At 42.5% G+C, this 288,358-nt stretch overlaps 1 protein-coding gene across 3 annotated transcripts; it reads left to right on the top strand.

The window, feature by feature from the left end:
- Positions 1–9,383: 9,383 nt before the first annotated feature.
- On the top strand, positions 9,384–233,575 carry TLL1 (tolloid like 1). Of its 3 annotated transcripts, none has more exons than XM_077279466.1 (22): positions 9,384–9,896; positions 11,405–11,914; positions 111,892–112,002; positions 148,293–148,373; positions 148,487–148,639; positions 151,754–151,871; positions 156,529–156,707; positions 156,824–156,929; positions 173,399–173,523; positions 175,379–175,494; positions 187,587–187,689; positions 189,693–189,809; positions 192,941–193,086; positions 194,307–194,502; positions 195,373–195,498; positions 196,001–196,161; positions 201,381–201,561; positions 216,539–216,664; positions 219,905–220,032; positions 226,625–226,838; positions 227,868–228,118; positions 231,388–233,575. In XM_077279466.1, exons 2-22 carry the CDS (start codon positions 11,761–11,763, stop codon positions 231,517–231,519), a joined length of 3,024 nt encoding a protein of 1,007 aa, XP_077135581.1. In that variant the 5' UTR covers positions 9,384–9,896; positions 11,405–11,760; the 3' UTR covers positions 231,520–233,575. The 3 variants fall into 3 exon arrangements, with proteins under 3 accessions (XP_077135581.1, XP_077135582.1, XP_077135583.1); XM_077279467.1 differs by lacking the exon at positions 9,384–9,896 and adding an exon at positions 9,949–9,994; XM_077279468.1 differs by lacking the exons at positions 9,384–9,896; positions 11,405–11,914 and adding an exon at positions 13,867–13,966.
- The last annotated feature ends 54,783 nt before the right edge of the window (positions 233,576–288,358 follow it).

Here is a 288,358-nt window from a genome sequence, read left to right on the forward strand (position 1 = left end):
TGAGCAACACAGAGATAGTTAGGTTAATGCGTTGAGACGGTAGGCCAGTCTGAACAAATGCGTTTTTAGGCTTAGGCTTAAAACTGTGGGGATTAATCGTATTAACCTGGGTAGTGCATTCTAAAGAATTGGTGCAGCACGTGAAAAGTCATGGAGACGGGAGTGGGAGGTTCTGATTATTGAGGATGTTAACCTCAGGTCGTTAGCAGAACGGAGAGTACAGGTAGGGTGGTAGACTGAGGCGAGGGAGCAGATGTAGGGTGGTGCTGAGCCATGGAGTGCTTTGTGGATGAGGGTAATAAGTTTGTATTGGATTCTGGAGTGGATGGGTAACCAGTGTAATGAATGGCACAAGGTAGAGGTATCGGTGTAACGATTGGTGAGGAATGTGATCCTGGCTGCAGCATTCAAGACAGATTGGAGAGGGGAGAGTTTGGTAAGAGGGAGACCAATTAGTAGAGCGTTACAATAGTCCAGACGAGAATGAATAAGAGAAACAGTAAGAGTTTTTGCAGAGTCGAAAATAAGAAATGGTCGAATTCAAGAAATGTTTTTGAGGTGCATTTAACAAGAGTGAGCCAGGTGTTCGAATGTGGGAGGTGAATGAAAGCTCTGAATCAAGTATGACCCCAAGGCAGCGGGCATGTTGCTGGGGAATAATTGTGGAACCACACACAGAAATGGCAATGTTGGACATAGGTACATTAGTAGAGGGAGGAAACGCAAGGAGTTCAGTTTTCAACAGGTTCTGTTTCAGATAGAGGGAGGACATGATGTTAGAGACACCGTAAGACAATCACTGGTGTTTTCTAAAAAGGCAGGCGTGATATCAGTAGAAGTGTATAATTGGGTGTCAACAGCATAGAGATGGTACTGGAAACCAAATCTACTGATTGTTTCACCAATAGGGGCGGTATACAAAGAGAAGAGAAGGGGGCCTAAAACCGATCCTTGAGGAACCCCAACAGTAAGGGGAATATGAGAGGAGAAGCCAGCAAAAGATACAGTGAAGGAGCGATCAGACAGATAGGAGGAGAACCAGGAGAGAACGGTGTCCTTGAGGCCGATGGAGTGGAGCATAGTGAGGGGGAGCTGATGATCCACAGTGCTGAATGCTGCAGAGAGATCTAAGAGCATTTGCATGGAGTAGTGACCATTAGATTTAGCTGTTAGTAGATTATTAGAGCCTTTAATAAGGGCATTTTCAGTTCATGCCATTGGCACAGTCTACTTCTATGAGGCAGCAGACACATACTGTCATATAGTGTTGGACTAGAGTGCCAAGGGCCAACCAGTAATAAATTCCAGGGCCCCACTTTTCAACTATATGCAAATGTGACATTATCCTCAATCACAAATGTATATAACAATGAGCTGGGTAGATTGTCAAATGAATAAGATGCCGCCTGTGTTTGTACATAGTGATTCATGTATATAGTGCCAAGTGCTGCTCATATACAGGTAGTGGCCTACTCTTGCACAAGGGCCCACCCGAAGATTCTCCTGTTCTCCTGTGGGCCAGTCCAAGCCTGCTATCATACAACAGGCTCTATCTTCTGATGGGCTGAGGACACAAGGAATGTAACTTACTAGCATCTTCTATGATCTATTATTGCAATGCTACCATTTGTAAGTGGAGCTATGCTTAGAATAGGTGAGCAGAAAACCGCAGCGGAAATTACGCACTTTTTGATGTGCTCTTTGGTGCATTTTTTGTTACTAACACATTTTGATTGCAACAGAGATAACTGCTGTAAAAAGCTAATAGAACAGACATGCCTACTCTTTCTAAAAAGTTAGAAAAAAATTGGAATGAAAAAAATGCACCATGTGAATTAAATATCTCATTTTGCTATTGCTGTAAAATGCTATATTCTGCATTAAAAATACTGTATATGGAAAAGGTATTCTACATAGAGTTTGCAGGTTATTTAACTATCATGTGGCCATTTATCAATAGACAATTAGTATTTGAAAACCGTGCAGACATGCATTCCTGCACATCATAGTTGCCCTGTGGCTACTATGTGGGACATTTATCAAATATATCTTTACAGGTCCACAATAGACCTATATTCAAAGAATAGGTTGGTAAAGGCAGTACAGAGCATACAATCATCCCTATCAGTGGATCCAGCAGAGCTCGCTATCTAATCAATGCATAATATCATTGTCACTTAAAGGTAGGAGATAAAACTGTGCTAAACAGCCCAGGATTTGTAATCTTGGTTGGAAAATGCAATCAATGTCAATTAGAAACAAAAGTCATGCATTTTACTATTTGACCCTTTTGTTGCTGCAGATTACTGTATTGCTGAGTATTAACATAATGAATGATTGCTTTTTACCCTGGGTCAAGGAAGTGTTAAAATTAGTTATTGACAAAATCTGCTTTAATCATTTGCTTTTTTTTTTTGTTCCGGCTTTTCTGTTCATAATGACACCATTCAAGATCATTGCTTAACCTTTATCTGTGCAAGGTCAGATCTGATCTTCAAAGTTATCACATCCACTGTAAACACGTAGATTAAAGGCACAGCACCTTCTCATTGTCATTTACCACTCAGGACTTTAAATGGATCGAAGTTCTATAATAAGCCATGTAAAAGATAGTGCTTATTTTTATAGATGCTGAATAATTAAAGCAGCGTGGATGTGCTTATCGGGTGTCCAAAGAAAGACATTTTTGTTGAATGATTAACTTGGCATCTTAGCTAAATATACAATTATTAGATGGTTGAATACAAAAGATAAGGTCTGAATCTGTCCATTGCTGCTAATGTACAGGTTAGTTTCCTAAAAGAACATTTAGGGTATGTGCACACGTTGCGGATTCTGCTGCGGATTTTTCCGCAGCGGATTTGGAAAATCCGCAGCGCAAAACCATTGCGGTTTTCACTGCGGATTTTATCGCGGTTTCTTCTGCGGATTCCACTGCGGTTTTACAACTGCAGTTTCCTATTGGTGCAGGTGTAAAACCGCTGAGGAATCTGCACAAAGAATTGACATGCTGCGGAAAATAATCCGCTGCGTTTCCGCGCGGAATTTTCCACAGCATGTGCACAGCGGGTTTTTTTTCCCATAGGTTTACATGGTACTGTAAACTTTGGGAAAACTGCTGCGGATCCGCAGCGTCAAATCCGCTGCGGATCTGCAGCAAAATCCGCAGCGTGTGCACATACCCTTACAGTCTTCAAAAGCCCCAGTGGCCAGTGTGAAATTCGCATGATTTGCACATTTTTATTTTTAATACACACTGTGATATGAAAACAAAAGTGGATAAAATCTGAAAAAAAAACACAACACAAAAATTTGATCAAAATGATAGACCATTTTGTAACGATACATTCTCTTTAAAGGGAACCTGTCACCCCCAAAATCGATGGTGAGGTAAAGGTACCGTCACATTTAGCGACGCTGCGGCGATCTAGACAACGATGCCGATCGCTGCAGCTTCGCTGTGTTGTCGCTGGAGAGCTGTCACACAGACAGCTCTCCAGCGACCAACGATGCCAAAGTCCCCGGGTAACCAGGGTAAACATCGGATTACTAAGTGCAGGGCCGCGCTTAGTAACCCGATGTTTACCCTGGTTACCATTGTAAATATATAAAAAAACAAACACTACATGCTTACATTCTGGTGTCTGTCGGGTCCCCCGGCGTTCTGCTTCCCTGCACTGTAAGCGCCGGCCGTAAAGCAGAGCGGTGACGTCACTGCTGTGCCCTGCTTTACGGCCAGCCGGCGCTGACACAGTGCAGGGAAGCAGAATGCCGGGGGACGCGACAGACACCGGAATGTAAGTATGTAGTGTTTGTGTTTTTTTACATTTACACTGGTAACCAGGGTAAATATCGGGTTACTAAGCGCGGCCCTGCGCTTAGTAACCCGATGTTTACCCTGGTTACCAGTGAAGACATCGCTGAATCAGCGTCACACACGCCGACTCAGCGATGTCAGCGGGAGATCCAGCGACGAAATAAGGTGCTGGCCTTCTAGCTCCGACCAACGATATCACAGCAGGATCCTGATCGCTGCTGCGTGTCAAACACAACGATATCGCTATCCAGGACGCTGCAACGTCACGGATCGCTAGCGATATCGTTGTTAAGTTGTTCAGTGTGAAGGTACCTTAAGCTCACCGTCATCAGGGGCTTATCTACAGCATTCTGTAATGCTGTAGATAAGCTGCCGATGTAACCTGAAAGAGGAGAAAAATACGTTAGATTATACTCACCCAGGGGCGGTCCCGCTCCGATGGGTGTCTCAGGTCCGGTACAGCACCTCCCATCTTCATCAGATGACGTCCTCTTCTGGTCTTCACGCCGCGGCTCAGGCGCAGGCGTACTTTGTCTGTCCTGTTGAGGTCAGAGCAAAGTACTGCAGTGCGCAGGCGCACTGCAGTACTTTGCTCTGCCCTCAACAGGACAGACAAAGTACGCCTGCGCCTGAGCCATGGCGTGAAGACCAGAAAAGGACGTCATGGAATGAAGATGGGAGGCGCCGGAGCGGACCTGAGACACCCTTTTGACGGGACCGCAGTGGGACCGCCCCTGGGTGAGTATAATCAAACCTCTTTTTCTCCTCTTTCAGGTAATATCGGGGGCTTATCTACAGCATTACAGAATGCTGTAGATAAGCCCCTGATAACAGTGAGCTTACCTCACCATCGATTTTGGGGGTGACAGGTTCCCTTTAAAGAGAATTTGTCAGCAGAATTGTGCTCAGTAACCTACAGACATTGTCAACGAGTCAATGAGTTTGCAGAAAACATCGGATTGCACTTGGATGACATCTGAGTGCAGTCCAATTTCTAGCGAACTCACAGAATGGAGAAGATGGAGAATTTTTTTTCATCTGAAAGAATCTGATCACTCTATACTGACACTTGGATTAAACTCTGATCAGAGAGTGATCAGTGTCATTTCTATAATCGACCCAATTCTCTCAGATCAGAGAATCTACGGCCGTCTGACCTTCTTTTACATGGATTGAACCATGGGACAAAAGATGCTGACCTTTCGATTTTTACTTCTGCAGCAGTATCAATAGGTTGTTGTTCTAGATTTCATTATTTGTATTCATGATCAAAAATCTTTTTATAAGCGTGTCAACAATTTACAAAGTATTCAGTCCTTTGTGGTAAGATGGTAATATTACTGCAAATTACGACACAATTTGCATAATTCAAATGTGCTAGCTGGACTGCCGAACAATTCTGATCATGACACGCATGCAACCAGAAGAGAACTTTTAGATTATTATTATTATTATTATTATTATTATTATTATTTATTTATATAGCACCATTAATTCCATGGTGCTGTACATGAGAAGGGGTTACATCAAAATACAGATATCCCTTACAGTAAACAAAACTAACAATATCAGACTGATACACAGGAGAGATGACCCTGCCCTTGCGGGCTTACATTCTACAGCATTATGGGGAAGGAGACAGTAGGTTGAGGGTTGCAGTAGCTCCGATGGTGTTGAGGTGGACGTGTGGTCATTACAGACTGTAAGCTTCCTTGAATCGATGGGTGTTCAGGTTTCTTTTGAAGGATCCAAATGTGGTGGATAACCGGATGTGTTGGGGCACAGAATTCCAGAGGATGGGGGATATTCGGGAGAAGTCTTGGAGGCGATTGGGTGAGGAGCGAATAAGCGTGGAGGAGAGAAGGAGGTCTTGGAAGGACTGGAGATTATGTGAGGGAAGATACTGAGAGATTAGTTTGGAAATATACGGAGGAGAAAGGTTATGGATGGCTTTGTAGGTAAGTGTTAGTAGTTTAAGGGTATGTCCACGTTCAGGAAACGCTGTGTTTTTGACGCAGCGTTGAGCCGCAGCGTCAAAAACGCAGCGTCCAGATGTTACAGCATAGTGGAGGGGATTTTATGAAATCCCGTCTCCACTATGCATTAAAAAACGCATGCGGAATTCCCGCAAAAACGCACATGCGGTGCGTTTTTTAAGAACGCAGCATGTCCTTACATAGCATAAAAAACGTAAGGACAGCGCAGGTGACCTCAGGTGCTGATTTGGTCAGGATTTTACCTGCATAAAATCCTGACCAAATCCTGAGGCACTCCTGAACGTGGACACATACCCTAAGGGTATGTGCACACGTATAATGGGAAACTGCTGCGGATCCGCAGCGTTTTCCGCATCGTGTGCACATGGCCTTAGGCTGGTTTCACACATCAGTGGCTCCGGTACGTGAGGTGACAGTTTCCTCACGTACCGGAGACACTGACACACGTAGACTCATTAAAATCAATGCATCTGTGCAGATGTCATTGATTTTTTGCGGACCATGTCTCCGTGTGCCAAACACGGAGACATGTCAGTGTTCGTGGGAGCGCACGTATTACACGGACCCATTAAAGTCAATGGGTCCGTGTAAAACACGGACCGCACACGGACGTTCTCCGTGTGCAGTCCCTGTGCCGTGCAGGAGACAGCGCTACAGTAAGCGCTGTCCCCCCCACATGGTGCTGAAGCCGCGATTCATATCTTCTGTGCAGCAGCGTTTGCTGCATAGAAGATATGAATAATAGTGTTTAAAAGAAAGATCTATCTGTCCGCCGCCCTCCCACCCCCTGTGCGCCCCCCCGCTGTTCTGAAAATACTCACCCGGCTCCTTCGTTGGCTGTCGCTGCTTCCTGGTCTGGCCGCGCCTTCTACTGTATGCGGTCACGTGGGGCCGCTCATTTACAGTCATGAATAGGCGGCTCCACCCCTATGGGAGGTGGAGCCACATATTCATGACTCTAATCGGCGGCCCCAAGTGACCGCATACAGTAGAAGGGGCGGCCAGCACAGGAAGCAGCGACAGCCAACGAAGGAGCCGGGTGAGTATTTTCAGAACAGCGGGGGGGCGCACAGGGGGTGGGAGGGCGGCGGACAGATAGATCTTTCTTTTAAACACTATTATTCATATCTTCTATGCAGCAAACGCTGCTGCACAGAAGATATGAATCGCGGCTTCAGCACGATGCAGGGGACAGCGCTAAACTTTAGCGCTGTCTCCTGCACGCTCTGTGTGGTACCCACTCGGCACACGGGCGGCACACGTGTGCCACACGTATGGCCTATGTGAGCTCACGGGCACACGGACACTGATAACTCCGGTACCGATTTTTTCCGCTACCGGAATTATCTGGACGTGTGGGACACCCCTTAGAAGGTAGGCCACAGAGGAGGATGTTGCAGTAGTCGCCATTTATGTCTTTCCAAGTGTTTTCTTTAATGTAGATATTTTTACAAACGTATTTTTATGGCATTTTTTATGTAATTATTACACATAAAACAAAAGATCCAGAAATACCATAAAAAGGGAAAAAAAACATTGCTTGAAATGCATTTTATATTTTGCTATTTACTTTTCCTTTGTAGGGAATAAAGCACATTAAAACGTAGAAAAATGCTGGTTCTTTTTCTCAGACAACCCCAGGTGTGAAAGCCCCCTAAGGGTAGGGTCACACGACATTGTACAAAATTGTTCAGAGTTGCATCGAGGAGAGGGGGGATGAATTTTTTCTTACTTGTCATATGCGCGCAATTCGTTTTTTGTTTTTTTTTTTACAACAGACCATATGTTTTCCTATGTTACAGATTTGCAATGTATACATAGAAATGGATGCTGTAATGTGTCTCCTTATGGGAGCCCATTTTTTAAGCACCCACACAAATCAACGGGCGAGTCTCATCCGATATACTGAAGAAACTAGTACAGGCTGAGATTTTTTTCACATGTAGATTCGATCAGCGGAAAAAAATATGTTTATCTGCACTCCCCCACTGAATAATATTGGTCTCGAGTGCTGTCGTGCTTTTAAGGCTATGGTCACACTAGCATTATTTGGTCAGTATTTTACCTCAGTATTTGTAAAGGTACCTTCACACTAAACGACTTTGCAATGAGAACGACAGCGATCCGTGACGTTGCAGCGTCCTGGATAGCGATATCGTTGTGTTTGACACGCAGCAGCGATCTGGATCCTGCTGTGATATCGCTGGTCGTTGCTGAAAGTCCAGAACTTTATTTGGTCGTCAGATCGGCGTGTATCGTCGTGTTTGACAGCAAAAGCAACGATGCCAGCGATGTTTTACAGTGGTAACCAGGGTAAATATCGGGTTACTAAGCGCAGGGCCACGCTTAGTAACCCGATATTTACCCTGGTTACCATTGTAAAAGTAAAAAAAAAACACTACATACTCACCCTCTGATGTCTGTCACGTCCCCCGCGCTGCTGCTCAGAGCTTCCTGCACTGACTGTGTCAGTGCCGGCCGTAAAGCAAAGCACAGCGGTGACGTCACCGCTGTGCTTTAGGGCCGGCGCTTACACAGTGCAGGGAAGCTGAAGGCGAGGGACGCGACAGACACGGCAATGTAAGTATGTAGTGTTTGGTTTTTTTTACATTTACACTGGTAACCAGGGTAAACATCGGGTTACTAAGCGCGGCCCTGCGCTTAGTAACCCGATGTTTATCCTGGTTACCCGGGGACTTCGGCATCGTTGGTCGCTGGAGAGCTGTCTGTGTGACAGCTCTCCAGCGACCACACAGCGACGCTGCAGCGATCGGCATCGTTGTCGATATCGCTGCAGCGTAGCTTAATGTGACGGTACCTTAAGTCAAAACCAGGAGTGGAACAATCAGAGGAAAAGTATAATAGAAACATATGCACCACTTCTGCATTTATAATAATAATAATCTCTATTTTTTATATAGCGCTAACATATTCCGCAGCGCTTTACAGGTTGCACACATTATCTATCACCCACTCCTGGTTTTGGCTCACAGATACTGAGGTAAAATACTGACCAAATACTGCTAGTGTGTGACCGTAGCCTAATGGACAGAACTTGGATGGAAAAAACGGCCGTGTGCACGAGCCCTTATAGAGAGATTGACGTCTTATGTAGAGAAACTGATTATAAACTTGTTTGTTTGTGTCGTATGGTAACAATGTATTATTCCTGAGGCCTGATACACTGCCACATTACTATAAGGGATGGCTTCTCTAGCTCCAGTTCATAGTGTTCACCATATTGGATACATTTTGTGTGACATTTCTAGAAATTCAATATACAGATCCATAGCTGACAATGCTCCAGACTGTCATGATTGGTACATGTGCCCCCCAGTGTGCAGGACAAAGGAGACCCCCGATCCTCCAGCTACATGAGCCCTGTTATAAAGGGCAGCCATAAATCAGAGGTAGCTGGGAAGCAGTGAGCAGGCATGGAGGTGTGAGGAGAACCATCAAATGCCCTCAGGTCAGCAGTGAGGAGAGATGGCCAGGGACAGGCAGCAGTGTGGCTATTGAGAAGATTGGTGTCAAATGTGACACCCTGACAGGATTAGAGAGCTGTCTGTGAGCGCCCTCCCTCCATCCGACCGGGGAGGAGAGAGGAGGGCCCTGAGGCTGAGCTCTCCGAAGCTCACCTTACTTTGCTACGACTTTCAAATTGTAATATTACTACAGCAGGATTATCAAGTGTTGTGCAGCCCTCCTGCTACTACTGCTCCCCGCACTACTGCTCCCAGCACTGCCGCAACTTCTCTCTCAGCTGGGGCAGGAGCCGGACATGTTAGGTCCTGTACCAGAGGCACTTGGAGGAAATCAGGGATTGTCCCGGAGATCTGCACTGTCCGGAGGGATCCTGCCATAGTCTCATCACACATAGACCCGTCTGCATTTGCTGCCTATAGCCAACACTTTGCTTGGACTTTGCAGGTCCATCAATGGCTCTTTTATGCCTCCTGGATGAAGTATGAAGCCCGGGAGTTTACACTGAGCGCTGCTTACACTGGAGTCCAGCTGATCCTGCTGCAGCTCCTTACTGAGTGTGAGGAGCCTTCCCACCCCCTGGAGAAGCCCACGTCTAGGTGAGGACATTGCTCTCCTCAATGAGTGCACTGTATGTTATGGGGGCAGCAGACGGCTGCTTGTGAGGATCAGGATGCTGCATGAACAGGGATTTTCTGTAAGTTCATTGAAAGGTATCTGGAGCGCATTCTGCCTATTTCTGTGGTACAGCTGCTTTGTGTGGGATTCTGTGATGTGTGGATGAAAGTGTATTTGGTGTATGAGAACGCAGGGTCGCTGTATGGGGTGCGAGGTCGCTGTATGGGGCGCGAGGTCGCTGTATGGGGCGCCGAGAGCGCAGGGTGGCTGTATGGGGCGTGAGGTCGCTGTATGGGGCGCAGAGTGTGAGGTCGCTGTATGGGGTGCGAGGTCGCTGTATGGGGCGCCGAGAGCGCAGGGTGGCTGTATAAGGCGCAGGGTCGCTGTATGCGGTGCAGAGAGTGTGAGGTTGCTGTATGGGGCACGAGGTCGCTGTATGGGGCGCAGAGAGTGTGAGGTTGCTGTATGAGGCGCAGAGAGTGAGGTTGCTGTATGAGGCGCAGAGAGTGAGGTCGCTGTATGGGGTGCAGAGAGTGTGAGGTCGCTGTATGGGGCACAGGATCGCTGTATGGGGTGCAGAGAGTGTGAGGTCGCTGTATGGGGTGCAGAGAGTGTGAGGTCGCTGTATGGGGTGCAGAGAGTGTGAGGTTGCTGTATGGGGCACGAGGTCACTGTATGGGGTGCAGAGAGTGTGAGGTTGCTGTATGGGGCATGAGGTCGCTTTATGGGGCGCAGAGAGTGTGAGGTCGCTGTATGGGGTGCAGAGAGTGTGAGGTTGCTGTATGGGCACGAGGTTGCTGTATGGGGCGCAGAGAGTGTGAGGTGGCTGTATGGGGCATGAGGTTGCTCTATGGGGCGCAGAGTGTGAGGTTGCTGTATGGGGCATGAGGTCGCTGTATGGGGTCCAGAGAGTGTGAGGTTGCTGTATGGGGCGCAGAGAGTGTGAGGTGGCTGTATGGGGCACGAGGTTGCTCTATGGGGTGCAGAGTGTGAGGTTGCTGTATGGGGCACGAGGTCGCTCTATGGGGCGCAGAGAGTGTGAGGTTGCTGTATGGGGTGCAGTGAGCGCGGGGTCACTGTATGGGGAGTAAAGGACTTGGGGTTGCTGTGTGGAGTGCAGTACCCATGGAATCGCTGTGTGGGGTGCTAAGCACATGGGGTCGCTGTGTGGAGTGTTGAGTGCCATTTACTGGGTGTACAGTGCTCAGCGTTAGCACATGGGGTGTATGGTACCTAGGTAAGTATGTGAGGTGTACAGTGGGTCTACATTTCAGTTGTGCAGTGTTTGGTGCCCAGACTGTATATATGGGATGTATAGTGCATACAGCTCTTTTACTGTATACTTTGTGCAATGATGACTGTATTCAGCCAATATATAGGATGTTCATAACTCACTGTTACATATTCCGAGCAGAATGATCATGTTCTTTTCTCCTGTGTGATGAGATTTCATATAATGATTGTTTTGCTTGTCTGTTCCGCTCCTCAGCTTGTCAGATGTACTGTTGTACAGATCAGGTCTTCCTGGCAGCCGGCCTGTGTAGTGGGAGAAAGAGTAAGTGGATGAAGAAGCAGCAGCCCCCTCAGATCCTGGTCTACAGGCAGCAGTTATAGGGCCATCCTATTGTGTCTTATGGGAGTCTTATCTAGACTAACAAGCATTTATCAAGATCTTCTGACAGTGGCTGATCCTGCTGGAGAAAACTTTTCCCTGGCTGTGTGCTTGTGATCATTGGTCAGATCTGATGAGAAAGGGAAGACCATTGTAATTGAGGGAGCCATCCCCATAATAACCCTCTCACCACTGTGTGCTGGTGTCACAGCTCTGCAGCCCTGCACTGTGCAATGATCATGCTCCCCTGGCTCATCATCTTCCTCACTAGCTGGACTTTCTGTGAAAAGTTCTCTCTCTGTTATGGCCTAGACTACGATTATCCCTATTATGACACTGAAGAGGAAAAACCTGAGGTCATTGACTACAAGGATCCTTGTAAAGCTGGTGAGTCCCAATATTTCTCATTCAGGGTTGTAATCTCTGCACGATGCAGCATCTAATGCTGCTTACCGTATTAAAGGCTCACGTGTGGCTGGCACTGGGCAGCGGGCCAGAGGGGTGGGTGGTGTATGTGTCATTTGTAGACAAATCTTCCTCACAGGAGAAAAAAAAACACTGGAAAATAAAAATCTTTAAAATTATTATCTTCTGTCAGGTTGTTAAATTTTACTCTGCTGACTCTTAGGTTGGCTGCAGAGGAGCGTATGAAAAACCTCCTAAGTTTTATCCAGAAAACTTGGATGATTTTCATTTGATTTACATCCGTGTGTCCTTTTTTTTTTTTTTTTTTTTCCGTCCGTGTGCAATCTGTTTTCATATAGCTCCATTAAACATGTTTGTGATCAAATTCAGTTTTCTATGTTTGTAATAGAAATATACCCAGAAAAATTTGACGTCACTCTGATGGTCAGTGTGGAATCCGATTTTTTTATTTATTTTTTAATAAATGCACCCATAGACTAGAATGGGCAAGTCTCGAAAGAAAGTAATGAACACTGCATTTTTGTTCCTCACAGACAGTTGGACAGAGAAAAAAATTGTTCATCAGAACCGCCGTATTGAATACTGACTGATCTTCTTGCACTTACCCGATTTATATGCACGAGCCCTAAGCTAACGGTAATCTGTTATGAGAAGTGTGATCAAATTCCCTATGTCTTACCCAGCTTTCCTGGAGTCCTGACAGACAAGTCTGCTTAGTTCTCCAGGTTATTAGCAGATGGTTGCCTGTCTTGTCAGACTTTGGCTGGGTCTACATAGTGCCTTTGATTCTGTAACGCGAAGTTTACGAGGACTCATTGGGTTTTTACATACAACATCATGTGAATGAAACGCGACGGTTGTGAAAAATGCAAACTCGTTGGATTTCTGATCCCAAATCAAAACTTTTCCAGCTTAGCGTTCATTATGTCACCTGGGACAATCACTCCCAACGTGTCGGCAATTTTAGTACCCATATTGCAGCCTAAAATGCTCCAATAACTACAATGCAAATCTCTCCCTTTTTTTTGTATAACTAAAGTCGCAGTGATGTCTGGGATCCTGACTATTAAGATTAAGTTACAACCTATTGTGGGTAGAGGATGAATTAAGGGACTTTTTTTTTTTGGGGGGGGGGTGTTGAAGGGTCGGTGCTTTTTAATTGTTTGTATAGTCCTTGAATATAATAGAAATCGCAAATAATCCCTAATAAATATTTGTCCGGAGGGCCAGGGTTGCCCTGAGCCTTCTGTGGGAGCGGAGTACCGCAGCTCACGCTACGATAACGCATCATGCTGCCTCTTCCCACACACCTGTGCGGATGTCAACCCTTTTGGGTATAATTAGAATTTTACATTGCTTGTGTTATTATAGGCAGCATTATATCATTTTTTTAGACCTTCTTAGCGCCTTTATATGTACACTCTGCTTCTGCTATACATAATGAGGCGGGAGATTGTCTCCTTTGATCCTGTGTCACAAATGCAGAAAATCCCAGTTTATCAAGTTCAGTATGGCTGAGATTGTTATATGGGGTGACGTATTGTCACGATGTAGGACATTAGCTATAGGTCTCCATAGGGCTGCTGCAGATAAAGCCACCGCATTATCTTACCTCAGATAGTTATCACTATGTACAAACAATGGCCACAAGGAGTTAATACCCATTCAGCTTGGCTCCATCTGTAATACTACTACCTGAGAGGCTATTCCTACTATTCCTACCACTGTGAGAGAATTCCCCTTTGTTTATTAACGTGTCATATCCTATCCAAGGCTTCACGTGTCAGGGCTGAGAGGGTGGAGGAAGGAGAGAGTTGGGTGTAACTTTAAACAGGAGGAGGAGGTGCTGTCTCTTTCCTCTCCGGCTTTATTGCCCCCTCACATTTGTGCAGGGCTGCAGTTGCCATGCAGCACTAACAGCCTGGGGTCCTGACGATGGTGTACATGCCTCATTGTTCCTCCAGTTATTGCTTCATGCCCCTTATGGGAGATTCTCCACAAGCTTTACCTCAGGTTACAAGCCAGTGGCATTTGTGTTCAATGTCGTATGATTTGTTGAAAATGTCTTAAATGTCATTCCAAATTTATAACCATTTTCCAAAACCCTTTTATAGCCGTAACTCTTTTCCAGGCTGCCCAAAAAGACTAAGGTGACCTTGATGAGGTTTTCATGAGTTTATGACGCTGCGTATTTTTGCTGTGTCAAAAAGCACAGCATCTTACAGGTCTGGCAAAGTGGATGGGATTTATTGATATCTTGTGCCCATTGTGCTTCTTTTTACTCAAATATCCTAAAAAAGGCCAAAACGATCTAATATCGAGGTGTAACTTTCAAATGATACATATATCCGAAAAGAGAGGAAGCATCAATGCCCAAATAAATAATAACGAGTTATCCTTATTCAAAAGTTATCCAAATATAATTAATACATTTTTTTTTATTGCGCAGTAGTAATATGATAAAGTATGAAAGCTCCTATTTAGTATTTTTGGTAAGAGAATAAATCCACAAATGGGTACCAGAATGTCTATATATGAGCCAATAAAAAAAAATATGCAACAAAAAAATCAATTATTTGGACTTTGAGCAATAAAAAAGTAGATATCTCAACTTGTGATGAGTTAACATGCTTGGATAATGTGTTATCAGAGTATCTTCGGCGTGCTCAAATACTATGTTTGAGTCCCTGCGGTTGCATGTTTTGTGGCTGTTGGACTGCCACAACACATGCGGGGATTGCTTGTTTGTTAGGTAATCCCCACATGTGTTGCAGCTGTCGAACAGCCGTGAGACATGCATCCGTGGCAACTCGAGCATAGTATTCGAGCACGCCGAAGATACTCTGATAACACCCGCTCATCACTAATGTTAACTAAATATATATGAACAGCTCAAAAGATAAAGTGACAAGATTAATGCAAAGACATTTTTGGCCAATAAATATATGCATAAATAATGCATACATAGATACCAAATAAAAAAAAAATATATATAATAAAAACTAACTAAACTGTTAGATTCAGAGCTGTGCAATAATGTGCAAAACTAACATAAACCTAATAGCCACTTAAAATTAATACATACAAATCCAAGTGGGATGTCGTGCAGAGACCCCTACGCACGTTTTGCGTCAACTCCTTTAGGGGGTGTCTTCTTTTTTATTTAGCGTAAACTGACCTGCGGTGTGTGTTTCAAATCCACACGTCCATTTCTTTTGCAGATACGCTGACTTTTATGTGCAGATCACCTTGCAATAGATGTAAAAAACGTACTGCACTTTTAGTGCATTCCCACAGCAGAACACATCAAAAACACATGTAATCTGCACCTGACTGTGTCAATAACATTTTGTAAAAGCCAAATACCAGGAAGTATCAAACTTTATTTAAAACATTACACACCAACACTGCATTGTCAAAAATGTGATAACGCTAGTAGCCAAATTTATGTAATATGTACTGAAAATCTGCAATATCAAGGCCACGTTCACGGCCACGTATTTAAATGGTCAGTATTTTCCCTCAGTATTTGCTACTAGAAAAATAGTGCTATAGTCCAATGATAATGAAATTCATAGAAAAAGTTTATTAGATAAATACACGACAAAGAACATGGTCAGCAAAGTAGGAGATGTGAAACAACAAACCACATGGAAACTAGGAGGGAGGTGATGGTCCCCAAATAGAAGCAAGTAAATAGTACCATAAGAGGCACGTCATATACAGTGCATAGTGAGTTCACATTGATGATCATATAGCAATGTCTTATAATGGTATCGGGAAAATACTGTATCAAAGAAAAAGTATATAGAATGGCAGTATTATACAGAGGTTCACATAATATACCGATGTCATGTAAAAGGATCCCAGACATGCATAGATACAATGAATAAATATATGAACATACCACTAGTGTATAGGGGATCACACCAGCTCCTGCCCACCCCGACGCGCGTTTCGGTACATCCAAGCCTATATCCACCAGTGAGATCCAGGCATTTCTCTTTCCATTGGTGGGATCTTTCCATGACAACGCCGATACAGGAAGTGGATCTTCTGGACACAGGATAAACAAAGCGCTGATCCCACTGTTATACATTGAGAAATGGGTTCATTTGTATGGTACATACACTAGTATTGGTGGGTGGTGAATATTTGCACTGTTGATGTCTATTTTGTGTATTTTGTATGTTAATTATTTTAATGGGCTGTTCTTGATTGGGGATTGGTGCCCTGCGTGGTATCCACCCTATTTAAGCCAGCCCCTGGCAATGTCTGCTATGCTTGAAAAAGACCATATGCTGGTCGAAACGTTGCTTTTTATGGCTTAATAAACATCGTTTTTTGATATCTATTCACCTGGTTGGAGCGCTGTTCATCGTTTTCTACTGTTGGAGTATATCCAGGAAGGTTCCCTGGACATGGAACGGGCGCCCCGAAAGTGAGTGCTGTCAGCCCCTCTTTGTTTTATATGCGCGTTTCGGTACAGTCCTTCCTCAGGCCACTGAGGTATGTTCATATATTTACTCATTGTATCTATGCATGTCTGGGATCCTTTTACATGACATCGGTATAGTATGTGAACCTCTGTATAATACTGCCATTCTATATACTTTTTCTTTGATACAGTATGTTTCCGATACCATTATAAGACATTGCTATATGATCATCAATGTGAACTCACTATGCACTGTATATGACGTGCCTCTTATGGTACTATTTACTTGGCTTCTATTTGGGGACCATCGCCTCCCTCCTAGTTTCCAAGTAGTTTGTTGTTTCACATCCCCTACTTTGCTGACCATGTTCTTTGTCGTGTATTTATCTAATAAACTTTTTCTATGAATTTCATTATCATTGGACTATGGCACTATTTTTCTAGTGGTTTAGCTGTATTAGCAATAGTGTGTCCCACACTCTTCCATGTATTGGCTGATTATATATTATGATCATATATGATATTATGACTATTCAATCCTATAGCAGCCCACAGTGTTTGCCTTGTTTTCTATGTTTCCTCAGTATTTGGAAGCCAAAACCACTATTTATCAATACACCCAAAATAAATACAAGATCCTATTTGACCATGAGCTGATGTGCGATCCAGTCTACTTATGTGGATCATATCCAGGTACTGCAGGTGCAGGGCCGGACTGGCCATCGGGCACTTCTGGCAAATGCCAGAAGGGCCGGTGCCAGTCGTGGGCTGCTCGATCCGCCTCCCTCCGCCGCCGCCAACTCACCCCCCTGCCGTCTATGACGCCGGTACAGTTGAATGCAATGATGGAGGAGAGAGCGTCTACAGACGCTCCCTCTCCTATCATTCCCCGCTCTGCCTCTGACACTGCGGGTGCGCGATGACGTCACATCTTCGCGCACCTGCTGTGTCCTGGGCAGACTGCAGCCGCTGAGACAGGAGCAGGAAGCAACGCGGGGCACGAGGAAAGGTGAGGAGAGTGTGTTTTTTTTGTTTTTTTTTTTACTGGGCTGTGGGGACATTCTCGGGGGGGGAGGAGAGATGCGGGCTGTGCTGTATATACCACTGTGTGGGCTGTGCTGGATATACCACTGTGCGGGCTGTGCTGGATATACCACTGTGCGGGCTGTGCTGGATATACCACTGTGTGGGCTGTGCTGGATATACTCACTGTGCGGGCTGTGCTGGATATACCACTGTGCGGGCTGTGCTGGATATACCACTGTGCGGGCTGTGCTGGATATACCACTGTGCGGGCTGTGCTGGATATACCACTGTGCGGGCTGTGCTGGATATACCACTGTGCTGGATATACCACTGTGCGGGCTGTGCTGGATATACTACTGTGCGGGCTGTGCTGTATATACTACTGTGTGGGCTGTGCTGTATACACTACTGTGCGGGCTGTGCTGTATATACTACTGTGTGGGCTGTGTTATATACTATGCGGGCTTTGCTATATACTATTGGGAGTATATTATCTTCTATGGGGAGGCCATGTTATGTACTATGTGGCTGTGGTATATACTATTGTGGGGGTATATTCTATTCTATGGGGGAGGTTGGGTTATATACTATGGGGGAGGTTGTGTTATATACTATGGGGGCTGCATTATGTTCTATGGGGGGCTACATTATATTTTATGGGGAGGTGGGCTGTATTATATTCTATGGGGTTACATTATACTCTGTGGGGTGGCTGCATTATACCCTGTGGTTGCCGCATTATATTCTGTAGGGTGGTGGCTACATTATACTATATGTGGGCTGCATTATACTGTATCGAGGACTATGGGGAATACGTTATACTATATGAAGAACTATGGGGTGCATTATACTATGGGAAGTGAATTGTAGTACATGGATGACTCTGGCGGTGCATTATACTATATGGAGCACTATGAGGAGTGTATTATGCTATATGGAGGACTATGAGGAGTGTATTATACTATGTGGAGGACTGAGCAGTGTATTTTAATATATGGAGGACTATAGGGAGTGTATTATACTATATGGAGGACTGTGGAGCACATTTGTCATGAATCCCAATGGCTAGGGATAGCACAGGACAAGCAAAGTACAAATATATTACGGACGAGCTCTAGGGTGATGGAACCTGGGCTGACCGCTGCCCTACGCCTGACAAACGCAACTAGAGATAGCCAGGGAGTGTGCCTACGTTGGTTCTAGACGCCACGCACCAGCCTAAGAGCTAACTAGCACTGCAGAGAAAATAAAGACCTCACTTGCCTCCAGCGGAATGAACCCCAAAAGATATAGTTGCCCCCCACATGTATTGACGGTGAAATGAGAGGAAGGCACACACATAGAGATGATATATATAGTTTTAGCAAATTGAGGCCCGCTGTAAACTAGAAAGCAGAACGATACAAAAGGGGACTGAGCGGTCAGCAAAAAACCCTAATCAAAAAAACCATCCTGAGATTACAAGAACCCATGTGCCAACTCATGGCACATGGGGAGAACCTCAGTCCACTAGAGCTACCAGCTAGCATAGAGACATAATAAGCAAGCTGGACAAAAAACCAAACAACTGAAAATCAGCACTTAGCTTATCCTGAAAGATCTGGGAGCAGGTAGGCAGGAACCAAACAGAGCACATCTGAATACATTGATAGCCGGCAAGGGAAATGACAGAAAGGCCAGGTAAAATAGGAAACACCCAGCCACTGATGGACAGGTGGAAACCAAAGGCCGCAACCCACCAAAGTCACCCAGTACCAGCAGTAACCACCAGAGGGAGCCCACAAACAGAATCCACAACAGTACCCCCCCCTTGAGGAGGGGTCACCGAACCCTCACGAGAACCCCCAGGGCGATCAGGGTGAGCTCTATGGAAGGCGCGGACCAAATCAGTCGCATGAACATCGGAGGCGACCACCCAGGAATTATCCTCCTGACCATAACCCTTCCACTTAACCAAATACTGGAGTTTGCGTCTGGAAACACGAGAATCCAAGATCTTCTCAACAACATACTCCAATTCTCCCTCCACCAGCACCGGAGCAGGAGGCTCAACCGAAGGAACAACGGGCACCTCATACCTCCGCAACAACGACCGATGGAACACATTATGAATAGCAAACGATGCTGGGAGATCCAAACGAAAAGATACAGGGTTAAGAATCTCCGAGATCCTATAAGGACCGATGAACCGAGGCTTGAACTTAGGAGAAGAGACCTTCATAGGGACAAAACGAGAAGACAACCACACCAAATCCCCAACAAGAAGTCGGGGACCCACGCGGCGACGGCGATTAGCAAACTGCTGAGTCTTCTCCTGAGATAACTTCAAATTGTCCACCACCTGATTCCAAATCTGATGTAGCCTGTCCACCACCACGTCCACTCCAGGACAATCCGAAGGCTCCACCTGACCAGAGGAAAAACGAGGATGAAACCCCGAATTACAAAAAAAAGGAGAGACCAACGTGGCCGAACTAGCCCGATTATTAAGAGCAAATTCGGCCAGTGGCAAAAAAGCAACCCAGTCATCTTGATCAGCAGAAACAAAACACCTCAAATAAGTTTCCAAGGTCTGATTAGTTCGCTCCGTCTGGCCATTCGTCTGAGGATGGAATGCAGACGAGAAAGACAAATCAATGCCCATCTTGGCACAAAACGTCCGCCAAAATCTAGACACAAACTGGGATCCCCTGTCAGAAACGATATTCTCCGGAATCCCATGCAAACGAACCACGTTCTGAAAAAATAAAGGGACCAACTCAGAGGAGGAAGGCAACTTAGGCAAGGGCACCAAATGAACCATCTTAGAAAAGCGGTCACACACAACCCAGATAACGGACATTTTCTGTGAAACCGGGAGATCAGAAATAAAATCCATGGAAATGTGCGTCCAAGGCCTCTTCGGGATGGGCAAGGATAACAACAACCCACTGGCCCGAGAACAGCAAGGCTTAGCTCGAGCACACACTTCACAAGACTGCACAAAGGTACGCACATCCCTAGACAAGGAAGGCCACCAAAAAGACCTGGCCACCAAGTCTCTAGTACCAAATATTCCAGGATGACCAGCCAACACAGAAGAATGGACCTCGGAGATGACTCTACTGGTCCAATCATCCGGAACAAACAGTCTTTCTGGTGGACAACGATCCGGTTTATCCACCTGAAACTCCTGCAATGCACGTCGCAAGTCTGGGGATACGGCGGACAATATTACCCCATCCCTAAGGATACCAGTAGGCCCAGAGTCTCCAGGAGAGTCAGGCACAAAACTCCTGGAAAGAGCATCTGCCTTCACATTCTTTGAACCTGGCAGGTATGAAACCACGAAATTGAAACGAGAAAAAAACAACGACCAACGAGCCTGTCTAGGATTCAAACGCCTGGCAGACTCAAGGTAAATGAGATTCTTGTGATCAGTCAAGACCACCACACGATGTTTAGCACCCTCAAGCCAATGACGCCACTCCTCAAATGCCCACTTCATGGCCAAAAGCTCCCGATTACCCACATCATAATTGCGCTCGGCGGGCGAGAATTTTCTAGAGAAGAATGCACATGGCTTCATCACCGAGCCATTAGAACTTCTCTGTGACAAAACCGCCCCCGCTCCAATCTCGGAAGCATCAACCTCAACCTGAAAAGGAAGTGAAACATCTGGTTGACACAACACAGGAGCAGAAGAAAACCGGCGCTTAAGTTCCTGAAAGGCCTCCACGGCTGCAGGAGACCAATCAGCAACATCAGCACCCTTTTTAGTCAAATCAGTCAAAGGTTTAACAATACTGGAAAAATTAGCAATGAACCGACGATAAAAATTAGCAAACCCCAAGAACTTCTGAAGGCTCTTAACAGATGTAGGTTGTGTCCAGTCACAAATCGCCTGAACCTTGACGGGATCCATCTCAATAGTAGAAGGAGAAAAAATGTACCCCAAAAAAGAAATCTTCTGGACTCCGAAGAGACACTTTGAGCCCTTCACAAACAGAGAATTGGCCCGCAGAACCTGAAACACCTTCCTGACCTGTAGAACATGAGACTCCCAGTCATCAGAAAACACCAAAATATCATCCAAATACACAATCATAAACTTATCCAGATATTCACGGAAAATATTGTGCATAAAGGACTGAAAGACTGACGGAGCATTGGAGAGTCCAAAAGGCATTACCAATTACTCAAAATGGCCCTCAGGCGTATTAAATGCGGTTTTCCACTCATCACCCTGTTTTATCCGCACCAGATTATACGCACCGCGAAGATCTATCTTAGTGAACCACCTAGCCCCCTTAATGCGAGCAAACAAATCAGTCAATAATGGCAATGGATACTGATACTTGACTGTAATCTTATTCAGAAGGCGATAATCTATACAAGGCCTCAGGGAACCATCTTTTTTTGCCACAAAAAAAAAACCTGCTCCCAGAGGGGACGAAGATGGACGAATATGTCCCTTTTCCAAGGACTCCTTAATATAATTCCGCATAGCAGTATGCTCTGGCAGTGACAGATTAAATAAATGACCCTTAGGGAACTTACTGCCAGGAATCAATTCTATAGCACAGTCACAATCTCTATGCGGAGGGAGCGAATTGAGCTTAGGCTCCTCAAAAACATCCCTATAGTCAGACAAAAACGCAGGGATCTCAGAAGGAGTAGATGAAGCGATTGAAATCGGAGGTGCATCATCATGAACCCCCTGACATCCCCAGCTTAACACAGACATTGTTTTCCAGTCCAGGACAGGATTATGAGTTTGTAACCATGGCAGACCAAGCACTAGTACATCATGTAAATTATAAAGTACAAGGAAGCGAATCACCTGATGAACGGGAGTCATGCGCATGGTCACTTGTGTCCAATACTGCGGTTTATTCATAGCCAATGGTGTAGAGTCAATTCCCTTCAGAGGAATAGGAACTTCCAGAGGTTCCAGACTAAAACCGCAGCGTTTAGCAAATGACCAATCCATAAGACTCAGGGCAGCGCCCGAATCCACATAGGCATCGACGGAAATGGAAGACAGTGAAAAAATCAGAGTCACAGACAAAATGAACTTAGGCTGCAGAGTACCAATGGCAAAAGATTTATCAACCCTTTTTGTGCGTTTAGAGCATGCTGATATAACATGAGCTGAATCACCACAATAGAAACACAATCCATTTTTCCGCCTATAATTTTGCCGTTCACTTCTGGACTGAATTCTATCACATTGCATAGTCTCAGGTGCCTGTTCAGAAGACACCGCCAACTGGTGCACGGGTTTGCGCTCCCGTAAACGCCGATCAATCTGAATGGCCATAGCCATAGACTCATTCAGACCTGTAGGCGTAGGGAACCCCACCATAATATCCTTAATGGCCTCAGAAAGACCATTTCTGAAGTTTGCAGCCAGGGCGCACTCATTCCACTGAGTAAGCACCGACCATTTCCGAAACTTCTGACAATATATCTCCGCTTCATCATGCCCCTGAGAGAGGGCTAATAAAGCCTTTTCAGCCTGAATCTCCAGGTTAGGTTCCTCATAGAGCAATCCCAATGCCAGAAAAAACGCATCCACACTGAGCAATGCAGGATCCCCTGGTGCCAATGCAAATGCCCAATTCTGAGGGTCGCCCCGCAGGAAAGATATTACAATCTTGACCTGTTGAGCAGGGTCTCCAGAGGAGCGAGATTTTAAAGAAAGAAACAATTTACAATTGTTCCTGAAATTCAGGAAGGTAGATCTATCTCCAGAAAAGAACTCTGGAATAGGAATTCTAGGTTCAGACATGGGAGTGTGAACAACAAAATCCTGTATGTTTTGAACTTTTGCCGCGAGATTACTCAGGCTGGAAGCCAAACTCTGGACATCCATGTTAAACAGCTAAGATCAGAGCCATTCAAGGGTTAAGAGGAGGTAAGAAGCAGCTAGACAGCAATTAAGGGCTAGGCAGCAAAACTCTGAAGGGAAAAAAAAAAAAAAAAAAAATTTCCCTTAAACACTTCTCTTTCTCCTGCTTCAGCCCAAACAATTAACACTTTGTGGGCCGGCTATACTGTCATGAATCCCAATGGCTAGGGATAGCACAGGACAAGCAAAGTACAAATATATTACGGACGAGCTCTAGGGTGATGGAACCTGGGCTGACCGCTGCCCTACGCCTGACAAACGCAACTAGAGATAGCCAGGGAGCGTGCCTACGTTGGTTCTAGACGCCACGCACCAGCCTAAGAGCTAACTAGCACTGCAGAGAAAATAAAGACCTCACTTGCCTCCAGCGGAATGAACCCCAAAAGATATAGTTGCCCCCCACATGTATTGACGGTGAAATGAGAGGAAGGCACACACATAGAGATGATATATATAGTTTTAGCAAATTGAGGCCCGCTGTAAACTAGAAAGCAGAACGATACAAAAGGGGACTGAGCGGTCAGCAAAAAACCCTAATCAAAAAAACCATCCTGAGATTACAAGAACCCATGTGCCAACTCATGGCACATGGGGAGAACCTCAGTCCACTAGAGCTACCAGCTAGCATAGAGACATAATAAGCAAGCTGGACAAAAAACCAAACAACTGAAAATCAGCACTTAGCTTATCCTGAAAGATCTGGGAGCAGGTAGGCAGGAATCAAACAGAGCACATCTGAATACATTGATAGCCGGCAAGGGAAATGACAGAAAGGCCAGGTAAAATAGGAAACACCCAGCCACTGATGGACAGGTGGAAACCAAAGGCCGCAACCCACCAAAGTCACCCAGTACCAGCAGTAACCACCAGAGGGAGCCCACAAACAGAATCCACAACACACATTATAATATATGGAGGACTATGGGGTGTATTTTACTAAACAAGTAAAATGCTGCATATTCAGATTGTTTTTGGTGGAACAAAAATCATTGTTCTCAGTAGCACATCACCGCTGTAAACTGTAGATGTGCTGCTGATAACATGATACTGTATGGGGATCGATTAGTGATCTGTTAGTGATCGTTCTGTCCCACCATTCTTTCTCAGACGGTGGAAAGAGGCCGGGAAACAAGTGTTGAACAACTTCAGTATTGTCGATCAAACTCATTTAGCGGCCTGAACTCAGCGCTTGTAAATACAACCGAAATGCTTTTGTGAGATGTGCAATATGTTAGCATTTTGGGCCCCATTTTAAACTTTGCCTAGGCGTAGGGCCCCACTTTGCCTACCCTGCCTACAAGTGTACAAAGATATTATACAGTCACCATGTGACAAGTGGGCCTGTGTAACTTCAAATGCCAGGGCTGAATTTTAGTCCCAGTCCGGCCCTGTGCAGGTGGAAGTAGATAGGAAGCCGCACAGAGCTGCGCAAACATAGTATGCTAGAAGTCAGGCCTCCAATCACTACTCAATAGATTTGCATCATTTTTTTGTTGTTGTTTTAAGTTGGACATGATTATGACACAGCCGTCACCTACCAGACAGAGCTTATATGCCCTGTGAACAAAATGATCAAAATAATTGGTGGTTGAATTTCCAATGGCCAATCCATCTCTGCCCTTGCATCATCTGTCGGACGAGAGTCAGGAGGCCCCCATACACATCAGATGGTCTGTCTAAATCTTTTGGGTTCATCTGACTATTTATGTGTATAGGGCACTGGCGTACACAGACAGGAAAGGGCACTTGTACAAGAACAATATCTGGGCCCTTTGCAATCCAATAGCTTATCATAACGCACAAGTCCACCTGTTTTAGAGGTGGAAATGGGCTCCTCTTGGTCCCCTGTGCAGTTGCACCAATGATTTGTCCACCCCTGGTATAGGGGCCTTTACAATGGTGAGCATTAAATTTATCTATAAGTTATTAGTAGCTTCTGTTAGTAATTCCCCAATAAGATCACAGCAAATATTGTGTAGCTCCAAAACTTGGATCTGCAGCATACATTTTTATTTTATTTTATTTTCTTCTTATGGTAAAATACACACTTTGGTATATGTATCTGTAGCATACTGTAAATCTGTTGGTATAATATCAGAATCTATAATATAACTTTTTTCTTTTGGTGGTGGGGTATAAAAATGATATTTTTTTAAAGATGCATAGAACTCTGCCTACACACATTCTCCTTTACAACTCGGAGGCATGCTGGCAGTAGTATTTTTGTATATCTGCAGATTCTGGAAACAAGTTAAAAAAATGTGACAGCATAATGATGATTAGCCAAATGCTACACAGATGCTAAACTGTCATGTTCATGTAGAGAAGGCAGTGAGTGTTTTGTGTCGATCTGACAATAATTAAGACTTCTGTGTAGCGAAAGTAATCCAATGTATGGTTACACAAGAAATATATAGAAATCTAAAATGATTCCTTTGGCCGGCTGCTCACAATCCGGAAGTAGCAGCACTTTGGACGCCGCACATGTTCGCTGCATCCAAAGCGCTGCCTTCTATTGAATGCAGGTAAACCTGCATGTGATCACTGAACCGTGCGGGTTTACCTCATTCAATACATTTCTATTGACGTCATTTTTGTTGCGGCAACTAGCATCTCCACAAGAGAAATTGACATGCTGCAGTCTTGAAAGACGTGCCGCATGTCAGTGTCCGCAGGTGATCCACAGGCGACTATGCATGCATAGTGGACATAGCACATGAGATTTCTAGAAATCCCATCCGCTATGCTCTAACAGCTGGTCGCTGCAGGTTTGATGCAGCAACCCCCACATGTACTCAGGCTGGCTAGCATCCATAAATAATGCAGCTGAGTCAACAAAAACTTCCGAGCTCTAAAAAATACTTGGAGATCACCCGAGCGTGCTCAGAAAAACCCGAGCAACGAGTGCACTCACTCATCACTAGTAAAAAACGCTCCAAATACTAAAAGTGTGAATGAGACCTAAAGCTTAATTTGCCAATGCGTAATGTGTTCCCACAACCCCATGAAGTAAGATAAAGTAGCTGGCAGTGACCAGAGACCTATTTACGAGGACAGATAATTGGTAAATGTAGAAATTATGGTCCTGTTCAAGTTTAATGCTATTAATCAAGGAGTCAGAGGTCAAGGGTGAACTATGGGGTTTGGCCGTTATATGTCTAATAATGATCGTGTTTTACCAGGAGATGTTTTTCCTTATATAGATCCATGTAGTATTTCTGTCATTGTGAATCCTATTTTGTCCTGTTTTTTATTGGGTGGAGTAGATAGTGATGTTTTCAGAACTCGCTGTACAATAGGTTATAATGAAATATTAAGGGAGACGGCAGTGTCAGAACATCATTGAAATGGCTACGGTGCACAGCTGAAGAAACATATTATGTTACACTTAATTTTTCTTTTCCTCGTTATGCAATGAAATTGTAATGTTCTGTTTGAGTCACAAAGGAAATAATTGAATATGCTTTTCAATTGAGCATGATTAGCTGAGAGATGGCACACTGGAGGATTCTGGTAATCAAAACACCTTGCCCATAAAATAGTTTGTCTTATGTATTCTGCAATATATGTACAATACTTGTATAACATTATTAGATATGTTGTTGTGCATATGGTGAGGTGATCATTAATGTTATCTATATAAATGTACCTTTTATTCTATAAACACTGATTTTTCTTTTTGTTAAAATTTGACACTGATTTTTCTGTAGACAGTTTATACCAGGGACATTGTGCTTTACATGATTGCTGTCAAGGTGGGTTTCTGAATATAAGCATTTATTTATTCTTGTAGAGAGATTCGAGACTGAGCCACTATAGCTAGCCATATACATTATATGTCTGTTGGCCAAACAATGCTTCAGCTGATCGTTTGGCCATCAGCCATCTGAGCAGACACTCCCATATACATGAGCGCTCCTCTGTTTCCTTTGAAAAAGCCACCGACTGACACCTCGACCGGTGGCTTTTCTAAGGAATAACAATGCGATTGGCAGTGCAAAATTAGACATGCGCCATCAACGTCTCTCCTAACCATCAATGAGAAAGCACACCCATACACATTAGACCGTCAGCCAAACCTGTCGGTATCGGTGGATTCAGCCTACACCAGTCTAATCTGTGTGGGGGCTTTATCAGTGTCCTTTCAGGCACAGGAGCATACCTGATCATGTGGTTGTTCCTGGTATGGCAAATGTCTTCATTCTGCTGAATAGTGGGGGTATATAAACGCCTTTACAAGTCCTTTATATATTCTTAGGGTGTTGAACACTACTAGGGGTCCTTTTACTTAGGCAGCCCGAGCGTGTTTATTGGATGCGATCATAGTAAATGTATTTTGTTTCTTATTGTCGGCAGTGCAGTCCTGAGTAATGTTTTAATTATGATTTTTATTTGATTTGGTAAAATGCATTTTTAAATCTTCAATGTTTCTACCTATGCAAGGGTCTTTATCCAAGACATCTGTGAAAGAAGATGCTGGTGACATCATCTGGCGTGTACTGTGGTGCTACTAGTCCCAGTGCAATATAGAACCACATTACACAGTACAGATCTTCAGCATCTTCCTTCACTGATATCGCTGATAAAGATCTTTGCATAAATCAAATGTTGGACAATCTATCAATAATGTATTGCTAGAACACAGTTGAAGCATCAGTCATTTCCCTTTGCTGCTTTCTGTTCTGGGGCATTACATACTGCATGATTAAAGAACATTATCATGTAGCTCTAACCTTGTTCAGAATTTATAGAAAAAACCACTAGTGACGTCTGTGGAATATGTAATTAAGCCATGGACAACTTCGTATCTATTTGGTGGGAATGCAATCCACTACATACATTTTGACTTCAGGTTTTTAAAATTCTTTAAATGTCTTTCTGAATTTGGCCTCAACCATATTTCCTACCATTACCCTGAGCCAGTAAATCGTCATTCTTAAAACCTTGATATCTGCTGTCTAAATTAATTACATTGCAAATCACAAAATATTCCCTCTATTCTTCTTTGGAGTGACCAAATCTCTAGAGTTAGAGGAAATTTCTCATTGGAAGATGAGAACCCATGAGGTATATCTACGTCCGGCATATGGCATATCTCCGTAGTCAATGGCTATCAAACAAGACGCAGTTCTCCAGCCTTTATACAGTATGAACTTCAAGCCACTCTTCCCCTTGCCTCACCTTCACTTACGCAATAACTACATTTTGTCTTCTGCTTGGCAACAGTCTGTGTTTTGTGAGCTTGTACCCACTTTATACTTCCAACTGAGACTCATGTCAATTTTGCAGCTCATACAGACACTCTCTCCCTCACCTTAGGCTTTTTCTCACTTGTTTCTTCTTTATTTCTCCATTTAATGCTTATCAATTATATTTTGAAACTTGCATCCTACATTCCTTATTCATAGGGTCAGTTATTCATCAAATTCAAAAAGATGCCACCATTACACTTTTCTATTCTATCTTGGTCCATATTTGGTCAAGAATCTTGCCAATTTACAATTATTCGATGAGTATAAAGTCTCTAGTCTGTTACTGTACAGTTAATTATCATTCTCTAGTGCCAGTTGTACTTTCTCCTTATACACTTTAAAATACAGTAGATATTTAAAGGAAAATAAATATTTATACACTTTCCGCTGTCGCCAGAGAAGGTAGTGGATGCACCCACTCGATTACTCTTTTTTTTTTCCAGGCACTATAAGCAAATAATAGTGCCAGTATCCCTGTTCTGCCCTCTCCCGTGGCAGGGATGCTGATGCACTCACCGCCATGGTCCCCACCCCACACGTCCTCCTTCTCCGGCTGCTGCCCGGGTTCGGCGCACTGCGTGCAGATACCCGGGTACTGTGTATAGGGCGCGCGTGCACTCCCTCCTTCATTAAGGGGCCGTGCTCGCTGTCCTAACGTGTCCCCAGTCAATGGCTGGGAGACACTTATTATTTATGGCACCTCTACCTGCATGCAAGTGCCTGTGCAATGTTGATAGTTTGTTCCCTAGAAGCTTGCTAGTTCTCAGGTCCATGTCTGCTAGTACCCGCTAGTCCTGCTAGTTTTTGTCCATCTGTCCTTAAACTCCTTGCTAAAACCTGCCTTGTCAGACTGTATTTCAGTGGAAACCTGCCGTGCCAGTCTGTATATCAGTTGGATTCGCCTTCACCTGCCATGCCAGTCTGTATATTAGCCGCGCTCTCCTATTGGGCCGTTCCAGTTACCTGTCCCTTGGGGATCAGCTGCTGTGCGTCTGAGGTCTATCCTCAAGTAGCACCATCTGGGGATCTAGTGAAGAGTCAGGTGCTCACCCAGTCACGCCCCTCCAGGCTCTCCTTGGATCATGGTACAGTGGTTCCACCATTCCCATTACACAAATGCCAGCTCATGAGCCTTCTGAGTGCCTATTTCTAGTTGATGAGGCTCCGTCTTGGTTCTCTTTCAGTTGAGATCTTGAGATCCTACTCTCTTCTCAGTACTCTTGTCTTTATTTTTCATTTATCCGCTTTCCATATCTTCTATTTGTACACCAGGACTCTAATCTTACCATCTTGTTATGGACATAATTTAATGTGCTGAGTTTTTTTCATTTAGTAACAGCTGTAAAGAGAACAGATGGGTTTAGGTCTCCAGATTACCCCTATGAAATATAATCTATCCTCTACTTTTGATAATTTAAAATGCCATTTACAGTAATGTCTAACTTGCTCTCCTACTTCATATCACCGCTAGCGGCAAATACTTTTTATGTACATCATTATCTAAGCTCTAATTTAGAAAGCAGCTACTTAAGTCAAAACAATCATCTATGAAATGCATTTTTTGGGTGAATTGTCTGGCAGATTTTCTTAGTGATAAAAAACCCTGAAGTCTATTAAATGACGTATGCTAAATCCAATGTCTAGATTTTGGGTAGGACTATATAATAACAAAGGAGGTGTTCCTGAAACATTGCTTTTTGCCCTTTTTTAGTAGCATTTGTTAAATGAATGTAATACTACTGTATAAAACAATTAATAAAACAACTGAGCAACACTCTACAATTACTATTTTAGAGGTCAGCCCTTTAAAACCATGCAGGAAGGTATAAAGGCTCTGGCCTTTTTATTTTACTCAGCAGTTAATCTGCCTTAATAAGCACTTATTGACTATTTTAGATGATGATGGTCACTCATTACACTTTAACCTTCTAGAGACAAATGATGGTTATGAAGTATCGTTATACTGTTCATGTACTTTGGGTAGCACATGCCCTGTTTACATGAGGGGATTTGCTGCCAGTCATTGATAATTTTTAGGCCTGTATAGATCCACTTACAAAGGAGCAGCTTCCTATTTGCTGGCTGTGTGTACTTAGGGCAATTATTGGCATCAAATATTTTTTATTAACCTTCATTAAGCCTATCATCTGATTGTGTTAAAGGTCTTTAATGGGTGCGGGAGTTCTGAAGCCACATTCCATTATGCCTCCTTAATGAGCAGCAATTATGACTGTGTGGCGTACCTCTAGTACATATGAAATCTTGCATTAATTATTGCTTTATCATTTACTAGATCAGAAATTAGCAAAAATATTGTAGAATTAAGGGTCAGTTAGATCCATGAACCAAAGTGACCTTTTTAATAGTCAAGTTAGAAGGACTTACAGACATAAGCAGAAAACAATCCTAATTAGGCACTCATGTCAACCTAGATCCTGAAGCTTGCTCGATGGAGACTCAAGCTTATTAACATAATTGGTGAGGCCTGATACTAGTCATTTTCAGCCTGTAAACCTTTGCTTATCAGCTGAATACATTGGTGTTTGCCAATTTTTTATTTGTAACTTGGACCTTAGTTGTAAATCTTGAGCTGTAAAACCAAATCTTATAATTAATGTTTTTATGTAATGGGAAAGACCACAATTTACAAAAATAATAGTTTATGAAATAGCTATGTATATAGTGGTTGTATTATTTAAGGGATTTCTATATTAGTTGTTTTTTTTTTTTCAAATTCAACTATTTGTGACATATTCTTCCATTTTGACCTTAAAGCTACCACTATCACTATAGTCTTCTTAACAATTCATTTTTTTAAAAGAACATATAGCTACTGTTGTTCATAACAATTACAATTTATCAAATCCAGTGCTCTGTAAAATAGTGATACAGAGGGTGAAGTATTGAACATGTCAACAATTTTCTAAGGAAATGCATTTCTAAAGATGCTAGTGACATGACATTCTCAACAAATGTTGGTAACAACCCATCCAATCCACACAGGCAAAGAAATCAAACCATAAATGTTCATAACCTTCATTGTGTAATAATGAGAAAATGACACAAGGGAAAGTAATGAATACATGAAGAAGGAGGTGCAAAAGCCATGAGAAAGTTATGACACCAGCTGAAATCTATCAGTAATTCTGCCACTTAATGAAAAAACAATATCAGCTGGTTCAACTGATGGCCTGTAAAAAAGTGTCTCATTTCCAAGGTGCCATACAAGAATATTCTCATGACGGATAAAACCAATGAGCTGTCTCAAGACATTTGCAACCTTAATGTTGCAAAACCTAATAATGGCATTGTTTACAGAAGAATTTCTAAACTATTGAAGGTTCCAGTGAGCACTGTTGGCATCATAATCTGGAAGTGGAAAGTACATAATTTCACCATAACCTGTGCATGACCAGGTGCTCCCCCCTATATTTGAGATAGATCAGCTTGGATCCAGGTCCTGAGACCGCCCCCACCGATTGTCCAAATGACTCCTGAGAAGCGCACATCTCCTGCCTCAACACATGAACAGAGCAGAGTATGAATTCAATTGATAACATAAACTGTTTATTGAATCCTTACGCATGCTCAGGCAAGTGCTCTTAAGGCCCCGTCTCACATAGCGATTTACCAACGATCACGACCAGCGATACCACCTGGCCGTGATCGTTGGTAAGTCGCTGTGTGGTCGCTGGGGAGCTGTCACACAGACAGCTCTCCAGCGACCAACGATCAGGGGAACGACTTCGGCATCGTTGAAACTGTCTTCAACGATGCCGAAGTCCCCCTGCAGCACCCGGGTAACCAGGGTAAACATCGGGTTACTAAGCGCAGGGCCGCGCTTAGTAACCCGATGTTTACCCTGGTTACCAAAAAAAACTAACAGTACATACTCGCCTTTCGGTGTCTGTAACATCCCCCGGCGTCTGCTTCCTGCTCTGACTGAGCCGCCGTACAGTGAGAGCAGAGCGCAGCGGTGACGTCACTGCTGTGCTGCGCTCTCACTGTACGGCGGCACTCAGAGCAGGAAGCAGACGCCGGGGGACGTTACGGACACCGGAATGTAAGTATGTACTGTTTGGTTTTTTTTACATTTACGCTGGTAACCAGGGTAAACGTCGGGTTACTAAGCGCGGCCCTGCGCTTAGTAACCCGATGTTTACCCTGGTTACCAGTGAAGACATCGCTGGATCGGTGTCACACACCGATTCAGCGATGTCAGTGGGACCTCAACGACCAAAAAAAGGTCCAGGCCATTCCGACACGACCAGCGATCTCGCAGCAGGGGCCTATTCGCTGGTACGTGTCACACATAGCGAGATCGCTACTGAGGTCGCTGTTGCGTCACAAAACTAGTGACTCAGCAGCGATCTCGCTATGTGAGACGGGGCCTTTAGTTCCGAATTTGTAAGCTGTGCACTTATGAGAGATTAGTGAGGACCCGTATAGATCTGCAGGCAATTGAAGGGACAAAAAATAAACTTTTTAAAAAAAAGTTTAGATAGTCCTTTGAGAAAGTTGGTAACATTTAAAAAAAAATGAACGTTTGTATATACAAACAAAAAAACAGTAACTCAAAACCATGTGCATGATATCCATAATTCTGTATGTAACCCCTTTCTCATGTACAGCACCATGGAATTAATGGTGCTGTATAAATAATAATCTATATATAATCGTCTAAGCGACCAATCAGCGATATTGGTGCGCAATTTAAACCCCACTCACAGTGCGACGTAGTTCATTCACGTTTACTGAACTAGTTCTGTCAGTCATAGTGCCACGTAGTTCAGTCACGTTTACTGAACAAGTTCTGTCAGTCATAGTGCCACGTAGTTCAGTCACGTTTACTGAACAAGTTCTGTCAGTCACAGTGCCACGTAGTTCCGTCACGTTTAATGAACAAGTTCTGTCAGTCACAGTGACACGTAGTTCCGTCACGTTTAATGAACAAGTTCTGTCAGTCACAGTGTGACATAGTTCCCTCACGTTTACTGAATAAGTTCTCAGTCACAGTGTGACGTAGTTCAGTCACGTTTACTGAACAAGTTCTGTCAGTCACAGTGCCACGTAGTTCAGTCACGTTTACTGAACACGTTCTGTCAGTCACAGTGCAGCATAGTTCAGTCACGTTCACTGAACACGTTATGTCAGTCACAGCGCGCTGAACAGATACTTCTTTACTGTACGCTATCACGATTTACGCTTCCTGTCTTCCAATGGTTCGTAAGCGAAAATATGATCCGATGATTTATTTAAATACAGTTAGATATTCATGTAATGGTTTATATATTTTGATGATCTGTTTAATAATTTCATTCAGTTGCGTTAAGTTCTATGAGCCATAAAATTTGATGATAATGTTTATATTTTACCCGGAAAATCCTGTGTATTCATTGCATTATTCTTAAATCTTCATACATAAACTACATACATGTTCTAGAATCCCCGATGCGTTAGAATCGGGCCACCATCTAGTAATAATAATAAAACTATAATACATACAGTAGAAGCCATAATGGTAAATGCATGATTCAGTTCTCAGGTATAATAGGCTGTGAAGGTATTGAGTGAACGCAGAAAAAACTTCTTTATAAAGTGACCGGGAAGAAAAGATGTGATCCCAGATCTAATTGTGTTGTGTGGAGGTGTGTAGCAGAGCTGTGATTTATACCTTCAGGCTTCAGATTATCACTTTTCACAGAATAAGAAAATGAAACTGTAATTTTAGAATTTTCACATTATTACAGGGTGTGTACTAAAGATAGAATGTGAAGATTTCTGTTCAGAAGCTGTATTCCCAGCTCACAATACTTATTATTATGAATAATAAGTTATGAATACTTCCTGAGGAAAGTAGTATTGTTGGCAACCTAGATGTGGTATTGCTCTAGAACTAAGAGTTTATTAAGATTATTGACAGCAATAAGTAGCTGGAAGTGGGCAAACTAATGTTGAATTTAGGAACCAATTAGACCACTCTCGCAACAAGGTCTGTTATTTTTTGTTAGCCAGATATTACTGCTTTGTGTCTAAAGCTTTTGTCTAAAGTGTCTCCATGATTAACAAACTATAATCAAACTATAACCAAACCCTGCATGTTTTTAATCTTGAAAGGTTGGCCATAGGTAACAAATTTCTACAAGCCTTGGCTAGCTGGCATTATCAAATGGTCTGTGGCGTGGGGTAATGGGGGTATCAGTGTTTGAGTTTTGAGCAAGTTTACGTTCATTCATGAATAGAATGAAGAAGAGTCTTAATTTTGTGAATATTTTTCTGGTGGTGTGTTTACCAGAAACTAGACTCTCCAGCTTGTTTTGCTAACTATTAAATGCAGGGAGTTGTAGTTTTGCAATAGCTGGGGAGCCTAGTGTTTTGAGTTCCCAACCTTTTTTTTTTTAAACTTGAGCACCTCATTGAGTTCTGCGAGATGGTCGTGAGACAGATCTAGAGCCTCCAATTACCAGTTTAATAACAGCCAAAGATTCCTTCATAGAAGGTACATCGGGACCTTGTGCCTTCCACTCATTTATAGGCAGTATATTTATGTCCAGGGATTCCTAGTTTTAACCTAATTCGGTATTCCCTACCCCCAATCAAAAATTATCACCACACTATCCTCTTCAGCTTCAAGCACCTTTTTCAGTATCTACCTTTTTTTACAGCTTACTATACTTCTCTTCCCTCCAAGGTCGGTTTATGTGGATCCAGGTTTTCTCTTTTGTGAACGTCTACTTGGCTATCAAGAGCAGGCCTCCAGACAATGACTTTTCTGTTTGCCAGACCTGGTGCTGATGCACCAGGGTGACAGGCATCCGCAAGCCACAGTTTGGAGACCCCTTGCTTAGGCTATCCACAATCAAATTGCTTACTTGTATTTGTAGTTATATACATGGAATCATTCGTGTGACCCTTGCTGATGACTGAAATAACCGACAGTAGATTCTACATTTTTGCAGAACTGTCCATCCGAGTGTCTGTGTATATGCCGCTATTACTTATCCTGACACTTGATGTGGTCTGGATATTCATGAACTCTTCAAATGCATATTTGAGTTTATCCCTCAGTAAATACAGGACTTTTCATTAGACTTAAGGTACCGTCACACTCAGCGACGCTGCAGCGATATAGACAACGAGCCGATCGCTGCAGCGTCGCTGTTTAGGTCGCTGTAGAGACGTCAAACACAGCAGCTCCAGAACGATGCAGGAACGATCCTGTGACGTAACGGTGACTCACTTATCATTCTCACAGGTCGTTAGCTCCATGTAAAACATTGCTGGCATCGTTGCTTTTGCTGTCAAACACGACGATACACGCCGACCTGAGGACCAAATAAAGTTCTGGACTTCTAGCTCCGACCAGCGATATCACACGATTTGTGACGTTGCAGCGTCCTGGATAGCGATCTCGTTGTGTTTGACACGCAGCAGCAATCTGGATCCTGCTGTGATATCGCTGGTCGTTGATTAAAGTTCAGAACTTTATTTGGTCGTCAGATCGCCGTGTATCGTTGTGTTTGACAGCAAAAGCAACGATGCCAGCGATGTTTTACAATGGTAACCAGGGTAAATATCGGGTTACTAAGCGCAGGGCCGCGCTTAGTAACCCGATGTTTACCCTGGTTACCAGTGTAAAATGTAAAAAAACAAACAGTACATATTCACCTTCGCGTCCCCTGCCGTCCGCTTCCTGCACTGACTGAGCGCTGGCCGTAAAGTGAAAGCACAGCACAGCGGTGACGTCACCGCTCTGCTGTTAGGGCCGGCACTCACAGTTAGTGCAGGAAGCGGACGCCGGGGGACGCGAAGGTGAGTATGTACTGTTTGTTTTTTTACATTTTACACTGGTAACCAGGGTAAACATCGTTGTCTTTATCGCTGCAGCGTCGCTTAGTGTGACGGTACCTTTAGCCCCAAGAAAGCAGTGTTTAAGATGACTAGTTAATGTCTTGGTTTTTGCTGACACTCATAAAGAGACAAGAGGCACTCACTTGTATAGGTCCATTAATTCCACAGCGCTTTACAGACATTACCGGCACTGTCCTCATTGGGGCTCACAATCTAATTTCTCTATTAGTATGTCTTTGGAGTGTGGGAGGAAACCCACGCAATTACAGGGAGAACATTCAAACTCCTACTTAAGAGAAATGAATATTCACCGCATTCCATGCCCATGGGCGTGGAATGTGGTGAATATTCATTACCTTTAGTAGCAGCACATGTGACCGCTGGCAGCTGCAGGAAGGCTCCGGCTGACACTGTGCTTGCTATTAACCCCTTAACCCCCAAAGCGTTTTTCGTTTTTTTTTTTTTCGGTTTTTTGCTCCCCTCCTTCCCAGAGCCATACATTTTTTTTATTTTTCCGTCAATATGGCCATGTGAGGGCTTATTTGTTGCGGAACGAGTTGTACGTTTGAACGACACCATTGGTTTTACCATGTCGTGTACTAGAAAATAGGGGAAAAAATTCCAAGTGCGGTGAAATTGCAAAAAAGTGCAATCCCACACTTGTTTTTTGTTTTGGCTTTTTTGCTAGGTTCACTAAATGCTAAAACTGACCTGCCATTATGATTCTCCAGGACATCATGAGTTCATAGTTACCAAACATGTCTAGGTTCTTTTTTATCCAAGCAGTAAAAAAAAATTCCAATCTTTGCTAAAAAAAAAAAAAAATAAAAAAAAATGGCGCAATTTTCCGTTACCCGTAGCGTCTCCATTTTTCGTGATCTGGGGTTGGGTCAGAGCTTATTTTTTGCATGCCGAGCTGCCGTTTTTAACCCCTTCACCCCCGGAGCTTTTTCCGTTTTTCCATTTTCGTTTTTCGCTACCCTCCTTCCCAGAGCCATAACTTTTTTATTTTTCCGTCAATTTGGCCATGTGAGGGCTTATTTTTTGCGGGACGAGTTGTACTTTTGAACGACATCATTGGTTTTAGCATGTCGTGTACTAGAAAACGGGAAAAAAATTCCAAGTGCAGTGAAATTGCAAAAAAAGTGCAATCCCACACTTGTTTTTTGCTTGCCTATTTTGCTAGGTTCACTAAATGCTAAAACTGACCTGCCATTATGATTCTCCAGGTCACTACGAGTTTATAGACACCTAACATGACTAGGTTATTTTTCACCTAAGTGGTGAAAAAAAATTCCAAACTTTGCAAAAAACAAAACAAAACAAAATTGCGCCATTTTCCGATACTCGTAGCGTCTCCATTTTTCGTGATCTGGGGTCAGGTGAGGGCTTATTTTTTGCGTGCCGAGCTGGCGTTTTTAATGATAGCATTTTGGTGTAGATACGTTCTTTTGATCGCCCGTTATTGCATTTTAATGCAATGTCGTGGCGACCAAAAAAACGTAAATCTGGCGTTTCGAATTTTTTTCTCATTACGCCATTTAGCGATCAGGTTAATGCCTTTTTTTTATTGATAGATCGGGCGATTCTGAACGCGGCGATACCAAATATGTGTAGGTTGGGTTTTTTTTTTATTGATTTATTTTGATTGGGGCGAAAGGGGGGTGATTTAAACTTTTATATTTTTTTTATTTTTTTCACATTTTTAAAAACTTTTTTTTTTTACTTTTGCCATGCTTCTATAGCCTCCATGGGAGGCTAGAAGCAGGCACAGCCCGATCGGCTCTGCTATGCAGCAGTGATCATAAGATCGCTGCTACACAGCAGATTTGCAGGTGTGCTGTGAGCGCCGACCACAGGGTGGCGCTCACAGCCACCGGCAATCAGTAACCATAGAGGTCTCAAGGACCTCTATGGTTACCTTCCTGACTCATCGCCGACCCCCGATCATGTGACGGGGGTCGGCGATGCGCTCATATCCGGCCGCACGGCCGGATGCGGTAGTTAAATGCCGCTGTCTGCGCTTGACAGCGGCATTTAACTAGTTAATAGCGGCGGGTGATCGCGATTTCACCCGCCGCTATTGCGCGCACATGTCAGCTGTAAAAAACAGCTGACATGTCGCGACTTTGATGTGCGCTCACCGCCGGAGCGCACATCAAAGCGGGGGTCCCGACATGTGACGTACTATACCGTCACATGTCGGGAAGGGGTTAATGATACAATTTTTGCAGATACGTTCTTTTGATCGCCGATTATTGCATTTTAATGCAATGTCGCTGCGACCCAAAAAATGTAATTCTGGAGTTTTTACTTTTTTCTCGCTATGCCGTGTAGCGATCAGGTTAATCCTTTTTTTATTGATAGACCGGGCGATTCTGAACGTGGTGATACCAAATATGTGTAAGTTTGATTTTTTTTTTTTTTTAATTATTTTATTTTGAATGGGTCGAAAGGGGGGTGATTTAAACTTTTATATATATATATTTTTTTAAATATTTTTAAAAACATTTTTTTTTTAATTTTGGCATGCTTCAATAGCCTCCATAGGAGGCTAGAAGCTGCCACAAATTGATAGCCTCTGCTACATATAGGCAATGCTCAGATCGCCCCTATGTAGTAGAATTACAGCATTAATATGAGCGCCAGCCACAGGGTGGCGCTCATAGCAATCTGGCATCAACAAACATAGAGGTCTCAAGGAGACCTCTGGTTGTCATGCCGATGCACCAATTACCCCGATCATGTGACGGGAGGTCACCGGTGCGCACATTTCTGGCCGGATGGCTGGAAGCACTTGTTAAATGTCACTGTCAGAGTTTGCCAGCAGCATTTAACTAGTTAATAGGTGCGGGCGGAATGCGATTCCACCCGCACCTATCGCTGGCACATGTCAACTGATCAAAACATCTGACATGTTCCGGCTTTTATGCGGGCTCACCACCGGAGCCCGCATCAAAGCGAGGGTTCTGCCATCGGACGTACTGTTCCATCCGATGGCAGAAAGGGGTTAAAGAGCAATGAATACTCACTGCTCTGCACACATACAGTCCCATCATACGAGCAGTGAGTATTCCAGCAGCTGCCCTTCGGCTTACAAGCATAAAGCAGCTGCTAGCATCGGAACAAGATGCTGTGAGAGAGCGTTGGGAAGGTAAGTGTAATTTTTTTTTTTTTATAATGTTTTCGGGTGGGGCCATGCATACCAGGATAAGGACGGAGATGGGGGCGAATCATACCAGGATAAGGATGGGGCCTTGCATACTAGGATGCTATTAATGAATAATGAATATTCATTGCCCTCCACGCCCATGGGCATGGAATGCAGTGAATATTCATTTCTCTTTAGCAGTGGGCACAGGAGTTAGCCTCAGCAGCCGGCTCCTGTCTCTGTGACCCACTGACTCTCTGCTGCCGCTCCCCCACCACAGCCAGAACCGGTACATACGGTCTGTAAGACGCATTTTTGGAGGAAAAAAGTGCATCTTATAGTCCAAAAAATACAATACTTTTAGGACTCGTGAAATGTGTAATTTTGGGTCAAATTTATGCAGAAGAGCAAAAAAATTCTGAACGGTTTACATACTTAAGTTCTACTGTATAATACTATTGTTATTTTCCCTTGTGATTTAAGTAACCACTGCTGTCCTTGTAAAACACTTCTGAAGATACATGAGGTTGCCGTAAAGAATAGTGCTATGAACGCTTCATGATATAGAAGAAAATTGGCAGCCGGGAGCTCTGCTACAGAGCACTAGTGTAGAAATACAGCAGTGTAGATGAAACTTACTGCCAAGTAGGCTCAACTGCTAATGACGTCTACTTTGATAACATTTTTCTGGCAAAAGGACCACAACAGGATCGTAATATACAACAAATTTGGTTGCAAATCATTTTTCTAAAAGTCCTTTCATTCTGGTTCATGTTTTAGAAAAAAAATTGCCCCCCAGAATTAGCTGTCCATTTTATTATGTTAATATAGTTTATGAAAACTTTGTATAAAAGGTTTCTATTTAGATCTGTCAGCTAAGCTGCTATTGTTCATAAATGCACTCCTTGACTCATCTTTCCAGACAAGCCAAAACCTAAGTCAGCAAAGAACAGCCTTGACTGTCCTATTGCCAACCCATTTATTCATTGTATATTTCAAGGCCTTTAAACTCTTTCCTGTACATTCTGTAAGAAAATTAGAGTCTCTGTAGATTTTCCTTCCTAAGATCCAAACTGTTTGACCTAAGGCCAAGTTGAAAGTTTTAGACATTTTTAATCCAACATTTATACATTACATTAGGGATGCCTTTACCTATGCTTCTAAAGCATTGTCATAAAGTCGACAAATGATCTGCAGAGAACAATTCTACAGATGCTTCACGTTTTTGTCTTTATTTGATTAACAAGGGAAGTTACGGTAAATTCAGGAAATATACTGGGGTGATGTTGACATGATTAAGCCAGACTGCTATTCTTAGCATATTCTTGGAAGTTATAGGAATTTCGCTTCTAAGTTTCAGGACAGAATTTGTACTGGATTTTGGTATCTAGATTTTTAAACTGAAGGTCATTTTCTAGTTTTACTTAAGATGCAAAAGCATAGATGTATCATGAGACATGTTAAATGCAGTGGTTAACAGAATGTTGTCGCATACCATCATAATTAAAGTAATAGGCTCTGCCTGCTGTGTTTATGACAGTGAAACACTCTTTATGGCAAATAAGTGACAATTCGGCGAATAGGAAGTGTTCTTCTACATGTGCAAGTGGCCAGAACACAATTATTAAGTCACTTTTTATAGTATTGGACCACAGTTCTTATTGCCTGACCATGCTGTTAACTCTCTAAAAAAAACGCTTTATAGTTCAGACTAAGTGAAAAATCATAAAATACAGTTGAACTGAATTATTCAGTTGGAAAAGATAATTCAATTCTACAATAGATTATGCTGAAAATATCAAAAGGAAGAGGAAGACAAGACAGTTGGTTAGCTGGTATGCTCCCCAATTATTTAGATATTGAGGTTTTCCTATGGCACACTATTTTCCAATTATATATACGTTTGTAGCGCATGTTTATTTTGTTGCACTGCTTTGTTTTATTACGGTAATGTATGCAAAGTTCTTGTTTTAAGGTAAAACATTTATATAAATCTAAATATATATATATATATGTATATATTAGTGAACTAAGCATGTTTTGTTTTGATTGGTCCTCATGTCTATGGGGATTTATTGACTGTCACCCTATGACACATGGATCAGAGGGTTCTGATATGTTTGATTTTCATTCCAGTCTTGGTTAACGGGCATTTGGTTAACAGCTATCAGATATGATCAAGTTAATGTGGAAAACCAGTTATTATCTTATAATAATAATATGATGCATAATATATTCTTATTTTATATATTGATGTATGTATTTGGGGGACTTTTAAGACCTTGATCTGGCCATAATATGACAAACGGCGTAAACGTTCGATCATGGAATGATCTTTTATGCAGCATAAAAGATCATCATTCTTGGCGGGGCATTGTCCTGTGTATACAGGATTCTTATTGCCAAAAACTATGGCAGCCTAATGGAAGTGAGCAATTTAGAGTGTGTGTTGCTTTGGTTTACCTGTGTTAGGCTAGGTTCACATTACGTTAGGGCAATCCGTTAAGCGCATAGCGCTAGTGGATTGCGCTAACGCAATGTTTCTTTAGGGTTCACGTTCGTCGTTCCCGCTAGCGCAGATCCCCGATCTGCGCTAGCGAGGACCGGACCTCGGACACACTTCGGACGCTGCAAGCAGCGTCCGAGGTCCGTCACAAAAGAACGGCACATCGCTAGCGCATGCCGAAAATGGCATGCGCTAGCGATGCGCTACAGAGACAAATCACATTGCTGTCAATGGGTGCGCTAACTGACCCATTGCACGGTGTTAATTGCGACAATTTCGCCGTGCAACGCAGTCCGTTAGCATTAACCCATTAACGCAATGTGAACCTAGTCTTAGACTGTCAAACGACCGCTGATTTACAGTAAAAGTTTCTCGGTGGTATCATTTCACCAGATGGACTGCATTAAATGGACCTTTAGCTAGGACAAGATGTATTATGTGCTGCAAGCTTTGTAAGCACGTCATCTGAAATTTCAAAGAGTCATCTCCTTGGTGCATTTTTCTATTAGCGGGTGAGCCTTAAGGCTGAGTCACACATAACGATATCGTTAACGATATCGTTGCAACGTCACGCTTTTGGTGACGTAGCAACGATCCCGCTAACGATCTCGTTATGTGTGACAGCGACCAACGATCAGGCCCCTGCTGGGAGATCGTTGGTCGATGGGAATGATCAGGAACTTTTTTTGGTCGCTGATCACCCGCTGTCATCGCTGGATCGGCGTGTGTGACGCCGATCCAGCGATGTGTTCACTTGTAACCAGGGTAAATATCGGGTTACTAAGTGCAGGGCCATGCTTAGTAACCCGATATTTACCCTGGTTACCATTGTGAAAGTTAAAAAAAAAAAAAACAGTACATACTCACATTCCGATGTCTGTCACGTCCCCCGGCGTCCACAGGGTTAAAACTGCTTTCGGCAGGAGCGCTGCTAATGCACGCGCTGCTGCCGAGAGCGTCCCTGCACTGAATGTGTCAGCGCCGGCCGTAAAGCAGAGCACAGCAGTGTCGTCACCGCTGTTACTGCCGGCGCTGACACATTCAGTGCAGGGAAGCTCTCGGCAGCGGCGCGTGCATATTAGCAGCGCTCTTGCCGAAAGCAGTTTTAACCCTGTGGACGCCGGCGGGGGACGTGACAGACATCAGAATGTGAGTATGTAGTGTTTTTTTTTTTTTTACTTTTACAATGGTAACCAGGGTAAATATCGGGTTACTAAGCGCGGCCCTGCACTTAGTAACCCGATGTTTACCCTGGTTACCTGGGTGCTGCAGGGGGACTTCGGCATCGTTGAAGACAGTTTCAACGATGCCGAAGTCGTTCCCCTGATCGTTGGTCGCTGGAGAGAGCTGTCTGTGTGACAGCTCCCCAGCGACCACACAACGACTTACCAACGATCACGGCCAGGTCGTATAGCTGGTCGTGATCGTTGGTAAGTCGTTTAGTGTAAAGGTACCTTTAGTTCATTTAGTGTATATAACTCATATTGTGGTGCAAACCAACCTAGCTTTATGCCGTCTAGCCACATATAACCTAATAACCACACAAGTGGGAGTTGGGAAATGCAGTTTGTTTTTTCTAATGTGCTACTGAAGAAAATGTTTATCCCTTTAGCAAGTCTTAAAGGGATCTAGTTTACTTTGCTAAGACACTAATGAGTTTTGTTTTTCATTAAGGACACAGTTTTTTTTTTCCAGTGTGCTGTCTTTAAGGAAATTAGCAATGTGGTAACCTCATTGTTCCTAATAAAAGGATTTATATAGATGTAAGAGGATTAGGTATTTCAGCTCCTGTCTAATGCTTAACCTGTGAATGCTGGTCTGGAGCCACTGTGCCTTGTATGCAAATCTGCTGCTGTCCTGTGCTTTGATGTCTTTTTAACAGTCCATCCCCATCCATAGTAAATTGTTCTCTCTTCTCACCTATGTGTTTCTGTAGATGATTCAGTAGGTGACTACTTGTTTCTTGTAATTTTGTGTTTCAAGAAACCAGGGAACTTTAGTATTTGAATCTCTGAAGACAGGTCAGGATATGTATAGGAAGGTGTATAGTCTGCCATTTACCTAACAAAGAACCTGCTTCCTCATAGATGTGTTATATGGGCACCTCATAGACATGTTGAAGTATCCAGCTTCTAGCATGGACAGGTGTTCTTTTAGACTCTTTTCTCAAGACATTACCCCATTGAGACATCTGAATCACTAAGGGTTGGAATACATATAAAACTGCACGACATTAGTTACTAAATATTAGTGACATTTTGTGCTGTTTCACCAATATTGGTTTTAACACTACTAATGTCTGTAGCCACTCCTTAGTAAGGACTTGCCATTAAAAGACAGTCATTTACTAATAAATGTAGTCAAATGTCGATTCCTTTCCGTGGTCTGCTGTTGTCCACTGAATACACAGTTTATCTATGCTCTACCTTTTTATAATTATCAGAATTGTAAAAATTGGCCTGGTCATTAGTGTGCAAACCACTTTGAGGGGGCAAAAGGGTTAAACTAATCATTGATAAGAGAAACTCATCTGTTGAGTATTGTCCGTTCTAGGTGACCCTGGCTCTTTCGGAGTTTTGGTCACACCTCTACATGGTTTATTAATTTTTATCAAGTTGCCTGATGTAATATGCTTTTGTATATTCTGTCTTATAGATCTATTCCCTTGTTTCCTTGTGATTATTAAATGGAAGCTGACAGCTGATGCATGCTGCCAGTGACTGACCGGTTGCTCCCTGCTCCCTCCTCTGTATAGGGAGAGACCTGTCACTCCAGGGCAGTGGGTGGGGAAAAGCTGCCACCTGCCGGGGTCCGGCTAGTCCACCTATTCTCGCCTGCTGCTCATTCCTAGCAGCTAAGGCTACTTTCACACTAGCATCGTGCACTGCACGTCGCTATGCGTCATTTTGTAGAAAAAACGCATCCTGCAAAAGTGCTTGCAGGATGCATTTTTTTCTCCATTGATTTGCATTAGTGACGCAGTGCGACGCATTGCCACACGTCGCAACCGTTGTGCGACGGTTACGTCGTGTTGCGTTGGACCGTCGCCGCAAAAAAAGTTACATGTAACATTTTTTTTGTGCGTCGTGACCGTCTTTTCCGACCGCGCATGCACGGCCGGAACTCCGCCCCCGCCTCCCCGCACATCACAGTGGGGCAGCGGATGCGTTGTAAAACTGCATCCGCTGCCACCGTTGTGCGGCGCTATCACAGTTTGCGTCGTACGACGCTAGTGTGAAAGTAGCCTTAAATGGGTTTTCTTTGAAATGCTGCATTTTCAGAGTTGGACTTGTATGACTGAGTTAATACAGCCATTGCCTCATACATTATGCCCGTTGGTAGAGCAGCATGTATCAGCTGTCAGGTTGCCTTTAAACAGAGTAATGTTTTTGGACAGCACGGTGGCTCAGTGATCAGCACTGTAGCCTTACAGCACTGGGGTCCTGAATTTAAATCCCACCAAGCACAACATCTGCAAGGAGTTTGTATGTTTGTCCTTTTGTTTGTGGGGGTTTCCTCCGTGTTCTCAGGTTTCCTCCCACACTGCAAAGACATACTGAAAGGGAGTTTAGATTATGAGCCCCAATGGGGAAAGTGATGGTGATGTCTATAAAGAGCTATGAAAATAATGGCTCTACATAAGCGAGTAAAATAAATGAATATGTTCATTACGAAGAAAGTAATCTTTCTGTTTGGCTGAAGTTGACTATCAGGGCCCCTATTCTACCTATCTTGCGGTGTTTTTAAGTGGTTCAAAGGGATTCAGTATGTTTTTATTTCAAAGTTTGTATTTTTGTTGGTTCTATATTGACAGATGCAGCTAAATTTGGTGAGTAGGAAGTGGACATACACATAAAATTATCAGTATATTCTTCTAATATAATTTAAATATTGGAATGATCTGCAGACCAAAAATCTCATGTTTAAGCTTCATGTGGCCATGCTAGCATCTGCAATCAAAGGTGGAAATAACGGCCCCCACCCACTTCCCATACACCTTCTTAAAGTGTTGAAATTCTCAGGTTCAGGTGAAGTTAATCTAATGTGTTAGCAACTTTTTAGAAAACAAGTCTTCTAATACTCTTACTTACTCTTCAAATGTAAGTAATGTCTATTGGTAGCTCCCTTGAACTTCTATCATTGCTAGCTCACCACTGTGTCACGCTATGTACGGTGTGTCGATTCTAATTTAATACGGTGTTTATGAACAAGTGGTCAATATACATGAAAAATCCCATTGGAATGCTAATATTGCATAATGGTCCTGAAAACAATTCTCTTTGTAGTTTTGCTTGCACAATGTCTATTATAAATTGCTTTCACTAGACAGGGGCAGCTCCTTAAAGGCTATTTGTATTGCCTTGTGGAGACCAACTAGAGGACAAGGTGACTGATTTTGTAAGAAGTAAGGATGAAGCTGACAACACATTTTTGCATGTCTGTGACTTGTGTTTACCATCAGTTTGATGACTGGAGACTCCTCATAATGAGGCCTTTTTATATTATAATTTGCTGTGTGCTGGAATTCCTGTTTGTTTTTCCTGCTTATCTTTATTATACAGGATGAGGACTGTTTTTACAATGGACATGCTCTAAAAGCTGTCTGTCTTCATCCACTATTGTGAATATGATGGTAGCATTTCATGACATTTATGAAGACTTTCATGACTTGTGAGGACCTAAGCTGCAAAGGGAATTTTGCAAAGTTCTCAGATGAATAAATTCCTACTAAGACCGCATTCAAACTTCAGGGTTTTTTTCATGAATGAGATAAAATACGGATTAATTTCTATCAGTGGGCTGGATCAGAATTTAAGCAGTGTTTGGTCAACGTGTCAGTTTTTTCCATCAGTACTTGAGAAACTGATGGGGATTTCTCAAACTTGTCCCGTTTAACCAGCCAGTGAAAAATGGACAGCATCAGGATGCAACTAGGATTTCATCAGTGTGCTGTCTGCGTTTTGCATGGACCCATAGTGTCCAATATGTGATTTTAATCCAAGACTTGGATCAGAATCAGACATGACTTTGTAGTGTGTGTGTGTTTTCTTAACCATGGGCTTTGTGCACAAAAACACGGACATGTGAACAACCCTTCATACTATAATGGGTATATATTCTAACCTTGTAAAACATGAACAGAATTCTTGGAAAATGGATGGCTAGTTGTCATTTTCCGTTTTTTTTTCCCTTAACTTTTGAAATTCAAGCTAGGTTTATTTTACTCTGCAACTATGTGGTGTTTGAGAAAACTTATTTCTCATTAGCTGGCCTATAGGGAGATACCAGACTAGTTTAGTGACACCTATTGGCAGCTTTTCACCTCCTCTCTGTAGATGATTGACAGGCTTTTCTATATGTAAACACTAGAGAGACATCTGTCAATCAACTAGAGTGAGGTGTGGAGAACCAGTAAGGGGCGTCATTGGACTAGTCAGATCTCTCTGCATAGTCCCCAGCCGGCATTTCAAATTATGGCCCTGATTTATCAATACCGGTGATTTTTTTTTTTTTATTTTTTTTTTTTCGTTGGTCTTGATGAGGGGGCTTTGTGGAGTCAAATGCTCCTGATTCATGAAGAAGTGCATTCTTCATGAATGTGGAGAGCATAATGAGTGGCTTGCACCTCCGTGCACTACACCAGAAATCTTACCCCATTCAGGGGCTGAAGTGAGATATCTGGCATATGGAATGTGTGGCAGCTCATCATAAATTAGAAGAACTGTAGTGTCCTGGCCCTGTACTGAACCAGCTACACCTAATTTGGCAAAGTTGTGAACCGGCATAAAAATACCAAAAGTCTCTAAATTTTAGTGCAACTCCGAGTTGTGCCATTGTTGTTATATTTTGCCCAGTCTCCAGTGTACTGTAACTAAACTGCACCTAAAAATGTGATAATTTTTGCAAGTCTCTTTAAGAAACCATTACTTCTTCACTATGAAACCAGCAAACCTATTGTTGATTCCAAAATAGCAATCATTTTTGGAAGGCTTGTTAAAAAGCTATAGTCCCTTTCTTTAACAAACAACTTGTTTCTAACTCCCAAATAGGTATAATGTTTGCATCATCGTTTGCCAAACATCAGTGGCTTTTTCCATGTACTGTATACCGCATGTGCACAAACATCTGCCCATCAAAGTGATTAATTTTTTATATTTTAAAATATTAAAAAGCATAAGACTTTAAGTAGTTTTTGTTATTAAACTCCCTCTTGGTTAAAATCTGTCTACCATAGCCATACGTGTTGAGGTCATTGACTGACATTATATATATATATATATATATATATATATATATATATATATATCTCCTATATAATTGTCTAAGGGTCACTTCCTTCTCTGTCCTTCTGTCTGTATTTCTTTCTTTCTGTCACGGATATTCATTGGTCGCGGCCTCTGTCTGTCATGGAATCCAAGTCGCTGATTGGTCTCGGCAGCTGCCTGTCATGGCTGCCGCAACCAATCAGCGACGGGCACAGTCCGATTAGTCCCTCCCCTACTCCCCTGCTGTCACTGCCCGGCGCCCGCTCCATAATCCCCTTCCCCTCCAGTCACCGCTCACACAGGGTTAATGGCAGCGGTAACGGGCCGTGGTGTAACGCACTCCATTACCGCTGCTATTAACCCTGTGTGTCCCCAACTATTTACTATTGATGCTGCCTATGCAGAATCAATAGTAAAAATATGTCATGTTAAAAATAATTTAAAAAAAACAAACCTGCTATACTCACCATCCGCCGCCTTTCGCGCTCCTAGCGACGCTACGGTGACCGCTCCATGCAAGCGGCAGGATCCGGTCCAAAGGATGGTATGCCAGAAGGACCTTCCATGATGTCACGGTAATGTGACCACGACGTCATCACACCCTGGGACTGGAAGCTGACGCCTGCACCGCGCACAGGGCCAGGACTTCAACGGGCCTTCGGACTGTGAGTATATGTTTATTTTTTATTTTAACTCTGTATACTACATGTGCTGTATACTCCGTCGCTGTGCAATATACTATGTGGCTGGGCAATATACTACGTACGTGGCTGGCCAATATACTAGGTGGCTGGCCAATATACTACGTGACTGGGCAATATACTACGTGGCTGGGTAATATACTACGTGGCTGGGCAATATACTACGTGGCTGGGCAATATACTACGTGGACATGCATATTCTAGAATACCCGATGCGTTAGAATCGGGCCACTATATATATATATATATATATATATATATATATATATATATATAATATTTATCTTTTCACGAATATTTGAGCCCATGGATCCATTATATGTCCATTTTGAAAGCCGGCGATAGAATCTCGCCATACGGATGTCACATGGATGCTTACATGCTAGAAAAGATTGCATTCTCGCATTGCACAGGGATGACATACGGATCACTGTTCAGGAAACATTCCTGTGATTCTTGTCTGTGTAAAACGGACTGTTTTTTTATACGTTGTGTGTGACTCCAGCCTAAAGGAGATCCCCCAACATTAAACATAATGGTATTTTACTTACTGATCAGAAGGTGTCTGATTGTCAGGACCTTGCAAAAGAACAGGGGCAGCAGCATTTTTTTCCCCTACACAGCAGCACTGCCATCTATCTGCAGTGTAGGGAAGTGCAACACAGCCCTTTGTATGTGAATGGAGCAGCTCCCTGTACAGCAGTGCCACTTTGACAGTAAAAATGATGGAGAATTGACCCCATAACTGAGCATATTTACACCATTTTATAATTATTTGGAATATCCCTTTAAAAAAAGTAATACCTGCAGATTATTTTACTTTTTTTTTTCCAATTTTTGCAAGGTTGTTTCCACCAATCTCTCCCATCGGGAAGCAATGTACAGTCTGAGTTATGTCAACGCTGCAGTTTTTTACTTGGAACCAGAGGTGACTCCAGGTCACCAATAAGCTGCAACCTTAGAGGGAAGATAGACTTTTCAATGACTGTCCAATAATACGGAAAATCTGATGATTCAGAACCTGTCTGGTCCCTTTTAGGCTGCATTCATTTATATCTTCAGTTTTAAAGTCGAAGTCTTAAACAGGTAACGTTTTACTTTTATTCTTCTTCCACATATGTAGCAAATATTTTATATATACCTGCCTGAAATCGGCTGGGCAAGGAGTTCAGCAAGCTGGAAAGCCCCCAAGGCAAATGTTAGGATTTATTTCAGCTTTGTATTAGTATGCTTTGGGGTAGTGTGGTGCCACCTGCAGGTAATTTTTCCTTACTGCAGTTTTATGAAAATGTTTAAAATGTATTTTGTGATAACATCGTGGATGTGTGGTTTGGTTGGCTATTTTCTTGCTGAAGGGGGCAAATTTATCTTTCAAATGGTGTATCATTTGTGTTTGTGGATGCAGTATGAACAGAGATACAAAGTAATCACCGAAAAAGAGTGTTTTCAAATAATATAGAAGGATAATAATAATCTCTTTATTTATATAGCGCCAACATATTCCGCAGCGCTTTACAGTTTTTGCACACATTATCATTGCTGTCCCTGATGGGGCTCACAATCTAAATTCCCTTTGGAATGTGGGAGGAAATCGGAGTACTCAGAGGAAACCCACGTTTCCCACGAGAACATACAAACTCCTTGCAGATGTTTTCCTTGGTGTAATTTGAACCCAGGACTCCAGTGTTGCCCTATTCCAATATGTATTAGATATAATAATAATAATATTATCAAGTACCTCTAATTAGAAATGTATGATTTTTCTGATTTGCTATGTTGCTTTCCTCATGTGCAGGCATTGCAGGACCTTAAGTATCCATGGTTACGATCACTAGCCACTAGCTAACTGTCACTATATCAGTGGTTGTAGCCATGGATACCTAAAGTCCTGCAATGCCTGTGAATTAGGAAAGAGGCATAGCAGATCAGAAAAACTATACTACATTTCTAATTGTATACCGACAAAGGAACAACTGGGTGCCTATAGTCTCTAAAAAAAAAATTTAAATTCATTGAAAATGCCAATATAAAAACAATAGCAGTTTAAAGTAGCACAATTTTGGACAACGTTAATGCTTAGGTAAATCACATATCATTAGTGTTGAATCAAGAAACAGTCTAGGAAATTGTTTAAGCTATAGAATTAAAGTCACCAAAAACAAAACCTGGATGTCCTAATGTATAAACTGCACTGTGCAGGTTTATGATCTGTCTGCTAGTTACAGTTAGGTCCATATATATTTGGACAGAGACAACATTTTTCTAGTTTTGGTTATAGACAATACCACAATGAATTTTAAACAAAACATATTCAGATGCAGTTGAAGTTCAGACTTTCAGCTTTCATTTGAGGGTATCCACATTAAAATTGGATGAAGGGTTTAAGAGTTTCAGCTCCTTAACATGTGCCACCCTGTTTTTAAAAGGACCAAAAGTAATTGGACAGATTCAATAATTTTAAATAAAATGTTCATTTTTAGTACTTGGTTGAAAACCCTTGGCTGGCAATGACTGCCTGAAGTCTTGAACTCATGGACATCACCAGACGCTGTGTTTCCTCCTTTTTGATGCTCTGTCAGGCCTTCACTGCGGTGGTTTTCAGTTGCTGTTTGTTTGTGGGCCTTTCTGTCTGAAGTTTAGTCTTTAACAAGTGAAATGCATGCTCAATTTGGTTGAGATCAGGTGACTGACTTGGCCATTCAAGAATATTCCACTTCTTTGATTTAATTAACTCCTGGGTTGATTTGGCTTCATGTTTTGGGTCATTGTCTATCTGTAGGATGAAACGACGACCAATCAGTTTGGCTGCATTTGGCTAGATCTGAGCACACAGTGTGGCTCTGAATACCTCAGAATTCATTCGGCTGCTTCTGTCCTGTGTCACATCATCAATAAACACTAGTGACCCAGTGCCACTGGCAGCCATGCATGCCCAAGCCATCACACTGCCTCCGCCATGTTTTACAGATGATGTGGTATGCTTTGGATCATGAGCTGTACCACGCCTTCGCCATACATTTCTCTTTCCATCATTCTGGTAGAGGTTGATCTTGGTTTCATCTGTCCAAAGAATGTTCTTCCAGAACTGTGCTGGCTTTTTTAGATGTTTTATAGCAAAGTCCAGTCTAGCCTTTTTATTCTTGATTCTTATGAATGGCTTGCACCGTGCAGTGAACCCTCTGTATTTACTTTCATGCAGTCTTCTCTTTATGGTAGATTTGGATATTGATATGCCGACCTCCTGGAGAGTGTTGGTCACTTGGTTGGCTGTTGTGAAGGGGTTTCTCTTCACCATGGAGATTATTCTTCTATCCTCCACCACTGTTGTCTTCCGTGGACGCCCAGGTCTTTTTGCATTGATGAGATCACCAGTGCTTGCTTTCTTTCTCAGGATGTACCAAACTGTAGATTTTGCCACTCCTAATATTGTAGCAATTTCTCGGCTTGTTTTTTTCTGTTTTCGCAGCTTAAGGATGGCTTGTTTCACTTGCATGGAGAGCTCCTTTGACCGCATGTTTACTTCACAGCAAAACCTTCCAAATGCAAGCACCACACCTCAAATCAACTCCAGGCCTTTTATCTGCTTAATTGAGAATGACATAACGAAGGGATTGCCCACACCTGTTCATGAAATAGCCTTGGAGTCAATTATCCAATTACTTTTGGTCCCTTTAAAAACAGGGTCGCACATGTTAAGGAGCTGAAACTCCTAAACCTTTCATCCAATTTTATTGTGGATACCCTCAAATGAAAGCTGAAAGTCTGAACTTCAACTGCATCTGAATTGTTTTGTTTAAAATTCATTGTGGTAATGTCTATAACCAAAATTAGAAAAATGTTGTCTCTGTCCAAATATATATGGACCTAACTGTATATAGAAAAATTTGTGTACAAGAAGATGACGACAAAAAGTTAAATTACATATCCTAAAGAACGGTATGGAATATGGTCCTGGTGCCCCGACGTACATTTTATCCTTGCTTCATCAGGGGGCGTATCAGTACACCCAGACAGACCATAAACCTGCACTATGCAGCATACATATTAGGACATCCAGGCTTTGTTTTTTCTGTCTTCAGTTCTATAGCTTAAACCATTTCCTATGCTGTTTCTTGATTGAACACTAATGACAAGTGATTTAGCTCTGCTTATGCATTCATGTGGTCCACAATTGCACTGTTAAACTGCTATTGTTTTTATATTAGTGTTTTCAATAAAGTTTTATTTCTTTAGAGACTATAGGCACCCAGTTGTTCCTTTGTCAGTATTTATAGTTCAGCAGTGTCTCGTGAGTTTATGATTTTGATGATTTGTGCTCTTTATGCTGGTAGTCATAGATTCCTAATTAGAAATATTTGCTAATATCATTATTACACCTACTACATATTGGTATAGGATCTTGGAGATGGGAATACCTTGAAAGGTGTTCAATATAGTTCAGAACCTTAAAATGTTCTGTGTCTTTTTCTGGCAATTGCAGTACTTGGAATTCATGGCAAATCAAAGTTTAGGAAAAATTAGGCAAAACTGGCAAATTCAGATTTTTAAAGATTTGTTTATCTCTAGATATATGGTACGTCCAGTTGACCAGTAGGTAGACTGCTAAATTTTGATGAGTCATTACATGATTGAGTTGAGAGCTAAGCCTAAAGGTACCTTCACACTAAACGACGCTGCAGCGATATCGACAACGATGGCGATCGCTGCAGCGTCGCTGTTTGGTCGCTGGGGAGCTGTCACACAGGCAGCTCTCCAGCGACCAACGATGCCGAGGTCCCCGGGTAACCAGGGTAAACATCGGGTTACTAAGCGCAGGGCCGCGCTTAGTAACCCGATGTTTACCCTGGTAACCTTTGTAAATGTTAAAAAAACAAACAGTACATACTCACCTTCTGCTGTCTGTCACACGTCCCTCGCCGTCTGCTTCCCGCACTGACTGTGAGTGCCAGCCATAAGGCACAGCACAGCGGTGACGTCACTGCTGTGCTCTGCTTTCACTTTACGGCCGGCGCTCACAGTCAGTGCGGGAAGCAGACAGCGAGGGACGTGTGACAGACAGCAGAAGGTGAGTATGTACTGTTTGTTTTTTTAACATTTACAATGGTAACCAGGGTAAACATCGGGTTACTAAGCGCGGCCCTGCGCTTAGTAACCCGATGTTTACCCTGGTTACCCGGGGACCTCGGCCTCGTTGGTCGTTACAATGGTAACCAGGGTAAACATTGGGTTACTAAGCGCGGCCCTGCGCTTAGTAACCCGATATTTACCCTGGTTACCACTGAAAAACATCGCTGACATCGTTGCTTTGGCTGTCAAACACGACGATACACGCCGATCTGATGACCAAATAAAGTTCTGAACTTTCAGCAACGACCAGCGATATCACAGCAGGATCCAGATCGCTGCTGCGTGTCAAACACAACGATATCGCTATCCAGGACGCTGCAACGTCACGGATCGCTATCGTTATCGCTGCAAAGTCGTTTAGTGTGAAGGTACCTTAAGCCAATTGCATATGTGCATGAGCTAATCTAGGTATATATCCATATACCTACTGATTAACAGAAAAGCTTTGGGGATAATTTATTTGAGAAACTAATATGTGGAACAGAATTGGATCAATCATGGTTGGATTTTGTATTTAATCAAAGTCTTAACTAGTTTTATCTGTTCTAATTGTGTGCGATTGAATTTGGTAAACAGCCAATAGATCACTGTAAGATAAAATTCACTATCCAGAATGAAAAACTTTTTTGAACAATCTTTGTGATTTATTTTTTTTAGGATTGTTCCCACCCCATATAGTGCAAACAAATAGAGAAAAAGACCAGCACATCCAAGCTAGTGTGAACAGGCGCCAACCCCCAAAAAATATAAGTTGAAAAACGATAAAGATTGCACCATGATAACCAAGAATGATTACTCTAGAACATTGAAAATGCATTACAGCCATAGAAAATAGGAAGTACCTTCCTTTTTTTCATAGCAATTTTTTTGCAGATAAATATTTCATGTATATGAATCGATGGCCGGGGGACCACCACTGTGCAGGAAGACTACTGTACACAAGATGAGGTGCAAACAACAAAAGGGTAGATTTATTGGGAGGCAAGGAATGAGGGGAATGAGGAAGATGCAAACAGGGGTTAACAATAGCAAAGACAATATAAATAAGTAATCTTGTCTGTAAAATAGCACGGTTCTCCAACAATTACAGACTCAAAATTCGTCGCACAAGCAACTTTAAACAATAAAAACCAATAACGATGCTACTGTGTATAACCTCCCTGGCCTTTACTAGGCAGGCCACACGGCTCCCGTGTTCTGACTACTGAAGCCTGCACTAGGCCCTAACTGGTGCACCATACAGGAACAGACTCACGGTGATTTTGGGGACTCAGGTCCAGTCCCAGGGGGCCCCCAGAAGTCCAAAACGGTGGTGCGCACGCATTCCTGTAAGCTCTGCGAAGCGTGGTCTTCACCTTGCTTCCGGATACTAGAGATGCTCCTGGAAACTGTAAGTCCCCTTCTCAGTATCTTCGTGGCTTCACAAACTAGCACAGAACAGCCACCACAATGATAAGAGCAGGGGGGGGGGAAAGCAGAACATGCCATCACACCAGACAAGGGGGTGCAGCCTCTTAAAGTGACAGCGTGTTTCTTACTGTCCATAACAACACCACCCTCTTACATGCCTCCCTTCTTAATGATGGTCGTCCTCGGCCATCACAGCATCAGGGTAAAAGTGTAATGGCAACAAAGGTGTAAAAACAGACAGAGCACACTGTTCTACATATCGGACTGGTGGAACCCCTGCATTAGACCTCTGGGATCTCCGAAGCTCTTGGCTGTCAGGCAAGGCTTGACTATCTTCCGGAGGAACACTTGTTGCAGGGGACATTGTGAGCTCTTGTCTGGTCTCATCCTCGCATGGCGGTACTGGTACATCCATGGGATTACCATCTCTGGGCGGCTGAGGACCCCCTACTGTGTAAGGGACGATCCACCACTCATCATCGATTTGACCATCAGGCATGACAGAATCAGGAAGTGGAGTGGCGCCTTCAGGCGACAATGGCATAGAACAGACCTCAGACCGGCAAGGCCGCAGCATATTTCTGTGAAGTACTCTAGGGGCGGATGCCCCATGTTCAATCTGTACCTTGTAGACAGGGCCGTTAGCATACACTCGCTCGATAACCTTGTACGGCTGTACTTCCCATCTCTCACTTAGTTTTCCCTTAGGGCGTTTCTCTCTGACCAATACTCGGTCTCCAGGTTGGAGCGGTAACTCTTGAGTCGGTTTGCGGGCCGTATGTTCTTTTTCTTGCAGTTGCTGACCCGCCAACCGCCGTATCGTTTGCAATCGTTGCCGGTGCTCTTTCACCCATGAGGTGACGGTTCGCTCAATCAGCTCCTCTGGCTGTTCCAAATTCAGCCCAATGATCTCTGGTCCAGCTCTTCCAAACAACAGTAGATAGGGGGTATAACCCGTGGTGGAGTGGACCCGATTGTTGTAGGTCCAGACCAATTCTGGCAGATAGTCTGGCCAACACGCCTTCTTATCCTCCTCCAATGTTCTCAGCATCTGAAGCAAGTTTCTGTTGAAGCGTTCACAAGCTCCATTGCCTTGAGGGTGGTAAGGGGTGGTCCGGGACTGCTCGATGCCATACATGCGATACAATTCTTCCATCACCTTGCCTTGGAAACATGCGCCTTGGTCGGAGTGGATGCGCTTTGGGCACCCTTACACCCGGATGAAGTCTTGACAGATGGCTCGCGCCGCCGATTCCGCAGTCTGGTCTCTAGTCGGAGTGACTACTGCGAACTTAGAGAAATGATCGGTCATCACCAAACAGTATTGCAGCCCCCGGGCCGAGTGTCCCACGAGGAGATAGTCGATCATCAAGACTTCCAGTGGTTCCTTAGTTTGTATGGTCTGGATGGGTGCCCTCTGTTCAGTACTCTTAATGAGGTCACATACTCGACATTGCCGGCAAACCTCTTCCACCACAAGCTCCAACCGGGGGCAATACACATACCGCTGCAACCATTGGTAGGTCTTTGTGGGGCCGAAGTACGCTCTGAATTCATGGGCTTCTTTAGCTATTTCTTGAGCCATTCTTTCTGGGATGACCACTTGCCACCTTACTTCCATATCTTTTGGCTGTTGCCTCTTACGATATAGTACTGACTCTCGCACTTCCTGTCTATCCCACTGGTGCAACACACTCCTCATTTCAGAGTCCAGATTATCTCTCTCTTGTTTGCCAGGCTTCCGCTTTTGCGTTACCCACCATTTCATCTGTTTCAGCCCTTCGTCTTCATCCTGAACGTGTCCCCATTCCTCATTGGTTCTCCTCAGGGACCGGGGTAGTGTGCAAGCCTCCCTTCTTGACTGGGCCACAACCATTGGGGGCTTAAACTTGTTAAAGTCTGGGGTTTCCTCCTCTTCGAGTTGCTCATCAAGATCCCCCACTGGAGTCTCCACAGGCACTCTTGACAGCCCATCTGCATTTGGGTTTTTGGTAGCAGAGCGATAACGGATGGTAAAGTCGAACTTGGCTAGGCGAGCCATCCACCGTTATTCTAAGGCCCCCAATTTAGCATTCTCAAGGTGGGCCAGGGGATTATTATCTGTTCGAACTTGAATTTTTGTACCTGTCAAGAAGCCTGCAAACTTTTCTGTCATGGCCCACACCAGGGCCAGGAGCTCTAACCGGAAGGAGCTGTAATTGTGAGGGTTTCTTTCGCTGTCTCGCAGGGACCTGCTAGCATACCCGATGACTCTCTCATGTCCATTCTGTATCTGAGAAAGTACTGCACCGAGTCCATGAAGGCTACCATCGGTGTACAACAGGATCGGTTGATCGAAGTCTGCGTAGGCCAAAATCGGGGCCGAAGTAAGGGCATTCTTTATAGCCTGGAAGGCCTCGTGTTATCCCTGTGCTCAGGGGATGCGCTGGGTCTTCGGCACTCCCACGGTCCCCCTCAGCAACTCATTGAGAGGACCTGCCACCTTCGCGAAGTCTTTAACAAACCGGCGGTAGTACCCAGCGAGTCCCAGGAAGGCCTGGAGTTCTCTCACTGTTTGAGGGACTGGCCACTTCTGGATAGTAGCCACTTTTTCTGGCGAGGGTAGAACTCCATCTTGTGACACTATTTGGCCTAGGTACACGATCTCTCTCTTGAAGAGGTGGCATTTTTTTGGCTTCACCTTCAGGTTATGAGCCCGCAGTCTTCCGAGTACCTGTCCAAGCCGGGCAAGGTGGTCTTCGAATGAGGCTGAAAACACAATGATGTCATCCAGATAGATCAGGGTAGCCTCAAAATTTAAATCTCCCAAACACTTTTCCATCAGCCGTTGAAAGGTGCCTGGAGCATTGGAGAGCCCGAAGGGCATCCGGTTAAACTCGAACAGCCCCATAGGGAGGATGAAGGCGGTTTTCTCTCTGTCTTTCTCTGCCACGGCTACTTGCCAGTACCCGCTTGCTAGGTCCAGGGTGGAGAAGTACTTGGCTTTTCCCAGCGTTGTCAAGGATTCCTCAATGCGGGGCAACGGATACGAGTCTCGAACAGTGCAGGCATTGAGTTTCCTGTAATCTACACAGAACCGGATGGTCCCATCCTTTTTCTTGACGAGCACCACCGGGGCTGCCCAAGGGCTCTGACTACTCTACACCACTCCTGAATCCAGCATCTGCCTCAGTAATGTCTTCACCACTTGATACATCTTGGGCGGGATCTGCCAGTATCGTTCTCGAATTGGACGAGCTTCCCCAGTCGGTATCTCATGCGTGATGGCTTCAGTACAGACGAAATCTTCGGCGTGACGGGCGAATGCGGCCTGATTTTCCCACAGCATAGCTTCTATTGCTTGTACACACTCAGGGCCCATAGCCTTCACATCCACTTCCATTTGATCAAGGATGACTCGTCCACTCCACTCCGGGGATGGTGTCTCTTCGTCTCCCGCAGCAACTGCTAGGGTCCACCCCACGCCTTCTTTCGGTGATAAAGACATCTCCTTCTGACTCACCACTTCACCCTTATGTAGGTACACCAGGGCCAGATCTGTCCCTCGTGGCAAGGTGACCTCCCTGGGGCTCACATTCAAAGCTCTTATGGGGACATGTCCTCGCTGGACCACAGCTATCGTACGAGCTATCATGACTTCTTGGTCCACTCCTTCGCCTACCACAGGCTGAACAACCACTTCCAACCCATCAAGGTTGTGGTGAGTCCCCACTGGAAGGTATACTATACTTTCTCGCTCAGGAGGTAGGATTACAGGTACTTTACCAGGAACCCTGATGACCCCTGTTATGACCCCAATGGCGAGGGTCTCAGAGGAACGTGGAAGTCTGCAGAATACAAAAATCCAGCTCATAGGGTAGTGGTAACTGGGTTGACCATATATCTACTCCTAACGCCAACACTAGAAGTAGCCGGGGATCATTCCTACGTTGATTCTAGATGACACGCGCCAGCCGGAGAATCTAGCTACCCCTAGTAGAGGAAAACAAAGACCTTTCTTGCCTCCAGAGAAGGGGACCCCAAAGCTGGATAGAAGCCCCCCACAAATAATGACGGTGAGGTAAGAGGAAATGACAAACACAGAAATGAACCAGGTTTAGCACAGAGAGGCCCGCTTACTGATAGCAGAATAAAGAAAGGTAACTTATATGGTCAACAAAAACCCTATCACAATCCACACTGGAAATTCAAGAACCCCCGAACCGTCTAACGGTCCGGGGGGAGAACACCAGCCCCCTAGAGCTTCAGCAAAGGTCAGGATATAGATATGGAACAAGCTGGACAAAAATACAAAACCAGAACAAATAGCAAAAAGCAAAAGGCAGACTTAGCTGATATAACTGGAACCAGGATCAGTAGACAAGAGCACAGCAGACTAGCTCTGATAACTACGTTGCCAGGCATTGAACTGAAGGTCCAGGGAGCTTATATAGCAACACCCCTAACTAACGACCCAGGTGCGGATAAAAGGAATGACATAAAAACCAGAGTCAAAAAACTAGTAACCACTAGAGGGAGCAAAAAGCAAATTCACAACAGTACCCCCCCCTTAGTGAGGGGTCACCGAACCCTCACCACGACCACCAGGGCGATCAGGATGAGCGGCATGAAAGGCACGAACTAAATCGGCCGCATGAACATCAGAGGCGACCACCCAGGAATTATCCTCCTGACCATAGCCCTTCCACTTGACCAGGTACTGAAGCCTCCGCCTGGAGAGGCGAGAATCCAAGATCTTCTCCACCACGTACTCCAACTCGCCCTCAACCAACACCGGAGCAGGAGGCTCAGCAGAAGGAACTACAGGCACAATGTACCGCCGCAACAAGGACCTATGAAATACATTGTGAATAGCAAACGACACAGGAAGATCCAGACGAAAAGATACAGGATTAAGGATTTCCAATATCTTGTAAGGCCCAATAAAACGAGGTTTAAATTTGGGAGAGGAGACCTTCATAGGAACAAAGCGGGAAGAAAGCCATACCAAATCCCCAACGCGTAGTCGGGGACCCACACCGCGGCGGCGGTTGGCAAAGCGCTGAGCCTTCTCCTGTGACAACTTCAAGTTGTCCACCACATGATTCCAGATCTGCTGCAACCTATCCACCACAGAATCCACCCCAGGACAGTCAGAAGGCTCCACATGACCCGAAGAAAAGCGAGGATGGAAACCAGAGTTGCAGAAAAAAGGCGAAACCAAGGTGGCGGAACTAGCCCGATTATTAAGGGCAAACTCAGCCAACGGCAAGAATGTCACCCAATCGTCCTGATCAGCAGAGACAAAACACCTCAAATAAGCCTCCAAAGTCTGATTGGTTCGCTCCGTCTGTCCATTAGTCTGAGGATGGAAAGCAGACGAAAACGACAAATCAATGCCCATCCTACTACAAAAGGATCGCCAGAACCTGGAAACGAACTGGGATCCTCTGTCTGACACAATATTCTCAGGGATGCCGTGCAAACGAACCACGTTCTGGAAAAACACAGGAACCAGATCGGAAGAGGAAGGCAGCTTAGGCAAAGGAACCAAATGGACCATCTTGGAGAAGCGATCACATATCACCCAGATAACGGACATGCCCTGAGATAGCGGAAGATCAGAAATGAAATCCATGGAGATATGTGTCCAAGGTCTCTTCGGGACAGGCAAGGGCAAGAGCAAACCGCTGGCACGAGAACAGCAAGGCTTAGCTCGAGCACAAGTCCCACAGGACTGCACAAATGACCGCACATCCCTTGACAAGGAAGGCCACCAAAAGGACCTGGCCACCAGATCTCTGGTGCCAAAAATTCCCGGGTGACCTGCCAACACCGAGGAATGAACCTCGGAAATGACTCTGCTGGTCCACTTATCCGGGACAAACAGTCTGTCAGGTGGACAAGACTCAGGCCTATCAGCCTGAAATCTCTGCAACACACGTCGCAGATCCGGAGAAATAGCTGACAAGATAACTCCATCTTTAAGAATACCAACAGGATCAGCGACTCCAGGAGCATCAGGCACAAAGCTCCTAGAAAGAGCATCGGCCTTCACATTCTTTGAACCTGGTAAATACGAGACAACAAAATCAAAGCGGGAGAAAAACAATGACCAGCGGGCCTGTCTCGGATTAAGGCGTTTAGCAGACTCGAGATACATCAGATTTTTGTGATCAGTCAAGACCACCACACGATGCTTAGCACCCTCGAGCCAATGATGCCACTCCTCAAATGCCCATTTCATGGCCAACAACTCCCGATTGCCCACATCATAATTTCGCTCGGCAGGCGAAAACTTCCTAGAGAAAAAGGCACAAGGTTTCATAACAGAGCAACCAGGGCCTCTCTGCGACAAAACGGCCCCTGCCCCAATCTCCGAAGCATCCACCTCAACCTGAAAGGGAAGTGAGACGTCAGGCTGGCACAAAACAGGCGCCGAAGTAAACCGGCGTTTCAATTCCTGGAAAGCCTCCACGGCAGCAGGAGCCCAGTTAGCTACATCGGAGCCCTTCTTGGTCATATCCGTCAAAGGTTTCACAATGCTAGAAAAATTAGCGATAAAACGACGGTAGAAGTTAGCGAAGCCCAAGAACTTCTGAAGACTCTTAACTGACGAGGGCTGAGTCCAATCAAGAATAGCTCGGACCTTGACTGGGTCCATCTCCACAGCAGAAGGGGAAAAAATGAACCCCAAAAAGGGAACCTTCTGTACACCAAAGAGACACTTTGAGCCCTTGACAAACAAAGAATTTTCACGCAAAATTTTAAAGACCAACCTGACCTGCTCCACATGCGAATCCCAATTATCAGAAAAAACCAAAATATCATCCAGATAAACAATCAAAAATTTATCCAGATACTTCCGGAAAATGTCATGCATAAAGGACTGAAAAACTGAAGGCGCATTGGAGAGCCCAAAAGGCATCACCAAGTACTCAAAATGACCTTCGGGCGTATTGAATGCGGTTTTCCATTCATCACCTTGCTTAATGCGCACAAGGTTGTACGCACCACGAAGGTCTATCTTGGTGAACCACTTGGCACCCTTAATCCGGGCAAACAAGTCAGACAACAGCGGTAAAGGATACTGAAATTTGACAGTGATCTTATTTAAAAGCCGATAATCAATACAAGGTCTCAAAGATCCGTCCTTTTTTGCCACAAAAAAGAATCCCGCACCAAGAAGGGAAGAAGACGGACGAATATGTCCTTTCTCCAGAGACTCCTTGATATATGAACGCATAGCGGTATGTTCAGGTACCGACAGATTAAACAGTCTTCCCTTAGGAAATTTACTGCCTGGGATCAAATCTATAGCACAGTCACAGTCCCTATGAGGAGGCAGTGCACTGGACTCAGACTCACTGAAGACATCCTGATAATCAGACAAATACTCCGGAACTTCCGAAGGCGTAGAAGAAGCAATAGACACAGGCAGGGAATCCCCATGAATACCACGACAGCCCCAACTTGAGACTGACATAGCCTTCCAGTCCAGGACTGGATTATGGGTCTGTAACCATGGCAGCCCTAAAACAACCAAATCATGCATTTTATGTAAAACCAGGAAACGTATCACCTCGCGGTGTTCAGGAGTCATGCACATGGTAACCTGTGTCCAATACTGCGGTTTATTTGCTGCCAATGGTGTAGCATCAATACCCCTAAGAGGAATAGGATTTTCTAATGGTTCAAGAGTAAAACCACAGCGCTTAGCAAATGAGAGATCCATGAGACTCAGGGCAGCACCTGAATCTACAAACGCCATGACAGGATAAGATGACAGTGAGCAAATCAAAGTTACAGACAGAATAAATTTAGGTTGCAAATTACCAACGGTGACAGGACTAACAACCTTAGCTATACGTTTAGAGCATGCTGAGATAACATGTGTAGAATCACCACAGTAGTAGCACAAGCCATTCCGGCGTCTATGAATTTTCCGCTCGTTTCTAGTCAGGATTCTATCACATTGCATTAAATCAGGTGTCTGTTCAGACAACACCATGAGGGAATTTGCGGTTTTTCTATCACATTGCACCAAATTAGGTGTCTGTTCAGACAACACCATGAGGGAATTTGCGGTTTTGCGCTCCCGCAACCGCCGGTCAATTTGAATAGCCAGTGCCATAGCATCATTCAGACCTGTGGGAATGGGAAAACCCACCATAACATTCTTAATGGCTTCAGAAAGGCCATTTCTAAAATTAGCGGCCAGTGCACACTCGTTCCAATGTGTCAGCACGGACCATTTCCGAAATTTTTGGCAATACACTTCAGCCTCGTCCTGCCCCTGAGACATAGCCAGCAAGGCCTTTTCTGCCTGAATCTCAAGATTGGGTTCCTCATAAAGTAAACCGAGCGCCAGAAAAAACGCATCAAGATCAGCCAATGCCGGATCTCCTGGCGCCAGCGAAAAAGCCCAATCCTGAGGGTCGCCCCGTAAGAACGAAATAACAATTTTTACTTGCTGAGCAGAATCTCCAGATGAACAGGGTCTCAGGGACAAAAACAATTTACAATTATTCACGAAATTCCTAAACTTAAACCTGTCTCCGGAAAACAGTTCAGGAATCGGTATTTTAGGTTCTGACCTAGGATTTCTGATAACATAGTCTTGTATGCCCTGCACACGAGTAGCCAGCTGGTCCACACTTGTAATCAAGGTCTGGACATTCATGTCTGCAGCAAGCATAGCCACTCTGAGGTAAAGGGGAAGAAGAAAAAAAAAAAAAAAAAAACTCAGAATCTTCTTTCTTATAATCCCTCTTCTGCAATGCATTAAACATTTAATACTGGCCTGGCAAACTGTTATGACCCCAATGGCGAGGGTCTCAGAGGAACGTGGAAGTCTGCAGAATACAAAAATCCAGCTCATAGGGTAGTGGTAACTGGGTTGACCATATATCTACTCCTAACGCCAACACTAGAAGTAGCCGGGGATCATTCCTACGTTGATTCTAGATGACACGCGCCAGCCGGAGAATCTAGCTACCCCTAGTAGAGGAAAACAAAGACCTTTCTTGCCTCCAGAGAAGGGGACCCCAAAGCTGGATAGAAGCCCCCCACAAATAATGACGGTGAGGTAAGAGGAAATGACAAACACAGAAATGAACCAGGTTTAGCACAGAGAGGCCCGCTTACTGATAGCAGAATAAAGAAAGGTAACTTATATGGTCAACAAAAACCCTATCACAATCCACACTGGAAATTCAAGAACCCCCGAACCGTCTAACGGTCCGGGGGGAGAACACCAGCCCCCTAGAGCTTCAGCAAAGGTCAGGATATAGATATGGAACAAGCTGGACAAAAATACAAAACCAGAACAAATAGCAAAAAGCAAAAGGCAGACTTAGCTGATATAACTGGAACCAGGATCAGTAGACAAGAGCACAGCAGACTAGCTCTGATAACTACGTTGCCAGGCATTGAACTGAAGGTCCAGGGAGCTTATATAGCAACACCCCTAACTAACGACCCAGGTGCGGATAAAAGGAATGACATAAAAACCAGAGTCAAAAAACTAGTAACCACTAGAGGGAGCAAAAAGCAAATTCACAACATAGTAACATAGTAACATAGTTAGCAAGGCCGAAAAAAGACATTTGTCCATCCAGTTCAGCCTATATTCCTATATTCCATCATAATAAATCCCCAGATCTACATCCTTCTACAGAACCTAATAATTGTATGATACAATATTGTTCTGCTCCAGGAAGACATCCAGGCCTCTCTTGAACCCCTACCAACAGACCCCTACCATCTGATAAGATGGCACACTCTTCTGCGTCCCACAGACGCGGATCAGTCGTTGAAGGGCTTCCTGAGTAGGCTTATGTGGAGTAGCCTTCTTCCAATATCCAGGTCTCTGTTTGGTAAACATAATCTGATCGAGTTCACGTAGGATATTCATTCCGAGTACTACAGGCACATCTTCCTTGATAGGCTCAGGGACTAGCAGGATCCCTTTTCTCCCAACTTCTTGCCCACAGATTCGAATATTCATCCACACGACCCCTGTGACCGGAATCGGTTGTTGGTTGGCAGCAAACAACTGAATCAATGTCTCTCTTTCTGGCTTGGCCAGGTCCTGGAAATGCTGCTTGAAGTACGCTTCTGGCATCGTTGTCACTTGTGACCCGGTATCTACCAGGCAATCCACCAGAACTCCTTCAAATTCAGCACATAGGATGGGGCTCCCAGCAATCAAGTGTTTGTTATGATATGGAGCGGCCTCTCTTCTCGCCTCACCCACAGAGTGCCGCACTACTGCGGGGGTTGGTAGTTTAACGTCGGCTTCCGCTGGCCTTGAGTATAGTTCCGACAGTCTCTGGCAAGGTGCCCCTGTCCTCCACACTCCCAGCATTGAATGCCTCCTCCTCGTCGGGGGGTACTTCGAGCCTGCCCTCGTGCCTCCGATGCCTGATGGGAGGGGGATTGTTCCCACTGATCCCTTGTCGATCGGGCTGAAGAATGGTTGCATGAGTATGGTGGGTCAGTCTCTTGTAGTTCCCCCACTCTTCGCTCCATCTGGGTCAGTTTCTCTTGTACGTTAACAAGGGACCGCTGCAAGTCTTGCACTACCTGGACCAGCACCTCTTGTTGGTTTGGGTCCCCTCTGGAATTGGCGCCCTGGATACACATCACCCCAGACGCATAGCTTTCTTCTTTACTTCGGGCCACTGTTTCCACCAGGACTTGACGAAACGTAAGGGCTGGATCTGCCCGGACCCGTTCTGACAGTGCTCGCCTCAAGGATGTGCTGTGTAGTCCCAGAATGAATTGCTCCCGGAGTATCCGGTCTTTAGAGCCCATGCCGCCAAATCCATCTGCCTCCTTTCTCTGCACCTCTGCGAACACTTCTTGCAGTGCTGTTGCATACTGAGAAATTCCTTCTTCCCGCTGCAGCCTAGAGAAAATTTGGCGCGAAGATGTCCCGCGCTAGCAGTCTCGCCGTAGATCTCTTCCAGGAACTTCACTAGCTCCTTCAGGGTACTGCGGGTGAGTTCTGGTTGTAGGCAGACATTTCTGCGGGCTTCCCCCTCTAGGGCAGTTAAAGCGATGTCCGATCAAGGTCTGGGCTGATGTTATAAATCTTCAGGGTGCTTTGCAGCCGGGACACCCATTCGGACAGTGGCATATTCTTGCCGTCAAATTTTGGTAGCACACTAAATATGGTGCCCATAGGGAGTGTCCTTGCAGGGGTTCCACCAATGCCCACAGCATCCCCATTAATGTTAGCATTCCCGCCATTGCTGTCTGCTGCCTCCATCTTGGTGACAGTACCCTGCTCGCAGCGCCACTTGAAGCGATGGCCGGGGGACCACCACTGTGCAGGAAGACTACTGTACACAAGATGAGGTGCAAACAACAAAAGGGTAGATTTATTGCGAGGCAAGGAATGAGGGGAATGAGGAAGATGCAAACAGGGGTTAACAATAGCAAAGACAATATAAATAAGTAATCTTGTCTGTAAAATAGCACGGTTCTCCAACAATTACAGACTCAAAATTCGTCTCACAAGCAACTTTAAACAATAAAAACCAATAACGATGCTACTCTGTGTATAACCTCCCTGGCCTTTAATAAGCAGGCCACACGGCTCCTGTGTTCTGACTACTGAAGCCTGCACTAGGCCCTAACTGGTGCACCATACAGGAACAGACTCACGGTGATGTTGGGGACTCAGGTCCAGTCCCAGGGGGCCCCCAGAAGTCCAAAACGGTGGTGCGCACGGATTCCTGTAAGCCCTGCGAAGCGTGGTCTTCTCCTTGCTTCCGGATACTAGAGATGCTCCTGGAAACTGTAAGTCCCCTTCTCAGTATCTTCGTGGCTTCACAAACTAGCACAGAACAGCCACCTTTGCTGTAATCGGGAAAGTCTATTTCACAAACGCAGTTTGTCTCAAGCTGTGTAATCTTTCTTGCATCCAGAACAGCTCTCAGTTCTCTCTCTCTCTGTTCTTTCTAGCAGCTTCTTCTTCTCACACACGCTGCTACAGCTCCACCCCTGCACACAGCACCGACCAGTTCATAACAACGATAAGAGCAGGGGGGGGAAAGCAGAACATACCATCACACCAGACAAGGGGGTGCAGCCTCTTAAAGTGACAGCGTGTTTCTTACTGTCCATAACAACACCACCCTCTTACATGTATATTGTATATCGCTTTTTTCCTATTTTCTATGGCTGTAATCATGGTGCAACCTTTATCGTTTTTCAATTTAGTGCAAACATGCAGTTATGGTATAATGCAATACAAAGGCTACAGAAAGCAAATAGTGCAAAATCATGTTATTGGTTGGCAATTGCAAAGGGAGCTGCCAGCAGCAGATCCTTATGATTTGTGTGCCTAAAGTGCATTCAGTGCGGCAGAACTTTCCTCAGACCACTAATAATCACCTCATAGATAAGCATGCAAAGGCTGCTAAGTGTCTGCATCTCTACGTGGCTCTCATACTCAATAAAACAATGAGATGTTTTGAAAATGTTGTTTGTTTTTATCATTTGCATATCATTTGCATGTTTATTGATTTTGTGAATTCCATAAATACACCACTATTTGGTTTTCCAATTTCAAAGTTGAGGAGTGTAATAATAAGGTTTATCTTATAATATGGCGGCACTACCATGTGCAGGCCTTTGGGTGACATTGCAGCGACTGCGGCTTGATAATTATTGTTCCTGCCTGAGCGGGAGTAGTTATCGCGTCGCTGCAGCGCGCCCAATAGCCAGTACGTAGCAGGCAGCCTTTCTGGCGAATAATCACCTTAGGTGCAGTACCTAATCTGACCTGACAGTAAGGGGGGCGCCAGAGAGCTGCAAGGTTTAAGTGGAACTGTAAGCGGGATACACAAATTCCTGCAGTTCATGGTATATTGAAGAGCAGTGGGATACCTAAAATAAGCCCCTGCTGTAAACAAGAGGTCAATAGCCTCATGTGTGTTTTTTTTCCCATCACATTGTGGCAGTGGAGGGATTACTAGGATAAGCCCCCTGCACATGTGATAGCCGTCTGTTGGTCTAAGGTCACCCCAATCCGTGACATATTGTGGGCAGCGGCTAAGGGATCTTGACAGTCACGGTGTGAATCGTGACAAATCGACTAATCTACCTGTCTCCCCGCTATTCCCCAGCCTCTCCCCTATGCCAAGCCCTTCACTGGCTTCCTATTGCCCAGAGACTCCAGTTCAAAACCCTCACAACGACCTACAAAGCCATCCACAACCTATCTCCTCCATACATCTGTGACATGATCAACCGGTACCTACCAACACGCAACCTCCGATCCTCTCAAGACCTCCTTCTCTACTCCCCTCTCATCTCTTCTTCCCACAACCGCATCCAAGACTTCTCCCGTGCTTCCCCCATACTCTGGAACTCTCTACCCCAGCACATCAGACTCTCGCCTACCATAGAAACTTTCAAAAAGAACCTGAAGACTCACCTCTTCCGACAAGCCTACAGCCTGCAGTGATCCTGAACCTACTGAACTGCCGCACAACCAGCTCTGCCCTCTCCTAGTGTATCATCACCCATCCCCTGCAGATTGTGAGCCCTCGCGGGCAGGGTCCTCCCTCCTTATGTACCCGTGTGCCTTGTTTTTTGCTCATGTTTAATGTATTTGTCTATATTTCCCCTGTATTTCACATGTAAAGCGCCATGGAATAAATGGCGCTATAAAAATGAATAATAATAATAATAATATACCTTTTTATATAAACATTTTAATGCCTTCTATAAATGGTTCAGTACAGACAATCTAGTGTTCATATCACATTAACTTTTTAATAAAACATGGGGGATATGCAGTGTCTTGTAGGTTTCCATGTTTTCTATGAAACCTTGATGTGTAGCTCAAAACTCCTAGCACTTTTCGAAACAGTCATTGCAGAATGAATACAAAAACAGCAAACAGCAGAATACCCAAAATGAGCCTGGGCTGTAATATCTATGGAGGATGTTGAAATCCAGAGAAGAGACTATAATTAGTCTTGATGAGGAGGCATGGTGGTGCCAGATTCACCTGATTTTTACATCTCTTCATTAATCCTGAGCGGCTGACAAATAGCGTGCTTCCCCTGAAATCTTACTCCAGCTCTTCATCAATTAGGCGTGCAGTAGCGTCACACCTTGGCTACGTCTCCATCTCATCCCAGCTCTTCCCATTTCGGAAAAACTGGTGTGAAAATGCTATAAACTGCAAAATGTTGGCAAAAATGTTGTGATTTTTCAAATCAATTTACAGCAGAATTCTGGCAAAATTGCTTTGATGAATCTGGGTCATAGTATGAAGATACTGTAAATGGAGTTGACCTGATATACAAGAAATATCCCATGAACATGAGGGACCCTGTGTTTGGGATAAAAATAAATTCTTATTCATCATAACTACAGGTTCAATTTGAACATTTAAAACAATCTATTCCAAACATACAGCTCTGGCAAAAATTAAGAGACCACTGCAACATTTTCAGTTTGTCTGATTTTTCTCGTTATAGGTATATTTTTCAGTTAAAAGTAAATTGTTCTTTTATTCTATAAACTACTGACGACATGTCTTCGAATTTCCAAGCACTATTTTTTTTTTTTTCAGAAAATGAGAAATGGTCAAAAGAACAAAAAAAAAACACATTGCTTACAGACCTCAAATAATGCTAAGAAAACAAGTTCATAATCATTTAGAAATAACAATACTAATGTTTTAACTCAAGAAGAGTTCAGAAATCAATATTTTGTGGAATAACCATGATTTCTAACCACAGCTTTCATGCGTCTTGGCATGCTTTCCACTAGTCTTTCACATTGCTTTTGGGTGACCTTATGCCACTCCTGGTTCTTCTTTGTTTGATGTCTTGTGACTATCCATCTTCCTCTTGATTACATTCCAGAGGTTTTCAATGGGGTTCAGGTCTGGAGATTGGGCTGGCCATGACAGCGATTTGATGTGGCTGTCCTTCATCCACACATTGATTGACCTAGCTGTGTGGCATGGCGCATTGGCCGGCTGGTAAAAACAGTCCTCAGAGTTGGGAAAACATTGTCTGAGCAGAAGGAATCAACTGTTTTACCAGGATAACCTTGTAGGCGGCTTGATTCATACATCCTTCGCAAAGATTAACCTTCCCAATTCCAGCCTTGCTGAAGCATCCCCAGATCATCACCGATCCTCCACCAAATTTCACAGTGGGTGCAAGACACTGTGGCTTGTACGCCTCTCCAGGTCTCCGTCTAACCATTAGATGACCAGGTGTTGTGCAAAGCTAAAAATTAAACTCATCAGAGATTATTACCTTACTCCAGTCATCTATGGTCCAATCCTTATGGTCTTTGGCAAACTTCAGCCTGGCTTTCTTTTGCTTCTCATTGATGAAAGGCTTTTTTCTAGCTTTACATGACTTGAGTCCTGCCTCTAGGAGCCTGTTACAAACTGTTCTTGCAGTGCACTTCACACCAGCTGCCATTTGTCATTCCTTTTGTAGGTCACTTGATGTAATCCTGTGGTTGCTGAGTGACATTCGAATAAAATGATGGTCATCCCGGTCAGTGGAAAGTCGTTTTCGCCCTCTGCCAGTCTGTCGCTTTGTTGTCCCCAATGTCTGCTGCTAGACCTTGTAATGAACTGCGGTCTTAGAAATTTTAAGGATGGAGGCAACATGATCCTCACTGTATCCCTCTGCTACTAAAGCCAGAATTGAGTCCTTCTTTTCCTCACTCAAGACTTTTTTTCTTTTCAACTCCTTTGGTATGGTTAAAAGTTATTTTTTCATTCCTATTACTTTTGGGATATTACTAGCACTTGTTTTGCTATTCAGCTTGTCCTATTGCAAGAGGATTGTGAACATCGCAGCAGGGTTTATTATACTTTCCGTTACTAAATAAGTTTTGGTTCAGGTGATCACCTACTCAGAAGCAAATTACCGTATATACTCTAGTATAAGCCTACCCGAGTATAAGCCGACCCCCCTAATTTTGCAACAAAAAACTGGGAAAACGTATTGACTCGAGTATAAGCCTAGGGTGGAAAATGCAGCAGCTACCGGTAAATGTCAAAAATAAAAATGGATACCAATACAAGTAAAATTATTGAGACATCAGTAGGTTGTGTTTTTGAATATCCATATTGAATCAGGAGCCCCATATAATGCTCCATGCAGTTCATTATGGCCCCATAAGGTGCTCCATATACAAATATGCCCCATATAATGCTCCTTACAGTTCTTTATGGCCCCATAAGATGCTCCATATACAATTATGCCCCATATAATGCTCCATGCAGTTCTTTATGGCCCCATAGATGCCCCATATAATGCTACATGCAGTTCTTTATGGCCCCATAGATGCCCCATATAATGCTACATACAGTTCTTTATGGCCCCATAAATGCCCCATATAATGCTCCATGCAGTTCTTTATGGCCCCAGAGATGCCCCATATAATGCTCCATGCAGTTCTTTATGGCCCCAGAGATGCCCCATATAATGCTCCATGCAGTTCTTTATGGCCCCATAGATGCCCCATATAATGCTCCTTGCAGTTCTTTATGGCCCCATAGATGCCCCATATAATGCTCCTTGCAGTTCTTTATGGCCCCATAGATGCCCCATATAATGCTCCGTACAGTTCTTTATGGCCCCATAGATGCTCCATATAATTTTGTGCCACATATAATGCTGCTGCTGCACTAAAAAAAAAATGACATACTCACCTCTCATCGCTGCCCGCTGCTCCTCAGCGTCCCGTCTCTCTGCTCTGACTGTTCAGGCAGAGGGCGGCGCGCACACTAATACGTCATTGCGCCCTCTGACCTGAACAGTCACTGCAGAGGACGCGGAAGACGGAGCGTTGGTGGAACGCGGAAAGGTGAATATGAAATACCTGCTCCTGGCGCTCCTGACACGGTCCCTGCATGTCCCACGGTATCCGGGCGCAGTAGCTTCTTCCTGTAGTGAGCAGTCACATGGTACCGCTCATTACAGTAATGAATATGCGGCTCCACCCCTATGGGAGTGGAGTCCATATTCATTACTTTAATGAGTGGTACCAGTGACCGCTGAACAGGGGAAGAAGCTGCCGCGCCCGAAGGCCTTGGGACATGCAGGTACTGCGTCAGGAGTGCCGGGAGCAGGTGAGTATTTGACAGTCTTCGCTCCCCCTCACCCGCCGACCATGACTCGAGTATAAGCCAAGAGGGGCACTTTCAGCCCATTTTTTGGGGCTGAAAATCTCGGCTTATACTCAAGTATATACGTTAAGTAGAATGAGGTGTACTTTGCTTGGGATTCAGCTGACACTGGAATGGAATGGCTGTCAGACATATAGAGAAGCTGATTTTTATAAAACTGTGCAGTGGTCTCTTAATTTTTGCCAGAGCTGTATAATCTATGGTTAAATATTAGGTGGTAAAATAAATTGTCCTTGAAAAATAGAGGTTAAATACAATTTATTAAACCTATCCGGTCCATCAGTTTTGTTAATGCTATTTTCTTTTTTACACCTATGTATTTTGTTTTAGAAGCAGCTGGACTAGTGCTCTTATTAGCGGACATATTACTATAACGCTAATACAAATCTGTCTTTGAATTTCATTGCATTTGAGTTCCACTATAGAATTTTCTTTTTTAATTGCTATTCCCTGACGCTGTTTTGGGTTCCACGGGCCATAAGGTCAAAGAGAATTCATAATTCTTGGTAGTATAAAATAATCTTCTCTGGGGCTGCACATCTTTATAATAATGACAAATGTCATGCGCTTTTATCTACTGTACAAATGCTCGGTGTGAGAATGGCTCCAAGATAAATACCATGAAAATGTAACGCTGCCAGGTATTCCTGTGCATGTTATTGTAAGGAAGACATGATGTGAATTATTGGCTTTGCACTTATCTAATATCATCTTGACTATTAAAGAGCAGAATGCACATTGCCAACCTTTTGTTATCTAGTTTCCCGACAGCAGTACAGTATTATACATTGCCAAACTTGCTTACATTTTTGAAAGCAGTCACCACTGACTTGGTTATCTCTTCCTGGTAGGCTGCATCCTGCCTCTTAGCTGGAAATGTCACACACTCTTGCTCATTCATGCTTCCTTCAAACAGATTTTCTTAAGTTTCAAATAGAAATGGCGGATAGCAAATAATTGTGGTTTTTCAGTGTAACTCAAATCTGAAGATTATATTTTACATTACACACAAAGAAAAAGATGATACAATAATGGTGAATAAAACCATTCTGCTTCACACTGGGACCTATCTGTATTGTATTCCTTATATGCATGTAGTAAATGATTTCAAATATTTTTCCTGGATTTTTAGTACTAGTTAACAACACATTTATGTCTGTAGTCATTCGATATGTTAGTTGATCCTAACGGGGACTAGTGGTAAATGGAAGAGACGTGATAATGCACCCTGGTGTGTACAGGGGCCTAAAAGCCCTGCTGCCACATAAGAAGGCGGCAGCATTATAAATGCTATTTGACAGGTACAATGCGGTTATAGATTAGTAATTTGTGCACATGAGATTAGCTATACCTGAATTATTCCAATCCTTTTCCATTCCCAGTTGTAAAATCTAAACCTTTGTATGTCTCTGATTTAATTTGGAGGCATAAGGCGTTTTTGCAGTATAAATTTAAATTACATGTTCAATAAAATGCTTTTAGTTTGAAGAAATTTTCCCATGAAGGCATTGTTTGTAGGGTTTGAAACTGCAATATGATTCCATATATGAGGAATGCCTACAGCACTATAGAATGGAGCAACAAGATTTTGCACTTGTTTCCAAGCTCCATATTTGCAGCTCTACAATGTCTTTAAAGGGAACAAGCTACCTGATTCATGCTGCCTAAACCACCGGCAGCATAAATTAGAGCCAGACTAATCTGATGCTAGCCCCTGGTGACTTCTATCGACACCACTGGATGTGATTGACAGGCCTTTCGCTATGGGCCATACTCAATCGCCTAGAGCTGTGTTGGGAACAGCCACCCAGGGGCAGAGCCAAACCAGTATAGTCTCCACGTATAGTCCTTGGCTGGATCTATATAGTATGTTTTCTCTGAAATGCCAGTGGCAATCATGCCCATGGTTTGGGCAGCTTCAATCAGGTGTGGGGATTCGTTTTAAAATCTTAGCATCTCCAAACAGTGAAGCATTTAGATTGTAATTGTTTATTCTGTTATATATCCTTTCCTTTCCTGTGTATTACAAAATCTCATCTAGATCAGATCTTTTCTTTTTGTAACTAATGTAAAAATGTTGTATATATGTATAAAAAGATAGTTTAGTAGTCTAAATAAAAAAAAAATCAGTCTTCAAAGCTTTTGCAATGAAATGTAAAAAAGAAAAAAGGAAAAATGTTTGTGCCTGATGAAGAGGTTTTGGTTATGAAGAAAACCCTTTTTATAATGTGACTCCCACAAAGAATAGCTGATTGCCATTGGTCTTGCTTCACGCACCCTTGGGGTGATATTCCCGAAGGAAGCCTTAACAATTCTGCAATTTCCTTACAGTAGTGTTAAAAAAACAAACAACTCAAGCTCACCAAAGTGGGAGCTGCTCACATAGATTTGTTCTTAGTTCTGACTCATTGAGGTGTGTCCCTAGCGGTAGACCTGTTACGGTATATAGACTTCATAAGAAGTAATTCGAACAAGCTTTGTTTCCTAATCCCTTTTAATGAAGTTGAACTATGATATCCAGTTATTGCCCTCAGCAAGATTGTTAACTTCTTTTTAATCGCTGGCTGCCCCAAACCTATGTTTGAATGAAGCGTTTGCCACGTATTAGCTCTTCTGCCCCATTTAAAGTCTATGGCTATGTGCACACGATGCGGATTTGCTGCGGATCCGCAGCGGATTTTTCCGTGCAGAAACGCTGCAGATCCGCACTGTGATGTACAGTACAATGTAAATCAATGGGGTAAAAAAATAGCTGTGCAGATGGTGCGGAAAGATCAGTGCGGAATTGCTGCGGATTTCAAAGAAGTGCATGTCACTTCTTTTGTGTGGATCTGCAGCGTTTCTGCACCCCTCCATGTTAAAAATCCGCATTGGCAAAAAACGCTGAAAATCCGCACAAAATCCGCATCAATTCCGCATAAAAACCGCACAAAATCCGCATAAAAACCATGGCAAATCCATGCCTGCAGATTCTGCCAGGAGATGTGGATTTTGTGCAGAAAATTCTGCACCTCTTTTCTTACGTGTGCACATAGCCTATGGGACCAGTGGAGATAACAGAGCGCTGTTTTCTGGTCCTAAATTTTAATGATTAGTTGGGATTTGAATAGTTAATGCTAGAGATGAGTGGATCAATCTACGGGACTCCATTCCAGCGTACAGGTCAATGGTAGACTGGAGGCCCACAAATCGCTGTTCTTCTGGTGCCAGGAGATTTACCAGGGCTGGCGCAACATCATTTTTGCAATCAAAAGCGGCATCGGGACATCAGACTGTAAGGCTATGTGCACACGTTCAGGATTTCTTGCAGAAAATTCCTGAGAAAATCCTGAGATTTTCTGCAAGAAATCCGCAAGAAATCTGCATGCGTTTTTTGAGCGTTTTTACCGCGTTTTTGGTGCGGTTTTTTTGCGGATTTTTCCGGACATTTCCCGATGCATTATATAGTGGTAAATCCGCGAATAATCTGCAAAATGAATGAACATGCTGCGTTTTTTACCGCGATACGTTTTTTTCGTGGAAAAAAACGCATCATGTGTACAAAAGTTGCGGAATTCATTAAAAATGATGGGATGCATAATGTATGCAGATTTTTTGCGGTTTTATAGCGTTTTTATCGGGAAAAAGCGCGAAAAATCGGCAACGTGTGCACACAGCCTAAGACATTTGTGGGCCTACCATCTAGGTGCCAGGTACCACTGACCTGGATGCTAGACTGGAATCCCAGTAATTGATCCGCTAATCTCTAGTTAATACCTATCCTGGTTAAAGGTACTTTCAGTGTTCATATAGGAATAATAAGTAATGATGTAAACTTTCCCAGTATACAATGATATTTTTACAAGCTGTATGAGAGTATGTAAAACAATGGACCCAACTCATCATTTGTACTTTTTCAAGTTGCCTTTCTTTTTTGTCTACATAATTTATGTTTTTGCGACAAATTCTTCAAAATGCACACAAGGTTCATGAATTTGGCGCAAAAAATGCTCTTTTTTTTTTTTTTTTTTTTTTTTTTTTACAAATTTAGTGTCGCTTTGAAGGAAAACAAAAGTGTACGTTCTGCTTAGATGTCTCTGGGGGAAATGGAATACAATTGTACACAAATATTGAATGGCCTGCATTTGGAAAACAAAATCACAGCAACATTGGCAAACATAATGATAGCGATGGTAGTAATACAAGAATGAACCATTGAACACATGTAAAATTGACTTCAAGAAAAGGTGCAAATTTAAAAGAATTCAGCCCAAATCAAACATAGGCTAAAAACAGCCAAAATAATTGAAAAAAAAACACATCCAAATGCTTGAATGAATTTAGACCTAATGTCTTTAATGACAATTGTAATGACCATTTACTGTTTTCATATTTCAATTAAATTATCTTATAAATGTCGAGCGCTTACATTTATCTGAGCTTCTGCATGCTGACTGTGCAGTTTCTGTCCATTTAATGATTGATCGTTTTCTTCAGACTCTCTGCTGCTCACATTGTAAAATTGCATTGTGCACACAATAGTTTCTCTTGTAGGAGGACTGACTTTTGTGTAAAATGATTTAACCTCATTCTATACGCTTTGAAGCGACTAATCACATCATGGTTGGCCAGAGACCTGCATTCATCTCTACAGAATTTGTTCCCTCCATGGCGTTCACAAGAAGACCATAACCATCCACAGCATTCCAAGGGACAATAGCCTCTCATTTATTTTTCAATGTATATTTTGGGGAGATCTTGGAAAAGCTTCTGGAAGTCCATTAAAGTGGTGTTCAACAAGTATAAATGCGATCTAACCTAGCAATAATATCATGCATTGCTTCCAATGAAATGAATGCAGCTGAAAATTTGTTAATTGCTAACTGCTGGACAGCAACATTTCCCTTTTGCCAGATAGCACGGCCAACAATCAGTTGTGTCTCATTACTTAGTGGCTGGCAGGAATTTATTAACTTGAATTAATTTGTGAAGCTATTATTTTTGGCTTTGAAGATTCATTATTATATTGAATTTGCTTTGCTACACTTTAGCTATAGGTTAAGTAGTGAATTTTTTAATAATATTTTTTAACAAATTTGGCTCTATTCTCTTTGGTGCTGGTCTCTCTTTTTTCTCTGACGTCCATGACTGCACCACGGAGAGAGGGGATCCGCCCACCAAGGACAGGAAACCTACAGATAAAAAGGCGGTACCTCTCCTGCATCAGTTGGTTTCCTGTCCTTGATGGGAGACCTACAGATTAACCTCCGTGGTGCCATTATTAAGAAGAAGATTCGTCGTGGGATTCCGGGGCCAATCAGCTCAATTCAGGCAGTGGGGGCCCCCCTGCCTCGGCTGGTGTGGTGACCCGAAGCGCCACCGCTGGGGCTAGTGGGCCTTTAGGGTGCGCGGAGAGAGGTGGCTGAATCATGGCCACCTCTCTAGGTATGACTCACCGGCAGCAGTGGTATCCAAGGGGGGTCCCTCTGTGGATAGGAGCCAACATCCTGCTCCTCCTGCGTAAGTCTGTGGGCTGTAGTTCCCGGGGGTTCCGGGAATCCAGCAAGAAGACATGCGGTGATGCGTGGCGCCATCTTGATCCCGACTGCGCAAGCGTGAGATTCCCCGGGATTTAAGCAGAGCGGGGTCTCTGCGCACACGCGGCTGGCTGCGGTACCGCGCGCACGCCGGGGTTCTCATTCGGCGCGCGCACAGGCTATTAGGCGGACTGCGCAGGTGCGGGACTTCGCGTGGCTGTGAGGCCGCGCTCGCGCGCCGGGGTCTCGCTGCAGCGCGTGCATCAGACTGCGCAGGCGCGAGATTTCGCGCGCGATGTCGCGCCGCAGCTGCGCATGCGCGGAAAGGAAAAAAATGGCACCATCCACTGCTATTTAATGAAGGCATACCTGGGGGCAGACGCTTCCAATGGAGACCGGCCAGCGCTCACCAGTCATGAGCGATGCAGAACAGGCATCTTCCCTGTCCAGGGCATCTCCGCCACCGCCACAGCAGCAGCAGCAGAAGCGACGACCCCAGAAGGGACACCAGGATACCGGCAAAGGGCGTTCTGGATCGCTGCACAGCAAGGAGTCCAGTATAACGTCCAGCTCTAGGGATAAACCGACAAGACATGGATCACCCCCAACCGGTATTTATGGGTCCATAAGGTGGTAAGTGATCTACATGAAAGTTAGTGATAGTGAGGACCTATCTTTGTGTTTCCTTACTATAGGGGAAGAAAAGTACAGGCAAATCTAAACATAAGATATGTGCCCTGTGTAGAGAGGATCTTCCATCTTCGTGGGAAAAGAGGCTTTGCAGTGTTTGTATCCAACAGACAGTGTCAGAGGGCCTTCCCGGGTTCGCAGCGGACCTTAAAAACCTGATCAAAGTCCAGGTAGAAGAGACCTTTAAATCTCTTAAAGGGGGGAAAAAGCAGAGGAAGACCAAGCACAGATCTCCGTCTCCTGAGTCCGGGGATTCAGGGGAAGATATGGATTCAGATACCTTCACTTCTTCCTCCTCCTCGTCTTCATCATCATCCTCGTCTTCCTCTGGAGGGCGTAGTTGCTTTCCCTTAGAAGAAACGGACAGTCTGGTTAAGGCTGTCAGGAGCACTATGGGGTTGACAGACTCTCACCCCAAAAGATCAGTTCAGGACATAATGTTCGGGGGGCTCGACCAAAAAAAGAGAAGGGCCTTTCCCCTTAATGAAAAAATCCAGGCTTTAATTAAAAAAGAATGGAAGAAACCCATAAGAAAGACACTACTTACACCAAAAAGGAAATATCCGTTCGATGACCAATCTTGCTCCTTCTGGGATAAGGCGCCTAAGTTAGATGTTGCCATCGCTAAGGCATCCAAAAAATATGCCCTTCCATTCGAGGACATGGGGGTCTTAAAAGACCCAATGGACAAGAAGGCAGATGCCTTCCTCAAAGGGTCATGGGAGGCAGCCGGTGGAGGCCTTAAACCAGCGGTCGCAGCTGCATGTACATCCCGATCCCTGATGATATGGTTAGACCAATTAGAAAGCCAGCTCAAAAATAAATCTCGCGACTCAATTTTTAATACTTTACCAGTTTTGCGTGGAGCTGCTGCCTTCTTAGCAGACGCTTCAGCTGATTCAATCAAATTATCCGCAAGGGCGGCGTTTTTTTCCAATGCCGCTAGACGAGCCCTTTGGCTTAAATGTTGGCCAGGAGATCTCCAGACAAAGTCTAAATTGTGTACCATCCCCTGTGAAAGAGAATTCCTATTCGGGCCCACTCTAGATGATATCTTAGAGAAAGCTGGTGATAAAAAGAAATCTTTTCCCTCCCTGAGTTTTCCTTCGTACAAGAGGCCCTTTCGGAGCAAGAGGTTCTTTCGAAGGAAACCGGGAAAAAATCAAGATAAATGGGAAGACAAGCGAAACAAAAACAAGGGGTTCATATTCAATAGAAACCCTAATGACAACAAAAACCCGCCCAATGAATGCTTGCCCCAGGTGGGGGGAAGGTTGTCCCTCTTCCTCTCGGCCTGGGAGAAAATTACCAGCAGTCCTTGGGTTTTGAATATAATTAAATCAGGACTGAAGCTGAGATTCCAAAAATCCCGTCGCCCCTTCTTTATGACGACATCGCTAAGGTCTTCGGAGGAAGAACAGCTAGCATTAAAAAAAGAAGTCATAGGACTAGTAAGCAAAAGGGTTCTCATGGAAGTTCCCCTACAAGAAAAAGGGCAAGGATATTACTCTCCTCTGTTCTTGAGAAAGAAACCGGACGGTTCTTTCAGGACGATTATAAATCTGAGGAGTCTAAAAAAATTCCTGGAAATTCATTCATTCAAAATGGAGACAATAAAAACCTCGATAAAAATGTTGTTCCCACTGTGTTTCATGGTAGTCCTGGATCTAAAGGACGCCTACTATCACGTCCCTATCCACAAAGATCACCAAAAATTCCTCAGAATAGCAGTCTACATCAGGGGGGTGATATACCATTTTCAGTTTTTAGCCCTTCCCTTCGGGCTGGCCATAGCCCCACGGGTCTTCACAAAATTAGTTGCAGAGGTAATGGCTCACCTGAGGGAACAAGATACTCTGATAGTGCCATACCTCGACGACTTTTTGATAATCGGTTCCTCTCTGCAGCATTGCGAGGAACAGCTGAAGACAATCAGACATTGACTAGAAAATATGGGCTGGTTAGTGAACTTAAAAAAATCCAGGTTGTTACCATGCCAAATCCAGGAGTACATGGGCCTTACTCTGGACTGTATAAAACAAGAATGTCGTCTTCCACAGGAAAAAATTCAAAACATCATAAGTCTAGTATCCAAAAAGCGAGACACCCCCTCCATAACCCTCCGCCAAGCAATGTCCCTCCTGGGATCCATGACGGCCTGCATCCCTGCAGTCCAATGGGCTCAGATACACTCAAGGGAGCTTCAATGGCAAATCTTGTCAGAAGAAGTCTCTCTAAAAGGGAATTTAGAAAGTCGGCTCAACTTTATCTCCAAACACAATTCAGTCTTTAAGTTGGTGGACATCGCAAGACAATCTTTCTCAAGGAATCCCGTGGGTAGCTCCAGTTTCACGGATAGTAACAACAGATGCGAGTCGCAGCGGGTGGGGGGCACACCTGAACGACCTGTTAGCTCAGGGGGCTTGGCCACCTCATCTGTAAAAGGTGTCCTCCAAAATGAAGGAACTGCTGGCGGTCAAGTTTGCACTATTAGAGTTCCTGGGTCCCCTTCGGTCTCACCATGTCAGAGTTATGTCGGACAACAAAGTGGTGATAGCGTATCTAAATCACCAGGGGGTACCCGTTCTCGGAGTCTGATGGAGATAACCAAATCAATCTTCCACATAGCCGAAACCAACCTTCAATCCCTATCGGGCCTTCATATAAAAGGGGTGGACAACTACAGAGCAGATTACCTAAGTCGTTCTCGCTTGAAACAGGGAGAATGGGAACTAAATCAGTCAGTGTTCACTCAGATCTCAGTAAAATGGGGCACACCAAACATAGATTTTTTCGCAAACCATCTAAACAAAAAAGTGGACACCTTTTGCTCAATGAAGCCATTAGGGAGCCCTGTTTCTCTAGATGCGTTCCTGATTCCCTGGGACCATCAACAAGCTTATGCCTTTCCCCCTATTGCTCTGATTCCGGCAGTGCTGAGGAAGATACGGGAGGACGGGGCTCACATAATCTTAATAGCCCCGTTCGGGCCGAAGAGGCCTTGGTTTTCCTGGATGATGAGGATGTCCATCTCCGATCCATGGGTACTACCAGATCTCCCCAACCTCCTCTCCCAGGGCCCAGTTCATCGTCCTCAGGTGGCAAGTTTGCACTTGACAGCTTGGCATTTGAAAGGGAGTTACTAGAAAACAGGGGGTTTTCTCCAGGGCTGGTATCTACACTACTACAAAGTAGAAAACCGGTTACAACCAAACAATATGGGAAAGTATGGAAAAAATTCCTTTCATCTTCAGGTGCCAAAATAGGGGAGGGCGTCCCACTTAATGCCATACTTGAGTTTCTGCAGAATGGGTTAGAGATGGGTCTGGCCACAAGCACCTTGAAAGTTCATGTAGCGGCTTTAGGAGCTTTATTTAACTATGATTTAGCGGGAAATCGATGGATTTCTAGATTCATCAAAGCAGCCGGTAGATCAAGGCCTCTACCTGTGAAAATTACCCCTCAGTGGGATTTAAATTTAGTCCTTAGAGCATTATCTAAACCTCCCTTTGAACCCTTAGCGGATGCTCCAATTAAAATCTTATCCCTTAAAACTTCCTTGCTCGTTGCTCTCACTTCTGCACGTAGGGTCAGTGACATCCAGGCCCTATCCGCTAACCCTCCTTTCACGCAATTCCTCGATGATAGGGTTGTCCTAAAAACTGACCCGGCATATCTCCCAAAAGTGGCATCCCGTTTCCATAGGATGCAAGAAATATCTCTTCCCTCCTTCTGTCCTAATCCTAAAAACAAAGAGGAAGAGTCATTACATACATTGGATGTGAGGAGATGCCTGATGCATTACATAGAAGCCACTAGGGAGAGTAGGGAGGATGCCTCTCTCTTTGTATGTTTTCAGGGTCCCCGGAAGGGGAAGAAAGCATCTAAGGGAACCCTGGCAAGATGGATCACAGAGGCCATCAGCCTGTCATACTCATCGAGTGGCGTACCCGTCCCGGGAAATATCAAGGCACACTCAACGAGAGCAGTAGCAACCTCTTGGGCGGAGAAGGCTGGAGCTTCGATTGAGCAGATATGTCCACCGTCCACTTTCTATAGGCACTATAGATTGGACCTTATTTCCTCTTCGGACCTTACCTTTGGTAAAAGGGTTCTGGAAGCGGTGGTCCCTCCCTAATGTACAAATCTCTGCAATTCTCTCCGTGGTGCCGTCATGGGCGTCAGAGAAAAATATAGTTCTTACCGATAACGGTATTTCTCTGAGCCCATGACGGCACCCATACATTCCCTCCCTTCACTTCTTGGGTGTGCACATTAATATAGTGTCTTATGCTAATAGTATAAATACACTGTGTTCCAAATTATTATGCAAATTGGATTTAAGTGTCTTATAGATTTAATTGTTTTGTTTTTCAAATAAACTTGTGGATGGTATTGTGTCTCAGGGCTCAATGAATCACTGAAATCAATCTTAAACACATGTGATAATTAGTTTTCCAGGTGATTCTAATTAAAGGAAAACTACTCAAAAATAATGTTCCACATTATTATGCAGGTCATAGGTTTCAAGCAATATGGGAAATAAAAAGGATCTATCTGCTGCTGAAAAGCATGAAATAGTGCAATGCCTTGGACAAAGTATGAAAAAATTAGATATTTCACGAAAACTTAAGAGTGATCATCATACTCTGATGAGATTTGTGACTGAAACAGAGCACAGACAGAGTTCATGGAAATAAAGGCATAATGAGGAAGTTTTCTGGCAGACAAATTCATTGGATTAAGAGAGCAGCTGCCAAAATACCATTACAAACCAGCAAACAGTTATTTGAAGCTGCTGGTGCGTCTGGAGTCCCTCGAACCTCATGGTGTAGGATCCTTCAAAGGCTTGCTGTGGTGCATAAACCTACTATTCGGCCACTCCTAAACAGTGTTCACAAGTAGAAATGGTTGCAGTGGGCCCAGACATACATGAAGACTAATTTCCAAACAGTCTTGTTTACTGATGAGTGTCGAGCAACTCTGGACGGTCCAAATGGATGGAGTAGTGGATGGTTGGTGGATGGCCACCATGTCCCAACAAGGCTGCGACAGCAGCAAGGAGGTGGAGGAGTCATGTTTTGGGCTGGAATCATGGGGAACCAGCTGGTAGGGCCCTTTAAGGTTCCTGAAGGTGTGAAAATGACCTCAGCAAAGTAAATAGAGTTTCTGACTGACAACTTTCTTCCTTGATCTAAAAAGCAGAAACGTGCCTTCAGGAACAAAATCATCTTCATGCATGACAATGAATACCTCTGAGTAATAGGCTGCTATGGGCATAAAAGGAGATAAACTCATGGTGTGGCCACCATCTTCCCCTGACCTCAACCCTATAGAGAACCTTTGAAGTATCATCAAACAAAAGATCTATGAGGGTGGGAGGCCGTTCACATCAAAACAGCAGCTCTGGGAGGCTATTCTGACTTCATGCAAAGAAATACAAGCAGAAACTCTCCATAAACTCACAAGTTCAATGGATGCAAGAATTGTGAAGGTGATATCAATGAAGGGCTCCCATGTTAACATGTAACTTGGCCTGTTAGGATGTTTTGGTGTTAAATAGCTTTTTTGTTCAGTGAATGTGACCTCCTAATGCTGCAAATTCCACAAATGAGCATTTTCAGTTCTGTAAAACATATCAAATGTTTAGAAATACTACTGTGCGTAATAATTTGGAACAGTGCATTTTGAGTTTTTATTCATTTTGGAGATTATACTGTTATCATTGGGAGGTTTCTTCAATAAAATTCGATGTATACTCTAACGGGTGATGACTTTTATTAGACTGACTGTCATCTGCACTGACCATTTAGGAAAATCCGAGAAAAATGTCATTTGCATAATAATTTGGAACATAGTGTAGTCACACGGTATCTCAATTAAGTAATGTTAAAAAAAAGTCTCTATTTATAGTCTCCCATCGTTCTCTAGTACACAACTGATGCAGGAGAGAGGTACCGCCTTTTTATCTGTAGGTTTCCTGTCCTTGGTGGGCGGATCCCCTCTCTCCGTGGTGCCGTCATGGGCTCAGAGAAATACCGTTATCGGTAAGAACTATATTTTTTAGATTTCCAATGCATTTTTAAGACAAGAGCAGAGTAGTTTTCAGTCCAATTGATACCATTAAAGAGAGAGAAATCTGAAATGCACATTGGAAGCCATGTTTCTAGTGCAGATCCCAAAGCTTAACTTCCAAATATTCTGCAACCTAACCACCAAGCCTGAATTACAAAAAATGGAAAGCAGAATAATGTTGGGATGGTGTAATATGTCCTTGGCCATAATAACCCCCAAAAACAAACAAAACAAAACGATGTTTACCCTTACTCACCTAATTTTAGAGAATATTTTTTACATTTTCTATACAATTAAACATTGGTCATCTGTCTTTATAAGGGTATTCCCTTTTTGCTAGACTTGGGATATACCGTTAGACAATGATCAGCCAGAATCTGACATCTGAGTCCTCCATCGATTCTGAGAGCTAATGGGCCACAGCACTAAAATATCCTTCATGGCTTTTCCTTTGTGCAGGAAGATTCTTCACCACACACACCATAGAATGGTTCCATTCTAATTAAAGTTTTGTCCGCAGTTCCCTCTAATTCCGGGTAGTTGATGGCACTGCTGTAACCCCCTCTGAATTGTATATATTCTAAATGATGGTTGTATTTTGATATTCCATGGTATATATTGTTAGCAGTGATGTGGAGTCGGAGTTGGTGTCCATTTTGGTTTGGCTCCTAAAATATATAAGTTTTAAAGAAAAAAGCACATGCTCAAAGATGTAGGAACTCCACCAAACAAGGTTATTCAAATTACCAAAAGTTTATTTCCACATAAAGGCACTACACACATTTAAAATCATTTAAAATTACTCCCAAGAGTAAATAGCTCCAAATGTTTTTATAATTTGTACAGGGTACACCTAATATACAAGACGTTATCTATAATTAACAAAGCTACTGCACAAATTTCAATAAATGGTACTGCACATACTGCATATCTATTATCCTACATGAATTTCAGTGAATAGGACCCTTAGGTTGGTGACCTTAGTGTGAGGAAATTATATCATGTGATTTCAAACACTTTCTTTTACACGGACCAACATGAATAATTCAGCAATCTCATACATTATGTCTGCCAATGAATTATAACGGTGCGTTTATGTGCACCTAATATTAGACCTCCAGAGATGCCCATACACAAAGCAATATCAGAATAGATCTTGGAAACCCATGTGTGGGCTCATTTGTAAAGACAGGAGAAAGTTGTATACTTCACCCTAACCAGTCCTCTGCGGTCGCCCCCTGGTCCCTTACAGCAGCAGTGCAGTCAGATGGAGGTTTTTTAGAAGCCCACGCGTTCCGACACACACGGGTGTCTTTCTCAAGGTGAGTGTACCCCAAGTGTGGATTTGTATGCTTTTATATTGTATCAATCTTATTTACCTTTCACAGGTGTGAGAAGAGGGTGACGGCGTCGGCGTCCGCATGTTAAAGCCTGACCCGGAAGTGTGGATCCAGGGTCATATTCTTACTATGCGCTTGCGCATTAGAGCACTCTGTTTTTTCTCTCTCCCTCTCCCTCCCTTTGATATGCGCAGGCGCGCGTAAGTCAGGGAGGATATTCTATCCCAACTCTCGCTTGTGCATACTAATAGTTGCGCCTGCGCACTTGTTATTTGACTCTTTGCCTGTATGCATTTGCGCAATGGCGTTTAGAGATGGTATTAGGAGAACAGATATACGTGCCTATTATTTTAAAACTTAATAAAGCTCAAACAGCCGCATATCTGAATTGCGGCATTTTTTGATACATAATGCTTGGGCGCAAAAGAATTACTGTTGTTTTTTTGTGTGTATATATATATACAACCCTGCAGCATTGTGATACTCAGTTATAGGTGCTATTATGCTATATTTTTTTGTGTATCCCACATCATTATCTTATTACTACATGAATTATATACCAAATTTGTGATATTTATATATACCATATGCGGACCTAAAGTTCCTTTGGGAACAAAAGCACATATAATCAAACATTTAGTTGACCTGCAGTTCTACGAATTTAGGATGGATTGTATCCTTATATTAAAGAGGAGAAAAACTCAAAAACGATTCTTTCTAGATTTCTCCCAAGATCTTCGTCATAGGTAGCTAGAGATTCCGAAATCTTTTGTGTTCCTTAGAGCTTATTTGATAGATGTCCGCTAGAAATAGAAAAAACGAAAAGGCAAAGGAGACAAAGAGGGGAAAGTTTTTTTTGATTATTTTAGAATCTTTTGCAGAAAACATATATAGATGCTATACAAGTATATATGCAGACATAGAGGTTGAAACTATTCACCCATGGTCAGACAAAGAGGGGCCATTCAAATCATTTCTTTTTATAGAAGCCAGAGTATAACAGCTCCTCGTTGAGACCATTGGGTGCTAGACTGTCTAGATCATATATCCATCTAGCTTCTCGACGCAGAAGCTCCTCTGTTGCATTGCCACCTCTTATATTTATATTTACCGCCTCTAGGCCCATAACTTTAAGGGAATCTCCCAGACCCGCATGGGCTTCCAAAAAATGAGCTGCCACTGATGTTAACGTTTTTCCTTTTAATTTATCAGATCTAGCAGTGGCAATGTTGGACAAGTGTTGTTGTATTCTACGTCGTATCTCTTGTGTTGTCTGTCCAACGTAGATTTTGTCACAGCCACAGAACAATGCATAAACCGCATTACGTGAACGACAGTTAAAGTAAGTTTTAGATTGTACCTGTGTGGACAAATGTCTAATTGTAATTCCCCTACTAGCAATCATCTTTGGACAAATAGAGCAATTCCCACAGGGATAAGATCCTTTATTGGGGTGACCTGTTCTTAATTTAGTGGTAGGGCGTCTAAAGTGACTGTTGGACAAATAGTCTTTTAGATTTTTTGCCCTCCTTGCCACTATTTTAGGTCGATCCCCTGTAAAAGGTCTTAGTTTTGGTTCACTCCTTAGGATGCCCCAGTTTGCATTGAGGATGCGATATATGTCACTCCACTGGTTGTTGAATCTAGTGATTAGGTTTACTACATTAGTGCTTGATCTTACCCGTGGTCTTAGGGCCTCTTCTCTTGTCCTCTCTCTTGATGACTCAAATGCCTTTGAGATGGTTCTACGAGGATACCCCCGTTCGCGAAATCTATTGGTCAAATGGCGAGATTCCTCCAAAAAGTCCTCTGTACGGCTGCAATTCCTCCTCAGTCTGAGGAATTGTCCTTTTGGGATGCCTCTTTTTAGGTGCATTGGGTGGAAACTGTCGAAATGAAGAAGATTATTGGTTGCTGTCCGTTTTCGAAATAAGGTGGTGATGATCCGGTTGTGGTCGATCTTCAGTTGTAGATCTAGAAATTCAACAGATATGGTGGAAAAACACGATGTTAGTTTAATATTCCACACATTGTTGTTGAGCCCCTCTATGAATTTACTCAGATCTTCAATTGTCCCTGACCAGACTATGACTATGTCATCTATATATCGTAGCCATTTTGTCACATGTATAGAAAACTCCTCCAATCTTTGTACATGTGTCTCCTCCCACCATCCCAAAAAGAGGTTAGCGTATGAGGGCGCGCATTTGGCCCCCATAGCTGTGCCTGAGGTTTGTTTATAGAACTCCCTGTCGAAAACAAAGTAGTTTTTTTCGAGGACAAATTTGAGCAGTTTCAGGATAAAGGTATCATGAACCCTGTCCCCTGTGGATTGTTTATCTAAAAAATAGGAAGTTGTTGTCATACCCAAATCATGTCCAATATTCGTGTATAACGCCTCCACATCTAGAGTCGCTAAGATAGCATTATCCGGGATTTCTAGACTTTCACAGATTTCTATCAAATGGGATGAATCTCGCACATAAGAATCCAAGGACTTCACCAATGGCTGTAAGAAAAAATCGAGATAAGAGCATGGTTTCTCATACAGTCCCCCCAGCCCCGATATAATCGGTCTACCTGGTGGCCTGTCAATAGATTTGTGAACTTTTGGCACCAGGTAAAATGTTGGAATGACCGGATGTGTTGTAATCAAATAGTCTCGTTCTCTCTTGTTTATCGTGCCTATCATAAAGGCTCCTGTGATCAGTTTATCCAATTGATTTTTGAATATTGATGTTGGGTCAGATGGTAGTTTTTGGTAATATTGGACACTATCTAATTGGCGTCTTGCTTCTTGGAGGTACATATCTTTAGGCCATAGCACAATATTGCCACCCTTGTCTGATTCTTTAATTTCAATTGAGTCATTGTTTTTTAGTTTTGAAAGTGCTAATTTTTCCTCCTTCGTAAGGTTGTTCTGGCCATGTTTATCCACTTGGAGTCTTTTGATGTCTCTGCACGTGGTCTCGAAAAAAATCTGGATCGTTGGAAACATTGAGAATTTAGGGGTTGCCTGTGATGGCAATCTACCATTAAAGCGTCTCCTTCCCTGGTCCCCATCATTTTCAGACAACAGGTCTAGTAAGTCCCTAAATGTTTGTCTATCCTGGTCCGGTAGCTCATCTACTAGCGAAGGTTGATGGTATAACATTTTAAATGTCAACTGTCTGCAGAAAAGGTAGATATCTTTAGTTAATTCGAATTTGTCTAAACCGTTCATAGGTGAGAACGACAGACCCTTCGTAAGTAAATTAGTTTCTATTTCTGATAGTTGGTATGTTGAAAGGTTGATAATCCGAAACCTATTTGTATCATTACCTGTTTCTGCCATAGAGCAATAGGTGTTTAAAACCGTTTCCGGCTGTTGAGGCGCGTGGTCCTCTTCGAACTCGGGGACCATAATCTCAGATTGCGATTCTTTCTGGCTCGGATATTTGGGTTTTCTTCGCCCCCTTCTATGCTGCTTTCCCTGTCGCTTGTGTCTGTTGATAAAAAATCGCTACCAACACTGGGTCCCCCTGAGTCCTTGATTGGGCCCTCCCCTTGATTTGGTATTTTAGTGGAGGTTCTCCTATTGCCCTGGTGAGTCCACCTGTACATCCTCTGTTTTTCCATGTCCAGTTTGTCTCGCTGAAATTTGTTCTTTTTCCCTCTAATTATGTCCTTTTCATATTTGTCAATTATTTCCTTAAGGTGCATTTTGAACGGCTCTATTTGAGTTTTACTATCAAAGGTTTCTAGTTCCCTTTCTTTTTTGCTAATGTCCTCTTTTATTTTTGTTAACACTAGCCTGTCTTGATCTATTAACATGTCAATAATTATGTATGAGCATCTCTGCAGACCATTTTCCCAGGTAGTTTTGAACTCTTGCTCTACTTCCCACGCAGGGAATATTTGGACTCTGAGGCCCCGTGGGACCAGTCCTAATTTCTTATATTCCATCAGGCTAGTCATATTCCACCACGTTTTTGTCAATTTCTTATGTAAATTAACCAAATCCTGAGTTAGACCCTGAAATTCCACATTATTAGTGCTGCTGCCGCCAGCCATAGCGCCATCTACTGGCCCAAAAATATCCTTCATTTGTTCCTGCCAAGCCGCTTCTCTAGCTATTAAATCCATACTATCAATACCTGATGTGCCTCCACTTATAGAAAGAACCCTCTACAAAAGAGTCCACCAACCAATGCATAAACACAATTTTCTAAGTGGGCACCATCTAATGCTTATGTAATAAATGATGTGGGTTCACCACCAAGCATGTATAGTATATATCTAAGTTTTAAAGAAAAAAGCACATGCTCAAAGATGTAGGAACTCCACCAAACAAGGTTATTCAAATTACCAAAAGTTTATTTCCACATAAAGGCACTACACACATTTAAAATCATTTAAAATTACTCCCAAGAGTAAATAGCTCCAAATGTTTTTATAATTTGTACAGGGTACACCTAATATACAAGACGTTATCTATAATTAACAAAGCTACTGCACAAATTTCAATAAATGGTACTGCACATACTGCATATCTATTATCCTACATGAATTTCAGTGAATAGGACCCTTAGGTTGGTGACCTTAGTGTGAGGAAATTATATCATGTGATTTCAAACACTTTCTTTTACACGGACCAACATGAATAATTCAGCAATCTCATACATTATGTCTGCCAATGAATTATAACGGTGCGTTTATGTGCACCTAATATTAGACCTCCAGAGATGCCCATACACAAAGCAATATCAGAATAGATCTTGGAAACCCATGTGTGGGCTCATTTGTAAAGACAGGAGAAAGTTGTATACTTCACCCTAACCAGTCCTCTGCGGTCGCCCTCTGGTCCCTTACAGCAGCAGTGCAGTCAGATGGAGGTTTTTTAGAAGCCCACGCGTTCCGACACACACGGGTGTCTTTCTCAAGGTGAGTGTACCCCAAGTGTGGATTTGTATGCTTTTATATTGTATCAATCTTATTTACCTTTCACAGGTGTGAGAAGCGGGTGACGGCGTCGGCGTCCGCATGTTAAAGCCTGACCCGGAAGTGTGGATCCAGGGTCATATTCTTACTATGCGCTTGCGCATTAGAGCACTCTGTTTTTTCTCTCTCCCTCTCCCTCCCTTTGATATGCGCAGGCGCGCGTAAGTCAGGGAGGATATTCTATCCCAACTCTCGCTTGTGCATACTAATAGTTGCGCCTGCGCACTTGTTATTTGACTCTTTGCCTGTATGCATTTGCGCAATGGCGTTTAGAGATGGTATTAGGAGAACAGATATACGTGCCTATTATTTTAAAACTTAATAAAGCTCAAACAGCCGCATATCTGAATTGCGGCATTTTTTGATACATAATGCTTGGGCGCAAAAGAATTACTGTTGTTTTTTTGTGTGTATATATATATACAACCCTGCAGCATTGTGATACTCAGTTATAGGTGCTATTATGCTATATTTTTTTGTGTATCCCACATCATTATCTTATTACTACATGAATTATATACCAAATTTGTGATATTTATATATACCATATGCGGACCTAAAGTTCCTTTGGGAACAAAAGCACATATAATCAAACATTTAGTTGACCTGCAGTTCTACGAATTTAGGATGGATTGTATCCTTATATTAAAGAGGAGAAAAACTCAAAAACGATTCTTTCTAGATTTCTCCCTTGGCTCCTAAAATATGTAATAAATTGGGCACAGTAGTTCAATGCAGTATGTGCTGAATATTTTTTCACAAAAAGTTTTGAAAGTTTTGAAATGTCCTTTAAATATTATTATTTATTATTATAGCGCCATTTATTCCATGGCGCTTTACATGTGAGGAGGGGTATACATAATAAAAACAAGTACAATAATCTTGAACAATACAAGTCACAGCTGGTACAGGAGGAGAGAGGACCCTGCCCGCAAGGGCTCACAATCTACAAGGCATGGGTGAGGATACAGTAGGTGAGGATAGAGCTGGTCTTGCAGTGGTTTGGTCGATTGGTGGTTACTGCAGGTTGTAGGCTTGCCAGAAAAGGTAGGTCTTCAGGTTCTTTTTGAAGGTTTCGATGGTAGGTGAAAGTGTGATGTTTTGTGGTAGAGAGTTCCAGAGTAGAGGTGATGCGCGAGAGAAATCTTGTATGCGATTGTGGGAAGAGGAGATAAGAGGGGAGTAGAGAAGGAGATCTTGTGAGGATTGGAGGATGCGTGCAGGAAAGTACCGGGAGACGAAGTCACAGATGTATGGAGGAGCCAGGTTGTGGATGGCCTTTTATGTCATGGTTAGGCTTTTGTAATGGAGTCTCTTGGTAATGGGGAGCCAGTGAAGGGATTGACAGAGGGGAGAGGCCGGGGAATAGCGGGGGGACAGGTGGATTAGTCGGGCAGCTGAGTTTAGAATAGATTGGAGGGGTGCCAGAGTGTTCGAGGGGAGGCCACCGAGCAGGAAGTTACAGTAGTCGACTCGGGAGATGATGAGGGCATAGACTAGGGTCTTCGCAGATTCTTGGTTTAGGAATGTACGGATCCGTGAAATATTTTTGAGTTGAAGGCGGCAGGAAATGGAAAGGGCTTGGATATGCGGTTTGAAGGAGAGATCAGTGTCAAGGATTACCCCGAGGCAGCGAGCTTGTGGGACTGGGGAGAGTGGGCAGCTGTTTACTGTAATGGATAGGTTCGTTGGGGGGGGGTCGCAATATCTATTCTATTACTGATCTACGGATCTTGGCTTTTAGTTGAGATGAATCTGTCTGTGCTTCATTATGCACATGCCTCCTCCCAGTGCTGTGGAGTCAGAGTCCTGGAAATTGAGGAGTCAGTCGGAGTTTTGGCTTACCGACTCCACGGCCCTGACTGTTAGGTAAAATAATTACCGAAAACCAATAACTTTGTTCACGAGTCAATGTCTATATCTGTTCAAGGTCCACTGGACATTCTTATTTTTTTTCTTTTTATCTAATGACTATAAAACTATAGGTACACCAGGAGGAATTTGAATTTACGGAAGCTAAAACAATTGTATTGTTAAAAATGTTAAAACTGTTCTATCAGAAATCTTTAAAACGGCTAAATCTGCAAGATTCCAGTCCCAGCAGATGCTGAAATGTTAACTCATGGAATAACATCTGATGGCGGATAACGGTTATCGTAGCTGAGTGCCTTGTCATTGCAATTAAACACCAAGTGGCACTTGACATTTAAAATAGAAGCTACTGCAACTCTTGGAGCTCTGTTCAATTAGTGGTGTGTAATTGATTTCTCATGCACTGTAATATGAAGCAGATGATCTTTGAATAGATTATTCCTTTTGCTAATTACTGTTAATTCTTCATTAGTGAATGCTTTATTTTACATATGGATGTGTAAGGGGGTCTTCCTTATCTCAATCTGATGAAGGAATTTTCTAATGTGTTTGCTGACTTTAATGCTCTTAGAAGTAAAGACAATGCAAATGGCTGATGTTAATTCATCATTGTGGTGCTCTAGTTTACAGCTTGCTATTCATGATGAAGCAAACATTATCAGCTTTGGAGACAGTTCTGGAGTGCCTGTGATATCTTGTGCTGAAATAATAGGGGTGGATTTTTATACATTTTATCTAAGGTTCACATGTGATTTGCCGCCAATTGGATACAGAGAACAAAGGATTGAGACCTCTACTTCTACTTCTGTAAAACCATGAAATGTGATAAGTTGAAGCCACATGTTTCCAAATAGTTGACCCCATGAAAACAACCCTGCCCCCCCTAATAACATGCAATGTCTGTCCAAGCAAGTTGGCTGATCTCAGTTTGTGCATGAGCATTAGGCTTTTACATTCATATTCTACATTACTGAAAGCACATAAAGCTACAGCTTGCCAGGAACAGCTGGAAAACCACAGGTTGTCTAAGCCACCTTCAGACACGCTTACATGTCAAAAGATGCCAAGTGGTTGAAAAATGTTAAAGCTCTTTATGCAGTCATTCTTTTTGTATAACTATCTAGCAAAGCAATATGTGAAATTGAAAGAATATGTGCAAATGAAATGTGAAAGATGTATTTAGCGCAATCCTGCATGAAGTTTTAGCATCTTCTTATTTTGAGATAAAAGGTTTATGGGGAGTTTTATACTTATTGGTAATCTTACATGTAACTCACTTGCTTTATACAATTTCTGCAGGAAAACTACAATTGCAAATCTGCATATTTCCCTTTTGCTGTTTCTTAAAGCGTTTTCTGTAAAGTAAAAAGCAGTAGTCTCACATTCCCAACCTTGATACGCAGTTGCATTGATGATGTGACGAGTGTAGGAGTAAAATCTTGACATGTCTTTGCTGGAAGATCGTAAACAAACATGGGTAGGGGGAGAGGAAATTACATCCCAGGAATGGAAGGAGAATGTATATATTTTTATATGACTATTTACACCTTCAGTTTTATTATGCATCCACTGGTAATCTGCAGAAAAATCGGCAACACTAGGATTTGAATGTGGATTTCTTCCATATTGAGTTCAGGTGAGAAAACCTGCAACAAGTTTTCTGTTTTTCTCCGTTTTTGTCCACAAGGAAATTTACCTATGGTTCAGATTTCAAAAACTGCACATGTCAAATTCCATGCAAAAACATTTCTGCTGCGAAGAGATGTTAGAATAATTATTTTTCATATAAAATAGTTTATATTGTGAAAAAGTGACAAAACACACAAAAAATATATGAATGTGGAATCACTGTAATCGTACTGACCCGAGGAATAAGTTTGCTTCATCAATTTTACCACTGGCGGAACAGCATAAACCCCCCACCACCACCCCCCAAAAAATCCTGAATTGCTGATATTTGTTAATTTTGCCTCCCAAAAATCAGAATAGATAGCGATTAAAAAAAATGTAATGTGCCCGAAAATAGTAACCATTGAAAGCGTCAACTCGTCCCTCAAAAAATAAGCCCTAGCAGGACTTTCTCAGCAGAAATATAGGAAAAAAATTATAGCTCTCAGAATACGGGAATACATTTTTGCAGTAGTAAAAAGCGTATTTTAGTGTGTGAGAGCAGCCAAACATTTATAAAAACAATATAAATCTGGTATCGCTGTAATTGAACCGACCCAAAGAATAAAGTAATCTAATCACTGATACCGCACAAGTAATGGTGTAAAAAATAAATAAAACTAGTTATTCACCTGCTGTTGATTTGTTCATTCTGTCTCCCAAGGATCGCAGTAAGGCTCAGCTCACATTTCTGTGTTTCTGTGTAAATCTCTGAAATACGTGATTCTGATGCAACCCCTAATGGAAAATTCCCTTTAATTAGGCAGATGGAGACTCTGTTGACTCCATCTGGCCTGTGATCCAGCTGTGTCTGTATTTTTAAGTGTACATAAAAGCGCGGTCAACCACAGTTTTGTGCACTTCTGAAAACGACAACTCTGAACAGAGGCCAAAGTAACTCTGCTGTCTCATTATAGTGAATGGATCCCTTGGGGGTTTCATCTGAATCACATCACTCGCAGATTTAGATGTAAACCACAAAGTGGTAGGACGCAGGATAGCTGTGATCCAAAATATTAGGTAAAATGTTACTAACAAAAGCTTCAAATCAATCCACAGAAAAAGCAAGTCCCCACTGTCATCTGTCAATGGAAACATAGGGGGCTTCCACATTACTGGTAGCAGAAAGGCTCTGGAAAAGCGCTATGGCTCCTCACCTGCCAAAAGAAATTCAGCAAATTCTGCGCTCCCAAATCCAAATGCCCCTCTCCCTTCTGAGCCCCAGTGTGCCTAAACCACATTTAGCGTCCACATATTTGGCATTTCTGTAGCGACAAGAGTCCACCTAATTTACTTGTGCGTGTCTCCAGAAGCATGAGCTGGGCATTAGAACGTACTGGGCAATACAATGGCAGTTTGAAATTTTAACTCGGCAACATCCGATGCTGCTTGTTTTTGTAAGAAACCCATGGAGTCAAATTCGGCACTACACCTGTAGATAAATTCCCAACGGGGTATAATCTCCAAAATGGGGTCACCTGAAGGGGGATTCTGCTCTTCTAGCACTTGGGGGCTCTGTATATGGAGTCCACAAACTATTCTAGCAAAATTTACGCTCCAGAAGGCAAATAGCGTTCCGTCCCTTCCAAGGCTCGCCGTATGGCTAAACAGTACTGTACAGCCACATATGGGGTATTTACACTTTCAGCAGAAATTCTGGGACAAATTTTGGTGCAATACTTACCCAATTCTCCATGTGAATATGTAAAACTTGGGGCTAAAACAAAATGTTGGTGATAATAATGTAATTATTCTTTGTTCACATCCCAATGGTATAAAATTATGTGAGGCACATGTGTCAATATGATCACTGCACCTATAGATGAATTCCTTGGGGGTGTAGCTTGTAAAATAATGTGACTTATGGATGGTTTCTGCTGCTCTGGCACCTCAGGGCTCTGCCCATGTGATATGGCACCCTTAACCATTCCTGCAAAATCTGAACTCTAGTATGGCGCTTGCTTCTTCCCTTAAGAACTGTGCGCTGTGCCTCAAAGGTAGCTTTCAAGCACATATTGGTTATCGCTGCACAACACATTTTGGGATCTATTTTCTCCTATCCTTGTGAAAAGGAAAAAGATTGTGGCGAAAGCAACATTTTTGTGTGTGTGTGGTGGGGGAAATATATATATATATATACAGTATATATATATATATATATATATATATATAATTTTTCTTTTTTTTTCCCAGATTAACGTTATAAATTTCTGTGCTCACCTTACGTTTAGATAAATTCCTTGAGGGGTCCACTTTCCAAAATGAGGTCATTTGTGAGGGGTTTCCACTGTTTATGCACATCAGGGGCTCTCCAAATGTGAGTTGACACCCTTGGACCAGTCTGTATTCCAGAACGTCACTCCTTCGTTTCTGAGCCCTGTTGTGTGCTCAAGCTATAGTTTTCCCCCACATATGAGGTATCTGTGTACTCGGGAGAAATCTCAAGACAAATTTTGCTGTCTATTACCCTGTTACCCTTGTGAAAAGAAAAAAATTGGTGCTAAAGGAAAATTTTTATGGAAAAAAGTTACATGCTCATTTGTTGCTTCCACTTTGCATTAATTCCTGTGAAGCACCAGAAGAGTTGAGTTACTTTTTGTATGTGCTTTTGAGGACTGAAGGTTGCAGTTTTTGGAATGGTGTAGCTTTCGGTTATTTTCTGTCATACAGACCCCCCAAAGTCACTTCAAATTTAATATGGTCTGTAAAATAAAATTGTTTCTGTAACTTTTGTTGGAAAATGAGAAATTGCTGATCAACTTTAAATGATGCAGAAGTAAAGTAGGCATATGGTAAATGTTATGTATTAACTAATTTGTTTGATATAGCTCTCTGGTTTAAGGACATAAGGATTAGAAGTTTGAAAATTGCTGAATTTTTTTCATTTTTTGTGCCGAATTTGCAATATTTTCACAAATCAGTGCAAGTAATATCGATCAAATTTTAACATCATTATGAAGTACAATATGTCTAAAGAAAACAGTCTCTTAATCACTGGGATCTGTTGAAGTATTCCAGAGTTATTACCACATAAAGGGACACTGGTCAGAATTGTAAAATTTGGCCTGGTCATGAAGGTAAAAATAAGCTTTGGGAGAAAGGGGTTAGAAAAAAGGTATATGTTAGGTATCACCATATTCATATTGACCTGCAGAGTAATGTTACATGTCAATTATAAAGAGGACCTTTCAGCAGTTTGAGCATATTAAATTGGCCACATCATGGAATAGTGGCTGCAAAGCTGAGCAAAACAGGTTATTTTATTATTATTTTTTTATCAAATTTTTCTTTTCCATTGCATAGTCAGTTACTGCTAAACTTTAGGATATAATTTATGTTTATAGTTCAACTGAGTGTTACCACCAGATCCAAATATCAGTTATGTGCTTCTTTCCCCACATGGTGTTGACAAATAATAATCGGGCAGCGTTATGCAGGGGAGAAAAGAACACACTATCCTCTCCTCATTGATCTCTGCAATTATAGTGTAGAGATACAGCATATCTGAGTGACCTACTATTACGAACACTTCCAGATTTCCTTTCATGACAGTCGATAAGGGTGAGAGCAGGTTAGCACTGAGATGAGATTTGGAACGGTTTGTAATGATACATAACTCTATTGAATCTCTACAAAGTGGTTGCAGAGATCAGTAAGGAGAAGAGGGCGTGTTCTTTTCTCCTGCATGTTGCTTATGTTTCGTCAAAGTCATGTAGCAGAAGTACACATCCCTGAAACAAATCTTGGCTAATGCCAAGTCGTACTTTACATAAATTATAACCTAAACTATACATGCTAATAGCTCCGCAATGAAGAGGAGAAATTTAAAAAAAAAAAAAAAAGAAGAACAACAATACAGATTAGCAAAAAGACATACAATGTTTGGAATGCTATAAACTTATAAAACAAGTTACTATATTAACTAGAGCTTCCCTTTATGGGAGGTGAGGACACTTGAACCTTACAAAACATATTTACATTGTAGGCCTACTGTAGAACAATTTAATAGAACAGTATGATAATGAACTAACTATGAAAAACTATTACCCGCTACGGGTATACTTTCTTATGGCTTCAAAGTGCAGAACTTTCCTAGCAAACAGCAACTACCCCGACAGGTATGCTACATTAAGTCCATCTGATTCAAAAGTGCAACATTAGACATTTTCTTTGCTTCCTGCACATAACACTATCTAACTTCAAGTCTCCATTTTATTTGTATTCACTTTATTAACTCTCTAATATACTACCTTTCTAGCATATGAAGTACATTTTTAACTAGCAAAGTGCAACAAATCAACATTCAAGTTTTTCAATACTGAGGTAGTGAAATTAATACTCAAGTCAATCAAAACTTTAGAACAGCAGCAACGAAGCGAGGGACCCATCATTAACCCCCAACTTTGGACTTGGGCGGGCTACAAGACGTGTATCCAGACCTGGAATCCTGCCGCACCAAACTGATTTTTCTTCAGGTCTATGTAAAACAAAGCAACTTTCACGGCAAAGTTAGGAGCAGTCTCTTTCAAAGCTCCTTTGTAAAACCAGTAGGAAGCACCTTTAAGAAGGTGCAAACTATTTACAAGAAAGTTTGTGAATCATTCTTCAGGTCCATGATCCAAATGTCCTTGACGCAAAATGAAACTCTGTAAACAGAGGATTCCTTTAAATGAGGGACCCCTTTAAATGGAAACCTGGTCAGGTTTATCAAAACTTTTAAATGGTAGCAGTCATTTTTAAACTGTTAGCAACAATGGGCGAACTTTTATCTATTTACAGTCCCATTCTTTCTTTTTATTTACTTTCTCTTATGCTTGCTGGGCCAGGAATTGCTGTTTCTCCATACCAGAGTCCTGATCCCAGGGGATGTTGTCATGGCCCAACAATGTTGGAGGGCTGATGGTACTGGGAGCTGGCCTACCAGTGACTTGTCGGCCTGCAGCGTGGCACAGTCGGTGGCCGCGGTGAGGTCAGTCACTGGAGCGGGGTTAGTAGCTGGGGCAGGAGCAGTCGCTGGAGTGTGGTCAGTCACCAGGGCAGGGTCTTTCCTCATATCTGCTTCAGATGCGGTCCCTCCGGTGCCGGTCTGCCCCTCTGCTGGGGTCAGGATAACTTGCTGCGATGCCTGGCCTGCGGGCTGCAGGGCCTTGTGCTGTGGTGCTGTCATTTCCGTTTGCAGCATCTCGCTTTCCGGTGGTGTCTTACTTTCTGGCTCCGTCGGGGTTGTGAGCGCTGGTGGTAAGTTTTGTCGCTGTGTGGTCATCATCTTTTTCATCAGGGACTCCTTCTGTGCGGTCACCGCAGGAGTCGTTGGGCCAGCTCCACCATCTCTCTCCGCAGGAGGTCCGGGCTCATCGTTGTTGACAGGTGCAGTTCTTGCAGGTCCCGGCTGGGAGAGTCCTCTTGCTCCATCCCACACTCCGGGGCCCGCTCACCTCCCTACGCCATCTGCGTTCACAGGGGGATGTCACGGTGGCGACCCGGTCTGTGGCCCTGGGCGCCCATGTAAAAGGGGGGAATGTCTTTAAAGGGAATAAAGTTTATGTTTGTGACGCGACCTGTGGTATTCGGTCAGTGGGGACTGACGCTGCTTTAAGGGGTCCTCTGGGGTGATGTTATGGCAGCTAGATGGTATAACTTCCCACAGGTGAAGTGTATCCCAGGGCTCCCGCTGTGTAGATGGTAGATAGTGAATGGCGCAGTAAAGAATGTGGACACAGGTTTGCAGTCTCTTTACCTTGTTTCCTGTCGACTTCAGGCAGCCACAGTCCAGGGCATCAGATCACAGGGCAGGCAGGGTCCGGCCGGCTTGGAGGCAAGTTAGGAGTCCCCTTATCCAGGTGGAAATCAATGCCTTCCTCTAGCGCTGTGGTGGTGTAGTCCCTTACTGCCTATGGCTTCACATAAGGTCCTCACAGATGTTATCTCTCTCTCTGTCCCCCGGATAGGATAGGACATAACCCGTATGGCTGGTGGCTTTAGCCGGTTTATAGGGACTCTAGCACTCCCCAGGCTCTGAGGGGTGCCTCCTGGGTATTAGGTTGGACAGGTAACGTGGAGTTCAGCTGCCTTCCGGCTTCTGATGTATGTCATAGAGGACCTTACAACCTCGGTGTTCCGGCTACCGGTCTCTGCGCCTCAGAAGGAGGCCGCCTGCTCGTGGCTGGTCTCCCACTGGTATCCTCTTCTGTGCTTTGCTCTCCTGCACGTTCACTGCAATATATTCGGCTTTCTGAATGTCTCTTTCCAGGAACTGCTGCACTACTACTACTACTACTACTACTACTACTACTACTACTACTACTACTACTACTACTACTGCTACTACTACTACTGCACTACTGCTACACAGCTCTGTAAACCCTCTTCTGCCTCAGACTGATGCAGTCTGTTTCCTGACAAGAACTGACTGAACGATGTTCTTTCCTTCTCAGGTTCCTCTTTCTGCCAGGAGCTGCAGACACCCATGTCTGCTCAGCTTTTCTCCTATCGTACCAGCTCTGCCTCAGCTGATGTTCCATGACAAGCTCCCTTCTGGAAATCTCTCTCTCTAGAACATCTTCCTGCTTCCTTTCCATCTGTCTCTCTGACAGGAACTGACTGAAACTCTAACTACTTTCCCTACAAACTACCAGATATATCTATATGGGGAGTCACCTAGTAAATAGGATCAAAAGCTCCCCCTGGTGGCCTGGGGTGTGAATGTGTTGCATTCTTGTTACCTTGTTACAGTTATCCCTTTTTGCCTTCAAGCATAACATCACTCTCCCTATGAGGAAAGCAATGCTACTGTGACGACCAGGACCCTGGGGTGTCTGTGCAACGATTTGCATGGAAATGCCAGAAGTCGCTGTTTCGCATCTTTAATTGTTTCCTCAGTCATTTTTGGAACTCCTCCAGCATACCCATCCAGTAATGTTCCTGTATGTTTCAGCTTATTCACCAGTGACAGAATACATTGTTTAGACAGCAGATTTCAACCTCCAAACTTCTTTAGAAATTCATTTTTTGCACCTCTTTAAGGACTTAATTTTCCAGTAAGTTTTCACAATGAAAAAACCTGCTAGTAAGTTATTTTAAAAGATCAAGCAATGCTAAAATAGAGCTGTTCACCTTCCATTTCTCGTTTACAATGTATTGACTCTGAATTGCTGCAATCTGCCAAGTGTCTTGTTACTTTTCTGCAGGATATGCAAAATGCAGCAGAAATAACAAACACTCATGCGAAAAAAGGACTTAATTTATGTTTCCTTTTATTGGGTATTTTTGCTATGTGGAGAATGAAAGCATAACTTTCAAGGAGCTATATAAATACTGAATCTATGCTCCGTAGTAGATCATTATTGCTAAAGATATGGTTACTTTGATTATATAGCTCTTTTATTTTTTTGAGCATTTGTTAGCCATTTTTATACTATAGTTGCATGAATTAATAATACTTTAAAACTAATTAAATGTCCATGTAGCTTAAAGGGAACCTGACAGGTCCCCCATGCCCTCCAAACCACCAGCATTTCTTTATTCCTTTATAAATACCCTGCCTAACAAGCCCTTTTTAGCGTTTGACATATTAACAGATCTTTAACAAAAGTATTTCTAAGGTCCTATTTTTAATATTCAAATTAACCTATTGACTAGTTGATAGGGCGTGTTTCATTAAACTAGTTGTCCTACTCAGCATGTTATCACGCCCCTGTGGGAGTGGTAACATGATTTGCAAGGGACCGGCCTGCTCTGTGCAAATTTTGTGCATGCACATGATTTTCTTTCATTTCTTCATTGCACTTATGAAGCCGGGTATATGGGGCTTTTATCTAAATATGGTTGAAAGAAAACCCAGAGCACATATTGTTTTGGAAAACAAAAGTTTTGATAATTCACCTCTCAGATGACTGAAATGGGCAGCAGTAGCATGTAAGTAAAGGGTGGATGAACCACAAGCTACATTGATCTTGTCACATTCATGTGCAAATGTATATAATCCAAATTCTAAGGCTGTTTATGAACAGTCTAAAGAAGTAATGTACTAACATGATAGTTTTCAACCATATGTAATCATTTATGAGTAATGAATAAGATGGAGGATACATTTTTTAAATTGGGATGAGAGCACTTGCATATTTTGTAGTCTCTATAAAGTACAGTGATCAGCATTCTGGCTTTTCTATCTACAGCAGGTAGAGCAGATGTAGAATAATTTATACACATAAGTCACTGGTTTTAGTTATATTGGAACACGCCCTTTAAAATCTAAATCCTTTGGGTCTGTTTGTGATCTGCATCAACTGAACTGAAGTACCTATCTAGGCAAGCAAAGGCTACAAAAACAGAGATATTGGCAAGAAAAGAGAAACAAATAACTCCTAAAGTGAGGAAGTAAAATTGTTTATGTCCTTTCATATAAAACAAAAAATATTTGGCAAAAAATGCAGCATTGAAAATTTCTAAATCGCTAGGTGCTTAACCCTGTGCTATTTTCAGTTGTTGGAAGGCGAATAAGTTGTTTTTTCCTAGTTAAGGAAAACCTGTTGCCAGGTTTGGCTGATATGAGGTAAGGCCACCTCCTTTCAAGCCTGATATACAGCATTCTATTATGCTTTATGTCTGCCCCCTACCCGACCTGAAAGAGAGCTTTTATTATACTCCCTTGCAGGGTGGTCCGGTCCAAGGGATTTCACTGGTCTTGGTGTGGCACATCCCATCTTCTTGGGATGACATCCTCTTTCTTGCTTCTTGTGGATGATGAGTCTCCTACGTCATCCACACAGCCTCCCCAGCATCACGGTCCTGGGCAGACATGCTTCTCTGTCCTGTTTAAGGGCAGAGAAAAGTACTGCAGTGCGCAGGTGGTGGGAAAGGTCACGGAGCACCGGCACATGCGCACTGCAGTAGTTTACTTTTCCCTAGTCAGGTCAGAGAAGTCTACCTTCATAGGAGTGCAATGGAGGGGCGACAGTGTGGATGATCTAGCGACGCGTCATGCACACGAAGCAAGAAAGGAGGACAGGATCACAAGAAGATGGTAGGCCAACACCTGGTAGGCCAACACCAGGGACACCCCTCAGACCGAATTGCCTGCAGTTGAGTATAATAAAGCTGTTGTTTTTGATACTTTTTGGTATTTGGCTTGGACAAAATGTTATTAATACAGTCATGTGCAAATTACCTGTATTTTTAGTGCATTTACATTGTTTACCTGTGGATTTTCCACACTTGATGCTACTCTATGGGGATAATTTGCACAGAAGACTTGGTGTAGTTGTCAGATTAATTGACATGTTGCAGATTTCAAACATGTATCACAGGTCAGTAGTATATGCTGCGTTAGAAAAGCAAAAAAAAGCACAGTACGCAGTGTCAAAAACTCATTGTGGGAACTTAACCTAAGAAAAGAGCGAATGTAAACCCTGCTGCCATTAACTGTCCTTAGCAGTCAAAATGTCTATAAACTTGTCCAACACCTTATCTTTATCATGTTGAGACTCCACTCCTGGGGCAATGCTTACTTTAAGTTTACGAAATGCAGGAAACTGCAAGGTTAACAAAAAAGTTTCCAAAATGCTGTAATAGAGATGCACAATATTCATGAGCAAATGTTACATAAGTATCACTGAAGTGTTAAAATTATCATCACACTGTGTAATGGACAAGGTTTGCCAAATATAACCAAGGTAAAAAGAAGGCTAAAATGGCAGAAGAAAATACAGTATGGCTTTTATAAAGAATTTGATGCCAACTGATCATTTTGCTCGCTGAGTTCTCGATCCTCATCCAGTTGTAAGTTAGCTTGGTTAGATTCTCTATATGCACGAGAAAATGACTCCTGAAAACATTGATACTCTTGACAGCTTTATAGGCCCACGTAATTCTTTTTTGACAAGTTGCTTCTCTCAAATATTATAAATTGTAACAAAGCTTCTCAACATGTTTTGCTGAATGTGTAGAGGAGTTATTATTTATTATCATCTGCTTAGCAGCTTGCAGATAGCGTGTTCTTTTTATACTTTGTGTGAGATTTCCGGCAATGCTACCATTGATCCAATGATTGCAAATCTTTTTTTTTTGTGAAACTTATTCTACCATTTGAGAGATGTCATCATATTTGGCTTAATTGAGGTGTGTTTAAGCCACACAAGCTAATCCCTGGGTATTTGAATTTATGCACTGCATTAATTTGAAGCAAATCTTTACTTGGGCATTGCATAAACTCCTTCCTAGAAGCTTCAATGTATCTTCAATAGCTGTAAGGATGGGAGGACCGGTGGAAGTTTGGGTTCAGGTACCAGAACAGTACCCTAACTTCCTACCAGAACCCAAAGCTCATTAAAAATAATGGATTCTCGAACCGCTAAGAAAAGAAAAACACATTTCTGGTATCTCCCTCCACCGGACTTAAGCAGAAAGTCTGTGTTAAGCATTCAGACCCGTATAGTAACTTTTCGGTAAGAGTGCCAAACATTTCTGTCCTGGTTCGCCCATCTCTACCTATTGGGCTATACTTATGCTGGCTGAGGGAGTATGTGTTTTCAGTGACGAGAGGGGTGTAAGCTTCTGCTTCTGTTTTTTCTTGAGGGCAAAAAGTTCTTTCTGCTGATGTCGTCATATTAGAGGGGGGTGTCTGGAAACATCGCATACACTTTATTTGGTGGGAATGGTCAACCATGTTATCAGGTTTGGCTATTCATATAGTATTCTTGCTATATAAATTTTTTAATCATTGATTTTGAGCTTAACTTCAACAAATCATGGTTGGAAAGTTCCAGAATTTGTTTTTATCATTTCATGAACTGAATTATGTATGACAATTGTAGAGCCTTTTTCATGATCAAACGATGATTATTTATCTAATCTATTTTTCTCTACACATTTTCAACTGGGAAGAAGAGAGAAGAAAATGGAAGAGGTGAAAAGAGAGTATAAGGAACATTTGTTCTCAAGTCCATCTTGACATAAATCTGATGCTGAAACAGATGCTGATAAAGATTTTGGAATACACGTAGCTCAGCAATAGCAATAGGAAGATGTTCAAAGTGAATATTAGTAAGTCCAGTGAAAAGAACAATTTGCTCTCCCGAAGGAGACTTTGGTATTAGAAGCTAATAAGACACAGATTTAAGAACAAAGGGTGTGTAATGCAAGTTTCCCTTCTGTCTGTGGTCATATCTACAAAATGATTACTGGCAAAAAATATTAACAGGTGGTGCATTTTGGATAAGTGTAGGCAAACAAGGCAATAAATTATAATCTAAGGAATTACCGGTTACTTCTTTTTGGCACATTCAGTTTATTATCCTCTTTGGGAGTTTTATGTTGACGTGTGAACCAAAATGATTGAACAAAGCATCATAAAAATTGGGTTTGACCACTTTTAAAAACCCTAATGGTTTATTTTTTTTTAAACAGATGACATACAACTACTTTATTATTACTTTGACATTATACAGAGACTTAAATCAAAAGCAAAGCAGATTCTTGTATTGTTGTATTGTAGCAGATGCTTATGGCGATAACAACAAACCAGGGCAGTGGTTGGATTTGACGATTAACAGATTGTAACTGCCATTTTATAAACTGCATAAATAGTTAGTTTCTCATTAGATGAAAAGGTTTGACTCCTCATGATGAATGGGTAAAATTGTAAAGTGTTATTAAAAATGTTTTTGTTCTCAAGATTGTATGATTTTTAATTGTTTTGTTTAGTTTGTTGCCTCGATAACTAGCCACCACTGGTAACTGGCTACCAGTGGCCGGGCTTCTAGGCCAGGAGTTGAGTGCTTTTCCATAGCGCTTGTAAGCACTGTTTTGAAGCTGACTGGATTGCTGGACAGCGCACAGTTGAGCCTGCGACACAACTTTACAGCTGCTGGTCTGAAGTCTAATCAGAAGCATATTATTCATCCTGAATCCCTATCTATTTCTATTTATTGCCTTAATGAAAATAATCCTTCTCTAATTACACTATCTGACTACTTTTATTCTTTTTTTTACTACTTCCTTTTTTTTACTACTTCCTTTTTATGACGCTTTATTTGAGAATCCCAGTGCATGATGGGAAACTCAAACAAAGCCTCACCAGGTTGCAGCCTGCAGATGAATTGTCATCAGTGATGGTTGTTTCAGGGACTTGACTAGTCCCTGTGCATAATGACCGTATGCCCTTTTTTCTTTGACTCAGATCAGCAGTAGCGAGTTGGCACCAGAGCACATTCTTAGTGTGTGTTCTAAGAGTACCCGAAGTGCAGAGATCAGCGCTGTCCCTGCAAGTGATGTCACTTACAGGGGATGGCACTGATCTTTGCATGCCTGATAGTTGTCTTACAACACACACTGACAGCGCATTCTGGTGCCAGCTCGTTGCTGCTGATCTGAGTAAGCATCAGAATGTGCATTTTCATTGTGCACAGGAACTAGCCCAGCCCCTGAAACAAGCATCACTGATGACACTCTGTTTCAGGGAGGGGACAGAGGCTGTGGCAGTGGTGACACTTTGTTTGAGCATCCCAGCATGCACTGGAATTCTCAAATTAAAAATCGTAAAAAAGTAAGTAGTTAAAAAAAAAAAAGCAGTTGGTGTGAAGAAGGATAGGAATTTTTTAAATCAAGTACCGTATATTAGAAATTAGTTTAGATTATGGTATTAAATAGGGTTTTAGAATGAGAATTACTTTGTATGTCGGACCACCCTTTTATGGTCATGACTTTAGCCTCTCTTAGTAATTAGCATAGTGAATCAAGTTTTCAGTTACCTTAACATGGTCAGATATTCTATTCATTGTAAATGTGTAACTTGCATGCTTACTTACATTGTGGCTGCATTTCTCTGTGTATCTGTCACTTCAATGCATGTTTCGCAGTTCTTTGTCAGGGGCCATGTTTCTCAGAACATAGCTATGGTAGCAAAAACTTTTTTTTATGAATTTCTTAATTTGTTTTCACAAAACTGTCCAAGTTTGCTATCAACATAATTGTACTTGTTAGGGCTAGCGGAATGCACCAAATTATAAGAGAGATGGTATAAGGTGCGTTCGCAGCCCGGGGTCCACCGTGCAGAGATAGAACCTGCTGCTGAGTAATGACGGACTATATGGCGGTACAATGTGGATACACACACGGGTTAACTTCACCCTGTGTGAAGGAAGCAAACCCTGTTGCGTCACAGGGCCGCTGTACCGCACCAAGAGCATAAGCAAGGAGTCTCAGGACTCTATCCCAAGACACAGGATAAGAGCACGTTCAGACCACTTGCATTCGACACCGCAACTGGGGTGTCAGAGTAACTGAAAATATAATTTAAATGCACAAGAGTGCGTGCTGTGCCGCTTTGGCGGATGCCACTAACCACCCAGACTTGGGATAGGAAAGCGCTCTAATAGCGCACGGTGCCGCACTGGCAGTCAGAGCAATTGACGCTGTTTTGTGTGTTTAGTACTGATGGCTCTGTCGGGCGCTAGATAGCAAACATCCACTTTACACGAGCAGTCATACACAAGGGAGGGGATGATTAATGAGCAACTTTCACACATCAACACACACACGATTTCAAGTATACACTAGCGCATGGCCGTACGGTCATGCGAACCTTTTATAGCTGCAGCAAGTACAGGACCTTCCCAGAAGGACCGATGGGAGGCTGCCACAGAAGTTGAGCACCTTCATGACCTTCCTAGAGGACCAATGGGATTTGCTGCAGTATCTAAGCATGTGACCCTTGATCTCCAACGAGAGATCTTACCCTGGGCATGCTCAGTATGTGAAAAGCAGGACTTAGTCCCAGAAAGACCTGCTCGCTGCTGAACATTGCTGGCTACAAGGACAGAGCCTGGAAGGGCAGTAGTAACCAGTAGGGTTGAGCGAAACGGATCGTTCATTTTCATAAGTCGACGACTTTTGGTAAAGTCGGCGTCTCATGAAACCCGACCTGATCCCTGTGTGGGGTCGGCCATGCGGTACGCGATCTTGGCGCCAAAGTCGCGTTTCGTATGATGCGTTTAGCGCCATTTTTACAGCCAATGAAGGAGCGTGGGCAGAGTGATGACATAGGGGTTAGGGCGTGCACGCCTATCATCATTTTATCGTTTGTGCGCAGTAGCGATTTGGAATGTGTAAAACGAAATTTTCAGTGCTGGGACGGAGGGGGAGAGAGAGAGAGAGAGAGAGAGAGAGAGAAAAAAAAAATCCCCATTGACGTGCATAGGGTTTCGTGTTCCGGCCAATCCTCGACTTTGCGCAGTAATCGGCCGATTTCGCCCGACTCGACTTTTCCAACAGTCGGGTTTCGTGAAACATGACTCGACCCTAAAAAAGTCAAGGTCGCTCAACCCTAGTAACCAGTTGTCCAGTATCAGCCTGAACTAGACGCTGGGACCGAAGTCTCCGCTGAGCAGACTCCTGCTCCTGGAGAAGAATGGGAGACCGCAGCGAAGATGGCTCGAGATTCCACCTGTGCAGAGGCGGGGACTCGACACCTGGCAGTACTGATATGGAAAATCATGTAAAACATATTTTAAAAATATTGCACAATAGTGTTTTTTTTCACGTTATCACTGCACTTGGAGTTCTTTTCTCATTTTATAATAGATAGAATGGTAAATTGTAGGGTTTAATTCAAAAATACAATTCGTCCCTCAAAAAAACAGGCTTCATACGGTCATGTCGATGGAAAAATAAAAAAGTTGTAGCTCTTGGATGAAAGGGAGGAAAAACAAAAGCCCCAAAAATGGAAAATCACCATGTTGGGAAAATATCTTAAGCTAAATTTACCTTGACAAGTCTTTTAAATTTCACTTTGACTTTGCTGTAGTTCTTTCTGGCAAAGCTCTTTTATGGTGAAAGCTAAATAAAAAACCTGTAACCCAAATGTATTTCAGTTGCGTTATAATGCAGTCAGCTGTAGGTGTTAGTAAGTAGATATAGTCAACTTAGCAAGAAGTTTACAGCAGTAATTACCAGACAGATTACAATGTGAAAATGCAGCCTATAGCATTTTAAAGAATCTATTATTGACAGAACTATTGACCGACTGTTGGTGAGCATTTTTAAGACTGTAGTGCAATAAATCATTATCGTGATTTTAATTTAAGAGTGTTGTAGCAAGGCTCTAAAATCAATTGTACTCTGCAAATGCATGGTGCATTTATTACCTCCCAGTAAATACATGATTGAGCGCACAGCCAAAACAGAAATTAGTGCAAGTGGTTTGGACAAGAATTTATTAACCTTTTGTTTTTGCTTTCTATGGGAAATTTTCCATCAAAATGTTTCTACTGTTGATGTAATTAAATATTTTCTCAGTTATCGACAATGTAAAATGATTTGTTATTATGTATAAATTAAAACCTCATCATGGCTCCTATAACATCTTGAATAGGGGGTCTGTAGAAGCACTATGCTAAACCTGTTTTGGTGGCATGCCATCTTGCTTGAAGATGCCAAAATAATATCGCTACCCTTTGACCAGATAAGAGTTGTCATTCTAAGGCTATATTCACATTTGTGTTTCAGCTTTTGTTCATATTATACATATTATAGTGGTTGCCAACTCAATCTGGCAACTTCTTGTTTAAAAAAAACAAAAACAAAACCCAAACAAAACCCAAAAGATTCAGTAGTCCACTTCAAACTTCAAAATGCCGGATCTTCCTCCTGACAATCATCTGTCAGGGGCCCCATACACATTAGGCTGTCAGCTGAGTTCATTAATATCAGGGGAACTGGACGTTAATCTATTGTGCATGGAGGCCTTAGAGGGGTTTTCCACTTTTAGGAAAGTGGGCAATATATGCTTTAAAATAACAACCACCAGTTATTCACCTTTCCCAGGTACAGCCCTAGCTTCTCGCTGCTGCTCGGGTCTTAGTGTTTTGATTGCAATGATGGCATTAAGTTGACAGAACACATCAACTCCGTGGCAAAGCCCTGATCTTGGTTGGTCATGCCCTCTACTTCAGCACACCTGCAGAGCTCAGTGATTGGTTGGCTAATGCAGTGATGTGTGGGTCGACGTGACTTCACAGCTGCAGCCAAGAATCTGCTCAGTAGTGGGAATCAAACACTGGAACCAGGAAAGGTGAGAACCTGCTCTGTTTTGTTATTTTTTTTTTTTTTTCAAGTGTTGAGTAGAGATGAGCGAATATATTTGGAAAACGATTTTTGCCGAATTTGCCATATTCATGCCATATTTGTACCATATTGGTGCCGAATTTATGTCTGAGGATTTTTTTCTGAACATATCATCTGTTTTCCCATTGACTACAATGGCATTCGGCTATGTTTTGGTGAATATTGAAAATACGGCGATCGTAATCCGAACTGAATATTGAAATATTGCTCATCTCTAATGTTTCCACTTCCGGGAAATGGAAAACCCCTTCTAATTATGGTATGTCATCCAACTGATCCTGTAAGGGTATTTGTTTACTGCTTTGCATTGGCTTACAATATGGAATAAGGCTTTTTTTCACTGGATTAAGAACCTTTCCTCCCCCTGTTATGAATGATAGGGACAAGTTGGTGGAGTTCCATGTTTCATTTATCCCTTTTCTATTAATCTTACCATGACACTACTGTATATATGTTTCCTCAGATGAACCATGTTAAGATTAGCATGACGGGTAAGATCGATAAGAGGCAAATAGCATCCAGTAGTAATAAAGATGACGATACAGCTGTGCACATTGTGATTTATTATTTTAATTTTATTATGTCTACTTTTTGTGTTTTTTTTTTTCTCTCTAGTACAATAGGAGTTATGGCGCCTCACAAGTTCATTTGTATAAGAACAATTTTACACATCTCATTTTAAATGATGTGCATATTCTTTGGGAACTTTTAATTAGTTTTTCAACCATGTGAACATTGTCTAAGAATCCCAAGAATGTCTGTTGTATATTCATGAATGGCAATGTCTGTACATACGATACGACTATGGCAGTGTAAACCCAATAATAGCTTATCTTAACACATTGGAATGCTGTCATATAATTACTGACATATATATATTTTTCTTTTAGAAGTCTTTTGGGGAGACATTGCCTTAGATGAAGAAGATTTAAAAATGTTTAAAATAGACCGAACCATTGACCTCACTCAGCATTCAAATGAACACATGGGACACACCACCGGTAAGAAAACTTCTTGTTTGTCAATATCCGATTTTCTGATTTAATTTCACATTTTTTTGCTACTTGCACAGATTTGCTCCTGCAGTTTTCTCTTTTGGTAAATTATGACTTATTCATCATGAATTTTAAGTATTTTATTTTTGAAGTGTTTATTTATCTGAAACTTTGATACATTTTCAATGGTAGCAGAAAAGCAGTTGATTATATTCAGTTCTGATTAATCTGCCAAATCAAAGATAATTGCTTCAAATTAAAAAGCATGTTTTATATGTTCTCCATATGACCTAATAGGCTTCTTTTTGGAAAATTTCAGTTTTGTTGATGTCTGGAATTGCTGGATAATAGTGATGAATGAGCATTCTCAGATAATGTGTTATCCGAGCATTCTCGTGTGCTAATAGAGTATCTTCAGTGTGCTCGAATACTATGTACGAGTCTCCACGCCTGCATGTCTCGCGGCTGTTCAACACCTGCAACACAAACCGGTATGCCTAACATACAGGTAATCCCTACATGTGTTGTGGCTGTCGAACAGCTGCCAGACATGCAGCCGCGGGGACTCGACATAGTATTCGAGCACTCTAAAGATACTCTATTAGCACACGAGCATGCTCGGAAAACACATTATCCGAGCACGTTCGCTCATCACTACTGGATACCCTTCTGGAGTAACTATAGTCTGATACTGTGCCGCCCGGCAGCACTGTCCATCAGTCCAGCTTGATTATTGTAAAGTGATTCTATAAACTTTTAACAAAAATATGGAATTATCAGATTCTGAATATTTACATAGAACAATAAATTTGGGTCACAATTCTCATAAAACTGTAAAAAAAATGCAACCAATCAGAGCTCAGCTTTAGTTTCCTAAAATGTATTTGGTAAAATGATTACTGCACTGTGATTGGTTGCTTGTGCAGTTTTATAGGTAAACGGTTTAGATAAATCAGTGTAGAAAGATTACATACTAAACAACAATGCTAATCAGACTTTCAGTCCTGGAGTAAAGCCTTGAGAACCTGATAGGGCTGGTGTAATTATTTAAAAATCCATACAAGAATGACTATAGAATTCTGAAATAAAAATGAGCTGGAATGATAAAATACCTCTTTCAATATTATCCAGAAAAATGTATTTTTTATAGGGTTTGTCCAGTTGTTCTGTCATGGATTATCAAGGGTAAGCTCTTCAGCCTCATCACGTCTAACATGTTTATTTGTTATAAATGTAGTTTTGATTGTGGAATTTGGAGACAGATTTGTTTAAATATATCGTGAATATAAAGTAATTATATACGTAGATGCCTTGTAAGATATTTAATCTGAATTTCTAGTGGCAAAGCATTGAAAAGAAAACTACATTTGTTATGAAATCGATCTAGAACAAACAACCTATATTCTGTCTTTTTTATACTGAAAATTCTTTCCATACTTTATTTTGAAAAAATGCTAAGCTGATTGCCTTTTTGGCTTAAAACTAGTAGAATATTTTCAGATTTGTGATGCGTTTGTAATTTGTTAACAAAAATAACACATCTGAAATATTATTTTAGCATGTATGTAAAGTAAACACCTACCAGGCATACTACACATTCTGAAATATGCCAGCTATTTTGTACTGCTAACAGACTGAGTAATGTGAATTATGTTAGGGATCCCATATTTTTCTTCCTCCATTCCCTGGCTGGGAATATAGAAATTACTAGCAGGATTGAAAAGAATCCAGATCGTGATACATAGACTTATGCTTCATTTTTCCAAATTTTGTTTTAAAAACAATTATCTTCTCATTCCCAACATACTGGTCATAATTCTCAGACTTCATTTTGGTTTGCATGTTTCCGTTATTTCTCCCAGTTATGTCATTGTAAAAATTGTTGACATTTTTGTTAATGTGTCCAAACAAATCCTTTTTAAGAAATAAAATCATGTTTTATCTCAGTTTTATCTTGGGTCAAAAAAAATTCAGAACTATTGCGGAGTGAAGAATAGATGAACGACACGCTGGGATCTTACTGTATTTACTATATTTACAACTGAAAACTTGCAATCATACATGTTGTATTAGCTTCTGTATGTACATTACCACCATTCCTTTATGAAACTGAGATTTCCAGGTGATGCTTCAGGGTATGTTCACACATCGCATTTTTGCCTTGAAAAGGGCAGAATTGTACTGTCCAAGCAAAGTGAGATTTCTGAAATCTCATACGCATGTCTGCAACGTGTCAATTCTTTCAACATTTTTTCATCCATTTTAACCCCTTTCAACTCCAACCCTGTTTTCACCTTCCTGACCAGGCCAAATTTTCCAATTCTGACCACTGTCACTTTATGAGGTAATAACTCTGGAACATTTCAATGCATTAAACTGATTCTAAGATCGTTTTTACGTGACATATTGTACTTCATGATATTGGTAAAATTTATTCAATATGACTTGAATTTACCGTATGTACTCGAGTATAAGCCGACCCGAGTATAAGCCGACCCCCCTAATTTTGCCACAAAAAACTGGGAAAACTTAATGACTCGAGTATAAGCCTAGGGTGGAAAATGCAGCAGCCACCGGTAAATTTCAAAAATAAAAATAGATACCAATAAAAGTAAAATTAATTGAGACATCAGTATTTGCAAGTGTTTTTGAATATCCATATTGAATCAGGAGCCCCATATAATGCTCCATACAGTTTATGATGGGCTCCATAAGATGCTCCATATTAAAATATGCCCCATATAATGCTGCACAAATGTGGATTATGGCCCCATAAGATACAGATATTTGCCCCCATATAATGCTGCACATGGCCCCATACAGATGCCCCATACAGATATTTGCCCCCATATCATGCTGCACATGGCCCCATATAATGCTGCACATGGCCCCATACAGATGCCCCAGATATTTGCCCCATATCATGCTGCACATGGCCACATAAGATGCCCCATACAGATATATATGCCCCCATATCATGCTGCACATGGCCACATAAGATGCCCCATACAGATATATGCCCCCATATCATGCTGCACATGGCCACATAAGATGCCTCATAGAGATATTTGCCCCCATATCATGCTGCACATGGCCACATAAGATGCCCCATACAGATATTTGCCCCCATATCATGCTGCACATGGCCACATAAGATGCCCCATACAGATATATGCCCCCATATCATGCTGCACATGGCCACATAAGATGCTCCATACAGATATTTGCCCCATATGCTGTTGCTGCGATTAAAAAAAAAAAAATCACATACCTCTCAGGCCACCGGCACTTGCTATAGTCATCTGCTCCCCGTTCCACCGCTGACCGCCGCTGTGTCTTCCCATCCTCTGCACCGACGTTCAGGAAGAGGGCATTTTCTTCCTGTAGTGAGCGGTCACCGTTACCGCTCATTACAGTAATGAATATGCGGCACCACCCCTATGGGAGGTGGAGCCGCATATTCATTACTGTAATGAGCAGTACCATGTGACCACTCACTACAGGAAGAAACTGCAGCGCCGGGAAGCAGGGACCTGCAGAGACAGCGCCAGGAGCAGGTGAGTATTATTACACAGCTCCCCCTCCCCTACCGACCCCTGGGTATGACTCGAGTATAAGCCGAGAGGGGGACTTTCAGCCCAAAAAAGTGGGCTGAAAATCTCGGCTTATACTCGAGAGTATATACAGTATTTGTGAAAAAATAAATAAATTTGGCAAAAACTTTGACAAATTTAGCAGTTTTTAATTTTTCTGCCCTTAAATCAGAGACTCATGTCACACAAAATAGTTAATAAATAACATTTCCCACATGTTTACCTTACATTATCACAATTTTTGAAACCTTATTTTTTTGTTAGGAAGTTATAAGGGTTAAAAGTTGAACAGCGATTTCTCATTTTTTTTCAACAACATTTGCAAAAAAAATTTTTTTTAGGGACGATATTACATTTGAAATAACTTTGAGGGGTCTATATGACAGAAAATACCCAAAAGTAACACCAATCTAATAAAAAAAAGCACATTCAATAAGTTTATTAACCCTTCAGGTGCTTCACAGGAATTTTTAGAATGTGGATGGAGAAAATGAGCATTCAACTTTTTTTTCACAAAAATGTACTTTAGACTCAAAACTTTTTATTTTCACAAGGGTAACAGGAAAAAATGGACCCAAAATTTTTTTTGTGCAATTTCTGTTGAGCATGCCAATACCCAATATGTGAAGGCAAACCAGTGTCTGGGCGCGCGGCAGGGCTCAGAAGGGAAGGAGCATCGTTTGATTTATTTTTATGTGAAATTTGATGAAATAATTAGTGGGCGCCATGTTGCGTTTGAAGAGCCCCTGATGTGCATAAACAGTGGAAACTCCCACAAATGCCTCTCTTTTGGAAACTAGACCCCTCAGGGAACTTATATAGATGTGTAGTGAGCAAATTGAAATACCAGGTGCTTCACAGAAGTTTAGAACGTAGAACCGTGAAAATAAAAAAATCTAATTTTTTCAGCAAAAATTTTCTTTTAGTCTCAAATTTTTTATTTTCACAAGATAACAGGAGAAATTACACATCAAATTTTGGGGTACATTTAAAATCATTTTTGTTCAAATGTTATTTTAGCCCCATTTTTTTTTATTTTATAAGGGTAACAGGAGAAAATGGAATCCCAAATTTGTTGTGCATTTTCTCCTGAGTATGCCGATTCCCCATATGTGGGAGAAAATTACTTTTGAGGCACAATGCAAAGCTCAGAAGGGAAAAAGCGCCATATTGGGGTGCCATATCAAATTGGTAGAGCTCCTGAAGTGCCAAAACAGCATAACCCCTCATATAAGGCACCATTTTACGAACTACACCTCTCAATGAATTCATCAAGGGGTGCAGTGATCATATTCACACCACAGATGGTCAGTGAAGAAAAAAACAATTACATTTTTACCACCAAAATATTGTTTTAGCAGGAGATGTTACATTATCACAGTTTGTCCCAAAATTTATGCTGAATGTATAAATACCCTTCTAATGGCTGTACAGTACTGCTTTAGCCACACGGCGAGACTCAGGAGGGATGGATGGAGCGATATTTGCCTCCTGGAGCGCTGAATTTTCTACCATAGTTTGCGGATTTTATATACATATATATATATATATATATATATATATATATATATATATATATATATATATAGCCCCTAAGTGTTAGAAGAGCAGAATTCCCTCTCAAGTGAAACCTTGTTGGTAATTATAACCCTTTGGGAATTTATCTACAGGTGTGGTGATAATTTTGACTCTATGTGCATTTTCCAGAAACAAGCAGCAGTGGATGTTGCTGAGTGAATCTTGCAAACTGCTGTTGTAGTGACCAGAACATTGTAGTGACCAGTACGTTGTGCCCAGTGTTGTGAATTTGGTTTCTGGGCTCCCCCGGTGGTCACTGGTGGTACTGAACTTGTGTGCTTCATCGCCTCTGTTCACCTGTTTCCATCAGGATGTGGGAGTTGTCTATTTAGCCTTGCTCCTCAGTCATTTCTATGCCGGCCAACAATGTTACCAGAAGCCTTTCTGTTGCATGTTCCTGCTCCTAGACTACTATCAGCTAAGTTGGACTTGTAGTCCTAAGTTTGTTTTGCATTTTTGTTCCAGTTCTCTGTGATTGTTTATTTCTGAGGCTGGAAGCTCTTGTGAGCTGGAATTGCCACTCTGGTGTCATGAGTTGATATTAGAGTCTTAAAGTAATTCCAGGATGGTGTTTTGAAAGGGTTTTCAGCTGACTGTGAAGTTCCCTTTTCTGTCTTCCTACTATCTAGTAAGCGGACCTCAATTTGCTAAACCTATCTTCATACTTCGTATGTCAATTTCCTCTGAAATCACCGACAATATATGTGGGGGCTACTGTCTGCCTTTTGGGGAAAATTTCTCTAGAGGTAAGCCAGGTCTGTGTTTTCCTCTGCTAGGGTCAGTCAGTTCTCCGGCTGGCGCTGGGCGTCTAGGGATAAAACGTAGGCACGCTACCCGGCCACTGTTAGTTGTGCGGTAGGTTTAGCTCACAGTCAGCTCGAGTTCCCATCTTCCAAGAGCTAGTCCTTTTTGTATGCCTTACTCTTGCCATTGAGAACCATGACAGTTTGGCCGGACAAGGGTTAAAATTATTGGCAGAAGAAAGGAGAGAATAGAAGTCTGCAGAGATTTTTATTTTTTTTTTCCTGAGTTTGCTCATTAGTTCATTTACTTGCATCTCTGCTTACTGCAGCCTTCGTCTCTCTCTCCTTCTAATCCTTGAATGGTTCTGACTTCACCTGATGAAAATGGATCCTCAGGGTTTAGCTACAGGTCTGAACAATCTCGCTATGAAGGTTCAAAGTTTACAGGATTTTGTAATTCATGCTCCTATATCTGAACCTAGAGTACCTTTGCCTGAATTTTTCTCCGGGGATAGATCTCGCTTCCAGAATTTCAAACATAATTGTAAATTATTTTTGTCTCTGAGATCTCGCTCCGCTGGAGATCCTGCACAGCAGGTCAGGATTGTAATATCCTTGCTCCGGGGCGACCCTCAAGATTGGGCATTTGCTTTGGCACCAGGGGATCCTGCGTTGCTCAATGTGGATGCGTTTTTCCTGGCTTTGGGGTTGCTTTATGAGGAACCTCATTTAGAGATTCAGGCTGAAAAAGCCTTGATGGCCCTGTCTCAAGGGCAAGATGAGGCTGAAATATACTGCCAAAAATTTCGTAAGTGGTCTGTGCTTACTCAGTGGAATGAGTGCGCCCTGGCGGCGAAATTCAGAGAGGGTCTCTCTGATGCCATTAAAGATGTTATGGTGGGGTTCCCTGTGCCTGCAGGTCTGAATGAGTCCATGACAATGGCTATTCAGATTGATCGGCGTTTGCGGGAGCGCAAACCTGTGCACCATTTGGCGGTGTCTACTGAGAAGGCGCCAGAGATTATGCAATGTGATAGAATTCTGTCCAGAAGCGAACGACAGAATTTTAGGCGAAAAAATGGGTTATGCTTCTATTGTGGCGATTCAACTCATGTTATATCAGCATGCTCTAAACGTACTAAGAAGGTTGATAAGTCTGTTTCAATTGGTACTTTACAGTCCAAGTTTATTCTATCTGTGACCCTGATTTGCTCTTTATCGTCTATTACCGCGGACGCCTATGTCGACTCTGGCGCCGCTTTGAGTCTTATGGATTGGTCCTTTGCCAAACGCTGTGGGTTTAATTTAGAGCCTCTGGAAGTTCCTATACCTCTGAAGGGTATTGACTCCACGCCATTGGCTAGTAATAAACCACAATACTGGACACAAGTAACTATGCGTATTAATCCGGATCACCAGGAGATTATTCGCTTCCTTGTGTTGTATAATCTACATGATGTGTTGGTGCTTGGATTGCCATGGCTGCAATCTCATAACCCAGTCCTCGACTGGAAAGCTATGTCTGTGTTTAGCTGGGGATGTCAGGGGACTCATGGGGACGTACCTTTGGTTTCCATTTCGTCATCTATTCCCTCTGAGATTCCGGAATTTTTGTCTGATTATCGTGACGTTTTTGAGGAGCCTAAACTTGGTTCGCTACCTCCGCACAGAGATTGCGATTGTACAATAGATCTGATTCCGGGCAGTAAGTTTCCAAAGGGTCGTTTATTTAATCTATCTGTGCCTGAACACGCTGCTATGCGGGAATATATTAAGGAGTCCTTGGAAAAGGGATATATTCGTCCTTCGTCATCTCCCTTAGGAGCCGGTTTTTTCTTTGTATCTAAAAAAGATGGCTCTTTGAGGCCGTGTATTGATTATCGGCTTTTGAATAAAATCACGGTTAAATATCAGTATCCTTTGCCACTGCTTACTGATTTGTTTGCTCGAATAAAGGGGGCCAAGTGGTTCTCTAAGATTGATCTTCGTGGGGCGTATAATTTAGTGCGAATTAAGCAGGGGGATGAGTGGAAAACCGCATTTAATACGCCTGAGGGCCATTTTGAGTATTTAGTAATGCCTTTTGGTCTTTCAAATGCCCCTTCAGTCTTTCAGTCTTTTATGCATGACATTTTCCGTGAATATTTGGATAAATTTATGATTGTGTATCTGGATGATATTTTGATTTTTTCGGACGACTGGGACTCTCATGTCCAACAGGTCAGGAGGGTTTTTCAGGTTTTGCGCTCTAATTCCTTGTGTGTAAAGGGTTCTAAGTGCGTTTTTGGGGTTCAAAAGATTTCGTTTTTGGGGTACATTTTTTCCCCCTCTTCCATTGAGATGGACCCTGTCAAGGTTCAGGCTATTTGTGATTGGACGCAACCCTCTTCTCTTAAGAGCCTTCAGAAGTTTTTGGGCTTTGCTAATTTTTATCGTCGATTTATAACTGGTTTTTCTGATGTTGCTAAACCGTTGACTGATTTGACTAAGAAGGGTGCTGATGTTGCTGATTGGTCCCCTGCTGCTGTGGAGGCCTTTCGGGAGCTTAAGCGCCGCTTTTCTTCCGCCCCTGTATTGCGTCAGCCTGATGTTACTCTTCCTTTTCAGGTTGAGGTCGACGCTTCAGAAATCGGAGCTGGGGCGGTTTTGTCGCAGAAAAGTTCCGACTGCTCCGTGATGAGACCTTGCGCGTTCTTTTCTCGTAAATTTTCGCCCGCTGAGCGAAATTATGATATTGGTAATCGGGAGCTCTTGGCTATGAAGTGGGCTTTTGAGGAGTGGCGTCATTGGCTTGAGGGGGCTAGACATCAGGTGGTGGTATTGACTGACCACAAGAATTTGATTTATCTTGAGTCTGCCAGGCGCCTGAATCCTAGACAGGCGCGCTGGTCGTTATTTTTCTCTCGGTTTAATTTTGTGGTTTCTTACCTACCGGGTTCTAAAAATGTGAAGGCGGATGCCCTTTCTAGGAGTTTTGAGCCTGATTCCCCTGGTAATTCTGAACCTACAGGTATCCTTAAGGATGGAGTGATATTATCTGCTGTTTCCCCAGACTTGCGTCGGGTCTTGCAGGAGTTTCAGGCGGATAGACCTGATCGTTGCCCGCCTGGTAGAATGTTTGTTCCTGATGATTGGACCAGTAGAGTCATATCGGAGGTCCATTCTTCTGCGTTAGCTGGTCATCCTGGAATCTTTGGTACCAGGGATTTGGTGGCTAGGTCCTTCTGGTGGCCTTCCCTGTCGCGAGATGTGCGAGGTTTTGTGCAGTCTTGTGATGTTTGTGCTCGGGCCAAGCCTTGTTGTTCTCGGGCTAGTGGATTGTTGTTATCTTTGCCTATTCCGAAGAGGCCTTGGACTCACATCTCCATGGATTTTATTTCTGATCTCCCTGTTTCTCAGAAGATGTCTGTCATCTGGGTGGTGTGTGACCGTTTCTCTAAGATGGTCCATTTGGTCCCCTTGCCTAAATTGCCTTCCTCATCCGAGTTGGTTCCTCTGTTTTTTCAAAATGTGGTTCGCTTGCATGGTATTCCGGAGAATATCGTGTCTGACAGGGGAACCCAATTCGTGTCTAGATTTTGGCGAGCGTTCTGTGCTAGGATGGGCATTGATTTGTCTTTTTCGTCTGCTTTCCATCCTCAGACTAATGGCCAGACCGAGCGAACTAATCAGACCTTGGAGACTTATTTGAGGTGTTTTGTGTCTGCGGATCAGGATGATTGGGTTGCCTTTTTGCCCTTGGCGGAGTTTGCCCTCAATAATCAGGCTAGTTCTGCCACCTTGGTTTCTCCTTTCTTCTGTAATTCGGGGTTTCATCCTCGTTTCTCTTCCGGTCAGGTGGAGTCTTCGGATTGTCCTGGAGTGGATGCTGTGGTGGAGAGGTTGCATCAGATTTGGGGGCATGTGGTGGACAATTTGAAGTTGTCCCAGGAGAAGACTCAGCATTTTGCCAACCGCCATCGTTGTGTTGGTCCTCGTCTTTGTGTTGGGGACTTGGTGTGGTTGTCTTCTCGTTTTGTCCCTATGAAGGTTTCTTCTCCTAAGTTTAAGCCTCGGTTCATCGGCCCGTACAAGATATTGGAGATTCTTAACCCTGTGTCCTTTCGTTTGGACCTCCCTGCATCTTTTTCTATTCATAATGTCTTCCATCGGTCATTGTTGCGCAGGTATGAGGTACCGGTTGTGCCTTCCGTTGAGCCTCCTGCTCCGGTGTTGGTTGAGGGTGAGTTGGAGTACGTTGTCGAGAAGATCTTGGACTCCCGTGTTTCCAGACGGAGACTTCAGTATCTGGTCAAGTGGAAGGGCTACGGTCAGGAGGATAATTCTTGGGTGACAGCCTCTGATGTTCATGCCTCCGATTTGGTCCGTGCCTTTCATAGGGCTCATCCTGATCGCCCTGGTGGTTCTGGTGAGGGTTCGGTGCCCCCTCCTTGAGGGGGGGGTACTGTTGTGAATTTGGTTTCTGGGCTCCCCCGGTGGTCACTGGTGGTACTGAACTTGTGTGCTTCATCGCCTCTGTTCACCTGTTTCCATCAGGATGTGGGAGTTGTCTATTTAGCCTTGCTCCTCAGTCATTTCTATGCCGGCCAACAATGTTACCAGAAGCCTTTCTGTTGCATGTTCCTGCTCCTAGACTACTATCAGCTAAGTTGGACTTGTAGTCCTAAGTTTGTTTTGCATTTTTGTTCCAGTTCTCTGTGATTGTTTATTTCTGAGGCTGGAAGCTCTTGTGAGCTGGAATTGCCACTCTGGTGTCATGAGTTGATATTAGAGTCTTAAAGTAATTCCAGGATGGTGTTTTGAAAGGGTTTTCAGCTGACTGTGACGTTCCCTTTTCTGTCTTCCTACTATCTAGTAAGCGGACCTCAATTTGCTAAACCTATCTTCATACTTCGTATGTCAATTTCCTCTGAAATCACCGACAATATATGTGGGGGCTACTGTCTGCCTTTTGGGGAAAATTTCTCTAGAGGTAAGCCAGGTCTGTGTTTTCCTCTGCTAGGGTCAGTCAGTTCTCCGGCTGGCGCTGGGCGTCTAGGGATAAAACGTAGGCACGCTACCCGGCCACTGTTAGTTGTGCGGTAGGTTTAGCTCACAGTCAGCTCGAGTTCCCATCTTCCAAGAGCTAGTCCTTTTTGTATGCCTTACTACGTTCTCTTGCCATTGAGAACCATGACAGTTTGGCCGGACAAGGGTTAAAATTATTGGCAGAAGAAAGGAGAGAATAGAAGTCTGCAGAGATTTTTTTTTTTTTTTTTCCAGAGTTTGCTCATTAGTTCATTTACTTGCATCTCTGCTTACTGCAGCCTTCGTCTCTCTCTCCTTCTAATCCTTGAATGGTTCTGACTTCACCTGATAAAAATGGATCCTCAGGGTTTAGCTACAGGTCTGAACAATCTCGCTATGAAGGTTCAAAGTTTACAGGATTTTGTAATTCATGCTCCTATATCTGAACCTAGAGTACCTTTGCCTGAATTTTTCTCCGGGGATAGATCTCGCTTCCAGAATTTCAAACATAATTGTAAATTATTTTTGTCTCTGAGATCTCGCTCCGCTGGAGATCCTGCACAGCAGGTCAGGATTGTAATATCCTTGCTCCGGGGCGACCCTCAGGATTGGGCATTTGCTTTGGCACCAGGGGATCCTGCGTTGCTCAATGTGGATGCGTTTTTCCTGGCTTTGGGGTTGCTTTATGAGGAACCTCATTTAGAGATTCAGGCTGAAAAAGCCTTGATGGCCCTGTCTCAAGGGCAAGATGAGGCTGAAATATACTGCCAAAAATTTCGTAAGTGGTCTGTGCTTACTCAGTGGAATGAGTGCGCCCTGGCGGCGAAATTCAGAGAGGGTCTCTCTGATGCCATTAAAGATGTTATGGTGGGGTTCCCTGTGCCTGCAGGTCTGAATGAGTCCATGACAATGGCTATTCAGATTGATCGGCGTTTGCGGGAGCGCAAACCTGTGCACCATTTGGCGGTGTCTACTGAGAAGGCGCCAGAGATTATGCAATGTGATAGAATTCTGTCCAGAAGCGAACGACAGAATTTTAGGCGAAAAAATGGGTTATGCTTCTATTGTGGCGATTCAACTCATGTTATATCAGCATGCTCTAAACGTACTAAGAAGGTTGATAAGTCTGTTTCAATTGGTACTTTACAGTCCAAGTTTATTCTATCTGTGACCCTGATTTGCTCTTTATCGTCTATTACCGCGGACGCCTATGTCGACTCTGGCGCCGCTTTGAGTCTTATGGATTGGTCCTTTGCCAAACGCTGTGGGTTTAATTTAGAGCCTCTGGAAGTTCCTATACCTCTGAAGGGTATTGACTCCACGCCATTGGCTAGTAATAAACCACAATACTGGACACAAGTAACTATGCGTATTAATCCGGATCACCAGGAGATTATTCGCTTCCTTGTGTTGTATAATCTACATGATGTGTTGGTGCTTGGATTGCCATGGCTGCAATCTCATAACCCAGTCCTCGACTGGAAAGCTATGTCTGTGTTTAGCTGGGGATGTCAGGGGACTCATGGGGACGTACCTTTGGTTTCCATTTCGTCATCTATTCCCTCTGAGATTCCGGAATTTTTGTCTGATTATCGTGACGTTTTTGAGGAGCCTAAACTTGGTTCGCTACCTCCGCACAGAGATTGCGATTGTACAATAGATCTGATTCCGGGCAGTAAGTTTCCAAAGGGTCGTTTATTTAATCTATCTGTGCCTGAACACGCTGCTATGCGGGAATATATTAAGGAGTCCTTGGAAAAGGGACATATTCGTCCTTCGTCATCTCCCTTAGGAGCCGGTTTTTTCTTTGTATCTAAAAAAGATGGCTCTTTGAGGCCGTGTATTGATTATCGGCTTTTGAATAAAATCACGGTTAAATATCAGTATCCTTTGCCACTGCTTACTGATTTGTTTGCTCGAATAAAGGGGGCCAAGTGGTTCTCTAAGATTGATCTTCGTGGGGCGTATAATTTAGTGCGAATTAAGCAGGGGGATGAGTGGAAAACCGCATTTAATACGCCTGAGGGCCATTTTGAGTATTTAGTAATGCCTTTTGGTCTTTCAAATGCCCCTTCAGTCTTTCAGTCTTTTATGCATGACATTTTCCGTGAATATTTGGATAAATTTATGATTGTGTATCTGGATGATATTTTGATTTTTTCGGACGACTGGGACTCTCATGTCCAACAGGTCAGGAGGGTTTTTCAGGTTTTGCGCTCTAATTCCTTGTGTGTAAAGGGTTCTAAGTGCGTTTTTGGGGTTCAAAAGATTTCGTTTTTGGGGTACATTTTTTCCCCCTCTTCCATTGAGATGGACCCTGTCAAGGTTCAGGCTATTTGTGATTGGACGCAACCCTCTTCTCTTAAGAGCCTTCAGAAGTTTTTGGGCTTTGCTAATTTTTATCGTCGATTTATAACTGGTTTTTCTGATGTTGCTAAACCGTTGACTGATTTGACTAAGAAGGGTGCTGATGTTGCTGATTGGTCCCCTGCTGCTGTGGAGGCCTTTCGGGAGCTTAAGCGCCGCTTTTCTTCCGCCCCTGTATTGCGTCAGCCTGATGTTACTCTTCCTTTTCAGGTTGAGGTCGACGCTTCAGAAATCGGAGCTGGGGCGGTTTTGTCGCAGAAAAGTTCCGACTGCTCCGTGATGAGACCTTGCGCGTTCTTTTCTCGTAAATTTTCGCCCGCTGAGCGAAATTATGATATTGGTAATCGGGAGCTCTTGGCTATGAAGTGGGCTTTTGAGGAGTGGCGTCATTGGCTTGAGGGGGCTAGACATCAGGTGGTGGTATTGACTGACCACAAGAATTTGATTTATCTTGAGTCTGCCAGGCGCCTGAATCCTAGACAGGCGCGCTGGTCGTTATTTTTCTCTCGGTTTAATTTTGTGGTTTCTTACCTACCGGGTTCTAAAAATGTGAAGGCGGATGCCCTTTCTAGGAGTTTTGAGCCTGATTCCCCTGGTAATTCTGAACCTACAGGTATCCTTAAGGATGGAGTGATATTATCTGCTGTTTCCCCAGACTTGCGTCGGGTCTTGCAGGAGTTTCAGGCGGATAGACCTGATCGTTGCCCACCTGGTAGAATGTTTGTTCCTGATGATTGGACCAGTAGAGTCATATCGGAGGTCCATTCTTCTGCGTTAGCTGGTCATCCTGGAATCTTTGGTACCAGGGATTTGGTGGCTAGGTCCTTCTGGTGGCCTTCCCTGTCGCGAGATGTGCGAGGTTTTGTGCAGTCTTGTGATGTTTGTGCTCGGGCCAAGCCTTGTTGTTCTCAGGCTAGTGGATTGTTGTTATCTTTGCCTATTCCGAAGAGGCCTTGGACTCACATCTCCATGGATTTTATTTCTGATCTCCCTGTTTCTCAGAAGATGTCTGTCATCTGGGTGGTGTGTGACCGTTTCTCTAAGATGGTCCATTTGGTCCCCTTGCCTAAATTGCCTTCCTCATCCGAGTTGGTTCCTCTGTTTTTTCAAAATGTGGTTCGCTTGCATGGTATTCCGGAGAATATCGTGTCTGACAGGGGAACCCAATTCGTGTCTAGATTTTGGCGAGCGTTCTGTGCTAGGATGGGCATTGATTTGTCTTTTTCGTCTGCTTTCCATCCTCAGACTAATGGCCAGACCGAGCGAACTAATCAGACCTTGGAGACTTATTTGAGGTGTTTTGTGTCTGCGGATCAGGATGATTGGGTTGCCTTTTTGCCCTTGGCGGAGTTTGCCCTCAATAATCGGGCTAGTTCTGCCACCTTGGTTTCTCCTTTCTTCTGTAATTCGGGGTTTCATCCTCGTTTCTCTTCCGGTCAGGTGGAGTCTTCGGATTGTCCTGGAGTGGATGCTGTGGTGGAGAGGTTGCATCAGATTTGGGGGCATGTGGTGGACAATTTGAAGTTGTCCCAGGAGAAGACTCAGCATTTTGCCAACCGCCATCGTTGTGTTGGTCCTCGTCTTTGTGTTGGGGACTTGGTGTGGTTGTCTTCTCGTTTTGTCCCTATGAAGGTTTCTTCTCCTAAGTTTAAGCCTCGGTTCATCGGCCCGTACAAGATATTGGAGATTCTTAACCCTGTGTCCTTTCGTTTGGACCTCCCTGCATCTTTTTCTATTCATAATGTCTTCCATCGGTCATTGTTGCGCAGGTATGAGGTACCGGTTGTGCCTTCCGTTGAGCCTCCTGCTCCGGTGTTGGTTGAGGGTGAGTTGGAGTACGTTGTCGAGAAGATCTTGGACTCCCGTGTTTCCAGACGGAGACTTCAGTATCTGGTCAAGTGGAAGGGCTACGGTCAGGAGGATAATTCTTGGGTGACAGCCTCTGATGTTCATGCCTCCGATTTGGTCCGTGCCTTTCATAGGGCTCATCCTGATCGCCCTGGTGGTTCTGGTGAGGGTTCGGTGCCCCCTCCTTGAGGGGGGGGTACTGTTGTGAATTTGGTTTCTGGGCTCCCCCGGTGGTCACTGGTGGTACTGAACTTGTGTGCTTCATCGCCTCTGTTCACCTGTTTCCATCAGGATGTGGGAGTTGTCTATTTAGCCTTGCTCCTCAGTCATTTCTATGCCGGCCAACAATGTTACCAGAAGCCTTTCTGTTGCATGTTCCTGCTCCTAGACTACTATCAGCTAAGTTGGACTTGTAGTCCTAAGTTTGTTTTGCATTTTTGTTCCAGTTCTCTGTGATTGTTTATTTCTGAGGCTGGAAGCTCTTGTGAGCTGGAATTGCCACTCTGGTGTCATGAGTTGATATTAGAGTCTTAAAGTAATTCCAGGATGGTGTTTTGAAAGGGTTTTCAGCTGACTGTGAAGTTCCCTTTTCTGTCTTCCTACTATCTAGTAAGCGGACCTCAATTTGCTAAACCTATCTTTATACTTCGTATGTCAATTTCCTCTGAAATCACCGACAATATATGTGGGGGCTACTGTCTGCCTTTTGGGGAAAATTTCTCTAGAGGTAAGCCAGGTCTGTGTTTTCCTCTGCTAGGGTCAGTCAGTTCTCCGGCTGGCGCTGGGCGTCTAGGGATAAAACGTAGGCACGCTACCCGGCCACTGTTAGTTGTGCGGTAGGTTTAGCTCACAGTCAGCTCGAGTTCCCATCTTCCAAGAGCTAGTCCTTTTTGTATGCCTTACTACGTTCTCTTGCCATTGAGAACCATGACAGCCCAGCTCTAGCTTCTGGAGACATGCACCCGTAAATTACGCAGGCTCTCATCGCTACAGAAATGCCCAACATGTGAATGCTAACTATGGTTTAGGTACACTGTGGTGCGTAGAAAGGAGGGGGTATTTGGGTTTGGGAGTGCAGAATTCACTGGATATCTTTTGGGGGGCAAGGAGCCATAGCGCTTTTAAAGAGCCTTTGTGCTACCAGTAATTTGGAAGCCCCTATATTTCTATTGACAGATGATGGACCTGAGTGGGGTCTTTCTTGTTTTTGTTGATTGATTTTGAAGCTTTTGTTTGGAACATTTTACATAACGTTTGGGATCACATTTATCCGACACTCTACAGTGAGCATTTATATCGGGGTTTCCATCTAAATCTCTGAGTGACGTGATTCAGGTGAAACCCCTGAGGGAGCCACTCACTATAATGAGGAAGCAGAGTTACTTTGGATTCTGTCTGGTCTCTGTCAGCCTTGTCCTTCTTTTCAGAAGTGCACAAATCTGTGGATGGTTGCGTATTTCTGCATGCCTAAATTACAGGTGAAACGGCTTCCACAGTGTCTCCATCTGCCTCATTATAGGGAATCTTCTGCCATGGGTTCCATCTGAATCACGTATTTCAGAGATTTTCACGAAAATCCTGATGCAAGCGCTCAGCGTAGAGCGCAGGACAAATGTGATCCCAAACATTATGTCAAGCCTTACTGTGATCTTTGGGAGACAGAATGAAAAAATCGACAGCAGGTGATGAATTGGTTGGATGTTTTTTTTTTTTTTTTTACACTGTTCCTCATGTGGTATAAGTAATTAGACAACCTTATTGTTTGAGTCGGTGCGGTTCCAGCGATACCAGATTTACATAGTTTTCTTTATGTTTAGCAGCTGCCACACACTAAAAGATCCTTTTTAAGAAAAAAAACAACTAGTTTTTGTATCCCATATTTTGAAAGCTATAATTTTTCCATAGTTCGACCAACAGAGCCATGGTCACATTTTTTTTTATCTCTTTCTCTTCTGATTTTTGCAAGGCAAAATGAACAAAAGCCAGCAACTCAGGAATAATTTTTTGGGGTTTTATTTTATGCTGTTCCACGTGTGGTAAAATTGATAAGGTACATTTATTCTTCGGGTCCGTGTGCTTACAGCGATTCCATTTTTTATATATTTTTATGTTTTGGCTAGTGATGCACAAGTGTACTCGTTGCTCGGGTGTTCCTGAGCACGCTCGGGTGACCTCCGAGTATTTGTTAGCTGAATGATCTACAGCTACTAGCCAGGCTGAGTACATGTGGGGGTTGCCTGGTTGCTAGGGAATCCCCACATGTAATCAAGCTGTCTAGTAGTCTCAAATCATACAGCTGCTGCAAGGAAAACTAAATCTCCGAACGCTAAAAAATATTCGGAGACTACCCGAGCGCGCTCAGGAAAACCCGAGCAACGAGTATACTCGCTCATCACTAGTTTTGGCGCTTTTACACAAAAACTACCGTATATACTCGAGTATACGCCGACCCCCCCCCCCCCCTAATTTTGCCACAAAAAACTGGGATAACTTAATGACTCGAGTATAAGCCTAGGGTGGAAAATGCAGCAGCTACCGGTAAATTTCAAAAGTAAAAATAGATAAATAAAAGTTAAAATTAATTGAGACATCAGTAGGTAATGTGTTTTTGAATATCCATATTGAATCAGGAGCCCCATATAATTCTCCATAAAGTTTGATGGTCCCCATTAAATGCTCCATATTAAAATATGCCCCATGTAATCCTGCATAAAGGGTAATAAGGGCCCCATAAGATGCTCCATACAGACACTTGCCCCATATAATGCTGCACAAACGTTATGGCCCCATAAGATGCTCCATACAGTCACTTGCCCCTTATAGTGCTGCACAAACGTTATGGCCCCATAAGATGCTCCATACAGTCACTTGCCCCATTATAGTGCTGCACAAACGTTATGGCCCCATAAGATGCTCCATACAGTCACTTGCCCATTATAGTGCTGCACAAACATTATGGCCCCATAAGATGCTCCATACAGTCACTTGCCCCATTATAGTGCTGCACAAACGTTATGGCCCCATAAGATGCTCCATACAGTCACTTGCCCCTTATAGTGCTGCACAAACGTTATGGCCCCATAAGATGCTCCATACAGTCACATGCCCCATATAGTGCTGCACAAACATTATGGCCCCATAAGATGCTCCATACAGTCACTTGCCCCTTATAGTGCTGCACAAACGTTATGGCCCCATACAGATGCTCCGTACAGTCACTGCCCCTTATAGTGCTGCACAAACGTTATGGCCTTATAAGATGCTCCATACAGTCACTTGCCCCATATGCTGTGGCTGCGATAAAAAAAAAATAAAAAATCACATACTCACCTCTCCTCGCTCAGGACCCCCGGCACTTTCAATATTCACCGGTCCTGGTTCCGGTGTGGCTCTGTCTTCAGCACTGACGTTCAAGCAGAGGGCGCGCCATGGCCACGTCACCGCGCCCTCTGACCTGAGCGTCACAGCCAGAGGACGCTGAAGACGGAGCCGCACTGGAACGAGGAGAGGTGAATATCGTGCAGCGCAGCGCTCCCCCTCCCTGTATACTCACCTGCTCCTGGCGCGGTGCAGTCCCAGCTTCTCCCAGCGCTGCATCTTCTTGCTGTGCTGAGCGGTCACCGTTACCGCTCATTACAGTAATGAATATGCGGCTCCACCTCCCATAGGGTACCATGTGACCGCTCAGTACAGGAAGAAGCTGCAGCGCTGGAAGAAGCAGGGACGTGCAGGGACCACGGCAGGAGTAGGTGAGTATAATTAGAGAGCCCCCGTTCCCCCTCCCCTGCCGACCCCTGGGTATGACTCGAGTATAAGCCGAGAGGGGGACTTTCAGCCCAAAAAATTGGGCTGAAAATCTCGGCTTATACTCGAGTATATACGGTATTTTGTAGAAAAAATAATTATTTTTGCATTGCTTTATACTGAGATCTATAACTTTTTATTTTTCCGCTGATTGAACTGAATGACATTTTTTTTTTTGTGGGACAATATGAAGTTTACAGTGGTACCATTTTTATTTACATTCAATTTGATTGCGTTTTATCCCGTTTTTTTGTTCAGTGGTATGATGATAAAGCATTGTTTTTTGCCTCACTTTTTATTTATTTTTTTAAATTTTGTTCACTAAAGGGGTTAGCTAGTTGGACAGTTTTATAGGTTGGTTAGTACCGGATGCAGCAATATCAAATATGTGTACTTTTTTTTTTTCGTAAAATTTTTTTTATTTAAGGGTACAATATCTGTTTTTTTATTATTTTTTATTTTTTTTTTTTTTATATTTACGTATTAAAAAAAGGAAAAAAACAAAGCATAACATTTTACTTTTCTTTTCCTTTGTCCCATTATGGGACTTTCACTTTTTGCAGTCTTATGGCTTTTAAAGCATAGGAATGCAGGATCATTCCTATGCTGTACAAACTGTCATCGCTGCACTGACAGACAAACTTGTTAGATCGTGCACTCAGCATAATCCTAGCAAGTTTCCTAGCTCTGGTGCCCTGGTGACATCTGGTCAATAGTGATGAGCGAGTATACTCGTTGCTCGGGTTTTCCCGAGCATGCTCAGGTGGTCTCCGAGTATTTGTTCGGAGATTTAGTTTTCATCGCCTCAGCTGAATGATTTACAGCTGCTAGCCAGCCTAAGTACATGTGGTTGTTGCCTGGTTGCTAGGGAATCCCCACATGTAATCAAGCTGTCTAGTAGCTGTAAATCATTCAGCTGCGGTGATGAAAACTAAATCACCGAGCAGTCATAAATACTCGGAGACCACCCGAGCGTGCTTGGGAAAACCCGAGCGACGAGTACACTCGCTCATCACTACTGGTCACCATAGTAACAGTTGGGCCTCCGCGATCACGTCGCTGGGGGCGCTGATTCAAGGGCAGAGGAGGCTTCCTCCCACTGTCTGCTCTAAATACTGTAATTGATTTACAATCACAGCATTTAGAAGGTTAAAGTGCCGGGAGCAGTGCGGCACCGCTTCTGGCTTTAAGTGCGCGGGCGATCGTCATGAAGTACCAGGCGACCTGGATATATGGATATGCCCACGGTAGTAAATGGGTTAATGACTGGGAAAAATGCATCAGAAACGTGTTTTTTTTTTAATTCAGCGTTTTTCCTGCTAAATGACACCTCTTCGATGCTGAAATGTCTGCAGTGAATACTAATGTGTGCAGATACTCATAGATTCACAGATTATACACATAAAATCACTGTTCATTAATATCAAAATAGAAAAAAAACCTAATCAGAAAACAAAAAAAACCCCAGTCAGAGACAACATAACTAGTAGTCGGGCTACCTATAAAGGTGGGAGGGTATTGTCCCTAACCTGTACCCTACCCTAATTCCTCCATGCCAACGGAAGTTGGCACCCTCTTAAATGCAATTGGCACCCTCGCTCCACAACGGCTCTCCATGTGTGCAGATACTCATCATGGGAATTTTAGCCTTGGGGTATTTGCTACATTTTTTAATGCTGCGTTTCTTTGCTACTCAAAAATACAAAGCAGTTTACAGTTTCAGCAAAGTAAATAGGAGTTACTGACTGACCTGTGGCACAATTTTAAAATATGTAACATGTAAATTTCACTGGTGGTAAATATGCATTTCATTTGTTTTTTTCCCATAGACTTGAATGACCTGAGGAAAATCTGGAGGTAAAAAATTGCATATGCGTTTTTATTGCCTTTCTGTAGAAGAGGTGCACTAAAAACACATGTAATCCAAACACAACTGTGTTAGTATAGGTTTATGAAAGCTAAGTAGCAAGAAAACAAATCCGTTTTTATATAAAGCAAGACATATATGAAACAAAAGCAGCAGCTGGAAAAAAAAACATAAAAAAAGACTGGAGCAACTTCAGATAAGACCTACCAGGATGGTGAGCAGACTGGAAACTATGTCCTATGAGGATCTGGGAATGTTTAGCTTGCAAAAAAGAAGGCTAAGGGGAGACTTACTAGCTGTCTACAAATATCTGTAGGGATGTCACAGTGTAGAGGGATCATCATTATTCTCATTTGCACATGGAAACACGAGAAGCAATGGAATGAAACTGAAAGGGAGAAGATACAGATTAGATATTAGAAAAAAACTTTTTGACAGTGATGGTGATCAATGAGTGGAACAGGCTGCCACGAGAGGTGGTGAGTTCTCCTTCAATGGAAGTCTTCACACAGAGGCTGGACAGATCTCTATCTGGGCACGGGGTTGGACACAATCAGATCCCTTCCAACTCTAGCATTCTATGAAAAACAAGATAAAAATGCAATTAAAAAACATAGCTTAATTTAGCTAATTATTGGGATTTTCTGGTCTAAACTTACATTTCTGCAGTGCCACTATCTCCCTGCAGATTGATTAATCATCTTCACATTGTCAGTATTCTGATGTTGGGAAGCTGAAGTGGTCATTATGTGAATGCTGATATGTGATTGGCATATGTGTGGTAGGAGCGGTCCACTCAAGCTGGCAAATAGAGCTTAGTTGTGATAGAAATTTTTTTTAAAAGGATCTTTTCCTTTACTAATGTAATTAAAAATAAGTCTAGATTTCTTTTGCGATTTAATGAAATGCATATTTATTATTTATTACACTTTTCCCCAGATAATTTTTCCTGAAAGGCATTGTGGCCCTAACTAATCAAGACCGGCGATTTTTATTCTTGTCTTAATGAGGGGTTGGAAGTGCACGCTTCTTAATAAGTTGGGTGAGACACAAAGGGGTGTGCGTCTCCATGTACACCTTGGCACACATCTTACTCCAGTCAGTCAGGGACTGGAGTAAGATTTGGGGTATAAGATACACCACGGCTCATCATGAATTTGAAGAGTGGAAGTTGCTACCCCAGGTTCGCCCCATCACGGCCCATCTCCACCCACTCTGACAGAGCTACACGAATATGGCATGAAACATTGCAATGCTCAAAAGATTTTATGACTTTTTAAAGTGAACCTGTCAGCATGATTTTTGGAATGTAAGGAAATGACTTTAAAGGCAATGTAGTACTCATTACAGTAATACAATTTTTGCTAATTAGATTTCAGTGCACAGGGGCCAGACTGCGCATTGGGTCTTCTCCTCCCAGTCTGATTCCCCAGCCCCTCCACCTTCCTTTGCCCTTTTGTGATAAGTCACTGCTGAGGTTTCAAGCAGAGGAAGGGGTCAATCAAAAACAAGAGGCAGGTAGAGGGGCCAGTGAATCAAAGACAGGAAGGAGAAGACCTCTCTGTACAGTCCGACCCTTGTGCACCAAAATCTAATTAGCAGAAAACTTCAAATGAAGTTTAAAGAATAACAACAAAGCGGATTTCTTCACCAAAGGTATCAGTGTAATCAGTACTACAGCACCATTACAGCCACGTCTTCACATTTCTTTAAGTTTTTTTCTGCCTGTTTTCTGGTGTGAAAGCTTTGATGAATAATATAGCCAGGTATTCTTGAAAGCATCACGGAGAAGCCAGCTCTAATGTAGACAAATATTGTGGACGGATCCAAGCTATGAACTATTTTTAAAAGTCATAAACGGTTTTAAACTTAAGTGACTCTATAAATCACTTGCAGGCTTGTGATCCACCCTAAACTATGGTGTTTATTAGCTTTTGTCCAGTTAAACAACAAAGATTTGTAAAGGTAGTTTTAGTTTAATGTGTTTAATGTCAAGGAATAAACTAAAAAAATAAGGATCTTAATGAGGTTCTTGCAGTTTTTTTTTTTTTTTTATTTAAAGTATACATTTTGCTTGTTACAGCTAATCTGATTCCTGCTAATTACTCCCCTCCTCCAATGCTGTAGCTGCACAGATGTGTGGGGCAGCAGCAATGTATAGTGGATGATTTAACATGGGTAAGCATCTACAGTGATACATGCAATATTCAGGATGCTTTGACTTTTGGTTAGGCTGCAGTGCATGGCCTTCTTACAATTATATGTATAGCCAACTATTTCTGGCTTGAAATATGCATGCTTTTACATTTTATTGGATTGTAGATGTGTCACTTATAAAGCTTGGTGTCATACTGTAGTGCATGGTCACTTTACAATTAGCCTCCTTTTTGACTGGGATTTCACAATTTGTTGTCCACATGTGATTGATCAATATTGTACTTGTTTCCGCCTCCTATACTTTTGAATTCCTCTGTAATCGACATTTTTTGTATATTTTAATGAACTAGTAACTCTCATTTTTATATCACTGCTCTGGTGATCTTTCACTCCTGCAATCTTCTGGCGGTAAAAGATACAGTGCCTGCGAGAGTATTCGGCTCACTGGAACTTTTCAACCTTTTCCCACATATCATGCTTCAAACATAAAGATACCAAATGTAAATTTTTGCTGAAGAATCAACAACAAGTGGAACACAATTGTAAAGTTGAACGAAATGAATTGGTTATTTAAAATTTTTGTGGTATTTCAAAAACTGAAAAGTGGGGCGTGCAATATTATTCGGCCCCTTTAACTTAACACTTTGTTGCGCTTACTGTTGTGAATTCTGCTTTTGGGTTCCCTCCAGTGGTGGTAGGTGGTAATGCAGTTGTCCCTGAGTTGCAGTCCTGGTCAGGTGTTTCTGCTGATTGCAGTTCTGACTGGGGTATTTAGGTGTGCAGGATTCATTAGTCCTTGACAGTTGTCAATTGTTGTTGGGAGGTGTTGCCTGGTTCCTCCTGCCTTTCTGCCAAATCAGCAAAGATAAGTGTCTGTTTTTTTTTTCTGTGGCACACATGCTGTGTGCTTCATGATTCAGTGCTATTCTTTTGTGTTTTCTTGTCCAGCTTAGATTGTGTCAGTATTTTCTCAGTCTTGTTGGATTCTCTGGGGTTGTAGATATTCATTCCAGGTCTTTAGTTAGATTGTGGAATTTTTTGTATTATCTGCTGTGGATATTTTTTGAAGGGTTTTAATACTGACCGCCTAGTATTCTGTCCTATCCTTTCCTATTTAGCTAGAGTGGCCTCTTTTGCTAAATCTTGTTTTCTGCCTGCGTGTCTCCTTTCTTCTCCTACTCACAGTCAATATTCGTGGGGGCTGCCTATCCTTTGGGGTTCTGCTCTGAGGCAAGGTAGTATTCCTATTTCCATCTATAGGGGTATTTAGTCCTCCGGCTGTGTCGAGGTGTCTAGGGTTTGTTAGGCACACCCCACGGCTACTTCTAGTTGCGGCGTTAGTTCAGGATCTGCGGTCAGTATAGTTTCCACCTACTCCAGAGAAAGTTTCATGCGGCTCCAAGGTCACCGGATCATAACAGTACAACTGGCCAATAATGAGCTAAATCTCAGAAGGGAAGAAAGGTGTTGAGTCATTTTTTTTTTCTGTAGTCTGTTTTGTCTTTTCTTCCCTCTTTATCTATGGGTGGCTGAGGAGTCTTGTGCTAGCATGGATGTTCAGGAATTAGCTTCTCGTGTAGACCAGCTTGCTGCTAGGGTACAGGGTATTTCTGATTATATTGTTCAGACTCCTGTTTTAGAACCGAAGATTCCTACTCCTGATTTGTTTTTTGGTGACAGGTCCAAATTTTTGAGTTTTAAAAACAATTGTAAACTGTTTTTTGCTTTGAGACCTCGATCCTCCGGTGATTCCATTCAGCAGGTTAAAATCGTCATCTCCCTGCTGCGTGGTGATCCACAGGATTGGGCATTTTCCCTGGAATCTGGGAATCCTGCTTTGCTTAATGTAAGACTCCTTTTTTCAGGCTTTAGGATTATTATATGATGAACCGAATTCTGTGGATCAAGCGGTGAAGACCTTGTTGGCCCTGTCTCAGGGTCAAGAGGCGGCAGAATTGTATTGTCAGAAATTTAGAAAATGGTCTGTGTTGACTAAATGGAATGATGATGCTTTGGCGGCAATTTTCAGAAGGGGTCTTTCTGAATCCGTTAAAGATGTTATGGTGGGGTTTCCCACGCCTTCCGGTCTGAGTGATTCTATGTCTCTGGCCATTCAGATTGATCGGCGCTTGCGGGAGCGTAGAACTGTGCGCGCTGTGGCGTCGTCCTCAGAGCCAATTCCTGAGCCAATGCAGTGTGATAGGATTTTGTCTAGAACGGAACGACAAGGATTCAGACGTCAGAATAGGTTGTGTTATTATTGTGGCGACACTTCTCATGTCATTTCAGTCTGCCCTAAGCGGACAAAAGGATTGCTAGTTCATTTACCATCAGTACTGTACAACCTAAATTTCTGTTATCGGTGTCCTTGATCTGCTCATTGTCATCATTTTCTGTCATGGCGTTTGTGGATTCAGGCGCCGCCTTGAACTTAATGGATTTTGAGTTTGCCAGGCGTTGTGGTTTTCCCTTGCAGCCTTTGCAGAACCCTATTCCTTTAAGGGGGATTGATGCTACACCTTTGGCTAAAAATAAGCCTCAGTTTTGGACACAGGTGACCATGCACATGGCGCCAGCCCATCAGGAAGATTGTCGATTTCTGGTGTTGCATAATTTGCATGATGTTATCGTGCTGGGTTTTCCGTGGTTGCAGGTACATAATCCTGTGTTGGATTGGAAGACTATGTCTGTGACTAGTTGGGGTTGTCAGGGGGTTCATAATGATGTTCCTTTGATGTCAATCTTCTCTTCTTCCTCTTCTGAAATTCCAGAGTTTTTGTCTGATTTTCAGGATGTATTCGATGAGCCCAAGTCCAGTTCCCTTCCACCGCACAGGGACTGTGATTGTGCGATTGACTTTATTCCAGGCAGTAAGTTTCCTAAGGGCCGACTTTTCAACCTGTCTGTGCCTGAACATACCGCCATGCGGAGTTATGTTAAGGAGTCTTTGGAGAAAGGGCATATTCGGCCATCTTCTTCACCGTTGGGAGCGGGATTTTTTTTGTTGCTAAGAAGGATGGCTCCTTGAGACCTTGTATTGATTATCGCCTCTTGAATAAGATCACGGTCAAGTTTCGATACCCTTTACCTTTGCTTTCTGATTTGTTTGCTAGGATTAAGGGGGCTAGGTGGTTTACTAAGATTGACCTTCGGGGGCATATAATCTTGTTCGTATTAAACAGGGTGATGAATGGAAAACTGCGTTTAATACGCCCAAAGGCCATTTTGAATACCTTGTGATGTCATTCGGGCTCACTAATGCTCCATCGGTTTTTCAATCCTTCATGCATGATATCTTCCGGACTTATACTGATAAATTCTTGATTGTATATTTGGACGATATTTAGATTTTTTCCGATGATTGGGAGTCTCATGTGGAACAGGTCAGGATGGTATTTCAGATCCTTCGTGACAATGCTTTGTTTGTGAAAGGGCCTAAGTGCCTCTTTGGGGTGCAGAAGGTTTCTTTTTTGGGCTTCATTTTTTATCCCTCATCTATGGAGATGGATCCGGTTAAGGATCAGGCCATTTATGATTGGATTCAACCCACATCCGTGAAAAGCCTTCAGAAATTTTTGGGTTTTGCAAATTTTTATCGCCGTTTCATTGCTAATTTCTCCAGCGTGGTTAAACCCTTGACCGATTTGACGAAGAAAGGCGCTGATGTGGCGAATTGGTCCTCTGCGGCTGTCTCTGCCTTTCAGGAGCTTAAACGCCGATTTACTTCTGCTCCGGTGTTGCGCCAACCGGATGTTTCCCTTCCGTTTCAGGTTGAGATTGACGCCTCTGAGATTGGGGCAGGGGCCGTTTTGTCTCAGAGGGATTCTGTGGTTTCCTTGATGAAACCGTGTGCCTTCTTCTCCCACAAGTTTTCGCCTGCGGAACGCAATTATGATGTCGGCAATCGGGAGTTGTTGGCTATGAAGTGGGCATTTGAGGAGTGGCGACATTGGCTTGAGGGAGCTAAGCACCGTATTGTGGTCCTGGCTGATCATAAGAATCTGATTTACCTCGAGTCTGCCAAACGGCTGAGTCCTAGACCGGCTCGGTGGTCCTTGTTTTTTTCCCGTTTTGATTTCATGGTTTCGTATCTTCCGGGTTCTAAGAATATTAAGGCTGATGCCCTTTCTAGGAGTTTTTTGCCTGATTCTCCTGAGGTCCTTGAACCGGTCGGCATTCTGAAAGAAGGGGTGGTCCTTTCTGCCATTTCCCCTGATTTACGGCGGGTTCTTCAGGAATTTCAGGCTGACTGACCTGACCGCTGTCCTGTGGGGAAATTGTTTGTTCCTGACAGATGGACTAGTAGAGTGATTTCTGAGGTTCACTGTTCCGTGTTGGCTGGTCATCCTGGTATTTTTGGTACCAGAGATTTGGTTGGTAGATCCTTTTGGTGGCCTTCCTTGTCACGTGATGTGCGTTCTTTTGTGCAGTCCTGTGGGACTTGTGCGCGGGCCAAGCCTTGTTGTTCCCGTGCTAGTGGGTTACTTTTGCCATTGCCGGTCCCTGAGAGGCCCTGGACGCATATTTCTATGGATTTTATTTCTGATCTTCCGGTTTCCCAGAGGATGTCGGTTATCTGGGTTGTTTGTGACCGGTTTTCTAAGATGGTTCATTTGGTGCCTTTGCCTAAATTGCCTTCCTCTTCAGATTTGGTTCCGTTGTTTTTTCAGCATGTGGTTCGTTTGCATGGTATTCCGGAGAATATTGTGTCCGACAGAGGTTCCCAGTTTGTTTCTAGGTTATGGCGGGCCTTTTGTGCTAGGCTGGGCATTGATTTGTCTTTTTCTTCTGCATTTCATCCTCAGACAAATGGCCAGACCGAGCGAACTAATCAGACCTTGGAGACCTATTTGAGATGCTTTGTGTCTGCTGATCAGGATGATTGGGTGGCCTTTTTGCCATTGGCCGAGTTTGCCCTTAATAATCGGGCTAGTTCAGCTACTTTGGTTTTGCCTTTCTTTTGTAATTTTGGTTTTCATCCTCGTTTTTCTTCTGGGCAGGTTGAGCCTTCTGACTGTCCTGGTGTGGATTCTGTGGTTGACAGGTTGCAGCAGATTTGGGCTCATGTGGTGGACAATTTGGTGTTGTCTCAGGAGGAGGCTCAACGTTTTGCTAACCGTCGTCGGTGTGTTGGTTCCCGGCTTCGGGTTGGGGATCTGGTTTGGTTGTCTTCCCGTCATGTTCCTATGAAGGTTTCTTCCCCTAAGTTTAAGCCTCGGTTTATTGGTCCTTATAGGATTTCTGGGATTATTAATCCGGTGTCTTTTCGATTGGCGCTTCTGGCCTCTTTTGCTATCCATAATGTCTTCCATAGATCTTTATTGCGGAAATATGTGGTGCCCGTTGTTCCCTTTGTTGATCCTCCGGCCCCTGTGTTGGTTGATGGGGAGTTGGAGTATATGGTTGAGAAGATTTTGGATTCTCGTTTTTCGAGGCGGAGGCTTCAGTACCTTGTCAAATGGAAGGGTTATGGCCAGGAGGATAATTCTTGGGTTTTTGCTTCTGATGTCCATGCTGCTGATTTGGTCCGTGCCTTTCATCTGGCTCGTCCTGATCGGCCTGGGGGCGCTGGTGAGGGTTCGGTGACCCCCTCCTCAAGGGGGGGGGGGTACTGTTGTGAATTCTGCTTTTGGGTTCCCTCCGGTGGTGGTAGGTGGTAATGCAGTTGTCCCTGAGTTGCAGTCCTGGTCAGGTGTTTCTGCTGATTGCAGTTCTGACTGGGGTATTTAGGTGTGCAGGATTCATTAGTCCTTGCCAGTTGTCAATTGTTGTTGGGAGGTGTTGGACCTCTGCCTGGTTCCTCCTGCCTTTCTGCCAAATCAGCAAGGATAAGTGTCTGGTTTTTTTTTCTGTGGCACACATGCTGTGTGCTTCATGATTCAGTGCTATTCTTTTGTGTTTTCTTGTCCAGCTTAGATTGTGTCAGTATTTTCTCAGTCTTGTTGGATTCTCTGGGGTTGCAGATATTCATTCCACGTCTTTAGTTAGATTGTGGAATTTTTTTTATTATCTGCTGTGGATATTTTTTGAAGGGTTTTAATATTGACCGCCTAGTATTCTGTCCTATCCTTTCCTATTTAGCTAGAGTGGCCTCTTTTGCTAAATCTTGTTTTCTGCCTGCGTGTGTCTTTTCTTCTCCTACTCACAGTCAATATTCGTGGGGGCTGCCTATCCTTTGGGGTTCTGCTCTGAGGCAAGGTAGTATTCCTTTTTCCATCTATAGGGGTATTTAGTCCTCCGGCTGTGTCGAGGTGTCTAGGGTTTGTTAGGCACACCCCACGGCTACTTCTAGTTGCGGTGTTAGTTCAGGATCTGCGGTCAGTATAGTTTCCACCTACTCCAGAGAAAGTTTCATGCGGCTCCAAGGTCACCGGATCATAACAGCTTACAGCTGCAAGTTGCTTTGGGTATGTCTCTATCAGTTTTGTACATCAAGAGACTGAAATTCTTGCCCATTCTTCCTTGGCAAACAGCTCGAGCTCAAGTGAGGTTTGATGGAGATCATTTGTGAACAGCAGTTTTCAGCTCTTTCCACAGATTCTCAATTGGATTGAGGTCTGGACTTTGACTTGGCCATTCTAACACCTGGATATGTTTATTTGTGAACCATTCCATTGTAGATTTTGCTTTGTTTGGGATCATTGTCTTGTTGGAAGACAAATCTCCGTCCCAGTCTCAGGTTTTTTGCAGACTCCAACAGCTTTTCTTCAAGAATGCTCCTGTATTTGGCTCCATCCATCTTCCCATCAATTTTAGCCATCTTCCCTGTCCCTGCTGAATAAAAGCAGGCCCAAACCATGATGCTGCCACCACCATGTTTGACAGTGGGGTTGGTGTGTTCAGGGTGATGAGCTGTGTTGCCTTTACGCCAAACATATCGTTTGGTATTGTTGCCAAAAAGTTCGATTTTGGTTTCATCTGACCAGAGCACCTTCTTCCACATGTTTGGGGTGTCTCCCAGGTGGCTTGTTGCAAACTTTAAACCACATTTTTTATGGATATCTTTGAGAAATGGCTTTCTTCTTGCCACTCTTCCATAAAGGCCAGATTTGTGCAGTGTACGATGGATTGTTGTCCTATGGACAGACTGTCCCACCTCAGCTGTAGATCTCTGCAGTTCATCCAGAGTGATCATGGGCCTCTTGGCTGCATCTCTGATCAGTCTTCTCCTTGTTTGAGATGAAAGTTTAGAGGGACGGCCAGGTCTTGGTAGATTTGCAGTGGTATGATACGCTTTCCATTTCAAAATGATTGCTTCCACAGTGCTCCTTGGGATGTTTAAAGTTTTGGAAATTATTTTGTATCGAAATCCGGCTTTAAACTTCTCCACAACAGTATCACAGACCTGCCTGTTGTTTTCCTTGGTCTTCATGATTCTCTCTGTGCTTCAAGCAGAACCCTGAGACTATCACAGAGCAGGTACATTTATACGGAGACTTGATTACACACAGGTGGATTATATTTATCATTATTAGGCATTTAGGTCAACATTGGATCGTTCAGAGATCCACAATGAACTTCTAGAGTGAGGTTGCTGCACTGAAAGTAAAGGGGCCGAATAATATTGCACACCCCACTTTTTAGTTTTTGAATTTCCATAAAAATTTAAAATAACCAATAAATTTCGTTCAACTTCACAATTGTGTTCCACTTGTTGAGTCTTCACCAAAAGACTGGGTATCTTTATGTTTGAAGCATGATATGTGGGAAAAGTTTGAAAAGTTCCAGGGAGCCGAATATTTTCGCAAGGCACTGTATGTCTAGAACAAAACAGAACAGTGTCGCCTGCTAATACATATACTTCTGCCTCTCTGCTCATCGCTCTATTAGGTGAAAAATTATTCCAAATGCCTCAGCTGGGGTATGAGGTGTTATTGCAATGGGTTGTGTTAGGATTGTGAAGCTTGCCTCCGGACCCACTTAAGCTAGACGACTTGGGACGTTAATTGACATCTGATTAGCTATATGTTTGTTTAGACCAGCTGTCTGCACTTCTATATACAAAACAATTTTTAAAGGAGTTGTCCAGGACTATTTTATATTTGTTGCCATGGGCCTAAAAACTAACGTGATGGTAGTACAGACAAAGGCATCTACCTGCCTGTTCCACCCAGTATCGACTAAGAGTAGTCACCGACCGCTCCTGCCAGTGATTCAGCTACTTCCAAACTGCTTTGTCAATGTTGTGTGACTACCATTGTAGTGCTGGTTGACAACTGGCTCCTGCAGTTAAGCAGCGGGTAGCCAGCTATCTATCAGTGTGACATTGGCTCTCATATCCTGTCAACAGAGCAGAATGAAAGAGAAGCTGCTGCTCTGTCTGTGTGACATCAATGGAAGCTACTATCTGCCTATTAGTTCTTGGGCCAATAGTAAAAAAAATTAAATGGTCATGCATGTTCTTGGTATCACTTGTCCTGTTTAGAAAGGATGACATAATGTCAAGAACTATTGTTTGTAAGCTTGCGTAAAAATCTCGCCCGACGAACAAATAATTTTGCTTGTTCATGGTGTAATTGCTAGCCTGTTTAGAATTGCCAATAATTGGGAAACAGAGAAACATTCATTCCCTTATATCTAAAGGAACCCTAAGAAGCAAGATACATAAATCTAAATCTAAAGGACAGCTTTATAGTGGAATTAAAAATAGATTAATTTTTTTTTTTATTTCTAAGTAAAAAAAAAAAGTAAACATTTAAATACATACTTTGCGTAATGAAGGAACCTAGAGCAAGTCACATCTTAAAGAGAATATACTGTAATTTTTTTAATAGTTTTTGGCTGACACTTTCACCTACATGAATGCTATCTTAATGATAGAACACTTTTGATGATGCATGATTATTCCCTTTGATAGACCCATTATTAAGTGTATAATGATACCTTCACTCATGGTAGCATACTCTTATGTAGCAATTACAACTTTGTCATTTTCCTGCCAGAACTAATTATATCATATACTAGTTACGAGGAATACATGTGGACTCCTCATTGATTTCCAGGTATAATTGCTTTCATAAAGGTCAATAAATACATAAGCCTCCTAAATTTTTAAATGCTTTAAAAAAAAAAAAAAAAAGATTCAGCAAACGGGTTGAAATTCAGACCAGGAGTTGCCTATTGCCTACACTTGTCCATCAGAATTTGCCAAAATTTTTAGATGGCAGTCTGACCCTGATGTATTATTATAAAGCACAGATTTACCTTTTTTTAAGAAAAATGTCATAACTTTGCCTTTTATAATAAATCAATTCTTCTGTAAAAGGATTTTTATTCACCTTCCATTATACATTATTTGATATCTACTGACAGGGAAGAAACAAGAAATTTGTATTTCTCATAATCTGTTAGCAGAAAAGCTTCTAGACCTAACGGAATCATCATTGACGGCCTGTATTCAACAGGAAGTGGTCAGGAGAATGTGTGAGAATTTGATTTCTCTTCTCTTGTCCTGCTCATTTGGCTAATGGGGTGTAATAAAAATAAGGAATAAAAACTGTACTGACTTCCCTGAGGAGTTCCATGCCTTCCTTCTCGCAGCTGTGTTTGACTCCAGATTGTCGGTATCAACACCCGATGGGGGATTGTCATGTGATGGCTACAGTCAATCAGCGGCAACTAAGACTATTTCCTTCTCATTCCATCCAAGTCAAGAAGCTTGACTCTGACGGACTGAATAGGCTGCAGTTTTGACTTGTCAAACCATCCTTCTCCTGCTGTTGGTTGGTGCTGACATTATAGCAGGAAACACAGCTAGGGGTTTTACAGGAATAAGATCTAGATCAGCTTCACTGAAAACACCACTCCAGTATTTTTTTTTTTCATTGCAGCCCTGGAATGGTGCTACTAATGTAAGTACCGTGTCCTTAGTCTCATACTTGCCTGTCATCTTCATCTTTTATCAGCGCTGCTCTGGTCGGTCTCCAGCAGTTTATGATCTGTCGGTTCGCTATAGTGGTTCTGGCTCTCAATGCAAGTTTATAAGTTGTGACCATTACTTCTGCCTTTCAATCATTTAGAAGTTGTGGGCACAAGATGGCTTTAAGAGGAGCTGAAGACTGCAGGTGGCAAGTATAATTTTAGGTGCAGGAACCTTACGTTACAAGAATCACTCCAGCACTCCAGCTAAAGTACCACAAACAACCTTTGGACAAGCTAGGAAGTCTTTGGAACAATGTTTGAGTCATCCACATGGTTTGAGGGTTAACAATCATCTGACTTGTTGAGTTAGATGTTTGTTCCCTTTGAGATAAGTAGCAATGTCTGGCAGCCTCTTGTTTCTTCTTCGTCATGAAAATATGTTCTTTAGGGGTTATATTGTTTAGCATACTCATATGTAATGACTGTAGCATGGCAGACATACCATTGGTGCAGCCTATGCTGCTGCTCAGGGGTTCAAGTGGTAAGAGAGCCCACTTTCACCTCCAAAGCAGATGGATTTTTGTATTATGATCTATAGAACTGGAAAGGGCCCATATTCTGTTCTTGCACAGGGCCCCCTTTTGTCTGTCTGCTCCTGACTTGTGACAGTCTTTGTTTTCCAAAAGTAGTTGAACTATTCAATGGACTGATTAGAGCAAATCTTACATAATTGTGAGGATTACACAACTAGAGAAAGGCAAGTACAATGATAGAGCCTACTGCTTCTGTAAAACACATGAAACCTTGGATGACTTGAATGCTTTTGCTATCAAGAATGCGGTGACTTTTTTTTTTTTGTAGACAAAAAAACACGCCTGTGAGAATTATTATTTTGTAGTCGCTAGAAATTCCCAGAACACTGCACACATATTTTCCCAAAATTAACAGTTGTGTGCTGTTGTTCTACTGAATTATCTCTATAAGATTGATTGACAGGCGAGACACCAGTTCCGAGATTTCATTTCTGTGCTGAAAAATGGTTCAGAGAAGTCATTGGTCTTTTATGGCTGCTGTTTTCTCAGCAAATATTTAAGGTATAAAATGTCTAAGGAATCACATTTGTTAGGGCAAGAAATGTGTGACCTCATAAAATCGCATTATCTCTATATGTTTTTATTCGTAATTGAATTTGTTAGGTTCAGAAATACTCTTGAGCCAATGTGATCTAGCTGTGCTCAAAACAGCTGTAATTTTTCATCCTTGCTAATTCTCTGTATAGTTGCAAGAAATGTAAGGCCACATTTATTACAAAGCAGTTGTTTAATAGCTTGGTTAAACAGGTTGGTCGTACTTTTTCATGTGAACAGAACGATTGTTAATTTATGTGCATAGTGCAATCAAATTACTGTTCTTCTCGGCAGCACATGTCCTGTCTACACAAAACAATCTGCTCTCAAGAATAATGATTTTTAAGTAAACTTAAAAATCATTTCACCTTATAAAAGAGCGTTTTGCTCATTCACCCAGAGATTAATAGCCTGTTTCTAGGAATGCTCGTTCCCGATTATTGGCCAGTGTAAATGTTATCTAAGTTACAATTCTAGACCAGCACAAGCAAACTAATCTCACAGAGTTGCACTGTCCGTGTTCGGAACATTCCATAGTGTGAGGAGGAAAAGTAATCTGGTTTAATGACTTTTTTAATAGTTAACTGGCATAATGTTTTAACTTAGAGGAAATCAGACAATTACTCATTGTTTGTCAGGTTTATATGATGGCAGTATTTTCTTTTTAATACATGATAGTTGTGTTTTCATTCTCTTTTCCATATAAAAAATGTATGTAATTGTTGAGCAGACAAATAGCATTGATGAATAAATGAAAGCTTATTGCTCATAGCAGGAAAACCATGTAATGGGGACTCTAGCACCTTGTTCCATTCTTCTGTAATCTGCGCTTCTCACCTACCCTTTAGCTAATTGTCTTGAATCAATTTTCACACTCAACAAGTGTGTATGTAATGCATATATCAGGCCTTTAGTGCACGGAAATGTAAGCACTCCTTCTATCGCTGAAACAAAAAAAAATATTAGAAGTTTTGAAATTTTTACACTGGCCACTAGGCCCAATAATACCAGTTATACTTGAAGTTTTGTGTTTACAGCCTGGGCAGACTCTTCTTCTAAAGAGATTCTATCTTGTCTCTCTTCAGCTCCAAGGCACATCCAGTATGGTCATCTTCCCCCAGCTGACTGATTAGGATAATCAGCTAGCCTGGTTATATGCAGAGCCAGCTAGATGCAAATAATCATAGCCTTTAGAGCTAGGATTTAACCCTAGCCTTTGCTACATATGTTATTTTACTTAGGTGGTCTATAATTGTGATTTGGATGACCATCAGACCATGTTTTATTAGTAAGCATTTCAGAACTATAGAAATTTCCAAAAGGTTAAATCCCCCCCCATACTATATATATATATATTTAGTTATGCCTGTGAATAAGTTGATATATTTTCCCTTTTTGGTAGCAAATATATGTAATATTGCCTAGTATTTATACATGTGAGGCTATTGTCCAATTATCTTCAAATTTGGTGCCTAACAGTTGTTTAGTCTTGCTAACTAGTGTGTATGTCCACTTTTAGGCAAAAAGAAAATTGCAGTTTAAGATATCTTTGGGATAAGTCAAGATTACTTTCTCACTTATTTTTGTATTCTCCCCCACCTTTCATTTTTACATGGCCATTATCATGTTTGCCAGATCTTATAAACCTTATTGTTTTGTGAGTTCCATTCCATTACTTGTGGAAGAATAATTGGACTGTGCAGACTAGAATCCATTATTGCTGTTTCTAGATATTTTTCTTGACCCATTTTTGTTAATTTATAGAGTAAACAATATCTGTGTTTTCCTTTGTTGGCGTTTTAGTTGTATCTGAGAAGCTCGGTGCTATTGATTATAACGCAATGCAGGAATGCCTCTGAGATCTTATTACAAGACACCACACCGCTTGCTGTTCTAGTGTGATTTAAGGATGTGGTTTTTAAGATCCATTTCAAACCCAATAAATGTTTTAAAAAAATGTTTGTTCACTGCAGTTTTGGGTGTCCTTTTTTTAAGATAGCTTAATAGTCTTTTGTTGGGGAAAAATTAATTACCAGAAGATGAAAACAGTCAGCAGTATACAATCTAGATAAAAGCAGTTCGTCTGGCTGACAATCAATATTTCACAAAAGATGTGAAGGTCCCAAGGAGCAGAGACACTTTAGATAATAATTTGATGATGTCATTGTCGTGACTTGTTTAGTGGTATGAAAAAAAAAAGCAAGAGTTCTTGGCTAAGACTCTAGAAATCAGATTAAAAATGACTTGAGCTAAGCAAGCTTTCCTTATAAGTCTAGTGTATAGCTTTTGTAGTTTAGCGATAATGTTGATGATCACAAGTAACATATTTTCTTATGTTTTCAAGGTGGCCTTGAAGAACATGATCTTTCAAAAAAAAGAGGAGCACTCTATCAGCTTATAGACAGGATAAGAAGATTTGGCTCTGGTATTCCAACTATTTATATAAGCCTTTTAAAGCAGCATGATAGTATTTTAAAGCCACATTAATAGTGCCAAACACACTCATTCTGTTTAACACATGGATATTTCAATTCACAGGATATGAGCCCATAAATGCAACTGGTGAAAAAGCAAATCTGAAAACCTCAGGGAAAAATGAGAAGAGAAGAATTCCCAGAGCTGCTACATCACGAACAGAAAGAATATGGCCTGGGGGAGTTATTCCATATACTATTGGAGGCAACTTCACTGGTAAGATGCACTCTTTTGTTAATACACATGGTTTATTATTATAGAGATCAAAGCATTGTGGGGAAAGTGTTACCCCATTGTATTTTCTCCATTATTCAACATTAAAGGTCCCCATACACATTAGACTAAAGTTGTCAACATCTGATGATATCAGCGTGGTTGTCTGAAAGCCAACGTAAGTACAGTACATGGGGACCTCCTTCCTTTCCCATGACAAATGATGCTGGGGTACAGAAGAGACCTTCCTGATGACACAAGGGTCCTTTTCTTCTCACTGGAAATAAGCCGCTGCCAGAGGAGTCTCAGTGTCTCTCATAGAGGACAAAGGAGCGCTCAGATGAGTCAAGTGTTCCTTTTGTGGAGGATAGAAAAGAGAGAAAGTGGTCAGTAGAGGTTCATTATATGTGGCCTAAGGGGCAGTTACACTGCAAGATAATAATGAACCAACATTGATAAACATTCTCATTTCACAATTATCTTGCTGTGCAAACAGGCTACCAATCACCCGATGAATGATTTAAAATGCTTGTTCATCAGCTGAAATGATCTTTTGTGCAGCACAAAATATCATCGTTCTTAGCGGTGCATCATCCTGTGTAAACAGGACTCGCCTTGCCAAATATGTTGTAACCTAGTATAGATCACTCAGTATGCATTGTTTACTTTGGTTTGTGTAAACAGACATTTAAACATCCGCCGACTGGTGAAAGTTTACCGATCAGTGGTTATACCGGCACTGGAAATTGGAGGAAGACTGCAATTTGCTGAGTTTATTAACGCACTTACATTACATATACATTTCGTCAGGTTTATGGAAAAAATAGTTTAGTGGGAGTGATTCTTTATGCTCCCTCTCAAGTATATAGACTGTTCTCTTTATTGATGTGGATCTAATCTTGAACTATCCTAAAAAACAAGTTACAGCAACCATACAATCAAAACTAAAGAAAAAAAAGAAACATACTAAAATACTTCTTTATTTTTGAAGAAGATATGTTTATTGTCATCATTATATCCTTTTTGGCTCGAGTAATACAATGATTGTATACATGGAACTCTGCTCATGCCTCTGTGTGGCCAAGATGAAGGTTAAGAGGGAATCTATTCTGGTATCATTAATCCTACAACAGAATTCAGCCTCTTTAAGCACGTGGTGAACATTAAACTGCATACTAATCCACACTGGAGATCAGAACATAATTCTAGAGAAAACATTCTTAAAATAAAAAAAAAAATGTGTGTGCAAGTTTATATACCCATGTGTACATTTATATGTAGCTGAGAAGGTGACATAACTGTATTTTGGTAGCCTAAAAGATTCAGAGAGTGCAATTCCAAAGTTTTAATTATGGAACTTTGCCTCAGCAAATTATTTGGCTATAAGACTGACACTTGCGCGCTGTTCATTTTTTTGGCAAGCACACTGAATCTGTTCATAGGTCCCCATGCGCTCAGCGAATCAGTGAAACAGACACATTTAGCAAAGTGTAACCATGCCTATGGATGGTTCTGAGATTGTAGTCCCAACACTGTGTTCTTGAAGTTCCCAGACCTACAGTAGCACTAATGAAAGTAAAGGTTTCCATACTCATTAGACTAATGTCGTCCAAACCCGCCAATATCAACGAGTTTGATTGATGCTCTAATGTGTATGGGGGCTGTATGGCCACTAGATGTCATAATGTGCATGGACAACTGATGGTCGGGAGAGATGTTGATGGCACATGTCCGATTTGGACTGCTGATCGCAGTGTTCTCTCTGAGATAAGTCACCAGTCGACATGTCAGCTTGCAGCTTTCTCATAGAGAGAACACAGGAGGACTGGTTCAAAAGAGTGATCATGTATATGGGAGATTCGGCAGAGATGGCTGTCGGCAAAAAAAAGTCGGCTGAAGGGTCATTCGACTGACCTCAACCTAATGTGTATGACCAGCTTAAGGCCGGCCAGAAACATTGGCCGTGGCGCGGCCATGACATATAGTGGCAACTAACCACTTCTCTTTTGTGATTAACATGCAGTTGCTTGAGGTTTTAGGCGAATATCTGATTCACCCTCAAAACTATGCAGAATATTGTAATTTCCATGTGTGTGTGTGTTCTTTTTTTTTATATTTATCTGCTATTCTCCTACAAAATCAACATACTACTTGTTAATGCCTTTGCTCACCAGCCATTTTTTATAAAGTTTCTAGGTTATTTGAACCTACAATAGACTGATCGCTTGCAATACCACAATATTGAGATATAGGCATCAAAATGGTTACCAGCAGCAATCAAAGCTCAGCTCTGCTCCGTGTTGTTTAAGACAGATGCCAGCATATATGTCATGTGGAGGGAGATCAGCTCCTGAACTTCCTCCACACGGTGACCCCAGAGCTCACATAAATGTATTTTTGCTCTAATGGGTTAATCATGAAACAGCAGTTATAATTGGTACTCTAATTTTCTCCCACATCGTGGCTTCACCACAGCTGCGTCCTAGCCTCTTCGTCTTGCCTTACCCTCATGCCATCTTGGTTCTTTCAAATTGTAATGCAGAAAGCCATCTTAGGCTTTATTCACACATCAGTATTTTTGATCAGTATTTCTATACCAAATCCAGGAATGTCTCCAAACCACAGAACAGGTGTCAAATAGTTTTTTTTTCTCTATAAGTTCCACTCCTGGTTTTGATATACAAACACTGATGAAAAATACGGACCAAATACTGACGTGTGAATGCGACCTTACAGATATGGCTCACAATAGTGTAGGCTAAATTGTAGTGCCTGCACATCATAATAGAATTTCTATACTATTGTTCCCACTCCACAGCGTCTCTCAAATGTTTGTGCCGGCCTTATGGCAATGACCATTACTTACTGCTGCAAAAATTACTGTACACATGTACAAACAATATATTTGTCTGCCAGCTTCTAGATTTGTATTTGTAGAACAGTCAGACGTTGTAATCTTTGTGTATTCTAAGGCGTAATGTATAATGTGCCTAGTATATTTATTGGCTATAATGTAAAATTTTAGCTGTCTTGTGTTACTTACTCATCCTTGCTTTTAGAACATGTCTTGTATAAAATTGCTCTTTTTTTTTTTACTCCATCTTACATTTCCTCTAGGAAGTCAGAGAGCCATGTTCAAGCAGGCCATGAGACACTGGGAAAAACACACCTGTGTAACCTTTATAGAGCGTACCGATGAATTAAGCTACATTATGTTTACATATAGGCCTTGTGGGTAAGGAAGATGCCTTTTTATGAAATTTTTTTTTTGTATTTTTATTTATACTGGTCAAAAAAACGCATATCAATATACACTGTTACAACCTTGATTATTCATACAAGCAAAAATGCGCTAAATGATGTTCTTACATCTGACAACGGATGCCAACAGTTTTTTTACGTGCCCATTGAACCCTCTGTCACTCCAGATGTGCCATTTCACTGGTTCCTTCTAGTCTTGCCATTACAACTTCCAGTCCATGATTCACGTGCACCAATCTCTGGCTTCAGCAGTAACTTTTGCCTGTATGGCACATGAAAACTAAGGCTAGTATTTGGATAATAGAAAAAAATGAGTAAGACTGCCTTGTGCAGTCGAAACGCGTCAACTGGGTCATGTCGACCATGTACATTTTTCTTTTGTATGCACCATATTTTGTTTTGAAAAAAAAAAGAAAGTCCAGTCCTGTTGAGCCGGACTCCAATTTTTTTCTATTATCCTTCATGTGAGGCCAGTGTCTGAGCTCCAGGTGGATAAGCATAGAGCAACTGGGTGAGCTGGAATCAAGTGTCTATAACTAGTATTTGGATGTAGTGATCTCGTAAATCATGGATGAGATGTCGTCATTGCATGACTAGCAGTCACCTCTGGAGTATCAGAATATTCAAAAGGTAAGTAATGATTATGTCTTTATTTTATAATATCCCTTACTTTTGCAAAGCCAGTTGTAACACTGAGAGCAGTAGATTTTACAATGTAAACAGCCTACATTATTAAAAGATCTATTCGACCTGATGAAGCTGTTGTACTTAGAAAATTCAAATCAGAATGGCTATACAGTCCTGATAGTAACATGGAGCTGGACTCCTCAAATGCTTATTTAAAAAAAAAAATTATTCCCATCAAAGTTTTTATTCTCTTAATACATTGTAATTCTCATATTATACAGCACTGTGTACTTACAATTGCTCATTTTGCCTTTCTACCCAGCTATTTATTCTCTTTTCTCTGCTTTACGTAGAAACAGGAATTTTTTAGTCCCTGCATGAATTATTCCTCTCAACTTATGACCAACCTACTTCACCCCTCCCTCTTGCCATAGACTTTTGTGACTCATGACTTGTGAAGAGAAAATTGACCTCCAGTTTCTACTTAGAGATTAGAAGGATTCAGTTAGTCAGTTTTTAATCACGTGATGTTCTAGATCTAATGGAAAAGCTGGGTAGGAGGGCAAAATGAGCAATTGTAAGTACACAGTGGTATATATTATGATGATTGCAATATATTAAGAGAAAAATTTTGATGAAAGGGCTTCTTTAATATCATGCATAAAATACTTATTTTCAAGGAAATGTTAATCTGACATTGTAGCATGGTCTTTTGTCATTCAGCAGAGTTGTCCAAGCAGAATAAATGTATTTTTTCACTAACTCCTTTTATGTAGCAACAAAAATGACAGAACTCCAATTATGCTCTAAACATGGATAATATGTTTGTGTCATAGTAAATAAATACCTAACGTTTGGAGTACTGTGGCCTTCTTCTCTACAAATGGTCTGAGGGTCATCCAGGAACTGTAATATCGACTGCAGTCTATTTCTTTTCCTACAGTTGTGGCCAAAAGTATTGACACCCCTGAATTCTGTCAGATAATACTCCGTTTCTTCCTGAAAATGATTGCAAACACAAATTCTTTGGTATTATTATCTTCATTTAATTTGTCTTAAATGAAAAAACACAAAAGAGAATGAAGCAAAAAGCAAAACATTGATCATTTCACACAAAACTCCAAAAATGGGCCAGACAAAAGTATTGGCACCCTCAGCCTAATACTTGGTTGCACAACCTTTAGCCAAAATAACTGCGACCAACCGCTTCTGGTAACATCAATGAGTTTCTTACAATGCTCTGCTGGAATTTTAGACCATTCTTCTTTGGCAAACTGCTCCAGGTCCCTGATATTTGAAGGGTGCCTTCTCCAAACTGCCATTTTTAGATCTCTCCACAGGTGTTCTATGGGATTCAGGTCTGGACTCATTGCTGGCCACCTTAGCAGTCTCCAGTGCTTTCTCTCAAACCATTTTCTAGTGCTTTTTGAAGTGTGTTTTGGGTCATTGTCCTGCTGGAAGACCCATGACCTCTGAGGGAGACCCAGCTTTCTCACACTGGGCCCTACATTATGCTGCAAAATTTGTTGGTAGTCTTCAGACTTCATAATGCCATGACCACAAAGAACAAAAAGACAGCGCCACAGTGGATGGTGAAAAAATAGAAGCTTACATTTATTCTGCCTCCTGTAGTGACGTTTCGGTCAACAGACCTTTATCAAGTGCTTGATAAAGGTCTGTTGACCGAAACGTCGCTACAGGAGGCAGAATAAATGTAAGCTGTAAGCTTCTATTTTTTCACCATCCACTGTGGCACTGTCTTTTTGTTCTTTGTGGTCTTGGTACTGTCCGGGATGTGCTCCCTGGTTTTGGACGTGCGCCCTTGTGTCTGCTGAGACCTTCAATTTATATAGAAAAGGGTGCGGTTTTGACTTTCTTTTGTTTTGACTTTCATAATGCCATGCACACAGTCAAGCAGTCCAGTGCCAGAGGCAGCTAAGCAACCCCAGAACATCAGGGAACCTCCGCCATGTTTGACTGTAGGGACCGTGTTCTTTTCTTTGAATGCCTCTTTTTTTCTCCTGTAAACTCTATGTTGATGCCTTTGCCCAAATAGCTCTACTTTTGTCTCATCTGACCAGAGAACATTCTTCCAAAATGTTTTAGGCTTTTTCAGGTAAGTTTTGGCAAACTCCAGGCTGGCTTTTTTATGTCTCAGGGTAAGAAGTGGGGTCTTCCTGGGTCTCCTACCATACAGTCCCTTTTCATTCAGATGCCGACGGATAGTACGGGTTGACACTGTTGTACCCTTGGACTGCAGGGCAGCTTGAACTTGTTTGGATGTTAGTCGAGGTTCTTTATCCAACATCCGCACAATCTTGCATTGAAATGTCTTGTAAATTTTTCTTTTCCGTCCACATCTAGGGAGGTTAGCCACAGTGCCATGGGCTTTAAACTTCTTGATGACACTGCGCACGGTAGACACAGGAACATTCAGGTCTTTGGAGATGGACTTGTAGCCTTGAGATTGCTCATGCTTCCTCACAATTTGGTTTCTCAAGTCCTCAGACAGTTCTTTGGTCTTCTTTCTTTTCTCCATGCTCAATGTGGTACACACAAGGACACAGGACAGAGGTTGAGTCAACTTTAATCCATGTCAGCTGGCTGCAAGTGTGATTCAGTTATTGCCAACACCTGTTAGGTGCCACAGGTAAGTTACAGGTGCTGTTAATTACACAAATTAGAGAAGCATCACATGATTTTTCGAACAGTGCCAATACTTTTGTCCACCCCCTTTTTTATGTTTGGTGTGGAATTATATCGAATTTGGCTTTAGGACAATTCTTTTTTTGTTTTTTCATTTAAGACAAATTAAATGAAGATAATAATACCAAAGAATTTGTGTTTGCAATCATTTTCAGGAAGAAACTGAGTATTATCTGACAGAATTGCAGGGGGTTTTGGCTTTTTTGAGTTTTGGCCACAACTGTATATTAAAAATATACAACCTCACAATTGTTTCATTCTATTCTGTAAAAGAATAATCACTATGACGTATTAGGTGCTATTGAGTTAGTGGTATTGTATTTAAATATTCCTTACCATGAACATACAGAATTGCATTGAATAATTACCCTCCACATGGATTGTCAGCTTGCTTGAGAAGAATAGGGCCAGAATACAAAGGATATGATGATGTACTATATCTGTGATTTTCTCAAAAAGGTAGCCATTTGAAAGGGTTTTGCTGTAGTGTCAAATTGGTGGAATTCTGGATATTTGAGCCACACAAGATACAGTATAAAGAATGAGGAAGGTCAAGTCCTGCTCTTCTACATGGTCTTCCATAATTCATTTGTAGGTTTCTATAATCCAATATTTATATGTTTTTAGAAACTCCAATAGCCCCCCACCGTTTAGGTTTTATAAAATGTCATAAGAATGTTTTGAAAATTTAGAGATTACTTCAAAAATCCAAAATGTTAGAAATTGCTTTCATGTTTTGCGTTCTGTTATATATTCAGCTCTTACTTTCTCTCATGGGTGAAGTTATGGGTTCCTGGTTGTATCCTTTTATATTGTAATAATATAACAGGGTAACAAGTATATGTTAAGAGACTTATGTAAAAAAAAAAAAAAATAATATTGATTGCAATGAGGAGGGATACACCTGGAAAAGAAAGCTATTATAGTTCATATATGACCACCTGTTCTTTATTGACCCCTTTCCCAATAAAGAAGGTTTCAAGGTGTTCATGAAAAAACATCAAGATTACAATTAAATAATTTTTATAAGGACATGGACTTCGATGTCACCCTGCAGAATTGTATTGTTAGTTAAACATCAATACGTGGCACAGTGTTCTTGGAATTGTTGTTGCTATGATACGATGGAAATCTGTGAGTGTAACAGATGTGACATGTAATAAATGATTCAAGTGTTTGAACTATTAATAAACTTAACTCCTTTTCGATCAGAAAGTAGAAGTTAGCAATTGAGTGGAAATCTGTTGTGCTTGCCACAAGGTGTTAAAGAAGGTTATGTTCTGTAATTTGTTCCGCAGGTGCTGTTCTTATGTGGGTCGAAGAGGAAATGGCCCTCAAGCAATATCAATAGGCAAAAACTGTGATAAGTTTGGAATTGTGGTTCATGAGCTAGGTCATGTAATTGGCTTTTGGCATGAGCATACTCGACCAGACCGAGATGATCATGTGACCATTATCAGGGAAAATATTCAACCAGGTACTTCTTTCTGTCTCTTTCTCTTATGCTAATGTGCATTTGTTTCATGAAAATTGTCTTCACCCCTTTGTCATTTAATGACATAGATAAGTTACATAGATTTTTTTATTTCGTAGGCCAGGAATACAACTTTCTGAAAATGGAGCCAGGAGAGGTGAACTCACAAGGAGAACCATATGATTTCGAGAGCATCATGCATTATGCAAGGAACACCTTCTCAAGGTTGGAACATCAGGTTATAATTTTTCACTTTTAATTCTATACTCTACAGTTTAAATACTATTTTTTTTTTTTTAGCAGCATGGTTCATTGGAAGTATGTTATGCATTCAATAACCAATTGCCTAATATTTATCATTGTGACTATGCAAAGTCTAAACATCATGTGTGTTACTGAGCTTAGACTTACATAGTGTCAGGACTTGGCAGAGAGGTGCCGATACAAGTTATACTTCAATTGGGATAACACTGATTTTGGTACAACTGGCTGACCATCTAATGTGTATGGGGGCTAAAGCATTTCTGACAAATAATGTTGAGTTACGGAAAGATCTAGCAAGTTGAATTTCAACGTCCAACATTTTTGTACTTTTCTTCCTAATGGAATATTCTGTTATAACCTATCAACAGGATATGTAATAACTACTCGGTTAGTGGAAGTCCAACTGCTAGGATCTATGTCGCAGAAGTCGAGCATGTGTGCCACTGGCCCACTTTCTTTATGAAATTGCTGAAAATAGCAGTGCGTCACTCATTTATAAGTAGTAGTCTCATACAGAGTGAATACAGTGAAGTGGTGCATACAGATTTCTGTTCACATGGAGAACACAATTCCCCACTCTGGTTATTGGTTGGGGTCTCGGTAGTCAGACTTCCACTGGAATACCCCATCAAGGGAGATAAGTTGCTTCAAGAGGTGCCTGGCTGCCGATTATTACTCGTTGAAAAAACATGTACTGTATGTTTAAGTCTAGGAATGGCCGTCTGGCAAGCAATCACGCTCCTAAAAAAGTTTGAAAGTTTATTGCTAGCTTGAACAATTATTACCGGGATAGCAACTTTGCTCTATTCAAGACACTGCTCTACCGTCCACTCTTGGTGTTTCGGAATAGCGTTCTAAAGATCGTGGAGGGTCCTAGCAATCCATTTCCCTATGATCAGTTGATGACTGATAACTTGCTATTTTTGGGAGAATCTTTTAAAAGGGTTGTCCGGCCAATGTGAATGCAGGCTTGTGAATCCTCACAATTTGCACACTGTGAAGATCCACTGATGCCGGGAGCGGGCAGTTATGTGACTGCAAGTATGTGATTCCGATTCCAATTCCAAGTATTCCGGGTAGACTCTGGCCTCGCTCAATACACTTGCATTGAGAATAGGCCTCATCCATCTAGTCAGCATGTGACTACATGTATGCAAGTTACATGGTTGTGGTCATGCGCCCACTGTTCCCAGTAACATCCCCTTTAAGTGGCAGAGCACAGATTTGACATTCTTAAAAGTTTTCATTTGTTTTTGCTATTCTGGTCATTAGCATAGATGCTAATTTTTCTATATTTTAAAATATTTCATGTATACCATTAATTCATATCTCAAGTATTTTAGAGAGAATATTTGGCTTTGGATTATTTTAAAATTATCTTTTAAAGAATGGTAATTACCTTATTTGTTTCTCTTAGACAGTATTTTACAAGTTGGCCTTTCTCAGAGGCAATGATACAGGGATATCTACAGAGACATTTTAGAGTTAAATCTTATGTACTATCTACAATAACCGTGTCAGCGTTAAAGGTGTTGTATAATTAGCTACTAGAGCGGGTGCAGAGAAGAGTGACCAAGGTTATTAGAGGCCTGGGGATCTGCAATACCAAGATAGGTTATTACACTTGGGGCTATTTAGTTTGGAAAAACGAAGGCTAAGGGGTGATCTTATTTTAATGTCTAAATATATGAGGGGACAGTACAAAGACCTTTCTGATGATCTTTTTCCTCATAGACCTGAGACAGGGACAAGGGGGCATCCTCTACGTCTGGAGGAAATAAGGTTTAATCATAATAACAGACGCGGATTCTTTACTGTAAGAGCAGTGAGACTATGGAACTCTCTGCCGTATGATGTTGTAATGAGTGATGCATTACTAAAATTTAAGAAGGGACTGGATGCCTTTCTTGAAAAGTATAATGTTACAGGTTATATATACTAGATTCCTTGATAGGGCATTGATCCATGGAACTAGTCTGATTGCCGTATGTGGGGTCGGGAAGGAATTTTTTTCCCCAATGTGGATCATACTGTTTGCCACATGGGTTTTTTTTTGCTTTCCTCTGCATCAACATGTTAGGGCATGTTAGGTTAGGTTATGGGTTGAACTAGATGGACTTAGTCTTCCTTCAACCTTAATAACTATGTTACTATGTTACTATGTGTATCACACACACATATAAGTCCACTTTGTCTATTTTCTAGTTTAAAGTCCTCTGTGGCATCTGCTTTGTATTACACAATATGCGATGTGTTAATGCACGATACATGCTGAGTTGTATTGTCTGCTTTATGCAGTTTAGTTTATTAGTAGTGTTGAGCATTCCGATACTGCAAATATCGGGTATCGGACGATATTCGCTGTATCGGAATTCCGATACCGAGTTCCGATATTTCTGCGATATCGGAAATCGGAATCGGAAGTTCCCACAGTGCAAAAATGCAGTATAATTGAGTGTGGGCGGTGCGTGGGCGGAGACTGCATATCTCTGTGCGGGCGGGGTCTGTGCGTGCCTGCCGGGGGGTCTGTACGGCCTGCCGGGGGGTCTGTACGGCCTCTCCGGGGTCTGTGCAGCTTGCTGGGGGGTCTGTGCGGCCTCTCCGGGGTCTGTACGGCCTGCTGGGGGGTCTGTGCGGCCTCTCCGGGGTCTGTACGGCCTGCCGGGGGGTCTGTGCGGCCTCTCCGGGGTCTGTACGGCCTGCCGGGGGGTCTGTGCGGCTTGCCGGGGGGTCTGTGCGGCTTGCCGGGGGGTCTATGCGGCCTGCCGGGGGTCTTTGTGTCTGTGCAGGCATCGTCCAATGGGACTACAAGTCCCATCGGACGATGCCTGCTACAATGACAGTGATTGACACATTAGCCAATGATGGGACAGTGGTAGTCCCATCATCCGGCTAATGTGTTGAATGTAAAAAAAAAAAAAAAATACATGGTACATACATGGTACATACATGCTACATACATGCTACATACATACATACATACATGCTACATACATACATACATACATACATGCTACATACATACTACATACATACATGCTACATACATATACATGCTACATACATACATACCACATACATACATGCTACATACATGCTACATGCTGCATACATGCTACATGCATGCTACATACTACATACATGCTACATACATGCTACATACATACATACTACATTCATGCTACATACATACTACATACATGCTACATACATACTACATACTTACATACTACATACATGCTACATACATGCTACATACCTACATACTACATACATACATACATACATGCTACATACATGCTACATACATTTGAACAAAGTAACGGCCCAAATATTAACAGATAAAAATGCCCAATAGCATAAAAGTGGGGAAATACCCATTACCTACAATTAGGGCAAAAAAATAATAAAGAAACCGCTACTTAAAAGGAGAATGGCAGACCATTCGGTACACTAGAACAACAGAGAACCCTATGTATGGAAGTCAACAAATATGCGCCTTACACATGGAAGGTAAATAAATATTCATACATATTAGCCAAAAGATAATAAAAATAAATATAAAAGGAGACAAGATAAATATAGACTATATATTAACCCCTTCCCGACCTTTGACGCCACGTAGGCATCATGAAAGTCGGTGCCAATCCGACCTGTGACGCCTATGTGGCGTCATGGAGGGATTGCGTCCCTGCAGAGCGGGTGAAAGGGTTAACTCCAATTTCACCCGATCTGCAGGGACAGGTGGAGTGGTGCTTCAGCCCAGGGGGGGGTGGCTTCACCCCCCCCCCCCGTGGCTATGATCGCTGATTGGCTGTTTCACTTTCAACAGCCAATCAGAGCAATCTAATATTTCACCTATGAAAATTGGTGAAATATTACAATCCAGCCATGGCTGATGCTGCAATATCATCTGCCATGGCTGGAGACCCCGAACTGCCCCTCCCCACCGCCACCGATCTCCTCCTCTCCGTCCTGTCATGTTCCCTGCTCCCCTCCGCCCTCCTGTCCGCTCCCCCCGTGCTCCGATCCCCCCCCCCGGTGTTCCGATCCCACCCCCCCATACTTACCGAGCTCCAATGTCCCTCCCGGTGTCCATCCGTCTTCTCCATGGGCACCGCCATCTTGGAAAATGGCGGGCGCATGCGCAGTGCACCCGCCGAATCTGCCGGCCGGCAGATTCGTTCCCTGTACATTTTGGTCGCTGTGATAGGTTCTATCACAGCGATCAAAATAAAAAAATAGTAAATAAACCCCGCCTTTATCACCCCCATAGGTAGGGACAATAATAAAATACAAAAAATATAATTATTTTTGTTTTTCCATTAGGGTTAGGGTTAGGGGTAGGGTTAGGGTTAGGGATAGGGTTGCACTTAGGGTTAGGGTTGCACTTAGGGTTAGGGTTGCACTTAGGGTTAGGGTTGCACTTAGGGTTAGGATTGCACTTAGGGTTGCACTTAGGGTTAGGGTTGCACTTAGGGTTGCACTTACTGTTAGGGTTGCACTTAGGGATAGGGTTGCACTTAGGGTTGCACTTAGGGTTGCACTTAGGGTTAGGGTTGCACTTAGGGCTAGGGTTGCACTTAGGGTTGCACTTAGGGTTAGGGTTGCACTTAGGGTTGCACTTAGGGTTAGGGTTGCACTTAGGGTTAGGGTTGCACTTAAGGTTAGGGTTCCACTTAGGGCTAGGGTTGCACTTAGGGCTAGGGTTAGAATTTGGGTTAGGGTTAGAATTAGGGTTAGAATTAGGTTTAGGGTTGCAATTAGGGTTAGGGTTACAATTAGGGTTAGGGTTAGAATTAGGGCTAAGGTTGGAATTAGGGTTAGAATTAGGCTATGTGCACACGGTGCGGATTTGGCTGCGGATCCGCTGCGGATTGGTCGCTGCGGATTCGTATCAGTTTTCCATCACGTTTAAAGTACCACGTAAACCTATGGAAAACCAAATCCGCTGTGCCCATGGTGCGGAAAATACAGCACGGAAACGCTGCATTGTATTTTCCCAGCATGTCAATTCTTTGTGCGGATTCCTCAGCGTTTTACACCTGCTCCATAATAGGAATCTGCAGGTGAAATCCACACAAAACACAGGAAATCCGCGGTAAATCCGCAGGTAAAGCGCAGTGCGTTTTACCTGAAGATTTTTCAAAAAACGGTGCAGAAAAATCCACACACAAATCCGCAACGTGAGCACATAGCCTTAGGGTTAGGGTTGGAATTAGAATTAGGGTTGGAATTAGGGTTAAGACTAGGGTTAAAGGTGTGTTGGGGTTAGGGTTGTGGTTAGGGTTGGTATTAGGGTTAGGGGTGTGTTGGGGTTAGTGTTGGAGTTAGAATTGAGGGGTTTCCACTGTTTAGGCACATCAGGGGGTCTCCAAACGCGACATGGCGCCACCATTGATTCCAGCCAATCTTGCATTGAAAAAGTCAAATGGTGCTCTCTCCCTTCCGAGCCCCGACGTGTGCCCAAACAGTGGTTTACCCCCATATATGGGGTACCAGTGTACTCAGGCAAAACTGGACAACAACTTTTGGGGTCCAATTTCTCCTGTAACCCTTGGGAAAATAAAAAATTGCGGACTAAAAAATTATTTTTGAGGAAAGAAAAATGATTTTTTATTTTCACGGCTCTGCGTTATAAACATCTGTGAAGCACTTGGGGGTTCAAAATGCTCACCACACATCTAGATTAGTTCCTTGGGAGGTCTAGTTTCCAAAATGGGGTCACTTATGGGGGAGCTCCAATGTTTAGGCACACAGGGGCTCTCCAAACGCGACATGGTGTCCGCTAACGATTGGAGCTAATTTTCCATTCAAAAAGTCAAATGGCGCGCCTTCCCTTCCGAGCCTTGCCATGCGCCCAAACAGTGGTTTACTCCCACATATGAGGTATCGGCGTATTCAGGAGAAATTGCCCAACAAATTTTAGGATCCATTTTATCCTGTTGCCCATGTGAAAATGAAAAAATTGAGGCTAAAATAAATTTTTTGTGAAAAAAAAGTACTTTTTCATTTTTACGGATCAATTTGTGAAGCACCTGAGGGTTTAAAGTGCTTACTATGCATCTAGATAAGTTCCTTTGGGGGGGTCTCGTTTCCAAAATGGGGTCACTTGTGGGGAAGCTCCAATGTTTATGCACACAGGGGCTCTCCAAACGTGACATGGTGTCCGCTAACGATTGAGATAATTTTTCATTCAAAAAGTCAAATGGCGCTCCTTCCCTTCCGAGCCTTACCATGTGCCCAAACAGTGGTTTACCCCACATGTGAGGTATCAGTGTACTCGGGAGAAATTGCCCAACAAATTTTAGGATCCATTTTATGCTGTTGCCCATTTGAAAATTAAAAAATTTAGGCTAAAAGAATTTTTTTGTGAAAAAAAAAAAGTTCTTTTTCATTTTTACGGATCAATTTGTGAAGCAGCTGGGGGTTTAAAGTGCTCACTATGCATCTAGATAAGTTCCTTGGGGTGTCTAGTTTCCAAATGGGGTCACTTGTGGGGGAGCTCCAATGTTTAGGCACACGGGGGCTCTCCAAACGCAACATGGTGTCCGCTAAAGATTGGAGCCAATTTTTCATTCAAAAAGTCAAATGGCGCTCCTTCCCTTCCGAGTTCTGCCGTGCGCCCAAACAGTGGTTTACCCCCACATATGAGGTATCAGCTTACTCAGAACAAATTGGACAACAACTTTCGTGGTCCAGTTTCTCCTTTTACCCTTGGGAAAATAAAAAAAATTGTTGCTAAAAGATCATTTTTGTGACTAAAAAGTTAAATGTTCATTTTTTCCTTCCATGTTGCTTCTGCTGCTGTGAAACAGCTGAAGGGTTAATAAACTTCTTGAATGTGGTTTTGAGCACCTTGAGGGGTGCAGTTTTTAGAATGGTGTCACTTTGGGGTATTTTCAGCCATATAGACCCCTCAAATTGAATTCAAATGTGAGGTGGTCCCTAAAAAAAACGGTTTTGTAAATTTTGTTGTAAAAATGAGAAATCATTGGTCAAATTTTATCCCTTATAACTTCCTAGCAAAAAAAAATGTTGTTTCCAAAATTGTGCTGATGTAAAGTAGACATGTGGGAAATGTTATTTATTAACTATTTTGTGTCACATAACTCTCTGGTTTAACAGAATATAAATTCAAAATGTGAAAATTGCGAAATTTTTGCCAAATTTCCATTTTTTTTCACAAATAAACGCAGAAATTATCGACCTAAATTTACCACTAGCATGAAGCCCAATATGTCACGAAAAAACAATCTCAGAATCGCTAGGATCCGTTGAAGCGTTCCTGAGTTATTACCTCATAAAGGGACACTGGTCAGAATTGCAAAAAATGGCCAGGTCATTAAGGTCAAAATAGGCTGGGTCATGAAGGGGTTAAAAAAAAAATAAAAAAATATATATATATATATATATATATATATATATATATAATATATACACAGTATATATATATATATATATATATATATATATATATATAGTGCACTTTATATGCACTTTTTGCACATATATTTCCCATTTTTTATTATATCACTATATGCATCTCTTTTGCAGTTATATATATATATTTTTTATACGGTGTGTTGCACTTCATACGTTCTGATGCACTCTTGTGTGCCCCATGGTTCGAGCAAATGAATTTTAGTTATTTTTCCCATATATATATACCTGGCCTTTTTTGTGTCCGTTTTATTGATGCTAGTGTATTTTTATATATATATTTTGATATGCATATATATATATCTTTTTAATATATAGTCTATATTTACCTCCAGGTACAGGCACACTTTTGTATGTGCCATTTTTGCCCATTATACCTCTAATAAAGGCATTTTTATATTCTATTACGGTTTTATCTTGTCTCCTTTTATATTTATTTTTATTATCTTTTGGCTAATATGTATGAATATTTATTTACCTTCCATGTGTAAGGCGCATATTTGTTGACTTCCATACATAGGATTCTCTGGTGTTCTATACTACATACATACATGTTACATGCATGCTACATGCATGCTACATGCATGCATACATACTACATACATGCTACATACATACTACATTCATACATACATACTCCATACATACATACTGCATACATACATACTACATACATTACATTCATACATTACATACAATACATACATATAGACATACAGTACATTAAACATAGATTACATACTCACCATTACTTGCTTGTCATTTTGATCCCCGAAGCCAGTGTCATCTGTAAAAAATATGAAAAAAACAAACAACCAATATACTCCCTGTCCGCAGAAATCCACGAGTGTCCCACGACAATCTCCCGTGGAGAACGGCAGCAACAGCTGTTGCAACCTCTCTCCAGGGGCCCCAGGAAAACAATGATGGGAGGAAGGTATCCTTCTGCCACTGTATTCCTCCGCCGCTGTAAAAAAAAAGTCCCTAGTCTCACTTTATGGCATTGCTGTATGAGAAATTTTCCCAGGCAGCAAATAGCAATTGCCATAAAGTGAGACTTTGAACTCAGGTAACCTCAGTGATGCACTGCAGGAGCCATTGTCTCCTGTCAGTGTGTCACTGAGGGTCCTATAGAGCAGTGACATCACCGGATGTCACTGTTCTATAGGGGAGATTGTCGTCGGACACTCGTTATTAATTGGACTATGGCGGACAGGTGATATACGGTTTATTATTTTACTTTTTTTGCAGGCGCTGAAGTATGGTAAGTATGGTGAAATGAAGAATATTAAAATACTTTTTCATAATGTGTGCGTGTTTTATTAACCCTTTCTTACTATTGGATTAATAACGGATAGGCGTCTTATTGACGCCTCTCCGTTATTAATCCGGCTTAATGTCACCTTACGATAGCAAGGTGACATTAACCCCTTATTACCCCATATCCCACCGCTACACGGGAGTGGGAAGAGAGGGGCTAAGTGCCGAAATTGGCGCATCTTACAGATGCGCCATTTCTGGGGCGGCTGTGGACTGGTATTTGTAGCCGGGGGGGGGGCAATATCCATGGCCCCTCTCTAGGCTATGAATATCAGCCCACAGCTGTCTGCGTAGCCTTTCTGGCTATAAAATATAGGGGGACCCCACGTCATTCTTTTTTGGGGGGTCCCCCTATTTTAATAGCCAGTAAAGGCTAAGCAGACAGCTGCGGGCTGATATTCATAGCAGGCTACAAATATTGGCCCCCGGTCGTCGGCTTGCCCCCTCTGGCTCCGTTTTTTTTTTTTTTCTTAAATACAACGCTCATAAAGGCCTCTTTCACACTTGCGTCGGTATGGGTCCGTCGCTATGCTTCGGGCCGACGTACCGACGCACGTTGTGAAATTTGTGCCTGACGTGGGCAGCGGATGCAGTTTTTCAACGCATCCGCTGCCCATTCTGAAGTCCGGGGAGGAGGGGGCAGAGTTTCTACCAAGCATGCGCGGTAGAAAATGGCAGACGCGATGGACAAAAAAAGTTCACTTGAACGTTTTTTCGTGCCGACGGTCCGCCAAAACACGACATGTAGTTTTTAGTGCAGTTTTTGGTGCAGGTTTTGATGCTGGTTTTTGGTGCAGTTTTTGATGCGGTTTTAGATGCTGTTTTTGATGCAGTTTTCGTTCCGTTTTTTGACCGGTTTTGATGCAGTTTTTGGAAATAAATGGAAAATGTGCATGATTTGAATGGAAACATGCATGAGAAAATGGATTCGGAGGCCGGATTCACCATTTCACATCTGTTTCATCCGTTTTTTGCTGGATCCGTCGCTGTGCGTTTTTTCACCGGACAGAAAAACTGTTCCTCTGTATGTGTTTTCCGTCCGGCGGAAACAGCTTTTTTTTGACGGATCCTGCAAAAAACGGATGAAACGTGTGGCCATCAGGCGCAATCCGACGCTAATACAACTCTATGAGAAAAAAACGGATCCAACGAAAAAAAACGGATCTGGCGGAAAAAAACGGATCCGGTGGAAAAAACGGATCTGGAGGAAAAAAACGGATCTGGCAGAAAAAAAACGGATCCTGCAAATGTGCTCGCAGGATGCGTTTTTTCCCATAGACTTGTATTAATGACGCATGGCCACACATTGCGTCCGTCGTGCAACAGATCTGTCGTGTTTTGGCGGACCGTCGGCACGAAAAAAACGTTCAAGTGAACATTTTTTTGTCCCTCACGTCTGCCATTTTCTACCGCGCATGCGTGGCAGAAACTCTGCCCCCTCCTCCCCGGACTTCAGAATGGGCAGCGGATGCGTTGAAAAACTGCATCCACTGCCCACGTCGGGCACAAATTTCACAACGTGCGTCAGTACGTCGGCCCGACGCATAGCGACGGACCCATACCGACGCAAGTGTGAAAGAGGCCTTTATGAGCGTTGCATTTAAAACAAACAAAAAAAAAAACGGAAAAAAACGGCGTGGGCTCCCGCGCAATTTTCTGCGCCAGAGGGGGAAAGCTGACGACCGGGGGCCAATATTTGTAGCCTGCTATGAATATCAGCCCGCAGCTGTCTGCGTAGCCTTTACTGGCTATTAAAATAGGGGGACCCAAAAAAAAAATGACGTGGGGTCCCCCTATATTTTATAGCCAGAAAGGCTACGCAGACAGCTGTGGGCTCATATTCATAGCCTAGAGAGGGGCCATGGATATTGGCCCCCCCGGCTACAAATACCAGTCCGCAGCCGCCCCAAAAATGGCGTATCTGTAAGATGCGCCAATTCCGGCACTTAGCCCCTCTCTTCCCACTCTCGTGTAGCGGTGGGATATGGGGTAATAAGGGGTTGCTATCGTAAGGTGACATTAAGCCGGATTAATAACGGAGAGGGGTCAATAAGACGCCTATCCATTATTAATCCAATAGTAAGAAAGGGTTAATAAAACACGCACACATTAGGAAAAAGAATTTTAATATTCTTCATTTCACCATACTTACCATACTTCAGCGCCTGCAAAAAACGTAAAATAATAAACCGTATACTACCTGTCCGCCATAGTCCAATTAATAACGAGTGTCCCACGACGATCTCCCCTATAGAACAGTGACATCCGGTGATGTCACTGCTCTATAGGACCCTCAGTGACACACTGACAGGAGACAATGGCTCCTGCAGTGCATCACTGAGGTTACCTGAGTTCAAAGTCTCACTTTATGGCAATTGCTGCCTGGGAAAATTTCTCATACAGCAATGCCATAAAGTGAGACTAGGGACTTTTTTTTACAGCGGCGGAGGAATACAGTGGCGGAAGGATACCTTCCTCCCGTCATTGTGCTCCTGGGGCCCCTGGAGAGAGGTTGCAACAGCTGTTGCTGCCGTTCTCCACGGGAGATCGTCGTGGGACACTCGTGGATTTCTGCGGACAGGGAGTATATTGGTTGTTTGTTTTTTTCATATTTTTTACAGATGACACTGGCTTCGGGGATCAAAATGACAAGTAATGGTGAGTATGAAATCTATGTTTAATGTACTGTATGTCTATATGTATGTATTGTATGTAATGTATGAATGTATTTAGTATGTATGTAGCATGTATGTAGTATGTATGTATGGAGTATGTATGGAGTATGTATGTAGTATGTAATGTATGTAGCATGTATGTAGCATGTATGTAGCGAGTATTTTTATTTTTTTTTCATTCAACACATTAGCCGGATGATGGGACTACTACTGTCCCATCATTGGCTAATGTGTCAATCACTTTCAGTGTAGCAGGCATCGTTCGATGGGACTTGTAGTCCCATCAGACGATGCCTGCTCACACGCACAGAGCCCCAGCATGCCGCACAGAGACCCCCCCACGCCGCACAGAGACCCCCCCACGCCGCACAGAGACCCCCCCCCACGCTGCACAGAGACCCCCCCAGCCGCACAGAGACCCCCCCACGCCGTAGAGACCCCCCCACGCCGCACAAAGACACGCCGCATAGAGCCTGGGCAGCCCGGATACAGCCCCACATAGAATTAGATCCCTGGCAGGCCCGCACAGACCCCGCCCGCACACACAGACACTCACAGTGTCCGCCCACGCACCGCCCATGCACCGCCCACACTCTTCCCCCCCTCCGGAACAGCATATAGAAGGACAGAAAGGGCTTATTTACGTTCCAATATTTGTGTCCCATTGACTTGCATTGGTATCGGGTATCGGTATCGGCGATATCCGATATTTTTGGGATATCGGCCAATCCAATCCGATACCGATACTTTTGAATATCGGAAGGTATCGCTCAACACTATTTATTAGGTGTGCAAACATTAGTAGTATATTTGTTCTAAACTAGGACAGATCTAGATTTATCTTGACGCATTGTAAAGGGCAGCGCAAGCTTCTGGCTGTATTGTATTTTACCTACTGTAGGCATTAATATTAAATTCCATGTATAGTTCTATTATCATCATATTCTAACTAATAGTATAATAAATGGCGGTTTAGCAAAAATGTTTAAATAGAAAAAGTTGGCCGACTGCATTATCATGTGACACTCAATAGCTCTCATATATGTCAGATTAATGGTACTGTCGCAACATACTTGAAAAGCCTAGCCATAAATATCCAATAGATGCAGGTCCTGCTGTCTAATAGAACCCTGTTCTTGAGATAACCATTTTTTTTTGCATTATTCAAATTTGCCAAATTTTCCCAGGAAAATTGTTTGCAGCGAATTGATTCACAGCAATTCTGAAGCCTCCAATTGCACTGAAAAACTTGTATAACATTTTTCTCATTTTCTCAGGCACTAATCATCTTTCAGGTGCATTTCCACATTCTGGAAATTTATTTTTTGTTACAATCTCAATACAACTGCCACGTTTGTGCCACAATTTTCATAAGAGATCTGCACCAACAGCAATGTGTGGAAACAGCCTTAGTTTCTTCAGTATCTTATGTCCTTTTCTCCCTATCTCTATGGCTAAGCTTTGTGTCTTGATGTCTTCTAACTATCCAGATTCACCATAAAATGCTGAATTTCCTGCTTTTATTTTTATACAGTCTTTGATAGTCCCTTGTGCCATGTGTCCCATGTGATGTGGTAACTGTAAGACATTATGGGGAAGTTCACTCAAGGTTATGTGAGCTTTCTATGGCGGCTGCAATATATAAATTAGCAGTAGGCTTCTTAGATGATTTGCACTAAAACAATTTTGCTCATCCCAAATATGTACAAATAGATGTAAACACTTTACTTTTAATAAAAGGCAAAACATCTCATATTGTAAAAAAAAGTGCACGTTTCAGCAGCTTTTAGCTATTTAACCTGAGGACAGCATGATGTAGGGGCTGAGACACAGATTTCAAAGATGAGTCGTTTATTAAGCTGTGTAGTGTTGTTTCCCATGTTGTTTTATGAGCCCAGTGCAAGATTTGGACTAAGCCCCCTCAGTATAATGAGCCCCCATAGTCCTCCACATAGTATAATGCATACCATAGTCCTCCATATAATATACTGCACAGCCCATAGTAATTCATGTAGTGTAATGCACAGCCCATAGACCTCCATATTCATATAATACACAGCCCATATTCTTCATATAATATAATGCAGAACCCATAGTCCTCCATATAGTATAATGCACAGCTCAATAGTCCACCATAAAGTATAATGCACATCCAATTTGTCATCCATAAAATATAATACACCCCCATAGTCATCCATAGAGTATAATGCACAACCCATAGCCCTGCATAAAATATAGTGGGTACGGAAAGTATTCAGACCCCTTTACATTTTTCACTCTTTGTTTCATTGCAGCCAATTGGTAAATTAAAAACATTTCTTTTTTTTTCTCATTAATGTACACTCTGTACCCCATCTTGGCTGAAAAAACCCAGAAATGTAGTAATTTTTGCAAATTTATTAAAAAATAAAAACTGAAATATTACATGGTCAAAAGTATTCAGACCCTTTGCTCAGTATTGAGTAGAAGCACCCTTTTGAGCTATTACAGCCATGAGTCTTCTTGGGAATGATGCAACAGGTTTTTCACACCTGGCTTTGGGGATCCTCTGCCATTCTTCCTTGCAGATCCTCTCCAGTTCTGTCAGGTTGGATGGTGAACGTTGGTGTGATGTAGAAATACTTGGCACTCGTATAGTTGTGTTCAAGAACTTATTTATTGAGTGAAGAATTTCCAGAAATAAATGTGACGTTTCGGTCAATACCTGACCTTCATCAGTCATCTGGATAGAGGAGATCTGTGTGGCAGCACGCTGTGTGGGAGTCTGCATTGTCAACTGCTAAGACAGGAAGACAGTTCTTGAACACACCTATATGAGTGCAAAGTATTTCTACATCACAGCTGACGGATTTGGTTATCCTACTTGTGCACCACCAGAATTCCAAAAGTGCCTTGTTTTCCTAATTACCAGTGAATGTTGGTGGACAGCCATTTTCAGGTCTCTCCAGAGATGCTCAGTTGGGTTTAGGACTGGGCTCTGGCTGGGCCAATGGTCACAGAGTTGTTCTGAAACCACTCCTTTGTTATTTTAGCTGTGTGCTTGTTGGAAGGTGAACCTTCGGCCAAGTCTGAGGTCCAGAGCACCCTGGAAGAGGTTTCCATCCAGGATATCTCTGTACTTGGCCGCATTCATGTTTCCTTCAATGAAAACCAGTTGTCCTGTCCCTGCAGCTGAAAACACCCCCATAGCATGATGCTGCCACCACCATGTTTCACTGTTGGGATTGTATTGGGCAGGTGATGAGCAGTGCCTGGTTTTCTCCACACATATCACTTAGAATGATCACCAAAAAGATCTATCTTCATCTCATCAGACCAGAGAATGTTATTTCTCATAGTCTGGGAGTCTGTCATGTGTTTTTTAGCAAACTCTATGCGGGCTTCCATATGTCTTGCACTGAAGAGGGGCTTTCATTGGGCCACTCTGCCATAAAAGCCCGAATAGTGATAGTTGACTTTGTGGAACTTTCTCCCATCTCCCTACTGCATCTCTGGAGCTCAGACACAGTGATATTGGGGTTCTTCTTTACCTCTCTCACCAAGGCTCTTCTCCCACGATTGCTCAGTTTGGCTGGATGGCCAGGTCTAGGAAGACTTCTGGTGGTCCCAAACTTCTTCCATTTAAGGATTATGGAGGCCACTGTGTTCTTAGGAATCTTGAGTACTACAGAAATTATTTTGTAACCTTGGCCAGATCTGTGCCTTGCCACAATTCTGTCTCTGAGCTCGTTGGTGAGTTCTTTTGACCTCATGATTCTCATTTGGTCTGACATGCACTGTGAGCTGTGAGGTCTTGTATAGACAGGTGTGTGCCTTCAGGTGTGTGCCTTTCCAAATCAAGTTCTATCAGTTTAATTAAACAGAGCTGGACTCCAATGAATGAGTAGAGCCATCTCAAGGAGGATCACAAGGAAATGGACAGCATGTGACTTAAATATGAGTGTCTGAGCAAAGTTTTTTTTTTCAGTTTTTCTTTTTTTATTAAATTTGCAAAAATTTCTACATTTCTGTTTTTTTCTCAGTCAAGATTGGGTGCAGAGTGTACATTATTGTGAAAAAAAAAATGAAATTTTTTGAATTTATCAAAGGGCCGCAATGAAACAAAGTGAAAAATGTAAAGGGGTCTGAATACTTTCCATACCCACTGTATAATGCCCAGCCCATAGTCATCCATGTGTTATAATGTACCCCCATAGTCATCCATAAAGTATAATGCACCCCATAGTCATCCATGAAGAGTAATGTACCCCATAGTCATCCATAAAGTATAATCCAACCACTAGTCATCCATGTACTTGTATGGCCACTGGTTTAAAAAATAAAAAAACTCACCTTCCCATCACACCACGCAGCGTGAAGCCGGCAGCTGACTTCAGCATGAGATGGGAGCACATGACGTCACTGCCATGTGCACTGTGAAGTGCACACTGATGTCAGTTGCTGGCCTGTGGCCTGCCAGCAGTGAATATTGCATCAGATGGGTCTGTACACAGCAGCACACTTCAACTAGATGTGCGTCCCAGGATGCACATCCAGTTGAAGTTTCTGCTGACGTCGATGGACCCCTGACCCACCGGGCTCAGTCACAGCGGCGACTTTTGTGACCGCCATGTTTTGCCCCTCATTATTTCCATACAATGACTGTTTTATCACCAGGAGATTATCACTGCCCAAACTAGCTCCTTTGTGCAAAGTGGGTCTGACTCTGCACCTTCCTCTGATTAGCAGTTCATTATCAATAAACAATATACACAGAGAACCGAGTGTGGGCGGGGTCAGCTTTCTCATCTCTGCTTATTACTACATCTACAAAATTTTGATTGTGTCACAACTGCTGAATCCAATAAATTAAGTGATACATCATTGGAATCAAGGTCTCTTTTTCTACATTATGCTGCTCTCAGATGAGGTAGCAAAAACCTTGACAGGATTCCCTTTAAGGGGACGTGCAATAGAACTGATGATTCTTTTTGTGTGCGTATCATATTTTAGGGGTATGTTTCTGGATACAATTCTTCCCTCCCGAGATGACAATGGTGTGCGACCTTCTATTGGGCAGCGTACAAGACTTAGTGCTGGAGATATTGCACAGGCACGAAAGCTGTATCGATGTCCAGGTACAAAACTGAATTACAAACGTGTATTATTCAGCAGTTTATTTCTCTGTTTCTAGAGTTCAAAGGTGAATGAATGTAAATGGCTACAAGCACAGTCAGCACAAGCAGCCAAGTCAGCATGTCTTTAAAGCCTGTAACCCTTTCTAACATTTTACTTATTAGCTACCTTTTAATTTATTTCAGCATTCTACAAAGCCAGCAGGAATCTACTTGTCTTATTATCTAAATCCACAAAACCATATTTCAGTTAAATTGGTGCCACCCAGTGTTGTCATTTTGGTGTTTCTCCAAAATCAATACGATTCTGTTCCAAGTAAATGCATTAACTAAATGTTGTACACAAAGGTTAATAAACTGTATATGAACCTTGTTCTTAGATGAGATGCAACATGTTTCTTACTGAATGGAGTCATAATTTGGACCAAATGCACACGGACATGTACACTCTTCTGGTAGTTGTGGGATGTACTGCTGAGAAATTTTTTACCCACCAAAAAAGGTTAAACATGGTAAAAAAAAAAGCTGCAAAACTACAAATAATAATAAAATGGCAGTAAAGGACGCTGCTCCATGTAAAAGCAGAAGCGATGTTTAGACCATGACCACAGAGGTGGCCACAGACATTCACGTGTCATCTGGTCGAGCCAAACTTGCTTTGAGCTTTTGCATGAAAGATTTGTAGGTCACTGGTTTTCTTGAAAGCACGGGAATAAAATATACATATTTCAGAACAATAGTAAATTAAATTATATGGTAAATTATTGAAATGACTGTCAAAAAGTGCTGAAATTTAAAAGGAATCGTCACCCCCAAAATCGTATATGAGCTGCGGCCACCGGCATCAGGGGCTTATCTACAGCATTCTGTAATGCTGTAGATAAGCCCCGGATGTAACCTGAAAGATGAGAAATAAAGTTTATATTATACTCACCCAGGGGCGGTCCCGTTGTGGTCCGGGTCCGATGGGCATCGCGGCCCGGTCCAGCGCCTCCTATCTTCATCAGATGACGTCCTCTTCTTGTCACGGCTCCGGCGCAGGCGTACTTTGTCTGCCCTGTTGAGGGCAGAGCAAAGTACTGCAGTGCCAGGTGTCGGCAAAGGTCAGAGAGGCCTGGCGCCTGCGCACTGCAGTACGTTGCTCTGCCCTCAACAGGGCAGACAAAGTATGCCCGTGCTATAGCCGCGGCAGGAAGCAAAGAAGAGGACGTCATCGTATGAAGATGGGAGGTGCCGGAGTGGACTGCGACGCCCATCGGACCCGGGTCCGTCCCTGGGTGAGTATAAACTAACCTCTTTTTCTCATCTTTCTGGTTACATCGGGGGCTTATCTACAGCATAACAGAATGCTGTAGATAAGCCCCTGCTGCCGGTGGCCGCAGCTCATATACGATTTTGGGGGTGACAGACTGCCTTTAAGCTTATCCAGTACAATAAGAATTTCAGTATTTTTTTTTTAGATTTTTAGATTCCTATAAATATATCGTTCTTAGTGTAGACATTGACATGTCCTCACTGCATATTCATTTATTATTATAATTATCCCCAATTTATTTATGTATCCTATATACTATTTTTATAATTGCTCAGATGATATATATATCATATAAATGATCTGCTTACTTGGCTAGAACAGTAAGGTGGATAGAGTTACCAACAATGTGCACCTAGCCCAGAAATACTGACTGTGGTGTGGGAATACCGCTAGATTGCATTTTTCAGACAGAAGTTTTTTCCACTGCTTTTCTTTTCCAGGTTCTAAAGATGCTGCATTGTATTAAATTTTATAATTGATGATTAGTGACTAATTTACAACTACTTAGACATGATGACTGTGAATGATATGCATGTTTTTCAGCATGTGGAGAAACGTTACAAGACTCTACAGGAAATTTTTCATCTCCTGGATTTCCAAATGGCTATCCTTCTTATACTCATTGCATATGGAGAATTTCTGTGACCCCTGGGGAAAAGGTAGAGGGTTCTGTTGTTATTTCACAGTTATATTCTATTTTATTCAAATGAAAGTCTGGAAACTAAAAATCCAGCTTCTTAAAGGGAATCTGTAAGTAAGCTCAACAGTCCTCCACCCCAAACCACATATATGGGCATGCAGGTTTCTGAATTATAAATATATGGACACCTCTATATCTGTTTCTGCACTTCCAAGTAATTGGCATTTTAATTCATATGCAAATGAGATGTTAAGTGCATGACAGAGCACTTAAAGAAGCACTGCAATCAAACTTTTTATCCACTTAATATATTGCAATCATCATATTATATAGCACTGTGTTCTTACAATTGCACATTTTGCCTTTCTACCCAGCTAATTCTTCTCTTTTCCATTAGGTCTATGACATCATGTGATTAAAAAATGACTAGCTGAATCCTTCTAAGCTCTATGTAGAAACAGGAGGTCAGTTTTCTCTGTATGAGTTTTGAATCACTGCAAAGTCCCTTGCGATGGAGGAGGGAGTCTCTCCGTCAGGCGTTGAAGCGGGGGATGGTGAATACATGGACAAGAGACTTCCTGTTTCTAAATAGAGAAAATAGTTGGGTAGAAAGACAATATGAGCAATTGTAAGTGCACAGTGCTATATAATATGATGATTGCAATATATTAAGAAGACAAAAACTTTGATGTAGGAGGAGTGCTTCTTTAACCCCTTAACCCCTTCATGACCCAGCCTATTTTGGCCTTAATGACCTTGCCGTTTTTTGCAATTCTGACCAGTGTCACTTTATGAGGTAATAATTCAGGAACGCTTCAACGGATCCTAGCGATTCTGAGATTGTTTTTTTGTGACATATTGGGCTTCATGTTAGTGGTAAATTTAGGTCGATAATTTCTGAGTTTTTTTGTGAAAAAAACGGAAATTTGGCGAAAATTTTGAAAATTTCGCAATTTTCACATTTTTAATTTTTATTCTGTTAAACCAGAGAGTTATGTGACACAAAATAGTTAATAAATAACATTTCCCACATGTCTACTTTACATCAGCAGAATTTTGGAAACAAAATTTTTTTTGCTAGGAAGTTATAAGGGTTAAAATTTGACCAGTGATTTCTCATTTTTACAACAAAATTTACAAAACCATTTTTTTAGGGACCACCTCACATTTGAAGTCAGTTTGAGGGTTCTATATGGCTGAAAATACCCAAAAGTGACTGACTATCGCAGCTGACATCCGGCACTATGTGCCAGGAGCGGTCACGGACCGCTCCCGGCACATTAACCCCCGGCACACTGCGATCAAACATGATCGCAGTGTGCCGGCGGTACAGGGAAGCATCGCGCAGGGAGGGGGCTCCCTGCGTGCTTCCCTGAGACCCCCGGAGCAACGCGATGTGATCGCGTTGCTCCGAGGGTCTCTTACCTCCTCCTCCCTGCAGCAGGCCCGGATCCAAAATGGCCGCGGCATCCGGGTCCTGCAGGGAGGTGGCTTCACAGCGCCTGCTCAGAGCAGGCGCCGGGAAGCCTGGATGTGTGCACGTCAGATCGCTGATCTGACACAGTGCACAGCAAAGTGTCAGATCAGCGATGTTACACTATAACATGATGCCCCCCCTGGGGCAATGTTATAGTGTAAAAAAAAAAAAATTCAAATGTGTAAAAAAAAAAAAAAATTCCAAAACAAATTCCAAAAAAAAAAAATATATTGTTCCTATAAATACATTTCTTTAAATAAAAAAAAAACAATAAAAGTACACATATTTAGTATCACCGCATCCGTAACGACCCGACCTATAAAACTGTCCCACTAGTTAACCCCTTCAGTGAACACCGTAAAAAAGAAAAAAAAACCCGTGGCAAAAAACAACGCTTTATTATCATACCGCCAAACAAAAAGTGGAATAACACACGATCAAAAAGACCATGGTTGGTACCGCTGAAAACGTCATCTTGTTCCGCAAAAAACAAGCCACCATACAGCATCATCAGCAAAAAAATAAAAAAGTTATAGTCCTCAGAATAAAGCGATGCAGAAATAATTATTTTTTCTATAAAATAGTTTTTATTGTATACAAGCGCCAAAACATAAAAAAAATATGTAAATGAGGTATCGCTGTAATCGTACTGACCCGAAGAATAAAACGGCTTTATCCATTTTACCAAACGTGAAACGGTATAAACGCCCCCTTCCCCAAAAGAAATTCATGAATAGCTGGTTTTTGGTCATTCTGCCTCACAAAAATCGGAATAATAGCGATCAAAAAATGTCACGTGCCCGATAATGGTACCAATAAAAACGTCAACTCGTCCCGCAAAAAAAAAGACTTCACATGACTCTGTGGACCAAAATATGGAAAAATTATAGGTCTCAAAATGTGGTAACGCAAAAAATATTTTTTGCAATAAAAAGCGTCTTTTAGTGTGTGACAGCTGTCAATCATAAAAATCCGCTAAAAAACCCGCTACAAAAGTAAATCAAACCCCCCTTCATCACCCCCTTAGTTAGGGAAACATAAAAAATTTTAAAAAATGTATGTATTTCCATTTTCCCATTAGGGTTGGGGTTAGGGTTTGGGGTTAGGGGTGGGGCTAGGGTTAGGGTTGGGGCTAGGGTTAGGGCTACAGTTAGGGTTAGGGCTACAGTTAGGGTTTGGCTACAGTTAGGGTTGGGGCTAAAGTTAGGGTTGGGGCTAAAGTTAGGTTTGGGGCTAAAGTTAGGGTTGGAGCTAAAGTTAGGGTTAGTGTTTGGATTACATTTACGGTTGGGGGTGTGTCAGGGTTAGGGGTGTGGTTAGGGTTATGGTTGGGATTAGGGTTAGGGGTGTGTTTGGGATAGGGTTTCAGTTAGAATTGGGGGTTTCCGCTGTTTAGGCACATCAGGGCTCTCCAAACGTGACATGGCGTCCGATCTCATTTCCAGCCAATTCTGCGTTGAAAAATTAAAATAGTGCTCCTTCCCTTCCGAGCTCTCCGGTGCGCCAAAACAGGGGATTACCCCAACATATGGGGTATCAGCATACTCAGGACAAATTGGACAACAACTTTTGGGGTCCAATTTCTCTTGTTACCCGTGGGAAAATAAACATTTGGGGGGCTAAAAATACATTTTTGTGGGAAAAAATTAATTTTTATTTTCATGACTCTGCGTTATAAACTGTAGTGAAACACTTGGGGGTTCAAAGTTCTCACAACACACCTAGATAAGTTCCTTGGGGGGTCTAGTTTCCAATATGGGGTCACTTGTGGGGGATTTCTACTGTTTAGGTGCATCAGGGGCTTTGCAAATGCAACGTGACGCCTGCAGATCAATCCATCGAAGTCTGCATTCCAAATGGCGCTCCTTCCCTTCCAAGCTCTGCCATGCGCCCAAACGGTGGTTCCCCCCACATATGGGGTATCAGTGTACTCAGGACAAATTGCATAACAACTTTTGGGGTCGAATTTCTCCTGTTACCCTTGGGAAAATACAAAACTGGGGGCTAAAAAGTAATTTTTGTGAAAAAAAAAAAAGAGTTATAAACTGTAGTGAAACACTTGGGGGTTCAAAGCTGTCAAAACACATCTAGATAAGTTCCTTAGGGGGTCTACTTTCCAAAATGGTGTCACGTGTGGGGGGTTTCAATGTTTAGTCACATCAGGGGCTCTCCAAACGCAACATGGCGTCCCATCTCAAGTCCAGTCAATTTTGCATTGAAAAGTCAAATGGCGTTCCTTCCCTTCCGAGCTCTGCCATGTGCCCAAACAGTGGTTTACCCCCACATATGGGATATCAGCGTACTCAGAACAAATTGTACAACAACTTTTGGGTTCCATTTTCTCCTGTTACCTTTGGTAAAATAAAACAAATTGGAGCTGAAGTATATTTTTTGTGAAAAAAAAGTTAAATGTTCATTTTTTTTTAAACATTCCAAAAATTCCTGTAAAACACCTGAAGGGTTAATAAACTTCTTGAATGTGGTTTAGAGCACCTTGAGAGGTGCAGTTTTTAGAATGGTGTCACACTTGGTTATTTTATATCATATAGACCCCACAAAATGACTTCAAATGTGATGTGGTCCCTAAAAAATATTGATGTTGTAAAAATGAGAAATTGCTAGTCAAATTTTAACCCTTATAACTCCTTAACAAAAAAAATTTTGGTTCCCAAATTGTGCTGATGTAAAGTAAACATGTCAGAAATGTTACTTATTAAGTATTTTGTGTGACATATCTCTGTGATTTAAGGGCAAGTTGGAAAATTGCAAAATTTTCTAAATTTTCGCCAAATTTCCATTTTTTTCACAAATAAACGCACGTTATATCGAAGAAATTTTACCACTATCATGAAGTACAATATATATATATATACAGTATATGTGTGCTCTGGTGGAGAGATGGTGGAGGATTGATTTTGCTAAGAGTTTCTTTTTAAAACTCTCCTGTCATCCCTTTTGTGGAGCGCTTTTTAAGAATTCTGTATTCTATATATATACATACAGCACAGACCAAAAGTTTGGACACACCTCATTTAAAGATTTTTCTGTGTTTTCACGACTATGAAAATTGTAAATTCACACTGAAGGTATCAAAACTATGAATTAACACATGTGGAATTATATACTTAACAAAAAAGTGTGAAACAACTGAAATTATGTCTTATATTCTAGGTTCTTCAAAGTAGCCACCTTTTGCTTTGATGACTGCTTTGCACACGCTTGGCATTCTCTTGATGAGCTTCAAAAGGTAGTCACCGGAAATGGTCTTCCAACAATCTTGAAGGAGTTCCCAGAGATGCTTGGCACTTGTTGGCCCTTTTGCCTTCACTCTGCGGTCCAGCTCACCCCAAACCATCTCGATTGGGTTCAGGTCTGGTGACTGTGGAGGCCAGGTCATCTGGCGTAGCACCCCATCACTCTCCTTCTTCGTCAGATATCCCTTACACAGCCTGAAGCTGTGTTTGGGGTCATTGTCCTGTTGAAAAATAAATGATGGTCCAACTAAACGCGAACCGGATGGAATAGCATGCCATAGCAAGATGCTGTGGTAGCCATGCTGGTTCAGTATGCCTTCAATTTTGAATAAATCCACAACAGTGTCACCAGCAAAGCACCCCCACACCATCACTCCTCCTCCTCCATGCTTCACGGTGGGAACCAGGCATGTAGAGTCCATCCGTTCACCTTTTCTGCGTCGCACAAAGACACGGTGGTTGGAACCAAAGATCTCAAATTTGGACTCATCAGACCAAAGCACAGATTTCCACTGGTCTAAAGTCCATTCCTTGTGTCCTTTAGCCCAAACAAGTCTCTTCTGCTTGTTGCCTGTCCTTAGCAGTGGTTTCCTAGCAGGTATTTTACCATGAAGGCCTGCTGCACACAGTCTCCTCTTAACAGTTGTTGTAGAGATGTGTCTGCTGCTAGAACTCTGTGTGGCATTGACCTGGTCTCTAATCTGAGCTGCTGTTAACCTACAATTTCTGAGCCTGGTGACTCGGATAAACTTATCCTTAGAAGCAGAGGTGACTCTTGGTCTTCCTTTCCAGGGGCGGTCCTCATGTGAGCCAGTTTCTTTGTAGCGCTTGATGGTTTTTGCCACTGCACTTGGGGACACTTTCAAAGTTTTCCCAATTTTTCGGACTGACTGACTTTCATTTCTTAAAGTAATGATGGCCACTCGTTTCTCTTTACTTAGCTGTTTTTTTCTTGCCATAATACAAATTCTAACAGTCTATTCAGTAGGACTATAACCTGTGTATCCACCAGACTTCTGCACAACACAACTGATGGTCCCAACCCCATTTATAAGGCAAGAAATCCCACTTAGTAAACCTGACAGGGCACACCTGTGAAGTGAAAACCATTCCCGGTGACTACCTCTTGAAGCTCATCAAGAGAATGCCAAGAGTGTGCAAAGCAGTCATCAAAGCAAAAGGTGGCTACTTTGAAGAACCTAGAATATAAGACATAATTTCAGTTGTTTATATATCTATATCTCAAAAAAAGTTGAAGCAGCACTCCATAAGGCAGTTGTAAGGTGCTCTTTATTGGCCCATGTGTTAATGTTTATAAATATCACTATTTCTTATAGAAAAATAAAGCACAATCCTTTCCATTTTCACTTAAGGGTATGTGTCCACGTTCAGGATTGCTTCAGGATTTGGTCAGGATTTTATGCAAGTAAAATCCTGACCAAATCTGCACCTGAGGTCACTGGCAAGTCACCTGTGTTTTTTCTGCAATGTAAGGACATGCTGCGTTCTTAAAAGACGTGCTGCATGTGCGTTTTCGCCGAGTATGCCGCATGCGTTTTTTACTGAATAGTGGAGACGGGATTTCATTAAATCCCCTCCACTATGCTGTAACATCTGGACGCTGCGTTTCCTGAACGTGGAAACATACCCTTAGGGTATGTGTCCACGATCAGGATGGCCGGCGGTATCGTCTGTGTGGCAAACCCGCTCGGCGCTAAGCCCCACCCCCTTCCTTGACGCGATGATGCCGGATGATGCCGGATGATGATGCCGGATGTGTTCATTGCACACATCCGGCATCATCGCACTCTACACATAGGGCCCTGTGTTATTCCTTGCGGCGTCGCAGTGTCGCCGCAAGGAACACGGACATGCTGCGATCTTAAAAGACGCGCAGCATGTCCAGAGTCGCAGGGCCGATGGATGCGTGTTACACGCAGCGTTTCCTGAACGTGGACACATACCCTAAGAGTACAGCTTTCTGGCAGTTTAATGACTTTTATCTACTCCTCCAAAGGTTCTTATAAAACTACTAGACTGTGGCCCGATTCTAACGCATCGGGTATTCTAGAATATGCATGTCCCCGTAGTATATGGACAATGATGATTCCAGAATTCGCGGCAGACTGTGCCCGTCGCTGATTGGTCGAGGCAACCTTTATGACATCATCGTCGCCATGGCAACCATTATGACGTCTACGTCGATACTGTGCCCGTCGCCTGGCGGCCTCGACCAATCAGAGATGCGGGATTTCCAGGACAGACAGACAGAAAAACCCTTAGACAATTATATATATAGATTTTGTTTGTTTTGTGTGTACTAATTGGGAGTTCACTAGAGAAGAAACTGGAATGGAAAAGTCCCCATTTCTATTCTACCAGTGATGAGTTCAAACTCCTAGCCATAAAATATTTGTTAGATGTCACTGGCAATACAGATGTAATGTACAAAAAGCAGTGTGAGGAGTTCAAAGCTAAAAAAATGAAAGGTCTCTTCACATTGAAAATGTTGAGTTCTGATTGTCATAGGATTGTATTTTTCTACTGATTTTAGGTGTATAAATAACTGGCAAATCTCCAGGCTCCTCACATTTTGAAGTATGAACACACAGGAGAATTTTTTTTAATGATTTGCTCAGTTCTGCTGTTGGCAATTCTTCACAAGTGTAATTCCAATATTTCATAGCTGCTGATATAGCTGTTTACCGTACCTCCGACAAGCAATATTATTATTCTTAAAATAACTTGCCAAGAAATTGCGCTGTCAAGGTTAATGAGATGCATGACAAATTATGTTAATTGATGCTAGAGTGCAATAGCAAAATTTGCTTATATGGCCAATTTTGTGCTACCTTATCTAACAAACATTGGACAAATTGTCAGTATAGACACCTCTAGTAATCTCATCTTTTAACTGCTGCAACAGTGAACATTGCTAAGAAATCTAATAGAACATAATTAAAGTGAACCTGTCAAATGGTTTTTGCTATTTAATCTGAGACCAGCATAATATAAGGACAGATACCCCGATTCCAGGAATGTGTCACTTATTAGGCTGTGCTGTAGTTTCAATACAATTCATATTTTATCATCAGGAGATTAACACTGCATGACTAGGTCTCATGTGCAGGACAGTCCAGTTAAACTGTATAACCCTGCCCCCACCACTGATTGGTAGTTTGCTAACAATGTACCCGGGAAGATGCCAATCAGTGGTGTGGGCAGTGTATAGGGCGGGGTTATACACAGCCCAGAAGTTTTAGCTCTACTACATCTACATCAGTCAAAACAGGGATTCTATCAAAACTACACCAAGCAGCCCAGTAAGTGACATCACTAGAATTGGGGTCTATGCCTTATATTATGCTGTTAGAATCGGGCCTCCATCCAGTTACTATTATATCGCATGGGAGTGCGGTAATGTCACGATGGGGCAGGCTTTGCAGCGTTGAGAATCTCCCCCCATGTGCTCACCCACCTATCCACTCTCTCTTTCCCCATATGCTGACTTCTCCCGTCTGTGCTCTCCTCTTTGACCTGTCTACCCCATGTGCTATCCCCCTTGTCTGCTGTCTTTCTCCTTCCTGTGCTGTTCTCCCCCCATATGCTGTCCCGTTTGAGCTGTTTCCTGTGCTCTGTCTCTCTCACCCCTGTGCGCTTTCTCTCTCCCCCAACTGCTGCCTTCTCCTCTCATGTCATCTCTTCTTTGACCTGTGGACCCCATGTGCTCTCCCCCTTGTCTGCTCTCTCCACCACTGTGCTGTCTTCTTCCCTCATGTGTTCTCTTGTTTGAGCTGTCTCCCCCTGTGTGTCCTCTTTGCTATGTGCACTCACCCCTCCCCCTGTGTTAAAATGAAAGCAAAGTCGTTGTGCCTTTGCTTTCCTTTCATTGTCATTGGCGTACTTTTTATGAGGAGCCATGTTGGCGTTGATATTTGCTTTTTGAAGGGATTTTCCCATGAACGAAAGTTCATTTTAAAAATTAAAACTGTGTCTGACCGTGTACAGAACATACCACAGCTCCTGGGCAGGGGAGGAAGCAAAAGACCATACTGACATTACAGCAGGAGATCGCAGAGGATACATTTTGTGAGGTAAAATATTGTTTAAAAAACAGTCAGTGAAATATTTTACCTGACAAAAGAAATCCTCTGTGATCCCCTGCTGTAATGTCAGTATTGTCTTGTGCTTCCTCCCCTGCCCAGGAGATATGGTATGCTCCATACATGGTCAGACACAGACAATTTTTAAAATTAACTTTTGTTTGTGGGGAAAACCCCTTTAATGTGCCTGGCTTCCTCTGCCTGTAGGCACGTCACACATCTGCCTCCGGGATCAGCCGAATGATTCACTGTGGCTGCGCAGAATTCGTGCAGGCACAGTAAATCAGACCGCCGTCATCTTTGTGCAGACAGATAGTGGCGGCCACATTAAAACTGCGCATGCGCTCCTCCTGTACAAAGATGGTGGTGGTCAGTGAATCATTCGGCTCATCCCGGAGGCGGCATGTTCGCGACAGTGTTCCATTGGTGGTACCCTGCAAGAGGCTGCGTACAGCGTATACAGTGTGTGTGTGGTGCGTACGGCATACACAGTGTGTGTTTGTGTGTGTGTGTGTGTGTGTGTGGTGCGACGGTGTTCCGCTGATGGTACCATGCAAGAGGGCTGGTACCACCAGCAGTTTCCATATTGAGACACCCATCACTTGGGTGTCCCAATATGGAGCTCAGTGAACTTCCGCCTCTTGAATTTTGGGATCCGGACACATCTGGGCGGAACAGGATGTGAATACATTACAAGGTAAGTACCGTATATATTATTATTATTATTATTATTATTATTATTTATTTATATAGCACCATTAATTCGATGGTGCTGTACATGAGAAGGGGTAACATCAAAATACAAATATCACTTACAGTAAACAAAACTAACAATGACAGACTGATACAGAGGGAAGAGGACCCTGCCCTTGCGGGCTTACATTCTACAGGATTATGGGCAAGGTCAGTAGGTCGAGGGTTGCATTAGCTCCGATGGTGTTGAGGTGGCCGTGTGGTCATTACAGGCTGTAAGCTTCTTTGAAGAGGTGAGTTTTCAGGTTTCTTTTGAAGGATCCAAATGTGGTGAATAACTGGATGTGTTGGGGTACAGAATTCCAGAGGATGGGGATATTCGGGAGAAGTCTTGGAGGCGATTGGGTGAGGAGCGAATAAGCGTGGAGGAGAGAAGGAGGTCTTGGGAGGACCGGAGATTACATGAGGAAAGATATTGAGAGATTAGTTTGGAAATATACGGAGGAGAAAGGTTATGGATGGCTTTCTAGGTCAGTGTTAGTAGTTTAAACTGGATACGCTGGGAAATTGGGAGCCAGTGAAGAGATTTGCAAAGAGGGGAAGCAGGAGTGTAGCGAGGAGAGAGATTAATTAGTCGGGCAGCAGAGTTAAGGATGGACTGAAGGGGTGCGAGAGTGTTAGAAGGTAGGCCACAGAGGAGTATGTTGCAGTAGTCGAGGCGGGAGATGATTAGGGCATGCACAAGCATTTTGGTAGAGTGAGGGTTGAGGAAAGGACGGATTCTGAAAATATTTTTGAGCTGGAGGCGACAGGAGGTGGCGAGAGCTTGAATGTGCGGTTTGAAGGACAGAGCAGAGTCCAGGGTTACTCCGAGGCAGCGGATTTTGGGGACAGGGGAAAGTGTGGTTTCATTTATTTAGACAGATAGATAAGGTAGGGAAGATATGCGAGATGGAGGAAAGATAATTAGTTCAGATTTGTCCACATTGAGCTTGAAGAAGCGAGAAGAGAAGGAGGAGGATATGGCTGATAGACACTCCGGGATTCTGGAGAGCAGAGAGGTGACATCTGGGCCAGAGAGGTAGATCTGAGTGTCATCAGCTTATAGATGGTACTGGAAGCAATAGGACCTTATGAGTTGTCCCAGGCCGAGTGTATAGATTGAGAAGAGTAAGGGCCCAAGGACAGAGCCTTGAGGGACACCAACAGAGAGGGGGTGAGATGAAGAGGTAGTATGGGAGTAGGAAACGCTAAATGTGCGGTTGGTAAGGTATGAGGAGATCCAAGATAGGGCGAGGTCTTTGACCCCAAAGGAAGAGAGGATCTGTAGTAGGAGGCAGTGGTCAACTGTATCGAAGGCAGAGGACATGTCTAGAAGGAGGAATATAGAGAATTGTCTGTTAGCTCTGGCTGTAAGTCGTTAGTAATTTTGGTCAGGGCAGTCTCAGTGGAATGGTGGGGACAGAAGCCAAATTGTAGGTTGTCAAAGAGAGAGTTAGATGCAAAGTGAGAGGAAAGTTCAGCATGGACGTGCTGCTCAAGGAGTTTGGATGCAAATGGGAGCAAAGATATGGGGCGATAGCTGGACATAGCGCTTGGGTCAAGAGATGGCTTTTTGAGGATAGTTGTAATTGTGGCATGTTTGAAAGCAGTGGGGAAGGTACCAGAAGTTAGTGATAGGTTGAAGAGATGGGTTAGGGATGGGATTAGTGTGGTGGTGAGGTTGGGAAGGAGTTGGGGTGGGATGGGATGGGGTCAAGTGCACAAGTGGTGAGGTGTGATTTGGAGAGAAGATGAGCAAGCTCCCCTTCAGTGATTTTGGAGAGGGAAGTTATGGGGTTTGGGCATTGGTCTGGTGTACAAAGGGGTTGTGGTGGTTTGACGATGAAGATTTGCCTTGTTTGGTCGATCCTATTTTTGAAGTGCGTGGCAAAGTCCTCGGTAACGATTAGGAAACTCGGAGGGGGCAGTGGCGGGCGGAGGAGGGAGTTAAAAGTGTTGAACAACTGTTTGGGGTTGTGGGATAAGGAAGATATGAGGGTTGTGAAGTAGGCCTGTTTTACAGAGGTGAGAGCTGATTTGAATGCGAGTGTTGCTTGTTTGAGTGCAGTGAAATCATCTTGCGAATGTGCAGTGAAATCATATATTAAGATAATATTGATGAACTGTCCTGGTGGGAAGGGGTTTGTCCAGTTTTGACTCCTCACAGGACCCTTCCAATTTTTTTGTGAAATCATATATTAAGATAATATTGATGAACTTTCCTGGTGGGAAGGGGTTTGTCCAGTTTTGACTCCTCGCAGGACCCTTCCAATTTGTTTCATTTATGATTTAGCTGGCACAGTCCCGTACATATGTTTTAAGGTGCTGCAGCTCTGTCCTATCCACTTTTATTGGACTTAGCTGCTTTAGGCTGTAGTAGCTTTGGGAGTCTGACCCTTACTGATCACAAATGGCCAGTCCAGAGGACACATTGCTATTTAATGGAAAAGATGTTTAATTAGGTTGCCAATAATTCTGTAGTGAAGAGCTAAATACATGTCATTGTATCACATTTATGTTAATATATTTGACTATTTTACAGATTGTTTTAAATTTCACAACAATGGATGTTTACAAGAGCAGTTTCTGCTGGTATGACTACATTGAAGTTCGAGATGGCTATTGGAGAGAATCCCCATTGCTGGGTAGGTAATCTCTACCTGTTTGCATGGTACAAAATGCAGATTAGCTGCTCAATAGTTAATCATTTGACGACCGCACATCTTTTTGGGTTGTTAACCCCTATCTATATAGCGCTACTTATCAATCCATTCACACAACTGGTCTGATGAAGGTTTGAGTGTCAGACCGAAACATTTCAAATACTGGATTGCAGTCCAAATAAAACCATGTTTCTCTTCTTGCATTAAATACGTGCCAGATTCTCTTTTATATAACAATAATGTATGTACAGCTGGACTCTCATAAGAACTTTAAATATTTATGAAAATCAGTATTTAGTTGAATAACATCCTGTTGTGTAGAATTTGCCATTTGAAGTATTTGTATCATGCTACAATACCAATGCCAAAGTTTTTTCTACTGTGTGCCCCACCTTTTAACTTTTAAGTATGGTGGAGTCTTGACTAAAAATGAGTGGATCGATCCATTATGGACTGACGTTGAGTCGAATTTTAACAAATTGCATTTCCAGAGTTGGTTGAGTGCGACACAATTGAGGCACTCAATGGAGGAATCTCTGCTTCTTGATTTAAAGACATCAGCTGAGTACGGCGCCTTACAGGCAATTCTCTTTGGGAGAAAAGTATGCAAATTATTTTATTTTGTTGTGTGGTGGAGCTATCTCGCGACTACCATGTAGGAGAGGTAGTCAACCTGTAAGTCAATGTCCTGACTCCTTAACTTTTAACAAGTGTGATGCAGCGGTAGGACCATACACAGTGAAACGGCAGTGACCCAAACAAGTTCAAACAAAACGTTCCTTTATTGTGTTACTTCACACAGTCTATACATTATACGGCTTCTTCATACAGTCCATTAGTAATACATGGCTATATGATGCAGTCAATAAACAGGCCGTACTTCCATCTGTCCAGTTTCCCTGGGTGACCACACGCCGGTATCAAGTCTCTGTACTCACTCAGTGCACTGAACTCTTTATCCTCCGGATTGCAGCCGGGTAAACACAAGACAACCCAAATCGCAGGGTGTCAGTCTCTTTGGTTCCTTCTGCGCCACACAGAGAGAGCTCTGCAGCCAACTGCTCTGTCTGTTTCCTAGCTCAACACTGACACACCTCCCCCTCTACTACAGGGCTTTTAATCAGTCACTGCTTCACCATTCTAATTACAGCCACACCTGTATCTGTAGTACGCCCTCATGGCCTCACTACGCTTCCATACACATTCTGGAGAGCACATACAGTGCCCCCTAGCTGTAACGGGTCACTGCCTCACACAAGTCTTGCAATATGACAAGGGATAAATTCCAAGCCAGAAATTAATTTACAAAACAGCCTTTTTGGAGTGTTTACTCCCCATTGGTAAGACTCTGTACTAATTTGTTCTCTTATAGGTCACATTCACATGTTCAGTATTTGTAAGCCAAAACCAGGAGTGGGTGAAAAATGCAGAATTGGTGACATATTTCTATTTTACTTTTCCTCTGATTTTTCTCCTCCTGATTTTGGCTTACAAATACTGATGTAAAATACTGACCAAATACTGAACATGTGAATGTGGCCTAAGGAGAAGCAGCATTCCTCTACATTGTCTCAATGGCATTACACTCAGCCAGGCAAACTCTGCTCACACAGAGGAGGGGAAAACACCCCGAAAAAGGATTGTTGCAAGGCTCCGGTGTGGGTTGAACATTGACTTATAGGACTCAATGTTCAGCAGGTCTCTCTACTTCCCTCTACTTTACTATTATCTGCCAGCATGGTAATGGTGATATTTCATGAAGAGGTATGATATGCAACATCTAGCTGGCACATTGCCATAGTGCTTCTTGGTTATCTGTGTCTTAGAGTTCTGTTTCATATATCATAATTTCTACTTATAAATATGAGATTTTGTCATGTAATAAAAGATAAGATTAGAGTATGTCCTAGGATACCTCACACCAGTTATATACCGTATACATAATATTTATTCTATTATTGTTTATATGTCTTTTCTACTTCTAGGCAGGTTCTGTGGCGATAAACTTCCGGAGGTCTTGACATCAACAGACAGCAGAATGTGGATCGAGTTAAGAAGCAGCAGTAACTGGGTCGGGAAAGGGTTTTCTGCAATTTATGAAGGTAAGATAATAGCCATATAAATAGATGTAATTATGACAGAAGTATATATAATTGTGTTTTGCAATATGCATATGACAGATTTATAAAGGTTCACCAATGGAAGACCAATTCCCTCGGATTGAAATGTTTGCATACATTCCACAACATAACGCTCTCAAACTGAGGAGAAAAGAGTCACTGCCCACTAGTTCTAGGGATAGCTGCAGGCCATAACTTTTTATTGTCAGAAATCATATTTAAAGGGGTTTTCCCATGAACAATAGTTCATTTTAATCAATATATGTTGGGATACTAATAACTTCCACAATTGGATGTGTTTAAATAATGAATGAGGAAAAATCTGCAACAAACATTTATTAAAAAGCTGCCTATTTTACGCAGCCTATTTCATGCCAAGAGATGCAGAGATCTCTGCACCAAATGCTTATTGGGTGCACATTCCCCAGTGGGTGACAGGCTAGACCTTTGTCGATGAGAGAATGGACCTCGTATATACCAATAGGTCAGGATACTACAAGTAGAAAAGAAAGTCAGTGAATTTTCTGGGGGAATAAAGTTACTTAAAATAAACAGCCCCCAAAAATATGTTACGTGACTGGATAATTCTTTTTGAATGCCCCCAGTGTGCTCGTCTCCCAGACCTCCTTGCTCCTTGCACTGTGTCCACAAGAGACATGGTGACATAATGTGACGTGAGCCCACCAGCGGGTACTGATGGTCTGCAGCCTTCACAGTTCCATCAGACAGAACTATTTCATTAGATTCAATTGGTTGTAGCCCATCAGCGATCGTTGATGGACTGCAGCGCTCGCATGACATAAACAATGTTACAAGATTGCTGAGAGAGGAGGAGCAGTGTCACTTCGGTAGGTAAGTATTCTCTCTCTCTTTTTTTTTTTTTCTTTCTTATTTTATTTAGTACACAGTGGGAGGCGTTTCTCCAATGCTGGACAATCACTTTAAAACACAATTTTTGTTACGCTTTTGAAAATCCCAAAACTGTAGGCAGCTAATTATTATTTTTATACGTTCACATTATAAAGAATAGTGCGTTTTATGCAGAAAACTCCATTTTTTTCTCACTTGTCTTTTGTATGTAATCCATTCTTTTTATGGGAGAAGCAATTTATATTTTATAAGACTATTTACAGTTTCTTATATTGTAAAATTGCAATGTATCTGTAAAAATCAGATGTTATACTGTCTCAGCATGGCATCCGTTTTTTTCCGCACCCATAGACTTGGATGGACAAATATCATCCGTCACACGGAACTAGTGCGTGATCACATAATTATTTCACATAAATACTCTGTAAGTCAAAAAAGGTGCTCATCTGCCCTGCCTCATTAAATTACATTGGTCTGAACCAAGCCAAATACAGAGCACAGTGGTATATAATTGGAATAAATAAAAACTGCACAGTTGCTTTTTTCACCACATTTAACCCATAGTAATAGTTTCATAGAAATGTAATACTAAATATGTATGGCAAAGTAGTGTAAAAAATTACAACTCCTTTTGCAGAAAGAGGCTTTCATAAAACCATGTAAGGCCGGTTTCACACGTCAGTGGCTCCGGTACGTGAGGTGACAGTTCCCTCACGTACCGGAGCCACTGACACACGTAGACACATTAAAATCAATGCATCTGTGCAGATGTCATTGATTTTTTGCGGACCGTGTCTCCGTGTGCCAAACACGGAGACATGTCAGTGTTCGTGGGAGCGCACGTATTACACGGACCCATTAAAGTCAATGTAAAACACGTACCGTTGTCCGTGTGCAGTCCGTGTGCCGTGCAGGAGACAGCGCTACAGTAAGCGCTGTCCCCTCCACATGGTGCTGAAGCCGCGATTCATATCTTCTGTGCAGCAGCGTTTGCTGTAAAGAAGATATGAATAATCCATTTTTTTAGTGGTATTTCGTGTTTAAAATAAAGCTCCATGTCCCCACCCCCTGTGCGCCCCCCCCGCTGTTCTGAAAATACTCACCCGGCTCCCTCGTTGGCAGTCGCTGCTTCCTGTCCTGGCCGCACCTTCTACTGTATGCGGTCACGTGGGGCTGCCGATTACAGTCATGAATATGCGGCTCCACCTCCCATAGGGGTGGAGCCGCATATTCATTACTGTAAATGAGCGGCCCCACGTGACCGCATACAGGAGAAGCTGCGGCCAGGACAGGACACTGCGAGGGAGGCGGGTGAGTATTTTCAGAACAGCGGGGGGGCGTACGGGGTGGGGACATGGAGCTTTATTTTAAACACGAAATACCACTAAAAAAATGTATTATTCATATCTTTTTTACAGCAAACGCTGCTGCACAGAAGATATGAATCGCGGCTTCAGCACGATGCAGGGGACAGCGCTAAACTTTAGCGCTGTCTCTCCTGCACGGTCCGTGTGGTACCCAGGCGGCACACGGCTGCCGCACATGTGCCACACGGATGGCCTACGTGAGCTCACGGACACACGGACACGGATAACTCCGGTACCGATTTTTTCCGGTACCGGAATTATCTGGAAGTGTGAGACTGGCCTTATGGCAAAGAAAGTCACTTGTGCCGTTACTGGTCTATTTAGTCTATCGCTCAAGGGCCTGTGTGTACCAGGAGCCGGCCCTGCACACTATTATCGTAACATTCACATACTAATTCTCAGTAGTTACTGTATGTATCCAGCTAATACAGGATGCTAATGAATGTGAAGACATGCGCCCATATTAAAATGAAAATATCCAATGAGGTCACTATAGAATATCCTATAGACACATAATTGTAAGAACCATTGAAGGTACTTGATGAATGGATGACGTTGTGTCAGCGTTAATTTGAATATTTCCTGAATTCATTACTTTTACTTACATGATAATTTAAGATTGTTTAGAATTGGACATTAACTTCAATTCTAAAATTCTATATGGGTAGTGGCTCTGATCTGCAAGAAAACCTGTCTTTGTTACCCATTGTAAAGTTAGTTTTATCACCGCGGTTGAAAACATGAAAGTTGAGATCTGATTAGTTGCTAGGCAAGGAACAAGTTTTAAACTGCTTTCTATGTCTTATATAGAAAGATGTTGGTCTTTTTTTGCTATTTCTGTAATCCCCTTTCCTAACCTTTCACTTGAATTTTCAGCAATTTGTGGTGGAGAGATCCACAAAGATTCTGGGCAGATCCAATCTCCCAATTACCCAGACGACTACCGGCCATCAAAGGAATGTATATGGAAAATAACAGTAGCCGAAAATTACAATGTAGGATTAATTTTCCAGGCGTTTGAGGTAATGTTATCTGACCTAAGTGGTGGCACAGATAAATTGTATTGCTTTTAGAAATCTGTAACGCAGACTGAACAAATTGTCATTGACAGGCCGAGCTTAGGGCGAGACCTGTTTCACTGCATGCATTTTCGGGAGGATTAAATGGATTTCAATATACAAATGCTATATTCTCATTAAATGTAAAGGTCCTGCCAGTAGGTTCCTTTCATGCGTCTGTAATCTATGTTTGCAGACTGAATTGCTTCACCATCAATGATAAATTAATCATTAAAATGTATATACTTTATAATAAATCCAGTTTTAGCCTTTAGTAAATAGTAGACAGAATAATTTGCCATTTTCTACAAAGCCGTATCTTTTAATTATGGTACTTTAAATGTATATGACCATTTGTTAATCCGTAGCTTTCCCTTTAAGTGTGGTGTTATAGGGTCACATGAATTTCTTTACATTGCCCTCTGTTGTCAGACTGCATCAAAACTGTCCAAGTAGTGGGTTTTTTTTTACTTGCAAAAGCAGGCGAAAATTATCTTTACAACTCTTAAATTTCCCGTAGACATACAATGATACAAAAAAGGTCAGATGTAACTTTAAAAGGGTATTCTCGTCTTGATCATTCATAGCATATTGGCAGGATCTGTTGTAAATGCCGGATAGGTGGCGGTCATATATATGACATTCACATCCATCTCAAGAGCTTGGCCGGCCTTGTGCCACCGGCAATAGGTGGCCAGAAACGTGCCTCTCTTTCTATTCACTTCTATAGAAGTTCCAAAAATTGCTGATTACTCAGAAATCTTTGGAACCCCCATAATAGTGAGTGGAGAAAACTATGCATGCACCGCCTCCTCTATTCGTTCCCAACTCTCTAATGACCACATTAACATCATGTTAATATACTGACCTATATATCCATATTTAGAAACATTTTTAGTGTACTGGGACTATACTGGGATTAAATGGAAACATTTGTGGTATATTGGGAATAAATCTGTTGTAACCAATTGGGTCATATTGATTGTTTTTCAGGTAAAGGTTGGAGCAGGCATCCAGGTAATCAGTAGATCTGGTTGCATTATTTTTTTTCCCTGAAGTATGTTAAGAGGTATTTCTAGTGTTTTTAAGGTTTCTTCTGTCTGATGTTCATCTCAATCTTTAGTTACTTGATCTGAAATCCCATGAATGCTCACCTTACCCTTTTCTTTCTTTTGATTTTGCAGATTGAGCGCCATGACACATGTGCTTACGATTACTTAGAAGTAAGAGATGGCAGCAGTGAAAACAGCCCTCTCATTGGACATTTCTGTGGCTATGATAAGCCGGATGATATCCGATCTACCTCTAATACCTTGTGGATGAAGTTTGTATCAGATGCAACTGTAAACAAAGCAGGGTTCGCTGCTAACTTTTTAAAGGGTAAAAATATATTTAATTAGGATATTGTTACATACCACTTACACCTCGCAGACACTAGGGTTATGGAGATACTGGCATTTTCATGTCAGGGTACCTTTATGTATATTTAGCAGGCAGAGTAAATACAATTCTGGCAGTCTGGCACGGTAGTGCTAAGATGTTATGAATGGCCTCCAGACTTTGCTTATAAAACAGTTACTTTGTATTTTCCTCCACATAGCACAAATTCTCCATCCATTTATCCACCCACCCATGCATCCAGCCACTTACCCATCCATCCACCCACTCATCCATCCATCCAGCCACTTACCCATCCATCCATTTACCCATCCATCCATCCACCCACTTACCCATCCATTCATCCACCCACTCATCCATCCAGCCACTTACCCATCCATCCATTTACCCATCCATCCATCCACCAACTTACCCATCCACCCACTTACCCACCCATTCACCTACCCATCTATCCATTCGCCCACCCATTCACCTACCCATCCATCCACCTACCCATCCACCCATCTCTTTACTATTGGCCTTAATTGTGTGCATTGTATGCCGTTCTATTCAGACACACAGATGCTATAGTTGCCTCCTTCTTACTACCGTTACCTGAAACCTTTGGATTTAGAGCTTCGGATAATCTGTTTTAGCATATAACACAGGGTTTATGGGAATATGTAATTAACGTTCTGTAGACAACATATCCTTCATATGACCCTCCTTGGGTTTTCATATATTCTTTGTCGGATTCTTCTATTTTACGCCCGTTATACCATAGGGACCGTAGTATGGGAACGGGGTGCAGCGTTATTTATGGGATTAGATGTGATCTTTCTAATTACCTAAACATTCTGTATTTTAAAATAGAGGAAGATGAATGTGCCAAACCAGACAATGGGGGCTGTGAACAACGCTGCGTGAACACTTTGGGAAGTTTCAAGTGTTCTTGCGATCCCGGTTATGAGCTTGGTCCAGACAAGAAAAGCTGTGAAGGTAATATTTGTAGGAAAACTGTGAATTTGATATTTTACTGCGCATCATCCGAGTGCCATTCAGAGTTTACTTTTTCGGTATAAGAAAAACTGATGCCTCGAAGAGGGCAAAAATGACACCTGAACTAAAAATAGGTAAAAATTAGTGATGAGCGGAAGTACTCATTACTTGAGTTTGCCTAAGGTGCTCGGGTATGCATCGAGTATCACGGGTGCTGAGTGACATTTTCAAGTCCCCATGGCCACATTTTTGCGTCTGTTAGACGGCCACAAAACATGCTGGGATTGCCCATGTTTGTGTAACCTAATGTACCATCACGTTACATTCAGTATTTACAGGTTCATTTGTTTAGTAGCCTTGCCATTATGCAGCAAAAATATTTTACGTTATATATTCATGCATCTGATTATTAGCTAATTCAGCATGAATGCACCGCCTCATAATTCTGGTAGTTATAGTATTACAGATTTCTGACAAGATGTCTCCTTTTTTGTCCTTTCAGCTGCATGTGGAGGATTATTAACCAAACTCAATGGAACTATAACAACCCCGGCATGGCCCAAAGAATATCCTTCTAATAAGAATTGTGTGTGGCAGGTGGTTGCACCCTCTCAGTACAGGATATCGGTGAAGTTTGAGTACTTTGAACTAGAGGGTAATGAAGTAAGTATTCCTCACTTAGTTCTATCTAAGCATCATAGTTTGCTATAAGCTGCACCTTCTTGGACTACTTTCATTTTGTCACCATTTGTAATATTTATTTGACGGAGAGCAATAGTTTTAGGTTTTTTTTAGCGTGTGCTGTGTTTATGCATTAAGGTATGAGTATTGGGTAACAAGCAATATATTACATTTCATGGATGCAGATTGTGTATCAATACCAAATACAACCTGTCCAGAGGTTGTGTATATTATTGCAACTTTGCCTGATCTAATTCAATGCAGCTCAGCTGCAGTACCAGACACAACCTTTGGACAGGTGTGGTGCTATTTCTGTAAACAAGCAACTGTTTTTCAATCCTGCACAGTGTCATTAATATTCAGATTCATCCAAGTAAGAAAACTTCGTAAAGTTAAAGTGTCATTTAAATTTGGGCTAATTTACACTGGTGCGGACTAAAAATAAAATGTCGGACTGAAAAATTGGTCCCGACATCCTTCAGTTAACAGAGCTGATATCATACTGACTCAGACCACCACTTTCCTGGTGGTACTTATAGCAGTGAATGGGTGGTCAGAGCTGATGACCTTACTCTTAATCATCTGTCCAACTGCTCACTGCTTATGGCTGGGTTCACTTATTGTAAATTTGGTGCAGATTTTTTTACAGCATTTCCCCAGTTTTTCTACTTTTGACTCCATCTACATTTCACATGAATTTTGCTGCCATTTTTGTTCTGGTGCAAATTTTATCCTCTCCATTAGAGTGGGCAAAATCTACAATAATTTTGCGCAAAGAATTGACACAAAGTTGATTTAAAAATGCAGCGAAATATGCATTTCTACATGATTGCTACACTGAAACCAAAAATACACACAGCATGTAGATAAGATTAAGGTACAACTCCTCCACTTTGCTGTTACTTTAATATGCTATGGATTTTACATGTGGAAAATCAATTTGAAAATCTGCACTGAATTGACAAAGTGCAAACCCTGTATGAAAGGTTTCATCAGGCCAGGACACCTGTATGATGTGATACCTGCAGATGTCGGGCTGTTCTACCCATAGTGCTGCTGCGTCACTCCACATCTAATGCCAGTTTGCTGCGCATTCACCTTCAGCTGGAAAGGAAGAACCCAGGAGAGGCAAAGATTGTTTTTTTGCAATATTTTGATTCCTCTCCCCACCAGCACTTTATATACCACAGAAAGAATGTTCTATTTAGAACAGGAATCTAGGATTAATCATCGGCAAAATTAATATTTTTTAATATTATGGCAAAACAAAACCTATAAAACTGTCCACTATTATTTTTTTTTTAATATTTATCCACATCAGCATGTGACCAATATGCATTGCAACAGTGCAGTAAAACTAAAAGCACATAGTATACCACTGTTCTCTTTTTTTAATGATCAGTTATAGCATTTTTGGGTTTTATAGTTTGTCATCAAATTATTATTAGACAGAAGTTAAGTTCACTGAACAGAATTAAATGAAGAGAAACGCCAACAAATCTTTTTTTTTTTCTTGGAGGGGGGGGGAAGGTAGAAACTTTAGCCAAGGTTTGTCTTTTTTTAAAGCCCTTGTTATTTTTTTTCCTATTTTTCAGTATGTTATGCAGCTGTGATTTATGGACCATGAATTGATAACACACATAGAGCCTCAAATGAACTTTCTTAAACAAAGCTTTGACTGGACGCAAAGACACATAGCTGAAAACAATCGGTGCATTTTCTACAGCAATTCATGGTTCGCTGTAAGGAGCTTAGGAAATTCCAGCATAAAACATTTTTATCAAAGACATTAGATCATTTAACGTAATTCACACCACATTCACTCTCACTGCCAGATTCGATGTTGGCAGGGAAAGGGTTAAAAATATCCTTTTGATCGTGTAGCTTAATGATAGCAACAACAAATGTGTATGACTATCCTATATCTGGCCATATATGCCAGGTGAACAACTAGAACATGCGTGGGTATATTGTCAGAGAATGCATGGCTATAAGCCGATGGCAGACAGCCCATCACCTCTGTAAGGATGAGGTTATATGGTCATAGGTAGAGTTGGGTGGATTATGTGAAATTCAATTTCACTCGCTTCACTTAATTAAAAAAAAAAATAATAATAATATATATATATATATATATATATATATATATATTTGTAATTTGTAGCAAATAAAGGCTCTAATTACCTAGAAAATAGAGGTATAACACTGTAAGGTCTCCTAGGACTGTATTGAACCTCTGTTGAGCTCTTTATTGCAAACCCTGCCTTATTAATATCCTGGGGCTGGGATTCCCAAGGTGGGTGGCTGCAATGCCCGCACAGGCGCAGTCTGCAAGCCTGGCTGGGACGTCAGACGGCCAGAGCTTAAACGCAGTGCAGGCGCCGGTTTTGAAGCGAACAAAGCGCGGAGGGGGCGGCGCCGAAAGCCCCTGAAGATTTGAGTGACGGCAGAGTAGCGGTTCAAGCTGGGCAGTGAGGACCCGCCTCCCTGGATAAAGACAGGTATTTTGGATAAGTTTCAAAACGCTTTATTTTGGGAATACTTGAACCAAAAACTAAAAGAGCCACCTTGTTAGAATGCAGCATTACTGCTGCACAAGGTGGCTCTTTTAGTTTATAACGGCTGGAGGGGGGTGACAGTGGCCCTTTAAGTGTTCGATCAGTATTTTACCTCAGTATTTTACCTCAGTATTTGTAAGCCGAAACCAGGAGTGGGTGAAAAATACAAAAGTGCTGACGTGTTTCTATTATACTTTTCCTCTGATTGTTCCACTCCTAATTTTGGCTTACAGATGCTGAGGTAAAATACTCCTCAACTGCTGAACGAGTGTACGTGGCCATAGACTAAGGCTATGTCCCCACATTGTGTTTTTTAAGTGTTTTTGCCACTTTTTTCCACTGCGGAAACACTTAAAAAATGCTTACAAAACGGCACCCATTATTTTTAATGGCATTCCGCAATTGTTGTGCCCATGCTGCGTTTTTTTCCACAGCGGAAACGCATCGCAGAAAAAACACAGCATGTTCATTAATTTTACAGAATCACGGTGATTTCGACGCTATAGAATGAAAAAAAATGCAAGGAAAAACTCGACAAATACGCTAGAAAAACGCAAGCAGATTTCCTGGCAAGGAAGTCTGCTTTTGATGAGGAAAATTCTGCTTAGATTCTGCTACGTGGGCACATAGCCTTAGACTACCACAGCAGTAATACACATAATCTGATTAGGTCTTTTCTATATTTTTTTTAATGACCTGTGTGCTCTGACCTCTATCATTATTATGTTGTAAAGCCTAAAATGGTGCTGCTTGGCCAGCTCTCCTCTTTTATACTCCTCCTACTTGGCTGCACTCGGCCATCATGGGCAGCCCTCCTGGATATAACTGACATCATTAGTCCGCTCTTTGTTTTTAGCAGTGTGTGACATGGCGGGGCATTTATATATTTTTTTTATCAATACAAGGGCATTGAATCACAGATTGTTTGAATTCCTGGGTATTTGTGAATTTCAGGAAAGTTGATCCTTCATGGATCGATTTCTCTCATCTCTAGTCATAGGGCAAATTACTGGAGTATGTTCGTCTCTATAGATGAAGTGATCAGGCTCTAATGGCTCCATAAAATAAACAATTTTTATGGATGTTTCTGCTTTCTAATTGTCCAAAAATTCAGATAATCCGTTTCATATTTTATAAAAACAGTTAACTCTACTTTAGAGAGGTTGTCTAGGATTTCAAAAATGTGTCTGTCTTCTTCCAAAAACAGTACAATACTTGTCCACATGGTTTATGCTGTATTGCAGCTCAATCCCATTTGCTTCAACAAAAAAACTAATGTGGTGCTGTTTTTGGAAGAAAGCAGTCAGGTTTTCCTAATCCTGAACATCCCTTTTAAAAGCAAAATGATACTAGTCTACTTTGTCCCATGTTAGTTTTCACTGATCATTCATTCATTTGTATGTATTCACTTAAAACTTTAGTAAGTGGTTTTTTTTTTACTAATATTTGGAAATGCTTAATAATATGGCATCTTTTGATGTTGATATAAGATAAAGGATAGTCTAAGATATTACATAAAAACCTTAAAGAGAACCTGTAATCATGATTTTGAATGTCAAAGTAAAGGCATGGACATAATGGCGCTGTTATACAAATTTATTAGATGCCTTTAGTGCAGAAATCTGTATCCTGCATATCGGTGCTTTAGGGTGGGACTGTGCGTTTGGTCTTCCTCTCTGCCCTGACCTCTCCACCTGCCTCTGGTATCTGTACCTGCTTCCTTTTTTAAAGTTGGTGTGCTGGTGCAGTCATTGAGCTGAGATCTAAATCTGCGCTACCAAGGCCATGTTACTGAAGACCACTGGGAGATAAATCTGCACAATCAGGCATGAACTTTAAAAATGGTGGCATATACAGACCTGCCTTTACTCTTTAACGTGCAAAATTGTGATGAAAGGTTCTCTTTAGGGTGCAGCCAGACGGCCGTACTACTCTCGCTAAGATCGAATCGGAATCCTCAGAATGTGCGTCTGCTCTATTGGCTGGAGCGGGACAGCTGCACAGAAATACATGCTGTGATACGCAGGTAAGGAGAGCCGACCGCCAGTCCAATGATTGCGATGCAATCCCCATGCTCTCTTAAAGGGAACTTGTCACCCCCCAGGGCCTATTAAAGTAAAAGAGCCACCTTCAGCATCACTAAGGCTGCATTCTGTGAGGGTGGCTCTTAAGTTTATTATCCCTAGGAACGCTGAAATAATGACTTTTATAAATTTCCCAAAATACCTCTATTGAGTCAGGGAGGTATGTTTTCTCCCCCTGACTCCACCGCCTTGCGGCCGTCCATCATCCAGCTCTGTCCTCCGTGCGCCGCTTCTTCTCCCCAGATCCCACCCTGCAGTGTGTTATGATGCATTCACACTGCGGGGCTGGAAATCTGGCGCCTGCGCAGTGGAGCGGGTCACCGTGCTCCTCGATAGAAGTGCCGAAGTCTCGCGAGACTTCACAAATCTCGCGAGACATCGTCACTATCTTGAATGGAGCACGGGGGTGGGGGTGGTGACAAGTTCCCTAATACTGTGTGAGTATATACAATGTATAGATTGTTTGCCCTTCATAACAGATGGGATTTGTATCGCAGCCTGAATGACTAATAAGAGGTATAATTTATTATATGGTATTAACATGCAGTGTTTTTTCCAGGTTTGCAAGTATGACTTTGTTGAGATTCGAAGTGGTCTATCCTCTGATTCAAAGTTACATGGAAAGTTCTGTGGGACTGAAGTGCCTGAGGTTATTACCTCTCAGTACAACAATATGAGAATAGAATTTAAATCTGATAATACAGTATCCAAAAAGGGCTTCCGTGCACACTTCTTCTCAGGTAAGGGCAGCGTGGTCTTAGTGTTGTAGGTAATTTTATTTATTTTTTTAGCTAGAGTCAGAATTTTTACAATGTGGTTAAATTCAAACCTTAGCTGTACAATTTTATACACATTAGATGTCTGTGTACATGGTGTTAGTGTGGGTGTTTTCTTGACATTTTATTGGCTGCTATGGGCAAGACTTCCACTTGTCTATTGTTGTACATGGGGCCTGCAATGTCAAGTGTTCTGTAAATGTTATGCCATACATCAAAAAACACATCCAAGAACCAAGCAGCCAATGTCCCTCACAGAATTACAGATCCTAGTTTTAAGTTGTTTTCTTTAGTGCTTAATGCCTTTGGCCTTGGCTCTTAGTGTGGGCCTGGGCTCTGTTGCCTCACATGTAATGAATCAGTCTACGTGAGGGAAGGGGTATTATTACATGTTCTTTTCCAATGCTTTTACCATTAACAGTCTTGAGTTTCCTCCTTGGCAAGGTATAATTAAAGGTGAAGTCTAAAACAAGTTGACAATTCTTAGCCATGTCAACATTTTTGCCACAACACCTTAATGTATAATTGTTAATTTTCCACTTATACTTTAAAGTTGAGCACTATCTGTGTTGTAAAACACCCAATCAATCAATTACTTTTCTGCTTCCTATATATAGCCTAATTCTTTATATACCAAAAAAATTGTTGAAATCTATACTGTAACTTTGGAAATGGATACTAGTTATGACAAGTTTACTTAATGAGATTAAACATGCTCTTTATTGTAGCCTGCTACTATAATATTTGGTGTTCCCAAAAAAAGTGTAACTGAACCTTAATGGTTAGATAATTTCAAGGTATAGAATGCAGTATAATAGAGGAAAAAATATAATTGCTGTTTTCACAGTCATCACTTATCCACAGTTCAAATGGCCACGAAGTGGTTGCATTAATATGTAGAAACAGTTTGGCTAAATATCTGTTATCAACTAATTCTATATTTGAGAGAAATCAGTTAAATTTTTTCACTTTTGATAATTTCTCCACATCTAACCAATAAATATAGAAAGCACTATATAAAATGTACTGGAGACAAGTGTTGCAGATATTGCCCTACGCTGCCTAACTGTACACATATTTTCTTCTACAATCCATGTAAATAATTCCCAAACTACCTCTAATATAGAATGTATGACTTATACTAGTTGGAGCCAGTATACGCCATCTTTATATAGCATAAATCTGACTGCCACAATCAAATTACAGTAGATATTTGAAAAAAAGTCAGCAGAAGTATTTTAAATTTGATTTCTGACATGAATTGGCTCCATTATAATTCTAAGGTATTGTGTCAACGTCAGTAATGGTCATGCTTTTGGGTTTTACAGGGAACCTCTCTCTAGGTTTTCTCAATATAATGTACAGCCACCACCTTTAAGGCCTCTTATACAGCATTCTAGTAAGTTGTATGTAAGCCCTCAATCCCCTTTGTATAGATACAAAAATAACTAGGGAAGAGCAAAGTAGTGTAATGTGACGGAAGAGATCAGAGAGCGCCAATGCCCTGGAAGTAAAGCCGGTGCATGGGCATTGCAGCACTGCAGGGCAGAACAAATTAAACCTGCACAGGAGCGTGATTGGGGGAGACTGTGGATGATGTACAACGCATCCTTCACATAAAGCAGGGCAGGAGGGATGGTGCTTGCCATGAGAGAGGAGGTACCAAAGCGAAACAGACAGCACCCTTCGGACTGGACTGTACCACATGGGTGCTGCTAACAGGCTCTTTTTTAAAATGAGCCACAGAGATTTACTTTAATGAAGTTGTCCACTACTTGTACAGCTTCTTCTTATAGCCCTTGCTTGGTCCCCATAAAATAATAAAGCTTATTCTCACCTCCCGTGCTGGCACTGTTCACGCAGTGTCGATGCTTGGTCTCACGGGGCTCCTGTGCTATCGTTGTGATGCCAGCGCTATATCCACACTGGCATCAGGAGGTGAGCTGGTTTCTGAACCTCTATTTCTATTGCTGTCCCTGTCTCCTGTTGAATTGAACATGAAGGGGAAGGCTGAGATCAGCTGCAGCCCAGACTTCCTCTTCATGTTCGATTTGTCTGAAAGCAGGGATAGTGACACCCGCTCTGATTGGTCACCGCTGTCACGTGTCACAACACCACATGAGAGCCCTGGGGAGAGCAAGTGCCAACACTGTGGGAACAGCACCAGCACGGGAGGTGAGTTTAGGCTTTATTATTTTATGGGGCCAAACCTTTTGATCAAGAAAGGGTTGTCCTAGTAGTGGACAACCCTTTTAAATTGTCACATAAAGTATAATCTAGCTCATTTACATGCATATATGGATTATTATCATAGTTTTCTGGCAAGATTTAGGGGCGTTATTTGCCCCTGCACCCTGCATGTGTGAACATAGGTATATGGTCCAGAGCTGCATTCATATTTCTGCAATTTGTTATTAGAAAAAGGCAACAGATCTATTTGATCTAGCTGTGTTCCTATAATGTAGTGGGACAGTTTAAATGGGAGCTTCAACAAACTTTGAATAAATCAATACAGGTGAATATACGATACTTTGCAATAAATATCAGAAAATTCTGCTTCTTTCTCCACTTATGAGCCACTCCCCCCAGCCTCCTGAACTCACCATCCACTTAAAACAAAAAAATGCTTAACTCCATCTTGCTCAAGACATGTACTACCAGTGCACTGAAGTGCCAGGATCAACAGGCTATTATACTTTATAAAGAGGAGAGGAGGAGTAATGTGCAGAGTGAGATCCTATTGCAGAGAGATACAGAAAGATTATGCTGCTCTTTCTAACGAGTATTTTCTCTTCACCCCAGAGTTGGATTCACAGCTCAGTACTGCTGACTAGCTTTCTGAATATGCTTCTCTCTGTGTGCTACCTTAGGGAAAATGTCAGAAATCCCTCTTTGTGCTGTACTCGGATATATATAGGAGGTCTATATATAGAAGTCTACACAAGCAACAAAGCGTAATCCTAGAAATTCACCGAGAGCATAATGCCCCAAAGATAATAGAAAAACAGTTTCATTATAAATATACAAATTTTATTAACAACATACAAAGACAAAAAAATATAATAAAACTGTTACAAGTGATGAGGAAAAGGTTGATGACAAAAAGACACACACATCAGGAGACACATACATGTAACGGTGCCAAAAAGATGCAGCACCTGGAGCAAATGCCCCCCTGAGAGCGGCAGGAATATTATGGAGGCTCCTATAGTAGGAGGTCCTATAAAAACCATAAGCTAAGTAATAAGAGAGGCGCATTCACATAAATCAGCCAAATACATAATGTCACCACCCAGATTGCACTAACCCATAAAGTGCAACAATAACCTAAGTAGAAAAAAACTTCTCCAAATCATAATTTACCATATATATTGCGATGTCTACCTAACATCTATATGCCAATTGCATATTGTGAACATAAGCGACTCAGAAGCTGCATATTATACAAAAAAAGGAAAAGAGTCATAGCTAGATAAATAGAAAATAGATACCAAATTTTATTAAATACAAATTAAACACACCATACAAAAATTATGTTTAAAAGAAGCAACGTATAGAGCAATCAAAAATAGGCCAGTAAATGTATATTGGGTTAGTGACAAAATATCGCCCAAGATAGTGAGTGCCAGCGGACCTGCAGCACAACTAGGGATGTAAAATCTTAATTGTCACATAAAGAGAAAAACAGAACACTGGATAGTGACTAGTTAGTATAGCTTAGGGTGGACAGAGTAACTGTCATAATCAGGCTCACAGGTGCAACCAGCTACCAGCGGCTGATTTATAAAGCATATCCACCCATTAAAGTGTACCAAACTAACAAACTCCAGCGGCAAAAGTATATCAGCTGACAAAGAAAGATAATAAATATACATGTGAAGTCACATAACATTACCCGTCATGGTGTAGTGCAGGGCGGCTGGGACTCTCCCCGACGTACGTTTCAGTACGAATGACCTTCCTCAGGGGGCGAGTATGTATGTACCATACATGTATGGTCTGCTGAATGCTGTCTTGCACTATCTTTCCACACGACAGGGCCTATAAGGGATAGTTAGGGCAAGCCTACGTTGAGCAGGGGCGCCATTGCGAAGGAAAATGGGTGCCAACCTCTGCAGCAAGGTAGGGCACAGATAGTGAGCCCTTTAGGGAGACGGTGCACTCTGTATCTGTGTTTGCAGCCATTAATGTTTTTAGGTCGTGTATGGTGTTTATAAAAAGTTTTTTATTAATAATAAGTAAATGTTAAGTTTTATGGTGTCATTTACTCTATCGTTAAATAGTGTCTTTTTTTCGGTGATTTAATACACCTTAGGCGCAATATTCCATTGGTGTGCCAAAGCGCTGTCGGCATAAAAACCTGGACCTTCGGGTGCCTGCCCAGAAATAACAGAAAGATGGATGGCACTTACCGGTCTGTAAAATCCAGTATTTATTTCAAAGATTAAAACATCTTCAACGGGAGAAGGAGTGTGAGAGCGACCCGAACTCCTTCTCCCTTTCTCCCATTGAAGATGTTTTAATCTTTGAAATAAATACTGGATTTTGCAGACCGGTGAGTGCAATCCATCTTTCTTTTTATATGGACTATATAGAAGACTATTCTTCATCCGCCAGCTCAAACATTTGAAAATTATAAAACTAAACCTGTCAAATGGAAACCTTATGTAAATGCAGGATACAGACAAGATGGTCAGAAATAGTGTTTCAGCATGTACACACAGGACAGCTTACTCTGTAAAGTTACTTGAAAGTATAGTCACCCTTTGATTACATTATATTGGAAAGAAACTGAAAGCTGAAGATTTCACCTCTAAAAGTTTTCAGAATTATGAAAACTGCTCAGGATCTGTTGAAATCAAGTGATACCATATATTTGCTTGACTACATACTGATGGATACACAAAAAATAACATATAAAGTATAACATTTTGAGTTATGTCTTTAAATGTGAGAGATGAATGAATATAGTAATCGAAATTAATTACCCATAAATATTTCTTTGTAGACAATATTCAGAAATCTGCATGTACAGTGGGGGAAATAAGTATTTGATCCTTTGCTGATTTTGTAACTTTGCCCACTGACAAAGACATGAACAGTCTATAATTTTAGAATTTTATAATTTTTAGAGGTAGAATATCAAAAATAAAGTCCAGGAAATCACATTGTATAAATTATATAAATTTATTTGCATTTTGCTGTGACAAATAAGTATTTGATCCCTCTGTCAAACAAGAATTAATACTTGGTGGCAAAACCCTTGTTGGCAAACACAGCAGTCAGACTTTTTTTGTAGTTGTTGTTGAGGTTTGCGCACAAGTCGGGAGGAATTTTGGTCGACTCTTCTTTGCAGATCATCTCAAAATCATTAAGATTTTGAGGCTGTCGCTCGGTAACTCGAAGCTTCAACTCCCTCCATAAGTTTTCTATGAGATTAAGGTCTTGAGACTGGGTAGGCCACTCCATGACCTTAATGTGCTTCTTTTTGAGCCACTCCTTTGTTGCCTTGGTTGTATGTTTTGGATCATTGTCTTGCTGGGAGACCCAGTCACGACCCATTTTCAATGTCCTGGCAGAGGGAAGGAGATTGTCACTCAGGATTTTACGGTACATGGCTCCATCCATTCTCCCATTGATGCGGTGAAGTAGTCCTGCGCCCTTAGCAGAGAAACCCCCTCAAAACATAATGTTTCCACCTACATGCTTGAGAGTGGGAACGGTGTTTGGGTCATAGGCAGCATTTCTGTTCCTCCAAACATGGCGAGTTGAGTTAATGCCAAAGACCTCAATTTTTGTCTCATCTGACCACAGCAACTTCTCCCAATCACTCACAGAATGATTGAGGTGTTCATTGGCAACCTTCAGACGGACCTGCACATGTGCCTTCTTGAGCAGGGGACCTTGGGGGCACTGCAGAATTTTAAACCTTTATGGCGTAATGTGTTACCAATGGTTTTCTTGGTGACTGTGGTCCCATCTGTCTTGAAATCATTAACAAGTTATTATTATTATTTATTTATAAAGCACCATTAATTCCATTGTGCTGTACATGAGAAAGGGGTTACATACAGAGTTACAGATATAGTTTACAGTAAACACGTTTACAGTGACAGACTGGTACAGAGGGGAGAGGACCCTGTCCTTGCGGACTTACATTCTATGGGTTAGTGGGGAAGAGACAGAAGGTAAGGTGTGAGGCGATGGCGATGGCGATGCGGTGGCTCTGGAGATGGAGAGGCAGCGGCTCTGGCGATGGCGAGACGGCAGAATGGTTATTGCAGGCTGTAGGCTTTCTTGAAGAGATGGGTTTTCAGGTTCCGTCTGAAGGATCCGAGGGTGGTGGATATTCGGACATGTTGAGGTATGGAATTCTGGAGGATGGGGGATATTCGGGAGAAATCTTGGAGGCGGTTGTGTGAGGTACGAATAAGTGTGGAGGAGAGTAGGAGGTCTTGGGAGGATCAGAGATTACATGAGGGAAGATATTGGGAGATTAGTTCAGAAATATAGGGAGGGGACAAGTTGTGGATGGCTTTGTAGATCAGTGTTAGTAGTTTGAACTAAATTCGTTGGGGAATTGGGAGCCAGTGGAGAAATTTGCAAAGGGGAGAAGCAGGGGAGTAGCGAGGAGAGAGGTGGATTAGCCAGGAAGCAGAGTTGAGGACAGACTGGAGTGGTGCAAGAGAGTTAGCAGGGAGGCCACAGAGGAGGGTGTTGCAGTAATCGAGGCGGGAGATGATGAGGGCATGCACAAGAGTTTTGGTAGATTGTGGGCTGAGGAAGGGACGGATACTGGCAATATTTTTGAGTTGAGGTGACAGGAGGTGGCAAGAGTTTGGACGTGTGGTTTGAAGGACAGGGCCGAGTCGAGAGTTACCCTGAGGCAGCGGATTTCAGGTGCGGGAGAGAGCGTGATGCCATTTACCATAATAGATAGGTCAGGTAGGGGGGATACGTGAGATGGGGGAAAGATGATGAGTTCGGTTTTGTCTACATTGAGTTTTAGGAAGCGAGAGGTGAAGAAGGAGGATATGGCTGACAGACACTTCGGGATTCTGGACAGCAGAGAGGTGGCATCTGGGCCAGAGAGGTAGATCTGAGTGTCGTCCACATACAGGTGGTACTGGAAGCCATGGGACTTTGAGTTGTCCTAGGCCAAGGGTATAGATGGAAAAAAGTAGGGGCCCTAGGACAGAGCCTTGAGGGACTCCAACAGAGAGAGGATGGGATGAGGAGGTGGTGTGGGAGTGGGAAACACTAAATGTGCGGTCGGAAAGGTATGAGGCGATCCTGGACAGGGCAAGGTCTTTGATGCCAAGGGAAGAAAGAATCTGTAGCAGTAGGCAGTGATCAACTGTGTCAAAAGCAGAGGACAGGTCAAGAAGGAGGAGGATGGAGAACTGTCTGTTAGCTTTGGCTGTGAATAAGTCATTAGAAATTTTGGTCAGAGCAGTTTCGGTGGAGTGGTGGGGGCGGAAGCCAGATTGGAGGTTGTCAAGGAGAGAGTTAGATGAGAGGTGGGAGGAAATTTGAGCATGGACATGCTGCTCAAGGAGTTTTGAAGCAAACGGGAGCAGTGATATGGGGCGGTAGCTGGGCTTAGCAGTTAGGTCAAGGTTAGTTTTTTGAGGATGGGTGTGATGGTGGCATGTTTGAAGGCAGAGGTGAAGGTACCATAAGATAGCGATAGGTTGAAGAGATGGGTTAGGGCTGGAATGAGCATGTTAGTGAGGTTGGGGAGCAGGTGGGAGGGAATGGGGTCAAGTGCACAGGTGGTGAGGTGCGATTTGGAAAAGAGGCGAGTAAGCTCTCCTTCAGTGATGTTGGAGAGGGAGGTTATTAGGGAAGGGCAGAGGTCTGGTATATGGAGTGGTTGGGGTGGTGGAACAGTTAGGGTTTGCCTTGTTTGGTCGATCTTATTTTTGAAGTAGGTGGCAAAGTCCTCGGAAGAGATGAGGGGAGTTGGAGGTGGCAGTGGTGGGCGGAGGAGGGAGGTAAATGTGCTGAATAGTTGTTTTGGGTTGTAGGATAGTGAAGATACAAGGTTAGTGAAATAGGTCTGTTTAGCGGAGGTGAGGGCTAATTTGAAGTCAAATGTAGCTTGTTTGAAAGCAATGAAGTCGTCTGGCAGGCGTGTTTTCTTCCAACGCCGCTCCGCAACCCTGGATGCTTGTCGAAGTTTTTTTGTGAGATTGTAATAACAAGGTTGCCTATTTGTTCTTTGCACTGTGCCATGCATGAGAGGGGCGACTGAGTCTATGGCTGATGTGAGGGTGGAGTTATAAAAAGCGGTGGCGCTGTCCGTGTCGTGGAGTGAAGATATGGAGGACAGAGGTAGAAGAGAGTTTGAGAGTCTGTGAATGTCTAGATGTGCGAGGTTTCTGCGAGGATGTGGTGATGGCTGGACATGGGGGGTGGGTGAGGAGGACAAGGATGAGAAGGTGAGTAGATGGTGGTCAGATAGGGGGAAGGGAGAGGTTGTGAGGTTAGATAAGGAACAGAGGCGGGTGAAGATGAGGTCTAGTGTATGTCCGTTTGTGTGGGTGGCTGTGGAGGACCACTGAGTGAGTCCAAAGGATGAAGTAAGGGCCAGTAGCTTGGAGGCTGCTGGCTGGCAGTTGTCAGTAGGGATATTAAAGTCACCCATGATGATGGTGGGGATGTCAGCAGAGAGAAAGTGAAGGAGCCAGGTGGAGAATTGGTCGATGAAGGCAGTGGCTGAGCCTGGTGGTCGGTATATGACAGCCATTTGGAGATTGGAGGGAGTGTAGATACGGACAGAGTGAACCTCGAAAGAAGGGAGGATAAGGGAGGGTGGGGGTTGGATAGGGTTGAAGGAACAGTTTTTAGAAAGGACACCCACTCCTCCACCATGTCTGTTGCCAGAGCGAGGAGTGTGGGTAAATTGGAGGCCACCGTAACTCAGTGCTGCAGGTGAGGCTGTGTCAGGGGGTGTCAGCCAGGTCTCAGTGAGGGCCAGAAAGGAAAGGTTGCGGGAAGTGAAGAGATCATGGACCATGTGGAGCTTGTTGCAGACAGAGCGGGCATTCCAAAGTGCCCCAGAGAGAGGAAGCAGGGGGGTGGGGGTCAGTGGCACAGATTTTAAGTGTGAGGGGTTGCGATAGTTTCTCATAGTGTGAGAAGGATAGGGGTGAGAATTAGTGATGAATGAGGCGGGGGCGGCAGGATTGGGGGGATGTGTCGCCAGCAGTGAGAATAAGCAGAGAAAGAGAAGCAGGTGGGTGAAGGAGAGTGATTGGCTTATATTATATTTTGGTGGTAGAGGTCTGAGGTTAGAGAGCAGGTCTGCAGATGGAGTGAGGTGGGGGGGTAAGAAAGAGGGGGAGATAGTTATGTGGTTTGAGGGTGCAGGGGTAAGGGGTTAGTGGAGGAGAGATGATTAGTGGATCAAAAACGGTGGAGGAAATGTGAGCATGGTTAAAGAGCAGCGGAGAAAAAGAAAGGCAAGTAACTTTAAAAGACAGTGATTAGTCTTACCGTCTGGCCGATTTCTGGACTATTTCTGGGATATTTCAGATGATACACTTAAAATATGTCACTTGAAATTATGTCACATCTGCAACTTATACCATTCTAATAACCAAGAAATGAAGCCAGGTGAGACAGGGAGGGGAGGAAGGAGGTGGAGGAAAGTCCACAGCAGGTGGATCCCCCCATGTAGTTTTAGGCTGATCTCTCACCTTCCTCATGATCAACGATACGTGAGATTTTGCATGGTGCCCCAGATCGATGTTCCTTGACAGTCATTTTGTATTTCTTCCATTTTCTTACTATTGCACCAACAGTTGTCTCCTTCTCACCCAGCCTTTTACTTATGGTTTTGTAGCCCATTCCAGCTTTGCACAGATCTATGATCTTGTCTCTGACATCCTTATAAAGCTCTTCAGTCTTGCCCGTGTTGTAGAGGTTAGAGTCTGACTGATTAATTGAGTCTGTGGACAGGAGTCTTTTATAAAGGTGACTATGTAAGACATCTGTTTTTAATGCAGGTAACAAGTTGATTAAGAGCGTCTAACTGGTCTGTAGGAGCCAGAACTCTTAATGGTTGGTAGGGGATCAAATACTTATTTCTCACTGCAAAATATAAATCAACTTATATAATTTATACAATGTGATTTTCTGGATTTTGTTTTTGATATTCTATCTCTCAATGTTAAAACTAACCTACCCTTAAAATTATAGACTGTTCATGCCTTTGTCAGTGGGTAAACTTAAAAAATCAGCAAGGGATCAAATACTTATTTCCCCCACTGTATAAATGTCTATTTTTATGTAGCATAACATTTTATATTCACTTTGTAAAATATATTAATTTACAATATTTTTTTTGTTAAAATGATAGTAATGCTTTCAGGTGGTAAGTGCTATTAGAATGTTATCCCGATGGTTTATTATCTTTGACTTGAAACTAAAGTTGTCAAGTCCAAGGTCAGTCAAACCTGCCAATTTCAGGAGGTGTGACTGATAATCTTATGTGTATGGGGGATCTCCTGAATGTCCCGTGATATATGATGCCATTGAAAGAAGGATCATATTGAATTTCAAGGTACAATCTTTGTGTTCTCCCAGGGATAAGCTGTCGCTAGTTTGGCAACTTTTTACTTCCATCTTTTTATTTAAAACACATTTATACTCAGCTGAACTGAGCATGCATATATATAGCAGTAGGTGAAAAGAGCTGTAAACTCAACCAACAACTCTTTAAGCACCTTAATTCGGAGCTACTGTTGAGATGTTTTTGGGAATAGCATCGTTTCTTAATTTTTTTTTACTAGTATATAGTGTTTTGGCCAAGTGGCCACTACCTACCCACTCAATTTATTGGTTTATTTTGTATACTATTTTCTGCTTCTGTTTATTATGTTACTTTCAAAACTCTAAAATTGAACTTTGCCTTAAAGTAGTGTTCTAATATTCCTAAGGAGTAGAGTTGAGTGAATTTTTCCAAATTCGGTTCCAATTACGATTGGCGGCAAATTTTGTTTTTGCAATATTCACCGAACACAGCCAAACGTCATTGGAGTCAATGAATCGATCATCACACATAAATTCGGCATGAAGAAAGGTACCAATATGGCGCGAATATGGTAAATTCAGATTCGGTGACCGATTCTGAACATATTCGCTCAACTCTACTCAGGAGTACACACTCCTCTGCCTCTGGTTTCTGGGGGCGGTATGCTTCTGACGATTGACAGTTTGGACGAGCAGGATGGTCACATTACTATTGGTCCAAACTAAGCGCTCTCACATGCTGCTAGAAGAACTGCAGGAACAATGAAGCTGTCCGGATCCTTGGCAATTATAGCCATTAAATAAATTGAGATAGCACTTTTAATACAGATGGTCACTGTATTCAATTGACTGTATCCCATTGTGCGTTTCTAACTTTTGTGGAGAGGGGAATCATTTCCATTCACTTCTGCCAATATGCCGATACATTTTTGTTTACAGACAAGCAAGCTGCCTGCAAAGAGAAAATTTTTATTTTTGAATCTTGCAAGGACACGATAAAAGGTGCCCCATCAGGTCGTGTACGTATATATGACAGACTGGTGGCCTCTGACAGGCTCAGAGGTACGACCACCCTGGTGTAAGCTAACCTTCTGTTGGGGAAAGGACATGTGCTTTTTCTTGGGGCTAAGGGCACAAGCATCCATTAAAAGTTAGGGAAACTGCTTCTTGCTCACTAAACAACAAATGATTTGGGGTTTATGGACTCCACAATACATTTGTTTCAAAAACTTCAACTAACCATATGGAAATATTAAAGAGCTATTCTTTAACCATATACTTACATTAAGTGCAATTTCTCCTTAACCTGGCCTAGAAGTATCAATAGGTTTGTGTTATTATTTTTTAATCTCCCATTTACTGGCATTAACGTGTCACATAAAACCTATTTTTGAGGCAGTAAAAAAATGTTGGCCTTATTCTTTGAGGGCCATGAGCATTCTTCAATTTCTTTGAATATCTTAAACTTACCTATGTGCACTGTAATAAGGAAGCAAGAGTATTACATCCTATGACATTTTTTAAATTCACATTTTTTTTTATTTGGAAGACGTTACTTGCATCTTTCCACCAAATAAAGGAGAATGAAGGGATCCTCAATTTTTGGTATAAATACTGAAAGGTTTCTTGGTCATTCACCTCTAAAAGCTGGAAAGATATGTGAACTGTCAAGCCGATTGAAAATGCATTTGTAATTGAAATGTGATGATGGAAAGGATTGTAGCGTATTACTCTAAGCAGCAGAATAGTAGGGATAATATGATATCTTGTCTGTTTTGTCTGATCTAGCTGTGGCTAATAAAAGGACAATTACTTAGATTCATGACTCGGGTGTACATTCACATTCCAGTATATAACTTTTTATATACACATTACATTACTTTTTGCACTTGTCCATATTTTCAGTGTGTTTGATAACTTGACTGACGGATGCACTGTGGCTTACAGCTCTCCGCAAAATTGAGATATCAGCTAGATGCTACTGAAAGTCGTTTACTGCTTGTCGAACACACATCCAACACACTGGCTGAGATCTGCAAAATGATCTGCTTCTTTATGGCAGAGAGTCTCTTCAACATCAAATTCTTTTATAATTCCTACCTCAATTGCCAATCACCAGAGAAAGCTCTACACTGATGATACGTATAACACAAAAACTATAGTTGTGGGCTATTGGAAACCTTTTAGGCTGCTAATATAGATAGTCTCAATTGTATATGTTCATATTGCGTTTTAGCCTTTTGTTGATGCCCTAGAAAACGGGATTCGGGTGTATATGCTGACGTTGCAATTGACTGTGGTGATGGAGACAGAATCTGTGTGTGCTCTGTTAAACATCATTTTTGGCCCTATACAACTATTTAAGGTGGGCTGCAAAACATGGTCGTCGGGGTCATTAAACTCGCCTCATATTAGTGTATACGGTTTAAAATGATGTCCAACTGAGCACATAACGTGACTCCATCTGCATCAAAAACTCAATGTCAAAGTCCTCATCAGCACATACACCACTTCAGATGTAAGACCCGAGCGAGACACTAACTGTAGGCTAAAATAATATATGAAAAACCAAAGAAAGGAGTCAGAGCATACACTGGTATAAGTGCAATGGTGTAAGAGCATGTTCACATTATGGCCATTTCACAGAAAAAATACAACAAAATAAATAAGTAAATACAAATAGTATGTGTCAGTAACATAAAGAACATACTTAGGCAACATTATCGTGATCAAAAAAGTGTAAAATCCATCTCACTGCAACAAACTGGAAACGGGACTGTCCCCATTGGGTACACCTTGTCGCAGAAGGATGGCTTTTACTCATTTTTTTATCAAAATATCTAAGTACTCTATGTTATTTACATGCACTATTACTATTTAGTTAGCATAGTGAACATGCTTCTTTTGGGGTTTTTTCTTGGGCTTTATCTTTTTTTTTTATAAATCCAGTGTACAAGTAATGTTCAAAAGGGTCAGTAGTTAAATTCCATTTAGAATAAAAATCACATAAACCTATAATACGTTTGTTTTGTTTTTTTTTGTATGAAATTGTTAAATATTCTGTCTAGCCAAGTCCTAGTTATATCTATCTGAACTGCAACTTAAGATTACCCCTACCTAAAAGGTGCTAGAACTCCATTATACAGGGTAGGCAATTTATATGGATACAGCTGGGTGGGCCATTTATAAAGTTGGATCCAAAATGGTTGACTTCAAAATGGCCACCATGGTCACCACCCATCTTGAAAAGTTTTCCCTCTCCCATATACTAATATGCCACAAACAGGAAGCTGATATCACCAACCATTTCCATTTTATTTAGGTGTATCCATATACATGGCCCACCCTGTACATCTCCAGTATTGCCACATAACATGACAAATACATTGCTGAAAAGACTTGACAAAAGTCGAGATTTGCACTGGAATTTTTTTTTGGAGGAGTGGAATTTCTTTTAGCTATGTCTGTTATATGAGAACCAATAATTATTCCCATGATTTATTTAAAATATAACTTGCAGATAAAAAGACTGGTTTAACAAGATTTCATGCTAAACAGATTTCACAGCCGCCCCCTTTAAAGGTCCTGATGACTAATAAGCCCTTAAATGATGACATACTAGATGAAATTGTTGTGCTTCGACTCGTGATTAATTTTGTCCCTTTTAATTACTGTAATTGTTATGCATCTGTATGGTGCATTGCTGTAGCAAGACATTAGATGCTGTAGGATTTTTTCTGTATGTCAGGAGCAACCTGACAGTTTTGATTTGAAGCTACGACCAGGTCCATTTGATAATGCCATCTGACACATTCCTGCGCTGGCGGATGCCTCTCTGGAATGTCTGCTGTTGAGAGTCCTTTTTTATGCAGCAAAACTGTTGACCTTCTGCCAGTTACTCTTCATCTTTTCATCTCTACTTCACTTCTAATGGTGGAAGTATCAATATTTAATACCTATTAATTTACGTCTTTGCCCTGGCCGCTTCCTTGTTACATATTAATACATCTCTCTAGTGCTATGGATTGGTCTCACATGAACACGTTTATTTACCTAGATGATTTATAATGTTTAAAGGTATGGATCGGTTTAATCTGTGTTTAAACGATTAGCAGCTTGTAGCCTTGTATGTTTTTGCTCGTGAACTTTGTCTCCAGTGATTAACAATTGGCCTATTAAAACAAAGAGCGGAGATGGTTATTGATCTTCGCAATTCTGTTTGCAAATTTTTGACCAAATTAAAGGAATAAAATATATACAAGGTTACAAGTTGACCTGGCAAACTCCATTGCATGAAGTGCTTGGCTTGAATTAACATAAAGGTTTTTGGTAATGATGGTTTTGCTGATTTTTGTACACGCTGCAGAGATGTGCTGTAATGTAATCCTGATATTATTTGCAGACAAAGATGAATGCTCTAAAGAGAATGGAGGCTGCCAACATGAATGCATCAATACTATTGGTAGCTATGTCTGCCAGTGCCGCAATGGATTTGTACTCCATGAGAATAAACATGACTGCAAAGAAGGTAATAGACACAGAATATACATGTGGAAATAAATCAAGTTTTCACTATTGCTTCTCACACTATACTGTAAATTGCTTACTGTACAAAAGATCTGTTAACATTAGTGATGAATGAACGTGCTTGGATAACATGTAATTGAAGCATGCTCGGGTATTATTCGAGTATCTTGGGCATGACCGAATAATAAGTCCCTGCGGCTGCATGTTTTGTGGCTGTTAGACAGCTGCAGCACATGTTGGCATATCCTAACAGGTAATCCCTGTATGTGTTGCAGCTAAGGCCCCTTTCACATATCAGTTTTTTGCCGTCAGTCACAATCCATTGGCTCAACGGATCCGTCGCAGATTGTGAAAAACTAATGCGGCGGATTCGTTTTTTCGACGGATCTGACTAGTGGATCTGTCTAATTGGATCCTAAATAAATTGGAGCATGCTCAGTTAAAAAAAAATGGAATCCTTCAACGGATTCCATCATCTTACGGATCCGGCGCCCATAGGCTTCCATTCGAGCAAACGACGGACGGTGACGGATCCGTCGCTATCCGATTTTTCGACGTACACGAAAAACGTTACTTTGTCCGTCGTCTCCGACCGACGGACAAACAAATTTCGACGGATCCGGCGAACAACGGATGAAACATGAGGCCATCTGTCCCAATCCGTCGCTAATACAAGTCTATGAGTAAAAAAACTGATTCGGCGGCATCAGTCGCCGGATCCGTTTTTTCAAAATTCGACGGATTACAACTGATAGCAAAAAATTGATGTGTGAAAGGGGTCTAACAGGCGTGAATCATGCAGCCGCAGTGACTCAAATGTATTAGTCGAACATGCCCAAGATACTCAGATAACACCCGAGCATGCTCAGATAAAACATTACACAAGCACGTTCGATTATTGCAATCCTTTTGTAAATGACCATATGAATAATCTCCCTGTAAAGGAGTGCTTACATTTAGGGTTTCTAAGGGCACAAATGTTGCAAAGTAGTTCTTCTTGTATATATAATCATAATAGCTGTGATCATTGGAGGTAACCAAGAAATCTTTTCCAATGTGGTTGCTGCTATTGCTTACATTATTGTAGAGACAAAATCTCGGAAGGCAATAAGAACAGTGTTTCTTGTTGTCTTCCCAGCAATATCGAAATTCAAAGCTCAGACTAAAGGCCCCGTCTCACATAGCGAGATCGCTAGCGAGATCGCTGCTGAGTCACAAGTTTTGTGACGCAACAGCGACCTCAGTAGCGATCTCGCTATGTGTGACACGTACCAGCGATCAGGCCCCTGCTGTGAGATCGCTGGTCGTGTCGGAGTGGCCTGGACCTTTTTTTGGTCGTTGAGGTCCCGCTGACAGCGCTGAATCGGTGTGTGTGACACCGGTCCAGCGATGTCTTCACTGGTAACCAGGGTAAACATCGGGTTACTAAGCGCAGGGCCGCGCTTAGTAACCCGATGTTTACCCTGGTTACCAGCGTAAATGTAAAAAATAACAAACAGTACATACTCGCCTTCTGATGTCCGTCAGGTCCCTTGCCGTCTGCTTCCTGCTCTGACTGACTGCCGGCCGTACAGTGAGAGCACAGCACAGCAGTGACGTCACCGCTGCGCTCTGCTCTCACTGTACGGCACTCCGAGCAGGAAGCAGACGGCAAGGGACCTGACGGACATCAGAAGGCGAGTATGTACTGTTTGTTATTTTTTACATTTACGCTGGTAACCAGGGTAAACATTGGGTTACTAAGCGCGGCCCTGCGCTTAGTAACCCGATGTTTACCCTGGTTACCCGGGTGCTGCAGGGGGACTTCGGCATCGTTGAAGACAGTTTCAACAATGCCGAAGTCGTTCCCCTGATCGTTGGTCGCTGGAGAGAGCTGTCTGTGTGACAGCTCCCCAGCGACCACACAACGACTTACCAACGATCACGGCCAGGTCATATCGCTGGTCGTGATCGTTGGTAAATCGCTATGTGAGACGGGGCCTTAACATTCTGGGAAGTATAGGGACATCCAGCTGTGTGTAGCCTGGAACACCATGCATGAGCAAATCTTCTCTTAACACTGCAGAGTAACAGAAAACTATGCCTAAACACCATTAAACTATTAAATCAGCATTTAATGGAGGAAGTTCACTCTAGTATTAGCTAAAGAAGAAAGTGGAGAAAGTGGAGAAATTCCTACATCTTAAACACTATGGGTGCTTTACTACTCGTTACACCAAATCTATGTAAATTGAGCACAAACTGGCATATGGATATTAATGCTACAGATATGTGGAGGCCATAGTATAAATAGTTAGTATAAAACATTTCTACATTACACAAGTTTGCATTTTTTCCTTGACCTTAGTATTTTGTAGTTAGTGTTCATTGGAACCTGGTCAGGGTCTCCTAGAGCACAGCAGTAGCAAGACTACAGCTGAGAAGAGAATGTGAATAACATTGCCTCCAAGATGCTTGGCAAAGCAGATAACACATCAGTCGTTTTCCCCCAAAAGTGTCAAAAATTCTCAATGGTTTCCCCATGGTGATGGGGTTACTGTCATACAGGCTCTTGATTGGGAAGTTAAGTAGATGGTTTTCCACTTAATCTCTGTTTTACCAAATATTATGGTGCACTTACTAATGTAGAAGTATTACAGATTCTCCTTGCAAACTCGCTAGTGCAGCCTTTTTCGCAGACTGCACAGTTTTCCTGTCCACAAAATGGCAATTAAGTGAGGAGCATGTGACCAGACCTGTCCATCAGCCTTCTTCAATTGAAAACAATTCGGACAGTAAAATTGTTTTTCTGTCAGGCGATGCTGATGGATCCGTCTCATCTCATGTCTCACCAGCAGCCATTTTGGGACTGGAGAACTATTGAATCTGCGAAGAAGGCTGTCATTAAGTGCAGAGAGAGATTCTGTACCACTGAAATATTAACAAAGGCCTCAAAAGTCATGTCTTTGACACATTTATTAAAATAAAGTGACCAACCGCTTTAGATATCCGTGTCAAACAAATGAAAAGCAGTTTGGGTTATTGGGGCTTTACACTATAAATTATACTATAAAAATGTATAGAAATTAATATATCCAATATGGCACACATTATGCAATTATGCAATGAGGGATGGAGTCCTTATATTTATACCAGAACAGGTGTTAAAGTAGAACTAAATTCTAAAGAGACAAGTGTTTAAGTGATGGCATGTGCAAATTTCTATAATAAAATATAACAAGTCATGTATTTCTCTACACAGCTGAATGTGAGCACCAAATTCATAGTCCTAACGGAGTAATAACAAGCCCCAACTGGCCAGACAAGTATCCAAGTCGGAAGGAATGTACTTGGGAAATAAGTGCCACTCCAGGCCATAGGGTTAAACTAGTAAGTACTTGCATAATGAGATGACTTAAAATACACTGCTTTTTACAAAGATGAACAATATGACAATATGTCATCTCAGATTCTTACAAGTTATTACAGTGGTATGTAAATATATGTGCACCCCTGGTCAAAATTACTGTTATTATGAACAGTTCAGCAAGATGAAGATTAAATGTTCTCTAAAATGCCTAAAGTTAAAGATGGCACATTTCCTTTGTGTATCAGGCAAAAAAATATTATAGTATATATTGTCATCTTTTACCTTTTAAAAATTACAAAAAGGAAAATGGGCCATTGCGTAAACAGATATGAGATTGCATGGATTCCATATGCAGAGATGGGCGAACCCGAGCAGTAAAGTTCGGCATCCGTCCCGAACACCTACTTTTCGAGCATGGACACCAAACATGGACTTAACGAGGAAATCTGTGTTATTGTTCGGGTCCGGCCCCCCGAACAACGGGTGTTTGTCATGTGCATGACAGCGCAGCAAGCACCACTGCTGATCAGTGGTGAACTCATTGCCGCCGGTCAGAGAGCCATGGTTCCTACGCTGTCAATTGACAATGTGAGTCCGCAGCTGTGATCGGAGGTAAAAAGTTTACTGCCAGTAACTGGTGTTGGCTGATGGGCTGCTGCAGGCTGCTATTTTTAGGCTGGGGGGCCAATATCCATGGCCCATTACCAGCCTGAGAATACCAGCCCCCAGCTGTCTGCTTTAGCTTGGCTGGTTATTTATTTAAATAATTAAAAAATATGGCGTGGGAATCCCCCTATTCTTGATAAACAGTCTTGCTGAAGTTGACAGCTGAGGGTTGCAGCCCCCAGCTGTGAGTTTTGCCTGGCTGGTTATAAAAATTAAAGGGGAACCCACAACAGTTTTTTTTTTTTCATTTATTTACAGTGCAGGAACCAGCAGATGAATACTCCCATCAGCCGCTCCTGCTCTCACTGTTATTAGCAGCAGCAGGCATCGGCTGATTGGAGCAGTAGTCCCATCAGACGACACCAGTGACCAAATGTAAACTTTATTTCTCCAATCACGCAGATTAATTTACAGCAGCTCAATAGTGGTGTTTGCCACGCTGTCAGACACATGGCAGCGTGGCAAATACTGGATGTTCGGGTCCCCCATTCAGTAGGGTCCGGGTACTCTTCCGGTGTCCGGACCCGGACATCCAGGTGTCCGCTCATCTCTAATTCTATGGATTGTACTGACACATCCAATGTACTTATTACACGTTCCACATTATGGTCTTTGCTATGAAGTTCTAACACCATTTTTGGGATTCTTCTGACAAGGTTTTCCATTACATTTTGGAATGTAACTAAGGGGGTTTAGTCCAATCATGTATGAGAACTGTAGTAAGACTGGCACTGATATTGAGTAATAAAGCTTGCTATACAGTCAGTTTTGTAGTTAATCCCAAAGTTGGTCGATATTGCCCATCTAAGGTACATGCAAATTAGTCAAGTTCTTTCTATAAAGAGAGGACTAAGAAGCGAGTTATCCAAAGAAAACTAGAGATGAGTGAATTTTCCAAAATTTATTTTGAGCAGATTATCTTAACTCTGTGAAAAAAAAATTAGCCCAAATTGAAAGTGGCCGATTTGCAGTGAAAATAGGTTTATGTTCTGATGTCTCTCCATCCTCCACAGTATAATTGCTGGAGATGAGGGGTTAAAAAATAACAAAAAAAAACCCATTATACTCACCTGTCATAGACCTTCACCCAACACCTTATGTCCCCTTCACCGCAGCTCCATTTTTTTTTTTGCATGCGGGTATTTGATTCCTCCAGCACTGAATCTTAGTCATGTACATGGGGCAATATTCATCATTGACATATCGTGCGTGACCACCTGTGTGGCTACATGGTCTCCAGTGATGGAAAAACAAAGAAACGCATGGAGGTCTTGAGAGCTGTGGCAGAGGTGATGTAAAAAGCCAGATGAGTAGAATGTGTTTTTCATTTTAACCCCTTGATGATCTTCAAAAGAATCTAGCCAAATGGTGACCAGCTGGTTGCCATCTTGTTCGATTTTTGAAAATTGAATCCCTCAAATATTGTACTCTCTAGCATCTGAAATTTTTGAGGCATTTGAAACAAATGTGATTAATTAATTGCTTAGATACAAACCATGGACAGATGTGATATTTCCAGAAGAAAGCACATCTACTTTGTAAACCATTTTGTGGAGATGTATACATGGGCAGGGGCCTGATGAAGGCTATTACCACAAGGCTGAAAACACAACATTCTGATGGCATTATGTATTTTAGCAGTGAGGTTTATTTGAACTACAGTGCCAACTCCAAACTCCCCCCAAAAATTAAAATGGCATCCCAGAATGTATTTTGTAAGACTACTGCTGATGATGATGCTGTGTTCAACACTCCACGTGTATGTTTTCAGATTTGTCTTGCTGCCCATAGCAACCAATTACAGCTCGCTTTTTATTGTTATGGATAAAGGAAATTTGTTTTGCGATTGGTTGCTAACTGCAACAAACCGTTTTGTCCCATTATATTTTCTAATAATTAACTAAAAATCTGGGCGCTTCCCTGCACATAAGACTCTAATAAACTCTCGCAAATCCTCTTTCTGAAAAAGACATTTGCTGCATTTCGCAACTGAATAAAATCTGTATTCTTTCTATGTTGGAAACATACTTTCTTGGACATCTAGGCCAATCTTTCATTTATCCAATTAACTGAAAAAGAGTTCAGTTTACTGGCTTCTTCTAAATATCTGAAAATGCACTTTTACATTCAGGATACCTGAAGAAATCAAATAATATAGTCCATAAGTATGTATTACTAAAACTGCTGGAGATTCAGCACACAAACAGTTAAGTTACAGCCAACTGACTGACCTATCTGGTTTTTCAGGCTTATTTGTCCCCTCTCAAAAAACACATAGAAGATGCATCTTGTCTGTCTTCTGTGGTACCACACATCTGCAATTGTTGGTAGCATTTTGTACAGGTGCCATATTAATTGCATATTCGAAAATCTATCAGTCTCTGTCTTAATTTCCTCTTCTATGGTGCACGTAAGAGGTATTCTAAGTAAGGCTAGGGTCACACTGCTGTATTTTCTGTCATTTGTGAAAATCTGTCCGATTATGCTAATAGGAAAGAAGAATTTAATCCATCTTCTGATCCAGAGTCCGTGGTTTAAAAACATAAAGTCTTTTTTTCTGGAAAAGTTAAAAATCAATAGAGGAATTAAAAAATACAAAATATAAGAAACAAAATCCTCTGTGATGGAGGAGTAGTAGGGAGGACACAAAAAAATGAGTCTACCAGATCTTTTTGAACACAAGTGCCTTCTTAGACTTGGTTTAAACTATGTCTAAGAACCCACTTGTGTTTGAAATGCGTCTGGAAGTCTCATTTTAACTCTTCTGGAAATAAAGACTTCATGATTTTAAACCATGTCTCTCTGAACTGTGGATCAGAAGCTGGATTCATTTCTTCCTTCCCTGTGTCTAACTAATGCCGTGCCATGGCGTGGATCGTGGGCTTCTGTTCTGTCGAGCAACATTGAGGGGTGAGCTGGTCTTTAATTTGTTCTATTTATGCAATTATGCGAATCACACTCTAATCAGAGTGTGATCAGAGTGTGATCTGATTTCTTTTCAGATGAAGAAAAAAAATTCTCCAACTTCTCTATTGTGTCAGTCCAGGAAAATATGACCAGATGTTTTTTTTTTTTTCCGTGGACTCGTTGACTTGCTGTTGTGAATTTGCTTTTTGCTCCCTCTAGTGGTTACTAGTTTTTTGACTCTGGTTTTTCTGTCATTCCTTTTATCCGCACCTGGGTCGTTAGTTAGGGGTGTTGCTATATAAGCTCCCTGGACCTTCAGTTCAATGCCTGGCAACGTAGTTATCAGAGCTAGTCTGCTGTGCTCTTGTCTACTGATCCTGGTTCCAGTTATATCAGCTAAGTCTGCCTTTTGCTTTTTGCTATTTGTTTTGGTTTTGTATTTTTGTCCAGCTTGTTCCAAATCTATATCCTGACCTTTGCTGGAAGCTCTAGGGGGCTGGTGTTCTCCCCCCGGACCGTTAGACGGTTCGGGGGTTCTTGAATTTCCAGTGTGGATTTTGATAGGGTTTTTGTTGACCATATAAGTTACCTTTCTTTATTCTGCTATCAGTAAGCGGGCCTCTCTGTGCTAAACCTGGTTCATTTCTGTGTTTGTCATTTCCTCTTACCTCACCGTCATTATTTGTGGGGGGCTTCTATCCAGCTTTGGGGTCCCCTTCTCTGGAGGCAAGAAAGGTCTTTGTTTTCCTCTACTAGGGGTAGCTAGATTCTCCGGCTGGCGCGTGTCATCTAGAATCAACGTAGGAATGATCCCCGGCTACTTCTAGTGTTGGCGTTAGGAGTAGATATATGGTCAACCCAGTTACCACTGCCCTATGAGCTGGATTTTTGTACTCTGCAGACTTCCACGTTCCTCTGAGACCCTCGCCATTGGGGTCATAACACTTGCATGGCCTGCTTCTATGGGAATATTGCATGCAAATTACGCATTCTGCCATTTTTTTCCTCAGACAGCCTCTGGTGAGCACCAGCCACTGGCAGTGTAGCTATTAAATCAGCTGAGCTTGCTGTTTCTGTAACCCCACCTCTGATAACTAAGGCCTCGTTCACATTTCTGTCGGTACGGGCCCGTCGCAATGCGTCGGGCTGACGTACCGATGGGCGTTGTGAATTCTCTGCACGACGTGGGCAGCGGATGGACGCATCCACTGCCCATTCTGCAGTCCGGGGAGGAGGGGGCGGAGTTTTGGTCGCGCATGCGCGGTCGAAAATGGCACACCCGTCGCACAAAAAAAGGTTACAGTGAACTTTTTTGTGACGATGGTCCGCCAATTACCGATGCATCCAGTGCACGACGTATGGAACGTATGTCCATACGTCGCAATGCGTCGGTAATACAAGTCTATGTGCAAAAAACGCATCCTGCGGGCAACTTTGCAGGATGCGTTTTTTGCACAGAACAACGCATTGCAACATCTTCAAAAAGACGGAAGTGTGAAAGCACCCTAACAGATGACTAAACCTGTTGTGGCTCAGTATGCAGGAGTACAGAGATTTGTCCTGACCAGATGTAAGGACAAACAAGAGAAAAAGTAGCTCCAGTGCATTATGTCGGTCATATTTCTCTGACCCGCTTTTCCATGGAATTAAAATTTTACATTTTTCTAATAAAAGATCTGTTTAACTGGAGCTGGAACTACCTTCTTTTCCTCTTGATTGTCTGGTAACTAGCACCCGGAAAGATGAGGTGGGAATAGCCCACATATGGATATTAACTACTAGATGGTGTCCCGATTATAACGCATCGGGTATTCTAGAATATGTATGCGTAGTGTATAGCCCACGCAGTACATTGCGCAGCCCACGCAGTACATTGCGCAGCCCACGCAGTACATTGCGCAGCCCACGCTGTACATTGTGCAGCCCACGCTGTACATTGCGCAGCCCACGCAGTACATTGCGCAGCCCACGCAGTACATTGCGCAGCCCACGCAGTATATTGCGCAGCCCACGTAGTATATTGCGCAGCCCACGTAGTATATTGCGCAGCCCACGTTGTATATTGCGCAGCCCACATTGTATATTGCGCAGCCCACGTTGTATACTGCGCAGCCCACGCTGTATATTGTGCAGCCCACGTATATAGCAATGTGGGCAATGTGGGCATGATATCCCTGTTAAAAAAAAAGAAAAAAAAAGAATTAAAATAAAAAATAGTTACATACTCACCTTCCGTTGGCGCCTGGATAGCGAGACCGCTAAGTCTTCTGGGTAATTTCGCAATGCATCGCTGGGAACGGAAGATGGCGACCTGCACGAGCGGCTCGGCGGACTACCGAGGGTGAGTATAGCAGGTTTTTTGTTTTTTTATTATTTTTAACATTACATTTTTTTACTATTGATGCCGCATAGGCTGCATCAATAGTAAAAAATTGGGGACACACAGGGTTAATAGCAGCGGTTACGGAGTGCGTTACCCGTGGCATAACGCGGTCCGTTACCGCCGGCATTAACCCTGTGTGAGTGGTGACCAGAGGGGAGTATGCGTGCACCGGGCACTGAGTGCGTGGAGTAAGGAGCGGCCATTTTCTTCAAGACTGTGCGCGTCGCTGATTGGTCGTGGCAATGGTCGTGGGCGTTTTGCCACGACCAATCAGCGACTTGGATTCCATGACAGACAGAGGCCGCGACCAATGAATATCCGTGACAGAAAGACCAAAGGACAGACAGAAGGACAGACAGAAAGACGGAAGTACCCCTTAGACAATTATATAGTAGATTGCCATCAATTTAAGATGCATTTTTTTAGACCGATACAAATAGAAACAAGATATTTCGATATTGTACATAGAAAATAAGAAAACTTTACACCCATAATACTGTCATACATTGCAAGCATAATAGGTTCATCATGTACTGTCTAAGGGTTGGATCATGAAGGTAGCATATTGTTCTCCATTCACAATAACGCAAGGCCATTTTCTAGAGCTTCTCATGTACCGTGTCCTCTTGTTTCATGTAAATCTGTTTTTACAATAGACGTTTGGCGAATTTGAAATTGAGCAGCATCAAGAGTGCGCCTATGACCACCTGGAAGTTTTTGATGGGGAAACGGAGAAGTCTTCAATCCTGGGACGACTGTGTGGCAATAAGATTCCAGAGCCTTTAGTTGCTACAGGAAATGAGATGTTTCTCCGTTTTGTGTCTGACGCATCCGTACAAAGAAAAGGTTTTCAAGCCACACATTCCACGGGTCAGTAGGAAATGATATTTAACTCAAGGTCTGTGCTTATCATGTTGGAAGCGTACGAGCGATCACTGAGCCAAGTGGGAAGCTACCCAATGAAGGCTTCCTTCTTACACTGAGGTGTGAGATAAGATTATTTAATACAAATGCATATTCCTGAACGTATGGGATATTTGATTAAAAAAATTGTAAAATTCAAAAACATTTACAAAGGTGGATGAAATGAACTGTTGCACCGTGATCATATATTTTTGTTTCCAACATTGCATGACATTTGTAATAAATTGCAATACACAAGGATTATCTGGAGAACACAAAGAAATCCTTGTCTGGTATGTCAAAGCCATGCAAGAGTATTTAGTATGTTTCCATGAGATAATGTACAATTATCGATGTGCAGCTCGCAGGATAATGACAAAAACAGTCCGTGGGAAGAAAAGCAAAAAGAACTTATGTGTCTCATTGAGATGCTTCCATCAAAGTCCTGTAAAGCGACATCTCCAAAAACTGACAGGCTACATGTTATAATTAGAAGGGGGATAATTTATTTATATAATAGCAATCTTACAAAAACAATTGTTTTTTTATTTAATGCAGCAAAACTAGTTGCATTATAGTGACCTCTAGTGGTAAATCGCCTATCTATACCGTAGATTTGGCTTGAGCCATTTTTCTTTTTGCAAAAGTAGAAAGCACACGTGTAGACGCTATGGCTTGCTGTCGTTCTGTGTCTCTGCCTAATTACAGTACTTCATGCAGTTCGTGATTTTTTTCAATATTTATTGCTAACCATATGTATCTTTAAACTATGTAAAGTTAAATATCAACAAGATTAAATATTGGTTATATAAGAAAAATATAAAAAACTGTTTTTCCCAATTGACAGCTTTGATGCAGGCTGATAAAGATTGCCATTATTATATAGAAGTATAGATGTTTATTTCAGGCAGTGTGTGTTTAAATGTACTTTGTGTTTTTACTTTTTTTTTCTTAAGTAGCCTGAATTTATATATTGATGTGCACATTTTTTTTCAGAGTGCGGAGGTAGACTGAAACCAGAACCAAAGCCAAGAGACTTGTTTTCACACGCTCAGTTTGGAGACAACAATTACCCAGTCCAAGCAGATTGTGAGTGGTTGTTGGTGACAGAAAGAGGTCTTCGAATTGAACTCGACTTCCCAACATTTGAGGTGGAAGAAGAAGCAGATTGTGGTTATGACTACATGGAGCTCTTTGATGGTCATGACACATCTGCAATGCGGCTAGGACGTTTTTGTGGTTCCGGGGTGAGTCCTTACACAAAAAGAGATTAGTCTTTATAAAAGCATGCTTTTCTTGTTGACGGATAACCAGTGTACGAAATCATGTAAAATGCTGATAAATACCTGTTGGACTTGTATGCTTTACATGAGTATTCCAGCATTTGTGATCTGAAGGTTTTGTCTACCAGCCCAGTCTGCATTAAAAAAAACCCCTGCTCATTATTATTATTATTATTATTATTATTATTTATTTATATAGCACCGTTGCTTCCATGGTGCTGTACATGAGAATGGGTTACCTACAAGTTACACCTATCACTTACAGTAAGCAAACTAACAATTACAGACTGATACAGAGGGGCAAGGACCCTGCCCTTGCGTGCTTACATTCTACAGGATTATGGGGAAGGAGACAATAGGTTGAGGGTTGCAGGAGCTCCGGTGTTGGTGAGGTGGTAGCTTCAGTAGTGGTGAGAAGGCAGCGGGGTCAGTGCTGGCTGTAGGCTTTCCTGAAGAGATGGGTTTTTAAGTTCCGTCTGAAGGATCCGAATGTGGTTGATAGTCGGAGGTGTTGGGGCAAAGAATTCCACAGGATGGGGGATATTCTGGAGAAGTCTTGGAGGCGGTTGGATGAGGAGGAATAAGTGTGGAGGAGAGAAGGAGGTCTTGGGAGGACAGGAGATTACGTGAGGGAAGATATTGGGAGATTAGTTCAGAGATATAAGGAGGAGACAGGTTATGGATGGCTTTGTAGGTCAGTATTAGTAATTTGAACTGGATACGTTGAGAAAATGGGAGCCAGTGAAGAGATTTGCAGAGGGGGGAAGCAGAGGAGTAGCGAGGAGAGAGATGAATTAGTCGGGCAGAAGAGTTAAGGATGGACTGGAGAGGTGCAAGGGTGTTACCAGGGAGGCCACAGAAAAGGATGTTGCAGTAGTCAAGGCGGGAGATGATAAGGGCATGCACAAGCATTTTAGTAGATTGACGGTTGAGGAAAGGACGGATTCTGGAGATATTTTTGAGCTGGAGGCGACAGGAGGTGGACAGAGCTTGGATGTGCAGTTTGAAGGACAGGGCAGAGTCAAAGGTTACTTCTGAGGCAGCGGACTTCCGGTAGGGGGGAAAATATGATGTCGTTAATTGCGATAGAAAGGTTAGGTAAGGAAGATCTATGGGATGGAGGGAAGATGATGAGTTCAGACTTGTCCACATTGAGTTTGAGGAAGCTAGAGGAGAAAAAGGAAGATATAGCTGATAGACACTCCGGGATTCTGGACAGCAGCGAGATGACGTCTGGGCCAGGTGGTACTTGAAACCATGAGACTTTATGAGTTGTCCCAGGCCAGGTGTATAGATTGAGAAGAGTAGGGGTCCTAGAACAGAGCCTTGGGGGACTCCAACAGAGGGAGAGTGGGATGAGGAGGTAGTGTGGGAGTGGGAGATGCTGAATGTGCGGTTGGAAAGGTACGAGGAGATCCAGGATAGGGCGAGGTCTTTGATGCCAAAGGAGGAGAGGATCTGTAGTGGGAGGCAGTGGTCAAGTGTGTCGAAAGCAGAGGACAGGTCTAGAAGGAGGAGTACAGAGTATTGTCCGTTGGCTTTGGATGTAACTAGGTCGTTAGTGATTTTGGTCAGGGCTGTCTCAGTTGAGTGATGGGGGCGGAAACCAGATTGTAGATTGTCAAAGTGCAAGTTAGATGACAGGTGGGAGGAAAGTTCAGTGTGGATCTCATTGTTCTCCTGCTGCCCTGCTTACAGCGATCCAGGCTATGTACAAGCTGTTTTGGCCATACAGACACAGTGTTGAGCGACCTCTGAAGATTTTTTTTTTTCAATGCCATAGACCCGTTTGTCAGATTATAGAAGCTTGTTACATTATAATTGGCAGAATCACCAATTTTTGTGATTTGTTGCCCTCTATAAAGGGGCTTTATGCATATGGCAAACCCTTTTTTTAGTAGAATGATAACTCAGATAATTACAGAACATAGACCTGCTGTGACTCTAATTGATCTTTTGAAATCTGTGAGTAAATCAGAAACCCAGTAATAAATACTTTTGCATCTCCACCACTATTGGGGAAAATGAAGCCTAATATGATGCACACTAAAATCAATGGGATACCCAAGTTATGTATGAACACAGTGGGTCCTCCAGAAAAATTAGATTCCTTTTTTGTAATTATTCTCTACTCTGGTTAATCCATGGGGTCCTGAACTAGGGGCTTCCTTCTATTAAATGGGTTGTCCGGACTTTCACATTGATGACCAATTCTTAGTTTGGACTTAGACTAATACATTTAAATCTGAACAGATTACTTAATAGGGAAATCTGTGCTAAATGGTGTTGGCTTAGACTTTTACATTGTTGGCCTATACTTAGGATAGGTCATCAATATCTGATTGGTTGGGGTGTGACCAATGGCACCCCCACCAATCAGCTGTTCTGCTGCTGGCTGAAGTGCTTAGTCAACTGTATAGTGGCCATGTCGGTTACTGCACTTCAACTCCATGTTGATTCCAATAGGGGATGGATGTGTAGTACCCGATCGTGGCCACTATACAGTTGACACAGCTGTGCTCTGCAGCTGAGTTTGTCAGCTGGCAACAGGATCAGCTGATCGGCATGGGTGCTAGGTGTTGCACCCCCACTGATCAGATATTGAAGTCCTATCCTAAGGATAGGCCAACAATGTAAAAGTCCTAGACTACCTCTTTTAGTACCTCTGTTCATATTTAAATGTATTAGTCAAGGTCCTGTTCAGAAATATTCAGAAAAATAATTGTAGATAGATAAAAAGGCTATATTTCAGCATAGTACTGAGTAGGTATGGAGTGGAAGGTAGGTGAAAAAACAGGACTGCTCACTCCACTATCCGTTTCCATGAGGTCTAGCAGTCTGCATCAAGCCTGTGCTGTCATATAAATCCCTCATGTTTGCCATTGTATTATTGACTGAGGAAGGGACTCTCAGTGCCAAAATGCTTATTCTTTAGTTATGCCAATAAAATGTAGCTTGTACTCATTACATCCTGGGTAATACTGTACATTGCTTCTGTACCAACTACAAACACAGAGTATACCCGCAGCGCCAAAGATTTTTCCAATCTAAACAGTCGATTCTCAGAAACATAATTCTAATTTCTGCTTTTTTTGAGATTACATTTTATAAAGGATATCTTGCTTGTCATTGAATACATCTAATGCATACAAATGGCTATTTCTTGTTTTGGAAGATTAGTTTTCATGTCATGTAAAGATTGAGAATTGTAACCTCTTCTTTATGTATTTCAGCCTCCAGAAGAAATTATATCCAGCGGGGATTCAATACTAATTCATTTTCATACTGATGATACAATCAGCAAGAAAGGATTTCATATACGATACACAAGCGTGAAGTATCAAGATATCCTACTCACCAAATAACACTCAACCTCTAAAGCCGAAAATGGGGGATAAAAGACAGCACATGTGAACTATAAAAAGGAAGTATTTTTTTTACTAACGTTATTAGTACAAGTGTTTTATATCATAATTTGAATTGGAAGCATCGACCTAAGGAACTGCACTGGCCAGTAGTGGACGATACAAGCTAAAGACGTTGATATAATGGTTGCAATTGTACTACCATGCCAGAAGTTGAACACAGGGTTTTGCATGCTGCTAGGGAAGCTTGGGGGGAATTCACAAAAATGGCAACTAATAGGACAGTGTGCAATATATTGGTTTCTATGTTGTCTTATTCAGCAACACACAAGGAAACTGTCCTTCAGAATGGTGGTTTCCAGATGTTACATTCTGATATTCACAAGCACAAAATACAAAAGTGGTAAATGAAACAATGAATATTTATATTCAATCAAACCAACCAAGTCCCTTTTGTGAATTTCCCCCTAAGCGCTTTCATACTTCGTTTGACATTTGTCAATGCTCCCTGCAAGATCACTCTGCAACGTTCATTGAAAGTCACCCCAAGGACAAGCTCTATCTTCTGACTATTGTCTAAGAAGAAATATAAGACAAGATGAAAAGTTCCTGCAGGCCACAGACTCATCGTTCACAGAATTCCTCAGACTGGACTTTTGTGCTTGGCAGGCAGCTTATCGTGCAAACAAAATGGCATACAGAATGCAAAATAGGAAGATCTTTAGGAGATGTTCGGAAACCCGGTCAGGACTCCTCCATTTATCCACTTACACAAAGATGCTTAGGATCTGCAAACTTAAAGCCTCTTTGTCTCCGCACAGACGTCTGGTTTACATCCGAGAAACAGCCACATTTGTTCCTTTCGTTATAGCCATCATTTATACGAATGTAACATTCTCTTTCCTCCGCTACATTCATAGTGTGAATGCTGTTCAGAAAAGGATGTTGTCAATTTACTGCTCTAATATGCCATATGTTGTAATGCACTGTTACTTTGCAACAAACATAAAATCAGGGACCTGTTAGTGGCTTTCACATCTGTCCTTCTTCTTAGAGCGGAATAAATGAAAAATAAAAATAAACAGGAAATCTAATTGGCTGAGTTGGAAAACCTGAAATTCAGACTCTGGTTTCACCTTTCAGTATCCATCCTTAGAACGGCTGCTACAGTATTTCTTTGGTGTGTGAACGTTAAGGACAAATTGTCATTCAGACTCCATTAAAGGCAGAGATTTCGGTAGCGGCTGTAGGAAAGGCCTGTCTATATACTTTTACTTATACATAATATGTTATTGGATGAAATCTCCAATGGTGCTATGTCCGTTACAAAAACCCACAAAAATTATGCTAAAAAGAAAAACTAATTGAACCAACTTAAGTGAGAAATCTGAATGTGTCTCTGTGACAGTCTGCATACTATTCCGAAAGACTTCTGAAGTATATGGATAACTTATTGCAGTCTCAGCTCCATGTCCTGTGGAACAACAATTGTTGCCTTAGAATTCTTGCACATGATCAAAGCGATCTTCATGTAGATACATCTGTAATTTGATATGTCTCGGGACAACCTTTTAATGTATGTTACAAAGGATCTTTAAGGACATTTTAGCTCTACGTATACTGTACATATAACATGCTGCTTTCTCGGTAGGTGTACTGTGTGTTATTTTTTTGAACTGTTCTATTATGTGCTTCTAGACATTGTACAGCCATGATGTATCTGCTATTGTCGATTTGTGTGAATGTACATGTTCCAGGCATGTGAAATATCTTGTATGGTCGACCAGTTAAATGTTACTTTATGTGCCAAATTTTTTTTTTTTTTGACAGTAGCAACTTTTTATTTAAAGTTGTCATATGCAGATAAGTAATTGTTTTATTTAAGATATTCAGGTTCCCGTATGTTTTATTAAATAGAAATCTGGTTTTGGTATTATTGGATGTAGGCTGCTGAATACATTGGCATCAAACATCTGTTATCTCTCTGCAACATTCTCTGGCACTAATAAAACATGGTTTATTCCTTTAAAATACATTATCCCATGAAGTTACCAGTATATGCTGTATATTTAAATTGCTCCATATGTAATTTTTAAAAATGTTTATATTTTTTAATTTAGTAGATATATTTAGTAGACATATTTCTGACTTTTATGATGGATCCATAGACTCCTGTACCCAGTAAATATCCTGAGTATGGGGTGTAGAGGCTCATTAGAGAGTGGGCACAAGTCTGCACTGAAATGCCTGAAAAAATTGCTCAAAAGAATGTAGATATTAATTTCTATCTAAGAACAACTGGTGTGTTCCACTCTAATGTACAACACTTCTCATTCAGAAAGGAAGGGCACTTTCAAATTCTTTATATGTTAGAAACTTAGCCATAGTCCACTATAACTCCTGTAACTAAGGGCGGCAACATGCCAGAAAAATGTCAGCTTTTCCACAATGGGAATTCAGTACTAATGCCAATATTTTAATAAAAATGGAACAAAGAAAAGTTTTTAAAGTGAACCTGAAAAATATTTACAATTGAGAGTCCTCAGTGGTTGATACCTTTTTAAAGTGAACCTGTCATGTGAAAAAACACTATTAACCTGCAAATGTTGGGTTAATCTGCAGGTTAATAGCAGACTTGACCTGCCCTGTGCCGGCACTTAGACCTCCACTGCCTGGAGGAAATGAATTTTATTCCTCCTGGTAGCATTCAGGTTTTAGTTATGTAAGCAGCGCCGGTGTGGGTACAGTCATCACTTTGTGAATAGAGAGTGACAGCTGCAACTGTACCCCCAGCACTGACTGACATCCAGCCATAATGCTGAACCTGTTGTCAGTGCCGAGGGCATGGTTACTGCCTCTGCTCTCTATACATAGTTCGGTGACTGAAGCCGTGCCAACTCCACCCCTGTGACTGAAACCGGAATGCTAAAGGGAGGAATAAAGTTCTTTTCCTCTCGGCAGTGTGGCTCTAAGGGGCCGGCACCGAAGAGTGTCAGAATGCTTTTAGCCATAGCATTATTTTATATGACAGGTTCCCTTTAACATATATGGAATTTGGAGGTGCCATTCCATTCTGCATGAGAAGTAATCTATTTGATGGCCTGCAACTGAAAACTGCATTCATATCCTTAGAACAGAGTGTACTTACTATTTTGGTACAGAGGATCACAGTCGTGGAGGCCCTCAACTTTGACTTTGTATCTGTTGATACTTTACTATACAAGTCAATGGGAAGGCTCAAAAGATGCACGGTAGACATCCAAGAATCAATTAAAGCTTTTGTCAACATTTTTTTCTTTTTTAAAAATCACTACTGGAAAATGTCAGTAAAAAAGGCTAGAGAAACGCTTCTAAAAACTGCTGGCAGTCAAAAACATCAAAAAGGGCTTATTTGAAGCATTTCCTAAAAAGCATTTCCTAAAGCGTCAGTCTTAAACTCAGCGGCTTCGCCTAACTGAAAAGACATCATGTGCACATGCCCTTAGATCTAATACAAAAGATAGGGATCCAGCTGTTGCGGCTGTGTACATGTGTTTTTCTTGAAACAATAGGAAGTTAAGAGTCTAGTAAAAAGCCCTAGTGGTCAGTATGAAAATTGCAAGATTTTTTTTAATACATTTATTATTGTGATGTGCAAAAAATACATAGCTAATTTGTTTTAAAAAAACACATGTAACACAAAAACCTGATTTTAACAGCAAGCTATTTTAGGCTACGTTCACATTTGCGTTGCGTCGGGCGCAGCCCTATATTTAACATGGTCATGCGTTGTGTTGCGTTTTGTGACACATGCGTTTTTTTGGCGCAAGCGTCAGGGCGCAGAGGACGCAGCAAGTTGCATTTTTTGTGCGTCAAAAAACATGCCAAAAAAGGACGCATGCATCACAAAACAATGCGTTTTGCATGCATTGTGCGTTGCGTCGCCAATGCGTCGCCGACGCAACGCCAAACAATGCAAATGTGAACGTAGCCTTATAATGATGACTTCCCTTTAAAAATGGACTTCCACTTTATATCAATACAAAGATTCTTTCACTCATAGTAATGTGTTTCCTTGACAAGCTTAGCTTCTTACCTGTGCTGTCACTACAACCAGACATGGTCAGTTCAGAAGCTACTCCTCCCCTGTCCAAACCCAGCAAAGTGGTTGCAGAATATGGGAGACAAAAATGGTTGCACATAGAGAGAAAAGGGAAGGGGGAAACAAGCGCACACAGAGTGATATTGAAAGGTACAGATAAGGAGCTATGGCGTTATTCACCCGAAAGGGTTGGGATTGTTACATCTCCAATAATTGCCCATGAATATTATGCTTCTGCAGTCCCATTGGCAAATGAAGGTGAACACTCTTTTGCATATAGATTAGTGGAAAAAGGATTGACTTTTCAGAGTGACCGCACTGTATGAAGGAAGCCGTTCTAGAGTGTAATGGCAATTTCATAGTTTTTAGTTTCACGCGTTTCGTGCTCGCATCAAGCTGTTTATAACAAATAAACTACATGGCACATAGGTCTACTCTAAAATGTCAGTCTCCTTTTTCTACTGAAAATGGTTACACAACAGACCATCCAAAGGATCACTGACACTGCACAGACATACAATTGTGAGGGACTTGGGGACCATACAGTTTTGTTATTCTGGCCACACACAGGTAAAGAGGCTAATACCACCCCCTCTTACAGATGTACCGACTTGCATCTAATACAATGTTATACACTCTGAAAGCAAAAATTCTACCAGCTCACCAGGTGTAGATAGGCTTAATCCAAGGCACAGACCATGCACCTCTGTAACATTCCGATGAGAATCTAAAAATGCATCATTAACCCATCCACATACATAAAGCATACAATCTTCTTTACTGAATGTTGAGTAAAAACATATTATAACATAGAGTAGTATCGCAAAATGAGGTACAGAGTCCTACGCGTTTTGAGTGCTTAACCCAATTTTATGCTTCTTCTACGTGGCTGGACTAGAGATGCACTCCTGGATTTTAATGTTATGCCTTGACACATCTATTGCCAAATCCAGTTTTTCTACCTGAAACAAAAATGAGAATTCTGCTGTAGAGGAATAGCTAGGGCAATGTTCACTGTGCATTGTCCGCTTGTGCCAACTCTCGCATCCTCTTCCATCAGAGCAGCCCCTGCATCTTCCAACAAACCAGCTGTCTTAAATGAGACATAAATGCACTTCTGGAAATGGGGTGCAGCTAAAGCCCCACTTATCACATCGCCTCCGAGAGTGTTTGTATCAAACAGGAACGCAGGAGGCACTATTGGACGTTAAGGCACCAATTCATCATTGCATTTATACCTGTTTTTTTTTGTCTAGTTTTGTGCACTGTTTGCTTTGTACGTAATTGATTATTCTATTTTGCCCTTTTTTATGTCCATTTTGTATGTGCTCACCTGTGAAGTTTGTTTTTCTGTTTTGTGGTCAGATTCTAGCGATTCCAGATAATTTCACCTGATTCATCAATTTAGACTTTTAAAAAGTCAAAAAAATTGGCGCAGTTCCACTCCAGTCATCCCTCTTGGTGTATATCTAAAAACAACAAAAGCTTTTGCACAACTCTAAGATGCTTCAACATGTGCCAACATTTTTCCACAAAAAATTGGTCCAAAAGTAAGTCATCTATGAGGTAGTTTAAAGAGTTGCTAAATTATTATCCAAAAAGCCTTTAATGCCCTGATAAGTAAAATGGAGGACCGTGATTGCAGAGAGCCTATAAACAAAAAAAAAAAGCCCTCCAAACAAAACTGATAATTAAATACTCCATTTTATTGACACAAAAAAATAAAACCAGTAAAAATGCCAGACATGCCATACAGGAAATGAAAAAACACTGAGCATAAATCATGTCAGGAGCGAGTTCTGTGTACTATTCATCCTCAGTTGTACAATGGAAAGAGCCCAACTGTTATATTTTTAAAGCAATTGTTATATTACATATGGAGCTTTGATAAAATTGTATTAATAAGAAAATGCCTATAAAAAAAGTACAATGTGCAAGCAAATAGCTGAACGGCTAAATCGCCAAACACAGAAATATTGCTGCAATAATGCTGGAAGGTGCTGGGGTATGCCTCCAGTCCCTAATGCAGAAATTGACAATTATAGAGTAATATTTGTGATGCCATCATCCAAAGTTACCACTTTTTGTATGAAAATTTTGTATGAAATGCTGTGAAACAACTAGTTATACGTGATTCAATGGGTTACCACTAGATCATCAGAAAACGCTCTGCAGATAAGCAGAATAAGTGCATGTGCCTCATGATAAAGTGAACAATAGTAACTTTTAGAGGTATTTACCCTTAATTAGCATCCGGTCCTGGCGTTGGTCCTGTTTCCCAACATGTTTTGCGCTTGTCGCTTCTTCTTCATTACTGTTCTCTCTTACCTGGTGAGGTTGACCCTCACAGCCTTTGGTCAGGATGAGCAGATGGAATGCAGCCCGGACAGATGTCGTTGATGCAGTAAGGAGATTCAGCTGGAGAAGCAGAGGCAGAATGGCAAATGGAGCAACTGAGGCCGAATTTGGTCACAGAGAAGCCGGGACTACTGAGAAGTTGTAGAGTAATTGAACCACAGAGCTGGATATGATTGGAGGCTGGTCTGTGGTGAAATAGATTTGATGTAGCGGAGTTCAGTGATTTTAACAGAGCTGGTTGGTGGAGATACACATTTAGTGATGTAACAGAGTGAAGAGGTATGACAGAACTGCGACTGTAGCAAAACTGGGTATATCAGGAGGCACGCTTGAAAAGAAAAGGTGGTGCCAGTGATGTGGTGGTGAAAGATGCCAATCTACCTGAATGCACAGGCATCATGTCTTGGCCAGAGATATCCTCAAATGCCCTAGGTTGTGACTTCAGAATTGTGCACCAAGGTACCAAAGTAACCCAATGCACATGGGAGCAGAGTGGGCTGTCCACTGGGAAAGAACATCTCAGAGCCAAGCGCTGGAATCAAAACATGTCAGGATCATGTACTTTATTAGTTAGCATTAAAATTATATTCATATGAGGCATAACTGATATAGAAAATTTACTGAAATCTGCTAGGAGATGCATGGACATTAGCAGCAAATTTGCACTAATTTGTATGTAAGTGGTGCCGATTTGTTTGCTGAATTGCACCTGTCGGTAGGATTAAATTAAAACAAATAAAAATTCTTTCACCACCTCTAATGCTTCCATGGCTCCCTAGCCTTGTGCTCTGCTTCAATAATGCCTTGTACCATGTATCTGCTGTAACTTGTGGTTGTTTGTAGTGGTACATAAGAAGAGCATCATCACCAAAGGCCTAGTTAAACAGGGACCACCAGAGGACTCAAGGAGCCATTGAAACATGAGGGAAGATTAGTGAGCTATGTTCTAAATTTAGTAAAAGTGGAGTGGTTTTTTTTTCAGAAATTGTGGATTTTGATGCTGATTCATGCAAGGTGCACAACAAAAAGGGTGTCTTCTAGATTTGGAATTCCCCATTAAAAATGTGAAAATTTGCAAACAATCCTCAACATAAATTGACACGCCAATTTAAAATGTGAATGTCTTTTCAAGTTATGTGATAAAAAAATGTTAATGTGTGGATGAGATTTGTTAAAATTTTACTGAACTTTTCTGGTCCTTTAATATTGTGGATTATGCAACACAAAATCAAGATAGAAAATCAATAGCATTTCCACTCTCTGGATACATATCTTCTGTGCTTCACTCATTTACCATTCAATAACCAATATGACACACAAATACACAATTCATGGTTGAATTCATAAGTGCGATCAAAATTTAGACCGCAGGCTATGGAAGCAGGAATGAATCCCTAACCATACTTACCTCATTTAAATATTAAATTATGAGATGGAATCAAATTACCATTGGTTTCCAAACTGAATAGTTGAAAAATTTAGAAAAAAAAAAAATCAACTACTACATTTAAGGACACCTGTCCATTATGGTTATTATAAATCCATAATTGTTACATAGTAATGTAGATGAATAAAAGCAACTTTACGAAAAGTTCAGTGACAATATCAAATTATAAACATGAACATTATGGGAAAATTCCATTAATTAGGCCTTTTTGCCTTAATTTGTATTATTTATCACCTTTCCACAGACCAAATGTAGCTTAAATCTGATTAGGCTTCCTAAAAAAGATAGTAGTCAAATGAAACTTTTTTTAAAGTTTCCCTGCACAATCAGGATTTTTCTATTCACCTGGGGAAAGTGCTTTTGGAGGAATCTTGCAAAATTTTCCAGATGTTGTTTTTCTCTGAATCCATTCACTTGTTTAGTGGAATCCACTAGTGTACTACTCCATTTCCTTTGCAGATTTTCATGGAATTTCTGTTCAAACCTCAATTGTTCTACCAGATAAAGCTGTACGTAGTGAAAAGCCATTATAAGATCCAGATTTCAACAAAGATAGTCTATGAAATCTTTTGTCCTACACTGGTATCGAACAAGTGTAAATCATACACTGAGGGTGTTGCTCCAGATACATAGGAGTCACGGATGGGAAAAGAACCAATTTCACACAGTCCACTTTCTGTAACTATTTTGCTTAGGGACAAAATTATTTCAACTCTGGTTTGATAACCACACAAAGAGAACATGTCAAACAAATATTTCACCAAAAGGCTCTATTCTCTGTGCTGAACAGCTCGGCACCCAAGAGAACTTGGTGAGGCGCCCTCTGCTGGATGTCCTCATATGAACTCGAGCGTGGGAACTTTTCCAAGGCTCCAGTTCATGAGGACATCCAGCAGAGGGCGCATCACCGCAACTCAAGGTAACTAGAGATCACCCAGCTTTCCTTTCAGTACCCGGGGTTTACAGGCACGAGCGAGTGCATTAGCACAGCTCCTGGCTGTAAAATGATTTAAACCCTTCAGATGGATTTACATCGTGGGACATAACGACGGAAGGTATGGAATATTGTTGTTTATTTTTTTTACTTTGTTTCAGGACGATGGTCTTCAGGTGGATTAAGAGTCTAATAAAATATTACAACAACATGTGTCTTTATTTCATTAAAATACTTTGCAATAATGTGTGTGTTTTATTAACCATTTAGTACTATTGGATTAATAATGGATAGGTGTCATAATTGACGCCTCTCCATTATTAATCTGGCTTAATGTCACCTTACAATAGCAAGGTGACATTAACCCTTCATTACCCCATATCCCACCACTACATGGGGGTGGGAAGAGAGTGGCCAAGTGCCAAAATAGGCGCATCTTCCAGATGTGCCTTTTCTGGGGTGGCTGGGGGCAGATGTTTGTAGCCAGGGGGGGCCAATAACCATGGACCCTCTCTAGGCTATTAATATCTGCCCTCAGTCACTGGCTTTACCACTCTGGCGGAGAAAATTGAGCGGGAGCCCACGCCAATTTTTTCCGCAATTTAACCCTTTATTTTAGCTACAGCGCTTAAATTTAAATGTTAAATGTTAAAAATAACATTAGTAGTGTGGAATATGCAAAAAAAAAGGGATATGAGATGGTTTACTGTATGTAAACCATGTCTCATATCCTGTCGGGTTTGGGAAGGAGAAATGAAAAGCCGGCAATTGAATTACCGGCTTTTCTCTCTAACACCGGTGCATATTTCTCGCAGGTCACACTGCTGGTCCGTGTGTAATCCGTATTTTTCTCGCCCCCATAGACTTTCATTGGCGTTTTTTTTGCGCAATACGGTGACAAACGCAGCATGCTGCGATTTTCTACGGCCGTACAAGACCGTATAATACAGATCAGTAAAATACAGCTGATAGGAGCTGGGACATAGGGAATCATTGGGCCGTGTGTTATGCATATTTTACGGACGTAGTTTATGTGCTCATACGTCCGTAAAACTCGCCAGTGTGACGCCGGCCTAAGAGAAGCCTGCAGTTCAGCACAGTGACTCACAATTGTAAGAATATATACTTCTATTCCTATTTCCCAATCAAATATTCCCTTCCTGTTACGGTGTAATGTCAAGAAAACTAGAGGAAAAGTCTCTCCTCGACTATATTAATAGTATTCCGAAATTAACCATATTTACATACATATCAGCAAAGGTGCCGTGGACAAAATCTGTTGGAGTTGAACCACTGCTCCATTTTATATTGTTTCACAGAGACTCCTTTTCCAGCAGACAAATAGGAAACACAAGTCATGCCTGGGGTTCGCTGCGTGCTGTGTCAGCGCCAAAGAGTAACATAGAATATTCAGTCACTGAACTGCAAGAGAAAGTGGTCCATAAAGTCAATATACCTAACTATAGGCCTTGTGTCTTTTGGCGCCAAAAATATATTGTTATGCGTACACGTTTACTCACTGCGGCATCATAGTGAGCTTCACTGTCCTTTCTCCTGGTCTGTTCCGAACAAAATAATCAGCACATGCAGATGGATATGGAGCGCCTCCAGCCGGTGAGCAATACTGAGGAAGCTTGTGGTGTGACTCACGGGCATAGCACCTCTCTCCAGGTCCCAGTACCTTCTGTTCCTTAACAGCTTGTACGGCAGAAATTCTCTCATATCAGGACAGGTTCCGATCCCAGACTAGCTCAGCTCCAATCTACCGCTGCTTCTAACTCAGAGTAGTGCTGTCACAAGAGGATATAATCAGATCCCTCTCCAGCACAGCCTCACTCATCCCTCATTCCTGCAGACTGTGCACAAGATGGCTATACTTCCTTTTCTTGTGTTTTGTTTTGTAAAACCCTCTTTAAAACATCTTATAGGCATAACACAGTCTCTTAACTACTTTCAACAACAGCGACGTCTTGTGGCCAGTTAGCAAAATTAACTATAAAGAAATAAATATATTTACAGCAAGTACAGGGATTATTCAGGCATGCTTACAGGTATTCTAAATTATACCGCCCTCTTGGGCCAATACGCATCTCACACAAGTACCGGTGTTCAAAAAACATTGTAAGTACTGTAATATAAATGTTACATCCATGTCTATGATCACCCTTTGAGCAGTGCAATGCCTTCATTGTGAACCATGAAGGGAGATAATGCAACATCTCTTTTTTGGCAACTGAAGTTTAATGTAGATAAATGTATGGTCATGCATGAGGGAAGAGGAAATAAACTTAGAATTATTTAGTAAATGGTAAAACACTGGGTAAAAAGATATGGGGGTATGGATGGATGATAAACTCAATTTTAGTCACCCGTGCCAGGCAGCTGTTGCCAATTCATATACTTATCTTATTTTTTGGACCTTAAGACACACGTTTTTGCTCCAAAATTTTGGAGGAAAATGGAGGGTGTGTCTTCTAGTCCGGATTTACTTTATCTTGTAGTCTGGCTGTGGATTGGGTGTGGCAGCAGCTGCAGAGCAGCGGGTCACAGGAGGCAGGAGCTGTTGACTGCAGCTAACACTGTGCCCGCTGCGAAAGAAAATTAATATTCACTGCTCCCCACACCCATAGTACCGCCCACCTGTATGCACTGAAACTGGTGAGGTGGGAGGTACTATAAGCGGGGGCAGGATTGAATATTAATTTTCTTTGATAGCATGCACAGTGTTAGCTGCAGCCAGAGGCTTCCTGCAGTGGCTGGGTGATCATGTGTGTCCGCTATTAAAGAGAATTGATATTCACTGCTCCTCACGTTTAGGGCAGTGGAGAACAGTGAATATTCATTCTCTTTAATAGTGGGATCATGTGATACATAATGAATCTTCACTGTTCCCCTTGCCCATAGTCCTGGGCGTGGGAAGCAGATATTCCCATCGCTGACTTCGGAGTGTGAGCAGTGATGCTATGCTCTGTTACAGGCTGAAATCGGCTGCTGGCATCTGCACAGGATGCCGCGCTGCAAAGGAGATGAAGAAAGGTGAGTAGAATCTTTTTTTTTTGTATGTGTGGACCATGATGGCCGCAATGTATACCAGGATGGGAATAAGGGGGCTATGTATACCAGGATGGGATGGGGGCCATGGATACCAGGATAGGGATGGGGCCATATATATCTGATTTGGGGACCATAAATACCTGGGTGGGGACTTATATACCAGAATGGGGACATATATGCCAGTATGGTGGATATTTGTGCAGAATAGGGGGACATTACCCCTATAAGGCCGGCGTCACACTCAGCGTAAGACAATACGGTCCGTTTTTTATGGCCATAATACGGCCGTAATACGGAGAAATGTTCCCAAAATAGTGATCCGTATGTCCTCCGTAGGCAGGGTATGTCAGCGTATTTTGCGCATGGCATCCTCCATATGTAATCCGTATGGCATCCGTACTGCGATATTTTCTCGCAGGCTTGCAAAACCGACATCTAATGGATTTATGTGCTCAAATGTCCATTAAAACATATATACAGTATATATATATGTCATTGAGACACATATACTGTATATATTCGGTATTTATATTTAATTCAGCACGATATATGTGAAAAGCCGGTAATTCAATTGCCGGCTTCTCATTTCTCCTTCACAAACCCGACATGATATGAGACATGGTTTACATACAGTAAACCATCTCATATCCCCTTTTTTTTTTGCATATTCCACACTACTAATGTTAGTAGTGTGTATGTGCAAAATTTGGTTGCTGTAGCTGCTAAAATAAATGGTTAAATGGTGGAAAAAATTGGCGTGGGCTCCCGCACAATTTTCTCCGCCAGAATGGTAAAGCCAGTGACTGAGGGCAGATATTAATAGCCTAGAGAGGGTCCATGGTTATTGGACCCCCTGGCTACAAACATCTGCCCCCAGACACCCCAGAAAAGGCACATCTGGAAGATGCGCCTATTCTGGCACTTGGCCACTCTCTTCCCACTCCCGTGTAGCGGTGGGATATGGGGTAATGAAGGGTTAATGCCACCTTGCTATTGTAAGGTGACATTAAGCCAGGTTAATAATGGAGAGGCGTCAATTATGACACCTATCCATTATTAATCCAATTGTCTGAAAGGGTTAAAAAACGCCCACACACATTATTAAAAATTATTTTAATGAAATAAACACACAGGTTGTTTTAGTATTTTATTGCTCTCTCAATCCACCTGAAGACCCTCGCTTGGCAAAATAATAAACCCACAATATACATACCATCCGAGGATCTGTCAGGTCCCACAATGTAAATCCTTCTGAAGGGGTTAAATCAATTTACAGGCAGGAGCTGCGCTAAAGCACTCGCTCGTGCCTGTAATCCCCGGGTGCTGAAAGGAAAGCTGGGTGATCTGTACTTACATTGAGTTGCGGTGAGGCGCCCTCTGGTGGATGAAATCATATGAACTCGAGTGTGGGAACTTTTCCAAGGCTCCAGTTCATGAGGACTGGGGTCATTTGGCTAAAGTTGTGGGGGGTAGGGCTGGTTAAAGTTTTTAGTGGGCCCAGGAAACGTGGACTACGTCACGGCGGTGGAGCAGGGAGAGGTAAGTATTTCAACGTTGCAAGTGCTGTGATCCTGAGCAAGCAGGGGGGGCCCACTCATTCGCATTGGCACTGGCACAGGGCCCCTCACAGTACAGCGGTGTGTTTGCACGGCGGGGGCGCCTCCCACCAGCAGAGACACTTTTGCGTACTATGAGGGGCCCTGTGCCAGTGACGTCGCCAAAGAGTATGCCCCCCCACCTGATGAAGGAACCTGCACTTTCACCTGCACCTTCCTCTTTGTCCCCGTGTAAGGTGGTATAGTAAGTGGGAAGAGTACCTGACTTTCAGCAGGGTCAGATTCTGGCTGTGTAGAGTGCAAGGGGAATGTAGTGGTCTGGGTCAATGTACCAGCGGACTCATCTAGCAGTGGCTGGGCAATGGGCAGGATGAGGAGGAAACAGATCTAGGCCCAAATAATAAAGTGGTCTAAATGCAGTTCAAAATTGGTAACAGGACTAACCAGGCGGCATTGCTTTGTTCAGTGTAGGACAACTGTAATGAGAGGCTGACACAGTGAGTAGGGCCAAATAAGTAACTAGGCTAAATGCAGTTCTAAATTGGTAACAGTAGGAAACAGGCGGCACTGCTTTGTTCAGTGGAGGAGAACACCAAGCAGCGGCAGACACCGTTACTAGGCCCCAACCAAACTAGTAGGCCAACTGCAGTGTTACATTAACAACTACCTAATGAGAGCCTGAAGGTTGAAGCTCAAGAAAAACAAACAGGAGGAAACCCAGGAGCGGCAGACACAATTAGAAGGCCCCAACCAAACTAGTAGGCCTGATGCAGTGTTATCTAAACAACTACTTAATGAGAGCCTGAAGGTTGAAGCTCAGACAAGGAAACCTGGAGGAGAACACCAAGGAGGAGGAGAACACCAAGGATCGGCAGACACCGTTACTAGGCCCCAACCAAAGTAGTAGGGCAACAGCAGTGTTACATTAAAAACTACTTAATGAGAGCCTGAAGGTTGAAGCTCAGACAAGGAAACCTGGAGGAGAACACCAAGGAGGAGGAGAACACCAAGGAGTGGCAGACACCGTTACTAGGCCCCAACCAAAGTAGTAGGGCAACTGCTGTCTTATATAAACAACTACTTAATGAGAGCCTGAAGGTTGAAGCTCAGATAAGGAAACCTGGAGGAGAACACCAAGGAGCGGCAGACACCGTTACTAGGCCCCAACCAAAGTAGTAGGGCAACTGCAGTGTTACATTAAAAACTACTTAATGAGAGCCTGAAGGTTGAAGCTCAGACAAGGAAACCTGGAGGAGAACACCAAGGAGGAGGAGAACACCAAGGAGCGGCAGACACCGTTACTAGGCCCCAACCAAAGTAGTAGGGCAACTGCAGTGTTACATTAAAAACTACTTAATGAGAGCCTGAAGGTTGACGCTCAGACAACGAAACCTGGAGGAGAACACCAAGGAGGAGGAGAACACCAAGGAGTGGCAGACACCGTTACTAGGCCCCAACCAAAGTAGTAGGGCAACTGCTGTCTTATATAAACAACTACTTAATGAGAGCCTGAAGGTTGAAGCTCAGACAAGGAAACCTGGAGGAGAACACCAAGGAGCGGCAGACACCATTACTAGGCCCCAACCAAAGTAGTAGGGCAACAGCAGTGTTACATTAAAAACTACTTAATGAGATCCTGAAGGTTGAAGCTCAGACAAGGAAACCTGGGGGAGAACACCATGGAGGAGGAGAACACCAAGGAGCAGCATACACCGTTACTAGGCCTCAACCAAAGTAGTAGGGCAACTGCAGTGTTACATTAAAAACTACTTAATGAGAGCCTGAAGGTTGAAGCTCAGATAAGGAAACCTGGAGGAGAACACCAAGGAGGAGGAGAACACCAAGGAGGAGGAGAACACCAAGGAGCGGCAGACACCGTTACTAGGCCCCAACCAAAGTAGTAGGGCAACTGCTGCTTTATATAAACAACTACTTAATGAGAGCCTGAAGGTTGAAGCTCAGACAAGGAAACCTGGAGGAGAACACCAAGGAGCGGCAGACATCGTTGCTAGGCCCCAACCAAAGTAGTAGGGCAACAGCAGTGTTACATTAAAAACTACTTAATGAGAGCCTGAAGGTTGAAGCTCAGACAAGGAAACCTGGAGGAGAACACCAAGGAGGAGGAGAACACCAAGGAGCGGCAGACACCGTTACTAGGCCCCAACCAAAGTAGTAGGGCAACTGCTGTCTTATATAAACAACTACTTAATGAGAGCCTGAAGGTTGAAGCTCAGACAAGGAAACCTGGAGAACACCAAGGAGTGGCAGACACCGTTACTAGGCCCCAACCAAAGTAGTAGGGCAACAGCAGTGTTACATTAAAAACTACTTAATGAGAGCCTGAAGGTTGAAGCTCAGACAAGGAAACCTGGAGGAGAACACCAAGGAGCAGCAGACACCGTTACTAGGCCCCAACCAAAGTAGTAGGGCAACTGCAGTGTTACATTAAAAACTACTTAATGAGAGCCTGAAGGTTGAAGCTCAGACAAGGAAACCTGGAGGAGAACACCAAGGAGCAGCAGACACCGTTGCTAGGCCCCAACCAAAGTAGTAGGGCAACAGCAGTGTTACATTAAAAACGACTTAATGAGAGCCTGAAGGTTGAAGCTCAGACAAGGAAACCTGGAGGAGAACACCAAGGAGGAGGAGAACACCAAGGAGCGGCAGACACCGTTACTAGGCCCCAACCAAAGTAGTAGGGCAACTGCTGTCTTATATAAACAACAACTTAATGAGAGCCTGAAGGTTGAAGCTCAGACAAGGAAACCTGGAGGAGAACACCAAGGAGCGGCAGACACCGTTACTAGGCCCCAACCAAAGTAGTAGGGCAACAGCAGTGTTACATTAAAAACTAATGAGAGCCTGAAGGTTGAAGCTCAGACAAGGAAACCTGGAGGAGAACACCAAGGAGCGGCAGACACCGTTACTAGGCCCCAACCAAAGTAGTAGGGCAACTGCAGTGTTACATTAAAAACTACTTAATGAGAGCCTGAAGGTTGAAGCAAAGCTTTTTCAGTGGAGGACCGCGTGATTGAGTGGCGCAGACAGACAAAGGTAGTATATGGAAACTCAAAAAGTTGGCTCTATGCAGTTTTAAATTGGTTACAGGGGTACACAGGCAACATTGGTGTGGTCAGCGGAGGACATTTGGAAGGAGGGACCGCAGACAGACTTCCTAGAACTAAAATAATAAAATAGGCTCTATGCAGCTTCCATTATGTGGCAGGGGTACACAGGCAGCATTGGTGTGGTCAGCGGAGGACAATTGGAAGGAGGGACCGCAGACAGACTTCATAGGCCTAAAATAATAAAATAGGCTCTATGCAGCTTCCATTATGTGGCAGGGGTACACAGGCAGCATTGGTGTGGTCAGCGGAGGACAATTGGAAGGAGGGACCGCAGACAGACTTCCTAGGCCTAAAATAATAAAATAGGCTCTATGCAGCTTAAATTTGGCTACAGGGGTACACAGGCAGCATTGGTGTGGTCAGCGGAGGACAATTGGAAGGAGGGACCACAGACAGACTTCCTAGGCCTAAAATAATAAAATAGGCTCTATGCAGCTTCCATTATGTGGCAGGGGTACACAGGCAGCATTGGTGTGGTCAGCGGAGGACAATTGGAAGGAGGGACCGCAGACAGACTTCCTAGGCCTAAAATAATAAAATAGGCTCTATGCAGCTTCCATTATGTGGCAGGGGTACACAGGCAGCATTGGTGTGGTCAGCGGAGGACAATTGGAAGGAGGGACCGCAGACAGACTTCCTAGGCCTAAAATAATAAAATAGGCTCTATGCAGCTTAAATTTGGCTACAGGGGTACAGAGGCAGCATTGGTGTGGTCAGCGGAGGACATTTGGAAGGAGGGACCGCAGACAGACTTCCTAGGCCTAAAATAATAAAATAGGCTCTATGCAGCTTCCATTATGTGGCAGGGGTACACAGGCAGCATTGGTGTGGTCAGCGGAGGACAATTGGAAGGAGGGACCGCAGACAGACTTCATAGGCCTAAAATAATAAAATAGGCTCTATGCAGCTTAAATTTGGCTACAAGGGTACACAGGCAGCATTGGTGTGGTCAGCGGAGGACAATTGGAAGGAGGGACCGCAGACAGACTTCCTAGGCCTAAAATAATAAAATAGGCTCTATGCAGCTTCCATTATGTGGCAGGGGTACACAGGCAGCATTGGTGTGGTCAGCGGAGGACAATTGGAAGGAGGGACCGCAGACAGACTTCCTAGGCCTAAAATAATAAAATAGGCTCTATGCAGCTTAAATTTGGCTACAGGGGTACACAGGTAGCATTGGTGTGGTCAGCGGAGGACAATTGGAAGGAGGGACCGCAGACAGACTTCCTAGGCCTAAAATAATAAAATAGGCTCTATGCAGCTTCCATTATGTGGCAGGGGTACACAGGCAGCATTGGTGTGGTCACCGGAGGACAATTGGAAGGAGGGACCGCAGACAGACTTCCTAGGCCTAAAATAATAAAATAGGCTCTATGCAGCTTCCATTATGTGGCAGGGGTACACAGGCAGCATTGGTGTGGTCAGCAGAGGACAATTGGAAGGAGTGTCTGACACAGTAAGTACTCCCAAAAACTAATTTGATTTTAATGTATCCCCAAAAATAACAAAACCAAAAAAAAAAAAAAAGGTGGCATACTTAGGTACAGGGGTGTGCTCCTATGCTGACTTTCAGACATTGTAATTTTGCGCAAAGTATTTACTGGTGTAAATGTAGGACAGGGCCCCTGACTATTTTAACTAGCATCATACATGTCAACAAATTGTTATTGTCTGTGCCAGCCTTGAAGGATTTCAGCGCATAGACTAAACAGTGATGGAGCAGCAACAGATAATTTTGCAAGTGGTAGAGCACTGTTTGACCTGGGGGGGGGGACACTCTCTCCTGGCCGGCGGTACAAGCCCAGGGCCCCTCATGTTACAACGGTGTGTCTGACGTTGAGTGCGCCACCACCGCCAGAGACACTTCATTGTACTATGAGGGACCCAGTGCCAGTGCCGCCGACCAAAAGTGGGCACACCCACCTCTTCAGACAAACGGCACTCTGACGGGTGCTTGCGCCAAGTGGCGAGACCACGGCCCCGTGGGGGGAGTTAGGCCATTTTGGGAGGTGTAAACATGTCGTATGCAGGACAAACAGCAGCTGCAAATTAAGAGATTGGAACAGTCAGTAACAGCAGTCCCAAAGCAAGACCTTTTTACAGGAAAGCTAGGTGTCAGACGGGAAAGGTGGGGCAAAATAATTTGAAATCCATGAGTGATTCATTTTAATGAAGGTTAGATCATCAACATTTTGGGTAGCCAGACAAGTCCTTTTTTCGGTCAGTATTGAACCAGCAGCACTGAATACTCTTTCTGATAGCACACTAGCTGCTGGGCAAGCAAGCTCCTGCAATGCATATTCGGCCAATTCAGGCCAGGTGTCTATTTTGGATGCCCAGTAATCAAAGGGGAATGACGGTTGAGGGAGAACATCGGTAATGGAGGAAAAATAGTTAGTAACCATACTGGACAAATGTTTTCTCCTGTTACTTTGAATTGATGCTGCTGTACCTGTCGTGTCTGCGGTCATTGCGAAATCACTCCACAATCGGGTCAGAAAACCCCTCTGTCCTACGCCACTTCTGATTTGTGCACCTCTAACACCTCTGCCCTGTTGCCCCCTGCAGCTCGTGTGAGAACCATCACCGGCGCTGGGTGCTGGGAATGCCTGAATCAAAAGGTCTACAAGAGTAGCTTGTTTGGTTGCCAATATTTGTTCGAGGTTCTCATGTGGCATGATATTTTGCAATTTGCCTTTATAGCGAGGATCAAGGAGGCAGGCCAACCAGTAATCGTCATCGGTCATCATTTTTATAATGCGTGGGTCTCTTTTTAGGATATGCAAGGCATAATCCGCCATGTGGGCCAATGTTCCAGTTGCAAAGTCAGTGCATATGCTGGGTTGAGGAGCAGTTTCTGGCAAATCAACGTCACTTGTCTCCCTCAAAAAACCTGAACCCGGCCTTGCACCGCCAGCAGTTTCTATTGCCCCCCCGAGAAGCTTCCTCATCCAAAAAGTACTCATCCCCATCATCCTCCTTGTCCTCCTCCTCTTCACCCGCCACCTCGTCCTGTAGACTTCCCTGAGCAGACAATGGCTGACTATCATCAAGGCTTCCCTCGTCCTCGGCTGCAGACGCCTGCTCCTTTATGTGCGTCAAACTTTGCATCAGCAGATGCATTAGGGGGATGCTCATGCTGCCGGAAAGAAGCAGGGCGTGTCCGAGGGTGAGTATATACCTAATAGGAATATACTCACCCTCGGCTTCTTTCTGGCAGCCTTCCTTCTTAAGAATGAGTGCGTGAAGGACCTTTCGATGATGTCACGGCGCTGTGATTGGTCGCGGCGGCCCACGTGACCGGTCAGCGACCAATCAAAAGCCGTGACGTAATTCTCATGTCCTAAATTCCTAGAATGAGGAATTTAGGACCTGAAAATTATGTCACGGCTTTGTGATTGGTCGCTGAGCGGTCACGTGGGCGGCCGCAACCAATCACAAGCCGTGACGTTATCAAAAGGTCTTTCAAGCGCCATTCTTAGGAATGGAAGATGCCGGTTACCAGCGGCGATGTCCAGGCTGCGTCGGAGAGGTGAGTATATCAATATTTTTTATTTTAATTCTTTATTTTACACTTAAATATGGATCCCAGGGCCTGAAGGAGAGTTTCCTCTCCTTCAGACCCTGGGAACCATAGTATCCCATTGCACTGCATTGGGTTTCGTGTTTCGGCCGACCCCGACTTTTTTATAGGATCGGCCGATTTCACTCGACCCGACTTTTGAGAAAGTCGGGTTTCGTGAAACCCGACCCGATCCTATAAAAATAAAAGTCGCTCAACCCTACTTGACACAGGTCTTGGAGCTTCGACCACTGCACAGCTGACAACTCCATGTCTGCCATCCAACTGCCTGCCCGTGTATGTGTATCCTCCCACAAATACATAACAGCACGCCTCTGTTCGCACAGTCTATGAAGCATATGAAGTGTGGAGTTCCACCTTGTTGCAACGTCGATGATTAGGCGATGCTGGGGAAGGTTCAAAGACCGCTGATGGTTTTGCATACGGCTGGAGTGTACGGGCGAATGGCGTATGTGAGAGCAAAGTCTGCGCACTTTCAGCAGCAGGTCGGGTAACCCCGGATAACTTTTCAGGAAGCACTGCACCACCAGGTTTAAGGTGTGAGCCAGGCAAGGAATGTGTTTCAGTTGTGAAAGGGCTATGGCAGCCATAAAATTCCTTCCGTTATCACTCACTACCTTGCCTGCCTCAAGATGTACAGTGCCCAGCCATGACTGAGTTTCTTGCTGCAAGAACTCGGACAGAACTTCCGCGGTGTGTCTGTTGTCGCCCAAACACTTCATTGCCAATACAGCCTGCTGACGCTTGCCACTAGCTGTTCCATAATTGGACACCTAGTGTGCAACAGTGGCAGCTGTGGATGGAGTGGTCGTGCGACTGCGGTCTGTGGACGAGCTCTCGCTTCTGCTGGAGGACGAGGAGGAGGAGGGGTGACAAACGCCTACAGCCAACTGTTTCCTAGACCGTGGGCTAGGCATAACTGTCCCAAGATTACTGTCCCCTGTGGACCCTGCATCCACCACATTAACCCAGTGTGCCGTGATGGAGACGTAATGCCCCTGGCCATGCCTACTGGTCCATGCATCTGTTGTCAGGTGCACCTTTCTACTCACAGATTTCCTGAGCGCATGGACAATACGGTCTTTTACATGCTGGTGGAGGGCTGGGATGGCTTTTCTGGAAAAAAGTGTCGACTGGGTAGCTCGTAGCGTGGTGCAGCGTAGTCCATCAGGGCTTTGAAAGCTTCGCTTTCAACTAAGAGGTAGGGCATCATCTCTAATGAGATTAGTCTAGCAATGTGGGCGTTCAAACCCTGTGTACATGGATGCTAGGATGAGTACTTCCTTTTCCTAACGAGAGTCTCATGTAGGGTGAGCTGGACTGGAGAGCTGCATAGGGTGGAACTAGCGGGGGTGCCGGTGGACATGGGTGACTGAGAGAGGGTTGGTGATGGTATTCTTGCTGTTGCCCTACATACAGTTTTTCCTACCATTAACCTGGTGATTCCCTGACTGCTTTGGCCTTGCGACGAAACCACCACATTACCTGCAGGTGGTGTGGTAAACGATGGGCTTACAGTGAGGGAAGGGATGTCGCGTTGCTGACTAGCTTCATTGTGAGAGGGTGCTACAATGTTAAGGGACGTTTGGTAGTTTGTCCAGGCTTGCAAGTGCATGGTGGTTAAATGTCTACGCATGCAACTTGTATTTAGATTTTTAACATTCTGACCTCTGCTGAAGGTCCTTGAGCATTTCTTACAGATGACTTTGCACTGATCATTGGGATCTTGGTTAAAAAAATTCCAGACTGCACTCTTCCTACTATCGGATACCTTTTCAGGCATTGCGCGCTGAGCTACTTTAACCGGATGGCCACGTTGTCCTACAACTGGTTTTGGTTTTGCCACACGTTTTTGGCCAGATATGGGCCTGCCAGATGGAACCTGTTGCGATGTTGATGCCTGCTGTGGCTCCTCCTCCTCTGCTTCAGAGGTACTGCCGCCTGCACCCTGTTCCCCCAATGGCTGCCAATCAGGGTCAACAACTGGGTCATCTATGACCTCCTCTTCTATGTCCTGTGCACCTTCCTCTGGGTCACCGTGTAAGCCGGTGCTATAGCGTTCATGACGGGGCTCCATAGTCTCATCGGGGTCAGATTCTGGATCAGTACACTGCGAGGGAAATGTTCTGATCTGAGTCAAAGGAACAGCATAATAATCTGGCTGTTTCTGTGCATCTGTGCACTCCATGTTTGATTCATCTTGTAATGGGCATGGCCTGTTAACAATTTCCCTTTCTAACCCAGGCACGGTATGTGTAAAGGGCTCCATGGAGTAACCTGTTGTGTCGCCTGATGCATCCTTCACTGTTGTTCTGGGTGAAGGACACAAGGAAGCGACTTGTTCCTGACCGGGAGCATCCACTGACGACGCACTGCTCTGACATTTGGCACTTTCCGAGGAGGAGGCGAAAGAGCTAGAGGCAGAGGCAGCAATGAAAGCCAATACTTGTTCCTCCTGCTCCGGCTTCAAAAGCGGTTTTCCTACTCCCAAAAAAGGGAGCCTTCGAGGCCTTGTGTAGCCAGACGATGACGCTGGCTGAACAACTCGAGACTTAGGGGCTATATTGCTTTTCCCACGACCACCTGATGCTCCACGACCACCACCACTAACATCATTACCAGCTGGCAATGAACGCCCACGGACACGACCTCTTCCACCAGACTTCCTCATTCTTGGGAAAATGTAATCAAACTAATAACCGTTATGTGGTCCTGTAAAGCCAGGTAGAAGGTGTATGTGAACTTGTTGTGAATTTAAATCTCCCTTTTTTATGTGTGGGAGAATGCAGGAAAAAATCAGGCCCACTGTATTACACTACACAGTTTGATTGGCAGAAAGAGGCTGGCAGATATGGCACTAACAGGACTGACACAGATGCACACACTGGCAATAGAAATGTCCCTCTTTATGTGTGGGAGAATGCAGGGAAAAATCAGGCCCACTGTATTACACTACACAGTTTGGCAGAAAGAGGCTGGCAGATATGGCACTAACAGGACTGACGCAGATGCACACACTGGCAATAGAAATGTCCCTCTTTATGTGTGGGAGAATGCAGGGAAAAATCAGGCCCACTGTATTACACTACACTGTTTGAATGGCAGAAAGAGGCTGGCAGATATGGCAGTAACAGGACTGACGCAGATGCACACAATGGCAATAGAAATGTCCCTCTTTATGTGTGGGAGAATGCATGGAAAAATCAGGCCCACTGTATTACACTACACTGTTTGAATGGCAGAAAGAGGCTGGCAGATATGGCACTAACAGGACTGACGCAGATGCACACACTGGCAATAGAAATGTCCCTCTTTATGTGTGGGAGAATGCAGGGAAAAATCAGGCCCACTGTATTACACTACACAGTTTGATTGGCAGAAAGAGGCTGGCAGATATGACACTAACAGGACTGACGCAGATGCACACACTGGCAATAGAAATGTCCCTCTTTTTTTTTTATATGGGAGACAAGGGATTTAATCAGGCCCACTATATCACGGTATAGTTCCTGTGGCACAAAATGACTGACAGATACCACAGACAGCACTCGCACAGATGCACAGATTTGGCAAGATTATTCTCCCTTTATTTTAATTTTTTTTTTGGATATGGGAGACAAGTGATTTAATCAGGCCCACTGTTATACTGTAGGTTTTCTGTGGCAGAAAAAGAAAGACAGATGCCACACCCAGGACTGGCACTGATGCAGATTTGCCAATCTTAATCTCCCACTTGTTTTATTTTTTATGGGAGAATTGTGAAGAAATCAGGCCCACTGTTATACAGTAGGTTTTCTGTGGCAGAAAAACAAAGACAGATGCCACACACAGGACTGGCACCGATGTAGATTTGCCAATCTTAATCTCCCACTTTTTTTTTCTGGGAGAATTGTGAAGAAATCAGGCCCACTGTTATACAGTAGGTTTTCTGTGGCAGAAAAACAAAGACAGATGCCACACACAGGACTGGCACTGATGCAGATTTGCCAATCTTAATCTCCCACTTTTTTTTTTTGTTCTGTGAGAATTGTGAAGAAATCAGGCCCACTGTTATACAGTAGGTTTTCTGTGGCAGAAAAACAAAGACAGATGCCACACACAGGACTGGCACTGATGCAGATTTGCCAATCTTAATCTCCCAATTGTTTTATTTTTTATGGGAGAATTGTGAAGAAATCAGGCCCACTGTTATACAGTATGTTTTCTGTGGCAGAAAAACAAAGACAGATGCCACACCCAGGACTGGCACTGATGCAGATTTGCCAATCTTAATCTCACAATTTTTTTTTTTCTGGGAGAATTGTGAAGAAATCAGGCCCACTGTTATACAGTAGGTTTTCTGTGGCAGAAAAACAAAGACAGATGCCACACACAGGACTGGCACTGATGCAGATTTGCAAAATCTTAAGCTCACACTTTTTTTTTTGTTCTGTGAGAATTGTGAAGAAATCAGGCCCACTGTTATACAGTAGGTTTTCTGTGGCAGAAAAACAAAGACAGATGCCACACACAGGACTGGCACTGATGCAGATTTGCCAATCTCAATCTCCCACTTGTTTTATTTTTTATGGGAGAATTGTGAAGAAATCAGGCCCACTGTTATACAGTAGGTTTTCTGTGGCAGAAAATGAAAGACAGATGCCACAGACAGGACTGGCACTGATGCAGATTTGCCAATTTTAATCTACCCCCTTTTTTTTTCAGGGAGACTAGTGAATAAATCTGGGCCACTGTATTAGAGTATATTTTCTGTGGCAGAAAGTGGCTTGAAGAGATATAACATAAAAAAAAAAAAGGGACTGTACTACAATTACTATCTCCCTACAGTAATCTCAGAAAAGTATGGCAGGCAGCAATAAAAAGGACTGCTGCACACAAAAGTCAAAAGTGTGGACAAACAAACAAGATAGCTGTGCAGAAAGGAAGGAGCAACAGGATTTGTGCTTTGAAAAAAGCAGTTGGTTTGTACAGCGGCGTACACACAGCAACACAGCTATCAGGAAGCCTTATAACCTACAGAGCTGTTGCACAGAAATCTAGCCTCCACTGTCCCTGCAAAGAAAAGGTGGTGTTGGACAGTGGAAATCGCTACAGCACAAGCGGTTTTGGGGTTAATTTACCCTGCCTAACGCTATCCCTGCTTCTGACGAAGCGGCAGCATCCTCTCCCTACGCTCAGACCAGCAGCAGTAAGATGGCGGTCGGCGTGCACGCCCCTTTATAGCCCCTGTGACACCGCAGAAAGCAAGCCAATCACTGCCATGCCCTTCTCTAAGACTGTGGGGACCAGGACCTATGTGATCACGCTGCCCACACTCTGCGTGCACCTTCATTGGCTGAGAAATGGCACTTTAAGCGTCATAGGAAATGCGACTTTGGCGCGAAGATCGTGTACCGCATGGCCGATCCCACGCTGGGATCGGATCGGGTTTCATGAAACCCGACTTTGCCAAAAGTCGGCGACTTTTGAAAATTACCGATCCGTTTCGCTCAACCCTAACAAGCAGATAAGAAACGTTCATGAGAACCTAGCCAATTAGCAGTGGTACTGAAAGCCCCACACATGTAACCCAGGGACTGGAAACCCCAGGCGTCTTGGAGATTGTGGGCTAAGAATATGCACACACAAGCTAAAGGTCATGAGTTATAATACCAAAACATAGGTGTGTGTCTTGAGAGGACTTACATAAGACTGGGAAATAAACGTAGAAGCACACCAGGCTACTAGGAATACAAGAAAGTCTAGTGGGCCGGGATGAGAGATGCAAAGCATGGATCCAGGACAGATGTCTAACATCCCAGCTACTCATTCCTACTTCCAAACTAAGTTTCATAAATAAAGCTTAAAGGGGTTTTGCAGTACTTTTAGGCAATGTTCACACTTTGCGGTTTTTACCGCGGAACCGCCGCGATTTTGATGCTGCGGGTCCGCAGCAGTTTCCATTGCGTTTACATTTACATGTAAACCCTATGGAAACCGCAAACCGCTGTGCACATGCTGCGGGAAAAACCGCGCAGAGACGCAGCGGTTTACAACCCGCAGCATGTCACTTCTTTGTGCAGAATCGCTGCGATTCTGCACCCATAGGAATGCATTGAACCGCTTACTTCCCACATGGGGCTGTGCCCACGTTGCGGGAAGTAAGCGGATAATGTGCGGGTGGTACCCGGGGTGGAGGAGAGGAGACTCTCCTCCAGGCCCTGGGAACCATATTTGTGTGTAAAAAAAAGAATTAAAATAAAAAATAATGATATACTCACCTCTCAGCGCTGCACGCGGCCGGCCGGTCAGAGTTGCTGTGCGAACAGGACCTGCGGTGACGTCGCGGTCACTTGACCGTGACGTCACGAAGGGTCCTTCTCGCACATCATCTTTGGAACTGGACCGCCGGGTGCAGCGCCGAGGAGATCGGGACGTCAGAGGGTGAGTATATAAACTTTTTTTTTATTTTAACATTACTATTGATGCTGCATATTGCTGCATATGCAGCATCAATAGTATAGGCGGAAACCCGCAGCGGAAACCGCGGAACAAACCGCGATAAATCTGCAGGGATAACCGCAGCGGTTTTGCCCTGCAGATTTATCAAATCCGCTGCGGGAGAACCCGCAGAGGTCACCCGCAAAGTGTGAACATGGCCTTATGCTATTGACCTATCCACAGTATACGTAATCAATATGAGATTGGAGGGGGTCTGACACCTAGCACCTCCATAGATGGTTGTCATATGGTTTCCCTAGGAGTTGATATGAGCTGATTGGTGGTAGTGCCAGGTGTTTGACCTCTTTTATGTTCTTGAGACCAATATATAATGTATTTATAATCTTTTCTCTTTAAAAATTCAGTTTTCCATGCCTACATCTTGTATCACATCACTTGTCTACTGCTGTTGCAAAACAAGTCCATGGCCATGAAACCTCTTCATTACTAAGACAATATATTTATAAGGTAACAAAACAGAACCTTCTGCATGAAAATGTATCTAAGGCTGATTTCACATTTGCGTCTGTGAACGCAGCGTTTCATCCACATACATCCGCATGCATCCAGTGTGCATATCTTTAACATGGTGTATGCAGGGACATGTGTTTGCATGTGTTCGCCTACGGATGCTTACGCATGCGTCGTTTCGTAGTGTGTGGCGGTGCGTGGCTAACGCAACATGTTGCATTTGTGAGGCGTCAAATTTCCGCGGCCATACGCATGTGGACGCTTGCAGATGGAGTGCGTCAAAACAATGCATTACAGTCTATGGGAACGCATAGGTATAAGGACATGCGTACGATTGCGTTTACATGTCCAGGAACTGGTTTAAGCCACCCCCCAAACAAAGATGTATAAAAAGAGGGTGTGGGCACTGGAAGTCCAGTACTCTCAAGCCTCTGGAAGAGATTGCCAGCAATCGGATTCTGTGAAGACTCAGAAATTTACAAAATATTTATCTGGGTTTTCTCGGAGCTCACTGAATAAGGAGTGGTAGGCTCCACGGCTCTCTCGGACGTCAGCAATGGGGTGTTGCCAAAAGCGCCGACGACGTCTTCGTCTTTCTCTTTTCCTTTCTTGCTCACAAGCAAATGCAAAGGCAAGAAACAAGTTGACATCCAAATCCAGATTCCGATATAAGCTCTCCATCTTGACGCTGGATACAGCAGCAAAAGATGAGGATTTCATCTGTACAAGGGTCTACATATAGAAATCCCACGAGACACGCCCATTGGGTGTGGCTTGTGTCAAGGAAATTCTCCAGGAAAAGCATTTTCCTATCGAACGCATGCGCATAAAAAGCACAAACGCATGCAAAGGCTGCGTTTTTTTTGCCGTCATGCGTAAGCTGATGCGGATAAAAAAATGCTGCGTTAGCGTGCGTTTGCATGCGTTTTTGCATGCATTTGCTCTTGCGGTTGATATGCTGTACACATAGACACAAACGTGAAACTAGCCTAATCCTTTCACCTGTCACATGATTTGTAACCGCTAATCCCTAACTATACACATTTTCCCTATGAAACTTGTACAGATTAAAAGGATTTTCTGAATCAGCATATGTCATTCTTCATAATGTAAATGGGAAACTTTTTTTTATCAGAAAATGTCCTATTACCAGCTGTACTAATCATATCTAAGGCTTTTATGTATAATGGAGACTTCATCTGAAATGTGAAATTATAAAGGCATCATTAAAATGACAGCATGTTCAAATGGACAAAAGAAGCTGATATTTCACTTAAAAGGCCAGATAATGTGCAATTAACCTGTGGAGACAGAGCCATGTGTTTATGTAACTTTGTCTAAATAGATGCAAATATATGCTGGATTAATGTCAGATTTCAGCAGCAGAGCTACAAGGTGACACTCATCTAGAGCACCCAAAGAGAAAATACGATGTTAATTACATGCGTTTCATCCAGTTCGCATAATCAAAAATATCTAAATTATTTTTTTTTAGACATTACAGTCTCCTAGTGATTACGGTACTGGAGCTTATGATACCAATTCAATTCCTGCACCCCATTAGCCCATCACAAACAATGACCTGATCTGTGCTGGTTTACAAAGCCCCAAAACCATTAGGTCATTGGCCAAGCCCATTAAAATTGGAATGTTTCACTTAATTTTAACTAAAGTGTATGGCCAGCTTAATGCTTTTAAACACTGAAGCAAATTGATTGATTCATTTGAAATACTAATGTACTTATTATTCCCATGTCTCCTCACCAAAACCTTGTAGGTTATTACCGTATGTTTAATAGCTTGCACTGATGAGAGCTTGTAAATCTAAAACACTTGTCTATACAGTTATGGCTGAAAGTATTGACATCCTTGAAATTGTTCCAGAAAATTAAGTATTTCTCAGAGAAAATTATTGCAATTACTCATGATTTGTTATATGTTTTTTTTCCTTTGTGTGTATTGGACTAACACAAAAAAACTGAGAAAAAAGGCAAGTTGGACATAATTTCACACAAAACCCTAAAAATGGTCTGGACAAAATTGTTGGCACCAAAACAACTTTGTTTCAAGCATGTGATGCTCGTTCAAACTCACCTGTGGCAAGTAAGAGGTTTGGACAATATGAAAATCACACCTGAAACCAGATGAAAAGGGGAGAAGCATACTCAATCTTCATTGTATGTTTGTGTGTGCCACACTAATCATGAAGAACAGTAAGAGAACTGTCTGAGGACTTGAGAAGCAAAATTGTTGAAAAATATGAACAATGTCAAGGTTCCAAGTCAATCTCCAGAGGTCTTAATGTTCCTTTGTCCATAGTGCGCAACATATTCAAGACATTTACAACCCATGGCACTGTAGCTAATCTCCCTGGACGTGGACGGCAGAGAAAAATTAATGAAAGGTTGCAATGCAGGATAGTTTGGATGGTGGATGAGTGGCTCCAATCAAGTTCCAAAAGAAATTCAATCTGTCTTGCAGGCTCAGGGTGCATCAGTGTCAGAGTGAACTATCTGTCGACATTTGAATTAAATTAATTGCTATGGTAGGAGACCCAGGAGGACCTCACTGCTGACACAAACATAAAAAAGCTAGAGTGCAGTTTGCCAAAATGTATGTGAGTAAGCCAAAATCCTTCGGGGAAAGCTGGTTACTGTCACGCTAAACAGCTAGTGGATGGAAATGGAGATAACAAAAGGGGTGCAATGATAATAAATCAATTAAAATTGCATGTATTTAGTAATGCTCAGCTAAAACCTTCAAAAATCATGGTAATTCAAACTTACACACAAGTATTTATGATCAATACCTCCCTATAAATAGAAGAAACAACAATTTGTGGTGTTTTTGCTAACACGGAGTATCTAGAATTTGGGCTGTAGATCTTACATATAGAGTATAAACAAATCTCTAATCTCTTTCCATTAAAAAGTGTCAGTTTATAATGCTACTTTCCCCTGAATTACATAGCAATGTTTGGAGTTCCAGGGTAAGAGAGATATTTTTTTTTCCATGTCCAGTTTGGGTAACCTTTATTTTCAATGGGGTTTAAGTTCTGGTTGAAGTTCGGATGCTGTTTTGGTACCTGAACCGCCCATCCCTACCGTGGAGAGATGATAAAATTGCTACTGGGGGAAGGCACCCTTCAAATATGAGAGACCTGGAGCAGTTTGTAAAAGAAGCCTTGTCCAAAATTCCAGTTGAGAGGTGTAAGAAGCTTGTTAATGGTTATAGGAAGCGATAGATTGCAGATATTTATTACAAAGGGTGTGCAACCAAATATTAAATTGGTGCCAATTTGTCCAGCCCAGGGGTTTTGTGTAAAGTTATATTCAATTGCCGTTTTTTTGTTTGTTTGTTTGTTTGTTTGTTTGTTTTTTTTCCAATACACACAAATGAAATAAACGTGCATAACAAAACATGTAATTCCAATAATCTTTCTGGGAGAAATACTTCATTTTTTGGAACTATTTTAAGGGTGCTAACACTTTTGGCCATGACAGTGTATTGGAATATATAATTCAGTAATTCTAGGCTGAAACTATGGATGTTATTGAGTGGCCCGCCAGGACCGTGGGGTACTTGGTACCGGGTCCTGCGTTCACAGGAGGATGTCACGGTGGCTACCCGGTCTGTGGCCCTGGGCGCCCATGTAAAAGGGGAAGGTCTTTAAAGGGAATAAAGTTTATGTTCATGATGCCACCTGTGGTATTCGGTCAGTGTGGACCGACGCAGTTTTAAGGGGTCCTCTGGGGTGATGTTATGGTAGCTAGATGGTATACCTTCCCACAAGTGACGTATAACCCCAGGGCTCCCGGTGTGTAGATGGAAGATGGTGAGAAGTGCAGTGAAGAACGAGGACACAGGTTTGCAGTCTCTTTACCTTATTTACTGTAGACTTCAGCAGCCGCAGTCCAGAGCACCAGATCACAGGGCAGGCAGGGTCTGGCCGGCTTGGAATTGAATCCAGAGTCCCCTTTACCAGGTGGAGTTAAAAGCCTTCCTCTAGCGCGGTGGTGTTGTAGTCCTCACAGATGTCCTCTCTGTCCCCCATATAGGATAGGACATAACCCGTATGACCGGTGACTTGAGCCGGTTTATAGGGACTCTAGCACCCCCAGGCTCTAAGGATGTCACCGTGCCTCCTGGTTATTAAGGCGGACAGGTAACTTGTAGTTTAGCTGCCCTGCCGGTCTCTAATATAAGTCATGGAGTTCCTTACAATCCTCGGTGTCCCGGCAACTGGTTATCTGCGCTTCAGAGGGAGACAGCCTACTTGGGGCTGGTCTCCCCTGATGTCCTTCTCCTTTTGCTTCACTCTCCTTCATTCTCGCTGAACAATGTTCGGCTTTCTGTGTGTCTCTTTCCAGGAGCTGTGGTGCTTCAGACCACACAGCCCTTTCAGTAAATAGGATCAAAAGCTCCCCCTTGTGGCCTGGAGTCTGAACATGTTGTGTGTATGGTGGTTACCTGATAAGAGTTATCTTTCATTGCTTCCAAACGTAACATCACTCTCCCCGTGAGGAAAGCAATGCTACTGTGACGACCAGGACCCTAGGGTGCCACACTCCCCCCCATTAAATCCAGTACTCCCGGACTGGGAAAAGAAGAAGAACAATATGTTAGCAAATAGGCATACAATTTTTGGAATGCTATAAACATGTAAAACAAATTAATATTATGTAAACTAGAGCTTCCTTTTATGGGAGGTGTGGACACTTGAACGTTACAAAAACATATTTACATTGTAGGCCTACTTTTAAGAATAGAGTAACTTAATAGAACAGTATAATAATGAACTATCTATGAAATGCAATGACCCTTATGGGTATACTATCTCATAGCTTCAAGTGCAAAACAAACATTTTCTTTATTCAAAGTGCAGAACTTTTCTAGCAAACAGCAACTACCACTACGAGTATGCTACATCAAGTCCATCTGATTCAAAAGTGCAACATTAGACATTTTCACTGCTTCCTGCACACAACACTATCTAAGTTCAAGTCTCAATTTTATTTTTATTAACTATATTAACTCTTTAATATATTAACTTTCTAGCACATGAAGTACAATCCTAACTAGCAAAGTGCAACAAGTCAACATTCCCTTTAAGGGCACAAACTACATTCAAGTCCTTTTTCTTTAATACTGAGGTAGTGCAATTAAAGGTGCAATTGGAGCACCCCCAGACGCAGGGCCGCGGGGTACTCGGTATAGGGCCTCTCTGTCTCGGTCCTGGGGTTGTCACGGTGGCTAGACCCGGTCCGTGACCCTGCTAAGGGGCGTCCAATGAAAGGTGTGATGATGGTGCGTGGTGCAAGGACGAATAACGAGGACACAGGGTTGCAGTCTCTTTACCTCTTTACTGAAGGCTTCGGGATCCACAATCCAGAGCACTGCTAACAGGGCTGGCTGAGACCGGCCGGTCCGAAGGCACATCCAGAGTTCCCTTTGCAGGTGGAAATCAGTGCCTACCTTCTAGCGCCTGGGTGTTGTAGTACCTCCCTGCTGAGCACCACGGGATAGTCCTCACAACTGTTGTATCTGTTTCTGATGTTCTTTCTCTCTCCGTCCCCCAGATCATATGGCTAGGACGCACCCGTATGACGGGGTAGGCCTGGAGTTATTCTGGGACCCTAGAGACGCCCCTCTCCCACAATTGCCTCAGTTGTCTGCTTAGGTGATTTAGGTGAGACAGCCAACCTAAAGTCAACTGCCCTGCCGCTGTTTGAAGTAATGTGTGGAGCCCAATACTTCCTCGGCGATCCGGCCACCAGCTACGCACCTCTGTAGGATGTTGCCCATCTCGGGGCACGACTCCTACTGGTTCTATTCTCCTTTGTGCTGTGATCTCGTTTCTTACTTCTCCACAATAAACCTCGCTTCTTATCCTTTCTTAAGATACCGCCGCAATGAAGTGCAGGCGCGGTTCCGTAACGATCTGTCCTTTTCGCTAGGCCTCTGTCAGGATCCCACCCCTGACAGAGACCCCCCTGAATCTTCCCAAGCAACCTCTTCTCTCACTAGGTGTTGCCTGGGCAAAACCCAGTCAGCTTCTTCCTAACTTCCTATCCAGCCCCCAGTTTTACCAGATTGTGAGGAGTGGCCTAATCATAGAACCCTTTGCTCCCCCTGGTGGCCAGAGTGTGAAGTGTAATGTGTGACTGTGATACCTGGTCAGGTGAACTCCTTAAGTGCCATCAGATGTACCATCACTCCCCTTAGTGGCGGAGCGACAGTACTGCAACGACCAGGACTCTGGGGCGCTGCACAATTACTCAAGTCAGTTAATCAGCATCGAAGCGAGAGACCCGTCTTATACCCCCAATGTAGGTATTGGGCGGGCCACAAGGCGTGTATCCAGACCCGGAATACTGCCGTGCCAAACAGATTTTTCTTCAGGTCTCTATAAAACAAAGCAACTTTCACAGCAATGTTAGAGGCAGTCTCTTTAAAGCTTCTTTGTAAAACCAGTAGGAAGCACCTTTAAGAAGGTGCAAACTATTTACAAATGGAAAGTTCCTGATCATGCACAGTTCATGATTCACAGTTCTGTAAATGATCAAACTTCACGATGAACGGTAAACAATTACCTGGCCAGGTAAAACAAAAGTTTTAAACAATTAACTTTGAACAGTCAGGCTTCTTTTACTTTGATTTTGGCAGTTTCCAGGGCAGTACCCGCGGATTTGGACGGTTGCTAGGCACCATGTAAATGCCAGATGTTTGGTCTTCTCGCATAATCAAATCATGTCCTGTAATAATGGTCTGCATGGCTTGAGCACGTGTGAGAACCGGTGAGGTTGCCACTGCTGTCTCTGTGGTGGTGATGGTACACACAGTCGTTTTGGTGGTGGGCTGGATCGAGGCCTTCATGAAGCTCTCCATTCCCGTGGCCTGGTCCCAATCCCCTAAGATCTGGAGTCGGGCAGACCCATAACGGGGTGGTGCAGCTACGGGGTCCACTAAGAGGTCTTTGGCTACCGGGGCAGGGTTGTTGTTCCTACCTTCCGCAGCATCTCCGGTTCCGGGCTCCGCTGGCATCGGGGGCTGTTGGCCTGGACACGGCTTCTGTAGTTCTTTCACTGGCATCGCCTTACACGTGGTCCTGGCGTCCAGTTGTATCTGCAGGAGCTGGTCGATTAAATCCTCCACTCCGGTCTGCAGGAGTTCAGGTACGGCAGGTCCTGGCTCACCGCGGCTTCCATCCAGGTTGCTAGGGGAGTCCTCTACTTCCACCCCACGCTCTGGTTCTGGGCTGCTGGCCATGGCGTCCTCCACGTGGCTCTCCACATCCAGGTCTCTTTCCCACTCTCCTTCGGGGCGGAACTACTTTCTCTTCCTTCTGCCATTCAGGATCAGGAGGCGGATCTCTGTTGCTGATGAACATGTCTGAATGGTACAGTAATACTTGGATTGGACGGGCATTATTTTCGCTCTCCACAACTAGCCCCCGCCCACGATGGCTGTTGTGGATTCTGTTTGTGGGCTCCCTCTGGTGGTTACTGCTGGTACTGGGTGACTTTGGTGGGTTGCGGCCTTTGGTTTCCACCTGTCCATCAGAGGCTGGGTGTTTCCTATTTTACCTGGCCTTTCTGTCATTCCCTTGCCGGCTATCAATGTATTCAGATGTGCTCTGTTTGGTTCCTGCCTACCTGCTCCCAGATCTTTCAGGATAAGCTAAGTGCTGATTTTCAGTTGTTGGTTTTTTGTCCAGCTTGCTTATTATGTCTCTATGCTAGCTGGTAGCTCTAGTGGACTGAGGTTCTCCCCATGTGCCATGAGTTGGCACATGGGTTCTTGTAATCTCAGGATGGTTTTTTGATTAGGGTTTTTTGCTGACCGCTCAGACCCCTTTTGTATCGTTCTGCTTTCTAGTTTACAGCGGGCCTCAATTTGCTGAACCTATATATATCATCTCTATGTGTGTGCCTTCCTCTCATTTCACCGTCAATACATGTGGGGGGCAACTATACCTTTTGGGGTTCATTCCTCTGGAGGCAAGTGAGGTCTTTATTTTCTCTGCAGTACTAGTTAGCTCTTAGGCTGGTGCGTGGCGTCTAGAACCAACGTAGGCACGCTCCCTGGCTATCTCTAGTTGCGTTTGTCAGGCGTAGGGCAGCGGTCAGCCCAGGTTCCATCACCCTAGAGCTCGTCCGATATTTTGTATTACTTTGCTTGTCCCTTGCTATCCCTAGCCATTGGGATTCATGACAGTATAGCCGGCCCACAAAGTGTTAATTGTTTGGGCTGAAGCAGGAGAAAAAGAAGTGTTTAAGGGAAATTTATTATTTTTTTTATTTTTATTTTTTTTCCCTTCAGAGTTTTGCTGCCTAGCCCTTAATTGCTGTCTAGCTGCTTCTTACCTCCTCTTAACCCTTGAATGGCTCTGATATTAGCTGTTTAACATGGATGTCCAGAGTTTGGCTTCCAGCCTGAGTAATCTCGCGGCAAAAGTTCAAAACATACAGGATTTTGTTGTTCACACTCCCATGTCTGAACCTAGAATTCCTATTCCAGAGTTCTTTTCTGGAGATAGATCTACCTTCCTGAATTTCAGGAACAATTGTAAATTGTTTCTTTCTTTAAAATCTCGCTCCTCTGGAGACTCTGCTCAACAGGTCAAGATTGTAATATCTTTCCTGCGAGGCGACCCTCAGAATTGGGCATTTGCATTGGCACCAGGGGATCCTGCATTGCTCAATGTGGATGCGTTTTTTCTGGCATTGGGATTGCTCTATGAGGAACCCAACCTGGAGATTCAGGCTGAAAAGGCTTTATTAGCCCTCTCTCAGGGGTATGATGAAGCGGAAATATATTGTCAAAAATTTCAGAAATGGTCGGTGCTTACTCAGTGGAATGAGTGCGCCCTGGCTGCAAACTTCAGAAATGGTCTTTCCGAGGCCATTAAGGATATTATGGTGGGGTTCTTTACGCCTACAGGTCTGAATGAGTCGATGGCTATGGCCATTCAGATTGATCGGCGTTTACGGGAGCGCAAACCCGTGCACCAGTTGGCGGTGTCTTTTGAACAGGCACCTGAGACTATGCAATGTGATAGAATTCAGTCCAGAAGTGAACGGCAAAATTATAGGCGGAAAAATGGATTGTGTTTTTATTGTGGTGATTCAGCTCATGTTATATCAGCATGCTCTAAACGCACAAAAAGGGTTGATAAATCTTTTGCCATTGGTACTCTGCAGCCTAAGTTCATTTTGACTGTGACTCTGATTTTTTCACTGTCTTCCATTTCCGTCGATGCCTATGTGGATTCGGGCGCTGCCCTGAGTCTTATGGATTGGTCATTTGCTAAACGCTGCGGTTTTAGTCTGGAACCTCTGGAAGTTCCTATTCCTCTGAAGGGAATTGACTCTACACCATTGGCTATGAATAAACCGCAGTATTGGACACAAGTGACCATGCGCATGACTCCCGTTCATCAGGAGGTGATTCGCTTCCTTGTACTGTATAATTTACATGATGTACTAGTGCTTGGTCTGCCATGGTTACAAACTCATAATCCTGTCCTGGACTGGAAAACAATGTCTGTGTTAAGCTGGGGATGTCAGGGGGTTCATGATTATGCACCTCCGATTTCAATCGCTTCATCTACTCCTTCTGAGATCCCTGCGTTTTTGTCTGACTATAGGGATGTTTTTGAGGAGCCTAAGCTCAATTCGCTCCCTCCGCATAGAGATTGTGACTGTGCTATAGAATTGATTCCTGGCAGTAAGTTCCCTAAGGGTCGTTTATTTAATCTGTCACTGCCAGAGCATACTGCTATGCGGAATTATATTAAGGAGTCCTTGGAAAAGGGACATATTCGTCCATCTTCGTCCCCTCTGGGAGCAGGTTTTTTTTTCGTGGCAAAAAAAGATGGTTCCCTGAGGCCTTGTATAGATTATCGCCTTCTGAATAAGATTACAGTCAAGTATCAGTATCCATTGCCATTATTGACTGATTTGTTTGCTCGCATTAAGGGGGCTAGGTGGTTCACTAAGATAGATCTTCGCGGTGCGTATAATCTGGTGCGGATAAAACAGGGTGATGAGTGGAAAACCGCATTTAATACGCCTGAGGGCCATTTTGAGTATTTGGTAATGCCTTTTGGACTCTCCAATGCTCCGTCAGTCTTTCAGTCCTTTATGCACAATATTTTCCGTGAATATCTGGATAAGTTTATGATTGTGTATTTGGATGATATTTTGGTGTTTTCTGATGACTGGGAGTCTCATGTTCTACAGGTCAGGAAGGTGTTTCAGGTTCTGCGGGCCAATTCTCTGTTTGTGAAGGGCTCAAAGTGTCTCTTCGGAGTCCAGAAGATTTCTTTTTTGGGGTACATTTTTTCTCCTTCTACTATTGAGATGGATCCCGTCAAGGTTCAGGCGATTTGTGACTGGACACAACCTACATCTGTTAAGAGCCTTCAGAAGTTCTTGGGGTTTGCTAATTTTTATCGTCGGTTCATTGCTAATTTTTCCAGTATTGTTAAACCTTTGACTGATTTGACTAAAAAGGGTGCTGATGTTGCTGATTGGTCTCCTGCGGCCGTGGAGGCCTTTCAGGAACTTAAGCGCCGGTTTTCTTCTGCTCCTGTGTTGTGTCAACCAGATGTTTCACTTCCTTTTCAGGTTGAGGTTGATGCTTCCGAGATTGGAGCGGGGGCGGTTTTGTCACAGAGAAGTTCTAATGGCTCGGTGATGAAGCCATGTGCATTCTTCTCTAGAAAATTCTCGCCCGCCGAGCGCAATTATGATGTGGGTAATCGGGAGCTTTTGGCCATGAAGTGGGCATTTGAGGAGTGGCGTCATTGGCTTGAGGGTGCTAAACATCGTGTGGTGGTCTTGACTGATCACAAGAATCTCATTTACCTTGAGTCTGCCAGGCGTTTGAATCCTAGACAGGCTCGTTGGTCGTTGTTTTTTTCTCGTTTCAATTTCGTGGTTTCATACCTGCCAGGTTCAAAGAATGTGAAGGCAGATGCTCTTTCCAGGAGTTTTGTGCCTGACTCTCCTGGAGACTCTGGGCCTACTGGTATCCTTAGGGATGGGGTAATATTGTCCGCCGTATCCCCAGACTTGCGACGTGCATTGCAGGAGTTTCAGGTGGATAAACCGGATCGTTGTCCACCAGAAAGACTGTTTGTTCCGGATGATTGGACCAGTAGAGTCATCTCCGAGGTCCATTCTTCTGTGTTGGCTGGTCATCCTGGAATATTTGGTACTAGAGACTTGGTGGCCAGGTCTTTTTGGTGGCCTTCCTTGTCTAGGGATGTGCGTACCTTTGTGCAGTCTTGTGAAGTGTGTGCTCGAGCTAAGCCTTGCTGTTCTCGGGCCAGTGGGTTGTTGTTATCCTTGCCCATCCCGAAGAGGCCTTGGACACACATTTACAAGGATTTTATTTCTGATCTCCCGGTTTCACAGAAAATGTCCGTTATCTGGGTTGTGTGTGACCGCTTTTCTAAGATGGTTCATTTGGTGCCCTTGCCTAAGTTGCCTTCCTCCTCTGAGTTGGTCCCTTTATTTTTTCAGAACGTGGTTCGTTTGCATGGGATTCCGGAGAATATCGTTTCTGACAGGGGATCCCAGTTTGTGTCTAGATTTTGGCGGACGTTTTGTGCCAAGATGGGCATTGATTTGTCTTTCTCGTCTGCATTCCATCCTCAGACGAATGGCCAGACGGAGCGAACTAATCAGACCTTGGAAACTTATTTGAGGTGTTTTGTTTCTGCTGATCAAGATGACTGGGTTGCTTTTTTGCCACTGGCCGAATTTGCTCTTAATAATCGGGCTAGTTCTGCCACGTTGGTCTCTCCTTTTTTTTGTAATTCGGGGTTTCATCCTCGTTTTTCCTCTGGTCAGGTGGAGTCTTCGGATTGTCCTGGAGTGGACGTGGTGGTGGACAGGCTGCATCAGATTTGGAACCAGGTGGTGGACAATTTGAAGTTATCTCAGGAGAAGACTCAGCAGTTTGCTAATCGCCGTTGCCGCGTGGGTCCCCGACTTCTTGTTGGGGATTTGGTGTGGTTGTCTTCTCGTTTTGTCCCTATGAAGGTCTCTTCTCCTAAGTTCAAGCCTCGGTTCATCGGTCCTTATAGGATCTCGGAGATTCTTAACCCTGTATCTTTTCGTTTGGATCTCCCAGCATCGTTTGCTATTCATAATGTGTTCCATCGGTCGTTGTTGCGGAGGTATGAGGTGCCCGTTGTTCCTTCGGTTGAGCCTCCTGCTCCGGTGCTGGTGGAGGGAGAATTGGAGTATGTTGTTGAGAAGATCTTGGATTCTCGTGTTTCCAGACGCAAACTCCAGTATTTGGTTAAGTGGAAGGGTTATGGTCAGGAGGATAATTCCTGGGTGGTCGCCTCCGATGTTCATGCGACTGATTTGGTCCGCGCCTTCCATAGAGCTCACCCTGATCGCCCTGGGGGTTCTCGTGAGGGTTCGGTGACCCCTCCTCAAGGGGGGGGTACTGTTGTGGATTCTGTTTGTGGGCTCCCTCTGGTGGTTACTGCTGGTACTGGGTGACTTTGGTGGGTTGCGGCCTTTGGTTTCCACCTGTCCATCAGAGGCTGGGTGTTTCCTATTTTACCTGGCCTTTCTGTCATTCCCTTGCCGGCTATCAATGTATTCAGATGTGCTCTGTTTGGTTCCTGCCTACCTGCTCCCAGATCTTTCAGGATAAGCTAAGTGCTGATTTTCAGTTGTTGGTTTTTTGTCCAGCTTGCTTATTATGTCTCTATGCTAGCTGGTAGCTCTAGTGGACTGAGGTTCTCCCCATGTGCCATGAGTTGGCACATGGGTTCTTGTAATCTCAGGATGGTTTTTTGATTAGGGTTTTTTGCTGACCGCTCAGACCCCTTTTGTATCGTTCTGCTTTCTAGTTTACAGCGGGCCTCAATTTGCTGAACCTATATATATCATCTCTATGTGTGTGCCTTCCTCTCATTTCACCGTCAATACATGTGGGGGGCAACTATACCTTTTGGGGTTCATTCCTCTGGAGGCAAGTGAGGTCTTTATTTTCTCTGCAGTACTAGTTAGCTCTTAGGCTGGTGCGTGGCGTCTAGAACCAACGTAGGCACGCTCCCTGGCTATCTCTAGTTGCGTTTGTCAGGCGTAGGGCAGCGGTCAGCCCAGGTTCCATCACCCTAGAGCTCGTCCGATATTTTGTATTACTTTGCTTGTCCCTTGCTATCCCTAGCCATTGGGATTCATGACAGATGGCGCACTTGTCTTTTTCAGTGTTCCTTGTGGCGCTACAAGGCGGCAGTTTTGCCGGCAATTCTGGCGGTATTTCACAGTACACAGTCTCTCAATAAAACACAGTTCAGGCACAGTCTTTTAGGTGCACATGACCCGATTTGCTGGGTCAGTCCATCCTGATCGTCAGAGGTGTCAAACTGCATTCCTCGAGGGCCGCCAACAGGTCATGTTTTCAGGATTTCCTTAGCATTCCACAAGGTGCTGGAATCATTCTGTGCAGGTGATTAAATTATCACCTGTGCAATACAAGGAAATCCTGAAAACATGACCTGTTGGCGGCCCTCGAGGAATGCAGTTTGACACCTCTGATGTTCGTGACACCAAGATAAGTCGCCCGCCAGGGCCGTGGGGTACTCGGTACCGGGTCCTGCGTTCACAGGTGGATGTCACTGTGGCTACCCGGTCCGTGGCCCTGGGCGCCCATGTAAAAGGGGAAGGTCTTTAAATGGAATAAAGTTTATGTTCGTGACGCCACCTGTGGTATTCGGTCAGTGTGGACCGACGCTGGTTTAAGGGGTCCTCTGGGGTGATGTTATGGCAGCTAGATGGTATACCTTCCCACAGGTGAAGTATATCCCCAGGGCTCCCGGTGTGTAGATGGAAGATGGTGAGAAGTGCAGTGAAGAATGAGGACACAGGTTTGCAGTCTCTTTACCTTATTTACTGAAGACTTCAGCAGCCACAGCCCAGAGCACCAGATCACAGGGCAGGCAGGGTCTGGCTGGCTTGGAAGCAAATCCAGAGTCCCCTTTACTAGGTGGAGTTAAAAGCCTTCCTCTAGCGCGGTGGTGTTGTAGTCCCTTACTGCCTATGGCTTCAGATAAGGTCCTCACAGATGTTCTCTCTGTCCCCCATATAGGATAGGACATAACCCTTATGACTGGTGACTTGAGCCGGTTTATAGGGACTCTAGCACGCCCCAGGCTTTAAGGATGTTACCGTGCCTCCTGGGTATTAAGGTGGACAGGTAACTTGCAGTTCAGCTGCCCTGCCGGTCTCTGATGTAAGTCATGGAGTTCCTTACAATTCTGCAATATATATAGGGGAGTCACCTAGTAAATAGGATCAAAAGCTCCCCCTTGTGGCCTGGAGTGTGAACATGTTGTGTGTATGGTGGTTACCTGATAAGAGTTATCTTTCATTGCTTCCAAACGTAACATCACTCTCCCCATAAGGAAAGCAATGCTACTGTGACGACCAGGACCCTAGGGCACCACACTACACTATCAGTTTGGGGGAAATAGCGAACCTTTCAATTTTGTAAACCGAGAATAGGATGTGTAGAAATTGTAACTTTCTTTTTAATTTTCCATAGTTAGCAGGGGCTTGAATTACCTGCAGATTGGTGGGGTCCAGATTGTTAGTTCTCTGTGCAATAGAACCCCGAATTGTGGGCAGCTCAGCAGGCACAAATGCACAACTCCTGTCTGAGCATGTGTAGGGAGATGGACCAGCTGCCATGTTCCCCCTGACTATATCAATGCTACTGTGTAGAATGTGAATAATGCTTTGTTCCTGATATGTTTCCTTGTTATAATAATTGTAATTCCCCTGTGTGCTGCAGTAAGAACTTAAGGTCACAAGATGTGACTGTCTAGATTGGTAGGTGAAGTTTGCCCAGTAACACAGCAGGCATAGAGTTAGGTGAGGGTTAACAGCCAGCCCAGATTGGGGAAGGGGAACTGAGGGTTATTGCTAAGTTCAGCAAGTGACAAGACAGTGAGTTGTGAGCAACAAAAAGCAGCAGACTCAGGTCAGGGGCTGCTAGGAATAACGGAAGCCTAGAACCTCAGAGCAGTGTATTGCCAGAGATCCCCTTCCCCGGGTGTCCCCTTATTGCCAGCCGGTGAACCTCGAGATAGATGTTGGGGACTGGGGGCACATTCGCTCTGCATAGCTGCAGGAGAAATTGGACTCAAACTCTCATAGGTGGAGTGATATGGAATCCAGATATACTGCTGGAAAAGGAGAAGATCCCCTAGAGCTAGAGAAGTTAGCAAGAGGGATGCTGTACCTATACTGAGAACCAGGGCTGAAGTTGCATCCGGTATCTGTGGGAAAGATGACCACCCATTGAGCCTTATCCTCTATAGCTGCCTGTAAATACTGTAAATACTGCCAGGCCCCAAAAATAAGTTTGTTTTTATGAATCTCGTTTTCCCTGGATTAATTGCTGCCCTGGTTCCAGAAGACGGATTCCTAGAGTCAGAAGAGGCCTTTGGGCCAGAAGTAAGTGGGAAGAGCGACATACATTGCAGCACACAGGGACGGGGTCACATTTTGTAAGGTGCCAGAGCGAGTTGGAACAGAGGCTTGCCCACGATTACCTTGCTTGGCATCTTACACATGCACATGGCACAGAGTGAGTATAGGTTCAATGGAAACCATAAGCTATAAAGCTACAAAGCCTACTTTTTGTATTGAATCCATACTTTGGGCTGTTGCACATTTCTCTAGGGTCTATTACAAGGTTGATGGGGGTCTTAGGACTCTGGCAAACACCGACTTGCTGGCAGTTCAAGAGCCTAAGAAAAATTAAGAAAAGTTTACTCTTTAAATACAAATTATGTGCTGCAACACAATATTTCTCCACTGGAGGGCACTCAGTGTATTCAAAACAGTTTAAATTGAACTCATAAATTGAAAGAAACCAGATCCACTACTGTTGTCTATGTAAATGCTAATTTCTCTGCAAAATGTACTAGTACCATGTATATATAATTATTATTTCTTTTGAAACATACTTTTGTTTACAGCTTAAACATTTTATTTGTTCATAAATATACTGGGTCATGTGTTTTTTTCACTTTTTCTATCCAAAAGATGTTCAAAAATAGATGTCACAAACCGATCCAGTTTCTTTCAAATGTGGATGTCATTGTGCATTAAATTGTTTTAAATGTGTCCATATATAATATCTGTTGTGATTTCAGATATCATTTTCAACACACAGGAAAACATTGCACACAATGTAACTTTCCTGCTGCAGTGATGTAGAATAAAAAATTTAATTGTGATACAATGTTATCCAGTAAAATCTATGTATACCCACAAAACACAAAGTATTGTAAGAGTTATACCATTATTGGCTAACCAGAAAAAGCCCAGAGGCTCCTTTATCAGGCAAAGGAGGCAATAGCTTGACATTTAGAAATGTTAGGGTACCTTCACACTAAGCGACGCTGCAGCGATATCGACAACGATGCCGATCACTGCAGCATCGCTGTTTAGTCGCCGGAGAGCTGTCACACAGACAGCTCTCCAGTGACCAACGATGCCGAAGTCCCCGGGTAACCAGGGTAAACATCGGGTTGCTAAGCGCAGGGCCGCGCTTAGTAACCCGATGTTTACCCTGGTTACCAGTGTTAAATGTAAAAAAACAAACACTACATACTTACATTCGCGTCCCCCGGCGTCCGCTTCCCTGCACTGTGTAAGCGCCGACCCTAACAGCAGAGCGGTGACGTCACCGCTGTGCTTTGCTTTCCGGCCGGCACTGACACACTCAGTGCAGGAAGCTCTGAGCAGCAGCGCGGACGCCGGGGTACGTGACAGACATCAGAAGGTGAGTATGTACTGTTTTTTTTTTACTTTTACAATGGTAACCAGGGTAAATATCGGGTTACTAAGCGCGGCCCTGCGCTTAGTAACCCGATATTTACCCTGGTTACCATTGTAAAACATCACTGGCATCGTTGCTTTTGCTGTCAAACACGACGATACGCACCGATCTGACGACCAAACAAAGTTCTGAACTTTCAGCAACGACCAGCGATATCACAGCAGGATCCTGATCGCTGCTGCGTGTCAAACACAACGATATCGCTATCCAGGACGCTGCAACGTCACGGATCGCTATCGTTATCGTTGTAAAGTCGCTTAGTGTGAATGTACCTTTACTCAAGACATTTGTGCCTTGCGTTGAATGTGGTGATGCCTCCAAGGTTATGTTACAAATGTAAAGGTGGAAGGTCATGATGACCGTTTATGAGTTAGATCCAGTTGTTAGACTGAGTGCTTTTGTCAAAGACCACAATATCCTTATCATCTTTGTCATCCTTGTTTTAGTTTTTGTTTAGTTTTAGCAGATTGTGTGTGACCACAAGAGGGTCCCTGTTATCCCTATTGTTATCCTCCCTCTGTCTGTAATCCTGGAGCCTGTTCCTTTGGACCCTTTCAGCTAATGATCTGTTCATCCATTACCAGTGGATGGTTTCAATGTTGTAGAAATGTATTCCTCTGTGATAATAGGTGTAGTTTTCTATCTTCACTGTGTGAACAGAGCCAAATATATCACAGAGTTTGACTGCAGATAATGGATTTCTTAATGTCTCTTGGATGGAAGCTGTTTTTTTGTATTTGAGATATTGAGAGGTTGAGGAAAAGAATGCAAGCTGATAATGATGTTCAAGTCTTTGGCAAAATGACTCAATCTCACACCTTCATTTTTGACCCACTACATGGATACAATTCACACCTCCAGCAGACTAACTTCAGATGTTTAAACTCTTAAAGGGACTCTGTCACCTGAATTTGGAGGGAACAATTTTCAGCCATAGGGGCGGGGTTTTCGGGTGGTTGATTCACCCTTTCCTTACCCGCTGGCTGCATGCTGGCTGCAATATTGGATTGAAGTTCATTCTCTGTCCTCCGTAGTACATGCCTGCACAAGGCAATCTTGCCTTACGCAGGCATGTACTACGGAGGACAGAGAATGAACTTCAATCCAATATTGCAGCCAGCATGCAGCCAGCGGGTAAGGAAAGGGTGAATCAAACACCCGAAAACCCCGCCCCTATGGCTGAAAATTGTTCCCTCCAAATTCAGGTGACAGTGTTCCTTTAAGATCGTCCTTCCTACTAACTCTCCATTTGTAATGAAAACCTTCATTTTATAACCTTGATCAATTTCTCCTGCTGTTGTGCAAATGGAACAGACAACAGGTAGAAATTATAAGCAATTGGCAAGACAACCCATTAAAAGGAGTGGTTCTGCAGGGGGTGACCACAGACCATTTCTCTGTTCTCATCCTTTTTGGCTGTTGTTTTGGTCACTTTTGCCTTTTATCATTGCTCTCACCCCTACGTACAATAGCATGAGCCAATGTCTACAACCCATAGAAGGTGCTCAGGTAGTGCAGCTCATCCAGGATAGCACATTAATGCGAACTGTCGCAAGAAGGGTAGCTGTGTCTGTCATCAGTGTCCATAGCATGAAGCAGATACCAGGAGACAGGCCAGTACACCAGGAGACGTGGAGGGGGCCATAGGAGGTCAACAACCAAGCAGCATCATTGCTACCTCCTTCTTTGTGCAAGGAGTAGTGCCAGAGCTCTGCAAAATGACATGCAGCAGGCCACTAACATTCATGTGTCTGCTCAAACTGTCAAAAACAGACTCCATGACTATGGTATGAGGGCCCGACATCCTCAAGTGGGTGTTGTGCTTACAGCCCAAGCCTGTGCAGGGTGATTGCCATTTGCCAGAGAACACCAAGATAGGCAGATTCAACATTGGCTTTGTCCTCTTCACGATTGAGAGCAGGTACACTGAGCACTTGTGACAGACGTGACAGAATCTGGAGAAGCTGTGGAAAACATTCTGCTGCAACATTCTCCAGTGTGACCGGTTTGACAGTTGATCAGTAATGGTTTGGGGAGGCATTTCTTTGGAGGGCCACACAGCCCTCCATGTTCTAGCCAGAGGTACCCTGACTGCAGTTAGGTACCAGGATCCTCAGACCCATTGTGAGATCATATGCAGGTGCAATGTGCCCTGGGTTCCTTCTGATGCATGACAATGCTAGGCCTCATGTGGCTGAAGTGTGTCAGCAGGTCCTGCAAGATAAAGGCATTGATGTTATGGACTGGTCTGCCCATTCTCCAGACCTGAATCCAATCGAGCACATCTGGGACATCATGTCTCATTCCATCCACCAATGCCATGTTGCACCACAGACTCTCCAGGAGTTGACTGATGCTTTAATCCATGTCTGACAGGAGATCCCTCAGGAGAACATCCGCCACCTCATCAGGACCATGCCCAGATGTTGTTGGGAGGTCAAATGGCCACGTGGAAGCAACATAAACTACCGAGTATTATTTCCTTGTCTTGAGGCATTTTCACTGAAGTTGGATCAGGCTATAATTTGATTTTCCACTTTGATTTTGAGTATCATTCCACATCCAGACCTTCATGAGATATTAATTTCGATTTACATTGATTATTTTATATGTTTTATTGTTCGCAATGCATTCCACTATGTATTGAATAATGATTTGTACCTGGAATATTTCATACAGTGATATCTAGGATGTGGGATTTTTCAGGTTTGCCAATAAAGGTATCACTCTTAGGCTATGTTCACATGCAGCGATTTTGTGGCATTTTTATGCAAACTAACCAGTTAATGCCATGGCCATTTTCAATTTTTTTCATTTTCAATTTTTCCTCCCCTTCTTCTAAAAGCCATACATTTTTTGCATTTCTTTCAATATAAGGGCTTGTTACTTGCAGGACAAGTTGTACTTTTTAATGACACCATTGATTTTACCATACAGTGTACTGGAAGACAGGAAAGAATTCCAAGTGAAATTGCAAAAAAAAAAGGGCAATGCCACAATTGTATCTTTCTTGGGTTTTTAATTTACCATGTCCACTATGTGGTAAAACTGACCTAGCAATATGATTCCTCAGGTCTGTATGAGTACACAAATACAAAACATGTATAATTTATTTTTTATTTAAGTAGTGAAACAAAATTCCCAAATGTTTACGAAAAAAGTTTTTTGCTCTTGTTGCCATTTTCTGAGACTTGTAGCGAGGGCTGGCATCAGCACCTCCCGCCGTTTGCTCCGGGCCCGGGTACTTGCGATACTTACTTTTCCCTGTTCCATCACTGCAGCATCTTCCGTCCTTTGACTGTGACATTCAGGTCAGAGGGCATGATGATGTCAGTACTGTGCGCCCTCTGCCAGAACAGTCACAGCGCAGACAGCAGAAAGATGCCGACGCTGAGAAGTCCAGAGAAGAGGTGAGTATGTCATTTTTTTTTTAATGTTTGGAGCATTACATACAGTGGGGAAAAAATATTTAGTCAGCCACAATTGTGCAAGTTCTCCCACTTAAAAAGAAGAGAGAGGCCTGTAATTGACATCATAGGTAGACTACAACTATGAGAGTCAAAATGAGAAAACAAATCCAGAATATCACCTTGTCTGATTTGGCAAGATTATGGTGGAAAATAAGTATTTGGTCAAGTAAAAACATTCAAGATTTCTGGCTGTTGCAGGCCTGCAACTTCTTCTTTAAGAGGCTCCTCTGTCCTCCACTCATGACCTGTAGTAACGGCACCTGTTTGAACTTGTTTATCAGTATAAAAGACACCTGTCCACAACCTCAAACAGTCACCCTCTAAACTCTATTATGGTGAATACCAAAGAACTGTCGAAGGACACCAGAAACAAAATTGTAGCCCTGCACCAGGCTGGGAGTTTTTGCTGTCTGTTTCCATCCTGTGTGTATGCTTTACTTCCCTGTGGGGTTAACAGGGTTTTGCACCACAGAGCAAGTTCAACCCATGTGTTCTTTCGCAGTGGTTCTAACGGGGTATTGCACACTTCCTATTTTCCCTGTACCCCTTGGTGGTTAGCTGAGCTGATACATACTTTCCCTGTACCCCTCAGTGGTTAGCTGAGCTTGTACTTACTGTTCCTGTACCTCTCGGTGGTTAGCTGAGTTGGTACTCCTCTCCCTGTGTATCTCTGAGTTGTATCTGGGTTTGATTATCTCCATTCCAGTCACAGTGTGTGGAGTTAACTCAGTGTGATTAAGTATGAATATTTGCTAGTTTTTTATCCGTCTTTGTTCACATTAGCAGCAGTTTACGGCACAGTGGACCCCGGGTTGCAATTGCACCTTATTTATTATTTATTTATATTTGATGCAATCTGCCAACCCTAACACTAGATTTAGCAAAATTAAAACTAGCTATCTAGAACCATGAGGCATAGGTCCAAGTGGATGAACAGGTGGATGTGGTGGTGTAGGTCAAAGAGGCAGAGGAGGAGATAGCCAACACTGTTGTTTGTTTTTTTTATTTGGGGAGGAGGCACACAAATGAAACAAATGGCAAATAGAGTTGAATACTGACTGGTGGGACTGGTATAGTTGTTAAGTCATCCAAAGCTATGGACAAGATCTGTGCGATCCACGCCATGTTCATTTTAAGGAATGTTAGGTAGGTTCCCCACGTTGTATGTGGACAGTCTGATGCACCTATTTGTGATCACACCCCCTGCTGTGCTAAACACATGTTCTAACATGACACTTGCCGCAGGGTTAGTACATGGAGACATGTGGACAAGTACTCTTCCACCATATTGTTGTAATGCTGGCTCCTGCGAATATAGACCATATTAGAATTAGATGATGGTGCTGTGTGTTGTGGCATGCTCATAAAGCTTTGCCACATTTTGGCCATGCTAAATTTATCTTCTGAGGAGCTGGCGGTACTCCAGCTGCTTTGGCGACTTCTTCCACTGCCTCTGCCTTGCTCTTCCACTGAGCCCCACACTGTCAAGTGGGTAAGCCATCAGTAGTCTACTTGTATTCACGCATCAGGTGCTCCTGCAGCAGTGATGAAATTTATGATGGCATTTTTTCCTTGTAGTGAGGATCCAGCAAGGTGGCCACCAACTAATCTGCACTGGTAGCAATATGGGTAACTCAACGGTCATTGCGCAGGTACTGCAGCATATGTTGGCTCATGTGTGCCAGGCTGCCCAGAGGCAACAAGAAGCTGTCTTCGGTAGGAGGTGTCTCGTCTGGGTATTCTTTATCCCCCAACCACGCTCCAATGATGCCCGTTAGCTAATCTGAGTTCCACCCTGCTCTGAACATGGTTGTTCCTTATCCTCCTCATCATGATCCTCCCAAACTGTGCCGTGACTGTGCAGTTGGGTACCTGGCCGCTCTTTGGACAGTAACCCACCCTCTGTGCCATGTGTAGATGACAGGTCTGATAATGGTGTGAATTGGCCCTGTCCCTCCTGCACCTCTTTTTCCGGTACCATCACCCCATCCATCATGGCCTGAATTGGTTTTTCCAGCAGCCATAAAAGTGGTATAGTAATGCTGATGATGGCATAATCAGCGCTGGCCATATTGGTCGAATATTCGAAGTAGCGCAAGACAGTACACACATCTCGCATGGAGGCCCATTCATTGGTTGTGAAGTTGTGGTAAAACTCCACTATTGACTGCTGCTGCTCCGACAGTCCCACAGCACCAGAGGAAGGTGTTGTATTTGGGCATGTAGCAGGTACAGAACGACCATGTCATCTCCCTACATCTGCTACACCACCATCAGCAGATATACCAGCTCCTTCATGACCAAGTCAACGTCTTCTAATTGATGCTCTCCTTGTATTTGGTTGTGGTTTTTGCAAACACTACTAGCAAAGAGATGGCGTAAGAGTAGATTTTATTTGCAACAGTACTAGAAAACACAGCGGTCCTGAAAAATTATTTCTTCGGTCTACTAATAGTAACAAGATGGCTGATGCCAATTATTTTTTTTCTCAACCTACTAAAAAACATGCAACAGTCCAGAAAAATTAGTTCTTTTTCCGATTAATGGTAATGAGATAGCTGATGGCAATAATTTTTTTTCAACGCTACTAGAAGACACACAGAGGTCCTGACAAATTATTACTTTGGCCAATAACTGGCAACCTGTACCACTGCTACAGGCGCCCCTGCATGACATCCCCTTGTCCCTCCATGCAGGAATGCTGGATTACTCTCTACCCTGGCTCTCAGCGTGGTCCCTAGCTTTCTGATTCCTGTGTGTGCTGCTGTCCCGGCAGCATGCTCTTCCTCGTTCTTCCTATTCTTAGCCAACTGCTTATGGTAAATCCTGAAGGATGATGCAGTGATTAATTTTAACAGGTTTTATTCATATTACCTTGATGAGATGAGGTTAGATGTAAGGGTAAGATGAAAAGATGAAGAAGAGGTAGAATATGAAGGTTTGAGGGTAGAGGAAACAGGAGAATCCACTCTTCAGTACTGATGCACGTGTTGCCAAAATGGTTCTGACCACAAGAAAGGATGTGAGGAAACAAGATAGGAGGAGTTGCAGAGAGAGGGGAAGCATTGTGGGAAATACAGCTTCAGAGCATGAAAACATATACCAACAATGGCCAGTAGATGGCAGAAAAGTACAACAAACCCTTTATCCATAAAATCTATCTATCATAGATAATGAAGTAAGGCATATAACATTAGGCTGAAAGATAGACAATATATACATACATACATGTTTGGGGAATTATATCAGTGGGGGCATTATTCATTTTTTTCAGAGTGCAACCATAAGGATGAACTGGAGCTAATCAGCACGAAAACCTTGGAGTCTAAGATTCATAATTTAGCAGAAAAAGAGATCCGCTTGTATTGGACTACAAAATCACTGAAATCATACACAGACTGCGGCAGAGTGCCGAGGGGGTTGCGTGTATTCAAGGAAATTTCCCAATTTAAAGAAGATTCTACCTTTCAAGATGCATGGGAAAAAATACACCTTCAGTGCTCGCAAAGTCTACTGGAATTAGTACTTGCACATAATGAAAAAGACTATATTTTAATATGTGACCAGTTAGATAAATCTAAACAGGAATTAAAAACCCGGATTGGAGATAAAGCTTTTAAAACATTTGAAAGAAAATTGGAAAAAAGACTGATTGTTATTCAGATAGACACTAAAGAAAAGAAAAAAGAAAAATTCTTAAGAGATAAACGAGACTTCGAGACTGGTCAGATATTTTCTTGGAATAAAAATATTCCTAAAAAAATCTTCTCAAAAAATCGTTCAAAGAAATTTGGAAAGAAGGCGCATATGATGCGAGATGGATGGGTTACAGATTCTGATTCCAGCGCCGCTGAAGAGACCCAGGAAGAACAACAAGCGGCGTCATCAAATAATATACCACCAAGAAATACATCACTAACCAACTCGAGTATCCCTTTAGAAAGAAGAAAGTCCGTAGGGGAGGAAGGAGAAAAAAGTGTCTTCAAGAAACGGAAGCAAGTTTCGTGGCGTCGCTGAATATTAATAATACATCAACCAATTCTAATGAATCATTGCAAATTATAAACTTATCAGAGAAATTGCTGACAGAAGACCATAAAAAACTCCTTTCTCGTGGACTTAATTTTTGTTTACCTGAACCGTTCGACCTGGGAGAATTTAAAATTGAATTGTTTAAAAGTACCCGTAAACTCCACCTCCATAAATATTTTCGGAAAAATAAAGATTTCCCTTCCCCTACAGTAGTTACCACTGATATACCAGTTGAAGTAAGTCAGTTAGGATTTATGGCAGACCAAGGGTTAGATCCACAAGACAGAGAAATGGTTAAATTACTAGCGAGTCTTGAAAATATTGAGAGGGATACATTGGAGCAAATTAAAAGTACCGGGGGATCACCAACCATCACCACCCCCTTTTTAGGAGGAGTAAAATCACGATGGATGCCCCCGATTTCCCCGGGTAATAATATTGATTTATTTGAGGATTTGGTTTTAAAAAACATAGAGGCAGTTTTATACTCCCAACCCCCAAAAAATCTATCATTGTCAGAGCAAAAAGCCCTCAGAGAGATTCAGAGGTGGGAAGACGTCATAATTAGAAAGGCGGATAAGGGGGGTAATTTAGTCATCCTAGATAAGTCATATTATATACAAGAGGCCTTATCCCAATTAAGTGATTTAAATACGTATCAACCCCTAGAAAAAAATCCTACTAATGCCATTAAAGATAAATTAAGATCTCTGCTACGCAAGTATGTTGAAAAAGGAACAATCTCTAAAAAAAGAGCAGAAAGGTTAATACCACAGTATCCCAGCTATCCAAATTGGTACAGCATACTGAAAATTCATAAGGACGCAAAAAGACCTCCGGGACGTCCTATTGTTTCCGGAATCAACTCTATAACGGAGCCCCTTTCACAATTCTTAGATTGGTTATTGAAACCACTATTAGGTGAAATTCCTTCATTTGTTAAAGATTCGGGTGACTTTCTCCTGGCTATCAAAGACTTTGTTTGGCAACCTACCTTTGCCCTAACATCAATAGACATCACCAGTCTCTATACCAGGATCCCCCAACAAAAGGGAATAGATGCGATTCGCCGGATTCTAATGAATACTGACAAAGATCAGGACTTTATATCGTTCATAACTGACAGTTTGGATTTTGTTTTGTCTAATAACACATTTAAATTTTTAGACAAGTGGTATCAACAGAAGGTCGGTACGGCGATGGGGACCCCGGTGGCATGCGTCTTTGCAAATCTGTTCTTAGCAGCGTTTGAGGAGAGGCATGTCACCGGCCCCCTGAACCCCTTCCTAAAACACATACGTTTATTTTTGCGTTTTGCAGACGATATTTTTATAATTTGGGATGGGGGTGAGGAATCCTTTAATTCTTTTGTCAAATTTCTAAACGAAAATAATGACGAAAACATGAAATTTACATCAATATATGGAGGGAGTAAGTTAGAGTTTTTGGACGTAAAAGTAGAGATTAAAGGGGGCACTGTAGTAACAAGCGGCCATAGAAAAGACACAGCGACAAATAGCGTCTTACATTTCAATAGTGCTCATCCGCACCATACTAAGTGCGGCATTCCATTTAGTCAAATGGTAAGACTAAGGAAATTAAATAACTGTGATGAAATATATAAAAAACAAATTGAGGAATTAAAGACGCGTTTCTTGGCCAGAGGATACCCAGAACATCTTTTACAAAAAGCGGAGATACGTGCAACAAGCTTATCACAAGTAGATCTTTTAAAGAGGGGAAAAAAAAGAAAAAATAAAGGGTTGAGTGCGCATGATAGAAATAGCGTAAATCATAAATTTCCTTTTATATTTAAACATAGCCCCCTAGACAACCAGATACACGCAGCAATACGTAGAAATTGGCACATTCTCCAGAAAGACGCAGATTTCAGAGCAACTACTCCTTTATTTTCATATACGCGTTCTAAAAATATAGGAGATCTAGTGGTAAAAAATCGTGTAGAAAAAAATACAAATTGGATCGAGAAAACTGCCCCACCAGGCAATCATAAATGTGGGAACTGTAGTATGTGCGCCCTTCATTTAACGGACAATCCGCTGAAAATAGGAACATATTATCATACAGTCAAAGACTTTATAACTTGCAAGAGTAAATTTATTGTTTATGTTATTTTCTGCCCCTGTGGCCGTTTTTATATAGGCAAAACAATTAGGCCCCTTATGATACGATTCCGTGAGCACTACAACTCTATACTCACAGGAAAAGGCAGAGTACGCCTGGTTAAGCACATACAAGAATGTCATGCAGGCGACCCCAATACATTAAGATTTGCCGGACTGGAAACAGTTAATTTTCCAAAACAAGGTGGTGATCATAACAAATTACTCTTGCAAAGGGAAGCCAGGTGGATCCTGAAAACAAATGCACAGGGCCCCTGGGGATTAAACGAAAAATTAGATATGTCGGTATTTATCTAAATGGTTGTATTTCTGTTCATTGCGGTTCGAGTAGTATGTTGGTTTTAATTCACTTATTGTTATGTATGTATTTAAAATGTGAAACGTCTGAATCCTATAAAAGGAAATGATGTCACGAATACAACTCACATGGACCCGTAGAAGCGCAACAGCGCGAAACGGCCGTCGTCCGTCTCGTTACCGCAGATCCCTGCTCCCCTCACTAGCCCAAGCCGTCTGTGTGCCGCGTCCTTTTGATGGATCGTTTTTTATAATAAAGAATTGAAGACTGACGGGTGAGTGCTGCAATTTTCTTTCTTTGGATATTCAATATATACATACATACATGTTTGGGGAATTATATCAGTGGGGGCATTATTCATGTGGAATACATGTATGTGGGGGGATTATATATATATATAAATATATATATATATATATATATATATATATATATATATATATTTGCATACATGGGATAAAATGCACTTACCTTATACAGCTACCATAATTGTTTTTTTTAAACACAATGCTTATCTAAGCTTTTATTAGTTCATTACACTGGGGAACACAATTTTTTAAGAGTTAGGTCAGACAACTGTTCTTAATTAATTTTTGGATGCTGAATCCAGAAATGATCTCAGTTTTTCTCTATCACGTCAAGTTTTTGAACTATAGGATTTTTGTCTTCTCAAAACTATGTAAACTACTGTACCTAAAAAGTGTTTTGTTTTTTTTAAATAGTACAAATATGAACAAAAAATGAAATATATAAGAAATAGGCATGGCAAAGTTGTGACTACTCTTACAAGTTGCCACGTAGCTCTATATGAGTCAAATTGTAATCAGATAACAAGTCTTATTACAGATATCAGTGCAATTGTGCTTCTCTGGCAGGTAAGTTGTGTAGGAAAAACTTGACGTGCTAGAAAAAAACTGACTACATTTTTGGAATCAGCATGCCAATTTTAGTATAAATCAGCTCAAAAACCTAACTCAACAGAAATTTTTTTTCAAATTGTTCCCCTGTGATCATTCCAGTGATTATGTGCAATGGTGGTTCAGAGGCCATCAGCTCAAAAAGATTATCTCAGACTGACTTGCTACAAGCCACTCTGCTTACCTTTCCCCTAAGGTACCCTGGCCCTCACCATTTAACCCCATAAAGGGATCTGGAAATACAAGTCTTTTCTGGGTTGCTTCCACAGAGAAGTTGCTTGCTAGGAGAGCAAGCTTGAGGCAAGAGAATTCAAATTGTCTGGATTAATAACTGATGTGATGGAAGTAGAGATGATATAAGTAGACAAAATGCTAGTTAAACAAGTAGATGAGGACTGACTGGGAATAGCTAAACAACAGGCAAAACAAGAAGGCTGAGGAATGGTTAACAGTCTAGAATCAAACAGATAATCAGTGCAATGCGAATATAGAGGCATTGAAATTTCAAAAGCTAAGGAAAGGATTGAGTAAAAAAAAATGTAAATTCCAATATAATACATGGCTCTTTAAAGGTGTGGGGTGAGGAAGGGGCTCTTGTTAAATGTTGCATTGAGGCATGATTAGAAAGAATAGTGTATTTCTCACCAAAAACAAAACTTCTCTTGGCAAACGTCTATTTTTTAGAATTGCAGATCAGCTCCATTTATTTGCATGATAATGGGGTTCAATACTTGAATCACCTCACTGGCAAGAGTAGTGGTATTTCTGGAGTTGTTCAACTATTGTGCATCACCTTTATAACACCTCTAAAAGCTATAATATGTGTTTTTACTAGCTTTTCTATTTTTAAATAATTCTTTGACTATAAAATAAATAATGTAAAATTAAATTTTTTTTAATACTAATGTGTCAAGAAAAATATTAAACAAAGATTCAATTTCAACTTTTTAGAAATGCCATAAAAATAAAAATGCATTTTGCATATTTATACAAATTTTATAGCTGTCCTGCTGTTTTGTTAGATACTTCATTCTTATTGAAAAACATGTGACAAAGCATAACAGTTCTGTCATACATCCTGTCTGTTTTCCTGGGTGATGAGGATAGTTTATAGTCTAGATTTCATACAAGGACTATTTGAGCTGCCAATAACTAAATACCATGAACACACAGTAATTCACAATGATTGAAGGCTTAATTAAAAAGAGATGTAGTGCATCATAAGATTTTCCTTGTGTCTCTTATCAAAGTTCAACAGCAGCACTGAATGGTTTTACTTTCACAATCAACGACATCACTTGGTGATGAGCTATGAAATGTTCTTCGGAGACAAATTAACCAATTGTCATTCTGAAATAAGCTTCACTTTAATTTATAATGTGTCTAAAACAGATCTCGTGATATTATTTTTTTCTCAATGAAGAATTTGAAGGAACTTTATCTTTAATGAAAAACTGAATATAACTATATTTTATTTAGCATAGTAATATAAAGTGGTGTCTGAAATGTGAGCATGAACTGTTAGAAGTATTATTGGACGTACAATAAATCTGCTACATTTGCTTTTTCTAGTTTTATATTTTATTGTAGCGCAGTTATATATTCGTTTGGCAGCATTCTTTATTATTGAATTTGGAAGATAGATTGTACTGTAAAGGCTTAGGTCTGTTGAACACTCAAACCGATCACTGATAGAAGAACAGGTCTGTTAAAATATACAGTATCAATGATATCATTGTGCCTAGAGAACCGGAAAAGGGTTATGGCTTAGGCTAAGTTCACATTTGCGTATATGTGCTCAGCGTATCATCTGCATATGCAAATGCATGCCAAAACGCATGCAAACGCATGTTTATGCAGCATTTATGCAGCATCAGCTTACGCATGATGGCAAAAAAAACGCTGAGTGTGCATGCGTTTGTATGAGTTTTTTGCCTGGGTTTGAATTGTTTATGCGCCTGCGTTCAATATTTCAAAGAGGGTATGTCTCAATGGGTGTCTC

Source organism: Ranitomeya variabilis, chromosome 1, assembly GCF_051348905.1.
Source record: "Ranitomeya variabilis isolate aRanVar5 chromosome 1, aRanVar5.hap1, whole genome shotgun sequence".
In the NCBI taxonomy this organism is placed as follows: domain Eukaryota; kingdom Metazoa; phylum Chordata; class Amphibia; order Anura; family Dendrobatidae; genus Ranitomeya; species Ranitomeya variabilis.

Bases quoted from the DNA above. Each gene is read 5' to 3' on its own strand.
- TLL1 (XM_077279466.1), top strand. From the start codon at position 11,761: ATGATCATGCTCCCCTGGCTCATCATCTTCCTCACTAGCTGGACTTTC. The intron at 156,930-173,398 runs GTTGGAACATCA...ATCATATTTTAG, and splicing joins GCAAGGAACACCTTCTCAAG to GGGTATGTTTCTGGATACAA. The intron at 216,665-219,904 runs GTAATAGACACA...TTCTCTACACAG, and splicing joins TAAACATGACTGCAAAGAAG to CTGAATGTGAGCACCAAATT.